Source organism: Blennius ocellaris, assembly GCF_963422515.1.
Source record: "Blennius ocellaris genome assembly, chromosome: 16".
In the NCBI taxonomy this organism is placed as follows: Eukaryota; Metazoa; Chordata; class Actinopteri; order Blenniiformes; family Blenniidae; genus Blennius; species Blennius ocellaris.
Window position 1 is genome coordinate 14,041,154 of NC_137665.1, and position 257,703 is coordinate 14,298,856.

The 257,703-nt window shown below is 42.1% G+C and overlaps 9 protein-coding genes across 10 annotated transcripts; 4 read left to right on the forward strand and 5 right to left on the reverse strand.

Moving 5' to 3' along the window:
* Positions 1 to 16,816: 16,816 nt before the first annotated feature.
* lfng (LFNG O-fucosylpeptide 3-beta-N-acetylglucosaminyltransferase) lies at positions 16,817 to 24,459 on the reverse strand. The gene is given in 9 exon segments (XM_080512220.1): positions 16,817 to 18,389; positions 18,722 to 18,807; positions 18,908 to 19,073; positions 19,264 to 19,349; positions 19,450 to 19,603; positions 19,690 to 19,792; positions 20,009 to 20,057; positions 23,998 to 24,120; positions 24,122 to 24,459. Coding segments are annotated over 9 exon segments (1,086 nt in total). The 5' UTR covers positions 24,374 to 24,459; the 3' UTR covers positions 16,817 to 18,322.
* Positions 24,460 to 61,056: 36,597 nt separating this feature from the next.
* Positions 61,057 to 63,011, reverse strand: rps11 (ribosomal protein S11). The gene is made up of 5 exons (XM_080511501.1): positions 62,908 to 63,011; positions 62,311 to 62,451; positions 62,030 to 62,105; positions 61,427 to 61,556; positions 61,057 to 61,248 (listed from the first exon to the last, which is right to left on the reverse strand). Exons 1-5 carry the CDS (start codon positions 62,920 to 62,922, stop codon positions 61,125 to 61,127), a joined length of 486 nt encoding a protein of 161 aa, XP_080367627.1. The 5' UTR covers positions 62,923 to 63,011; the 3' UTR covers positions 61,057 to 61,124.
* Positions 63,012 to 64,031: 1,020 nt separating this feature from the next.
* retreg3 (reticulophagy regulator family member 3) lies at positions 64,032 to 71,445 on the forward strand. Its single transcript, XM_080510792.1, has 10 exons — positions 64,032 to 64,076; positions 64,366 to 64,611; positions 66,294 to 66,400; positions 66,746 to 66,776; positions 66,862 to 66,988; positions 67,138 to 67,222; positions 67,651 to 67,788; positions 68,814 to 68,893; positions 69,263 to 69,395; positions 69,487 to 71,445. Exons 2-10 carry the CDS (start codon positions 64,382 to 64,384, stop codon positions 70,023 to 70,025), a joined length of 1,470 nt encoding a protein of 489 aa, XP_080366918.1. The 5' UTR covers positions 64,032 to 64,076; positions 64,366 to 64,381; the 3' UTR covers positions 70,026 to 71,445.
* A 164-nt stretch (positions 71,446 to 71,609) lies between these two features.
* psmc3ip (PSMC3 interacting protein) lies at positions 71,610 to 75,435 on the forward strand. Of its 2 annotated transcripts, none has more exons than XM_080512214.1 (8): positions 71,610 to 71,686; positions 73,638 to 73,738; positions 73,818 to 73,907; positions 73,988 to 74,099; positions 74,209 to 74,354; positions 74,436 to 74,489; positions 75,205 to 75,264; positions 75,352 to 75,435. In XM_080512214.1, exons 1-8 carry the CDS (start codon positions 71,671 to 71,673, stop codon positions 75,406 to 75,408), a joined length of 636 nt encoding a protein of 211 aa, XP_080368340.1. In that variant the 5' UTR covers positions 71,610 to 71,670; the 3' UTR covers positions 75,409 to 75,435. The 2 variants fall into 2 exon arrangements, with proteins under 2 accessions (XP_080368340.1, XP_080368339.1); XM_080512213.1 differs by lacking the exon at positions 71,610 to 71,686 and adding an exon at positions 72,935 to 72,992.
* Positions 75,436 to 75,448: 13 nt separating this feature from the next.
* Positions 75,449 to 81,084, reverse strand: mlx (MAX dimerization protein MLX; the record flags this gene model as incomplete). Its single annotated transcript, XM_080512212.1, has 8 exons — positions 75,449 to 77,264; positions 77,448 to 77,649; positions 77,939 to 78,038; positions 78,664 to 78,766; positions 78,854 to 78,963; positions 79,633 to 79,722; positions 79,849 to 79,885; positions 81,046 to 81,084. The coding sequence occupies 8 exons, from the start codon at positions 81,082 to 81,084 to the stop codon at positions 77,208 to 77,210; spliced, it is 738 nt and encodes a 245-aa protein (XP_080368338.1). The 3' UTR covers positions 75,449 to 77,207.
* A 3,562-nt stretch (positions 81,085 to 84,646) lies between these two features.
* fmnl1a (formin-like 1a) lies at positions 84,647 to 97,669 on the forward strand (the record flags this gene model as incomplete). The annotated part of the gene is made up of 25 exons (XM_080511321.1): positions 84,647 to 84,832; positions 88,285 to 88,368; positions 88,696 to 88,782; positions 88,879 to 88,952; positions 89,858 to 89,941; positions 90,042 to 90,188; positions 91,091 to 91,196; positions 91,502 to 91,578; positions 91,658 to 91,751; positions 92,662 to 92,736; positions 92,844 to 92,954; positions 93,345 to 93,494; positions 93,572 to 93,673; positions 94,456 to 95,062; positions 95,144 to 95,268; positions 95,352 to 95,554; positions 95,629 to 95,863; positions 95,945 to 96,013; positions 96,098 to 96,178; positions 96,251 to 96,380; positions 96,456 to 96,619; positions 96,815 to 96,916; positions 97,005 to 97,100; positions 97,177 to 97,291; positions 97,376 to 97,669. The coding sequence occupies 25 exons, from the start codon at positions 84,647 to 84,649 to the stop codon at positions 97,438 to 97,440; spliced, it is 3,369 nt and encodes a 1,122-aa protein (XP_080367447.1). The 3' UTR covers positions 97,441 to 97,669.
* A 5,974-nt stretch (positions 97,670 to 103,643) lies between these two features.
* Positions 103,644 to 221,679, reverse strand: srcin1a (SRC kinase signaling inhibitor 1a; the record flags this gene model as incomplete). Its single annotated transcript, XM_080511974.1, has 22 exons — positions 103,644 to 104,117; positions 111,874 to 112,011; positions 114,214 to 115,038; positions 116,571 to 116,699; positions 117,095 to 117,247; positions 117,444 to 117,583; positions 117,702 to 117,963; positions 119,541 to 119,841; positions 120,564 to 120,711; positions 121,009 to 121,139; positions 122,769 to 122,944; positions 126,699 to 126,859; positions 127,627 to 127,647; positions 129,826 to 129,953; positions 130,381 to 130,482; positions 130,935 to 131,749; positions 133,292 to 133,587; positions 135,532 to 135,727; positions 145,467 to 145,493; positions 150,759 to 151,114; positions 152,008 to 152,037; positions 221,604 to 221,679. The coding sequence occupies 22 exons, from the start codon at positions 221,677 to 221,679 to the stop codon at positions 103,644 to 103,646; spliced, it is 5,085 nt and encodes a 1,694-aa protein (XP_080368100.1).
* Positions 221,680 to 234,548: 12,869 nt separating this feature from the next.
* Positions 234,549 to 241,839, reverse strand: arf2a (ARF GTPase 2a). Its single transcript, XM_080511389.1, has 5 exons — positions 241,768 to 241,839; positions 237,246 to 237,400; positions 237,043 to 237,153; positions 236,832 to 236,956; positions 234,549 to 236,473 (listed from the first exon to the last, which is right to left on the reverse strand). The coding sequence occupies exons 2-5, from the start codon at positions 237,388 to 237,390 to the stop codon at positions 236,312 to 236,314; spliced, it is 543 nt and encodes a 180-aa protein (XP_080367515.1). The 5' UTR covers positions 237,391 to 237,400; positions 241,768 to 241,839; the 3' UTR covers positions 234,549 to 236,311.
* A 2,134-nt stretch (positions 241,840 to 243,973) lies between these two features.
* On the forward strand, positions 243,974 to 248,429 carry wnt9b (wingless-type MMTV integration site family, member 9B; the record flags this gene model as incomplete). The annotated part of the gene is made up of 4 exons (XM_080511536.1): positions 243,974 to 244,059; positions 244,526 to 244,779; positions 246,226 to 246,491; positions 247,968 to 248,429. The coding sequence occupies 4 exons, from the start codon at positions 243,974 to 243,976 to the stop codon at positions 248,427 to 248,429; spliced, it is 1,068 nt and encodes a 355-aa protein (XP_080367662.1).
* Positions 248,430 to 257,703: the final 9,274 nt, after the last annotated feature.

Below are 257,703 nucleotides of genomic sequence, written 5' to 3' on the forward strand. Positions count from 1 at the left end.
GCAAACGTCATTGTTGAATGTCGGTGAATCGCGTGATCGTGAACGTCTCACCAGCTTCAGCTGCTTCAGGCGCTTCTCATTGTTCGCTATCTTCTCCCGGCGTTCGGCCTTCAGGTCTTGAATACGTTTGCGGAGCTCCAGCACGGACTGGGTGTGTCCAACCCGGACGTCAGAGGCCGCCGTCACAGCGTCCAGCTTGAGCTCGGTGACGGCGTCGTGCTGCTCCAACTGAACGTGCTTCAGCTTCATCTTGTAGCTCTGAAAGCAGAGAGGTCGGCCTGGGGTCACCAAAGTGTTTCCAAATGTTTGTTTGTGTCGTTCAGGATCCGACTGTGTCACAATGTGAGCAGTTCTGACTTCTGGGCTACAACAAGTTCAAGTTTGTTCTCGAATGTGACGGCGGCTCACAGAGATCTCCCCGCGGTGGCGCTCCTTGGCCTCCTCCTTCTCCCATCTCCTGCTCCTCAGCTGGGCCTCTGCCTCCTCTAAATTCTTCTGGCTGATCTCCAAGAGGGACAGGTTCTTATCCCGCTCCAGCTTGAAGTTGGTCTTCTCCTCACGGACTCGGGCCAGCTCCTCCTGCAGCAGGATGGCCTGCTCCCACAGCTGTAAAGCACAGGCAGCATGATCTCCAGCTCCAGAGGATCCAGAGCCACCAGCAGAGGCCAAACTTAAAAAAAACCCAAACACAAAGAAGCTACAAGTGCTTATATTTTATTTGCATACAACATTTATTATCAAGTCTGATCTCAGCTAAAGATCACAAAATAAAGGAAAAATAGCGAGAACAGCTGGAATTGGGAAAATAAATAAGGATAATATTGCTAAAACTACTCAAATAATAAAAATAAGTTAAATACAGGCGTTTTTTTCCAGGAAGAAAAGGGAAAATGGGTAAAGAAAAAAGAAATAGAGAGGAAAACAGAAGGAAAAAAGAAAAAGGGAAAAAGAAGAAAGAAAGAAAGAAAGAAAGAAAGAAAGAAAGAAAGAAAGAAAGAAAGAAAGAAAGAAAGAAAGAAAGAAAGAAAGAAAGAAAGAAAGAAAAAGCCAAAAGGAAAAAAAGAAGAGAAAAAGTATGAAAAAGAAAAAAAATGCAAACTAAAACATTTCTAAACACTTTGCATCGCTATAATGGCTATAAGTTAAATATTTACAGCAGGTAAAACAGCCAAGATGCATAAAATAGCTACAATCCACCACAAAAAGAGAGGACATGTCTCCAAAAATGTCGACAAAGGCTAAAAATGTAATAAAATAAATCTAAATTGTTCCTATGACACGTTATGAATGCAAACATTTTTTTTTTAAAGATGTTTTTCCTTCATTTCAGAGAATTTACATATTTTGTGGCTCCAGACAAATGTAATCTGGTTGAAAATCATGAGAGCAACTCTGGTCATAAAGCTTGCTGATCTAAACACACCTTGTCACTGTTAGTCACGTTCAGCAACACTCTTCATTAACTAAACAAAGACACAACTTTTAATCTTTTCCTCTCCTGTGAAATCAAACTGTGAGTGAAGGTGAATCTAAAAAATAAAAAGCTTCTCCTTCTCGCCCGTCCTGCTTCTGTTTGGCTCTGAATAATGTGATGGAAACCAATGGTTCAGTCCATGAAGTCAGAGGCAGAGTTCAATGGAAATATCAGGATGATGAGGGTTGTTTTTTTTTTCTTCTTCTTCTTACTTTTTAAAGAGAAATGTGAGACACATGTTAACACCATATCGTTAGATTTTCATTCTTTACATTTCCTATATTGGTAATTGGAGTCATTATCATCATTGTTATTATAAATGTGTAGGGCCGTTCTTCTGGCGTGTCAGTTCACCTGGTCCTTGGACATGTCCCTGTCCGTCACCGCAGCAGAGGACTGGGAGCTCGCCTTGCTTCTTCTCTGCTTCGGAGGCTGGGAGACAGAAAAAGCTCAGCGGCTGACGGCTGACCACAAACTACCCCGCGACGGTAAGACAGTGACGTTAAAACCGTTTACCCACCATGTTTCCGCAAGTCTGCTCGGGAGTGACGCCAACAAACAAGAGAGGTTACCATAGCAACGCGGTCACGTGATCCACGTGTGGTTTTTTTTACATAGACGTCATATGTAAGTAGATAGGAATGTGTTAGTAACTCATAGACATATTAGTAAATATGTTGACGTATAAATAGAAACAAAGACATATTTTGCAGATATGTAAGTAGACTCATTGACATGTATGGATAGACATACATTAGCAGATATGTGAACATATATGTACATTCATTGACATAAAAATAGACATAGATAGACGTGGATATCTAAATATATATATGCAAACATTGACATATATGGATAGACAGACATATGATTTCATATCATGTCAGTGGTGTTATGCAGCTGAACCAGAGCTGTTATTAATAATGAAACCTGAAGCAAGGCAGTGTGATGCAGTTGTGACCCAACCCAGATTCAGACCGGAGACTGTCTTCCTACAAGTGTACAAAGCACTTAACCAGGCCCCAACAGCCTCCTGGATCGCCAGCAGTCCGAGGCAGCGCTCGCTCTCCTCTTCCTCCTGTTCTTTTAAAGTCATCTTCTGAGTGATGAATTCAACAAGGTCCAGCGGTTCGCCACCAGCTCCAGAATGTGCCACATGGCGGCTTCAACCACATTATCTCAGCTCACAGCCAGGCCTGTAAAGTGTCCCTACGCCAAACATGCAAAAAACACCACTTATGTGAGGGAAGAGGAGACGTCTTTGCATTCAGACAAAACCAAAATGTACTTTGGTGGTTTTGTTTTGAATATTATGGGGACATAATAAAAAATTTTTAGTCGCTTGTGGAGAGTTTTTCTCCGTCGGGGTGCAATAAGTCGCAGTGATTTGACCAGAAACGTCAACTTTCCTCTGAGCTGTGGCGAACTGTCAATGGTGAAGCTTGTAAACTATTTGTGTCCTCATTTGCATTTAGGAAAAACCACCACGACTCCGTCATTGTACGCTGATGCCAATGAGGTTTATGAGGCTGTCTGGAATTGTGAACCATTTTTGATTTAATCCTCAACACCAGTGCAGAGAATTTGATGTCAAATATATATACTTTTGAATGGTTTGACTCAGCAGTAACAAAAATGACTTGAAGAGCAGTCTCCGTATGTAAATATCTGTCTCAATAGATTAGATTAAAGGTTTTTCTTGCTTGTGCAGCTTCATGAGACGAAAACAGATGCTATCTTTCTCTTTCAGGATATTTGCAGGGTGTGATATGCTGGAGGGATGAAGAGAGATCGTAATAATGAAAGATTAAGACACTTCACCAGCCGAGAGGACCAAATAGTCTGATAAACGTCCCATGAAATCTAAATAAACAAAGTCTTATTATCTCAGAGATTGATTGATACCCTCCTTATTCAATACAAAATCACATGTTGCAGACTTCCTGCATTTACAATAAGAGGTATTGTTAATGTAGAAGATCATAAATTATCTGAACGCCATGATCTGATAATCACAGATGACTTCCACACAGAGGAGGACACTTGGCCCTCATGATACTGGAAATCATAAGATTTACTCAACTAACATCATCAAACTATCATTGTGTTATGCATAAAAGGCCAGTCAAATCAAATATGTCCTTAATAATACATTGAAAAGCAATGATAACAACCTAAGTGGAATAACTGACTTAGGCCATTGGATTTGAAATGAAGTCACACACTCATGCACCCGCATTAAACATTAACAATGGTGAGCACACAGACATTCATACAGACAGACCACCATGTTGGATCGTTATTATGAGTGACTCCAATATAAAACAACCAATTTCCAGGAGAATAAGGACTGGGAGTCATGACACTTGCACATGTGCAGAAGAACTATTTTCTACGGCAGTGGTACTTATTCACAGTAGCAGAGACAAAGTCGGAGCATTTTCCAAAAGTTCTAAAAGTCGATTTCAGAGTCTCCCAAAGAAACAGCTGGAAGAATCATTAACACAACAATGGCTGAAGCTCTTTGCTGCCAGACTCACGCTGTCCAGTCTGGACAAAAAAAAAAGAAGAACAGATGATAGCTAAAGTCAACCAAAGCACATCAGAAATGTGGCTCAAATTTTACAAAGTGCCTCTTTAATCAAACTATTGTTTCCCGAATGAGCCAAAGAAAAACCAAATGTATTCACTTTTGTCCGGTGATTCCAACATTAATAACCCAATTAAACTATTGCTGTTGTTTATACTTACTTGTCAAAATTGAAATAACAGATACAGACCCAGGTGGGTATTTTTCATTAATTTATAAGATACGGAAATTAAAAGAAATTAACACTTCTCTCAATGCATCTCTCAGACTTAAGCTCGTCTTCCTCCACATTCCTCAAATCCTCCACTCAAGTGGGGCTCACTAAAGTTCAAGTCCCTGCACTGCAGGATATGTGATACCTGGATTATGGTAAACTCCCTCTTGGTTGGCCTTTGGAGCACATGCTGAGCAGGATTAAGGCCTGCACCAGTTGTTGTGAGATCTCTGGGCGCTGCAGCGGGGCTGGTCCCGCCGCTCCTAATCCTGCAGACAATGCGGCCTGTTAATTGGAGACTGACTGATATAGCAAAGGAAAGTCATGAAGACAATGTGCGATCGGCCAGCGTCTCTGTAATCCAACCCTTACGCTGTGAGGAATGTCCCCGCGTGGCAGCGGCCCACACTTCACCACATCAACTCCAGCACCTCCGCCTCCAAGAGGTTTCCCCCCCTTTTTTTTTAAATGCCTCTGACAGTTACAGCTGCCGTTTGCTTTCTGAGGCAAACAGAAGAGTTGTGAAGTTTCACATTTTGTACTCTTTGTACTGAAAGAAAGCACACTAGGTGTTTGCGTTTCAAATAGACCGACTGTTAACAGGATGTTTACCCTTACCAAAAAGAAGTACATTCAAGTATACTTCAAGTATACTAAAAATCAAGGTAGTATACTTTAAGTTTACTTTAAGTGTACTTATCAGAAGTATACTTTACCAAGTACATTTTAAGTATACTAATAATTATACTTATATATATACTTATTCTAAAGCTTACTTACATTTAGACTATACTTGTACTTGACTATACTTATCAGAAGTATACTTTACCAAGTACATTTTAAGTATACTAATAATTATACTTATATATATACTTATTCTAAAGTTTACTTACATTTAGACTATACTTGTACTTGACTATACTTATCAGAAGTATACTTTACCAAGTACATTTTAAGTATACTAATAATTATACTTATATATATACTTATTCTAAAGTTTACTTACATTTAGACCATACTTGTACTTGACTATACTTATCAGAAGTATACTTCACCAAGTACATTTTAAGTATACTCATAATTATGCCAATGTTATATATGTATATACTTATACTAAAGTTTACTTACATTTAGACTACACTTGTACTTATCAGAAGTACATTTCACCAAGTAAAGTTTAAGTATATTAAAATTTAGGCTATACTTTTATACTTATATGTATACTTACACTAAAGTTTACATTTAGATAATACTTGTTCTTGAGTATATCTTATTAAAATGAAATATGACAAGATATAAAACTATTTGCAGTTGTATTTTTGACTGTAGCCCATTTAATATATTTTCACATTTGCTAGATTGTTTCTGTACTATACTATACTGTAAGATAATCCAAATCATATCGATCCGATATTTGATTTTTTTGGCAAAAGGTCAGTATGTATGTGGCTTATAAGTTTATAGCCTAAGTGAACCTGGTGTTTCTCATAGTCTACATAGTGTCATAACCTTTTTTTTGTTTATTTCAAACAACTTCCAACCCTTAAATGGCACATAAAACCACCTATTTTATAACAATGGAAAAAGGAGAAAAATAACTTATCAGGTAGTTTATTAATGCTCATAAAATGGGAACATTTATTAAAGACAATGAGCTCTTTCAATCCCGTTCATATGGATTTGGCAGAGGTACAACATACAGTTTATCAGTCTCAACAACAACACATTTCTTTAATATCTTATAAGGGCAAATGACACACATTTCCAGTCTTAACTTCATGAATGAAAGTACTCTCTACATCAATCTTTGAATCTTTACACAATGGCCTGTTAGATTTACTCAGCTTCTCTACCAACACACAAGAATGTTTGCTACATGCACAGTATCCCGGGTTTTCATGTGCACACTTTTCTTTAAAGACAACCAAGTCATTAATTAAACACAATTTACCATCATTCAAAGATACAGCACTGTTGAATCTTTTTTTCAGCCGTTCATAGACTTTCAGACTGTGAAACAAAACAGCTGTAACCAAAATACGCCTGTAATACCAGAAGCAGTTACTTAGATTTTCACATAGTTTTCCAATGGCAAGCCCATGTGAAGCTAGGATGTCTACCTGCCATGGAGGATGACCAAATCCTTATACCCTATAACAAGAATAAAGATTCCTTTTTTCAGGTGTTCATCTGCATCAAGTATCACATACATGGGGACAGTCAGCTCTAATGCCAAGGTATTTCAAACAGTATTCACAATAAAAGTGTACTTCATATGTAGATGAGCTTCCAAATTCTTTTTGGAACAGGTAATTGGAGGATGGGATCAAACCAGGAAAGGCAATGTTGAGCATTTCAAGCAAATGAGTCACTGCTTCACCAGTCAAATTGTGCCACAACTGGAAGGACAGGAGCATCAGTAGTCTCTCCTTTAGTTCCCGGAGGACCAGGATACAAGAGCTTGTCACCAGCATCTCCCCCATCTTCATTGACCTAGACAAGAGAGTACACCCAAAATGTTAGTAGTTGACATATTTAAAGTTTGGGCAAAAAACGTTTTTCTTGAATTACCAATCCCACAGAGCCACTCGATTAAAACAAACACTAATAAAATATTTTTATACATCATATTTTCAACTCCCAAAGCATAGTATGACTCCTAACTTTGCTGAAATATAAGTTTATTGAACACATATGATAAAGCATGCCCCTCATGTGTTATGTGTTAGGTATAATTAAAGAAACCAGGCGGGTTTTCGTAAGGTACACTTTCTAATGCTTGTATATTAAAGAGGGTCTAACTTTGATTGACATCCCATAAGCAACAGAGCCAAAGGCGAGGTTACACTGAACTACACGCCCGGCCAGGGTCAAGTCTACAATGAAGATCCCGCCCATGTGCCTTCTTCTCGGGGGAGGGGGGTCACTTTGTGAACATATTAGACAAAAAGCCTGCGACATAAATTAAAAAAAAAAAGTATGGGCGTATTTTGTTCACTTTGCTTCAGAGTAAAAAACAAAGTAGGCTACACAGTTGCAAGACAACAGTAACCTGTCGTTCATAACTTACCTTTGCTTCCTTGCATCTGTTCCGTGTTCTTTTCGGGATTTGTTCTGTGCCATCCTCCAAGTACTTCTTGTACGGTCCCGAACGTTTTGCCATGATTTCGCTACAAAAATGTACCACGATCCTCCATTACGCTTCAAGTTTCTTCTCTCTGCCTTCTCATTTCCCAGCATTCATTTCGACACGGTAGTCTCGCGGTACTACACGTAGTGCGACCCAACTTCGCTGCATAGAGATCTCGCGATAGCTCATTCGCGCTCCTTCAAACGTTCGCGCGCTTGCAGGTGAAGGAAAAAAGAAAAGAAAAACGGGAGCTCGTCGACGAGATAGGTGTGTTAAAACCTTGATATGGCGTATGCTATTTATTACTTTAAAGACAAGGCTGTAGAGGTGGGACCAATACAATGGATGAAGGAGGACGACCAAAAACAACTGTCATCCAAACCTTTTAACGAGTGCCCTAATCTGGAGGATGGAGATGGCTGGTTGAACGTCAAGTGGACAGGCGGACGTGAGGGGAAAAAAGACGGCCAAAGGACGTTTCCAGCGAAGATTTTAATGATCAGCGGTCAGTATATGTGTGATTTATCTTTTATATATTTATTTAAGTAAAATACCTTTCCAGAAAAAAATATGTTACAACACCGCGTATTCGGCTTATTACACGGTTTTTGTCAAGTCAATTGCAATTTTGGGCTGAAATCAAGGCCTTAAATGTCATTATAAAGCATTAAATTGCATTCAAACTGGCATAAATGTAGATTTCTGGGAAAATTATGACATTGCTCAATAATTTTTACTGTTTAAGTTAATCAAATATACCAATATGATTGTCTAAAGTTATATGTGTGAACAGTTTATCAAGTTTATGGTGACGTTTTCTTGCATGTGAAAAATTTGAGTTGACATATTCATTATTGTGCATTTTTGTGTCTCATTGCACTCTTTTAATGTTTCTCATAGACAATTACACTGACCTGTGTAAAAAGAGAGAGGACTTCATAAAAGGAGAAGATATCTGGAAAAGACCAAACGATAATGAGAAACGAAAGAGAACGGCCAACAGCAAGTGGATGGAGAAAGAGCAACCGAAAGGCATTCAAAACAGGTAAAACATTATTAAAAAAAAAAAAAGTATGACTACATACAAAGCTCTATAACCGATTAATCATACACCTCATGTCATGAAAATGAAAAGTAAATCTTTCCTATATTCAAGTGATTTTTGAGTCTCTCATGTCATCTCTGTATGGTCTGAGACTGCACATGCAGCGTCTCCAGCAACATGGAGCTGCCTGTGGAGACCTCTGTAAATAATGCAGATCGACATACACAGCAGCCCGCATTGGCTGATGCCGATACACGTAAAAACTACAAAAATCGGCTGATAATATCGGCCGGTCACTCATACTTTCCAAATACTAACATGCAAAATATCTATTTGGCAGCAAAAGACAAAAAAAGCATCCTCATCCTGTCCTGCAAAAGAGGCTGCAAATCAAATGATTGAAGAGTTGAAGAAGGATCTCATGGAACAGCAAGCTTTGGAGGTAATTTGTATATTTTTTGTTTAATTTAGGAAATAATCTGGCAATCTATTGGGGCTGCTAGTAGTTTATATCGGCGACCTTGCTGTGCTTATCTTCGGCAGAGAAACGCTCGCTTGCTCAAGTTTGACCGGAAGACAGTCAGCAGCACATAAAGATGTGGAGTCCAAGCCACAACTTGATGCTGCAAAACTTGATGCCATTGTTGGTGAGTGTACTTAACTACTTTTAAATATCAAAATAAATTGTACTAACACGTTACACCGTTGCTTAGTTCTCCATTGTTGTTTTGATGCAGCACGGGAGGGAAAGGGTTAAGTCTGCAGAATCAGTAAGGAAAACTGCAGCAAAAAGCAAAAAAAGGTGTGAGGAATTCACCTGTGAGTAGCTACAAAAGCTTTCCACATAAAATCATGTGTTGGTAACTGTGTGTACAAGGAGCAGCGAGAACAGGAAGAAGTGACAGGATACATGCAGACGTTCTCCTAGAGCCACAATTTGAGAGCCACTGGTCTAAACCAGGAGGATCAAACTGCCATGTGTACTTCTGGAGGTCGTCAGGAAAATATCAATGATACAATATTAGGAGTTCACTAAAATAGTTGCACTTTTCTATTTTATTATTTGACTATTTATAAACGTATACACATATATATCAAAAGTACCAATGGATGGTTTTCTGATGGAAATCTCACGTTTCTTTCATTGCATACAAAATCTAAGACCATTTTAAGCATTTCAAAGTGCACTACCTTTAACTTTGTACATCCAGACATTTTGACTTGCTATAAAGAAAAGTGTTAAAAGATAAAAGTCTTGTCTAAAATTAATAAACCCTGCTGCTTGTTTTGCATATTTGACAATCGATACCTTTTTCCATCATGGGTGTACAGTTAAAGCATTATATGCTTACCTATTGTTAATTAATTACATCAAAATTAACTTATCTATTGTGATCAATCAAATTTTAAAAGTCTGCTTAATCTGATATTCAAAAAAATGATTCACAGCAGTATTATTAATTGAAGTATGAACTGTTAAGATTTTGTGGTGTCAGAGTTCACCTAACAGTACAAGTGTTAATTTTTTTGTGTGTGTGTGTGTGTGTGTGTTCACAGGGCATGCTCAGTCCAAGTTTCCATCTATGAGCGTTCCAGATGTGAGAAAAATAATAAGAAAGAAATGCAACAACGAAAACTTCAAAAAAGCATCAACAAGCAAGCAAGTAAATGCTTAAAACAGACAATTAAAACATGTTCAGAATAGTTTGTGTTCTCAAGTTTGTTTCCTCCTGTTGAACAAATCTGTTGTTATAATGTTCAATTTCTACAATTCTCTATATGTTGAATAAATGTAAACAAAATTGCTTTGCTGTTTTCTTAACTTTATTTTCTCAGCATAAAGGTGAAGTATCACAAAGTAGTGGACTTGAAATGTATTGGTAGTAATAGTAATACCAAGTTTAACTTTAAGTATACTGTAAAGTATACTTTCAAAGAGAGAAGTATACTCAATTTTATCAGAAGTACACTGGAAGTAAACTTAAAAGATTACTTTAAGTATACTTTTGGCATACTTTAAAGTATACTTGTAGTATACTACAAGTGGGCCAATTTAGTCCCAAGGAGTATACTTGTAAGTATCATTACTTTAAGTATACTGTAAAGTATACTTTCAAAGAGAAAAGTATACTCAATTATATCAGAAGTACACTACAAGTAAACTTGTATTATTACTTTAAGTATACTGTAAAGTATACTTTCAAAGAGAGAAGTATACTACAAGTAAACTTAAAAGATTACTTTAAGTATACTGTAAAGTATACTTTCAAAGAGAAGTATACTACAAGTAAACTTAAAAGATTACTTTAAGTATACTGTAAAGTATACTTTCAAAGAGAGAAGTATACTACAAGTAAACTTAAAAGATTACTTTAAGTATACTGAAAAGTGTACTTTCAAAGATAAAAGTATACTCAATCATATCAGAAGTACACTACAAGTAAACTTAAAAGATTACTTTAAGTATACTTTTGGTATACTTTAAAGTATACTTGTAGTATACTACAAGTGGGCCAATTTAGTCCCAAGGAGTATACTTGTAAGTAAACTTCTAGTGCAAATATAAGTATACTTGGTAGAGTATACTATGTATACTTAAGTACACTTGATATTACATACTTGAAGTATACTTCTTTTTGGTAAGGGTATGGTTTCCTGTCGCTCAGCGGGAACACAGCTCAGATCTGGCAGGTCCTCTTATCTGCTTTAGGAACGTTGTGTTGAAGGAAGAGGAATCCACTTTGTTGAAGTTACGTCGCAGATCTCCACAAAGACGTCATGTGAATGCAGATACACCAAGCTGAATTGGCGACAAGGAAGTCACCAAGTTGTGGTTCAGTTTTCGTTTCAACATGTGTGTCTCTTTTCTGCTGCTGGTTAGAGGTTTGCAATACTTCTTGTTCTTCCTCTAATGTTGCTCATACTTTTTGTCACACTGACTTGAATTTGTGTATTTGGTGCATAAGCAGTATCAGCGTTTCCGCCATCTACACAGAGACGCAACTTGTTCCCTGGTTTACATGACAACCGAATTGGATATTTGTCAATTTGCAAACCACTAATCTGTGGTTTTGCATTTTCTGGACAGAGGATTGAACTCTCACCTCACAGAGAAAATATCCCCGGTTCAATTCCAGGCTAAGGAAACTTTTAGAGTAAGATTTGCATGTTTTCCCTGTTCATGTATGTTGTTTTTTTTCAGGCACTCCAATTTCATTCCATAGTCCAAAAACTTGTATTAAAGGATTTATTGTTGACTTTAAAATGCATGTAAGTGTGTGTGATTGTCAGTGTGTCTGCGTGTGTGTGTACATGTGCATGTGCGTGTGCGTGTGTGTATTTGCCCTGTGGTGGACTGGTGACTTGTCCAGTATGAAACAAGTCACCCCCCCCCCCCCCTTGCCTGCTGGGATCGCCTCTAGCCCCCATAACCCTCAAGTAGATGAAGCCGAATCAAAGATGCATGGATAAATACATTCTTTGAGGGCTGTTTGTGTCACTCACACAACTATTTTTATAGACATATTGGTTTATTGTTGTTTTTTTAGTTTCCTAAGATCCATTTTCCATTAATTTTGTAAACTTAAAAGTTGTTGTGCATCTTCACTGCATTTGGTTTGTGTTCATTTCTAGTTGTTTTAATATATTGAGCGCCTTCAGTGGATATTTGTGATTGGATTACACTAGTAACAATAAACTTGAACTTGTGAGTTGCATTTTTGTTCTGTTGTTGTTTCCAAATTTGTGAGATACAAAACTTCATGTTTTGCCAATACTATGTGTTGGGGGGTTTCTTCAGTCTAACTGAACAACTGAACAACTGAACTCCGACCGGCAGCTCCTTGCACAGCTGACATGACTCTCCATGTTTTTGTATTTGGTCCCCCCCCCCCCCGAGGGTGAAAAAGACACGAAGGATCACTTCTTGTGAAGTATGACTCAAACGGAGGCAGACGCAAGTCATGCGGGCTTTGTATGTTTTGTAAACAGAGGGCGGACCGACATTTTGCATAGTGGGTCCTTTATCATTGAGGAGCAGCCTCCAGTCAAGTTTCACTGACAGCAGTGTGTGGTGTGTCTGCAGTTCGATGTTTAGTTTAGAGACCTCACACCTGTCATCTATAATATATATGCAAAGCAGCACGAGCGAACTCATTTAACTGCTTTCACTCAGTAAGTTTATTTGCTTTCTGCTTCTAAGATAGAGGCGACATCTGATACAAAGTCAAGTGATTATATCTAGATTGTGGTTATTTGGTATTTTGCTTTGTTTGCTTTGCATCTGTTTGTGCTGACAATATGCCATTTAGCTATTTTCCATCTTTTCCTGATTAACTTTTCTATAGAATTGTCAGTACTAGTACCTTCCTCGATAATTTGTGTGTTTTGTTTTCGTCTGATAGATATTTGCTCTACCTGTGGCCAAATAATACATTTGCAAAACAGCAGGACTTGGATCATTCCACTGTTTTTAATAAGTATTTCTTGGTTCAAGATTCCACCCCTCTTGTAATCAGATTAACCAACTTGTGTGATGCTCTCCTGAAATAAAAATCCGACATGAAAACAAGCAAAACAACGCAGTCACAAAAATGGGGAGAATTTGTTTGGAATAATCAGATGTGATACTTTATTACACCCTATATTAAATGCAAAACCTCACACACATATTAAATATATAGATTCGCTTGGCAGCAGCCAAGAAATCCATCACAAAGATGCATTTTGGAGGTCTGTTTACACGACAAACGTGCTGGAGCCACTGAAAAGTTTTTGAAAACGGTCCAACTCTGTTATGGTGTAAACAGGTGAAAACACAACTTTCTGAAAATGCTCAGGCTCGGTCTTCTTGTCGTCTGCAGAAGCGCTGCTACGACACATGCGTACCAGAGCCTCATACTGCAGTTCTCCTGCACATGCAGGAGGAGATGGACAATAACAACGTTTGCCCGTAGAGTGCCATGACTCCCAGTTCATATTCTACTGGGACTTGGTAGTTTTAGAAGTCACTTGTATTGGAAAGTGTATTTCTACTTTGTATACAAGAGAGCAGCCATCTTTTTTTGAATCACTTTAGCAGCCCCAGTTTCACTCTTATAATTGGTGATTTATATCCGTCCTGCTGTTGAAGATCTGCGATAAAACAAAAATTACAAACCTCATATGTACACCTCGTAGACACTTGAAGCGACCGGTGGCAGCTGCTCCAACAGTCACAGAATCTCACAAATCATCCGCTCATGTCTCGCTGGTGTAAAAAAAAATTACAAATTGGTATTTTACGGCGGGTTTATGTGCTAGATCGTTTCTCAGCCTCTCAGTTGGTCCAGAGTGTTTCCTGTCTTTCTGACAAGTCCCCATCGACTGTCCCCCTCCAACCTCCCACTGTGCATGAGGCCGGAAACTTGGCCTCGGCCGTGGGTGTAAATTAAAATGCTAATAGTGTATAGTTGAAAGTCTGAGTCCTGCTGGTGTTTCTTCTTCTTTTTTTTTTTTTTTTTCTTTCCTTGCAGCTGCTGGTATGGGAATGGACACGACTGCAACGGCAAACAGGGAAGATAAACACGAGGAAACCTCTAAAGGAAAGTAATCACATGTAACAACTGCCATTCACTCCAAGTTGCTCGCAGATGTCGACATGTTTGATGAAATGCCAACAAACAAACTGGAGGAAATGGTTTTGGACTGATCAGAATCTCTATTTTCATATGCACACTTTTTTGGGGAAAAGAAATATAATAGCCTTTTAATAATTTCCCACTGATAAACAGTGGCTGATAAAGTGAGGGATTATAGAGGGGTAAGACTAAGATGTTAACGGTTTGATGTTTGTGTAAAAAGCCCTCTCCGTTGCAGCAAAAGATCGACCTGCTGCTCATCCAATTACTGTTTGCACATTCGCAGCTTGCCACTTCAATAATGCAAGAGTTTTACAGTTAAGCCTTCTGCCCTGTTTTCCCATGGGAGCCGCGCCAGACGAGGCCTCTCTCTCTCTCTCTCTCTCTCTCTCTCTCTCTCTCTCTCTCTCTCTCTCTCTCTCTCGCTCTCTCTCTCTCTCTCTCTCTCCATCATTACAGCTGATCAAGGCTTTATCATTAAAAATGACCATGGTCTCCTGTTAAACTGACAAAACTTCGTCCCACAATATATGACTTGAAACTTTAGATTTCTGACATTTTAGAAAAACTGAAAAAGATGTTGACACTGATGCGAGTGAGCAAGAGCTTTAGACACATAAACGACGGCTGATTTTCCCACTAGACGTCTGCGGAAGACAAAGCTGTGATTATGGTTTGTGGCGAGGATGTTTGCTGTCAGTAATTTGTCTCCCATGCAAGGTTTTGTTGATGGATCTCGAGCTCAGTGTCTGTCAGGGTTCATCCAACTTGTGCCTCGCAAAACACTGACTTTATCCAGTTAAGTCTTATGAATGCAAGTTTTCTACTGTTTTATGACAGAGAGATTTAAAGATTTTTTTTTTGGAGGGGGGGGGGGGGTAACCGTGAAGTCAGGTGACTTTTTTTTGTTGGCATGTAAAGCCTTTAATCAGAGCTCTCTGCCTGTTCCATTGCAACAAAAGATTTGGATCGTTTACGTGAATCAAAGTGATAACGCCACTGTGTGAAATCCTAAAGTGCCTCTGACGACACTGAGATACTGCAAACTACTTCAAGTGTACCTCATTCCATATTGTAACAGGGACCAGGAAACATAAATCTGACTCTTTCACGGGCTACTTGTGGCTGAACATCCTTTTTGATTATTTTTCCATGACGGACCTTTACAACATTATTGAATGAAACCTATTAGAACGACAATAACTTTTTACCAAATAAAATGGACATGGGTGTACCTCACACTATAATTTATGCATCTTAGTATTTTAGTTCATGATCAGCTGTTATTGATCACTGTGCAAATATTGTATTTGCATACAGTTTCAGTGTGTTCAAACTTAATTTGATTACATCGTAAATACTTTCTACTGCTGGCTATCTCATTACACCAGTTTATTATTATTTCAACAAGGTTTTTTGTGATTGTGGGAGAGCGACATGTTACTTGTAGACAGTTTAATAAATTCTGCTTTTAATCAGATGGCACTCTGCTGCATTTCTCTACTTCTCCAGCATTGATCACTAATCTAATTCATTCAGACCTGGCTTTTACCTGTGTTTCTCAATTGATTACAAATACTGTAAATTATTCATGACAAACCATTTAGAGAACTGCAATGTAATCAAACTCCATTTTGTCTACAACCTTGCTGCAGGACAACTCAGTAATGGTAATAAAACAAGACAGCAACTCAATGCAACTTCAAACTCGACTTTAAGAGTCTAATATTCATTACTGTTATGCTGAAGCTTCTTCAGTCTTCCTCTCGAACAGAAATCACATTATTCCAGGTTTAGCATAAATCAACTGAATGCTTGTGTCTTAAGATAGATTTTTAGATTAAAATAATTTACATGGGCGTGTGCAATAATACAATACCACTGCAGGTCTGAATACGTTCCAAACTACTCTCAGATCAGCTCAACATACCAAAGATGAAATATGACAAGTATGGTAAAGTGCCATTTTGCTTTTTTGCTCCTTTAGTTTGGAACAAACAGGATCCTCCTTAGAGAATTCCAAGAAACAGCCCAAGATGTTATCTTATTCCATTGATTTTAATAAATGTACTGTTTAAGTTATATTCTTCTTTAGTTCCAGTGTTTAGTTTTTGACTCTTAAAAGACTTTGAATCGTGTATTTGATTTTAATGGTGTTTTCCATCTTAATCTTGACATTTGCTTTAACTTTCAATGTCTTGGTCTGTTAATACTAACCATTTCTTATTCCATGTGAAACTCCTTGGGCTGAACATTGTATATGAAGGTACTATATAAATGAAAAACAAACATCACTTGAAAGGTGAAGATGGGACCTCTATTGGTGACACAAAGCTGAATTCAAATGAATGGCGATTGGATATTGTCTCAGACAGCTTTGTCACTCTGGAATAACCTGCTCAAAAATATTTGTCTAACCTAATCTTTGTCTCTTTAACGTATAAAATACTTTATTCTGTCTTAATCCGGTGCTCTATTTCTAATTGTGTTTTGATTTTAAATCCGTGCTTCATTTGCTTTTCTATAATGTGAAGCCCTTGACTTCAGAAAGTGCTAGATTTATCCTAAATTTTGATTTGTTAGAAAATCAGTTGTTCCTGACCACATTTGGTAATAAAACCAGAGCTTGTGTCATTAAAACTGCATCTTCTGAAACCACAATTCACTTCAATAGTTTCTTCTTGAACTTGGAAGGCAGTCAAATAAAAAACATGACCAAATATGTTCAGTTTCTCAGTGGTTATGCACTTTTATTCATCATTTCAGGTCCCACTGTGGGTCCCATGGTAGTTAATACCAGGATCAGCTCATAATCCCTGAGAAGCCAGTATTGGGAATGAACTGTTCGAACCCTCCAGATACTGGAGAATAAACACCACAGTCACTTAAGCACAGTTCAAAGCGGAACAAATAATCATGTCCAGGTCATTAAAAGCGCATGTAAACCACGACAGGGAAATTACATTCTAAGCATAAACAACCGCTACCTATTTAAACCGAAGGCACAGTATACAATACTGTAATCAAAATGGCTAATGCAACCCAATATGGGTGAGGAATGCCACAGAGGGACGCAACACCTCCATGTGGAAACACTGAAGCTGCTCTCACCTCACAGGCCTCAACAGGAACCAGCCAGAATTATGTGTAAATGGGGAAACATTCATGTTGACAATTAACAAAGAGCTGCATTTTTGTGCAAACTAAGTATAGACTGCGGCTCGTATCATACATGTGGTTGTTTAGCCCCAAACCTTCTGTACAGATATTTGGGGCTGTTATTTTTCCAAATGGTGTTTATGCAAGCTAAAGCCGGTTATTCTCCTGCTGTTGTACCTTGAGAGGTGAGGAGCAAACATCAGCACATTTGAAACACAGCTGTGCAATAATCAAACAACAACCCGAGACTTTTCAAAGCAATTCAAAAGGATGATTGTAACCCCAAGTCAAAATCTCTTCCACTCATTACTTTTCCCTGATTGTAACTAATGCAAGGACTCTTAAATACTTTTTAAAAAAAACATCTGAATGAGTATATGCTGAGATTTTGAGGGGTTAGTTTGTTAGTTCAGACACAAATCTGAGGCATATTGGTAAAGGGTGTGAACTACATCAGTTCACCTTTAAAAATTTATCAAATAAGGAAAAAGTGCTTTGTCCTGATATACCTCAGATTAAGTGACCAAAGGATGCATTTGGAAATCTGCCAACTGCCAGCTCAAGTTATTGGGGGAAATAACACTGTCTGCTTTAAAGCACAAGTACATCTTCATATTTGAGAACTTGTCCGGAGTCATCAGAGTTCAAAGAACTAAATAAAAGCCAATTGTATGCGATTATAGCCCAAAGTCTGCAAACAGACTTGGGTGGGTTAAAAGCGAAGGAGAGTTAACTCAAGCTGGCAAAAGGCTCCAATAAAACGACAATACATTCTATGAGAATTGCAGAAACATTTACAAGCAACATATACATGACAAAGCTCGACTGATTGCCTGCAAAACGTAACGATGAAAGCTTCTTCCGGCCTCCGCCTGCGAGCGATGCAGGGTGAGGCTCCTGGCTCCCGACAGGAAGGAATACTCCCCGACCGAGGCGGGCCGCACAGCAGCCCAGTAAAACTACACATAAAGACCGCGCACAACCACAGCGAGAACGCAGCGGCTGCACGGTCCAATACCAAAACACTGGTCCCCGCGAGCCTTTCAGATACCGAGGCACGACGGGGACGAGGATGAGAAAGGAGCGGTCGCCCTAGAAGGCAACCCGAAGGGGACACCACGGGGTGTCTGGGTACAGGAGACAGTGCACCGACTTGAACCTGGAAGACAGAGCAGAGAGACCGGAGTCAGATCGCTGGAGTCGAGTCAAATACAAAACTACTGCATCCTGTTACGGCCCCATGAAAACTAGCCAATGTCATTTACATTGGAAGCACAGCCCTTCTACTCCTTCGTGTTTTCATCAGAAATACATTGTTTTCTACCGAGTTTCAGAAAAGCCTTGGAAAGAGTTCAATAACCAAACAATATTATGTAAAAAGATTACATGGTAAAAAGGCAAGAATAATCCCAAAGCTTCAGTTAATTTTTTTCCTGCACTAAATCTCCTGGGCATTTGCTTCATGAGGCCTTCAGGCAGAGCGTTTCTTACCTTGATGGATCCTCCTCTACAGGAAAAGCTCCTTTCAAATTGATGATGTTGCTCTTGTTTTCAAACATCCCATAACTGAGCGTGATCTGGAGGAAAAAGAACAATGAGAATAAGACGAAATCCTCATGCTGATCTTACAAATAATACAAGAAGCTTTTCATTCAAAAATGTTTTTGTTTTTTTTACCTGTTTATGGATCTCAGATCTCGACACCTGTTGCAGGTTTTCCAGGTGGGAGTGGAACAGGTTGCTGCGGGTCAGAGGGACTCCCAGGACGGACTCGATGATGTAGCCGATGGTGCAGTCGTCGGGCAGACGGATCTTCTCTGCCGTGTTCATAAAGTGACCACCACTGAAAAGACACAAAGTAATAACCCGTTAACACCGATGTGACACACCTGTTGAGGAGTTCCGTCAAGCTAAAGGTCATCAATAAGCTTCAACAAAATGTTGCCATTTTTAAACGCAAAATTCTCTGGAACAAAAATGCAAAAAAAACATGGTTTCACTTGGAATCACTGTGGTGTAAACTTGACTCTTACCTGGCCCACGGACTCATCTTCAGAGCAAGACCACGACTCACACAGAAACCGGCTCCTCCGGTAGCAAACCAGAAATTTACGGGCTTCTATGGAAAAAAAAGTGAGAATACGTACAGTATTATAAGATCAGTCAGTCAGTAAGATTTTTTTAAAATCTCGGTCACGAGAATTTGCCCGTCTACGTACCATTTTATTGTCGCCCAGCCTCTCCGTGGCCTCGATGGGCCGGTCCAGGCTGGGTTTACCGATGTACATGTCTTGTGTGTGGGGGTAGTGAGACAGGTGCTTCACCAGAGTCCGAACGTTCACGTAGTTGTCGTCGTCGACGTGACAGAACCACCTGAGAAGCAGAAACATTATTAGATATAGGCGTATTTAAACGAATGCAACAATCGGTGGTAAAAGGAAAGGCCAGCTGATGCTCACTTTTTCCCAGACTCTATGAACTTGTCATATTCCACGGCCATCTTGCAGGACAGAGCTTGCCGACTATGAGCCGCAGAGCAGTTGGTGTTGATTGCGTGACTCCCTGTGGCAGCAAAAGACACAAATGGTGTTAAAGATGTAATCAACAAAAGGAGGCCGAATATGTAAATACCATCTTTCATTGAGGAAAAAAGCTCAAAGCTAAAAAAAAAAAAAAAAAAAAATGTATTACATTCATCTAGCTTCTCATAACTGGTCCTTTTTTCTTAAAACAAGTACATCACTGTTCCCCATGTGAGATTCCCCTCATAAAACTCACCGATTTTCTTTTTTAGCTCCTCATCCTCGCCATCTGTGAAGATGTACGTCTGTGGGGAAAACAAGAGAAAGCACAGATAAGTGGAGTTGCCCCTCAAACTCATAAAATCACAGCCCGCATTAGGCCGATCATGTGAAGTGGTCACACGATCAGATTCGACAGTGCCTTCGCCCTCGCGTCACAGTCGGTGTGATTAGCATCAATCAACGTGCCTTTTATGCAGTGGAAAATGCATCGAGTTAAACAGCCCCCTTGCTCCAATAAAGGCCTTTTGTGCCGCCTTTTACTCTCTCCATGGCAACTACGCAGCCGGCCCAAAGCATCCCAGACAAACAACAAAGGCGGAGGCAGACTGTCCGCCTCCCACACACACCCCATTCATGTGGCACATCCTGACTGAACCCCCCCCCCCCCCCACACACACACACACACACACATCTAATGGACGTGCTGCCAGGCTGCAGAACGCCGCACAGCTGAAACTGTATCAGGAAAATGTTACAGTCCGTACAGGCTGGATGGAATAACAGATTACCATCTGCAGTCCACTCTGACATTATCGCTGTGCGACTGCCAAACTTAAAAGATTAGAAAGACTGAAACCACAGGATTGCCTGTTGAGTGTAGCAATTGACAAAGCAGTCAACAACAAAGGGCATCTAACATGAGCTTGCACTTTAAATGAAGCAGCGCGAGGGGGGGGTGTTAGACGCCGCTTTATAACTCACACCGAGCAGGTGCTAGTTGGTGAATAGTGGTGATGGAAAGGTGGCTGCCCCGGGGCTTTGTAACCGCCAGTGGTGTGTTTACTCTTCACCTCAGGTGAGGCAGCACCTGCCGAACGCCACGCTGCCTTATCTGTGCCACGTGTCTCTACATGCCAGGTCGTGGCGCCTCGACCCTGAACAAGGGAGCGCTGCGTGTCAGCTGCACACCTCCTTCTTGCAAGTCGTCCGGCCAACGGCACGCTCATCCATGAACAGGATGCTAATTTTACAAGAATTAAAATAAAAGGGAGACAAACGAAGGTCTACTTTTTTTTGGTGGTGGTGGGGGGTTGGAAACAAAACAAAGACTGGAGCAGTTTGTGGAACAAATTCTGAGCAGATGTTGCTCAACGCTGCAGCCATGAGCCTGTATTTGTTCAAGAAAAGACGGTGGTTTCGCTAGTGAAGGGATCAGAGGCTGGCGCTGTTTGCTTTAAAGCCACATTGAATAGACGGCCTAATCACTGAGGCAGCTGCCAGAACTGCCCAGGCACTCGCACACAGACAGAGGGGGGGGGGGGGGGGGGGGAGGGTGGGAGGACAGAGCGGTGGGTGTAGGGGTGTCTCATTGCTGATTAGTAAATCGAAAACCGTGTGTGGCCATTCAGTCCCCCCCCCCCCCCACCCCCACCCCCAGGCCACATATGCAGCCAGAGCCTCTTCAATAGAACAATGCTGCACGTTTTCATGCTGGGTAAAGTCTCAACTGGGTAAATTCTCAATATGTTTGCCAGCATTTGCATACAGCTGCAGGAGTTAACCAAAGAGAAAACTTCAGACAAAGATCTCTTGTTCTATCACCGTTTCTCAACTGAAAGGGAGAAGAGGAAGAAAAAAGTTACTTTCAGGGAATACTAATTTTTGAGATGGTGGTGTGTGAAGCACAGATAAGAGGCGAGAAGGCACAGGGCGAGGACGAGGTGGCGATGACTGGGTGTGGTGACCCTGTGCCCCTGAACACAGGACGCACTGCCACGGCCCCGTCTGAGCTGACATGGTGCCGAGCTGGCTGTCTCCAGCTTCCCAGGAAGGAAGGGCACCGGGCTGCAGCCTTTAAATCGACCGCCTCCGCCCCGACTCCTTCCCCGTCGTGTCTCAGACATTTAAAAGCATCTCGGCACATTTCATCAAGACAAAAGGAGAGGAATGAGCCAAATCAGAGGAGTACCAGACGATCTCCCAGAGTAGTAAAACCGTGCGTCTGTGTGGAAACAATCCTCACAAATGGGCACAGAATCCAAACATTGAGCTTTTCACTCATGAATGACAACCACCCACTTTCTGCCCACTTGTACTTTACTACTTCAAGCTGAAGCCATTTGATCAACTCGACTGCAGCGCCAACTTTTTTTTTTTTTTTCCCCTGAAGCCTAAAAGCACTCATTGTTGAAGTGTTGGCTAATTGTGGTCCTCTTAAGGCAGGAATGCATGGCACACTACCATGAAGATGTCAGTGCCAGCTGTCCAGACACTAGAAAATGAATCTGCCCTCTGATAAAAGCTGCTACTGGCTCGTAGTGCGAGGTCAGGAAGAGGAAGAAACAGAAGGGGATGGAGGAGGCTTTCTGGAGCACAAGCCCCCCCATTCAGACGGCAGCTATTCACATACAGATAGCAAGTGGTGGGATTTACAAAAACCTGGCATTTATGTGCTCAAAGATTAAGAAGGCCACAGGCGCTATGTGTCAACACAGCTATCACAGAGATAATCTCTCGTCCCCGATCTCACACAAACGGCAACAGATAGCAACTCCCATCTGGATGCAACTTAAAAAAAATATATCTGCAAACTGTAAAAGTACCAGATTTTGTCCTTCTCCAAAAATACCATGTGACCCCTTTTGTGTGCAGGAATAAAATAAAGTAAAAAAAAAAAGGGGTCTCTAAACGCCACAGATGTTCATCAGCTGAGCGTGAGAATCAAACCTGAGTGCAGAGGATGGCCATATGTACACGGTGGGAACTGGGAGCATCATATGGCTGGCATTAAGGGTATCCTTTGTTCCGAGTCCCCCCCTGACCACCTGGCACCCTTCCTCCAGGAACTCCCTCTTGCATTGTGGTGCTTTAGTCTGTCCTTTTCTGTGCACACAGCCACGCACCAGCTGCCTGCGTACACCATCGCCGCCGTTAACTCCGCAGTGGACTCACTAACATTATCACTGCAAGGAATTACAACCAATTAGCATAAGAGCAGGTGTTTTCAAGCACAGTGTTGATCATTAATACAAGCCAGGCAGGTAATTGTGTCTAATGATTAGCTGTGCTCCAACAAGTGACGGCTAAGTGATTGTGACGGCCTATTATTTTTATTACAACGACATCAAACACCTTATGAGAGAAGATTTCTGCACAAACTCCACCGATGCTGAAAACCTGAGTGTGACAGCACCCGAGGCAAATTAACAAGACTTTTCCAAAAGCACATGTGACATTTCTCGGAGCAGGACGGAAATCACTTTGACTAGCCACGGTTGACCTCAAACTACATCTTTGTGCACCGTCTAAAGAAGCGTGGTTCTCAAGGATACGTTTTCATACTCTGCGTGCTATTCCCAGCCCAAGCTTGCCTATAGATGCACCCCTTTGTCCCAGGCATCCCCTTAACGAAGCCCCCCGATTTCCCATCCCTCCAGTAAGCCTGACCCAGACTCAGCTCCCACGTTCCCATGGAGAGAGGGGAGACAAGGGGCTGGGAAAGCTTTTCTTCCCCCTTCAGAAAGACGCTTTGTTAGTGCTGGAAGGGGGACAGCGCTGGAGTCGGTGCTGTGAAGCATCCATTGCACCCGGGGCATTCACAGGGACACCCGAAAAGAGGAGGAATAATAGAGAGTGGGGAGAGGGAGGGGGGGTTGGAGAAGGGGAGAAGAGGGGGTCCTGAAACTGCTCCCTCCGTTCTCAGGGACATCACTCAAGAGGAGAATAAAAAGTGACAGAGCGGAGGAAATTCAGCACGATTATCAGGGGTTGTGGGGCGATTTCAGTGCGTCACCTGGTGACAAGGAGGGGTGGGTGGGGGCAATGGAGTACAGTCAATCTCCATCAAAGGGGCATCACCTGCATGCTTGCAGTGGATCAACTCTGCAGCCTGGCTCAACAAAGAGTCACATGACTCCACAAATAACCAAAACTCTTTGTATTGTTTGTGCATGCAGAGGTCGATTATTAATGCAAACTTTTTAATAATTCATCCGATATTACCGTTGTACATTTTATGTATACCTGTTGCATGTTTCTGGAGATCCATGTGTCCAGGAGCAGGTTCAGTCTGGACTGGTGGAACTTCTTGGTGGTCTTCACTGCGATGAAGATGTCCTCCGGGCTGATGTCCTCGGCTGCCGGGGGGGTCCGCGGAGGACCGCGCGGGCATCTCCACCTCCCTGCGTCCGCGGGTCAGCTTGGTGAAATACGCCGAGAAGGCGTTCTTATCCCGGGCGCTCGCGTCCTGGAGCAGAGCGCGCGTCCCGGGCACCTCTGCGTCCGGGCGCCCTTCCACCCGGACCCGGTGATGCTGCACGGCCACCAGCACCAGCAGCACGCACAGGCACGCCGTGCACGCGACGGAGATCGCCGTCTTCCTTCCATTATTCTTCAACATTGTTGAAATTTAAAAAAAAAACCCGACTAAAAGCTAAGGTGAACTTCTGACGCACAGTCCATATGGTTCAACTTACGGGACGTAGGATCCGTGACGGCGCATCGCTGGAAAGCGTCTGAGGGACCAGTCATGTGGGGGAATAAATAAGTTTCCAAGGTGGCCCCGCCTTGTGGGCGGGGCTTACGCGTGCCTCTGTCTTTTATGGACAAAGGAGGCGTGGTTAAAATCCATGCGCTTGTATGATGTAGAATTACCTTCAAATTTTGTTTTCATTCAAATAAATGTATGCTGAATATTAAGAAAACTGAACTAAACTGATGGATTTTGGGAAAACAAAATGTTGAAGATATTGAGCTATAAAAGTAAAATGCCTGTTCCCCCTGTAGGTGGTTTTTCTCCAAGTACTCCAGATTACTTCCAAAAGCATCCAATTTGCAAGTCTTAGGTCTCTCTTACAGGTGCAACATACATGAATGCAATTAAGGACTTATTATTGGGCTTTTTCACAAGCTTGATCCAATATTAGATTGTGATGGTCGGAAGCTGGGAGAGAGCTAAACTTCAAGGAACAGATTTGGAGAACGCTGCTTTAGAGTATGCATGTTACACTTTGTGCAGGCAGCAGTAGAAAGGAAATAAAGGTAAGGGGGCATCTGGAATTGAACCAGAGACCGCTTGATCTGCACTCAAATGCTCTACCACTGAGCTATACCCCCTACCCTCTGATTTAGGCTCATGTATTCCTTACTATGATATGATGTAAGTTCCTCACTGCTCAAATGTGTTCACAAATTCACTCTCCATCATTTCCCTTTATGAAAATGCTTGTATCCTCCCTACAACATTGCTGACCTTCATTACAATATCACTGACCTCCTGACTTGAGGATTATTGCAATTTACAGTAAATAAATCAAAGAGCGATACTTTTTAATGAAAACATACAATCATATGATTTACAAGATTTACAAGAAAAGCATGTTGGGCTTGCTCATAATTGTTGTAGACCAAGTGCATTTCCACCACAGCAGCAGCCTCGTGGTGCTTGACCCGCTGAGGAACATTCACTGATTCACACACACAGCGGCAACAATGGGGACAGCTGCCATGCAATGTGCTCAGCCTCCACTGGGAGCAATTTGGGGTTCAGCATCTTGCCCAGGGACACCTCCACATGCAGACAGAGCAAGACAGGAGATCCAACCATCAACTTGGGAATGAAAAACAACATGAGAAGAGAAAATAAAACACCCAATGACTCCCTAAAACCGACCCCCAAAAAGAGATATGTTTAACAAGAGAGAGAGAGAGAGAGAGAGAGAGAGAGAGAGAGAGAGAGAGAGAGAGAGAGAGAGAGAGAGAGAGAGAGAGAGAGAGAGAGAGAGAGAGAGAGAGAGAGAGAGAGATTCTAATATATGATATATACACTCACAACAAGTACAGACAAAGCACACATGTAACAACATGATAAAGAAACAAGACTCAATGTGTTAGTGAGCTGAATGAATGTTTGAGAATATCTCGATTTCTGTCATTGTAGATCCTCTGGTTCTTTCAGCAACTTCAAGTGTAAATTGTGCTTGTTTCTTATGGTAAAGCTAAAGCTACGGTGGAACGTGATTATATTCTCCAATTTGAAATTTCAATTTCACTTAAATTTTTTCCTTTCTGAGGGTGAAGCTATTCAAACACAACCAAGTATGAGGTGGGTGTTTGCTGCACAAACAGGCCCCATTGTTCTTCATTGACCTTGCGAGGACTCTAAACAGTTGGCCATTCCCGAACACTTGTTATTCAAATTTTGGCTCTCGCAACTGAGTGCCGTCTGCTGCTGGGACGCCGACCAAAAGCACACAAGTTCCATTCAGACCAATATGCAGCTGGTGGAGGCTCAGTAACCCCAACGCCCAGCAGCTATCAACACGTCCAATTCATATCACATTCATTCATTTCCATCAGAGATATGGTAATACTGACCAGATGATGCAGATACTCTTCAGTTATTAGCTATTTATCAGGTGAGAATTGTTGGATCAGGGAAAGAGATTCTGGAGTCCCACAATGAGTGAAAAATGCCATCAAGCAAAGCTTCGGGCCCCCTTGAAATCACTGGATCAATATCCTATTTATAATCAAAAACAACAAAAACTTGTTTTCCACTGCAGGTGTTTAATTCATTACAATTCCAGTACGTGCTTAACATAACTTACCTTTCCGTTTTCTATCATCTAACAAGACCTTCTGTTAGGCTTTTGAAAATGAGCACAGAAAGCCGTCTGAAAAAAGCATAAGAAACCAGGCAGAGGGGGCCGTCTCCGTGGCCTCCATTCTCCTTCAATCAAGCAGCTCTTTCTTTCTCTCTGCTGGGCTCGCCAGCCGTTCGTCCCACCTTGGAAACTGCTTCAGGCCCTTTGGGGTTGTGAAAACAATGTCAGTTGTTAAAATGGCAAGTGAAAAAGCAATGCTTTCCAACTCCAGCCTCACCCACATCCTTATTTCTCAGTTCATTCCAACCTTTTGCTAAATCCCGCCGACATGCTTTCTTGTCCCTTTTGAAATCACCCCCACACAACTATTACCTCTCCTTTGACCGGCCCCTTCGAAAAATGACTGCCGAATACCAGCAAGATGAAATCTGGTTTCTCCTGACAAACCCACTTCCTCACCACGGTGCCCACAAACCCACAGATAAATACCACAATGCGCTTGGTTTCTGCCACTGATTGTATCAGCATGTCAGATCTGAGCTCAGACGGTGTAATTAAAGGTTTGCTATTTATAGTTCCAGCACAAAGATGATTGAATGTAGATGTTGTACAGCAGGTAAACAGTCTCTGTGTCACAACATGCCACTGCTGTCTGGAAACACATGTTACATTGGCCATGTATGGATCCAACATGTTGAAAAAAAAAAAAAACACACACACACACAATATGGAAGACATTAGCTCAAAACGCCATCTTCAAGATCATAATGTTTCCTTTTATCTTAGAATGCACTCTGTTTTATGTTCCTCTGGGCGGCATACTCATTGTTTGTGCTCTTTAAAACCTTTTTAAATTTGTGGAAAAAACAGAATTCCACTTGCAAGATTCAAAGTGAAAAGATTGAAGTTTATTTAGGAGAAAGAAGTAATTAATTGCGAGTATTAGTGAGAGGAGAGTTACAATTCTCTGTACTTGTTTGGTCCATAGAGTAGGACATGAGGAAGATAACTTAAAGCATCTTTAAAGGAAGGGGGCATCTGGATTTGAACCAGAGGCCTCTTGATCTGCAGTCAAATGCTCTACCACTGAGCTATACCCCCTCACTGGACAGATGCTGGACACATGTCTCAAAGACATTTGAGTTCAAGGGTCACATCCTTCCCAATTTTATCTTGAGTTGGCCAGACCAGTAAAGTTGTGCCATAATAACCATTTTAATTCCAACTTTAAAGTTTTTATGTGTTGTGGCAAAGAGTACAAGAATTTAAAAAATGTCTTTATTTTCCACAAAACCAAACAATTACTATGGAAAAATGACTGCGATCTCAAAATAAAGGAAATTTTTATGAAACTGTCTGGTTCAAAATAGTAAAATGCCCCCCCCCCAAAAAAAAAACCTCTCCTATAGCTGTTACATTAACAATCATTTTATAAACTCACCCTGACAGCATGACTGTGAGACAAATCTTTCATGGCAGCATTACTGAAATCTCAGCTCGGGTCTCAGTGCTGTGTTTTGTCTGCTATCAGGAATGTAATTAAAAAAATGAATGTTTTCTTTGAAATTTTTATAGTTTACTTAGTGGTATGTTTGACACCCCTGATGTGAGAAGTGGAAACAAATTCTCAATATACAAAGGTGAAAACCGACTTTTAATTTAAACTATTATTTTGACAGTGCCCTCTTGTCAACATCCACTTCATTTGTTTTTACACTTTGCCATGAACAAATCTAATAAAATGCTGAAATCAGTCAAATTGTAACTTCTTTACTCCTGGAAAACATACCTCAAGTTTGTTTCTCTATTTTTCATCCTCAATATATAAGCTTAATCAAATGCCACTTACATTACGTTGATTACTTTCAGACTTTAATAAAACTGTTCCCGCGTATGGCTTCTATAGGTCTGAAGGCTTTTAAAGAATCTAAAATGTAATGAGTATGCTCGGATGACCCTCAGCGATGAGTGCTGAGCGGTGGGATCAGTCCTCACTTCTGTTTATTTTCCCATCACGGACACACTATCTCTGATGGGATTACAGGTCACACCAGAAGTGAGAGCCAGGGGACCGGGCATCCTCCTCAGAACTTGGCTTCAGTTTCCATCATCATGCAACATAAGAGGAAGCTCTCCAAGGACCATGGCTGGGAACACGTTCAGCTGCTCAGGAGACCAGCTTTTTACTGATCTGCGGGGAGAGTTCCCACAGATCAGAGGCCACCTCCTTCAGGTAAACACTAATGAGCTGGAGCGCGCTGAAACCTGGTGATTCGTGCTTGAAATTAAGAAAACACATTTAAAACATGGAGAATCTACTTCACTCTTCCATAATTTCTTTTGAGCTACAAAACTATTAACTGACTTTATCTGTGAGAATAGTTTGGCCGATTATACAAATAATTGATTTATGAAACACAATCAAGTCAAATGTTACTTAGATTAGGATATAATGGGTTTACACAAGGGTTCAGAGTTGTGCAAGTTACTAAAAACTACTTATTGATTACAGTTAGTTACTTTCACAAAAGTCGTAGCATCACTTCATCAATAATTGAAAACATTACAATTGGGAAGTCTTCATAGTTTTATTATTGAATTCTTTCATTCAACACAATGTGCATTAGTCTGATGTCTTGATTTATTCACAAGATTGAAATGAAACTGCATCAGATTTACGACCCAATAACAAGACAAAGCACCTCAAAACAGCTGAGACAAGCTCATACCTCAATTGGACAAGTGGATGTTTATTCAGTGTACAGGCTAATGTTAATGCAACTTGCCGAACAAACTTTGCTGCATAAATGAAAGACAATGAGGTGCTGCTTCTATTGTAAACAGGGGATTAAATATGCACAATAGCAGCTATACAGATCTCTATACAGAGACGGGCCCCCAAACATTTAAAAAAAAGTTGCGTTTGCCTGCATATATACAATGATGGAGTCAGGACTTTGTCAAAAAGTTCCACCTTGGGAGCTGTTTCCAAAAAGTTATGTTTTTAGGCTACACTGTTGCTGTGCAAACAGGGCCTCAGTTTGGCTTTCTGTTCATTGTCAAATCTGATCATTGTTGTGATACACCAGCCCTCTTTGTTTCACAGCAGCTCCATTCTTCTCTTCATTGTACAAACCCACTTATTGTTACTAGAAACAAGATATTCACAAGAGACCCTTCAGGTTTGAATTTCCACCAGGAGCTCCACGAGCTCCAGGGACCTCTAAAAGCTGTTGGCGGCTGAGTTATTTCCATATCATAATGTAAATTTAAAGAGGTCGGAAGTTAGTTGTTATCCATCCAAGAAAAGCCTGTGAAAAAGTCCCAAGTGTTGCAGTAAATGGCCCTTTTCCTAGTCTGTGGATTCTTTCTGACTGTCGCCTCTGGCTATCTTTCTGGGACGTCCATTGCGAGGTCAGTCATTGATGTACATGAAACTGTTGGTTATGTTCTCTTATCCCTTATCCATTATTCCCTTTTCCAATTGTCACTTCAAAACATGGAGTGTGTGACCTGCTGCAGAGGCACTGTGCATAATCTTCTTTGTTGATCTTTGTTTTCACATGAAAACAGTTTATTTGCCGCTGTAAGAGTGGGCTAACTTTTGATTTTCTGCAGGATGTATCAGTAGCCATACTGTTTGCTTTATGCTTCCTGGGTAAATAAGCTCAGTCCTTGGAGCCAGGGGAGATCTCTGCAGCGGAGGAGGAACACTGGACTCTTCACATCCAATGAAAACAGGAAATACACAGTTGGTGGCTGATGTCCTATTTTGAAGACCCATCTCCTCCTTACCTCGTCGCATCCATTCCCTTTGCACTCGCCTCTTCATAACCAGGAGAACCCAAAATTCATTTGCATAACTGCTCAGACCTTCTCGTCACCCCCTCCTGCCCTACTTCCACTCCGTCAACCTAATGCCTCCCAGCACTCTCGCTTTGTAACAGCTCCCATTGTCCACATCAAATAATCAGCCACATTTAAATGGGAAGAGTCCTGTCTGGGCTCCAGACTTACAACTTTAGTTCCCAACACTGATGTACTTAGTGGGAACGATGAGGGACACTTTGCTTAGCTTACTATTTGTGGCCTGCCGGTGGTACGGGGGGCTTTATGTTGTGAAACATGACGAGGTGTGGAGATATGATCTCTGTGTGTGTTACGGTGAAAGAATGGGGCTGCGGGATGTGATACTGTGGAAATGACAGGGCAGTCTGATGTGTCAGACTCTCACGGGACGGCACGCTGCACACAGTGAAACCTCAGCACTTTCCCACCGGAGCCAAGTGTGATGTGGGTGTTACAGATTGTGTCACTTCTATTTATTCTCGCGAAGGACATCTGAATGACCACATGACATGTGGGTTTACTCAAGAGTTCGCTGAAAATAGCTTCAACTACTTTTTAGAATAATATCCAACGTCAACATGGAATGCACAGAGGAACTTTATATCTTCACCTTAACAAACAAAAAGTGACTTAGAGGTGAATCCCCCCCATATTTCATAGATTTTCATCTTGAAGAGCAGGGGGTGTAGCTCAGTGGTAGAGCATTTGACTGCAGATCAAGAGGTCTCTGGTTCAATTCCAGATGCCCCCTGCTATTATATGTACATGAAATAAGTACAAAGCTGTTTCAAATTATGTTAATAAACATTGACAACAAAGGTTTGTTTGTCCGTGATATTATGAAATTATCACTGGTCAAAGCCAACGTTCTCAATGTACCAAAGCTTTGTATGTGAGTCATATATTTATAGAAGTTCTAAAACTGAAGATCAATCTAAATCACATTATAGGTAAACTAACACTGCCCATTTCACATAATTCACTTAGTCCCTACAATTGCACATTGCACGAGACAAAGGAGGCAAAATGTCAATTCTGAGAGGGGGTATAGCTCAGTGGTAGAGCATTTGACTGCAGATCAAGAGGTCTCTGGTTCAATTCCAGATGCCCCCTTACATTATTTGTATGCTGTCTACGTAATGAATACAAAGCCTCAATTGCACTGTGTAGGATAGTACATGCCAGTACATTGACACCCTGTAAAAGGTGTCAGTGCTGGTCTTCTGGGCAACTGCTAAGTCATCACTCTTCCCATGATTGAGTAGCTTATCAAACCAGGCTGAGTGACAATTTAATGACTCAGGAAACTGTGGATTATTCTCTACACACTGAGGGGGCTTAGACCTTTTTTTTTCCTTTAGATTTTTTGAGCTGGAGGTGTGGGGGTATAGCTCAGTGGTAGAGCATTTGACTGCAGATCAAGAGGTCTCTGGTTCAAATCCAGATGCTCCCTAATTTAATCCCTGAGTTGGGCATCACCTCCAAGAATACTTTGCAGCCTTGTCAAGACCATTTATGCATAAGTAATTGCTGGTAGTCCTGTCCATTGAGACAGTATATGGACTTCTTTATATAGGAATTTTCAACTGTGAGCATTTACAAAGTGGTTTACCTCCCATTTTGGTCTTTCTCAGTGAAAACATTAACACCATTAACTATGCTCCCTCAAGCTCATCTTGTCTTTTGGTCAGTGCCACATTTTTAAACCATAAAACATTCTGTAGGCAGTGGAGCCAGACTGAAAAGCATTTTAAAGACTCCAAAAAAGATGGATGATCCTCTACTGAGCTTTGAGGGTGTTCAGTTATTTGGAATCATTCAAAAGAGAAAATATGAGGGATTCTTTTTATGCTTTTCATGTGAATTGGTGATTTATGATATGCAGCGGGGGTATAGCTCAGTGGTAGAGCATTTGACTGCAGATCAAGAGGCCTCTGGTTCAACTCCAGATGCCCCCTTACATTATTTGTATGCTGTCTGTGTAATGAATCCAAAGCCTCAATTGCACTGTGTAGGATTGTACATGCCAGTACACTGACACCCTGTAAAAGGTGTCAGTGCTGGTCTTCTGGGCAACTGTTAAGTCATCACTCTTCCCCATTATTGAGTACCGGTAGCTTATCAAACCAGGCTGAGTGACAATTTAATGACTATGGATTATTCTCTACACACTGAGGGGGCTTGGACCTTTTTTTTTCCTTTAGATTTTTTAAGTTGGAGGTGTGGGGGTATAGCTCAGTGGTAGAGCATTTGACTGCAGATCAAGAGGTCTCTGGTTCAATTCCAGATGCCCCCTGGTTTTATGTGCATGTTGTGAATGCAAAGCCTTGTTTCCCCTGCATAGTTTGAATGTGCTGGTATGGTATCGATTTTCGTACTCTGCCACTTTATCACTTTATCAGTATTCCCAGTGAACTTTTATAACATGTGCTTGACCCTTTGTATGTGAACGATGAGGCAGATTTTGCACTTGAAGCAAAGGAACTGGTAACAACATTGGACGCCAGTGACAGTCTTTACAGTTAATAAGTTTCAATAAACATTCTGGACTCCGGAAGGCTTTAGAATAGATCAACAGACACAAATGTAAGGGTGTATAGCTTAGTTGTAGAGCATTTGACTACATATCAAGGCGTCTCTGCTTCAAATCCTGATGCCTCCTATCCTTAAAGATGAGCCAGCTCGTTACTGTCACTTGTAGAACATGTAAAAACAGTATTGTGTTGTAAATTCACTTTGGCTTTCTGAATTTATGATATGTGGGGGTATGGCTCAGTGGTAGAGCATTTGACTGCAGATCAAGAGGTCTCTGGTTCAATTCCAGATGCCCCCTTGGCAATACAGTGTTTCTGTTGGTAAGACTGACCAAGTTCTGACACATGGTAACAACTGCTACAGTGTTTCACTTTTGTACATTATATATAGATTGCAGCCTCTTAGGGGCCGGTCCTGTTCCAGGGGCTTTATATTTGACACCCCTTATCTAGAAGGATCTAGAATACCAAATATTCCTTAATCTTTACTCATGTCTCTCACTTTAGTATAAGCATGAGACTTACTTATTCTATTTCCTAAATATTATTTATATGCAAGGTGCTTCCAGAAGCTGTATTGTTCATGTCCCTTGACACTGTGTGGGTGCTAAGAATGCAAAACAATGAAATAATAATGAAGCCATGATCTTATTAGCATGTGACACACAGAACAAATACGATTTTCCAGCAAAACATGTATTTATATTTCAGTCCATCTGAATGAGTGGGTTTGATGCAGGTACTCTGTTCACTGATTTCATTGACGTTGCTTGACCGGAGTGATTTTATTTAACCGAATCAACAGGATCATTAGAGAAGGAGCAGCGACCTCCATATCATTGTCCACTTCAATATAGTATTTATCATCTTTGCCCACTCTGGGTTAAGGCTTTTCATGTTCTGTTCAGATTCTGAACAATCTCGTCCCATGTGTGAGGGGGTGTGGCGCAGTGCTAGATCAAAAGTAATACCTTTTTGTCAGTGTGAGTTTTTTCCTGCTTCTGATCGTACAACTTAATAACCTTTACGATGGATGAATAAATACTTAAATGATCCTGAAGGAAATTCAATGTCTACGCTGCCACCAATATTGCCTCGATCGTTGATTAATTGTGGGTGTGAGTGTGTGTGCAGGTGTCTTTTATTAGGCTGAACAAGCCAAGTGTCGCTAACATTCCTGATGGGGAAAATCCCTGAGATTTCACACAGATTCCTCCAAAATATTCACTTCTGATGTTGTGCTGCCCCACACAACACCACGACAGGCACTCAATCATCTCCACAATATTCTACATCTGTTGCAGTTTAGTGCTTTAATGAGTGTTTGCCCTGCTTCCAGAAGTCTATTAGCAACTCCAAAGAATAATTACCGCCTGCTTTCAAATTTTGATTTTAACCCTTTACTTGTTGTTTTTATGTCTCTTGTGGATTTTTGGTTCTTGTTTTTGTAATGCAGAGTGGCAAAGTTCAGTCACGGCTTATTGTTCACCAGGAGAGCTCCGCAGGAAGCGTCCTGATATACTCCAACAGGAGAAGCCAGACAAATTAGGGAGCCATGACAATGAAAAGCAGATGTGACTGTGGTGCAGTTAAATTACTTCACTGCCTTGTGAGAACAGTAAGAAACAATGCAGCGCTTGACGCCCAATTGCTGAAGACACTCTTGCAGCTGTTTGAAAATAAAAGACTAAATGAGGCCGTGATAAATAGTTCTTCTGCACATGCGCAAGTAGATGAACACTAACAATGATGGAGGCCTCCAGACTGTCATGACTACTAATCCACATTCTCCTGGGACTTGGAAGTTTTACAATTGAAAAACACCTTTCATAGCAATCCAGCTTAGTCGTCTGACCATACGAATGTTCGCCTATTCGCCATTGATAATGTTTGTAGCGTGTTGGTCACTGCATTCATGTGTGTGCTTTTATTGCAAAAACAAACAGCAGGATTCCACTCAAAATCCTTAGGTACTTATAAGAGGACCTGGTTATGTACGTACATGTGCCCGATAAAGACATAGTTATTCAAAGACCTGACCATTAAACATACGGGGATTGTCATCAGTAATTAACAGATGGGAAGGACCGTTTACAATTTGAACAAGAGAAAAAAGTGCACTCAAAATTATTTTTGACTGTCATAGGTATTAGATGAACAAATCGACTTTATTTTAATCAATTAAACACCATGTTTACTCAACAAATCTCCGCAGGTTGGATTGGAAAAAACGTCAAAATATCGCCCATTTGGACAAGGTGGGTAGATGATTCACTTGCCCGAGCAAAGCTTTTACAAGGCACGGACGTTCGGACAAACCATCTAAAAATGTCTGTATCTACTTCCTCTGGTGATATTAAAGATTTTTTGTTCCAGGTTAAACAGCCTCTGCAGAAAATTGTTTTATTTTGAATCTACTGCCAGCCATTTTCTTATGCTGAACACTATAAAAGCCAGATGGAAAGAACAATCCACCAGTGCCCGTGAGATTTATCAACATTTTCTCATTGATGTTCTGATGCTTTAAATTGGTTTATTAATGTTGTGTGCAACACAAATGTAACTGCCCTTTCTTGGATTTGGTTGGATTGTGACGTTAGATTAAACAGTGGGGTTCAGAGGTTCCAGGTTTCCCATAGCCTCTGCTATAAATCCATGGGTTGTAATTTATCTGGATTCTCTCACCATTTAACCAGCTGCATAAGCTTCTTTATTTCAATGATCTGTTAATTGCTATTAATATGAGGGAGTTGGTGGTAAATGACAGCAGGAGGAATTCGTTCCTATTAAAGAATGGACCTTAATAATGCCAAATAGGGCTTGCCACATGGCCTCGGCTAAACATGCCACCTGGCAGACAATCCCGGCTCCACAAGCCGTATGCAAACATGCATCTCGATCCCAAACCATCTACCCTGGTCAGTTGAGGGAATCCGGCCTGTTTTGAGGGATTAATTCCTGCCGCCATCCCCAGTTCAGCTTCAGCCATGGAACAAGAGCTGTTTCCACCCCACAGGGCAGCGGTTTAGCTTTTGTCATGGGTCCAACTGGGCTGATCCTCTCATATTAAATGGATTAGCAGAGGCCTTGTTCTACTGTCAGGAGCTTGTGAAAAAAAATTGGCATTTTGCAAGTTGGCATATATTTTGACAAAATGTATAGCAGTGAAAGTCAACTATGTGTAGATCAATATTTTAACCTGTGCACCCCGGGTTGTTAAAATTAGTGAAGTGTGAGTATTTCTGCAGGCTAGTGTCAGAAACATGATTCTTAGCTGACCTGCCTAAACATCAGCCTTGTTTAGCTCTTGTAGTATCCGTGGGAAACTGTGGCATTAGTGCTGCTTACAAGGCTTTTGATTTCCCGTGGGAGACATCCATGACAGAAGCAGGTTAGTTTAGGACTCGAATGCTGCTGCATGGCATGACTGGAATAGAACAGATCAGGTTGCAGATATCAGGGAGAAATCACATGAGGGATGTGTGTCTCACCCTTTACATCAGCTCCACACCAGGCATGAACACTTTGCTATAGCTTTGCCAGTTTTATGTACAAACCAAGAATTTGTGAAGTCGTCAAACATCATTCTCACTTCTGGAAGTCATTGAGTAGTGATGGACAGCAGGTGCCCCTCCCTGCCGGTGTCGTTGTGTTAATCTCCTTCACAAGGCAGCCGGATTCTCGCTCTCACAGGCTTCCATAGAGGCGCCACACTAATCACTCTGTTTAACAGGAGGCTGTTTTGGCTCTCACTGCACTATAGATTTGCTGAGATCAGGCTGGACACTGTCCTGATCCTGGATCAGCCCTGGGATCCTGCACTGCACTGCAAAGCTTGTGTCTCTGTTTCTGACTGGTGGCCTTAACAGGGATGCTCACAGTGATGTTGGTATCTTGACAAAAGAGGGAAAACTTTACAGTAATATATTTTATGTTTTACTTTTGAACCTTCACTGTACAATGTCATGTACTTGGCTACTCAATTCATCTTTTACTATTGTGACCCAGGGGGGGGGGAAAGCACTTCAAACGGAGACGTCTCAAAGCTTTTTACAAGACTCTGTCACATCCACCCATTCCCATATACATCAAACAGGACAGCTGCCATGCAACTTGGATTTCAAGGTCTTTCAACCCATAGATGGTGCAAGATATTGGATCGGACCACCAACCTTGGACTGAGTGTCGACCTGCTCTACCAACTGAGAAATGGCTGCTTTCAATGATTTGTTGCTGCATCTTGATTTTTTTTCTGTACATCTTGTTGTTTGTGAGGATAGAGATGTTCAGAATAAGAATTTGTGTGTGTGATAAAATGTACACCTGTAATATGTTTGGTGTGTGCAACCTGTAAATGCATGAGCCTGCCAGTCTGCATTGAGGGCATTGAAAACCCATAGTAAAAGACGAATCTCATAACAGAGAAGCTGCCAAAGTCCAGATCTTTAAAGACATCACATCGGAAGTAGAGGTGAAGCCGGAGACATTTAGAGCTGCTCCCAGGACTCAGTCTGAACACACATACAAATTATAGAACAAATTTTGATAGACACATATACATATGCATTTGCGCATGTCTAACAGGTATTGTAGTAATTGTCACTGTTATAAGTAATAACTTTAAAGGTGCAAAGAAAGCTAAATGAAGAACAGCTCAGTTAAATAAGACAAATAGTAAGTTTCCATGATGCCTCTTTCAGCCAAACAGAGAGAAACATCCCTGAGAAGGTTTTCAGCTCTGACAATACATTCTGGGAAGTGTACTAAAATAGCAGATGTCCTTATTTTAAGCTTAATTTAAAGGGTTGAGAAAACTATGATGGGTCAATCCATTCAATCCAGCAATTCAAGTCTTCGTGGTTCATGTGAAAACAGTTTGTATGTGTGAAAATAATTCCCAACATTTTAATGCAAATATACAACTGATTTGTATGTTGGTGTTTAACTAAACAATGATGATTGATTTGTTTGTTGTTCTATGGTGAAGCTGGAGCTCAGCATGTGTGTATGAGAATGTTTTCACTGGGTGGGTCTTGGCATGTATAGTTAACACAGGTTCCAGTCAGGCTTGGTCACTACGGCGAGTCGCCCCCGCCTCCGCCGGGCTGGGACCCGGTATTATTCAAGTCTGTGTAGTCCATTCACAGAGGCCGGGCCAGCCCTCAATTGAGGCCACACTTACTGGCTGGCCCTTTCCCACAACCTCCAGGCACCTTGGAGGAAGTCATCCATGCATAACTGTGCTCCTTAATCAAAGGCTGAATGTCCAAGTCGTCCCGGAGGTTGGCTGCTGCGAGTGCGGCATTAGCAAAGCACATGCTCCCCTTTCATGGGGAAACAATGCCGCCTATTGTGCTGGGCCACAAGTGTCTTTTCTGATTTAAAAGAAGGATCTCCCAGGCAGATAGACAATAACGAGGGATGAACGGGAGCAACACACAGGTTACGCTCAGGACTTCACGCCACCAGGAAGATTTTAAGAAGCACTGTCGCGCTCCGCCACATCTGATATCGCAGAGGGTCTCGTCAGCTGCCTGAGCTGCAGGGAGGGGTGTTCTCTGCAACTGCTGCGACGGGCTAAATTTAACTCTGCTTCACACTGTTGTAACAGGCTCCATTAGGCCTCTTACAGGTGTCAAAATAAGAGCCTAATGTGATAAATGGATGGAACCACTGGATCCCTTCCACCACAAAAACTTTATATTACTTACACTGTAAGGGTGAAAAACACTCCTCAAACATGAACAGTGACCCCCCCCCCCCTCCCCCAGGGTTTATAAATAGCAGTGACCCATCTTTTAATAGGACATTGTTTTGTCTATTGCTTTTCCATCTCAGTTCTGTCCTGATCAGTGATGCTGAAGCTTGGTGGTAAACATCCTCTGACCCTGTGAACTCCTATTGAGAGACGTATCCACCTCCATTCTGTCTCTTCATGTCTCTCCATGATAAGGATGTGCCACTAATACATTGCCAAATACAAACTATTCTACTGAACGAGACGTGCAGAGACACGTGTGTTAAAATGTCCCTTTTTTAAAATCCAGTTTGTGCAAAACATATTTGACTTTTTAGAAAACCAATTTTGTCTTCACAAAGTTTTACAGCCAGTTTGAGCTCATTGTTGAGCTAATGTTTTCTAATTTGAAAGAACACAAGATAAGACAATATATTGCAAAATTAGCATTTTCTATTGTAACAATTATTTTGTTCCAGATCACCACCAAAATTTAATGGGTTCTTTCTTTGATCAAAATCCACCTGTGTACCAATTTTCATTAAGATCAGCTCATTTGCTTGTGAGATATCTTGTTAACAGACAAACAGCTAAATAAATCCAGATGATTTTCTAACTTCCTTGTCAGAGGTAAAAAAAAAAAAAAAAAGACAAATAAAAGATGAACAAAATTACAATAGGTCTGATATGTCTGACTTCCAATTTGGCCAAAGAGCTTGTCAAGTGTTAACAAATGCTTATTTATGTGAAATTCACCAGGACATTTGACACTAAAGCAGAAATCCTCTATATGGTGTATAAAGTATAAATTCTGCATGTGGATTAAAAGTTTGTTGCATGTATTTTACTGTTCATACCAGAGATTCAGCAGCTTCGCTTCACTTGGATTTCAACTCATGATGTTTGTCTGGTTTGCTGGTAAAGCAGCATTCAGCACTGTGAGCGGGAGATAGATGATTGGGGGGGGGGGGGGGGGGGGGGGGGTGTTTGTGTAGAGTATATGTAAACGTTTTGTAAATGATATTAAGTATCAGAGATCATGAAGAATGAACTCAAACTTACACTATTTATGATTCATTTCTAACTGAAAATATATTTTGTTTTTTAATCAAATTTTTATGTTGATATTTGGGCTGAATTCAGACAAAACCTCAAAATGTTTTCTTTCATTAAGCAATTTTCTCTGAAAATGGTGAAATGTTAAAGAAAGAAAAAAAAAAAGAAACCCCCTAAAGAAGTTAATAAAATTGCTGTAGACATGGTTTGTCTTTTTTTTTTTTTTTTTTTTACATGATTAGGCTCAGCATCAGGCTGTTTAAGATGAAGAGAAGCCTTTACAGAGATGTTGAGGGGTCTTGGAGCTGGGGGTGTGCGAGAGTGGTGGCTCCCCATTCTTCCCATTATCCAGTTTTCCATTTTCATTGGAATGAGGGCCATCTATCAGGAGCCCTTAGAGGCCCTTTCAGAGCCAAATAAAAGGATCACTGATGGACCTGTCTGTGGGCTGCTCAGACATGTGAGGCAACAGATGTGTTAAACTTAGCCAGCTCCCTCACAAAAAGCCCTGTGCAGTCTCTAATGGCGAGGGAGCTTTAGGTTAATGGTTGAATGGAATCAGTGGAGGACGTGGGGAGATTTCAGTGAGCATGTCTGAGGAATCTCACATCATAAAGAAGTCTTCCCTTCCCTCCACTTTCAGGAGGAAAGAGCTACAAAAGGGCAGTTGTAAAATTGTTACAGGGTCTATAACTGCACTGTCTGATCCCACAATAAACCACCGTGGTGTTACATTACATGGATGTGAAGCTACAAATCTCTTTTGTTTGCAAATAGTTGATTGATCCTTGAGAGAATTGCAATTACTGGTCATTTGTAGCTACTCTAATCAAAAAGGAATCAATTAGATAAAGTTAAACACCAATATTTTATGTCCTCAATGGGACTTCTGAAGAATATTTCGAGTATAACTGCTGATATATTGCACTTCTTGCTATCTGATTGGCATTACACTGGCCAAAAGCTCTACAAATCAAGTGTTTGCTGATTAGAGGTTTGTCCTATTCGAAAAAATGTGACTTCAATCTACTTTTTTATGTATTTATAGTCACTTTTAATGTTCTCAAATGCAATAGCATTAGTAAAATCTAAAGAAATACCACTAAATATTTTAACTTAATAATGTTTTTAGCCCTATAGTAGAAAATTCCTTTCTGCTATGATATGATATGATATGATATGATAGGATATGATATGATATGACAAAATAAATACAAAATAAATACATTAAAGTAAGGTCGTTAAGAATCTTAATCTCAAGCAATTAAGTTTCTGAAAAACATTCAAATAAAGGCATTAAAAAGAGCATAAAAAAGGATAATAAATTAAGTAAACACTTTATTAAGATTAAGGTAATAAAGTAAGTAATATCTACTGTTTATTGGTAAGTCTGGTAGTAAGTCGAGAGTAAATAATGATGTTTTTAGTCCTGATTCCTTTAATCCTTCTTCCGACTATGGGAACAGCTAGTAAATCCCTTAGTCTGGATGTTTCATATTCAACAAGTAAATCTGAGATGTATTTAGGCCCGAGACCATTGACAGCTTTCTAGACCAGAGGTCAGATTGTGAAGTCAATCCTGTGAAATGCAAGCAGTCAGTGCAGAGATTGGAGCTCAGGTGTAATGTGCTCCACCCTCTTTGTGTTGGTGAGGGGCTACAGCTGTATTTTTATTTTTTTTACTGAGACATAGAAACAAACATTACAGTAATCCACCCTGTTGAAAATAAATGCATGAACAAGCTTCTCTGAATCTTGTTTGGTTAGAAATCCGTTCATTCTTGAAATATTTTTCAGATGGTAGGAAGCTGATTTTGTGATCGTCTTAATGTGATTATTGAACTTCCAGGGTGACAGAAAGCTGTAAGCGCTTGTTGCTTGGGGCCAAGCTTGCCTCCTTTATTCCTGTGGGAATCTGAATAATCCTGGACATCACAGCATTTTGGTCTCAGCACTATAGTTGTCAACCTGCCTTCAGAAAAAAAAAAACATTTTACAGAATTGTACTTGAAATGTTGAATATTTTGAAGTTATCACGTCATTCAGTTAGACTAAATGCAACTTTTGCACCCTGGTATCCCATTGTCGCACCCGAGGAGGAGGAGCAAAGGTCCCCGCATCAAACCCTGGGGAGTAAACAATGGGAGCTTGGCGTTGAGAGCCTGAGGCGAAGCCATCTGTCGCGGAGAGAGTGGAGCCTCTTTGTCAGCTATTATGGAATGTGGAAGCAGATTGATGAGGGCTGAATGATTCCTTTAGGCCCCGACGGGGCAGCAGGCAGCGCAGCGAACCCCTCTCCTTCTGTCTCCACACTCACATGATGGAGTCGCCAGACGCTGCAACCTGAAGAGGCCAAAAAGTGAAAGCATAGTGAGAAGCTTATATATCGGGGGAGGAAAAGGTGTTTTATTTGTTGGCTGATTTTACAATAAAATATTCACTGAGATGTTTTCCTCCTCTGCTATGCTGAAGTGATTCCAGGCTGGCGAATCCCAGCTTGGATGGTGACCTCTGACCCTCCCAGCAGGTGTGTGTGCATGGCCTTTATTGAGGAAAGCCAGTCCAGCAGCTCTGTGGCTTTTGGAGTGGGTGGGTCAGTCAGGGGGCGAGGGGGGGGGGTGCGGTGGTTGCAAGGCAGATGTTGGATGTGAAAATCCCCCTGGGGAAAGTGTGCCGCCACCGAGCGAAGCTGCCGGGGCAAAAGGGCGAATCTCTGACACAGCCGTGGTTTCCATGGTGCCGCATCACTGAGCCGTCTGTTCTCCAGGACATAAAATAGCACTTTAGCAGAGGGATCGCTCACAAAAAGAGCCTTTCTTTTGCTTCTGGGGCAGGAAGACACCAGCGTCTGGTTCCAAATCAGAGACATGATCAGATGTTCTTTTACTTTGTGAGTATTGTCCAGGCAAGAAACTGACGAGACAAAGGCTCATGAGTCTGTTCAAATTGAAAAGAATGATAAGAAAGTGATCTACATCTCAAAAGAGAAAGAACATTCTTTCACAAAATATGTTTAGAGTGTTATTGGTGACATCGTTGTTTTCCGCAAATATGTACGCCTTTGCAGGTTCACAGCTCAAAGCCTAGCTGGCGTTTTCAAATTTCCCCATTCTGGAATCTGTTTGAAAAAAAATGTTTTGGGGCTCCTAAAACGCTGCACCATGTGGATGACAGGCGAAAAACTATCCGTTCCCATAAAATGGTGTTCCCGTGTCAACAGGCCCTTAATTAGACAGTGTCATCCCAAATAGATGCTTCCCATTTAGACGTCTTCTTAAAACAAACGAATTGTTTGTAAATTGTGGACGAATAGTAATTTATTTTTACACATGAAGACACATCCTTTGAAAAAGTAACTCATCATTTATATTAATGCCTCTGGAGGTAAAAACAAACACTCCACAGGGTCCTTCGCAGAAAAGATGCTCGAAGTGTGTGTGCGAAACACACACACACATATGTGAACATGATGGGAGGAAAAAGGGATGGAGATATCAGCACCAATGAATTCCTCGACATTGTCCAGCACCTGGTTGCAGTCAATTGAACAGCATGAACTGATGAAGTCACTCAGAAAACAGAAAATACATCTTCAAAGACAAAAGACCAGGTTCAACTGAGAATCTCATTAAACTGACTTATTTTTAAAGTAACATTTTCCAGGATGGTTCATGTTATGAGTTGGGCACAGGATATTGTGAGTTCGTGCAGAACTGATCTCATGCAGCAAAAATCTCAAATCTTTATCTTGGGATGTTCATTTAGCCATGATAGGTATTTCATGCCACATGTTGTTTTATAAGAGCCATGTTTGCCTGTTTGTTTCTGGTCAAGTTTGCTGCAAACCAGACAAACGCAACAATAAATCAGGGGACTAATAAACAGTGACTATAATAGGCAACTTCAATCCCGGGATGAATTCAGCTGCGGAGCTTCAAAGCCGTGGGCTACAGCAGAAATAAGAAAGAGATAAAAAGCACAGCTTGCTGTCTGTCCTGCCTGTTTACTGTGGCTGGACTGTGACTCATTTCCTTTGAGGTGATGGCTGTGGAGGAATGTGACTTTCTGCTGTGTCTTTGATCAAACCCATCGCGGCTTCATCGTGTTATCTCACCCTGCACTAAGTGGCCAATAAAACCATTCACTTTGTCTGACTGGTAGAGGCCCTGCTGATACCGTGGCCACATCTTTAGGGGTGTTGTGGGGGTGGAGCGGGGTCGGGATGTTGGATGGAGGGTGGGGGGTGTTGTTCATTGGTGGTACAGTAGTGGTACTTTGTGGCCAAGTTTATTTAAGACAATTTATCACATGCAGCGTCCTGCAGCTAAAGACCAAATACCGCTCCACTGGCCCTGAAGTGCAAGTGGCAATCATGGAAACTCTTGCAACGTTAATAAACCACACAACAGTTCTGCACAAAGAACTTTGGTCCTCTTAAAGATTGTACTCACTCGAATAAACAGTTTAAGTGAAACAGCAGATGACAAAACTTTACAGATTGAAGATGTATGTAAGCAGAAGCTGCCTTACAGTCCTTGTGAATTTTTTCAGTTTGATTATTCCAGTTGAACACCATTGAGAAAAAGGTTTCTGTTCTCCCACAAAAGGCCTTTTCTACAATTATGCTCTTGGGCGAAGTGCGCATTTCTTATACAGAGACTGTCGGTCCTGTGATGTATGACATTTGTATAACATTAACAGGGTCACAGCCCACAGTCAAGATGATGTGAGGCGGATGAAAGAGAGTGGGTCAGGGCTCTGGACAAATCTTGAACTTTGGGCCGGCGTGAAGAAAGCACAGGTCAGAGTATACTTAGATATGTATCTTCAGCCAATGCTTGGCCACAGCGTTTGAAAAGAGCCCCTCAGTGTGCTTCTACAGAGCTATTGTTGGAGAAACTCGCGGGGATCTTTAAAAGTCTGAGAGAGAATAGAGAGAGCGTGAAGAAAATAATAAAAGAATAAATTATACACAGTATGCACAGAAAAGGTACTTCAACTGAATTCACAAACAATAAAAATAATGACTGCGCATACAAACAATGCCCATGCAAAACTGTGCAGCTGGAATTCTTGACTATGATAAACTCTGGAAACAATCATTTATATAAATATTTGTCAGAAATGAGTCCTTTACAAGAAATTAGTCAAATTAAATTGGCGAACATATTTAGAAATAGAGTGAGGTGGCATAATGTTGGTGGTTAGGTTAAAGGTTAATGTTGGCTGCAGTGAAGCCCAGAGTTCCGAGACCCTGGTCTGATTAAAGCCATAGGGAATATCAATCCATCTACATTGTTCTATGTTCTCCAATGATATCTTCACATTTTATTGTTCCTTTCTGAATTTCATGTTCATGACTAATTGCAGGCCTATATAAACCAATATTACTATGAAGACATTGTACAAACACAGTAAGACAAATAATCTTACACACAAACACATTTTATACCAAAGAGCAACTTCGTCACCAATCAATCACAAACAAATGTTGCTTTTTTTTTACTATGGTGGGATGAGCACATTTCTTTAAGGCCCCATTTACACAACAAGAAGTGAGATTGCATATTTTTTGTTGCATTTTCGTTTCAGAAAGTTTTTGCTTTTACAAGGCGACGTTTTGAAAATAATGTCTGTTTACACAGAAACAGCAGAAACACATAGGCATGCAGAGAACAATACACTATGAACACTAGCAAAAGGAGTAAAGAAACAGTTACATAAACAGGCCCCCAAAAGTGCAACAAGTTTCACATTGTTACTTGAAAAATGTGTCTTGTAAACAGGGCCAAAGAAAAACCCATGGATGCACAAATGGAAGATCCAAACTCCAAACAGAACAGACTATACACCTGGAAACAAGCCTGTATGTGAGCATTATACCAACAAAACTGGAATAGCTTACTGAATGGCCGAAAACTTCATGCTTAAAAGAGTCCCAATAATTACCATTCATGAAAAACATAGAAGCATATTTTGTCAAACGTCATACGGTTCATTCTCTACAAGCAATCAAAAGAGAAAACGTCACAGAAAAAGTCAGGAGACCGCAGAAGTCCGGATTCACCCTCCAGGGTCCATGAATGTCTGCACCAAATTTCATGGCTATTTAGTTGTTTTTGAGATATAATCGTCGAGCTCAAAGGAGAAGATACATGTCACACACAGTTGCTGCCATCTTCAGAGTCATGTGGCAAAAAAAAAAAAAAAAAAAAAAAAAATACAAGGGAGGAGACAAGCGAACATCATGCAAATGGACACATTTCAGTTTGAATTGGTTGTTTGTGTAAAGTAAAGATGTTTCTTACAATAATGCACTGTGGTATTAACAAATGTTGAAAAACAATGTGAAAGGAAACTAAATGATTACAGTGGTCTTCTTACGTGCATTCAGACAGATAAACCAACACCAACTGAAAAGAAACAGGCTCAAAACTCAGAGAGAGGATAAACAAACTGGACAAACACAGACAGAAGATAAATCTCTGTATCGATGTCTTATGCCAAATAGGATGCCGATACCTTCAGACCTCCAGCGGCCAACACAAACATGGAAACTTCATCTCTGCCTGAGCAGAGGTGAAGGGAGGCGTCCTTTCCTCTGCAAACCTCCCTCTGATTAGCAGGAAAGGGTCATCGCGCTTTGACATCTCTTTGTCTCTGCAGTATGGACGGAAGAGCTCTTGATTTCCCAGGTCGTCAGCACTGCTTCCTTGGTCTCAGTCAAAGTTTGCCTGACCTGACTCGGAGTGTCCTGTGCAGAGACAATGTGACGATAGTCACATATCCAGGAAAGCTCCACACTGTGACTCTGTCTTTGTAGTCTGTGTGTTGTAAATACCATTCTGTGTGTGCATGCGTGTGTGTTTTTACAGTAATGCCACAGGAATTTGTGAATGCAGGTGACATATTGGGGGAGTGGTGGTTTCATTATATCTACTATTTTGAATCTTCCTCTGGCGAACTGAGAATATAGAGCATCTTCCTCTCATTGACTGATGTAACTTGCACCAAACTAATTTACTGAATTAGCCATGAGACAAACACACGCATTGTTGACGGCTTCTTTAATGTGTCAAAGATACCTGGCAACAACACAACTGAGGCTCAAATTATTAAAACGAGCTTAAAAATGCAAGAATTACTTTCCTGATTAACAATTTAGCTTTCGGTTAGTAAGTCAGCTCCATTTTAAGAATCAGCTGTATAAATTATTGAGTTTAAATTGCACATGTGATGTCATGGATTGGGTTCAGCTATCATGGAATTAATGAGAGGATCATTGTTATATGTTCAGATTTTTTTTTTTTTTATCTCATTCCAGTCCCACGCAACTCTAAAGAAGTCTTCTTGAAGCCCAGATATATTTAACATCCAAGGAAGGTCTTCTCATTTCAGCCACAAAAAAAAACATGACATCAGCCAGCTTTAGCCTCCTGGTGCCAAATCCAGCAACAGCCTGGAAATAACATAATACAAGCCAGGCAACAAAATCACAGAGGGATATCGTTTATGGAAATGGCAAACATCAGTTGGAGGGGCTTCAAAGTCTTCAGAGATGGTTCACTATCCAAGCCATGCTGTGGTGGTGCATCTGGGGGCCAGTTCTGAAGAAGTAATCTTTCTAATTATACCTTTTTTATGTGAGCTTTACAAGACTTGACAGCGAGTTCAAATCAAACAGTCAGATATTTGAAAAATGATGTTGATCATGTGTCATTTCATGCTTGTTTGTTCTTGAGCTGGTAGGGGGGAGGGAGTCTCTTTGGGATGATTCCCTGGACATTTTCCCTAATCAGAATCCTATCTGTGTGTTGGCAAATTTGTGAATAACAGGACAAAGACTGAGTAGGATGTGCTCTACCCAACTTTGACCTCTATCTGTTTCCTCTCCAGTCTTCCTGGGTGGGACGCCCTCCACTCCTTCACACATATCTACTGTTCTCTCATTGTGTATATAGTTATTGGGTCTTGTAGTCATCTCTCAGATTGGATATGGTGTTTCTCAGGGTGCTAAGGTCAGGGACCCTCGTAGTCGAGGCTTTGTTGCCATTGGGATGCTGCCACTCGAGAAATTAATCTGCACTCATGGAGCAGGAAATCAAAAATAAGCTGTAGAATACACTGAATTAGTAGAAACAGCTAGTTAATCCTTCTTCCTCATAACAATAAAGTCCTGTTTCTCAGAAAAAAATCTTTGCGCTGAGATCCTCTATGGGAGGAAAATTGTCTTCAGACAAATCATTGTGGGAAATGGCCCAGTGTTTTATCATCTTTGTCAGATAAAACAAACACTATGATGATTAAAAGATATTAATTTGTTAGCAGGTGAAAAGTGAGAGACTGAGCACAATTATTAGGATGAATCCGCTGAGAATTACAGCGATGGATTAAAGAATTGTTGAGAACTTTTAGAATGGTTGAATGAAACATAATCAACACATGCGTCTAATTAGCAGCTGCAGATTCCTACAAACTTACTATCTATATAATTACATGTCTTTCAGATTTTACATTTTGTTCCATGAAGACAGGAAGTCAAACAAGATCAGCATGTGGCTTAAATTTGCCTAGTTTCCGAGTCAGAGGCCTGCAGCCTTTATGGAGGACGGGGTTCAATCTGATGCATGGTTCAATCCCCTCAGGAAGTGTGTGCATCAGTGCAAGCAGAGGAAGTTTACTCTGCTGCTCAACAGATCGCTGTTTATATTGGGGCCACCTCTTGAGGATGCGGAGTGGCTTTGAATTTTTTCTTTTTCTTTCCATGTGCTTATAATTAAACGAGTCACTTTTTTCCATGTGATAAGTGAAAAGCAAACAAAGTAAGGTTGTTATTGGTTCTTCAATGTTCCAAGAGTGATGGTCATCATGGCAAAAACAGCCTGATCCTCCACTGGTAGGTTTTCCCACTCATATTGGAAATGGTAATCACACAGATTATTGTGAAACTTTTTTTTCAGTTTCAAAACAACTCAGTCCTACTTCTGTGAGGGTGAATATATCAAGCTAAATCATAGCATAATAGAAAGCCATGTAAAATAATTAACACACAAATGGAGCTGCAGCAACAATCCATTTTAAAACAGGACTCACATGTGGGTTTTGCTTTGCAAAGCAGGGCTTGTAGACAATGGGAGTTGACATCCAGATTTGAACCAGAGACCTCAGTGGTTCTACCAGTGAGCTATACCCCCTTCCATTGACTGATGAGTCTCTGGTATGCTGGTCCTCCAGTCCTACATCAGGCGAGAAAGTCTCAAAGACTCATCATGCAGTCAGACTTAAGACAAACAAACATGGAGAAAGAGTGAATGTAAGACTCGGTCACAATAGTTCTATTATTTTCTTCAAACAAAACCCCTCGTAAGTGTACCGCGTGCTGACAACTGACTCTATCGTCCAGCAGTGGACATAAAGCAAGAGAATTGATGTGGAGCCCAGTTTGATGCTTTAACACTAAACAATAGCGAGACACATTAAAAATCAGCAGGGAGTTGGATCATCAAAATTTCCCTTAAGATCTATTGGGAACATCCCATCACATTAAATTTCAATCCTGGTTCTTTATAGGGACCACTCTCCCTCTGAAGATGAGGGGGCATCTGGAATTGAACCAGAGACCTCTTGATCTGCAGTCAAATGCTCTACCACTGAGCTATACCCCCTACAGACAGCCTCATAAAATAATTTCATTATAACCAGTTTTGTCAAGATATACTTGATGTTGTCAACAGGTGAGCAGAATCCCGATGTATCCTGCATCCTCATGTTCACCCATTGTTATCTGAGAACCTCAACTACCTTTGACTAAAAAGGGTAACGAAGAAGAATGTATCTCAAAAACACTGAATAAAGATTAAGAGTGTTTTTTCCTTGTTTTGAAGGCTTCAACATTTCTCATCACCGGCTTAGATACACTTGTGTTTATCTTTTGAATGTAATCAGTATGAACAGCTGGAAACCATTTTTACAAACTTAAGAATGAGGCGACATGAAACATTAAAGACGCAGATATTTAGCTGTAGAGCAGCTCACCATCCAGGCTCTATTAAGTCTGTAAACACATGGACACATCAAGCTGTTCTCTCTTTCAGCTTAGTATATTTTCATATAAGTTACAGAATGCCATTTAGTCCCCAGAGTCCCAACATTACAAAACACCAGTTTCCTCCCTTTGAATTTTGGTGGTCTTTCAGAGGCAATCTATCTTAAGATAAGGAGGTTTGCTGTTTGCTTTAGTGCTTGAAAAATGTTGGATTTGTTGTTTCTTTTTGGGAATGTTTGAGATGGGTTGCTATCTCCATCATGTTTTACACGCCGCAGTGAAACGGAGATGCTCTGGCAGCCAGACACACAATAGCACGGGGTTATCAGCAGTGTCACTCAAGTTTCTCTTTCAGTGAACCCCTACCCCCCCTACTGTTTCCCGTGGAGGGGGGGCACTGTTCGAAAATTTGTTTGGCCTGCGGAAGAAGTATGTGAGCCAGGGTCACAAGCGCCACTGAGGACACAGAGGTCGTGCTCTCTGTATGTCTCATACAATGACGCCATTTAGTTTTCCTCAAGTTCCCCAGTTCAAATTTCCATTTGAGACCTATGACACCATTAGTACAACATATTCATTCTTTAGAGGAAAAATGACCTGTATCCTGCACAGAGCCTTTTATCATTGTATCATGAAGATGTATTTTGTGTCATTTTAGGCAATTTATCCCCACTTTTCTTTTTGCTGTGTGCTATGATATATAACGACATCAACCATGTTTCTGTCTTTTGAGTCACAAAACTGCTTTTTTATCCTGAAATCAGTGAAGTTTATATTTAAGTTTTCTCAACACTATTACATCTTCCCTATAATAGAGAGTTTTACTATTTGACTTGATTTAAAGTACAGACTTCGACCACAGGGAAGTTCATCAAATGAAAGTGATGGACTGACATAGAGCAAAACTGTATTCAATTGATGGTAGCTCCAGTAAAAAAGTCATATTGTCCTACTAAATTGTGCTAACATGGACAAGACCTGTAACGTTTAAACTCAAATCTGTGACAGATATCATCAAAAAGCTGCACTTTTCATTGTATGAGACCCAGAAAACTTTATTTTCTATCTTCTGATTTGATTATAGAGCAACAAAGGAAACACAGTTCTCGTCATTAATTCATTCATTGGGTGGGCTCCCTCCATTTGATATCTTTTGTTTGCTCTTCAGCTGCAATTTACCAAAGCAAGAGGACACTCTTCTTTTTTTTGCTCATATAGAAACGGGTAATGAAACAGATCATTGTGAAACGCCCTTTGCTTCCTCCTCTTTGTGTTTCGAGCTCATACAAACAACAGGACTTGAAATATGGCAGCTCCTCATTTGAGGCTGTCCAGGACCCTGACATGTAACCTCCACATGTTTATAGAGGACACACACGGCAAAGACTTCTTTTGTTGCTGGTCCAGTTTTTGTGTCATGCTGGTAATGTGTTGTGATTATGCAATCCCATACGCTGGACTGGACGTTATCTTTTTACATTTTCTCAGAAACACATTAAACAAAAAGCATTCATTATATGCTATCAGGCCTATTATTTATTCTCCCAGATGTAAACCATTGGCACTGTAGTTATATGTAAGTCAATGCGTACATTACATCTGAGATTTAAACTAGACCATAAGGACACTAATGGTATTATCAGTTTTCTGGACAGATAAGTTTCTGTATATTTTGGCACTTTGATCATAAATGCTCTCCTGCACTGGAATCTAATGTGTTTTCACAGAGAAATACACATTTGTTCATGAAAGTAATTTTTGAGAAAAAATATAAAGCTGCTGTTTCCTTTTGTTAACAGCTACCTTCTTCCAAGTGAAATCTCTGAATACATGTTGAACACAGATGTGTGAAAAAGTAAAAAGTAACATAATCACTTGATCTGCATTTTAAAATTCTGCTATTTTTAAATCTAAATTGAATTCTCACATTTCTATTGACCAACACGTTATCGCTCAGTTTCAAGTAGTCTACTTATTGGAACTTCCACAACACTTTATCTAAGTATAATTACCCTCAATTTAGTGGTGTCCTCTCTGTAACTTAAATGCTTTCTTTTATTGATAATAAATAGGTAACTGTTGGTTTTTACTAACACCATTATAATGTTTTGTTATTTGTTTGGTTTGTCTAGAATATGGAGGTACAGCTCATGCTTCCACATTGTTCCGTGATTTCTACATATTTTCACATCTATCTGCCACATTTTTGTGAGATGGGGACATTGATCATGATCATGTGTTGCTCTGACAAAACATTTCAGAGTATATGAAACTGAGTGGTCTTTTTAAAAAAAGAATGCTATTCTCAATATGAATAATCTTTCTGTTGTTCTCAACCCAGAGGGTCACTTTCCCATCCCCAGAGTGATCTATTATACTGAAGAGGTACTAATCCAGGGTGAAGTAATGAGAGTCTAATTAAGCCAAGCAGGGCTTCGTTAAAAACTGGGCTACCGTGACAATATCTGAGACGGTGGGAACCGACGTTAAATGGGTGTTGGAGTTCTCTCGGGAAAAATGACAAAGTGAAAATTCAAACAGCAGAACACAAAAACAAAGGAAGGATCCTCACAATGCTGTGTTTGGGTTAAGTAGGCTAGTTTTTCACATGCAGCCAACCATGGTTGCCCAATACTGCATATTCAACCTCTATTGAAACTTTATAAACTTATATGGAGATATGTGGTGAAACAGTGGAAAGGTTTGAAACTCATTATGCTCAAAACTGACAAAGGAGCATTAAAAATTAAAATATTCTCAACCTCACATAAAGCTGTTCACACAAAACACACCTTTCTTTCTTACATTCACTACACTTTAGTTGAGTGACAAACCACAATCATCCCACAAAGAATTGTCCCGAAAATCAAAGCAATCTGTGCCTTAAACTCAAAGAACTCAGGAGCTGAGTGCAGGTTAAGATCAGAAATCAGATCCACCAGAGGAGGCAAGATGGAGAGATCAATTACGTTGAGGTTTCCCATGATCCTGCCTCTCTCTGGGGACAGCGGGCTACTGCCCCGGCGCTGCGTGGGTCTCTTAACTGTCATTATCACCGATGGAAGCCACAATAGGTCAGGGAGATGAGATAACATTGTGAGCCGCGGAGCAGCAGGTGAGAGGCTCGGCGGGGCACGATTAGGTGTCCGGGTCCCAGGGTGTAGCGTTGCCTCAGGCCTCGGGGGTCTCGGTCGCACCATCTGCCAGGGTGAATTCCTCTCCTGCTCTCTCTCGCTACAGAGGAAGCGCTCGATAGCAACACAAAACTGTTGCTGTGGGGCGTTGCTTTGAGTTTCTCCTGTTACCTTTTATAGGAAGAAGTGTTACACTTTGCACTTCTTTTGTTACATTCTCAAACACAAAGTCAAAGAATGCGAGAATACAATGGACAGAAACTTCTGGTATTTCGTGCATCAATTCTTTGTTGTATTTTCATTTATCAACTGCAACGCTCTTTTTTTTATACTGTTAAGTATGAAAAAGTAAATCTGTGTATCGAGATTTCGTCCATGCGTTGACACAGTTCCCCCAGCAACTTCTGAAAACAGTCCTTGTTATATCTGGAGTCCAGATTCTGCCTGTTTTGTGGGATGCAGGATTCGGGGCTCCAATGTGAGGCCATCACTCAGCAGGAGGACACCCGGGGGATGCTCTGATGACAGCCATGCTGGATGCTTCACACATGACCCAAGAGCACGGCTGCACACAACACCCCGCGCTGTGACCTGCCAGCGCCAGCCCACACTTTGATCTGACAACACGATGTAAAATAGAGATGCCCGCAGATCTCACACATGCCAGACGAGCTGTCCGTGTGACAGACAGGCATGAACGCGGTTGCACATGAGAATATTGAATTAGGCGCTGTCGTGTAAATCTGAGATGTGACTGCAGGGCTCTCGGCTTACCGGGCAGAACACGGGGACCGATGATCAATCAGAGTTTTGTAATGGATACAGCTCAATACTGCGCTCTTCTGGGATCAGTCCCCAGATTATTCTCGCGCATGTGTAATTAAGTATCATTGGCATAACAAACTGCACATGTTTACAAAGCAGTGGCAGACATATCTCTGCAGACATATATGCATCTTTGCTGTCAAGTTAAAAGCGGCAGCCACATCTGTTTAAACATTTAGAATCAGTTAAGAGGCTGAAGGAAGCTTGTAGATATCAGACACCGATAACTGTGACGAGCACCTCTAACCTTAAAGACATCGATCTTGACATGCTTGTTATTCATAAAGTCGACTTTCGCTGACTCCAGATTGAACTTGTGCGAATGCTGTTCGCATGCAGACCACGGTTCGGCTGCTGCTCGGTGCCATGTCCCGTTGTTGTGTTTCACTTGAAGGCCGTTGGACGCGGGTCTGTGTTTGGTTCAAGAACATTGGCGGTCTTTGTGTGGATCAAGTCTGGGCTGATGACATGTGCAGATGTGGAGGGTGACCCTGAGCTGACCCACACTGGAGCCAACAGCGCTCCTGCAGCAGTGGGTTTAATGGATGCATATTATATTGCAGTGTGAAAATAAAACAGTCTGGGGTAACAGAAGAGGACTTTTTTGTCTCCCGTGAGATACAGCAGACTCAAATTTAGAGACCATAAAATCATGTTAGATGTTTTATTGAAGAATTGCAGAGTCACTATTGATTCAAAGAGCAAGCCACTGAGTTAACATTCTTCATTAGAGCCAGTGACGGTCAATTTTTATTATTGAGAGAAAGTGATTTTACCACAAGCTTTTGGTAACAGAGTTATTACAGTAGCATTCTGCTTCATATTATCTTCATCCTCTATAAACTTTAAAACTAATACCTTAGCCACTGACTTCAATAGAGAAGACTGATTAGTCCTTTATGCCAACTATTTCGCCATTTCATTCCAAAATCAAATATTTCTCCTGGATTTCTCCACAGCGAGAACAGTCAATGTCGGAAGTGAAACGATCATTTTTATATTTTTGTTTCAAAAATGTCTCATGTTTACATAGCAATGGCAGAAACACAAAAAAATATTTTATTCATTTGAAAAAGAGCAAATATTGTTTTTTCTTTAGAGCCCGAGTATAAGACATCCTCACTTTTTCATAGCATGTCTGATAGTGAATGGCCAGTTTATTCAATCAAATCCAGACATACATGTTAAGAACAGACATGATTAAGAATTACCTTGCTTCTTGTAGAAAGGTTAATGGTAAATGTTGCCAATTGACAGTGGATGAAGTTAGCTTTCTGTTAAGAGTGAATGTATGGTTTAGTTTACCTTCAAGAAGTCAAAGATTACTTGGTTTATGTGCCCTGTAAATAAAGAGTTAGGGGGCATCCGGAATTGAACCAGAGACCTCTTGATCTGCAGTCAAATGCTCTACCACTGAGCTATACCCCCACATATCAGTTTGACAACCCTCAAAACTGAGTAGCCTCAATTCAGTAGAGGATATTCCACAGTTTCCTGAAACCTAAAATGTTTAGTAACCAGAGATGCCTTGATATGCAGTCAAATGCTCTACAACAAAGCTATGCACCCTTAGATTTGGTGTCTGTTGATCTATTCTAAAGCCTTCCGGAGTCCAGAATGTTTATTGAAACTTATTAACTGTAAAGACTGTCACTGGTGCCCAATGATGTTACCAGTTCCTTTGCTTCAAATGCAAAATCTGCCTCATCATTCACATACAAAGAGTCAATCACATATTATAACAGTTCACTGGGAATACTGATAAAATGATTACCGGTAAGTGGCAGAGTATGAAAATCTGTCCTGTACCAGCACATTCAAACTATGCAGTGGAAACGAGGCTTTAGATTCACCAAATAACATAGCATGCACATAAAGTCAGGGGGCATCCGGAATTGAACCAGAGACCTCTTGATCTGCAGTCAAATGCTCTACCACTGAGCTATGCCCCCATACCTCCAACTTAAAAAATCTAAAGAAAAAAAAAAGGTCTAAGCCCCCTCAGTGTGTAGAGAATAATCCACAGTTTCCTGACTCATTAAATTGTCACTCAGTCTAGTTTGATAAGCTACTCAATCACGGGGAAGAGTGATGACTAAACAGTTGCCCAGAAGACCAGCACTGACACCCTGTAAAAGGTGGGGATGCCACATATATTCATTATAATCATGGCAGAGTACAAAAACCTCTTGGGTACCGGCACATACAATCCTACACAGTGCAAATGAGGCTTTGGATTCTTTACATAGCACAGCATACACATAATGACAGGGGGCATCTGGAATTGAACCAGAGACCTCTTGATCTGCAGTCAAATGCTCTACCACTGAGCTATACCCCCTCATATGAGCTGAAACTCAATTAAAAGCCAAAAAAATATTTACTAGGATATTACAAATGATTACAGAGAAAGTGTGGTTCATAAATGCATTTGCTTGAGACAAGAGGCACAGTCCTGACTGAAAGGTTATGAGGACAGCACAAAGACAACAAATGACTTATCTTATATATTGACACAAATTAGTGTTCAAAGAGCTAGCACATGTTTGGCTGCAATGCAAAGTAAGGGAGCATCTGGAATTGAACCAGAGGCCTCTTGATCTGCAGTCAAATGCTCTACCACTGAGCTATACCCCCGCTGCATATCATAAATCACCAATTCACATGAAAAGCATAAAAAGAATACCTCATATTTTCTCTTTTGAATGATTCCAAATAACTGAACACCCTCAAAGCTCAGTAGAGGATCATCCATCTTTTTTGGAGTCTTTAAAATGCTTTTCAGTCTGGCTCCACTGCCTACAGAATGTTTTATGGTTTAAAAATGTGGCACTGACCAAAAGACAAGATGAGCTTGAGGGAGCATAGTTAATGGTGTTAATGTTTTCACTGAGAAAGACCAAAATGGGATGTAAACCACTTTGTAAATGCTCACAGTTGAAAATTCCTATATAAAGAAGTCCATATACTGTCTCAATGGACAGGACTACCAGCAAATACTTATGCATAAATGGTCTTGACAAGGCTGCAAAGTATTCTAGGAGGTGATGCCTAACTCAGGGATTAAATAAGGGGGCATCTGGATTTGAACCAGAGACCTCTTGATCTGCAGTCAAATGCTCTACCACTGAGCTATACCCCCTGACGACAGCTTTAATTTAACGAAAACAGGAATTTTGAAAAGACCTGACAATAGAAATAATGTACCTGTAATCTCTAGTCTGATATCATCTTGCAAAAGCGACTATCACCCAGCATGACATGGGTGAAGGAAATTGTGGGGACATTTTTTCACTTTTAAGTCCGTGTGAATATCCTTTTCAGACATAATTTTAAAAACTGGTGGAGGAAGTTCCCAGGACCATTATATACGTATTTTAGTACTGAGTTATATCACACTGCCTCACTGTTTACTTTTATAGCTCTGCTCATTACTAAATATTACCCTCTACTAAAAGTAGAAGGTAATATTTAGTAGTTAAAGTTATTTAGTTATTTAAGTTATTTTTGGAGAAATACTGTGTATAGAAGTACAGGCCTCTTGATTCTGCCTGGGCAGGGTAGGATTAAATGAGCTTGACTTCTTCTTCCTACTTATTTTCAGACATAATTAGTGTTTGTGTGCATGTGTGTGGTATGACTGGGTTTACACTACAGATGTCAGAATATGGGTCCGTTTGTACACAACTGTGTATATAATTGTCTATATATGTACATTGATGTTCGTCATCAAAGTATTTGTGCCACTTTCAATAAGTTATACAATGCCAAGAGTATTGAGAATCAGAGGGGAAGTTTAATATGAAACCAAAAATACTTTTTACTCAGCAAGCAGATATTTCAATCTGTGCTCTGTCACAATCTGCTATTGTGTGCATGGAACGGAGCACAGGATGTAGGGATTTATCTGTTACAGCCCCTTTCATAGTTCATACATCACGGCCTCCATCTGTTCAGTCCATTAGCTCGGCTTTACTGCTGCTCTTTCCGCTGGAAAACATCTTGGATGCTGCTGACAGCCTCCAAACAACCCCAAAGTAAGGGTCCAGCCTGGGCACTGTGCATCCCCCACCCCCTTGCGTGCAGCCCAAATGTCCCGCTGAGCCTCCAGAAGGCCGGTGTTTTGATAGTGGCCATTACCATCATTGCGCTGACCCACTGAGCTAACATCCCAGCTTATAGATACACAAGTAAGTACGACCGCAAGTCTGCTCCGTGACATTGGGTAAACATGTTGGCAACCAGGAGGAATGTGAAGTGAGACAGGTCAACAGACTGGGTGTCTCCTGGCACAGATGGAGGAGAGGCAGGGAGTGTATGGATGTTGGTGTTCAGGGCTGGTGGATGGTGCACTAAACCCCAACCTGGAGAGTTCACCTCCACCTCCATCTTTTGCCGATGCCTCCAAATGGGAAACTCAAAACTGGAACGACACCGTGCTTCCCCACCTCTGATTTTCTCATCACCACATAATGACTTAGTGATTTTCTTTCAAGATGTCAGGGTGAACATTTGCTGTTCCTGCTTTTGAAATCTGCTGTCCACTTTTAGCTATTTGCTCAAAGTGGACCAAAAGCTTTGTTGACCTTTTGACCTGGAGTGATGCAAATAGTTTTATCCTGTCTTACCAAAAGGCACACACACACACACACAGTTCAGCAGACAACCAGAGGCTAAACAGAACTCATAAATCAGCATATATCCATCACAGTAGGACTGTCAGCCCGGGTTTATTATGGCTGCTCGGGCCCTTTTGAGGGATCAGACCTCTGCCCTCAAACAAACACTCTGTTGGAGCATGTACGCACTCATGTGGGCTGGGTGGCCCGCCGTGTTTTTGTGCTCCCTGGGGTGTCTGCTCATGAGAGGGGCTGTTATTCGGAGAACATCCTGAGGCCCTCCCACCCTCCCGGAGTGTCTTCAGTGTGGAGAGAAGGAGCTGGGAAAGCCCCCTCTGCACAAGGGGACAATTTGTGGTTTGAAGTCAGGACACTGCTGTTTAGGTAAACACAGCGGTACAGGCGGAGAGCAACAACATCATAACAAATATGTAAACTATAATTGGGGGGAAATGTTTGTTTTTGTCTAAGCAAACCTCCAGGAGAGGAGCTGCTCACTCTGCTAATCGCTTAATGATGGGACTTGTTAGTCGGCTGAGCTCACAGTGACTACTTTCTCCCTCATCACCATATGGTCCACCCTCACTGGGACATTGGGAAAAGCACATCGACTGCATCATTATGTTAATACTGACACTCAGTAGACAGACGGCGGAGGGATGAGGAGGGGGGGGGGCAGACTGATTCCCATACAGAGAAGCTGTCATCTTCTCAGACACAAACAAGGACACATGCTAATGAATCAGCTGACGAACACATGCAGCTTGCAGAACATACGTGTTTGCATGTGTTTGTCTGGATCTCAGACGCTACGCTGTGATTTAACAATCAAAGGAGGTCATGTTCTCAGCACAAAGTAATGAGACTTTTCCACAGTGCTGATTGGTCAGAAGAGACACCTGAAGCATCAGGTGACTGCAAACCTATCAAAGATTTTCTCATATATTATAGCCGCCAAGACAGGCGGACATCCATCTTTTATTCCACTCAGATGACTGTCAGATGACCCACGCATGCAAATCAAGAACATGCAAACTGCCCACAGAATTAACCCAAATCTCAAAATCAGCTGAAATTAGAAAAGTAAGTTTAATTTATTCTACTTTTATGGTTCTTGGTTCTGAAAAGCAAAGCAAAGCAGGGGACCATTGCAGTATTTATTCTCCCCCCCCAAAAACTGTTCGCTCATTCTGTCATCCAATCACATTTTTTATTATTTAATTCCCTGGCCTGCACCGATCTTCTACAAGGCGTTGTTGCTCCTCCAGTGTGTTAATCTGCTGTCCTCTGCTGGACACATTTAAGAAGTACTAGATGCTGCAGCCACACTCGCATGCTTACACAAAGGATAGCCCAAATATAAGATATAAACACTAACATTGAGAAACCACTCAAAACTTGTGAAATCATCTGTACACGCAGTACATTTGACTTGATAAGAAATCTTGAAATAAGATTTTTAAATCTCAATTACATTATACTGTAAAATCAGGGATTGCAAATAAGCAACTTTTAAAATCAGCCAAATTATCTATCATGTCTAAAAATAGGATTTTAAATCTTGGCAAGTGTCAAGATAAAATATCACTGAACTGAGCATTAGTTTTATTATTAGCGTTATCATTGAGTCCCTCATTAATTCTGACCTCTGGAGAAGATGCCTGGCTGACTGAGCATCATGGACATTGACTTATATCCACAGTGCCTGTGGTACAATTACTAGTTTCCAAAACATTATCAGGTTCTCATCAGACCTGCCTGTCTGAGAAATTTAGTTTGATCTTAACGAGATTATAGAGCATTTCGCTCCAACAACATGAACTTAAGACTGAAAGTGTCGCTGCAACAGCAACGATACAAATATGTGGCCATTTTTGTAAAATCCTAAATGAGAAACAAAAATATAGCAACTCCACTGCCTTTGAGAATAACCAAGAACTGTGATAAAGCACATGCATCATTAATTACTCTACAGTGATAGTTATATAGTTACGCTGAGTAGTGATGTGTAAGAGCAGAGCTTAAAAAATAACATTTGCATTAAGTTAGTCTTACTGCCACAGGAATTATGTTTTAGTTGCGCCATCCTGTCACTTTCATAATCCACAAGTGTGAACCCCATCATTTACTCACACTGATGTGAAGGACAAAATTCATGTAAATTCTACAAATATTCAATTGTTCAGTTTTGCATTTACTTCATACTTGCCACTGCTCATGGTTTGATGATGACTGATGGGAACTAAATACAAAGGCGCAAGTGGGGGGGGGGGGGGACTATTGCGGAGGATGTGCTACAAAAGCAGACATCTTGAATCGTCTGAAAGTCAAAATGGCTATAAAGTTGAACGCATTACCAAAGAATATGTTGCATCCCTTTTATGCTGGATGATCTGACACCCGTGAAGGCAAAACTCATTGTGGCCAATTAATACTAAGTGTTGCTGTGCCCATGTAAACCCGACTGTTCTACAATTATCAGGTTGATTTGGTCTGCTGGGCAATTTGAAGTTTTGCACAGTATATTGTATTGTGCACTGTATTGAATGTGTGAACATGCCCAATGATCTTCGTCACGTGAAATACATCATGGGGTCAAATGACATTCAGTTTCGTTTCACATTGTATACCAATAAACATCTCCATCCCAATGTCAAAACAAACTGCAGTAGAAACAATTTAAACAAGGTTTTCTTTATTCGACAGTGACACAAGTTGGCTGACAGCAGCCTTCCTGCTCTCACACCTAAAATTTCTGGAACTGCTTCTTGGCACCAGCAGCCTTTGTCACTTTGAGGACATTGAACCTCACGGTCTTGCTGAGTGGTCGGCACTCCCCAACAGTCACAATGTCTCCGACTGTGACATCTCTGCAGAAGTAAAAAATAACATCAGCTTGTTACTTCAACTGGACATCACCTTCAGTCATACCTATTCTCCCACTTCTACTGTTCAGCTGTATGATATAGTTATGCCAATCACTTACAAACAAATTGTGTGGTTCTCATTTTAAGGCATGCATGTCAAACAATAGGAACTTTGCAGTACCTGAAGCAGGGCGACAGGTGGACAGAGAGGTTCTTGTGCCTCTTCTCAAAACGGTTGTACTTGCGGATGTAATGCAGGTAGTCACGTCTGATGACGATGGTCCTCTGCATCTTCATTTTGGTCACCACACCTGAAACGCAACATGGGTTGTATTACAGCCTGCATATATTAAAGGGACTCCACCCTGAGATTCCATCGTTATGTGAGAAAAAATGTTTGTCACTAGGCTGCATCAGTGTTGCCATTAGGCATTGTCGTCAGAACCTCGAGGGCTTGGAAGACCATCGTGAGAAAATGCATCATTTGCAGGATAGTGACAAATAAGTAATACATCTGGCAATATTTGAACCATACTTGCTTTATTAATGTAGGACTTTAAAGCTGTACAGTGGGAAATGTGTTAAAGGACTGCAATCTATTTCAACTTTTACAAACTAGCACTTCATATTACAAATATCAGGACCTTGCCTGCAACTGGCATCTGTCATTTCCTTATTAGCTACTATTCCTGTAGCAAAGGATTTAAGATTTCTAGAAGTGAACACCTTGAGACAGTGTCCAGCCAACTGCAGCGGGCATCAAAATCAATGTTCACACACTAACCAGAGAGGATACGACCACGGATGGAGACATCTCCGGTGAACGGGCATTTCTTGTCAATGTAAGTGCCTTCAATAGCCTGTAGGAAACAAATTGTGTCGTCAATGTGGGTATACATTTCTATCCGTAGAGTCTTTGTACTAAAAGGTGGCATCAGAATTGCCTAAAGGCATTGTCGTCAGAACCCTGCGGGCTTGGAAGACCATCGTGAGAAAAACATCACTTGCAATTAAACACCTGAATTAATAATAAGAGAAACCTGAAGTAAACGAAGCGTTGATCACCTCTCTTGGGGTCTTGAAGCCCAGCCCGACACTCTTGTGGTAGCGGGGGATCTTCTCCTTCGCCTCCTTCCCTCCTTCTGTGGTCAGAACACGTTTCTTGTTCTGAAAGATGGTGGGCTGCTTCTGATAAGCCCTCTCGGTCTGGAAAAGAAAGACGAGGTGAGACTTTTCCAATTACCACGTTAACTGCATTTCCCTTTTGAGTGCCTTCCCAGCTAGCTTCCTCAATATGCGAGAAAACCTAGAAAAAAATAAACGTAGAGCAGCAACAATACAAGTTCTAAAACATTAACTGCGCTGTATTAACTAATAAAACGCGTTTTTAGTTGCAAACAAATACAGGATGCGTCCAAGGCAATCCATAAAATGTAGCATGCTAAGCTAAACCTATTAGCCTAGCGGCTAGTTCCATGTTACACGAGGGGATACGGCCAGTCAACAGATACCGCCAATAAACGTGTCGCTGTGGTTTTAAACTACACAAATCCGTAAATAAGTAGAACATGGTGCTATATAAGGTGCTTGAGCCGACGAGAACTTCAGCAATAACGTCAAAAAAATCGATTTAAAGTCACCACGCCGCTCCGATGAACGTACCTGAGCGTCCGCCATCTTCGCGTGCCGAGTCGTAAAGAGGCCTGAGCATGCGCGCGACGCACGGAAGAGGGCGACACACCGGACGTGACGTCGCCATGAAACGGGGCAAGAATAAAAACCCGAAAGATTACATTTTACAAAACAACAAACATATACAACATGTAAGCATCAAAACACTGTTTTTCTGTACAGTCGACGCAGACCGGATGTGAAACCACGATTATTATTATTATTATTATTATTATTATTATTATTATTATTATTATTATTATTATTGTTGTTGTTGTTGTTGTTGTCGTCATCATCATCATCATCATCATCATCATCATTGTTGTTGTTGGTACTGTCAGAAAAAAACAATTTCTTTAGTAATGTGTAAGTGAAGAATTAAGACAAATATTAAATATGAACTTCCCAAGAGCTGTTTTGTTCTATATCTTTGTAAAGTCTACAAAGGAATTGTCCTACAGAATGAAAAATATCTGATTAAAAATATATGCATACTGTTAGTCGCACGCAAGGAAACCATCAGGAAAATTGAGGTGACGAAGCATAACCAACAAAGGATCAGTGGGTTGCGGAAGAAATATTCTTTATGGAAAAGCTACTGTACTCAGCAGTTCTATCGCCCTGCTCTGTAATCTTCATCCTACACCATAACCTCCTCAATCACCTGCAGTACCTCAAAGATTTATTAGAATTTATTAGAATTTATTTAGTAGAAATCAATGAATTCAAAATTATTATGCATATACTCAAACACATTTACATGACCGACTAGATTTCCATTTACCCACTGGTCACAAAATGCAGCATCATTGGCTTTAAGGTGCTGTTTGAGCTTTAGTGGCATAGATGAGTTCTTTTTCCTTTCAGGTTCAGGTGCACTCACAGTCACAATTATTATCTGAATGTTGGGTGTTTGATTGTGATAACCATTTTTTTTCCATCGTTATATATAAAAGCAAATACTGTATTCTTCGAAAAAAATGTCCTGAACGTCATCGAAGTACTCTTCAAACTCTCCAGATTTACCACGGCTTTGAATGTACCATGACGCGATGGAATCTCTGAGCTCTGATTGGTCCGTTGACGGCCCAGAAAAACAGGCTGCGCCATATTGTCAATTTTCGAAGCGAGAGCAACATTTCTGCAAACATGGCGAAATAGTGAGTGTCAGTCTCTCCTCAGACATTGTCGCGGTGCCTCTGAAAGTGTGCCTGCTGGTTTTGTAGACAGAGCTGTGTTATGACGCGTTGTCTTGGGGATTGAACCGGCCCAGCTCGCTGTTAGCGGATAGATCCGTTAGCACGGACCACGGCCGTATTGGAGCGGTTTGGCTGTGTGCTCTTATCGCGCTGTTTACCCGCGGAGCCTCGTTATCGAGCTGTTTACCTGCGGAGCCTCCTTATCGTCTCATTTACCTGTCACCGCTCAGCCCCAGTCTCTACTTTACAGGCTCAGTGGCTCAACCATGGCGCACACTGGAACAATGCAAGAGGCACCCGCAGATGACAGCTCTGCGTGTCTGCGGAGCCGCCCGGGCTCCAGCGAGAGAGACAGCCGGGTCCGAGCGGTCAAAGCCGACCTGCAGTCCCGACTGGGACCCTACGAGCCGGTCCTGACCTACCTACAGTCCGCCCTGGTGTGGGAGAGACCCGTCCAGGTCGTCCTGCTCTACACTGCGGTCAACCTGCTGTTCTGGTGAGTGCCTGTGTTTTTCTTTGCACGATGTTTTCACCTGTCAGTTCAACAGCAGGCAGATGGCCGAGTGGCACTAATAATAGACGCAGTCAGACACTTGCAATGTATGTCTGTAGTCCTAATCCAGAGGGCAGTTTGGTCCCCTGGATTATCCACTTTACCACTTTAATTGATGATGATTCTGCCTTCACAGCCAAGGAGGACGTAAAAACCTAATGTGCCCTGCTAAAAGCATTGTCTTATCACCAGAGGAGAACTTTGGCTTTCAATCTCATCATTTCTTTGTGACTACAGATTCAACTGCAAAACATTGAATACAACACATGCATCACCAATTTACATAATCTGCAGTTAAACTACTTAAAGTTGCATATTATAAGAGAAATGCTCCAGTAAAAGTACAAAGTCCTCTACTCAAAGTGTTATCTACCTTTGAGGGAAGCTTGATTCAAATTGTACAAAAGACAGTCTCAGAGAATCACACAATAATAAACTGTTTGGTGAACATATTAAGATGCAAGGCACCAGATGTATCTATTAATATACTTTCAGGTCCTAAAGAAAAACAGTTTTGCAATTAACTCAAACCCAATCCTGGTTTGGAGTTACACAATTCTGGCTTTGAAAGACTTTCATAATTATCTGTGTGTAATATTGGCTACATAAATGTAAATTCAAAGATCCAACTGCTCATTCAGACTGTGGGTGTGTTGTAAACCTATTATAACATTATGTGTGAATTGAAGTTAGAAAATTGAAAACATTAGAAAGTATTCACAACACTATTTACAACAATTTGAGTATTTGTGATTTGTTACTTCTGCCTGTTTGTCACTAAACCTTTCATTGTGTCCAAGTTATTATGAATAAGTAGGGGTTTACAAGGGGTGTAACAAGAAAACTCTGTTTGTCAACAGCGACGAGAGTAGAACTAGAGCAAGTTTTGTTTCAATTAGGTGACCTGGATATTGTGTGGGGAGAAGCAGTGACCTGGCTGAGATGGAGAGAAAGCCCAGCTGGACACCCTCATGCATTCAGCCTTCATTTGATCAGACCACTGGGTGTTTCAGGGCATTCGTTCCCTCTCTCTGGCTCTTTTACTCTTGCTTCAGCAAATGCTCAGTGGGGCAGCCTAGTTTTTGCCAAAAGAGATGCCAGTAACCTACAGGAGTGAAGTGAAGTCACGCAAGAAGGGTAATACAGACTCTTTTTCGTGTCATTCTTCAGGAAAACACAATCCAACACACCATAACATGAATTGTAGCTTTGGATGTGCAGCATTTGTTGTTTTTTTGGGTAATCCCGCTCTGACATTTGTACAAAAGCTTTCTACCTGTAACTCCTGATTACATCACTACCCCAAATACTCGCAGCTTGCAAATTCTTAGTTGGGTTAATCTCAGTCTGCTGATTGGTCACGTCCCGCATTGTTGTTGCAGTTGACAAGTTTTGGAGTCTTGTGATCTGAAAGTGGAGCAGCAGAGGGTTTACTGAAGGTCCATGTTCTCTATCAGTTTGTTACGTTTGAGGGTTTTTGTTTGTGGAAAACACGTGAAACAACACGAATGATAATCCCAGTCTGCACCTGTCCTTTGTCAATGCCTTGTTAATGTTAGAGTCATTTTTTGGGGGGGTTTATTTCTGAGAAAATTGGCCGCATGCTAATGTGCTGTTCCCCTCAGGTTCTTCGCCTTGACCTCGCTCCGTGTGCTGTTCCTGCTGGCTTCTGGCCTGGCTGTGCTCGTCTGTGTCGACACCTGGAGGAATAAAATCTGGCCTGAGATAAGAGGTCCTGCACTGTCTGTTGTGTAGTTTTAGTGGTGCAGTTAATACTGTTAATATGAACAACAAACAATTTGTCATTGTATAGTACATGTGATTGAACAAATGCATCCATTATCAGAACAGAAGACGACATTGTTCAGCCAGCTTCCACTCTGACCTTTAGACCTGTATCCTGTTTCACCTTATTTTACATAAAGCCGTAAAGCAAATGTATCTATAACAAAGAAACATGACTCAAGTTAAGCTCTTTTGTGTGCAGTGGAGACTCGCCTTACCTCAACACACACCATTCATGTCCATTACTGATCTTCAGTGATTGTTAAAGTGATGTCCTTTTGTTTTTCCACAGTAAGAAAGAGGGATGAATCAGAAAACGAGAGGTAAAACTACGCTGGTACAATACTTTTCAGTATTATTGTAATGTAAAAAGAAGCTGGGGTTCGAAGTGTTGTCTTGTTTGTCCAGCTGGGGTCTGGTGCAGCCCGGCATCCTCAGTGTGCCTGAACTGTGTCACCACATCGCTGAGGCCTGGGTCAGCGGAGCCATTCTCACATCCAGAGCAGTGCAATACAAAAGACAAAACCCTGGCAAAGTGAGCGGCACACAGACGTCTCGTGTCATCCATTAATTTAGTTATAGTGAAAGTGATACATTTTTGAAGGTGTAAATTCACTAAATGCATCACATGTCTGTCCTGGATCTATGCATCACACCGGTTGAATTGTGTTCCCCCTGTGCCAGTTCTGCATCCTGACCTGTGGAGTTTGCAGCTCTTTGGCCATGATCGGAAGCTACATTCCTGGACTGGTGCTCTCCTACTCCGCCCGTGAGTCCCAAAGCACACGTCCACGCCCCCTCGCTGGGCTCATGTTGGCAGGCAAACTCGCGCTGACGATCCAGATTAAAAATGCATGAGTGGTGAAACAGGATCTGTGGGGCCCGCGGTACCAGAGTCCAGCCTGTGAGGTGATTAAAGCACAGATGAAGCTCACAAGGCGGGAGCAAAGCGAGCCGAGCTGAGCAGAGAGCTCAAGAGGTCAGACGGAGACCGAGCTAATCTTCTAACCTTTAGCCAGCGGAGGGCGGGCGGGACCTGCCTCGGCTCAGACGTCTGCTCAGCGTCACTCTGTGTGTTTTGGTTCGGGAAGCTGAGGCACATTGTCTGAGACAGATGCAATTTCTTATGCCAAGATTATTTATGCCACATGGCAATAGCTTCCTTCTCCACTCTGATTTGTATCCTCCCTCCCTCAGTGTTGTCCACCCTCCTAGCCCCTCTGGCAGCCCACCACAGGGTTTTCCAGCACGCGTGCATGAAGCTGGAGCCGGTCCTGCAGCGACTGGACTTCAGCGTCAGTGGATACATGATGTCGAAGCCCATCGATAACCAGTGTACGTTTCTATCCATCAAGTCAACAACTGCATCAAAGTCTGCAATCACTTTGTGGTTATTTAGAACAATGGCTGATGAGATTTTCTTGTTTTGGGATTTATACATTTCATGCTCCAAGAGAATCTTGATCACCCATTGTTGCAGTACAAATCAGGTGGGCAGGTCATTTATCCTGTTGCCACATGAAGAACTGCTGCTAATGTGAATAGTTAAGCCATAAGTTGTACTCGAAATATATTTGGAAAAAAAGTTTATTATATAGGTTGATAAGCTGTTTCTGCTCTGCAGCAGTACAGTTCTTGTTTAATTTTTTCTTTCCTTTTTAAAAATTTTTCTAATGACAATAATTCAAATGGTAAAAATTCAGCATTTTGAGTTGACTACTTTTTAGTTTGACTTCAAAAATACTATTAACTGTATATCGATCAATGTCTTTTACAGTTTAGCAGAAATAAACTAAAACAAAACTTCAAAGTCAGACTAATTTTTATTTGCTGCAGCTTTTTTTAGTTCAGTTTTGTTTTCCTGTTCCAACACTGTTATCTTGCGGTACTTTGTTCCTGACAGCCTCTGGTTCCAGTTGTTTTTAATGTTTTTATCAGCGGCTTTCTTTCATTATTGGGACTCAGAAGGGTCACGAGTGCAGTTTACTGATCTGAGGTTCTTCTGTTGGGTCACAATGGGCCACAGAGTCTTTTTCAGACATTTTTCTAAAGCTTATTCACACATTGATGTCAGGAGAGAGCAAACACACAGAAAGAAGAGTAACTTAATGCCAGATGGAGGCTCTTTGCTAGTAGTTTGAATTTCTTTTGAATGTTCAAACAATAATTTTAAGTTCTACCTTGAGGCTGAACATTTTACTCCCACAATTTTATTAGAAGTGGCTGAATAGACAAATGTTGAGGTCAGCACTTTTGGGCCCTCTTGTGGTCCAAAGCTGTGTTTCCAGTCCATCTAGTGCTAACGTGCCCTTTTTGTGAGTGCAAGAATAATGGTGGGATGCTTATCTTCCGCCCTGCAGTCCTGCGAAGGCCCATCCGCGGTGCAGCCTCGGGAGAAGCCAGCGACAGCGAGGAGGAGCTGGCAGCTTTTTGCCCCACGGTAAGTTTGACTCTCATTGTCGCTGCACAAAACATCAACATATCCTTTGTTTTTGTCCTAATCGGAGGAAAGAAACGATACCAGAATCTTCTCATCTTTTCCAGAGGCTTCTTTCTTTAAATAGTCTTTTCAGCTCCCTTTTTTACAGGGTTCACCACAGCAAGTCAAGAAAAGTTAATGTGATTTGTTACCATGGCGACGGGTTCATGAAAGTTTTGAGATGAACACTTTAACACACATTTGTGTGTTAAAGTGAGTGGTGGAGCCTGTTTGAGGTCTAAAAGTGAATAAGTCAAACAGCCTGAAAGTAAAAACCGGTTTTTGCATTGGAAGAAAAGCAGCCTGGCAGTGTTTAACTTTCTCTTCCAGTTTGATGACGCCATTGTTGCAAAGGAACTTGCGCTGACGGACTCTGAACACTCTGATGCTGAAGTTTCCTACACTGATAACGGGACATTTAACCTGTCACGGGGGCAGACGCCGCTGACGGAGGGTGATGAAGGTGAGTTTTGGAGTGAAGTTTGGAAGGTGTTGTGTATCTTCCAGTCGTCTCCTGCGACATCGCTGAGCTTTCCATCCCGTGTTTTGCACAGATCTGGACAGACACAGCGACGCTGAGGAGTCCTTCGCCCAGGACCTGCCGGACTTCCCCTCCATAAACCCCGACGCCACTCTGATGGACGACGACGACGACACGAGCATCGGGCTGCCCAGCCTGGGCCTGTCGGGGCTGGCGAGTCACCGGGCTTCCACGCTGGACGTGGACTCGGACCAGGACGACCTGGATGCTGAACTTTCCCTCAGCGGCCTGCCGCCGGTCTCCAATTTCTCCGGGGACTTGGCCGGGGTCATCGCCAGCAACATGATCCAGGCAGCGCTGGCCGGAGCCCTGCAGCCCCGCCCCCCCGCCTCCCACCGCAGAGAGGGTCCCCCCAGGGCCGGGGCCCACCGGAGCTACCGCAAACAGTCCAGCTCTGAGCTGGACACAGACTTGGACGGAGAGGACTTTGAAATGCTGGATCAGTCGGAACTGAACCAGATGGATCCTCTAGGAGGGGGAGGGGGGGCGTCGAGGCGGGGAGAAGGCCAGGGCTCCAACTTCTTGTCTAGCCTGCTTGGTAAACCCCAGTAGGTAGGTGTGTGTGTGTGTGTGTCTGTGTGTCTTCTGATCGGCATCATTTCTCACTGAAGTGCGTAATTTTTCTTTTTTTAACTACCTTTTGAAAACTTTACTTTCTGTACTTCGAACCGCCGATCATTCACAAAAGTTTTACTTTGTAGGCTGAGCAATAGGAAACATGACAAGAAAAACAAACCAGCATTTTCTGCGCCTGGGGGCCGTCCCGGGTACGTTTCAGCTGTGGCCATAAAACCTTTTCTACACGGAGATGTGGACTTACAGGGCTATTTAACATAGGACCAAACGTGACATTCCTGTTGGTTGAGCTGAGCCTTGTTCGTTTACCAGCATTGTGGAAAAGCTTCTTCTTATTTAAGTGGTTGTAGTAGCGAGACTCATCAAGAATCAGCACTTTGTGCGGCTGTCGATGTCCCTGCTGTCCTCGCTGTCCTCGCTGTGCGGCCCGAGCTACTGGAGGAGGGATTAAGTAATGATGGCACGTTTACAGATTATTTCTGTTACTTAAACACCCGTCAGAAGTTGCGTGTTTGTAGTTTTTTGGGGGGGCGAAGCGGAATAATATCTGGAAATATTTTCAGATTTATTTGATTTTCCTCCATTTTGTTAGTCGTTTTTCTGCTGGCTATCACATGAAGGCGTCATTCTATTTCATTGTCAGAAGCTGATATTGTTCCTATAGTAGTTTTATCTGACCTCTGTTTAGGAATGTTCTGTTTGCTGTTTGGGTTTTTTATTATTATTATTTATGTCAAGAGATGCTTCCTTTTGTGTGTTTGCAATCTTTCATCATCTACCAGCCCTTTCATACAGATCAATAACATATTGTGTCCATGTTTAAAACCTTAAATGAGCCCTCAAGTCTCTATATTTTCTCATTCTTAGATTTTTTGCAGTTGACATTTGAGCTAAATTTTTAAAAAGAAAAATCCTATTCTCTAATTCATTTCATTAATATTTGAACAGGGAAACATGTTTACATCAAAATAGTTCAAAGAGGTATCACTATATAATTTTTTAAAGAAGACAAAGATTTTAAAATGTGGCTTTTTATGCTGTTTATGATTTCATGCTGAAAGTGTGTCACAAATTTAAAGTGAGATGAGCCACCGCTGAGATTTATTGCAGATAGTCTAAATATGCTGGTTTTGAAATGGAGGCGAAGACGTCGCTCTCATTCGATAGAAGATCTTCGCTGAAACATTTTTATCGCAGTAGGAAAAGGAAGAGACAAAAAGCTGCTTCTGCATTGATGATATTTTTACGGAGACGAGGTTTGAGTTCGACCTGGACTTGTGGAGAACATCGAATCAGTTCCTCAGTGTGAGTGACTTGTTGTTTGATTACGTCATGTGCACAGTAGTGTCTTTTCAGCCCTGTAACTGGTTTTGATATGTTTTGATGTGCAAGTCGTTCTGAATAAAATGTTTCCAATTAAGTTTGCCTGGTGTGTTATTTCACAACCACTGGATTTGATTGTTTTAAAGAAAAAATGTCCCCATTTCTTGTAGTTTTTAAAGGTTTTCCCATTTTAATTGTGCTTCAGGAAGCTGCTACAGAGACACTCAAGAACCACGATGTGGCTCGAGAAGACCCGTTTGCAGACCCCTGATCTACTGCATCCTCCTGCCACTTCCTAATGCGCAAATGTGAAAGTAAAATTTACATAATGTACCTTTTAAATCGGGCTTTGTTTCCTATTTTGGGTGGATGACTTTCAGCTGTGGAGGTTTAAAATTAGAAAAAGGACTGAAAGCAGATGTGTTTATGCAGGAGGTGGTGACAGTTTCAATTTCTCTTGTTAATGATTCTGCAAACGGGCTAAAGAAATGAATAAATCACAGTGTGACACAAGATTGTGACATATTTACAACACACAAACCTGGATTTTTAAAATGTTTTGTACCATGAATAAAAGTCATATGCATGAATCATAGAACACATAAGTCTGATCCATATTGTATAGAAATTTAAGAGGGCAGGGTGATGAGTGGAACCCACACAGCCTGTCAAAGTGGACATTCAGCAGTTGATAGGACTGAAGTTGCTATTATAACTTCCCCTGGCAAGGCAGATGACTGGAATTCAGCTACACAGGCCAGTTACACCCAGTGAATGCAGGTGTACACATAATACATAATAAACAAATACATAATTTAGCTGGTTAAAGTAAACCTTGTAACAGTACCATGAACACAACTCTTTACTATCACCAAACAGACAAAAAGTTTGTCTCTGTCACAGACAGCATGTAAACAAGGAGAGTTTTTAAACATTTTTATTTTACTTTAACATTTCCTTTGCATTAAATGCAGTGATGAAGGCTGTATTGGTTTATTTGGAAGGAACGCAATGATGAAAGTCAAGAAAGCAACTCAAAAGTCTATCTCGAATTGCAATGTGATTCCAAAAAAGTGAAGATGTTTATGCTGAAATGCTAAATTAACATGGAAGAATAATAATCAATGCAAAATCAGTCCCTTTATCATTAAAATGCGGAATACACTGAATTAAATGACAATTTTGATTAAATAATTTTGAATAAATCAATTACAATTTGTTAAGACATTAAAATAGGACGATAAGACATTAAAGCGATGAAAAAAAATCTACAAAAATCATAAAGATATTCCTCCGCTGTGGGCAGGCCCAGCAACCAATCTACAAGAAGAGCTCTCACTCTGCTCGAATATATCTAAACATCCAAAACCTCGGTACACGACAAATAAGACATTTTAATCCCCCAAAAAGTTTTGAATCAAAGTCATCATATGTGGGGTTTTTTTTAAATTACATTTAAACGAAGGGCAAAAAAAAAAAGAACCCATAACTTTGCGCGTGTGAAGCATCTCAATAAATAATTTATCTTTTCCGTGACGTAATCAATGCGCGAAAACCAAACCAGAAGTTTTGACGTGAGCGAAAGTGAACGGTGTTTAAAAATGAGTAAAAAGGACAACGGTAAGTCTGAAGTCATCCTGATGTCTGGATTTAAAGTGCTTTTATGAGCTGTGGGAGCTTTTAATCTCGATAACGATCGTTATAACGGCAACAGAAATGAGTTAGTTTGAGGCTCATGGGGGTTACAGGTACATAGCATGTAGCTCACGTTAGCTTCATTAAAATTGTCTTATTCGTAACATTTTCCCTCGAAATTAAACATTTGTGTCGAAAAGCCAAATCTTCAGTTGTCTTTACGTGCTGTAGGTCACGTGTCAGCTTCCAAGAGAGTCTTGAAAAGTGGCCAAATACAACAATATAAGCCTCGACATTACATTCAATTGTATATAAATGTGATTTATTCAGTTTAAGAACTCACTCGATGGAGGTATTTGGACTTGATTCATTATATTAATACCAAGGGTAGTGCATCAACATAATTGAAAAATGTAAGTAGTTTTATGGTTGATTTCATGTTATAACTAACCAAAAACAAAGATGAGGTATTACTGATTTTATTTTTGTATTTAAACTATATAAGTGCCCGACAATAGCATCTGTGCTTGGGAATGGCATACATCACATCAGAAAGTGTCAAAAACCATATCATTAAACGGATGATTGATAAATAACATGTTGTTAAAAGCTCCTTGCTGTCATTCACAGGGGCTTCGCTCATCCTCGCCTACCTCAACGAGAAGAATCGGCCCTACAGTGCCCAGGATGTCTTCTGCAACCTCCAAAAGCAGCACGGCTTTGGCAAGACGGTGAGAAGAAGAAAAATACATCCCTTTAAGTCACCCGTGTTGTGCAGTGATAGGCATTTCTGCATGATTGCTCCGAAAGGCCGTGGTCAAAGCCATGGAGCTGCTGGCGCTGGAGGGCAAGATAAAGGAGAAGATGTACGGCAAGCAGAAGATTTATTTCGCTGATCAGGTTCGCGTGCGCTCCTCTGAAATGTTTGATGTGGTCTTGCTTCAGCTGGAGTCAAACATCACTCCTTATCTCTCCCGCAGGCTCAGTTCAAAGACGTGAGCGATGCAGACCTGAAGGCGATGGACGGTCAGATCTCGGCGCTCAGTGCCGAGGTGCAGTCGCTCACTCAGAGCTGCAGGCAGCTGGATGCAGGTGGAGTTCACCTTGTTATTGCGGTCGATGCCACGCATGCCTATATTTTGTCATGCATGCCGCTATAAGACGACGTTGTGTAATGTTTTGTTAAAACTGTTCATGCCAGACCTGAAGGAGCTGAACAGCTCGCTCACAACGGAGGAAATGTCAGCAGAGATCAAAGAGCTGAAGGTGGAGTGTGCGGGATACCGAGCGCGGCTGGACAAGATCAAATCGGCCACGAATCACGTCACGCCGCAAGAGAAAGAGAAGGTGGGAAGCACTTTTCTTGTAACCTCGTTTACGTACAACGTGGTGCTCGACAGTAAAGTAAATTTTTTTGTCGACCTGTAGGTTTATAAAGACCGAGATGTTTACGTCAAAGAGTGGAAAAAGAGGAAGAGATTGGTAATGTATATTGACACAAAAGTCCCTGCACTGCCAGATGGTTAATATTTACCGGTGTTAGTGTCTGTTCTGCAAAAACATGAGAAAGTAGTGAGTTCTGCAACACCCCCCCCCCCCCCCCCCCCGCAAAGCTGCATTATGTTTTTCTCTGTGATCGTGAATGGGTCACCAGACCCACGACACGACAGGAGAAAACACAGGAAGGATTTTAATGTAGAGATGCTCTGATAAATAATTCCTGGAGTTAATACATAATTGAGCAATATGCTTACAGACCTGAGGGAATTGTTTTTTTTATTTCACAACCAGGAGTGGAGATGGGATCTTCATGCAGAGGGGAGAGTCCCACTTCGTAGAAAAAAACCAAACAAGTTTGTCTGTGCAGAAGACAAACATGAACACCCATTTAAGTAAATACACTAGTGTTTGGATGTCGAGTAAGGAAAATATGTTCTACGTGTCAGGAAGTAGTACTTTTTAATAGTTATCCAATTACAAACGCTCCTGTAGTTTCAGCAAGTCTGGTATTTTCCGTCGCCGCAATGTAGGTTTATAACGCGCTACACCAGGGGGTGTCAAACGTGAGGCTAAAGGCCAAAGTCGCCCTGCAAGAAGCTCGAATCCGCCCAAACCGCCAAGCAAAACGGAAAAATCTCTATCCTTATACTCACATTTAGAATGCTGCGTGTGTTAAATCCTGAGTTGTTTCATTCAGGCTTCCGACATGATCGATGCCATCCTGGAAGGATATCCCAAGAGCAAGAAAGCGTTTCTGGTGAGTGCACAAAGTTCAATTAGATGAAACATTTTCCAAAGCCTGAAGAAGCTTCCTCCATCAGCTGAAGTGTTTCCATCCCGACAGGACGAGGTGGGCGTGGAGACGGACGAGGACTGTAAGGTGGTGGTTCCCGGCTCCTGAGCACAAAGCGGTCTGGTCCAAAGCAGCGGGTCGTACACCAGAGCAGCCAGAGCCACAGCATTCTCTTTATTTAAGGCATCTTTTGGGAACAAATGGTACAACTTTAATTTTAAAAAAATGAAGAAGTGATTTGGGAACACTACGTCACAGCAGAGGGACGATCCGTTAACTTTTCCCCTTTTAAGCTTTAAAAGCACTTCAGAGTTCAGCTTGTTGTCGCCATTGTTCCTGAACACAAATCCAATGTATAAAAAGTCATTTTCAGCTTTGGAGTGAAATGTTTCAAACTTTTTTTATTTATCCAAATAGACTACTTGAGTTGTTAAATGTGAAAACGAAAACATGAAATGGCTGTAAAAAGAGTTTGGCGATGTGATTTTTTTCTTTTTTCTTCTTCTGTTGTCCTGCACACTTTAATGGTTTGTTTGAAATAAAAAACATTTCTTATGATAAAGTGACATCACTCTATATGTGTCCAGCATAGTTACATCCACTGCACCTGCTGAAGTTACAAGATGTGTGTGTAAACTTTGAGGAAAGCATGAAGCAGTTTTAGCTCAACATTACTGCAAACTTCACAAAAAAAAAAAAAAAATAGCATATTTAAACATCTGGCAGCAAAAATCAACACTGAACATCACAATTAAGAATATCGGAAAGTAGAATTGTATCAGCATTAAAATACAATACTGACAATACTGAAAACTTGACGCTTCATAATGAATAAAGGAACTCCAAACAGGCCTTTTTTGCACCACGTGCACAATTTAACAATCACTAGGTTGTGAACTTTAAGAATCAGAAATATGGTGCAGGAGAGGCTTGATCTCTCTTTAAACATGTACGTGACAATCTATTCATACTAAATATTCTAAGTCCTCGTTCTCATTAAACCAAGTTTAAAGCAGAACTTGTGGGTCAGTAGTTGGATTGTATTCACAGTGAGGCTACTTCATGAAGTAGCTACTGGTTGTACACGATTAAAAACAGGATCAAAGCAGCCACGGGACAGAGAAGAACAGCATTTTTCGTGTTCGGGTAGAAGCCATTTAAATAAAGATCAACAGCCTGTGTTTCAATAGTGTTTCTTCTCATCGATGTAGGACTTTACTAATGTATGTACACACTATTCTGAACGTCACACATCAGATTTGGCTCGTCGGAGCTGCATTGAAACAAACCTGCAGAGGAATTTCATTGAATCAAAACTCCATGTTACGTTAAAGTCACGCCGGGCGCTTCTGATGCCGTGAAATGTTTCCTGCCATTCGCCACAGTTCAGGAGTGACTCCATGTTTGCGGGCTGAAGTTGAGGGGGAGCCCTTCGTTTTCAGCGCGGAGCTACAAATTTCCACTGAACATGACAAAGCGAGAGGCCGTGGGATCAAATCGCCTCCTGTTCCTCTTCCTCTCTGCGTGCGGCGGCAGTTTGTTACTGGGTCTGTCAGAAGAGACGTCCTCCGCTAGCTGCTCTCGTTTACCTCACGTAGTTATACGTGATTTTGGCCGATTGAAACATACATTCTTGTGCGATTTCCTGCGTCTCGGAGCAGAATAACGGCGTGAAACAGTCAGATGATGGTGAATATGCAGGAGTCAGCAGAAGAGCGGCTCTTCCTCTCTGCCTATCGATGAGGATGAGGTAAATCCAATTTGCAGCCAGTGAGTCTCTGATGAGCTGAGGTGAGATAAAGACCGAGTCGTGGCCCGAGGCTGATTGAAGTTTTTACTCCGCCCACGACAAGCTGGCGTAATCTCACAGTCAATTTGTGGGAGTTAACCTGAGGTTTTCCTCTTCATCAATACAGCTGACCGTTGAGCTGCCGAAGCACTCCGACGACAAAGTCCTGCAGCGTCTGGGGAAGAACACGCGAACGTCAGCCATCATACGAGTACTAGAACAGGAACAAGGCCGTCTGTATCGCCATTGCCTTGAGCTCATCTTCACCTGGTATTAAAATGCTATTAGTGATCCAGTAATTGTGATAAGGGATTCGATCTACACTGGGATTTAAGAGCAGATGCTCCGTGGAGCTCACCTGAGGCTTGCAGTGTTCCTCAATCCAGCTGAAAACACACGCAGACAGTTCCTGGAAGCTGCTCATTGACACAGAGTTGCTAAACGACTGGAACAGAGAGTCCATGATGCTCTGAAAGATGTTGAACTTGACCTGGTCCGAGACCTGATCCTCACCCTGCTGCGGGTTGTTCTGGTGCGCCTTCACGATCTGCTCGTAGTTCCTAGGAACACACAAACGCTGTTTTATCACGGTCCAACACACACCAACTGATTAAACTCTTCCATTAAGACGCAATGATCTTTCAATCTGGTCTGCTTTTCGAGAAGCGATTCTAAATTTATCTGATGTTTACATTATCACAGCATTTCTAACTCTTCCTTTTGTCGAGGGTCAGCGATTTGTTTCCTGGAGGCAGAACCTTCCTGATTTCAGAATGCAAACAAAGCAGATATCTCAACAGCGTTGGTTCAACAGAGGAGCACACAGGCCAAGATAAATCCGAATCTCACGTTTTCATGATCTTGAGGGCCATCACTTCTTTCCTCAGGACGGACACTTCCTCCTCCTGCTTCTTCTTTTCTTTATGAAGGAAATGGATGTAGTCGATTGCTGAAAAGGACAAGAAAGGAACCAACATCAGTGAAGGATTTCTTCATTTAAATTCACCGTAGGGACTCTTAAGTACAGTCGGCATGCACATAATGCTTCATCCAAACATCTTTTCATTGATTATTCAAAGCAGGGCAGAGTTCATTTTGGACAAAGGGAGCTGAAATGACAGTTTGAGTGCATTTTCTTTAACCAATTCTATTCAGCAGAAGACTGCTGGTTGGACAAAAACACTCTTACCTTTAAGAGATGCTGAGGCTGACGCGTGACAAATCAATCTATATCCAAATTAATCTCAAATGAAATAAAAAATATAAATGGGACCTATTATGCAGCTACAGAACATATATTTGTCCACATATGGTGAAAGTACACTAGGTTCTTCCTGGCTGAGCCACTCCTGTGCTCTAATGCTCAAACGGCTGCGGTTTATTTAAAAACAATACCTTGAAACACACTTTACTCTAAATCATAGCACTGAATATATGTCATTTGACACCTGCCTCACCAATGTGTGTGAAGCCTGAGCTCTCGACTCTAATGAGTTGATGAAAAACATCACATGTAATATGAGGAGCAACATAGAAAATCCGGCTGCCATTTAGTTCTGTTAATGACGCCTTACTTTTCTGCAGGATAGTCGCTTTGCTGATTTTCTGTGCTCCCACTGCAAATTCAGACTGCTGCTGGCAGGTCGGGACGATCGCCTGGAGGTCATCGTAACCTTTCTGAATACAAAATGAACGTGAAATCAAGCATTAGTCACTTGTGAAGTGTCACTAATGTGAGAGCGGCAACCTTCTGAGGTCTTTTACCTTGATGGCGTCCCTCCGCTTCTGCTCGGCTTGTGTGTGCGCTTGTCTCCGCCGATCTTTGTACGAGTCTTTATACGACGTCTCGTGCCTGTAGTCGCTGTCTTCATCATCTGTTCGATGAGCGTGTAATGACAAGCCCAACGAAATTAACTTACATTTAAAAAGAAGCTGTAATGGATGAATAATTAGGTTGATTTTAAACATTCAGAAGACTCCTTTGTCATTGCTCTTTGTCTCATTATAAATATATTCAACACTAGACAGCAGTTTGGTTCAGTGGAGAACTTATTTTAAACTGTAATCAAGTCGAAGCTGTAATTGCACCTCACGTTTAAGATGTTGAATTAACGATCATCCTACAACGAAACATCCCAGAGAAGTCTGCTGGCACTCTTCGTAAAGGCAAAGCAGTGACTTTGATTGAATACATACTACATACATAAAATGTACACTCCTAAACTAGTTTTCAAAGCTCTCTGTGCACATCTATAGTTTAATGAGGAAATGTGAACTCTCCCACTCAGTCGCTTCGAGTAAGGTTACAAGACTGCTCGACAGGTTTCACCTTTTATAAGAAGCAGGAAGAAAAATCAAGCAAGCAGCTTCAGTGTGGGTTATATTTAGAATTCACTGCGGAAGAGAAACCTTTCTTACAGACCATCAATAGAATTAAAACTACAATGAATGCAGTGAAATGTGGCTCAATCCAGTTTTTCCGTCACGATCTCAACACAGCAGAAATGGTGTATATATCAGAACACTGTTAGAAGAAACTGTACCTGTATTTGGCACTGAAGAGGCACTTGTTGATCCGATGCTGTTGGCCCTGGATACGACGCTACCCTTTCTGGCAGTTTCAGCAAAGAAACCTACACAGCAAAGCAGAAGCCATGAGATTTTTCACAACCAAAAAAAAATAGCTAAATGGAATTACTTCCACAAAAACCTCAAACAGCAGATACGTTGCTGTAAAATCCAATCGATTGAATACTCACTGGGGTCAAAGCCACCGTCGCTGAAAGCGCCGTCTGTCTGTCGAGCCATCACCAGACAACAGAGGATGGAGAGGGGAGAAAATAGAGAGGCTGTGACAACCAGAGGACATTTGTACTGTCCTAAATAAATCAACAAAAGGCCAATAAGTAGCCAATCTCAACCCCCTACTGAGCAATGCCCTCGATCGACAGATTCAAATATACAGGAGGGTAATAGCTGTGCAAAATAAGAGATTCAGAGGCCACAGTAACACAATAGATTATCTAATCTGAGAAAAGCTTTCAGTTCCAACATTATGGCGACGTTTTATATTTACAGCTGAGCAGGAACAATTTTAACTTTGTCCAACTACACAAGAAGCTAAATTAAAGTCTCTAAAATCAATTGACATTTTACAATTCAAAGGAGAGTCTGTTGTGCCAGATTAACATCTTTACTGAGGGTTTCCTGACAGCACAATGGGGCAATATAATTTTAATGGCATCTCTTTACATTTTTATAACCTCCGCCTGCTGTGAGGCAGTAATAACATCTGGATCAATGACTCACAAGATAATCTGGACTTTGACATCTCATTACACCTTCTTAAAACTTAAGTTATAAATATAAAGCTAAACAAAACACAAAACCAGCCCAGGATCTCTGAATATAGATATGGTTAATCAAGAAATCAATGATGTACGTAAAACTCTAAGCTTAAAACATGCGATACAAAAAAGGCTGCGTTTGCTTTATAAATATAACCTGTTGTGCATTGGTAAACTAGTTTAAATGCAATTTGGAAGTCTTATTGCCAATGACTGATTTTGTGTCATAAACAAGAACATGTTTAATTGTTTACAGGTAATCACAAAAAAAATGTATTTCATCATCCAACCCTTCCTAGCAAAACAGCCCATCACGCCAAGATGAAAGTAAATAATAAAGCACTAATTTTACAGTGGTAAAATAAATAAAAATCACACATTTTTCGCTGTTTAGTGTGAAACACGCTTTGTTTACTTAACTTGCATGCTAGCTAACACCTAGCTAAGGTCCGCTAGCTGCCGAGCTAACAGAGACCAGTCTTCACACAAAACCGGCAAAACCAGTCTTTTTTACACAGTACAGCGTCTGCCCTCTGTCCTGGCTGTCACACACAAGATCCACGGCTCAATGTGAGGAGGAGACAAGGTGAAAAAACTCCGGGGTCTTACTTTCCAGTGGTCCTCCGGAGACGTCGTTGGATCCGTCATCTTGGAACAGCGCTGCTGCGTTCAGGGGCTGCTGGGAATTCCTAACGCCGCATCAACACAAGCACACACACACACACACGCACACGCACACACACACACACACACACGCACACACACACACACACACACACACACACACACACACACACACACACACACACACACACACACGCAATAACCCCCCCCCCAACAATTTAAATAAATAAAGTACAAATTGATACAAGCCATACTTATTATTATAATACTGAGACTGTATATTAAACTGACGTCATTAGCTTTGCCTTAATTCAGGATTTCCTTTGTTTATTCTCCTTTTCTTAATTTGTTTTGATTGTAATGTACGTATTTCATAATCTCACTTGAACCATTCAAATTCTTAATTGACGAGCTTTTATTTCTTTGTTAAAAAAAAAAAAAAAGAAAGAAAAAAAAGTGAATTTCTTTGAGTGTGAATAGTGCTATTTAGATACATTTACCTGGCCTTAACCTGCATCACATCATAGTCAGGTCAACTGTTTGTATACTCTGAAATCAAATGCTGGTATGAGGCCCTTTTCTCTAACAGCACCGACTGATAAGATGCAGTTATGTTATGATTGAATAGTTACTAAATGAATCACTCTGTACTGCTGAAAAAAAAACATGAATTCTATGAGAAATATCATAATATGATGCACTATAACTACCAGAAAATATGTTTTCTTTGCAATACAATAGAAATGCTGATGATTTGCAACAGCATTGGTGAGAATAAAAAAAAAATCCAGAGTAAAATGCAAAAAAAAAATTTTTAAATCCTACATGTGTAACTAATTTACAATCAAGTCAAACACAATCTGCAGCTTTCAGATGCCCTGAAGGTCAATCTCAAGTATAAATGTGAAACGCATTTCCGTTGCCTCAGAAAGGAAGCAGAGAAGGCTTCCTGTTGCTGTGCAGTTAGGAGTGTGTGACTGCTGTGATGAACCTGAGTTGCTCTTCTGATCTGCACTGAAATTTTGGGAATTCACCACTCCATTGGCAGATGGAGTATTACTTGACATTTTTTCCCCTTTTTTTTTTTCTTCCTGCCTCACTGCACCTGATGCAGAAGCTTCAAAAAATTGAGAAAAGTGGAGAATAAGGTGCACTTTTTGCTGGCTCCATTGTAAATATTTTGATGGCTAAACACATGTATGTGATGTTGTTGAATGATTTAATTGGTATAATTTAATATGATGGTCATTTATTTATTGCATCTGCAACTTACCTATATGCTGTAAAAACGAAAGTGAATTTAAACTTTACGTTTGGCCCATTGCAGGTCAAGATGGTTGAGCATCGTTGGTATAAACAATAATCTTGATTTTGTCAGGATAAAAATGTGTTGTTTTTTTAAATCCATTTTTTGGAGGTGAAATGTACACTTATTTTCACACACTACAATTTTCTTTCCCTAGAAAAGAGGAAGTCAAGCATGAAATAATTGTGTAATGCTTTGTCACAACTGATACTTTGGTAATTACTGAAGAAATTATTGTTTAAAGTTGGTATGTATCGCGTTTATCACCTATACGAAAAGAGGGGGTCCAGGTTATCACAGAACAAGTATTTGCCACATAGAAAACAAATTCAAAGTAGGAAAGGCTGCATGGTGGAGAAGTGGTTTGCACTCGACCTCACTGAGAAAAATCCTTTTTGTGTGGTTTTTACACGTTCACTCTTTTGGTGTACATGGGTTTCCCTCGACAGATACATGAAGTGAATCTGCGTCAATATATTAATAAAGTATAATAATTAAAAAATGCATTTATGTCAACTAACAAAGTGTGTGTGAGCAGCCCGGGGGCGACATGACAGCCGTCGCAAGGAGGCGGTGCTTATTATCACTTTCACCAATGACTGTTCAACACTATGAGTGACTGACATGAAATTGAACCAATCATCATCAGCACCAGTCATTCAATGTCCCAAACTTGAAGCTTCATGAAGCCTCATGAACCACTTTGTTTATTTTTTGACCCCACCAGAGGGCACTAGTGGTTTAAATATAGAGGATGAAAGACTGACAATGAAGTGAATGCTTTCAAACTTTTGTTGACAGCGCCATCTAGTGGCTTCAGAAAAAAAGACAGTGGTTCATGAAGCTTCATTTTACCGTCACCAGTGATTGGCTTCAAAGCAGTTCTGGTTTGTTGTTGCATGTTTCTACTAGACATTGAGAAGAAAACAACAATCCGTGAGAACCTGATTATTAACTCTGTTTAGTCTCTGTTACATCTATTCATATGTATGAATGACTGAAGAGCTAAAAAAAAAAGCGCCCAGTTTATTTTGCAATGCTTTTACTTATTTATTCATGCATTGATGTTTGAAAATATAACTGATATACTTTTAGTTTAGTAACCCTAAATTCAGACTGTCATTTCAAGTAAAGCAGCCCCAAAACACACTCATTGTCAATAAGGGACGGATGACTAATGAAGCATCTGCCTGTATTTATCTAGAAGTAATAAAAGAGTCATCTTAATAACTGCTCTCTATTCACTGGCTGTTTAAAAAAGGGTTTTAAAGGTTTAAAAAACAACTAGAATGTTTTATCACTGAGGCCTCTCTCAATATAAAAAAAGCACTGTGTTTAAATTAAGTTAACATCGGGTTCAATTTAATAATAATAATGAAGAGCCCCACCTAAGAAATATATTAAAAAAAAGGCACAAACCAGTTGCAATGACTTTCTGTAAATAAACACCTTCCTGGCGGTGAACACTGTAACCTTCTTCAAACACTGAGAGGCGCTGTTTGACAATTCTTCCTTGTGTCTTGTGTTTACTTAACCTTTACCTGACTGTCATGGACAAACCTGAAGAAAAACAACAAAGTAACTCCAGGTGCCAGTGGGGCTGCCCCCACTGAACGATGAGATTTAGTGTGTGAAACAAAGACGTGGAGGATTTTTACATCTGCACCTGCTGATGTGTTTGTGTTTGTTTGTATCGTGCAACCCTCTTTTGTCTCGTTTCCCCCCCAGTGCCACCTTTCATTTCAGCCATCGTTCAGCTCCTGCCTGCACAGCCTGCTCAACGGTAATCGTGTTTATCTTCCACCCTGTCCTCCACCCCAGGTTCTGCCGCTGTCATGCACAGGAAGTTTCTCTTCTGCTTTTGTGCCTCTGCGGTTTCTGTCTGTGTTGCAGAATGTGTCACACTCCCCTCTCCTTCCTCTCGGTCCTGTGCAACACGCATCAGACAAGTTCTCAGTCAACTGGTGTCGAGGACACTGAGGGACACATCAGTGGATCTGTAGTATCAGAGGAACTCGTTGACAGAGAGGTTAGAGAGACCCTAAGCATGAGGACAACCTTTCATTTAACATCACCGACCCCGTCCTCAGCACCAATGCTGATCTGTTAAATCAAAGACTTGATGCTCCTCACTCTGAAGGCCTGAGACTCCGTCTGATTCAGGCCTTCTCGACTTCAGAGTGGTCACCTTCGGTCACTCTGCTTTGGAATACAAAGATTTTCTCAGGAGAAAAAGGGCTGCACAGAGCTTTCCTCCTGGATTACTTGTGGAGATTAGTGATGGGGAATGCGGCTGCTGGGGGCTTGGAGCATGAAGCCTCCGAGAGCCGAGAGTCCCGGAACTCAGTTGGGACAGTTTCCACCATGAGTGACCCCACACCGACCCTGCAGAAGAAGCAGCCGTCCGCCGCAAACCTGCCCATGCCTGCAGAGCCGGAGCTGGAGGAGCGCTTCAACGTGGTGCTGGTGAGTACGTCCACCGCTGTCAACAAGGACCCAGATTACTTGTTCAAGTTTTCCCTTCTGTTTGACTCAAAATGTCAGGACAGGAACAACCGGGAGATTAGAACAAAAGGCAGCAGGCAGCCGAAGGGGAAGTTGAGCAACACATTTACATGAGATGAGAGCAGAGGACCGGAAAACAAACAGCTTCACCATCCCTCCAACAGTCTTACATCAAGCTGGAAGGCAAAAACAACTCAAACAGTGTCACGACTACATTTTGAATTAAGATCATGAACAACACAAGAACACGTTGTTCATAGGCGCTCCTAATCATGGATTAGCTTTGTCACGTATTTACGGTGAGAAAAATAAGAAAAAACATGAACCATCTTTATAAGAGAAGAACTTAGAGATTGAGTATTTAAAAGAGAAATGAGCTGTAATCTGATGTCATGTTGACACAAGTCAAATTTATACCATCAATAAGTTAAATTATCTTTGAATTAATCTGCTTTAATTCAGAAGTTTCATATATTTATTAGCTGACAGTGATTTACATTTTCTCTGCTCACCATAAGAAAACATGTAAACGTTTTCTTTCTTGGTTTCTGGTCGTGTTCCATACTGGAGTGACGTCATGCTATATAATGTTGATGTTGATGAGGAGCATGACGCCTCCATCATGTCAACACCGAACCAAGAAAATGTCAAATTTTCAATCCGGTGAGCAGCGTGCAAAGAGAAAAACAATCATTTATAAACAACTTATCTGTTGTTTTAAACAAGTGAATCCACATTTTATTTCAATAACTGGTTATGTTAACCCGTAAAGCTGCATTTACTCCAACTAAAATATGAACTATTGAAAAAATATCAATTACAAGCCTTACTTGTTGTTCAGACTTCTACAGAAAACAAACTTTAAACAAATGAGAACTGAGCATTAGCTGCTAAGAGGCTTCTCACTCACCTACATTCAGGATGTAGTGTATTTATTGTGAAACCGCAGGTTTTACAATCCAAAAGTAACAAGATAAATCCTTTTTGGAAACTGATCTAACTGCTTTAGAAAAGTATGTCGATTCAATAAGATGTTGAGGTGAACTTGTTAAAATAATGGAGGTTCCATAACTTTCAGCCTTTTTACATTGAGAATAACCTGTAATCTTGTCTTTAATGTGTACACATTAAATTTCATTACATTAAACGCAAGAAGGAAGATCATGTATTCTGCAGCTTCACATTCTCACCCAAACGTGTGCAAACAACAAGCCGTTACAAATAACTATAAACTACAAGCAGTATAATTACATTGTACATCAACTTTCAAACCCTTAGATTGGACAAATGACCTTACATTGCAACTTGTGCATCTCTTTAAGTTTTAATCTAAACTGACAATTGTAAGTTAAAAGTGGAAAACACACATGCACACAGATACGCATATACACACATTGATTAGAAAAGCATCAATGATATAATGTTTTATCTATTTGATCTTACTTCCAGTTTGTGCAACTGATCCAATTGATGTATCTATTCTTAAAATATGCTTGAATGTGAGCACTGCACATAGAAACGTGACAGCATCTGGTTTTAAACATAAACACAGGAGGTTTCTGAGTATTTTTGCTATGAATCACACATTGTATTGCAGTGCAGTATCACTGTACACCGTATAATCCATCTTTTTCCTTGATTTTGCTCACTTTTACATTATTTGTTTTTATAATTGCCCCGTAATGTGTCTTTATAATGATTCTGAAGTCTCTGAGCGGAGAAATATCCTTAAATTATCGCGGGTTAGAATTTTTTAATATCCACGTTTTAGTGAGTAAACTAATTCACCGTTACACTGGGATGAGATAACGATGCCAAACTGAGCGCAACAAGAAGAAAATGTGCCCTCAGGATGAGCCATTTCACAACTTCTCTGTCACATGTTGCACTCGCTCATGACAAAACGGTTCTGTCTGCTGCTTTATGCTGAAAACAGCCCCTCTGGCAAGAGATGACTTCAGCTCCTTCTGAAACAGGATAAACTGAAACCTAATTGAGATTCATTCATCAGATGTTGGTGTTTACATCACCAACCCTTCAAAGAAATGAGAAGTGGCTCTTCTTCCTTTCTGCAATGTTTATACATTTTGGAAATTCATGCAGTTATACATATGAAGACACATAAGTGTTACTTTTTTTTCTTTCGTGGGGGGGGGGGGGGGGGGGGGGTGCGTCTTGTGCCACAAAACCACAGCAGGACCACTCCCTCATCTCATCAACCATGAAGCTTTGACTCCTCGGCTCCACACCAACGGGCCATTTCCGTTTCTCTGTCGTAGCCTCTTTTCTTTTTTCTTTTTTCTTTTTCAATGTGTCAAACAGAAACTGCTGCTTGAAGGTACCATGGGTCGTCGAGAAGTACACGCCCTGAGTCAACTGAAATGATTCGTAGTTCGTTAAGGTTTCAGACCAGTTTTCATACCAGGTGCATGATCATGTATTCTAGAGAAAAGATCCAAAGATCAAATCAGCAAAACATGTGTAGGATTGTAAAATAAATCTTATTGCTTCAAGTGTCATTTCTCTTTTAATAAATGTAGCCTTTTTTACCCACAAAATGTCCCATTTGGCTCAGAATCACAAGACACTTCATTTTGGTTAATCTAAGGGCTGAAATCCTCTGAGAGGGACAATAACCTTCTTAAAGGAAGTCAGGCGAGTCTCTGGTGGGCTGCAGAGCGATAACTCAAATTGAAAATGCCCTTTCTACCCACTGATGTGTCAACCCGTCAGAGAGTTGAGTCAACTTGCACTGAGAGACTGTGGAGGTGGGAACGCCTCCTGATATGTGAAACGATCACAGAAACGTGTTCACATTTATGATGTTTTACAGTTAAAAGATCTGATAAAAAAATTAATTGTAATTAACAAGAATTAAATGTAATTGTAATTTTGGAAACTGTCCATATATCATCATTCATTCATTCATATAAATCAAATTATATTTAATTTGATCTTTTCCTGGCCCAAATATATAATTGAAGTCAAGTGTAAATAGTACTGAAAATCTATCTTGTGTAATTACTGTTATGATGGACGTATGTAAAAGTTAAAATAATAGTATAAGTTAAAGTACTTGAACTTGGGAAGCCACTCAAAGACTTAATCACTTTTTAGCCACATTGTCAATAGCAGGTATTTGATTCATGTCAGCTGTAAAATATTTATCTTTAAAACACATTCATCATTGATGATCATCAATGCAAACATGTAAACACTGACTTCTCTGCTGCTCTTTCACTTTGAGCTCTTTAATGCGGTTTGGTTGGATTCAAACCTTCAGCATGAACAGGAAAGAATGAACAAACAACCACGTACAGTGTAATTGATGCTCTGTTGTGAAATAATGTGAATGTATTTTTTTTTATTGTATTATCTGAGTGGCTGAAACACTGCTTTTCTCTCTCTTTCAGAGCTACATGAACTTGCCTCCAGATAAACTCAGTCTGTTGAGTCAGTATGACAATGAAAAGAAATGGGAGTTGATCTGTGATCAGGTGAGAGTTTTCACTCGCCACTGATTGGTTTGTTTCAAACCTCAACGTCTCTCCTCTCTTGTGCCGCCGCTAAAATTGGAAACACCTAAAAATGTAGAATGTGCTGTGAAGCTTCGAGTAACACCAAAACCTTGCAGCATCATTTCTGTGAAGGCATCTGGTCGACGCGTCGGCATGGAAACAGTCAGTGGTTTGTGTCTGTTACCAACAATAACGGATCCAAAAGCTGCCTGTGTGTGTATGTGTGTCAGTGTGCATCTTGTCAGATTGTCATTTCGGATGCAGTTGACTCCACCTTCTCCCCCTCTGCTCCGCCCCCCCCTCCAGGAGCGTTTCCAGGTGAAGAGCCCGCCGTCCACCTACCTGACCAAGATCAAAAGCTTGTACCAGGATCAAGGAGGGGTGTCTCGGAGGGTCAGTGGGAAGCGTTGCTCTCCTCTCACGCTTCACACGTCTCTGTGTTGCGACTGCACAAGAATGACTCCACTTTCATCTCCTCTGCTTCTTTAGTTAAAGAAAAGAATTCAAGATGCCACGCAGGTGCTCAAGGACCTGGAGATATCTCTACGTACCAATCACATTGGGTGAGAATATAAAGTTCAATCAAATAATGTTTTTTGTAGAAACCCAGTATACACAAGCGGAAGTAATTAAACAGTAAAAAAGTTACAGAAAATTCAGATGTTTGTCCTTCAATGACAAATCTTACCGCCCACGCCCTCTGTTGGGCCAACGTGTGATTGCAGTTAAGCGCTAAGTATTTGAGTAGCTGAGATCAGCTGTCGAGGTCACATAGCTTAACGAAAATATACACAAATTTTAATGTTCTCAAATGGTCGCTGCTTGGCACACGTTCAAAAATAGACACTAATTTGACTTGAACGGACTTTGCACTATCATGTTGTGTAAATAAAAATGTCTCTTTTCATTGGATTTGTGCCCCAGAGTTCTGGATTAAGTCGTCTGCTTGGCTCATATAATCAACAGAATAAACACCAACTTTCCCTGTTCACGCATCTTAAGGGGACGTAGTGGAAGTTTCATCTCATTCCTCCTTTAAGAGATACTTTACTTTCCATTTTACAGAACTTGAGAACCTCCCACACAAACCAGTTCAGTCTTTTAGCGTTACAGTCGTTGTCGTCGGCCACCTGCTTGATGCGAACACGCTGGCCCGACGCAGTTAACCTGGGAGCCACGCTGAAGGGCCAGATGGCTACTCATGCCTACAAACTCAGGTTGTTTGTGCCTGAGTGTGAAAGGTGGAGTGGGAGCAACAGGAGAATATAGACCCGCTCATGAAAGAGTCCACTCGCTTTAAATTGAAGTAAATCACAACAGATTTGAAATAAACCAAAAGCAAAGGGTGTGGATTCCAAGTTTGTCATTCAACACTAGAAAACTAGCTGAAGATCCCTTTAACCTCCCTTCGAGGCACCGAATCTTTCATATGTCATCTTGTTTGTCATGTTTTTGTCCCTGGCTGCAGGTGGGCCCAGGAGTTTCTCAATGAGCAGAACAAAGGCCTGGATGTCCTGGTGGAGTACTTGTCCCACGCACGGAGCGACACCTTGTGAGTACACACAGCATGTTGAGGCCAATGTGGCTCCGAGTCTCCAGTCTCCCCACGGCTGCATCGTTCCACACCGAGCCTCCACCTCTGCACCGTGCAGGTTTGATGCGGAGAGTGTGGAGAATGGCGGCACCCTGTCCGAGAGAGGGAAGCCGACAGACAGGTCAATGGAAGATCTCACCAAGAGCCCCGGCAGCGGCTCCCAGTCGCACGGGATGACGAGAGCTGCCCGAGCACTGACTGTCCGGTGAGGAGATCCTCATGCATCCGTGCTTGTTGTTCTCACAAAACCAGACTCGGTGACAAATACAGTCAGAAAATAGACGCTTGCAAAGCAGAAGCTGAACTGTAGAGCTGCTGAGGCGATGAGGCGCAGAGCCTTATTCTTAGAAGACTATGAAAATAAACTTCACTTTTATACTCATGGGTTTATGTACATAGATGGATAGGAAGGAAGCGAGATAGAGGAATATATTTCACTACACTGGGCACCCAGGAGATTTTATTATGACATTATTATTTAGATAATTTTGTTCTTCAGCAAACTATCATTCTATGGAAACGTTTTTAGAATTTGTACAACCGTTGCAACAGTTTCAGACTATTTAAAAAGAGATTTCAAGTGAAAAGCATTAAACTAGCTGGGGATGAGTTATACTGATGAATGCATCTTTTGTTATTTGTGACGATAAAGATGTAAAAAAGTTATACTTCTTCCTACCCCCCTTTTCAAACATATAACACAACACATTATTTAAAGGGAGTGTGTGTGTGTCACGTGATCTCTGGATTATTCATTTGGATGAGTGTCTCTTTTGTTTATTCATTCTGTTAGTTTCTGTTAGTTTCTCTTGTTTAATTTTTTTGTACATGTTTGAAAACAAATAAATACATACATTTATAAATTTAATTAATAAATTAATTTAATGAATGAATACTTCACCTACTAACACCAAACAGTTGTTAATATGAATACAGTGTGTGGAAAAACATCATTCATGACCTGAACTCCTCTTCCCAGTATATTTTTTATCCTGATGCTCCATTTCTGCTGCACATACAACTTGCTCAAAAGTGTCTAAGTTTGGGGTTTATTTAAGTCAAAAGGAGCGTCTCCTCTTCGCTCACGCACATGTATCCCTTTTTCAGGATATCCACTCTGGGGAACAAGATTCATAAGAAGCCCCCTGTGTCCCTCCAGAGAGACGATGTGCACGTGTGCATCATGTGCCTGCGAGCCATCATGAACTACCAGGTAAGAGTCTGAGTTGTCACATGGCTCCAAATCTCTCGTTAAAATCTGCAAGGCAAGAGAAACTTTCTCTGCCAGCAGGCTGATAAAAACCCATTTAGTCCCCCTGCACACTCTGTTGTCTGAGCACTCGGCTTGTTGGTAGTAGAACAGACATTTGATGCTCATTATTTCTGTAAAAATCCCAGTTTTACAGTTGGAGTTTTTTCTCTGAACAGAAACATTTTTTTTTTATGTAACAGCTCTTTTTTTTTTTTTTTTTTTTTTTTTTTAAGAAACAGCTGTTTATATCTCCCATCTGCTTTCAGTCTGGGTTTAATCTGGTGATGACTCACCCGCGCTGCGTGAACGAGATCACCCTCAGCCTGAACAGCAGGAATCCCAGGTGAGAGCATCAATCTATGAGAAGAGCAGGTCTCTCTGTTTCCATCCTCTGCTCACCTCTCCATCCTGTGGCACCGCAGGACCAAAGCTCTGGTGCTGGAGCTGCTGGCGGCCGTCTGCCTCGTCAGAGGGGGACACGACATCACTCTCTCTGCCTTCGACAACTTCAAGGAGGTGAGGGGACTTGCTGGTGGTTTTCACCCTCACGTAATCGTCTCACGTGACTGAGCTGTCAGCATGTTCAGAAGCCGCATGCGGCCTCGTTTCTCACTCTGCAGCTCATTTATTATTTGCCCTCTTTTTCCATTTCCTGCAGACCAGATCGGTCCCCTCTGTCGGGCCGGGTTTGGCCCCCGGGCCTTATGCTTTACTCTGTCTGACTCATGCTCTAGACTTCCTCTTCTTTCATCACTCATTTCGTGAGTGAGTCAGTCTACTCTTAAAATAAGTTTAGTTAATGTGCAGCAGTCACAGGTGGCAAGAAATACACACACTTCACATGATTGGAAGAGTAAAGGCAGAAATACTGATGTATTTTCTCAGCTCAAGTTAGAAAAGTAAAATGGAATCTTTTTGCTGCTAGATGTACAGGGTTTATAGGGATTTTATGACCTGTGGGTTGTTTTTACTGTACATTTTGATTGACAGGTGATCTGACAAGAAAAGGGTTAGATATTACATTTTTTTTGGAAGTATTTCAATTCAGTTAGGTATAATTTGCACCATGTAATCTCCAAAATCATAAGTTGCTTCAGAGAGAAATTCACAGTCAAAGCCTTTTTTCTGCACTTTTTTTGTAGCCAAAATGTCTTGTTTGTTTTTGAAAAGAATGATTCTAATTAATCTTATTATTCCTCTGAGTATCGGAAGATATAGTTTATATAGAAATATTGTGTGAAAGGCCTCTCATTAACAGTTCAATGAAACACTTAGTGGTTTGAATAGTCTGAATAGTCCTTTTTAGCGATGTACTGCTCCTCCCTAATACCAATATTTGCACTGCTATTTGTATTTATACTTAAGTACAGTGTCTATTAAAATGCATGGTCACACCTCCCCCCCCCCCCCCCCCCCCCCCCATCAGGTGAGCAAAGAGAAGAACCGCTTCGAGAAGCTGATGGAGTATTTCATCCACGATGACAGCAACATTGACTTCATGGTGAGACTCCACGTTTGATCTGCTGATGTGTGATCTGCCTCGTGCGCGCCCACACACACACACACACACACACACACGGTGGATGAATGTGAGATGTTCCCCTGCAGGTTGCCTGCATGCAGTTCATCAACATCGTGGTTCATTCAGTGGAGAACATGAACTTCAGGGTCCATCTCCAGTACGAGTTCACTCATCTGGGACTGGACAAGTATTTAGAGGTGAGTTTAGAAAAAAGAAGGTTGTTATTCATCACCAAGATCAGAAAAGTCAAAGCTATTGTTGATGTGTTTTTTTCCCATCATATTACTAGAATAACAATAAACAATATGAAAGACTGATGTGAAACCATCATATTGTAATGAGCCCTTAAACTCAAGTCATTTCACATTTCGAACATCCCTAAAATGCACAAATGCGGCATGCAGTGGAGTGTGTGTGGAGTTTCTATCTTTGAAGGCTCGTAGAGTTATCAAATGATCATCTAGAGAACAAAGTCCTACACCTCCACCCTCATCTCCTTCAATAGTAAAATTAATTTGATGCCCCTGATGTTTTCTTACCGAGCCGTTTGCTTGATTAAAAAAATGTAAATCATGTGTCTGTGTTAGAATCTGAAGCAAACGGAGAGCGAGAAGCTGCAGGTGCAGATCCAGGCCTACCTGGACAACGTGCTGGATGTCGGCGCCCTGCTGGAGGATGCAGAGAACCGAGGAGGCGTCCTGGACCATGTGGACGAGCTGCACGAGCACAACGTCAAGGTGAGGCTGGGCGAGGCCGCGACGCTTCAGCGCAGTGATGATCCACAGTGACGCTATAGCAGTGTGTCTTGTTGCAGCTGAACACTCGACTTCAGGAGGTGGAGAATCAATCCGCAGAGAAAATAACTGAACTGGAGACTCAGCTCATGCAGGCCACCAAGGAGACCGAGCTGCTCAAAGTAAGTGGCCCATCAGGAAACGTATTATGTTCAATAGGATTAATTAGTGAAAGAAGGTGTGCAATCATCACAGTGATTTGTTTTAAATGAGGTCAAATGTGTGGAAGATCAATTTGGCTTAATGATCTCAATATAAAGTTAAAATCTAATCATCTCTGATATAAAACATAAAATGAGATTAGAGTATTTGTACTTATTAAACTTCTAAATTAGCAGAGGGGATAGTAATACTCGGTGGTCTAATCATTTGGTGCAGCTCAATAACATCCATTGGATGGATTTCCATGGGAGGTGTGTATGCGTGAAACTCGATGTTAATAGTGTGGCAACTCCTCGAGTGGCACCGTCCTGCTTCGGTCTATCAGCCAGGAATCAATGGAGGAGTTTTATTTGCACATATTTCTGTAGCTATCAGGGTGCGTTTATACTTTTCATCCAACGCACAGCAATTTTTCCCTATGAGCCTTTTGCAATTGTAAAGCCTTTAAAATGATGAATCATGTCAAAATATAGTGACGTTTAACATCAAATTATATAAAGACAAAGAATATAGAGGACATCTTTATCGGCAAATATCGAAAAGCTTCACAGGTTCACAGAACTGTGCTTGATTTTCAACCAGACATTAAAACTATATAGTCGGCTTGGTTTTAAAGGGTTAAGCTGTGTTTCATTTGCATGGATGAGGATTAGGGTTAGGGTTCTCTCTGTCAATTAAAGTGTACAGAAACCAGAGGTGAAACACCTGGAGTGTGAAACTGTTGGGCGTCTTCCTCCTCCAGGAGAGTCTGCGGGACTCGTGCTCTCAGGTCAGCACTCTGCAGCAGAGAGAGCGCGAGCGCGAGCTGGACCGGGAGAGGGAGAAGGACAGGGAGCGCCTGGGCTCCTCCGTCTCGCACTCGCCTTCAGAGCTGGAGCAGAAAATCCAGGAGCTGCAGGACAAAGGTCTGGTCCGGCTGGGCCGCACCGCCTCAGGAGGCCTGGACCTCCAGGTCCTCCCCGTCACCGTGGTGGAATACGTCCAGAGTCCCGCCTCACCAAACACTGAAGTCGATTCCTCCACCCTCCAGACGTCTTCACCTCCTTCTGGTGCCCCAGGCCAAATGGGCTCTCCTCCTCCACCGCCTCCCCCTCCCCCTCCCCCTGGACAGTCTGTGGCAGCACCCCCACCTGCACCTCCACCTCCACCCGCACCTGCTTCTGCAATGGCTCCACCACCTCCTCCTCCACCTCCTCCACTTCCCGGTGCTGGACCCCCACCTCCTCCTCCCCCACCCGGTGCTGGACCCCCACCCCCTCCTCCCCCACCCGGTGCTGGACCCCCACCTCCTCCTCCACCACCCGGTGGTGGACCCCCACCCCCACCTGGAGCGCCAAACATTCAACCTGGTAAGAAGCCCGACAGAAAGGTGTGAATGCATCGCAGACATTTACAAGTTGAAACACTGTAAACTCTTTTTTCTTTCTCAGCACTAAAAGGCAAGAAACCCATTCAGACCAAGTTCAGGATGCCTTTGTTGAACTGGCAGGCTTTAAAACCCAATCAGGTGACCGGTACCGTCTTCAACGAGCTGGACGACGACCAGATCCTGGAGGTAAGAGACTCTCCCGTCCTGTCACGCTGTTGTGACGTCCATTCAAGAGAAAACCCTCACGGTTTCTCTCTTGCGTGCACCAGGAGCTCAATATGGACATGTTCGAGGAACAATTCAAGACTCGGGCCCAGGGCAACGTGACAGACCTGTCCAAGGTCAAGAAGAAGATGGTTCAGCAGGCTCCCAGCAAGATTTCTCTGATTGACCCCAACAAAGCCAAGAACCTTGCGATCACTCTCCGCAAGGGAGGAATGAAATCGTCCGATATCTGTTCCGCCATCGAGAAGTATGTGTGCCTCTGTGTCCGGACCTAAACTGTCCCCCTCACAAAAACACTAAACATGGCCTCTGCTTGAACAGGTACAACCAGCAGTCTTTGTCCATAGACCTGCTAGAACTGCTGGAGCACTTCATCCCCTCAGACTTTGAGATGAAGCTACTCAACAACTATGAGAAAGACGGGCGTCCGCTGGAGGATCTGACCGACGAGGACCAGTTCATTCTGCGCTTTGGGAAGATTCCCCGTCTCACCCAGCGGATCAACACACTCACCTTCATGGGGAACTTCCCAGAGAGTGTCAAACGCTTGCAGCCGGTCAGTTTGCTTGTCGCTCGACCGACTAGTGACTGTGAGAGAATTCAAAGTGCTGATTTCCTTTTGTGACGTCATCCACAGCAACTGAACTCCATCATCTCCGCCTCCATGTCCATCAAGTCTTCAAGCAAACTCAAGAAGATCTTGGAAGTGGGTGAAACAGAGGATATATCAAGATGTTGGAGATTCGTCTGAGGTGCTTTGAGTCATGCTGTACGTTTATGTTCATTTCAGATCGTTCTGGCCTTCGGTAACTACATGAACAGCAGCAAGAGAGGAGCAGCATATGGCTTCAGGCTGCAGAGTCTCGACCTTGTGAGTAGATTCAGGTTTCCTCTCGGGGACCTTTAGAACGTGCTTTCAATTAAAACAACCTTCATGTTTCAGCTGTTGGAGACCAAATCCACCGACCGCAGTCAGACACTGCTTCACTTCATCACTAACATCATCCAGGAGAAATACTCCGACCTCGCCAACTTCCACACCGAGCTCCACTTCATAGACAAAGCAGCCGTTGGTACGAGCACTTCCTCGGCCCGACGTGGTTTAGTTTGAGAATCTTGCTTTAAGACACTTGTTTTTCTTTTCCCAGTTTCTCTGGATGGCATTCTTCAAGACATCCGCCTGTTGGAGCGAGGCATGGAATTAGTCAAGAAGGAGTTCCTGGTGCAGGACGACAGCCCTGTCTTGAAGGAATTCATCAAAACAAACTGCGAGCAGTTGGAGTCTCTGATCAAAGACGGGACGACGGCACAGGTACGTTTGAAATCCACTTTATATTCACACACACACACACACACACACACACACACACACACACACACACACACACACACACACACACACACACACACACACACACACACACACACACACATATATATATATATATATATATATATATATTTTATTTTTTACATTCTGATACACATTTGCTGTTCTCCAAACCAGGAGGCTTACATCTCTGTGGTGGAGTATTTTGGAGAAAACCCCAAAACCACGCAGCCATCCATGTTTTTCCCCACGTTCGGACGCTTCATCAAGGGCTACAAGGTAAGGATGTGCTCCTGCTGGTCTTCCATCACGAGTGCCACATTGTGTGCTGATGGTTTTCCCGTCGTTGAACCTGACTTGAATGCAGAAAGCGCAGCAAGACATCGAGCAAAAGAAGAAAATGGAGAGTGAGAGTCAGGAAGTCAAAACGTCAACGTCTCCAAACAAGACTGGATCCCAAAAGGTGAGAAGAATTCATCCTATTGCAGTTTTAGCAGGAAAAAAAAGCGCTAAATCACTAAGTTTTGAATTTGTTCCAGGGCCCCGGGATGCTTAAGATGCCTCAGATGGATCTGATAGCCGAGCTGAAGAAGAAGCAGGTGAAGACGCCGGTACGCGAGGGGAAGGACGGCGCACTGGAGGACATTATCACAGGTACCAGAACACTCCTGCCCGTGCACTATTGCATGAAAAATGAAGATGAAACTCTCACCTTCATGTCTTCTTGTGCTCCTTCAGACCTGAGGAACTCGCCATACAGGCGTGCAGACGGCCGCCGGCCGGCACAGCGCCAGGACACTTAATCCACACCGTTTCTCTTTCCATTGTAGACAAAGGAGCTGGAATCACACTCAGGCTGGAAAATACTATTTCAAATGTGCTGTAAATACAAGCATATCCACGTATTGCAGTGTTTCAGTGTGAATTTGCTCTGTAAATAAAATTAAGTTGGAAATATTTTTTAGTAAACCGCTTATGAATTTGATTCTTAATATTCTTAAAAAGCCTTTTGGCTGAATTTGAGTCGCTTTGTACTCCCTCCATTCAAAGAAGTCTCATTGACTAAGTAATGGAAAAAGAACATCTCTTTATAAAATAAAGCTATTTTTTAACCTGAATTTGTATCTTCCTTGTATTGCCTATTTTTTCTAAAAAAATATATATTTCCGAGAAATTCTGTGTTTTTACAAATTGTAGAGATTCAGGAAAATGTTTCTTTTTTCAATTGTGAAAAATGAAATTAAATGGTGGATTTCTGTCTGTACCAGTGACATCACTTTTTCGTCTACTGGTAAATTATATAGCATCCAATTGTGAAATAGTACAGAAAATGTGCTTTTCTTTTCTTATAAATGCATTACATTACCCATGAGAACACAAATAAATGTGTTACTTTTACTAATGTAACAAACAAAAAATGTGTTACAAACAAAAAGTTTGATATAAAAAACGAATTATTTCTGTTTTGTAAATGTAAAAGACTTAGTTTTTCTTCACAATTCATTCATACCTCAAGACGTCCACTTTAATTTCATTGCTCAAAGATTCAAGAATTGAAAACATCAATAAAGCTGAGATATTCAATATATTCTTAGTATAAATTAAATAGTAAGTCCAAATGTCAAGATACAAGTTATATTTAAAATAAAGCAAACATCAAAAATAAAGCTGAATGGTTGATACTTATATTGAAGCAATGCATTTTAATACATTTATGAAGAACGTGGAACAAAAGTCAATATAATGATTTAAGATGAAGATTAAATGTCTTCAAGGATTAATTTAAGTAAAAAGTGTTTCAATAAAAGAGTTATTTTGACCTCAAAATATTCAAGTTTTGACCCAAAATGTTTTTAATATCACAAAATGTATTTATTGTTGGGTTGCTTTGGGGTAGTGGATCTCACGAACAATGATTTGAATAATTGCAAACGTTGCCTAAAAGATGAATGGACTGAAAGCCGATCCAGAATCAGAATCTGGTGCTCCTGCAGTGAAATTGGCCTCTTTAAAGAATCAGACACCGCAACAGTACAAGAGAGCTGCACTTTATTGGACACACAATCACAGCAAGTTATGTACAAAAGGAGGCAGGTTCAACTGCCTGCTGTCTTCTCACAGGAAAAACACACACATTTCTCACAGAATATCATGGCATCCACACTGATAAATTAGTATCTCCAGTATCAGTAGGCTTTTAAATTTATATATCATTATATTATAGATCTATTTTCTGTATTATTCTTGTTCTTATTTCACACTACTCTACAATTGGGAGGATCTCTCTGCTCCGTTTGGGCTGCGCTCAAGCATTCGGCATCCTCTGCGTTCACCACTCTCGCCCACTATCGTCACGTAACGTCACAGTAAGACTGAACATGCCTGTGTCACAGATACCAACACAACGTCTTGGTATTGGAAAGCGTCAAACACACAACCACTTCTCCTTCATCTCTCTTTCTCTCTCTCATTCTCTTGAGAAAAACATGTAGACAACATTGTTTTTTGTTTATTTTGTTTTTTTAAATCAACTGCACCGTGCGATTGCTTGAGACTATACATGCATTGTTTTTCGTATATATCTTTATACCCACCGTCATAGCTTATTCGTAAAACGTCTTCTTTTGGCTATAACAATTTGCTGAACTCTCTAGGAATGACTCGGCCTATTTACAAGTCAACTTTTGTTCTTCTACTTCTCCCGATGCCAAGATTTTTAAACATCCACACAGTCATGTAAAAATCTCATACACATACTAGAATGTCGGGCTCATTGTTAAAAAACATACAATGGCGAAAGAAAAACATGAAACTTAAAAGTTCATACACCTCCACGTGGATCCCTTATTCGTCCGTCTGGGTGCTTTTTTTCTTTTCCTAACGACATTTAAAGTTGAGCTAAACTGCTACTTAAAGCCACTCAGTGCAACAGCTGACATGTGTGCATCCACATGTTGATCCGGAGCCTCTCTCCTTCCTAAACTTCCACACTGAGCGTCCACATGCAAATGGTTAAAAGTTAAAGCCAAGAACTTAAGTCGAAGCAGCAGAGCCTCACGTGAGGCTGCTGGAGGCCCACACACACACACACACACACACACACACACACACACACACACACACATACGCGCACACTGACCTTTCACAGTAGTCACCATAATGTCCATTTCCCACCGACTCTGACAGCACCGACGTCGCCTGAATCGCAAAATACACAACGGGGTGAAACCCAAAAGACGAGCGAGCACGGGCACGGAAAACCAACGAAAAGAGACGGTAGCAAAATAAAGCCCCCTACACTCAGGCACTGGTCCCGTCGCGTGAGGAGGCAAAGGCGTGGACGAGCGGTTTCAGGGACGAGCTCCTCGTAAATCAACGTTACATAGAAATCAACTCGAAGAAAAACTCTTGGTTATATTACAGAGGCGAACGGCTATCTATACAGAGATTTTAAACAAATATAAAAATGTTCTGCATATGAATAAATAATCTCAGTGTGAAATGTATTATCTCTCTCAATGAATTAAAAAAGAAAACATCTGTACAAAATGGTCACTAAGATATAAAACAGAAGAGATGATGACATTGTACAGTATATCATTTGATCTAGGCCTATATATATATCACATTATCTCCACAATTATAGTATCATACACAAACATCTTCACTTAGATATAGTCATATATGTATATTTCTTCAAGGTTTCACTTCAAGTTTGCATGATTTTTCTTTTTCTGATTGCGAGAGGCGTCCGCTGTGCGAGTGTGTTCCACAGGCCCGCCAAACCTCCAGCCGTGTTGAAATCACAGCCCACTAACACTTGTCCAGAAAAAAAAAAAAACAACCAAAAAAAACCAACCCAAAAAGAAAGGACTAAGAATCAGTCAGGAGAGGAGCTGTCACGCAACGCAGGGAGGTTCTGGTCTGGGACGTGACTCGGGGAGAGCAGCCGAGCGTGCACGCTTCCTCCCCCAACGCTTCCCCAGACGTGAATGCAGCAACTTTAACTGGGAGAGTTATGGATTGGAGAGTGGAACGGCATAAGTAAGTGAATTTCTCTCATTTGACTTCACTCAATATGAAACCCGGGGCTTGAACCTGCTCGGCAGAGCTGCTGAGCACCCAGGGAGGAGGAGGAGGAGGAAGAGGAGGAGGAGGAGGAGGAGGAGGGCGCGAGGGGTTTATAATTCACTGTTAGAGCTGGGCGAGTGTTTAGTCAAATACCACCACTGCCAGCTGACACTCTCTGCATTTCAAGTGCTGTCTATTTCCTTTTCCTGTGCACAAAAAAAGAAGGGGGAAGGAAAAAGAAAAAAAAAAGCCAACCAGCCCGATCGCAGCATCTTCTTTGGGTGTAAGTGCTGTTCTGTCGCTGCTGCTGATGTGATAGTGTAAGACAGGAATGATTGGAAGTGGGCGGCTCTCTGAGGCACTGGGAGAAAACACACTTACAGGTCCAACAGGCGGCAGAAGGATGTCAAAGGCAAAGAGCTCTGCCTGGGTGAAACTGCACACTGTAACAGAGGCCCATCAAACTCTGTCCTCGGATAACCTCAACCGGGCTTTTCTTTTTTTTTTTTAATTTGAACAGTTGCCCCACACCAAAGACAAAGCAAAGTGAAATGGTGCTGAGAGAGAGCAGCCGCTTAACGGCTCCCCGGCTGTCAAACCCGCCCTCTCATCTCTTTGGCTCTCTTTATATCAGAGGCGCTCTCGATGGAGGCCGGGCCGGTCAAAGCTGGCCTTATTAAAGCGGCCTTGAAACGCGTGTCCCCCATAAACTAATCCCCCTCTTCTCCGGCTGCCTGCTCTTTGACACTGCCGGCCCCCACGTATCATTTTTTTTCAACCCGCACATATTTTTTTTTAATGGCAATGTTGCAAAGGAATCGATTTCTCTTTTCTGGCGAGATCCACTCAAACTGGTCAGTTCTCCCTCCTCACCTCGGCCGGCAGGCAGCCCCGGGGCTAAATATGCAGGACAAACTCTTAAAACCGGGGATTTTAAAGTCTGTGGGAACGAGCCCCACGAACAATGCTTCGATGCCAATTGCATACCATATAATATTCTGCTTTTAATTTAAACTGCCTGGTGTGATTTACATAAAGTCAATAAGCGATGTCGCTGTCGCACTTAAGCTTATTTGATCAGTTTAACGCTTCACTGATGTGACAATGAGCGGTGACAATGCATGATACTTCTGCTTTGCATGAGCTTCTCTTTTTTTCCATTTAGTGCACCTGATTGATGCACTTAACTTCAAACAATGTGCCGAAAACATGTCCATTGCAGTTATGTAAAACTGGTGCAACAGACACAATGTGCTGGTTCAAACCTTTTCACAAAGATAGTTACTTTTTTAAGTTATAAAGTACCAAAAACATTTGTTCAGGTAAATTTTTCAATAAATCCTTATCTCATCCTGGTCTGAACAAAGGATGCCCACCTCAGAAAACCGCTGTCTTAAAACAATCCTCCTCTGCCGTCACCGACAAACGATTTTCATTCCAATATCAATGTTTCCCCAATCAAAGCGGCACTTGCCGGATAATAGATATGAGTGGAATGTTTTCCTTGTTGTTGCTTCGTCTCGGAGCTTTGTGCTTTTCACAGTTAATCTGATTCGTCGTGTTTGAGAGGAAGCTGTGTACGTCTCTACTCTCTTCCTCTCGGACCTTCAGAAGCTTCATGTGATGTTGAAATATGGGACAATTTAGCATCCTGTCTCTCAAACTCCACTGTTTCTTCAGCTCAACACAGTGAGAGAGAAGGTACAAAAAACAAAACAAAAAAACAAAATAATTTGCAGATTTATAACAGGGTGAAATCACCTGTTCTGGTTTTATCAGCGGTGCAACAAATGTGATTCTAAATGAAGCATCAAACAAGATCTCCTGAAATAAACAAGGAGATGGAGTGTGTGTGTGTGTGTGTGTGTGTGTGTGTGTGTGTGTGTGTGTGTGTGTGTGTGTGTGTGTGTGTGCGGGCGCTTGAGTCTTTGGGATGAGTTCTGATGTCAGAGCAGCCTGTGAGATGCTACTGTGGAAACACCCTGATTGTCTTGATTAACACACATACAGAAAACATTTTGTATACAATATGTGTTTTTCCCTCCTGTTTGTGTGGCCGTGCTTTTCCGTGTGTTTTTAATAGACTCGTTGTGCTGTTTACAGACCGCTCTGTGTGCTTCCCGGGAAATAATCTCCACATTTTCTATCCCAAAACTTTCTCTTGTAGCTCCAGAGTTGCAGATTCGAGTGTAAATATTAAAATAGGAGGTGGAATAGGAGTGTGGGGAGGGAGAGATGTGGGTGTAAACTCTTCACACAGCTCGTACAAACAGAGGGGAAAATATAGCACCAGTTCAGAGTTTAAAATTCAGGTGATGTGAGAAAAAGCCACGAATGCCCTTTAAACACAAAATACAGCTTGAAACCACAATCATCACCTCACTCTACTTCTCACGTCTTTGTTTTTTTTTTTTTCTTGGTTCTATTTATTGAGTGCGCTCACATGTTGCCGAGTGATGCAGGTACGTGAGAGCAATATAATCCTGAACACACACAACTACTGGACTCACTTGGTGATTATTGCAGCTCTATTTTCTAGGATCAAAGTCACAGTCTAGATTTTTTTTTTCTGCTATTCCACTAACAACTCACTGGGTGAGTTTTTTCTGTTTTTTAATATATGAGAACGGTGCTGTCGCTAATTACATCCAGACCACAGGTGGGGGGGGGGGGGGGGGTGGTTTGTGCTCTGTGTGTCTGGAGAACTGGCAGTAGGACTGCGTGGGAGGAGAAACGTGTCCAAGGAGGAGACTCCAATTTACAGTGTGATGGAGACTCTGCAGACTGGAGCGTGTCCAAGGATCGACGAGGGGAAAAAAAGTCCCAAAAGAACATGTGAGTTAAAAAAGAGAAAAGAAAAAAGAAAAAAGGAAGGCGTGTCCACGATGTGCATCTGATAATGATCCGGTGGCGTCCTCATCCTCCTGCACATCAATCACTCACTGCCACCGTGTTTGTCCAGGCTACACCCGCTGGGCTTGAGGAGCCCAGAGGAGATGGGAAAGGAGCTGAAAGTGGTGGGGGAGGAGGGAGACAGGGAGGGGGTGGGCGTGGTGGGTGAGGAGGAGGAGGAAGAGGACGTGGCGGTGGGAGTCGGCGAGGAGGACTGACTGTTAGGCCGGGGGAAGGAGGAGGAGGAGGCTCGCTGCTCGCGGAGGAGGCGGTGATGACGGAGGGCAGAGGAGAGGAGCAACGCCTCAGCGTTCAGGCCGGAGGCAGACAGGCTCACCAGGAGGGCTTTCGCTTGGCTTGAGGAGGCTGTCAGGGAGGGCATTGCCCCCTCCTTGGGGTACTTCCTCAGGCCAGGGGTAAATGCCGCTGCAGGAGAGGCCACCCGGCCTGATAAAATGCCCGTTTTGATACCCGACAGGTATGGCTCAATGCCACCGGCGCTGCTGGTCCCAAAGGCCTTCAGGTGGAGCAGAGACACAGAGACAGGGGGGGCAGAGGAAGAGTGTAAAGAGATGACAACGTCTTCAGGGGTCAGGGGAGAAATCATGAAAAATCTGTTGTAATGTTGGCCGTCCCCTACAGCTCCTTCCCTCACCGGAACAGTCAGGCAGGCCCGTGCAAGCAGGCTTGCACACACACACACACACACACACACACGCATCCAACACACACACAGACAAGCCCCAGAGTAAACAAAGGAGGCGTGACGGTATCTGACAAAGTAAAGGGAGGAGATGTGCGTGTGTGTGTGTGTGTGTGTGTGTGTGTGTGTGTGTGTGTGTGTGTGTGTGTGTGTGTGTGTGTGTGTGTGTGTGTGTGTGTGTGTGTGTGTGTGTGTGTGTGTCTGTCTAGTCACGGGAACAGGAGGAGGCTGAAGAGGCTGGACACTGACAGGTCGCTCACTGCTGCAGGGGTACAGGTACGGGAGATGGGCAGGCCGGAGGGTGCAGGTTCACACGGGGTGACGGGGTGGGTGAGGTTGCACCGCAGGAACAAGTGATGGAGGGGTGGAGGAGGAGGAGGAGGAGGAGGAGGAGGAGTGAGAACAGAACAGGAGACAAACACAGGAGATTGTTATTCAGGTTGATGTCAGCATGTGTGATGCACACCAGGACACAGGCTGCCATCTTCACATGGTGACCGAACCACTGACGCCATTGATGAGGTTGACTGCCTCTATTTTGTTTTAATGATGCACCCTCATTAAAAATGCAAAATATTCCAATGGACAGACATGCCTTTAATCCCTCTGTGTAAGACAGACATGAGCCAGTAGATGGCACTGTTTCAACAGAGTGAGACTTTACAGCATGGATTTGTTCCTCTTTTGCTGACCTGTTCATTATTTTACAGACTTGAATGACAACAGTATGGGGTGATAATTATAATCTGCATGAAAAGTTTTTACTCTGGTTCTAAAAGTTTTACAAAGTGTTTGTTTTGGGTTTGCAACGATTCATCCTGTATTGGAAGGAAAGCCGCCGTGCATGTATCGCTGCAAGCCTTTCACCTGCTCTGTAGCATCTCCAGAGATCAGGCTCCCTGATCACAGCGCCCCCCCGCCGCTCCTGCTTCAAGAACTTCTCTCAAGCCCTGCCCACGTCTGTATTCTGCTACCCCCCCCCCCCCCCCCCCCCCACGCCTTTAACCAGCCTACTTTACCGCCAGAAGAGGGCAAATGGGAAATGGAAATGGTGTTCTGCGGCGTGAAAGTGATTCACATTGTCATGCCCTGCTTGATCTGTGCCAAAGCAAACGAGGAGAAATTGTGGCTTTGAACTGTCTGTTCTTATCCAGCACATTGATTTGAAGGATCCTCATGCCTCAAATGTTCTAATACCTTTGAGTGAAGCCTCAGTGAGCAGGCTGCCCGGTCACAGAGGCACAAAGCAGCATCGGAAAAGCTCTGTTAATTTTAACACCCAGAATTAACACACATGGATAGCATCACAACGTACAGCAAGCTGGATGCCCTGTATTATTGCCGCCGCTCCATTTACATAAGCATTTTTAAGGAATGAAGATACACTGTTAAATGCTGAACTTTGTCTAATTTGCATGTTCTCCCTGTGCATACACATTTCAGTTCAGAGGCCGCATACAGACTAATTTCATCTGGAACAGTGCCATAGAAACCTTTAAGATTTATCATTAAAGGTTGTTTTTGTTGTTGTTGCACAGAGCATAGGTGAGAAAAACATAAATATGTGAAAATCTTCACAAGAACAATTACTACTGACAATTACAACAATAAGTAAACATAAAGCCAATTCTCAAGATGCCTGATGCCTGGAACAAAATACAGTGAAGTGTCTGAAAAACCTGTCCTATAGCTGTTGCAGTATGGGTGTTTTTACAAACTAGTTTTCTTGCAACAAGGTACCTAGCTTTCATGGCAGCATCTCGAATATCTCAGCTCGGCTCTCAGTGTTGTGTTGTGTCCACTACGCTTAAGAAATGTGTTAAAAAATAAACGGTTTTATTGAATTTTGTTTTTACCATTTGTGGTTTGTCGGACTGGACTGGAGCGTCTTGTGGGCTTGTTTTTGGCCCATGGGCCTTATGTTTGATGCCGCAGATATTTATCATGCACCCCCATGCCCTGAAGTTTGATTAAGCAGGGCCAACAAAGAACGATTAACTTGAAACCGCTAGTGCAAAACTCATGACCGACACAAAGGCAGAATGTGGTGTCTGCATTTGAGTTGAAGCTGTTTGCAGATGGTAGCGAGCATTTAATCCACCCTCCAGCTGGTTTTTAAGACCTGTAAATGAACAGCAGTTGGCATAAACGGGTAAAAACTTCCATTCAGTCGATAATGCTGCTTGTGGACTGATAGTTAATACACACAGGTATTTAGATCTTCCCTGTGTAAGCTGGTGTGGGGGATAGTAAGACCACTGGGAGACTCCAAAGTGCTGCGCTCCTTTCTCGGGATTGCTCCCCGTTCAAAATGTCCCAGAAATGTCACTATCATTTGGCTGGAGGAGACAAAAGAGAACAGTTGAAAACACCAAGGGGAGCTTGGAAGGAGGGGTAGGAGTGTGGGGGCGACGTGGAGGAGAAGCTTAAGAGAAGAGACACCTTTACCTTCAGCTGAGAGCCCAGCAGAGAGGTCACCCGAGGTGGGCATGTCTGATTGTCAGAGCAACAATGAGAGCCAATAGTGCAGATCAACAGGGGCGACGTTGAGGGTGAGATGAGGGTGAGAGGAAGCGCTTTGTTGGCTCAGCTCACACAGCCACACTTTCAGGTGACAGCTCAATTCTTAAGGCATAAATATGGAGAGACGCTGGATGGCTGTGACTGTTTCGACACTTCAAAGATAACCAACTTACTTTTCAGGTGTCAAAGATAGAACGATACATCTTATTTTTTTGTGGATATAGTTAGCTTTTTAAAAATATATATATTTACAAGTCACCTCCCATGTCAGCGAGGGGTTGAAAGACAACACCAGGTGAAGTGAACGTGGCGTCGGCAAAAGTTCTTAATTAGCTCTCGGAGACTGTATGCAAATCAAGTCAGCCGCCTCCGTAATTTGATGAGATGAGCTGCAAATAATCAGCGTGTTTTTCCAACCCGGTTCTGCGTCGCTCAGCTGTTTCATGAGAGTGAATTTCAAATGATTTTGCTGCATCCGTCTGTAAGCTAAATCTTCCGGATCTGGACTGTTTTGGTGGTTAAAAGCTTCAGAAAGCAGCAGCAAAAATAGAGAGATACACTCATCAGCATCATGGCTCCACTTTCATTTGAAAACAGGAAAAAAAAAAATATATATTTTTTTTTTTGCTGTCAAAGTGGCTAAGACAGAGAGTTTCTTGGTTTCATGGCAACCCCAAAGTTAAAGTTGAAGTACAAAACCACTCCAATAATGCAACACCTGAAAGTACTCATCCTCATTTGGAAGCACAAGCTTCCAATATATCCTAGTATATTTCTAAATATAAGACACTACTGATTATGTGTTTTGGATCCATAGAAAAGTAGACGTTTTAGAAATTCGGTGTACCACAAGGATGCATATTGGCTCCTATTCAGTTTTTAAGTCAATAACATTAACCTTGGTGCAGGTGCCTCTCAGGTATGCTAATGACACCATTATTTATACATCTAGTCCCTCCCTGACTACTGCACGGTCTTCATTATGGTCCAGCTTCAACGGCCTCCAACTAGCTTATTCTTGTCTCCATTTTGTTTTAAACACAAATAAAACTAAATGCCTGGTTTTCTATAGAAATAGGCCACAAGTAGCATGTTCCCTTAGAACTTACTCTTTGGTTCACTCGGAGATTGAATACGTTGAAAGTATCTCTGTATCTGGCCTGACTGTCAACTCACATTACCGCAATGGATCAATTGACTTATTCAGTAAAATAAAGGTGAAATATCATAAAATAAATAGTTTTATTCTGTCTGAAATTACATTACATATTACATTCAAGTGGTGATATTTCTTTTTAAAATATAACCTCCATTTATTCCTTTTTAATTAATCATTACCTCTGAGAAAATGAAGAATTATAAAATAATAAAACAGATTTTCTAATAAAAATGTTGATTTGAAGTTGCCGCCATATACTGTAAAGTCATCATTTGTGGCCCAGCATCACTAACTGCATGTCAAATTTAACAATAGTATAACAGCATAATAAGTACGCTACTGTGATTATTGTAATATTTATATATGAAACCAATTTAACTAACGTTGTTTGTCATTTTGGTATTTGGTGCAGTTCTTTTCTATAACGAGACATTTTATTTAATAGTGCCACTTCATCAGACAGTTCACTTATCACTTCTGCGGGGCCCCCTTCCTCTGAGGCTCACAAACTCCACAATTGTTGCCAGTTGTGGCCCTCATTAATCATTTTGACAAGCCTCCACAGTCACTCTTAATTCTCTGTGAGGTTGCTGTTCCACCTTCACACAAATGGCAAAGACATCAATGTGATTAAAATAACATCATGTAAACAGTTCTATCTGATTAGATTGGCTCCATCCGACGGACATTAGGATAATGAAACAGAGGAGGTGAGGTAATCCTGTTTATAATCTGATCAGAGTCCATGTAAACAGCACAACTGTCAGAGATTTGTGTGCGTGTTTGTTAAGTATTATGGGATTAATGCACTGATTCAAGTTGCAATGTATTTTTGGTGCACATGAACCCGCAGAGCAGTTTGGTCACTTCAGTTAATGTCACTCAAGTCAAGACGCAACAGGAGTTTTCTCCTTCGTCTGCATGATGTTAAAGGATTTTCTGTGATTTTAATATATATTAACCTACAACCTGCAAGTACTGCAAAAGGAAGGGGTCACAATGACTACTGATTTTACTGTATAAAAACGTGTACTCAATAAAGAATGGTTCAGATCCAGTATCACTATCTTTAATGAACAACGCCTGCCTGAGGCAGAAAACATGTGACCGACTCATTGATGCAGTGAGGTTTGTAGAAGGGAAGATGCCGACTCTTTCATAAGTAATAAATGCACTTTCCTACACATGAATATATAAAATGAGTGCTAAGCACTGCCCTCTACAGTGAGGCAGAGGTACTTTACGTCCTGTTTATTTTTTAATAAAAAATCCTGATATACATTAAATACATAAGTTATTCTTTGGAATATGATGACATATAATAAAAGCAAAGTCTAATATAATTATATGGAGACAAATCGTAAAAATAAAAAGTCACACTCCACAAGCCAAAAACTCAAGCCAGTTTATCTATAATTGCACGAGGTGAGTGGAAGCTCCTTGCTTTTCTCCTGGCTACTCAACCAGGAAAGATGCAAACCTCTCAGTTTTGACAGTGTAAAATGATTGAACTTATTACAAACCTTCAGACGCTAAAGTTATAGCACATATCAGCACTAAATAATAAGATCATTTGATTTGCTTTTCACTTTGCACGATGAGAGAGCGACAATACCAACGCTGTCATCACAAGTGACGTATTGAATTAGAAAAACAAAACATTGGTGGACTTTGAGGCTTCCGTAGTTTATTATGCTGAAAGTGCTCCGATTTCTAAACATTTACTTTGCGAGTGGCTGTCATCACATCCCACCTACAACTTCAGCTGTACAAAAGAACTCCTCGGCCTGTCGAATATTTTCAACACCTCTGATTTCAAAATAGACTAATTAACCATTAAGTCTGTCACAGTTCATTCTCTACTGGTTGTATCAGCAGCTGTGTTGCTTCTCTGTCTGTGTTACCCATCATGCAGCTGCCCTGCACAGCCTCTCCATACTGCTCAGCAGCACCTTCCCACACTCACAATTAGCCCCGAGTGTCCAAAGTCGCAGTGAGGATTGGGCCTTTCACACACACGGCGTCTTTTTTTGACTTGTTTTTTCCCCCGGGCGTTTCAGGACAAAGGGACTGTGCTGTGTCTGAGTGTCACACTGAAATAATGGGATTAATTTTTGCTTTCATTACACGAGTGTAGGCATCCACTCAGCCTCCAAATCTGGGGGAATGAGTGACACTGGCACGGAGAGAGGGGAAGGGAGAGAAAAACTGGGCGGCATGCGTAAATTGCAGACTATACAAAGCGGAAAAAGGAAAAGAGTCATAAAGAAGAGGGAAAGTGAAAGATTTCATGGTAGAAAGAGAACTGTCCTCTTCATATTGAATAATCACTGATTGCCAGAGACTCGAGGGGCGATTATTACATGGCACTGCAGAGACTGCTCCCAATCTTCTCAGTCTGAGGCGACCAAAGCTTCATTACTCCTCCATCTCTCGAATCTCCCTCCCTGCCTCATACCTTCATTTCTCAGCTATCTTCAAGACTGAATTTGTGTCTGAATGCTCTGTCAAATTCTGCGGGTTATGGAAGTTTAGGTGCACTTCACTGCTTCAGTTATTTTTCAAATTACATTGACATTAAGATTTATTTTTTTTGTCCTCCTCCTGTGCAAAAACCTTCTCTTGGTGTTGCTCGACTGACATGCTTCACCAGTTCAATTTCCTTGCCTCTGGAGGTCATCTGGCATCCTTATGTCCAATCGGTTTCCACCAGACTTTAAAGCATTTAAATGTGAGCAAATTAAAACTAGAAAAGGGCACGGAGACAGCGCTGCGGTAATGTACGATGACAAATGTACAGACAGGAGGCTTTAATAAAAAAGTTTTGCAAGATTAAACCCAGGCTCTCAGAGTTTTTAACACCTGAGACTTAATAAATGGAACACAAGTGAATGAAAACACTTTTCTAATGTGCCTGTTCAATACTGAAACAGGTAAAAGACTACAACTTTTTAATGAGTTTAAATTCTATAATTACAGTAACTTTGAGGGTCCTGCATCATTTTAACCCATTTGACATGTGACTTTAGCCTGAGATCCTCTCAAAGCTCTGCAGAAGATCCATTAATCCAGTTCCACGATAACGGGACTGTCAAAAGAAAGCAACTTCACCATCAAACAAGTTATCATCATTTGACAAAAGTGGCTTTAAATCTGATCAATCGTTGATGTTTGTCTGAACAAAATACTGAGCTATAACCACAGTAGCACTGAAAATATAATCAATAAGTTTACTTGAAAAGTTTAACTTTAGTTTACAGAAGAATAATTGTTATCTAGAAAACATTTCCAAATCTGGTCTTTCTTTGTTTGTTTCACAAAAAAAGAAAGAAATCAAAGAAAATGCTCTGTTTTACATTCCTCAAACTGTGTGAAAACTGCAAATATACATTTAATTGATGAAAACTGAGGATGTACAGCACTGTCAAACTTTGGTTTTCAAATAACCTTGTTTATTCAGATATCGTAAAAAGCGTTACATTAAATACAGTTAAAAGATTAAAAATATTTATTTTAAGGGCTAAGAATGGATTCCTTATCTTCTATATTTTATATGGTAAAATGTTGCTTTTAGGACAAATTTAAGGAAGAAATGAAGTTTGAAATCCAAAGTTTAACGGCATGTCTGTGGGATGAGGACTGAGGTGAGGATTTATTGATGCTCGATCTGGTGTTTAAAAATACAAACCGAGTTACATGAAATTGAGCTTGAAGATACGGAGACAGTCTTTCTAACAGTTTTGCATCTAAAGATTCTCAAATGTTTTGAATCATTGCAGGCAAACATCTCTGCCCCTCTCTGCCTCAAATTCATGAGCGATCGAACATGAGTGCCACCAGATCAAGCATGTTTTGACCCCAAATCAATGGGAACAATAGTGACGGTACCTGCTGCTGGCCCTGGATCTTCAGGCCGTCCTCTCTCTTCGCACCTTTAGTCTTGTCTGTGCTGTTCTGCTGGAGGTGCTTCAGCTTGGAGGCAGCCGAGGAGGAAAGGACCTTGCTAACACTGGAATTATTTCCTCCCTAAGAGGACGATAAAGGAGAGTGTAGGAGGAGGAGGAAGAGAGGAGAGACTAAGTATGAATCACACCTCGGACACGTCGCAGTACATGGCCACACATTTCATTTCATTGCCTTCGATTTACGCCTCAGACACACGTCAAGTCTGTGCAGAGTTTGATTCCTGCTAGCAAGCCTGCCACCCGAGACCAATGAGCTTTTTAAGATCTGAGTTTAGAGCTGGTGTAAAACTGAACTATGCACTTCACAGACTTTCGCCATCTATCAGCAGAACATGACAAAGAACAGAATATAGAAACGCATCATCAAAGCTGACGTTGCGTAGCCTGGCCTCGCCGCAGGATCCACGAGGCGGCGTGCTTAATGATCTTTCCCACTGAGTTACTCCATCCACTGTCTGTAATGTGCTCAAAAACAAATGCACGTTTGGTCCAATTCCCGCCTCTCCTGCACACACAAACATCAGCTGAAACATCTGCATTAGCCAGATGTCCTCCGATACAATAATTAAAGGTCACAAGGTTGGAAACTTATTTCCTGCCAAGCTAATCTTTTCTTCCCGATGTGAAGAAGAATTTTAAAATCCAGACATAAAATATAGACTAAACTCCTTCCTTCATGGATAAACCCTCATGCTAATGTGCTAATTTAAAGCGGAACTGAAAACGGGCTTGAAAGCAGATCGCCTGTCAGTGTGAATTTGGCGCGTTCTCCAGCAAACGTTGGACGAGAGGGGGGGAAGAGGGGTCATGTTGAAATAACGAACGCGGTTGAAGTTGGGAGTGATGAAATAATGCGTGAACACTCTGAAATCCTCCACCATGCCCAGGGGAGCACTTCCTGGCTCTACATCAGAGGGCTACAACTCACCATGACAATACGACTGTCAAGTACTGCAGCCCGGCCCTGAGTGGGGAGCTACATTCGGAGTAACAGGGAGGACTACGCAAGCTGTCAAGACACCTCAGTGAAGCTGACATGGCAGCGCTGGAAGTCGTCCGATGATTATTAATCTTTTGTTGTGCTGCGGTCAGCTGGAGGTGAGTTGAAAGCAGAATAGTTGCAATAACTGGTAACAGAGTTCAGCACGCCAAAGTGTATTTGAAGTGACATTGGGTTTTAGTATCAGACCGGGGGTGTCAGACCCGCTCTCGCTGCGGGACCACATGCAGCTCAGTTTGATCGCCGATGGAAAAGAACAGTAACAGATTAATAATATAGAAGTCTTTCACCAGGTGATTTCTGCCACGTTCAGCATGTTTTGTTCAACTCACTAATACAATAGGCTATATGCCAACGCTTTCATTTGATTAAGGTTCACTGCCGCATTACTATGAACTGCTGCAAATTGTCTAAAACAACAAAACAGTATGGTCGCTTAAGGACAAATACAGTATACTAGTAAAAAAAAAAAAAAATTGCAGTTCATATCTTCTTTATAGTTTTCACGCAATGCAAGTTCACCCTGCAGGCCAGTTGGACCCCAGGCAGGGTTTTTGCTCATTGACGAATGGGTAATTGTTGAAATATAGGGTGGGCCTGTTCCGAGTGTACAAGGTGATTGATTTTGCACAGGGAACTCGTAGTAAAATAAATGCAGAATTGTTTGGCGTAAAGACTCTTGAAGTTACCAAAACCCATTTTTTATGCATTAATTCTGACACATTATATCAAAAAGTATAGTTTAACTTAAAGTAGTGACCCAAAATCACGTCTATACTGTTTCTATACTGGAACAAAAGTTTTGTGTTATCATTTCAAAACGTTATCATTTAAACAGGCTCTGGATTTCTCAACAAAGATCTCAAGTGAGACTGCTTTAACAAGCACAGAAAAGAAAATAAGCAGGAAATAGTTGTGTTTGCATTATTTATGCATTCATTTCTGTATTGTAAGTAAAAGCCTAAAATTGCCACATTCACGTCTCAAGAACAGATGCTCCTGCTGATGGATATTTAACAGTTATTGGCTTTTGGATAAGCAGTATAACAGCTCCAGCACTAATCACAGAAGAAGCATTTGAAAGCAGGAAGTCTGCTGTCTGTCCCCTCTGCATACTTCCAGTTTTTAAACAAAACAATTTGATGCGAGTTCAAGCAGGGAGCAGACATCAGAAGCTTGAAAGTGAAGTCCCAACAATCAAGAGAAGGAAAACAGAGCAAGGTGCCTCAGAGGAGGGCGACACAGCAGGTGTGAGTAGTGAACCTGGGTCGATGCTGGGCTCATAGTTGACGGTTTGGGTGGCACTGGTGGCTTCTTGGCCTCTGAAGTCGGACTGTCATTCCTCCGTGCAGGAACACTTGTGATGGTCGCTTCATTGTAGAGTTGCTCTGTCGGCGGATGTCCACTGATCTCAATCAAGGTGTTCTCCAGCTCTCGAATTGTCTCCTCCAAGCTGTCCAGCCTCCTGTAGGTGCTGCGTCGGACATCCTCGGTCATGATAGTCATTTGGGTTGTGCACTTTAGTATCAGCACATTGTCCCCTGTCTCGGATCCTCTTCTCAGGGCCTCCACCAGAGCGCTCTGCTGTCCCAGGTGAAGGGAGGGTTTTATTCTGGGCTTGGGGACAGGTCTGGCGCTCTCTAAAAGGGAATGCAGCCGTTTGTATGCCTCTTTGACAGTTTCTGCTTCCCTGAACAGCACAAGGACAGGTCGTACACACAGCTGGGCCTCACACACTTCTCCAGTCTGAGGAAAGATGCTCAAAGTATGCAGAACTGCCCCAGTTGTCAGGAGCTCCTGAGTCTCCCGGGGAGACACCGCCCGGATCTCCAGCTCTGTCAACAGCAGGGCGATCTCCTGTTTGCATTCTACATCTGTACTGCACTTGTCCTGCTGCGGGGGGCTTTCAGAATGCCTTTCTCTTGAAATCGTCGCCCTGTAGACCACGTCAGGGCCGGGACAGTTTCGTGATGGTCTCTCTTCCTCAGAGTGGTTTGCTAAACCTCTGACAGGGTCTTCAGAGGCAGCGGGAAAACCTGGCGAACACTCTGTCAACACGATGTAGGGGACAGGAGACAAGTGCCTTTCCTATAATAAAGAAAGCACTTGAGGTTTAAATTAAAGTAAAATAAACTCTTCATAGCTAAAGGACTGCAAACTTCAAGTGAGATTAATGGTCACAGCATAAAAGAAGACTCCCAAAATAGTTCCTGCAGACACAAACACACCGCGGCAACAACAGAATCGCTGCAAAGGGCATTCACATTTCATAGTTTTATGAAGAGAAAGTGGAATTTGCAAGAAAGAATCCTAAATTATTATTTTTTTAATCAAAAGTACAACAAGCATGTTCAATCAATGCCAATCAATGACAATCAATCTTACTCAAGGAAATAGATGAAACAGATTTGGATTTTTTTTTGTTTTTTAAAGCTGAAAGAGGCACTACTCTTAAATTAGTGAGGAAGCCAACGAACAAGCTACTAACTGAGTGGTGAAATTGAATTGTATTTTTGTATGGATAGTACTTATTTTTAGGTGAACTACTTTCCACAGACCAGGGTCAGTTTCCTGTCTGCAGTCTGCAACAATGCACTTTGAAATTATGCAACTGTGCAAACATTTTTACCGCAAGATTTGTGTGCTTCTTTCTATTGAAGTCAACAAGAATCCAAATATCTACAAGATTTGTTTTTAAAAAAGGGCTTGGTTATCTTTGCTGCTCTAGTTTGCAAGCTGATAAAACTTTAAAGTTGATAGTACTACTTTTGTGTATCCACCCACTCTTAAGCTGAATTGTGTCTAAAAAGGCCACACTTTTAATCTACAACGCTTTATCACTAGAGACAAAAGGTCCAACGTTTTCAAGTGAAAACGTTAAACTTTAACTGTATTTTTGGTGTCCGTTTACACCAAAACGGTGCTTGGAGCCACTGTAAAGAGGGGAAACGCAGCTTTTCTGAAACACTGCTACTGCCCATGTGCTCCACGGCCCTAGTAAAAAGTTCTTCTGCACAAGCGTGAGTAGAACAACAAAAACAACAATGACAGCCTCCAGAGTGTCATGATTCCCAGTCCATATTCTCCTGGAGCTATTTTATAGATCAGAGTCACATGAAATAGCAATCCAACTCCGTTGTCAGTCCATAGGGAAGTTCTTGTACTCACCATTGTTAATTTTTATAGTGCATTGTTCTCTCCACACATGTGTGTGTTGCCTCTGTACAAAACTAACAATATCTCCCACTAGTCGCCCTACAGGAAATCTATATCAATATCAGTGTTTCTGCCATTTCTGTGTAAACGACCATCCTTTACAAAATGTTGATGTATGAATGGGCAGCTTTTGTGAAACTAAAATGCAAAAACAATGCGTTTTCACTTGAAACATTGTGTCAATGGGGCTTAATTTGTAGTTGTAGTCCTGACTAAAGCAAGTTTAATTGTGTGTTTGATAAAATTTCTAGCTATCTTATTGGTTTCTGATTTCCAAATCTCACCATGCAACAGAGAAAAGCATCGTTTTAATAGTTTCAGAAAAGAGGACTTTTAAAGAGAAGAGTAAGAGGCTTCGAGCAGGGCAGCAGTCCACATTGCTCAAGGGTCAGCCGAAGTGTTACCTCAGTTCCCGAGGCCTCAGGAGGCCATAAGTCCGGTTTGGAGTGGGTCACACTTTTCCTGCTGCACGGGCTAATGGGCAGGGAGAGGGTGGGGGGCAGAGAGAGCCTCAGCGGGACTCTCTCAAACAACTAGTGAGAGGGGAGGTTTGCAAACGGTCAATTATTTTGTGATCAACACAGAGCAGCCTCTTTGTTTCATCAAGTTTTAAGCAATCCAAAATCAAGCGAAGCCCAAGTAGCTATCAGGGCCCATCTGTGTGGCTGTGATCTGTGAGCCCTGGGTGATGATGTGTGTGACTGAGCAGTGTGTGATCTTTGGGCTCTCCCACTGCCAGGGGCAGGCCGACATATGGCACCTGCTGCTTGAACATGTGTTAATGATGGTGGTGAGCATATCTGCACACACGTTGTGTATGGGAGGACACAAATACCAGGCATATTGAGGGCCTAACAGATAATAAAACTGCTTGAATTGTCACTATTCAGCACATAATTAGAATGAGGCACGATTCATGGCTGTTTACCTCCAATTCGGCAGCGATTTTGTCCTCGTCTCTGTCGTCCTTCTGATCAGAGGCCAGAGTCGGGGGTGTGGATGCAGGGCGGGGGTTTTCGGACACAGTTCTCCTCAGTTTTACATGAGGTTTCTGACCATCTGTCTCCTCAGATTCAGATTTCTGAAACCACAAACAAACACAAGAGATTACAAACTTCGCTTCCACCCTGAACATATGACCCAGCACACAATGTCTGGAGCCTTCCGTGTCACTTCTGCAAATCTAGACGTTTGCAAGAACATCTGTTTACATTGAGAAATCAACTATACATCTGAGGGCAAATGCAAATGTTGCGTGAGTTTAGTTTTAGTCTTGCCTTTATACTTTTCCCAGGGATGAGTGGCTCCCCACTGCGAGTGGTCAGTCCTGGCGAGGAGGGGAAACTGCGTCGAGGTGGTGGAGGCGGAGGAGATTTGGAGGGTTTCTCTGTGCGATACCGAGGTACTGTCAGCTCGTCTAGAAAAGACATAAAAACATCTCTGGATAAATTCATGTTGACAATTTGATGGAGGCCTGGATTTGATTCGACAGGCGACATAAAAAGCAGATCAAAGCTCTGAACGTCCTCCCGTACCGGATCCACGTCTGGATCCTCCCTCTTTCCCGGATAGCTTATGCTGGGGCTTGTTGGCGCGGTGCTCCAGTGTTGCTGACCCACTCTGTGGGATTTGGATGGATGGGGTGTTGGAGGAGGGCTTGATGTGCTTGGCAGCAAAGTCCAGGTCTGGAATAGCCTTCATGAGTTCTGCCTGGGTTTCCTCCAGCAGCCGGTTGATGTCCTGGGCGCTGTACTGCGTTAGACTGGCCCTCTTCTCCTCCCAGTCACGCTCTGCTGCCTGTGAAGGTACGGGGAGAGCATAAACACTTCAGAAACAAACTGTGGTGTTGTCTTACTGGTGTTATTAGTCACAATTTGCACATTGATCTAGTTTCCTGCATTTTGGGTTCTATATGATTTTGAAATGAGGATATGAGCAATTTACAGTCACTAATAATTAACCTCAAACAAATGTTTCGGAAATGTGTGAGAAGCAAAATACTCATGGAGGCAGATGGAAAACATGCAGACTACATACAAAAAGAGACCTCCAAGCCTGGACTCTATCTGGAGTTATTCTGGCCCTGAGCTAAGAGTGAGGACCGCTACGCCACTGTGTGACCAGGTCAGCGATAGTCCCTCATTATTTCAAGAGGTTTTCTACTACTTGATGATGATGGCTGACGAAAGCAGCAGAGTGAAATCTGAAGAGGTTCAGGAAATATCATCTCATACTCCGCCGGGTGCTTCAGAACTCATCAAAGCTTCACATGGACAATAACCCAAAGCACCCTCGAAAAACCAAGCAAACAGTCTGGAAAGAAGAGAGACCTTCACTTCCCGAGGACAGAAATTTAATAGAAAATGACCCCAAAACAGCAGAAACTGAAGTAGAGGCATCTAGTGGAGTTTATGGCAGTGAAGCGTCAAACTGTCACTGACAAATAGATTAGCAACTAAATACTAACATTTAAAATTGGATTTATGATTACATTAGTTTGTCCAATTACTTTTGGTCCCATAAGAATGTGGAAGGCATACATAAAACACGTTTTCATGCGTGCAACGTTCACCTGATTTAGAAACCCTCAAATTAAAGCACAATCGTTTAATTTCAAACCCATTGTGGTAGTTCATCAGAATCACCATATTTGATTGACCCTGAGGAGAAAATGAGTTCTCTGCATCCAATTCATCATAGGATTTGAACTGGAAAACCTCTCGGCCACCACTGCCCTCTATACTATACACATATACACTATACTGCCATAAGTATTTGCTCAGCTATCCAAAGCATCGAATCCAGGTGTTCCAATCACTTCCATGGCCACAGGTGGATAATATCGGGCACCTGGGCATGCAGACTATTCCTACAAACGTGAGTGAATGAATGTGTGGCTCTCAGCAGCTCAGTGAAGTCCAGTGTGGTGTAGCGATAGGATGCACCCTGTGTAAAAACTGCAGCCGGGAAAGTTCAACAACAGCCTCAAAGTGAAAAACCAAAGAGCGGGATCAGAACATATAGAGGTGAAGAGCGCGTGGAGGTGGCTGACTTTCTGCAGACTCAAGACTCTCCAGACTTGTTCTCTGGAGTGACCAAGTTGTTTTTCACGAGTTGGCCCCGACCCTTTAGTTCCAGCGAGAGGAATGCTTAAAGCTTCGGCAAGACATATTGGACAATTTCAAGCTCCCAATTTTGTATTTTGAAAATATATTTTCATGCTATATGTATTGAAATTTAAAAAATAATATAGTGTTGACTTCCGTTTGTATATTTTGTCTTTAGCGTACATGCACAGAGCCAAAATTCTGTCAGTTGTATTGATATCCTGATATTCATGGACCTGACCAACTGAAAGCGGACATGCTTCTCACCAGTCGGACTTCCACAGACAGAGCTTTGTCGGCAGCAGCGCGTCGCTCCAGCTCCTCCAGGGCTTTGCCCTTGTGGGGAACGGGAGGGTGATTGTCCTTGTGAGGGCCGGACGGCTTCGCACGGCTGAGGCTGGTGTGAGGGCTCCAGTTGGACAGGCTGTTTCCTCCCCCGAGGTCGTTGATGGTGAGCGGTGGGCTGGTGGGCATGTCGAAGTCTGAAAACTTTCGCAAGTCGTCGTTGTGCTTTGATGAGGGATTAGAGAAGTCCTCCTGCCTCTTCCAGACGCCCTCGTTGGCTTGTCTAGCAGAACATGGAAGATGAATTCAGTAATCGACTCACTGGAGTGTGACACAAACTAAAACATGAATTATACATGGATTGAAGTGAAAACAAATGCTGGCAAATGTAAAAAAAAAAAAGAAAAAAAAAAAAAGAAATCCAAAGAGCTCAAAACACAGAAGGGCAAAAACGTCCACTTCTGCTGAATGAATTCTTCAACTTCCCACTAAGATGAGAGAAAAACACATTTGATGCTTTTTTTTCTTTATCTGTGTGATTAATTAAACCAGAGAGTGAGGTGCTTTTTGGGCACACGGCTGATTAGGAGATAGACGATTGAGTGCTGAAGGGCAAATTTTAGTCCACGTCCACACTCACCATAAATTAAAAAGCCTTCATTCAACTGATTAAAAAGCAGGATTTTATCAGGTTGTCACCCAATCATGCCATTTATTAACAATAATATTAGCGGCTTTAATACACACTCGAGGAGTGCTTTCTACGTTACATGTTAAGATTTTGATTCATCTCTGTAGACCTGGGAGTTTCAGAGCTCTGGCTGTTACACAATAATGTTCGTGGGTGAAAGTGGTTAATCTGGATCGACAACAACATGGAATCACTGAAATATGCAGAAAGATAGTTTGCCCCCGTGATAGGAATAATCAGGATATGTTAACCAGAGCGAACCCACCCCATATGAAATGGGAGCACATATACAAAAATACACAGCAGAGTCATACTTGCGCATGGTAGCAAGGGTGTCGGTTATACTCTTGCAGCGTTTCAACAGGGCGTCGAGTCTGTGCGGCTCTTCTTTAAGGAATTTGACGGCCTCCACCTCCACCCGGAGCACCACTCGCATCTTGCTCTGCAGGCCTGGGAACTGATCTGCACAGGGGGGGGTTTGGGGGGGCACACAGCTCAGCGCCACATCAAGTCAGTTATGTCCCAGAACATCGAAAGCCCTCTGTGGTAATCAAAGATCACCTTTTTGAAATGGTGTAAATGGTCAGGGAGTTCATTACGAAAATAAGGCAATCAGAACCCGATTAAATGCTGCAGAGTGGCTGCAGGTGACTAAAAGACAATCAGTGCTTGGTGAGTAAATAGAGCATTATAAACTCTCTGCCAGAGTAAAAGACTGCTTTCTGTTTACTGCCTGCACACACAATGCGAGTGACTCACTTTTCAGCTCTGTGAGCGTTTCTCCCAATTTCCTCAGAACCGTGGCCTTCTCCTCCAGCTCCTGCACCGTCACCAGCTTGTGGTTGACAGACGACTCCTTCTGGATCTCCTCCACGGACTTCTCTAGGTCGCTGGGATGGAACAGACAGAAGGCTGAACACCCGGGATTTCACCACCACACGAACATTTCACTGCGTGTTTATCTCAGAAATGATGGCGTTCGGGCCTCGGCCAAGCGTCTGCCAATAAACTGTCTCTCAATCAACTGGCTGCGAGATCAACAGTTCTGGACAGCTGAACCGGAGGAGTGAGTAAAAAAAGTTTTACTTTGCAAAACGGAGAAAACTGAGACTTTTTGTTTAAAAAAAAAAAATCACTAATGTTGAGTTTCTGTCCAGAGTGGTCAGACATGGGTCAGCACTTGCCTCAGGTTGCTCAACATATAAAAGGTTGGCATATAATCACACACAATAACGGTGAGCGGACACAAGCCAGGCAGACTAACTGACATCGATTAGCAGAGATCATTTAACAGTTCAACCAATTACTCAGAAAATACAAATCCTGTTCAGGATGACATTGAGGAGAGATCCAGGCCTTGTTACCGCAGTGAACGCTTCCACATACGAGATTGAAGAAACATATCTGATTAATAAATCTTTAGGTACTTCTCTTCTCTCCTTTTCCTGTAACTTTAATTAGTTGCTGGGCAGTTTCACACCTCAGATCTTAATATGCATCTTGCACTATGCCGAGCTTAATTACAGTTACAATTTCAATCTATAACTGCATCACCCTCTGATTGTAAGACAGATATAAAGCGTTACGTCAAAAGCAGTTATCTAATATGTTAGAAAACACAATATATAAGCGATAAGTCTTAGAATATAAATCTTATACATAATCCAAACATCATTTACACTGATCGTCAATAACACATGACATTAAGCGAGCGGGTGAAATCAATAACAGTGTTCCTCTCTGCAGTTGGACATACAAGGCAGCGGGGAACATTTTGTTCTGAAGTCGATGCTTTAGGATTTGAGTGAGTTTGACAAGAGGCGAAATGTGATGTCTAGACAGCTGGGTCAGCTCGAAAACCGCTGCTGTCGTGAGAGCTCTCCCGGAGTGCCGTGGTCAAGGAAGAAAACTTAAGACTGATGACAGAGTCATTGGTGGCAAAGGCTCATTGATGCATGTGAGAATGAATAATGGCTGATCTGTGCCCGTATGCACATACAGGTATGCACGCACGCACGCACGGACACAAACACATACACGTGTTTCTCTGTGGTGGACTTGGGTTTTAATCCGAGAAAATATTCTGAATTTAAAATGCACGGGCTGCACACAACAATGAAACATTTTTGAGTTTCAATCATTAGAGTTATATTATAGAATACATTAAAAAAGAGTTGAGCAATGCTCAAACATGAATAGTTTTTTGTTACATGGATTAAACAAGGAGTTCACAATAACACATTTCTGTCAGGCTTTATGAGATGAAGTTATACAAATCAATAATATGCTTTTCTATCCCCTGCACAGGGGGAACATATTAGTATGTGTTGTATTAAAAGAAGATATTTTTCTTTTACTAAAACACCAAAGCACAGCGTGTTATTTATGAATAACTGTTGGTACGATTTAATAGATTTGTACTTTTTCATCACTCCTTTTCAAATACGGTTGTATGTTTTTTATGATATAATGATATTGTACCACTGTTCATAAAAGACAAGTGTCATCCTGAAGCTTACTGGAGCTGCTGGATGATGAGCTCCTCCTCATTGAGGTACTTGAGCCTCTCCTCCTCCACCAGGAGACGCTGTCTCTGCAGAGGATCCTCCTGCTTCCTCAGGGCGTCAGCCACGCGCACGTTGAGCTCTGCTTCTGTTCGTTTGAGGAGAGTTCGCACTGAATCCTGGTTCTCCATCTGCACGCACACACACACACACACACACAGTCATCAGAAAATAAACACACATAGGCTATGTTTTTTTTTTCTTTTTTTGCAGAGCCTGTTCTATAGGCTCAGCCCTGGTCAGTAAAATCATGAAATGTTCTATTTTAACAATAAAAAACACGGGGGAGAACTTGGGAGTTCTGAGGCATAAACACTAATACATACAGAGACTTGTTGTGTTGTGTCCTTGAGACGGCAGGCTTATTACTTTACTGTGCAACCTTCATTCTGCACAGTCTTTCAGCCAGTTCCAGCCTTCACGCTGTAGTGAACAGCATTTTCTGCAAAGCACTGCGAGATGCAGCAAGTAGCTCTGCAGTGTCTGTAGCATGTGCATACATTATTTCTGCCAACACACAACGCTGGGATGCCCTGAGGAGAATGAAGGATGTCCACGGCAGAGGCACTGAGCGTGAACTCAGCCCGCGCTCACTATGAATATTATACAGGACTCGTGCATGTAATACAACTCCCTCAGATGAAATCACCTGGTAAGAAAGAAAAATTAATAATTTATCGGCCTTATGCTTCTAGGAAGCGAAGCAAGTCAACAATACCACTAACATTTATAATTATCCGGCACTCCCCGTTAAACTGCCAGCGGCAGTGACGAAGGAACGCTTAAAAAGAGGGAGAGCAGCACAAAACTGAACAAAAAAGATGAATGGAACTAGAAAAAAAAAAATCCTTTTGTTGATTTAGAACTTTTATCTTGCGCAGCTTCCGTCTCTGCTGCTCAGTTACCTGTCCCTCCTCTACTCTGTATTATTGATGAGCCACATGTAAAATTAAAGCTGCTGGTCAGTGCCACAGGCAGACAGTCTGCCCTGGTGCACAGGCCACATTTGGGCACGTTGACACATAGAAAGCAGACTGTTAACTCTCTGGATACGACACTTGCCATGACATGTTTGCTTCTCCTTCTTGCTGCTCAAGAATGAGAGAATGCTGCTGCAGCAGAATAAGTCGAAGCACAGAATTCTCATCACCTCTGGGTTCTGTTCACTTAATATTTAGAGAATGAATTGATAAAAATGTAGATGAAGGAATCAATCAGAGAAAATCAACAAACCTCAGCCCAAAAAACGTTTCCGCGTGGTATTTTCTCTAAGCCTGTGTCCAATTCCAGAAGCTGAATAACGGATGAGTCGCAGTGTGAATTTTCCTCCTTTTTCATTAGTAATACTCACAAGAAACAAAGCCCTCAATGCCTCATGCTGTGCACCTATGTGTTATTAGCTGTAGGTGCAGTATTGAAGAGATCAAATATACATCAAAGACCCTGCTCTTGCTTACAGTACGCCTGTGTTCAGATACTGTATGACCTTCAATACCAGCTGTTGGGATGAGAATGAAAAGGCTCAGTTTCTGGGGCGGGTCATCTCCACGCGAATGATGCTTCACAGCAATCGTGTCAGAGTTTATCTCAACCCAGAAACACTGTCCTGGTTTTTGTGGAAACGTCCCTGAGCAGGCTGTAAACACTTGGTGGATTCACTTTGTGGATTCAAGAGAGTTTATAATAGTAACTGTTCACAAGAGTTGGAGTCTGCGGAGTCAGCAGGAATGTTATTGTGTCGGATTAGAAATCTGATTATGCTTGCTGTTAAATGAACTGTAAATTAAGCAATAAAATTGGAAACCCTTGCACCTGGGAGATTATTTCTGTTGTAACAATGTTATTGGCAATAATTCAATATTGGAAATCTTTAGTGATTTTTTTGTAGTGACATTTCTAAAAGCAGCTGTGGATCTAAGTTTCCTAAAAAAAAAAAATTGTAGAAAGTGTAGTTGAAACACGCAACAGCTGAAAGCAACAACATATAACTGCTAAAAGGGATATTCCAACAACACTATATATAACAATATATAACTATATATATAACTATATATATATAACTATATATTGTGGTGTGCACCTGAGGGGGAGGTTCTCCCAACCAGAATGGAGTGGGTGTGTCGGTCACGTGGTGTGGTGTTGATAGTGGGAGGTGTTTATAAGGGGAAGTGCGGTGACACTGGGGGTTGGTTATCTGACAGGTGAACTGTCAGACGGTTGGAGAAAATAAAGGAAAAGCAACTCGACTCCTTCGTCCGTCTCCTCATTCTCCGCCTCCACAATATATAACTATATATATATATATAGTTATATATATATATATATATATATAGTTATATATATATATAACTATATATATAACTATATATATATATATATATATATCAGCATCTAAGTTGTCCAAAGCTAAAAGCTAGAATTATTGTAAAATAAGTGCCAATACAGTTAGAATTTTTTTTAATCTCAAATAAAAATGCTTCAACCTTGCAATATAGCATCTTTGTATTTTGAATCTTAGTTCCACTTAAAGTGGTATAAATAGTTTGACCTGAATTGTCGCATCAAATTTCTTGCCTCAGTGGAGCCTTTTCTTTAGTTGTTGTTGTCAACACAGCATACTCCGATGCGTGTTTAGCTTTTAAACGTCTTATCAAATTAGTTGTGTTAAATGAAGCACTGGCTGTGCAAATATTACAATTGGTCGTTGAACTGTTTTCATTGTCTATCTTAAAAATACTTCCAGACTGCTGACATGTTAGCCACTGGATTTCTTCTGCTGCTTACGGCGCCGTTGCTATTCGTTTGTTCGTAGCCAGTCGCTAACGGAGCTCGGTGGACCGCAGCTGGCATTAAAAAAAGTTTGTCAAGGTCAGATGATGAGACTGATTTGCCAATACTTGATCAATTAAAAATGGCTAATATCGGCCCTGATCCGATATCCACCGACATCTCAAGTTGAAAGCACTTTGACATTTCTAAAATGATGCAGTAAAATCCACTGTATAACTAACGAGTTAGCCAGATCAGGGCTCATAAACTGCTTTAAAAACTGAGAGTGAAGAGTTCAAGGTCTTATGAGGGATGCTTGTCACACACTTCCTGGATAACGAGATGTTTATACATGTTTATACATATACATGGTCTAATCCCAAACAGCAGGTAACTGCCGGCTTGCAGGGACCTCATCACTATTCTTGCTCAAGACAAAAGCTCGTTGCACAATGAGAGCCGATCCTACCGTTTCTCTATTGCTCATCTAACAAATGCATGCTACTTCACAATGAGGCACCATTTTACAAAGGAAATAAACAGACTTTCTAACAGTATTAGATTTGTTGCCAAGAACCATTGTTACAGGCAAAAATTACATTAGCAAACATACGTTTCCTTCCTTTCTGTGCTTTCGGCTCAATCTGATTTAATAACTCCGACTGCTGTTCACAAATGCCATTACCCTAAATGTATTAACCTTATTCTATTTAATTTCTTTTGAATGTGAGTTTATTGCACATTTTGTTGTGCTAAACGGATTGTGTCGTGTCTATCTTCGCCTGTCTGATTCTACGGAAGTTTGTATTTAATGATTATTATGGTTTAGAAAAAAAAAAAACAATTTCCTCCTCCTTGACTCTCACAAAAGACAGCCAGCTGCGTTAGGAATAGTAGGCTCCATGCAAATGAGATGTAATTTATATGTAAATATGTGTAAATGGTGTAAATGGTGCAGAGTGGCATTCAGGACGTTGTGCAGGCAAACAGGGCTGTATTCAGAGGTCTCAAATATTGACCAACGGATTAAAAAGAGAAATTCAGAAACATTTTATGATATTTTTCCCCAGTTTAACAAAAACTTTTCTATCCAACAACACAGCGGTCAGTGTATACCTGTGTCTTGCGCAGTTGAGTGAGCTGTTTGCGCAGGTCGTTGGCGTTTTGCTGCAGACCATGCAGATGGAGCTTCATCTGCAAGCGGCCCACGCTGTTCACATGGATGGCGTTAGACGGTGGCGGTGGCATCAGAGCTAGAGGAGCCGACGGCGTGTGAGCTGCCAATCACAGAGCAGGACATGGGGATGGGGGGTCACCGGGAGGTCGTTGGGAAACAAATTGGTGAGTGTGCCAGACTGTGCTCTGGTGTGATTTTTCAGCCAGCATGACACACAAACACAGAGTACATACTATAGCACACGCACACGCACACGCACACGCACACGCACACACACACACACACACACACACACACACACACACACACACACACACACACACACACACACACGTTCAGCAAAAAAGGCTTAAAGGAATGTACATATAAATAGAAAAACTAGGAGCACCATGTTCACAAAACTAACTGCCCACTAGGAGAAATGTGAGCTCATGCTATTAGTAATCCATAGAAAATTATAGTTAGTGTATTCAGAGTTGACACTTGGGGCAACCATGCTGAGACAGGGTTTTGTGAATATGGCCACTGACCTGCCAGATATTCAACCATACACACTCACAAAGGAGTGTCCAGTGTGTGTGTGTGACAAGGCAAACCTCTGAATATCCCAAAAGGGAAAACCAGGTAGAAGGTCAAAAGGTCAGAGACAGGACAAAGGGGGGGGGAGTCTACTCTTGGAAAATCAACCAGGAGGAAAAACATGAGAGGACACACTGCCAGCGACAGCCCAGCAACAGCACACACCCACACGGGGGCAGGAGGGGGGCGGGGTGGGGGGGGGGGGGGGGGGGGGGGGGGCAAGGAGCCATGAGAGATGTCTGACAGGGGGAAATAAAAAAGGATGATAGAGTAGGAGATGCCAACTACCTTTCTTCTTCAGCCGTCCAGCTGGAATATAGAAAGAGTGAGGCGGTTACCGAGAAATTAATGAGAGTGATAAAGAGAAGATAGATAGGGAGAGGAGAGTGCTGAAAGTTTATATTTACAGAGTGATGAGAGCACTTTTATTGAGACAATGAATGGGGTGACAGCTCGGTCCTTTTGGCCAGTTTGTGAGGAAGCTTGAATGACAACCGTATCCTTGCAATGACTCTGAGACGATGTGGCCACACAAGACGGTTGTTGGCACAGAGAATGTGCAGCGAATACATGAACGAGGGAAGAACAAAAAAAAAAGAAGACATCCAAAATGGGGAATGAGAGGAATCAAGGGAAAAGTTGGACTATATCAAAGGGGTGCATTCAGTAAACATGAGATAAACATTCAGAGAAAATCATGATGGTATTTCCGAAACTGTGCAGAGAAACATGTGCTTTGTGACTCAGATAATAGTGGAATAGTTGTGAAAAACAGAAACAAACCCAAAGCTCGATTTCCACGCATTGAGTCGAGAGAGATAGGGAGGAACTAAATCTCCCTTTTTCTTCAAAGCTGTCTGTCTTATTACCTCACCCTGCAGGTTATGTTTGCGATTTTGTATATTTGTATGTTTATTTAACACCTTTAAAAAAGCCCCAAAGCTGTTAAAAAAAAAAAACATTTCTTATTTTTGACATACGCCGGTATATCCCTTGTCTCAAATCAATGTATGGGATGTTGATGTTAACAGCTGGAAGGATCAATGGGCAATACAAAAAAACCCTGAACTTTCCTTGTGTTGCTTTATGATTGCTGTCAAACACATTTTAGTTCTGAGGCCACATAAAGTCCAATTTATTATTGACTGGGCCGGACCAGTAAAATAGTGGCATGATAACCTTTATATTAATGACGGGGCGGATCTGTAAGCTGATATTGGCGCTGAGGTCTTAGGCTTAAAACAAATCCTGATCTGTTTCCCTGTTGATCGCGGTTTCTATAATCTGCTGTAAGAGAGGGAACTATGGAAATTACTGAAACTATCTGTAAAGAATCTGTAAAGAAGCAGGTTATACAGGCATACAAATGATTTTGTAGCTATGGCAACGCATACCTGTATTACGTGTGGCAGTAGTTTAAAATGCAGTGTACAAGGCATTTCATTTCGCCCATTAAAAAAAACCAAAACAACAGACTCCATGGAGTTTCCTCTGGGGCTGCAATAATTCACATAATTAAAAGATGAACTGACAACATCAAGTGAGTTTTCTAACCAAAAAATCTGATGAAGCGGAGGATCTGATGTCCTGTCGTGTACAGATTAGAATCAGTGGGATGTGGGCTGTGGCCAGCATGTTTACTGAGCTGAGTTTATGAGTTGACAATTTGTTTTCTTCCCCTTCTTCTTGAAAAATTAATCAAACTACAGCTGTGAGATAAAAAATTACTATCTCAACTACTTGTTGATGTAGCTTTCTACGCGAATACACAGTGTACCATCCCAAGCTGTTAAATTTAGATACATTAGTCTGACACAGTGGTCACAGTTGTGGTTTTGTTCTTGTGTTTGAGATGAAAGCAGAAACAAATAAAGGGAAAGTTTAACACACACGGGCATTTTAACCATTCAAACAAAATAAAAAAATTAAAAAACCTTTACGGACAGCTGATGTGACATATTCTGCCACAACAATGCTATGTACCGAGCTAAATGCAACACAATGCATGTCAGATTATTGCAGTGGGAGTTTGACAAGCTGAAAACTCACTCCCAGCCTCTAAAATATATCAGAGTCAAAACAGCACCAATAATATCCTGGTCATGCACAAAGGTTGCTGCAAGGATACGGTGCTTCTAAAATCCATCACTTCCACTCTTTGGTCTGTGCTGCCTTCAGACTTCAACTGAACTTTAATAAAACTGCACCAAAGTACGTGTGCAAGCCACCAAGGCCTACTTTCCACCTCCGCCGTCCTGTTGCACATCCAGGTGTGGCTGCCAGAATCCAAAGTAATACAAGTTGATCACACTATTGCAACAGTCGAACCAGTGTGAACACGACAAATGTGTCACTATTAGTGGATTTGTGTGCCAAAGGGTAAATGCAGGACTAGAATATCACTGCAGAGCACAGAAATCCTCACGGGGGAAAGGCAGGGTTAGTAACAGTTGGGTACACGGGTCAGAGTCACGCCGTTCTACTCACTTCCAGTGGCGGAGCCGTCACTGTTGGTTTCGGTCTTCTCGCTGGAAGAAAAAGGTAATGGCCGTGAAAACTCCGTCCCTTGGTCCGGAGGGCAGCCCGCCATCATGCAGAGACGCAGCAGGCCGCATCTGAGGATCAACGGCCACAGGGCAAGGCAATTACAGTGCTAACGCTAACAGCACCACTCCTGGACACTATCAGACTGATAGATTAATAAGTTCTCTTCTTGTTAATGAGGCTCTATTGTGTCCGTGATGATTGAGTGTCACGATAACAACAGTCAATGCAAGAAGCTCAAAATCCACTGAAAAGCCATCTTACACATCTCAGAGTATCAGTGCATAAATCAATAGCTCTGCAGCCTGCAGCTAATGTGTTGGGCTCTGTACTTGTGCAGCGCTCACACAAAGTAATGTAACACTCCACTGGTACGGTGCTGATAATGGCCCGAATAATAGGCTGTCGCTGTTCCTGTCGATAATTCTGCCTATGTGTCTAAACTGAAGCTGTATTTGTGACTTTGGAGGATTAATGGGGTGTAATGGAGAGTCTTACGTGCTATCGCTGTCCGGTGCTCTGGTCAGCACACTCTGGACCAGGCCGGTCAAGCTTGCTATCTGCTTCTCCATGGCCTCCATTCGCTCCAGGCGATGATCCCTGGAAAGGATAGAACAAAACATTTAATTGAGCTGAGATAGAATAACAGCTGGTTTGGATGCAAATGCACAATGAATTGTTTATTTGGGTCATGACACACAGGGAGAATAAAAAAGAAAAAAGCCAGTGAGACACAAACTAGTCACTTTTTAAGCCAGTGCCCATGGAAAACAATTATTTTGTTTTTCGTATCTTCTTTGGAGCAAAGAGTAAAGAAAAAAACACAGGATAGATATTTGGCATGGAAACAACAATAACAACAACAATAGTAACAAGAATAAGAATAAGAATAATAACAATAAGAATAATAACAATAATAACAATAATACATTGGATTTGTAATGCATTTTACATTTGGTAAACAAATCCCAATGTGCTCAAATAAAAGCAATATAATATGTATACAGAAGTCATTAGGAGATGCTCTTGTAGCATCATAAACTCATACTGACCTGCTTGTGTCTGAGTCCTGGCCAGATAACGAAGAGCCAAACCCAGACGTGGCCCTGCCGCTGTCCCCGGGTCCAGCTGTTAGACACAGAGGCTCAGAACCGGAGCTGGGCCGCGACTTCGGGCTCTCCACAAACACGGAGGAGGCAGAGTCCTTGCGGAAAGTCTGTCTCACGGGTGACGCCCTGGGTGAGCTGGAGTACGAGTCCCTCTCCCTGAGGGGCATGTCGGGAATTTTTTGAGGGGATGAAGGTGGCATGCGAAATCCCATGCCCAGAGTGGCTGAGGAGTAGGTGTCGGCGTACAGAGACCCTCCAGGTTTGTAAATGGAGTCCTCCAGGTCTCCCTGAAGAGCAGCGGCTGAGTAGGTACTCAGGGAGCGCACAGAGCCACGGCGGTAGAGGCCCGATGAGACGGGAAAGCTAAAGGGGTCTCCGATGGCGGCTAACGACTGAGTGGAGGCGATGCTCAGACGGCCCTCGTGCATCAGGCTGTAGGGATCTGCATACAGCCCCTCGTTCTTCATCAAGGCCATGTTTTTAGCCGAAACCTCTTCATCTGGCTTGACGTCACGGCGCTCCAGGATGGCACTGGGTGAGGGGGACAGGCCGGCGTTGGCGCCGTGGCCGGCTGACGGGTGGTGTGGATGCCGTGCCTGCTCGTGCTGGGAATGGGATCCGGCGAAGGACGGGGGGCGGCCCCCGCTGTAGGAGAGCCGCGAGCGGGAAGGCGAGCCAGAGGCCGAAGCTGAGGATGATGGAAGGGTGTTGAGGCGACGCGTAGGGGAGGAGTCACGAGAGGAATACACCATCTCCCTCTGAAAGGAAGCAGAAGGGATGAAGGTTACAATGGAGGCCTGTGGATGAGTGCGCTTCCTTTCCCGTGTGTCAGCTGCACGTGAAAGCGACTTCGATATGACAGTGACATGGGACAGGCTGTCACAGCCGAAACAACATGATGAATTTCTCCAAAGACCAATTATTGGTCAAATGGCAGAACTTTCTCATTTTAATTGGTATCATATTTTTTTTTCTATGAGAGAATGAATGATCTGCATCCATGAGGAAAAGATTTCAAGAGTTACCACATGACTAAACAGAATAGTCACAAATCTCCGTATTTGTTCCAGATTGATTGACTTCATCCTTCACAGGGAGACCAGCACAATGCATCTGTGTCTTGCAGTTTTCCCCGAGCTTTGCAGAGGATAACTGTGTTAAGCGTGGCCCAGCGCTTTTTTTTCCGAGACACCTCTGCCTCTGTTTTGCTTCTTGAGAAAGTAATCCGGCTGGGATTTTGCTCATTCTGAAAGCTTTCAAAAGCTAAAGTAGCCCACTTTCCTTATCACATTATTATTTTATTGCTTAACTTATAGTTGTTCTGTTCATTGGTCTCTCAGCTTGAAGCTTTATAGTATAACACAAAGAAAATACTGGAGTGTGAGTGAGGAATTTGAGCTGCTGGGCCTTGGTCCCCAGGGACAAATATATGAAAACTGTATGGACACAATTTAAAAAAAGAATCAAAACAGATAAAAAACACAGCTCAGAAATGAATTTGATCCACAGGACAGCCCGCTCAGACGCACAAAATGCAAAGGAGTCAATAAAATGGCAGACGCTTGTTAAGATGCAGCTTGCGTTCAGTCTCCAACAGGCATACAGAAGAAATGCATAGAGCATCTCATACTCAATCATGTCACATTTTCTGATATTGAATAGACCTTGAAGGTGTGTATAAATGTAGAAATGCTTCTGCAGTTCATGGGTCTTCTTCTTTTTCTGTTGATTGATGCAAGTTCAGATAAGCAAAGTGTACGAGCAAAGAAGTTACCCGGCAGAGTGAGCACACACACGGGGCTATCTACAGGCACAATAGTTTCTCACTGCCTGTTTGCGTGGGTAATAGCAGTTGTATTCTCAACAAAGTGTGAATAATACAGATGGTGAGCAGGTTTTGTATAAAATAATTTTTTAAAAAAAGATCTCCCTCAGGATCCCTTGAGCTCTACTGAAGCAGAAATAGCTTTGGATGTTAAAATATAATTTTTACAGAGGGACGTCGTCCTTTGGTGTGTACACAGCAACAGATGGCCTACTTGAAGATAAGGAAATAATTTCCAGAAGGAATACCTGTTAAATTGCAAACCCAAATACAGTCCAAAAGCCTGTCAATGTTAACAGTGAAATAACAAAAAAATACTTTAACTTGCCAAAGAGGCACACCACTCATTATACGAAGGTTTGGCATTATGAAGGGCTTTCCCGACAGCTCACTGGTAACTCCCCCCCCCCCCCCCCCACACACACACACACATACACACACCCATACATACACACACACCCACACCCCCGCTCACCCTGAGGTCTCCGTTAGCCAGGTGCGCAGCAGCAGGGTAAGAGGCGTAGATGGGTTCTTTGCGGTAGATCTTGATGATGCTGCGGTCCTGGATGTCCCGGACGTCCTCCAGCTCGTAGAAGACATTGCGGGCCTCGTCTTTGATTAGGATGGCCGTGTTGGGCGACTTGAGCATGCCCGCTGTGAGCTTCTGGGGGAACATGTGCACGATGAGAGCGTGCAGCGTGTCCAGGCTGCTCAGCTCGTGTGTGATGTGCACCCGGCGCGTCTCGTCTCCATACTGCAGGAACAGCACACCTAAAAGGCGGCGAGAAGCGAGAGGGCTGTTGAGTCGGGAGTTGGTGCTTTCAGTGGGTGGACACAACAGCAAGCAAAGGAATTCTGTCAAACGTGTGGCACGTTTTTGTCAAGTGTGATACAAATGTTGTGGCTGATAAGGTTTGGAATACAACTTTTAACTCAGCATGAATAATCGCAGACAGAGTAACAGATCAATTCTCTCCTTAATGTAAGACTGTGAGAGCTGGGTGACAAATTCAAGGCTGAAGTGTGAATATGCATGTGCAGGTTGGATTCGCACAACTAATAAGTGAAGTGGTTTGAAGCTCAAAGAAGCCTCCATTGAGAGAAGTCATTTGTTAAATACTTGAGTTTATGGATAAGGATGTGTCTGATGCCTGACTAACCTGAAAATTCATCTTCATACACCATGGGACAAACGAAAAGAACACACAAAGCAAAGAAAGACCAAGAATTAAAAGTCAGGTAAAATGAGTGAGATACTGCAGACATATTGGGGAGAGAAGAAAACAAAGACAGTAGTTAGTATAAAGACAGAGGGGATCGGCAGGCCTGCGCTTTGCTTCTTCTTATTCAGTAAATCCTCATTATTCACAGCTCCTTAGTTTTACAGTCACTTTTAAGTTTTATCTCACCTGACGAAACACCTTGGGCTTTAATCGTCTGCACCTGCCTCATAGTCATCCTCTCTCCATTTCCAAGGCTCTTATGTTGTAAACCTGTCGGCCGTTCACTCTGGTTGTGACACCCAAACATGTCGACAGCCTCGTGTGATCGACCATATCACAGTCATGAATAAAGTAATGAAAAATAAAACCTCTGCAAAAACACTGTGCTTTGTTGTCACATTCTGAACAATTGCTTGTAACGCTCCTGTAATTACATCTGCTGTAATAAAAGTTACGAGACCAATTAGCCAAATCTTTGTGAGGGTATTTTTTTTCAGCTTCTTCAACTTACCTACTTGAAAGCTTTATATTTTTCTCACCCTGAAAGTAAGACCTTCATCACTTTTTTAAAGTCTTTTGTATATTCTTGAAAAATATGTGATGGCTTGGTTTTGTGAAAATATAAGCATTTTCATCACGTACTGCATACTCTGAGATACAACGAAGAAAAACTTTTCAGTTTAAATTCAAGGTCATCTGTCCTGAACTGAAATGTGTTTGACACCCCTGATTTAGAACATAAACATATTTTAAATGTAATGGATAGATATTAAAATAAATATGCCTTGTCAAATTCTTTGCATTATGAAGATACTACAGGTTACATACAGATGCATCTAAAAAGATTTTTTAAGTATCATGACTTGATTCCTCTCTCAAAATGTATAAAATTAAGGTTTCAAGCAGTCTTGAAATTTTAATTGTGATTATCATGACTTGGAATTAAAAAAATTGAAAAAGAACTGATCTTTTGAAATTCCATAATACTATGAGTTATTTTATTTAACAATATGATAAACAAGATAATGGTGAAGCTAAAAATGTCAGAGATTTTTGTTTGAGTATGATAGACTAATTCACAATATTGATCTCGAGGATTGCTTAGGTGCTCTTGTAGCTGACAGGTGGTTTCTGCTACAGTCATACAGCTGGGCGGCAAACTCTGTGATAACAGGTTTATATACTGGCAAAATCTATTCTGGCTCAAGTTTAAGCAAAAAAAGGGAAAACAAAATTGAGAAATCTCCAATGCTTAGCCTAGGTGGAGGTCAATTTTAGAAAAATGACTCTTGACTCCCATGAAGCAATATATTTAAACTACAACTGATACGTTAAATGTGATAAAAAAAAAACCACAAAACTCCCTCTCCTCCCTCGCAAGCACAGATATTGACATCACCAGCTACAAGAGGTAAAGCGACAGCTGCAAATCTGCCTTGAGTCCGGGCAGCGTGTTGTGACAGAGCCTGCCACAAGCGCTTCGGATCTTAACCTGGAGATCGTAGCTTATTCTGGCTGGCAGAGCGGGACAGCGGCAGGCTCTGGCGAAATCGGTTCATTCGGTTGAACCCGATGGGAATGTCGGCTTCCGACATGGTCTCCAGGGATTCAGCCGAGGCGAAGGAGAGCTTGGCAGCCTGGTCGGCGAGCCCGGACTGGGTGGACTGGGAGTGGCGAGGGCTGCGGCTCTGCAGGACGAGAAGACACATAAGGATTTACGGGGAGGGGAAACTGAGGCGGAAAGAACGGATTGGACAGGGCTGATGGAGCAACACCAACTGGAGCCGAGACAGTGAACACACAATAAGACCCAGTACAATAAAGCACATAACAAGATTATGAAGACCTTGACAATGGTTTAGCTGCCAGCCATTCACTAAAAATTACCAGCGTCACCGTATCTGAAATCAGCTGAATAGTGGAGCCACAAAAGAAATATAGTTGTACTCAAGTGGCACAGTACTCCGGGGCGTCAGCCTTCATGAATCACCTACGGTGGTGCAGGAGTGGGATTAAGCCTCAAAGTGTGCTCCAGCTTAGCATAAGTTATGTCATGTTTGCTCAACTTTGTACACTCACCACACGGCTTCATCCAAACTCCCGTCCCCGTGCAGCTATGAACTTTAAATGAGCGCTTGCGGGATGGGAGGAGACACTCATGCAAATCCCAGGCTGTCACTGTGGGTTTATCCTGCTGGCCTATGCCCAGGCCTCTCTCACTGAAAGACTGTTAGCACAGCTGGGGCTGAGCTCACTGAACTGACTCCCTGATCCCCCACCGCTGCAGCGTCTCCTCCAGCTCAGAGGCTGCAGTAATGAGCTCCCACAATGCTTTCTGCTGATTGTTTGGATGGCAGGAGCAGACACATCCTTAGCCACAGTGCAGGAGCAGAGCCCGCCACCTCCTCTTTGCTCCATGACCACAACAGCTTCCCCATTTGCAAGGCTTTCCTCCCCTCCTTCCTCCCTCCCTTTCAGCGCCTGAGTCAACCTACAGCTCAGATCTGCCCCGGTTTTTATTAAAGTGGTAGTTAATTAACAGGAGACTCTGACAGAAACAACACAGAGGGCCGTCTCCACGCTCTCCACGCTCACTGACTTTCAGCTGTGAGCTGTTTGAATTCGTTCATTAACACGCAACACTTTACAAATTACACACATTCATCCATTTATAGATTTTGTACATGGTGCACATGGCAAAGAGGGGCTACTGCGAAACAAAATCAATTTGTTTAATCAAAACGTGTATGAAAAAAATACAATTACCTTCTCAGTGTTGATAATTATATCTAGAATCACCATAAATGGATCAAAGTGCTGTAATCGAAATTATAACTTGTTGGTTTTATACTTAATGACAAATTGGCTTTACAAAAAAAAACAAGTGGCATTTGGCTTTTAAAACTAACTTGGTCATATGTAAGAGAAATTGCACATTAGTACTGATAATTCCTTTGAATGACACTGATATCAGAGTGACCCTGACCTCTGCTCTTTAGAAACTAACACACAGTTCCACATAAACATGTGACAGAAACACGAGCACCTTCACTTCCGAGGCTACATTACTACTGACAGGGGAGCTTTGTTATTTAGATTAACATGATATCAGATGAAAGCAACAACATTTACATTAGACCAGAGGTTCTACATGTTTATCACTGATGAGGATCTGACATAAAACAACATCGATCCATCATTCGATCACTGCTTTTCTTTGAATGAAGCTGTAAGATGGATTGCTCTTCCTGCATAACATGGTCTTGAGAATAATCAACACGATAACTATCTTCTATACAGGATTTATTCATCTGTGGGTTGCTAGGAGCTGGAGTCCATTCTCACTGATCCACAGTGAACATCCTGGACAGCTAACAAGCCCATCGCAAGGTCAACACAGCAAAAGCAACCCAATGTGCACGTCTTTGAACGATGGGAGGAAACCAGAGAAGTACGGGGAGAAAACTAAGTCACTGAAAGAACATGCAAACTCCACAGAACGGCTCCCAGAGCCCTAAATGAAACAGGCGATGTCACCTGTGTGAGAACTGGAACTCAACATGACATCACTGTGCAAGTTGATGAATTAAGATGAAATCAAGATACACTCATACAACCTGGTGGGATAAAAGATTTCATTCAATACATATTTAATTCATTTATAAACAAGAAATTAGTAAATAACTTCAAAACAAATCAATAACTGCTACTATACACTAAAGCACCAGAATGTTTTCAAGTGGAACTTGCATTTTGGGGATCCTTTTACACGACTTTTAACTTTTTGAAATCGGCTACCAAGGTGGAACTTTTTGAAAATGCAGCGATTCCTTCTGCTGAAACAGGGTAAAGAAGAACTTCTTGAAAACGCTCAGTCTCTGTCCAGATGTAAATACGCTGCTCCTGCATGTGTGTACCACAGCCATAATAAGTAGTTCTTCTACACACGCGTGAGTAAATAGACAATAAAAACAGCGGTGGCCTCCAGAGTGACATGATTCCCAGTCCATATTCACATGGGACCTGGTAGTTTTATAATTGAGTCACCTTATTAACAATCCAGGTTGGTTGTCTGTCCATGCTAACGTCTGTGTACTCACAATCATTATTGTTTATAGCGTATGTTCTCTGCGCACGTGTGTGTGCGTGGTTTCATTGCAAAAATAAACAACACTCACGAGTGGCACAGCATGCTCACCACAACACTTCCAGCATTTCTGATGTTTCCAGGTAAATCGACTTCGCTTTCAAAACGTTGTTGTATAAATGCGAAACTTTTGTGAAACGAAAACATAAAACCGAAACGTTGTGTAAACAGAGCCTAGAATACTGAGAAGGTTACAAACAGCCAGCGGAAATAGAGCAAACACTTTTGAAATTGAACATTAGGTTCATCTTGTCCATATAGTATCATATATAATAATATACACACACACACAGAGTGATAGTAGTGGTGCTCAGTGATACTGGTGGCAGACAGTGTCGGAGCACAGAGAGAAAACTGTGATGCTGACAGATAACCCCCACCGAGTTTTCTAATAGGGTCATTTATCTAAACTGTGGCCACACCGAACAACAAAGCACACAGCAGCTCTGCAGTGTGTCACCCTGTGGCCCCGCTGGCCTCCAGTGGGACATCAAGAAAGAGAATTTTCAATTTCAACAGACTACAGCAATAAAGATTTGGATTTGATAGCATTTAATTTCATACTAATCATCTTTCTGTTTATGGTTTTTTTACACCTTTTGGCAAGAAAGGCTATTAGTATAGCTCCTCGGAAAATATGTTTCTCTCTATTATCTGGATTAACTGTCATGTTTAACTGTAATGCCCTAGTGAATGGGTCCCAGAGGCAACCAGAGAGGGGTGAAGCCGGCCATCCCAGCTCCGCAAGGTACCAATCGGACTATTGGCTGGGCTCTAAGCAGTTGCCAGGCAACCGTGAGAAATTACTCATTTCAAACAAGAAATAGTTTAATACATGACCCCAAATAGTTTTACAAATAATTGTTCCACAAATGGGTACAACTGCATCGTCAAAAAAGGTCAGACTGTCATATGCATTATATCATAAAATGTCATATATTAAAGTAGAAATCAAGTGCAAGGACTGAGAATAAATACTGGCAGTAAAGGCAGAAAACACTTTGAAACCATTAATTCTATAGTAGAAATACTTTTACTGAAGATTACAAATATTCTGCCAGAAACATTTATTTCGTACTGACCAGCTGTTTGTGCCCCCCCTGGTCTATTAACATTATCTTCTGCTAAATGCTACTGTTATTAATACAGCTGAGAATAAAATGCATCTTTTGTGCATCACAGGGTTGCCACTCTCTCACATGATTAGTGAAACATGTGTACGCGTCAGTCGTGAAACTTATTTAATTCCACATTTGCATTCCGCTTAAAACTTCGCCCCATGTTAAGTTGTAAGGTTTCGGTGAAATCTGGACTTCCCGTATAACCAAAGCACAACATACTGTTAACAGCTGTTGGGATCCTTAAAGAATATGAATGACTGTGACGCACATGCTGGAGAATTATAATGAGAAAAGTGTTTATATAAATGCCTGTGACCTGTGACCTGTGACACAGGTACAAGCTTCTCTACTGGAAGTTATTTTCTAATTGCAATGCCTTCACTCTATTTACATCACATTCAGTTCTAAAATATTTAGATAAAATTACACTGTGACTGTGTCCTCCTCCATGCAAACTCAGCGTGGTGGCATTTGACTGGATCCTTCGTCTCAGACATACTTCAAGTGCGGAAAAAAGCAGCTGCTAAATTAAACTGTAAAAGGTAAAACTGAAATTCTGTGAGACAGTGGAGTCAATAAAAAATGTTATACATAATTATGTTGAACCTCGCTATCTGAGCAGCTCTGTTCGAGCGACACTCGGGGCTTGATTCCGTGTAAAACTACAGCATAATATTTCAGCATGAAAGCAAATGAGAGCAGTTCTGTTTTGACATCATCGGCATGTCCATGTGAGAATTCAATTTTAAAGCTTGAAATCCCAAATTTGGCTTTCGAAGTGAAGTGAATATGTGGATTGACGGCACATTGTACTTCAGCTGCTGTTTCAACAGGCTCCTAACACTGGCTTCCATATTGGTGGTTTAGGTGACAACGAAACTGAAAAAAACCCCCCCAAAAAAACCTCTATGCCGCAACTTTGCATTGTAAATAATGTATGTATATGCACCATCTGGCCATGCATCTGGTCCTGCTAGACATGCTACTGTTATACATGATGGGTGTTCATAGCTTCTCACAGAAATTGGTTCAACCTCCATATTATGTTCCTCTCGCTCTCTTAGCTCGCAAGTCAACCTTTTCTCTGGCAGGGATGCTGACTTTTTCAACTGCACTCAATTACTGTTGAGAAGTCTACACTGTTATAAGGGCATCGGCGAGAGAGGGGAACAAGAAAGGAACAGCATGATCTTACAGGGAACAGAGGCGAATGGAGTGGAAAGCAGAACACGGTGGTCCGACAACACACCTGAGGCTATAAACTGCATTAAATTCATGGCAATCTCCCACCATGGCCTATTGTGTTCCTCTGCCAGTGCATGATGACAGGAGTATATCCACACAAATACGCACACAGATTGATGCTTTGAGAGCATTACTTTGGGTTCATTAAAATAATTCATTCCCAAGCTCCATATTTTTAACCTTAAATATCAAACCACACTGTAACCTCCAAATGCATAAAAGTTCCTGCAGTTTGGAAACGTTGCATTAACTCACATTTCTCCCTCACTCAGTGTACCACCGGTGTTGCCACAGCTATTGACCCTCACCAAAACGTTAACTGACCTTCGTCTTACCTGAAAACATGCCATCACCTTAAAAGTATTTTTTTTTCCCAAATGTCGACTTGTAAAATTAATTTACTGGAAATCTTCAATAGATAACCCATTAACTTTAACTTCACCTGGCAGATCGGCGCCATCCTGTTTTGTCAGCAAACTAGTTAACCTCGTACAACAGGAAGCAGAATATTCACCTTCTCCTCATTAAAATTTCAAGGCACAGATGGATTTGCTCTTTGGCTGCAGAATGTTTGAGGACTTGATAGACTCACTGTAATGAGACCAATTTTCCACCAAGCAAATGTTAATTCATCTGGAAAGAATTTAAAAGGAACCATCTTCAAAGGCTATGGGTGTGTGAGTGTGTGTGTGTGTGTGTGTGTGTGTGTGTGTGTGTGTGTGTGTGTGTGTGTGTGTGTGTGTGTGTGTGTGTGTGTGTGTGTGTGTGTGTGTGTGTGTGTCACATCAGGGGGGAGGCCAAAGAAGGAGAAACAAATCTGGTAGTGGTGGTGGTGGTGGTGGTGGGGTATGGGGTCAAAGGTCAAAGTTTTCAGTCATTATAAAAAAAGGAGAGTAAATCTATGGTCATATAACCAATGTAAACCTTAAACCGGGTGCCACACAGTGGTTGGCACTCCCGTTTCACAGTGAGAAGGTCCTCAGTTCGAATGAAGGTTGAGTGTGAGAGCCTTTCTGCGTTGAGTTTGCATGTTCAAACATGTCTGTGCCTACTCAGATTTACTTCCGCAGTCCAGAAGCGAACCTTTGAAGTAATCTGGTCCCCAAGTGTGAATTTGAGCGCGTGTGACTCTCTGACTATGTCAGTTTGCCCTGTGATTAATTGGCGGCTTTTCCACCCTTTGTCACGACCCTGAATAAGTGGAATAGCTCATGGATGGATGGTTGCCGCTGTCACACCAGATTTCATCGGTTGTATCCTTAAAGGTTTCACACAAAGGTAAAATGTTTTGACTGTCAAACTGTGATTGACTTGTTTTTACATCTTTGAAACACATTTTTATTTGTATTCTCAATAAAGTAGCATTAGCCACCAAAGTGTCCGTCAGCATCCATTTTAAAGTGCGTATTCAGACAATTTCATGTTATGGCAGATTTGAGGTGGGAACTTGTGCGATATTCCTGAATACTGATCAAGAAAATGTACAAAATAGAATACATGCCTACTCTTTTCTCTGACTATCATACTTCTCGTGCTGTTGTGACACTTTGCCAGACTTGAGCGAGAAGAGATACAGAAACGTCAAATGGGGAATAATAAGTGTGAAGCCTCTGAATCGAGGGTAGAACTTGTGAGATTGGTGTTAAATGGTTAATATTACAAAACTCACACCTTGTCCATGCCTCTTCTTTTTATCCATCTCATATTTCTTTTTTATGATGGTGTCTTTATCTTCCTAAAAACATTCTGCCTGCAATTGCTTGCCTTATCGCATCACTTTTCATGCCCCATTCTACAATTGTCCTCTACCACCACCCTGAGCTCACTCTTGATTTTTGTTGAATTCCTTATTGTAGGCATAAAAGCCTCCAACTCGGGTCTCCGTTGGCTGAGGGCAAAGCCACAGCTGGGTGGGTTGTTTGTGCTCTCTGCATTTGAACATTTTGCATCGAGATGATCTCCCTCCAGCCACAAGCTTTGTTTTCTTTTTTGTTGTTGTTTTTTTCCCCCACAGACAAACTACTTTACAGCTCTGCCTTTGAGAAAGCAGAGAGAAAGCAGCGCTCCAAAATTGATCCTACTCTCACATCTGTTTGGCTCTACCTGATCTTTGCTCCCATTATTTCTCCTCATCCAGTCCGGGACACGCTACCCGCCACCAGCCATCCTATGCTTTTTCCTTTACAACACCAGGAGTCATCAACGCATGGAACAAATTGCTTTGCCAAATTACAGTGAATTGTCGACGCAATCAGATTGCTTAGAAAATGGTCTTCCATTTCAAAGGAGTGAGACGGGAGTGATGATGGCTGAGATTGCTAGTCAAATGGAAAAGGAGCGAAACAACAACCTGGTGAGGATTACATGTCCCAGACTATTTCATATTAACTGGGCTTGTCAAACGCGTTGCAGTGAAGTTTAAAACGTAATTTTATTTCGAATATACTAAATCTGCAACAGTATAATTTATTAATCATGAGGCAGAAATTGCACAGTAACATCCTGAGGGAAGCTTTGCTGGTTGGTTGAGGGAGGAAGGGCGGAGCGTTCACAAGCTTTACAGCAATATAAAGACAGCAGAGCATGATAAAGAACCAACATTAAAAAAAAGAATCACCGGCTGTCTGATTGATGAATCCAAATGCAAATCCATTTTCTGTGGCGCCTGTAGTTGAGGAGAGAAAAAAACTTTTGGATGAACAGGGAGAACATGCAAACTATACACAGAAAAACCCTAAAGCAGTTAAAAAAAGCTACAACAGTTCAGCCTCATCTTCGATCAATAGGAAACACTTTGGTTGTTTTGCAACTAAATTGCAGTCGTGCTGCAGTACCTTATGGGGCTGATTCAGCTGATTTATGTGTTCCTGATCGGGGACTGGAGCACTTCATTTGGCGCATTAGAATGCAAAGCCGCCATGGCAACATCAAGTAATGATGCTATGAAGAGCAAGAGACTGAGAGCTACAACACTGGTCAATCAATTTGACTGACAAATCGTACTGGCTATAGTGACAGGAGAGTCATAGCTTTCAATGAATTACAGAATAATTATGAAACAATTAAAAATTCAATACTTCATTATCATCACCATATTAAACACTCCATAGTATAAAATTATATTATATCTATTATGTCTTTACAGTTTTATATTACATCTAGTTTACATTTTGTTATCTCTTGAGTTGTGGTATTTAATGAAAAGAAATACATTTCAATGTTTTCGGATCAAGTTCTCTGCCTTTCTCTTTTTGCAAAACTGGGTAAAATATCTGATCATCTACACCTCTGTCCAACGGAAATGCATGTACATTTCGACATGGCATTATTGACTACTTAAAATGTCAGTCAAGTCTGGAACGCATTGTGTTTTTACCAAAATACATTGATGTACATAGGTCAGAAATCCCTTGGACATTGTTCCACGGGGTCTTTCATTGAGAATTTTGTTAAATTAACTGATCATAAAAAAGAATGAACTTGTCCCATTCAAATTTTAAATCATAGATTTAAAACTCTTTGTGCATTGCCATGTAAGAGTACAGTCGGTTCCTTAAAGTTAAAACAAAATGAATTAGTTGTTTACAAAAACAACTTTTCTTTATCTCTTTTCGGGATTTATTCCTGGAGGAATCTTTAGTATTCTTCTGCGGGCACATCTCATCACGTCCAACTGTTCCGTCGATATGCTGCAGTCTCTGACATTATTTCAGACAAGTCACGTGCAAAAAAGTCTGAAACCAGAGGTCTTGAAGAAAACATCTCACTATGTAATCCAGATGAGAGGGTAGTAAATGTGCACCTCAATAGAGAAAGGCTGCTAAACTAAAATAAAAAGTGAGCAGCATATACACTCCAGAATCCTCTATTGTTATTGTAGAAAAGAGCCATTGACTGTGACCACAATGTGCATCAGCAGCACTGCGTGTTTCATGAAAGTTCAGTTTTTTCCCTGTTTACAAAAGTTGAGTGGTGTTTCACAAACCTTGAATTCTGCAAGCCCTTTTCAGAGACTACCGGCGCAATGAAAGTTTGAGAGTTTCACCTGAAAACGTTGTGTAAATAGGGCTGTAGGGACACATCTCTCGCTCTCTCCCTGTCTCAGTACCCTATTTCCAGTCATACTTTTCTTCCAAGTACAAGCACTTGTGGGAATGAAGGATAAATTGCTTAGCCTTTGCTCGGAGTCAGGGCACAAGTCTATTGATATTCAGTGACTTTTTCACCCCGCCCGAACGATATCCGGCGCCTCAGCTAAGCTCTTCTTTCAGACCTCCATCAGTACGTTCTTTAACCTGCTCTGTTTAGACAGTTGGCCTTCCTGTCTGCTGCTGTGAGGTATGAAACTACAGTGAGATGTTTCCCAGGTAACAGTCTGACCAGATATTAGTTCAGCGGGAGTGATTTCCAAAGTGTGTTGGTGATTAATACAAACTGTATTTTTATTCTCTGAACCTGATAAAAAACATTCAGCAGCCCAGGCATGACTCAGGCTTCTGTGCTAAATTCAAAGCATTATTTCGGTAATGCCTCGACAGCACGTCTGGAACGTCTTCTTAATGTCTCAGTCGCTGAGACGTCGACAAGGTCACATGGCTTCCAGCCATTAATGTCATCTGACGCGGGTATCATAAATCCAGAGAGAATCATCTGCTGCAGATTAAATGGAACCTGGTAAGTTTAAGCTGTCACCCCACCTGACACGTCAGCCCCCCCCCCCAACACACACAACACATACTTACTCACACATATTGTCTGGAGAGCCAAGACACGCCTGATGAGCTGGGTGTAATAGGAGCCAAAGGAGCATGGACATTTGCTTGATGATGCATCACAGCATGACACGCACACGCACACACAATGGACAACAAGAACGGTGAGCATGGGTTTATACAGACAGCAGAGGACACTAACCTTAAAGCTCCAGTAGTTGGGTTGTTGCTGCGGAGTTTCATGAATTAAGAAAAGGAAGACAGAAAAAGAAAAGTTAGATATTTGCTTTTTCTAATAATGCTTCCGAGGCAGTGGAGGCAGCCAGCCCTATAAAAACATAACGTGAAAATGGCAAAGAAAACAAGATAAGTCGTTTTCTTCAACATGGCTCATTACCGAGCAGTTTTGCTATATTGATCCATTAATGTCGGTGACAGCTTCATCTAATGCGACTAAACCTCGAGCGTTACGTTTGCGTGTCAGAGGCAGGCTGAGGCTGTGTTATGAGGGCGTCAGGTTACACTGTACCTGAAACAAGATTGAGCAGTTGGCTCTAACCGGTGAAGGGGGAGGAAATGAAAAGAGTGAAATCGAATCAAACAGCATCCCACTCTGTTGTTGCGGTTCTGGCTTGTCTCCCAGACTTCTTCACGGCAAGCAGGGAGCCACTCTGTCTCATTCTCACCGAATCCCAAGGCCCCCAGTCCCTAGCACCTGCTCACCCGCTGATTTTCACCGGTCAGTCCTGTACCTCCCCGTATCTGTCCGTTTGCTCTACCTGCTGCCTGGCTGTGTAAGGAAAGGTGCTTGCGTGTGTCGAGAGAGGCTTCGGGAAATCAGCTTTTCATTAGACCATAATTACTCCACAGTCAAAACCAGGCCAAGCCACTGATGGCCCAGAAATACCTCAGAATGACATGGAAAATTATAAAAAGATTGGGCAGAGTTCATGAATTTTAATTCTAATCCAAACTCTTATTCCAGTGCTTATTCTTATCTGCAGGCAATTTTCAGTTCATTCAGCCTCCCTGCTGCAGAATCCACATTACTCTTCGAATGCAGAGAGGAGAAAAAACTGACAGGCAGGTTTTGATTTATGATAGTTGGTGGTTTTTCATTATCTGCCTTCCATGTTAATACCGCCTCAACAAAAGCCGAGATTATTTCTGCAAACACAAGCATCGGTGGCACCATTTTTAGTGACAACTACCTTATTGTAATCTAAGCTTTCATTTAATCTTTCATCGTTGGACTTTAATGCCATCCTTTGACTGCCTTTGCATTTGTTGATCTTTCCTCCTTCTTGGATATAATACTTTGCTTCATTTTGATACAGAATGAGGAGTCCTAATGGACCTCATCCAGAGGAGAAAATGAGGAGTGACGCTTGACAAAGTAATTCACCTGTGACCCAATTCCATACAAAAAAGGCTCTAAAGTACTGTGCATGACAAAGGGATCTAAATACACCTTCACCAGGTGAAGAAATGAGCAAACGTCATTGTATACAAGCATGTTTGAATGAAATGTGCATTTTGTGAGAAAAAATTTGTGTTTCAACACTGCACATTAACTTTTTCTCAAGTGGATAAATTTTTAAGCAGGCGGCCATAATTGCAACAGTTTTACATATAGACTCAGATCAATGCAGTATCTACTGCAGCCTTTTAGCTACCCTGATGGAAACAAACACAGGCTGCAGGCAGGAAGAGAAAACAACACTACACAAGAGATATTCTTTAAGATGGGCCGTGGCTTTTCGCCCTCGAGAGGGTGTTGTCACTCATTGTGTTTACACGGCACATAGTTGAAATCCTCCTTAGAATGACAAAGTTTTGTCTGGATGTAGGACACAGCTTTAGGATTGGGATTGACGATGCCAATCAAACCTCCAAAAGAGACATAAACAACTTAATTGGATACAAGTGGCACCATTGGGGTTTTTTGGGGGGGTTTTTCCCTCACTTTTCAAATGTAATTTAAAACCCACTTGTGTAGTGCACTAACAGTGTTGACTTGGAATATATTCCATACTAATACTCTGATGTTATATTGTTAGGGAATGCATACGGTTCATTAGTAAAAAAAAAAGTTTCATAAATTTAGACAATATGCCTTGCATTCTCAAGGTTTGAGTTACAGTACTGTGAAGTATTTAAATATGAATTATTTTGCCCTCCAGGAAATGTTTCGTTAATGAGGAAGCGACTTGTTCTCTTTATCATTTTAAGTGTCAGAGGTGTTAGCCGTGTTTGTAGAAATGTGTGTATACAAGTGTGCTTATGCTCACTGGAACTGAGGCAAGTGGTACACAAAATGATAAGGAGCATAATCTGAGCCTGTGCTTCCTTACCCCACAGCAAATGCATTTCAACCAACACACGTCGAAGCAGTTATTTTTAAGGACGACTCTTTGATGTGATGCAGAGGGGGAACTTCTGCCTCGCCGCAAGTCGTTCTGTTTATTGAACGCCATATATTGTAGGTGTCCGGAAAAACCATGTATCTTCCGGCTCTGAAGTATTGAATGTTCCATTATGGGTTGATCAATCCTTTGGATCATTTCACATGGTTGTTTTTCACGGGGGGGGGGGGGTGATCAGCATTACACATGGAGGGAGGCGATCACTGGAAATGTGAGTGCTTAAGGTTGGACTGAGCTGGCTTTGACCGCCTCTTCGTGTGTTATTCAATCATTCCTTCATTCCTTCATTCATCCAATGTGGTTTCATAAATAAATCCCTTGCTCAGACAAGGCTAATGATTTTATTTCCCCACAAAGTTAAATGACTCAGAGACCCAGCTTTAATGGTGCCGAAGTGATTTGTGTGTTCGTTTTCTTCCAGGGCTTCTTTATTTGTTGTTCTAATGAGGTTTACTCACAATTCTCAGGTAAAGCAAACACATTCATTGTGGCCCTTTTTACGCTTCACGCTGCTGCATAGAAACAATGACCCAGGACTTTGAGCTGTAAATACTGCACTGTGAGGATGCAAGAGCCTTTTTATCAAGGTAAGCCATTTCTCCTTAACACTTCCTCATCCTGCAGGCATTACTTTCAACACCTTGTACTATACTGTCAGTCACTGTCACATTTCCTAATTCTCCCATAATGCCCCACGATAGAAGTACCCTTTTGATGTGGCTTTGCAACTTAGCTCAAATGTGCCCCTTGTCATTTTTAACTTTCTGCTAAATTAACTAAGCTGCATGCAACACATATTTACATGTATGATTTAGATATCAGAATAAAAACCTGATCCTGAAAACACATTCTGGACTGCTCAATGCATACATCTACACATATACACATGTGGACTCTGGAGACCACAGAGCGGAAACCGAAGGACGTAGTCTCACAGAGTGGAGCGCTGCGTTACCTGACCTGCATGTAAAGCGGGCTGCACTCACTCCACCCCTCCTCCACCTCTGTCTCTTTCTCATGGCGTCATCCTCTCTGCACTCCCGCCCCCCTTCCGTCTCAATCATTCTTACTCGTTACTCCTCCCAGCCGAGTTTGGTGTTTGAGCATCGGAGCTGCCGTTTCCTCCCGTGTATTTAAAAAAAAAGGGCACACATAGGCTTGCTTAGTAAATCAATGCTCACTCAGACACACAAAGGGCTCTCTGTACAGTTACACTGTCGTCCACCCAGCCTGCATCTCGCCTTCTGCCTGCTGAGCATATGCACACTGTCACCACAACAACCACAACAAACACAACAAGCGTGGAATTTAATCCCTGCAGACACATCCTTATCCTCTCCACACACACACGCGCGCTCACATTCACAGGCACACACACACACACATAGCTTTCTACAACAGCCTCCAGTTTCCAATTCCTCCTCACCTGCAGTGCACCTGTGCATGTCCACCACTCCAGTCATCCTAGGCTGTCCATCAGGTGCAGCGAGTCCTCATCGCGTTTTCGCCCGTCTCTCCCTCCCTTTGCTTCTCTTGCCCACCTCTCTCTCCCTCACTCAGTCTCCCTCGCTCTCTCTCCCTGTCTCGCTCTACAGTTGCACATGCGGCGGAAACTCTTTTATTTAATTCATTACAACACCAGCCGATTAACTCCTTCGCAGATGGGTGGCTGGGTCCTGCTGGTGCCGGCTAATTGAGCAGCGGGCTGCTCCACTGGCTGCTGCGCTCCTGTTCAGCTCCTCCTCCCTCCCGCCTTTCTTCCTTCGCTGTCCATGCTCTGCACATCCACATGATGACAAGTAGTCCTGGGCTCTGCTGCTTCCTCCCCCGTGCAGTGAAAATGCCCTGTCACTTCAGGACCTGTCCACTCCACCGCCTTCAAGCTTGCTTTTTTTTTTTTAGCTCCCCGCTTTCTCTTCGTTATTCCTCCATCCCTCCTGTCTTCGTCATTGTACAATTCCTCCTTCTCTACACAACCTGACCTTTGCAATGCGATATCCCTCTTTGCAATACACGGCAGACGTTGCCACGGCAACTATGGACTCCACCTGTAATTCAGCCACCTTCTCTTGCTCACACACGCTCTTCCTTTTTTCCTTCTGCTCTCTTTTCCTGATGTGCTTTTCTGTCATGTCACTACACTAAATTGTATGTGTTGCTTTTGAAACACGGAAGTCATGTTCATGTACAGAACAGAGTGTACGAAGGTGTGACAATGACATACAGTGATACTAACATGGGAAAAAGTAGAGAAATAGCAGAAAATGTGAAGAGCAAAGGAGAAACATTAGAGCGAGAGCCACATAGCATACTCAGTATGTCTTACTGGATGTGTTTGCAAACTTGAACAATGTGACGCTCTCATGGTAAAGGAACAAAAGAGAAACTTGGCAGCAACAGTGTAATGACGAACTTGGTTTAAATGAACACAGTATGGGCTACTGTGCTTCTCCCATTCTGGATCTCATCTGACAAAAGACTTTTTGTTGCCTGATAGTACACTTGACTGTATTTTGTGTCGATATGTGACGTATTTTATCTATTGACACAGATTTAGAATATGAACTGAAATGAAAACCTGAAGATGCATTGTTGTATCAGGCATCAAGATGTCAGCAGCATATCCTTTAAGATGAAATGAGGGTTCTTAAAGACCAGACTTGTTCATCCCGGACAGCCCACATATGAGTAATTGATTGGAGATCTGCACAAATTAAAGGTGAATTTAAACCATTCTTGAACATAATCCACATGGATGTCAAGACCTGAGATTTGCCTTCATCACAGCGTCGTCCCTGGATTGCCATCTTCACCAGGTAAACACCCAAGAACACCCAAGACCACATAATTCATCACACCAGACCAACTTCACTGCTCCGTGGTCCAGCTCAGCTGCTCATGTTTCCATTGTAGGTACTTTAGGCTGTAGCAAGTGTCCCCTTGCTACATAAAACATTCCGCCCACCAACAGGCGCCACAATAAAGGTGTTCACTTCATCTGTCAGTCGTCATATTACTATGGCTGATCTGTATACATCTGAACAGACTAATAGGAACGCGTTGGTTACCTGTTCTCGTGCAGCTCGCTCTGAAGTGCTCCTCATGCTGGCGTGAGAGGGTGAGGGTGACGGCGGGTTGTGGTGGGGACTGTGGTGTGGATGCTGCAGCTGCTGCTGCTGCTGTTGCTGCTGGTACTTGCTCTTCAGGTGATCCATGAAGGCATCTCTCTTCCGTTCCATGTCGGCCTTGTGCAGGTTGGTGAGCGCCTCCAGGCTCTGAGCGGCACTGACGCCATGGCGGTGCTCCGACGTGTGCACCAGGCCCACATTGGAGAAGCGGCGGGCGCTGTTCCCCAGTGTCCGGTATTCTCGTGGGTATTCCAGGTCATCAGTTGAGATCATGTGACTGCCACCACGCTCGGGATCTGAGGGGTGAGGAGAGAAGATGGGGAGGGAGGACCGAGGAGAGAAAAGGGGGGAGGTAAAAGAGTGTGCAAGAAAGAGGCGAATCACCACCCACACATGCATGTAGGAAGATTTCAGGGTTGAGACGTACGGACACACAGCAGGCACACATCGGTGAAAACAAATGAGGCAGAGAGAAGGAAAGTGGAAAAGGAAAGGATAGAGAGAACAGGAGAGTGAAAGAAAGAAATGGGATGGGATGTTAGACAATTTGCCACCAGGACAGGGCGGTTTCTTGCAGAATTATTGATTTCAAGTTCTTAGGCAAGAGAAATGAGAAAAGTAAAATACTTCTGCAGTAAATCAAAGTAAGAGGCTCACGCTGGCTTTGTTTTCAAGAATACCCCTGTGATGTTCCTGCATGTCCTCTTAAGAGGCTTTCGTTTAGGTTTTGGGGGGAAACAGAAAAAAAAAAAAAAAACCTGGGAAATTGACACGATGGAAAGTCAGGTGGGAATTATAACTAAGGCGTCTTTCGTGGCTGTCACTGTGTTTGTTCTCCTGTCCATCTGCCTGAGCGTTCCCTCCACCTGTCGATGCCTTCTGACTTGTCCTCTACGGAGCCTCACTACCTCTTCTCAAAGTTACTGATCCTGCTGTCCATTTTTAAGGAGGCGCATCACTCTGACAGCCCTTGGCCTTATTTTTTTTATTTTTTTTTGTATCAGCGCTCTAAATGACAGACAACAGCCCACGGTAGAGGGCAAACGGGAAGGGAAGGGTGACAGCCAGAAGGAGACAGTATTGTTACACACACACACACACATACACACAGAAAAAAAAATGCGACTGGAATAACAAATTAACTTGAAGGTGTGATGAAAGTGCAGGAGCCATTTAACCGCTGAGTTACCTTGTTTAGGATAACAGGCCCCAGCGTTGGCTAAAAGAGAAACAAGCCAAGGGTTAATTTGTGTGTTTGTGCACAAACGTGCATCCAAACACACCAGGACACTGTCACATGATGGTCAGAAAAGAGCTATCGAGACATGATAGCACTTTCTCTGAATCACGATCATTCAATGCATAATGTATGCATTATAATGTATTCATAAAGGTTAACATGGGGAAATGACTTGCTATGAATACTAACAGGGAACAAGAGTAACCCATGAATGGTTACTGTCATGCATGTTTTTACACAGAAAAGTTGAAGTGATGGTACCTTTAATTTTATTGAATAAAATATCTTCAAACTTTTAACAGGTAAACAATCAATTCAGACACGGATAATAAAACTAATACTGACCAAAGCAAAAGCATACAAGTACCAAGGCTGAATAGGAGTAAGTGAACTGAACCATCTGTACATTAAAGGCTCATCAGCAGCATTAGAATGAGCAGAGTAAAGGAGAAGCAGAGGGAGGCTCCTCGGGGCACAAGCAACAAATGGACTGTTAATGAACACGGAGGAGAGGAGGAAGCCGGCCAGATGGAGGCTGCAACGCTCTCCAGTGGACAAACCTTAACAGAGAGGGGGTCTGTTCGGGGCAGGAGGTCTATGATTGTTCTAACGCAGCTGCAATCGAACCACGTTTGCATCACAAGCCCGTTTTTCCAGTCTCCTCATTCTCGGAGAGATATCACTCTGGAGTGTGATCAACTGTTTCAACACCCTGCCCCTGACATGCCTCGCATTATGAAGTGCTGATACTCTGAGCAGGGATAAGGCCAAATGGACTGACCTGCCGGCTAATAGCATTAGCATCGAGTTCTTCATCGCACATCAAGATTGCGGGCCGTAATCGCTTGCCCCCTGTCTTCGCCTCCCAGATCTCTGGTTTACACTTCATTAGGCTGGAGCTTATTGTGCATCAGCTAACAAGGACCTGACTCAAGGGCCCCATTACAATAGCTGGCAAAGCCACGTCTATGTACCATGGCTTATTATTGTGACTGAGCATCTTTGATGACAGTGAAAAGCTGAGCAAGCATCACGGCTTGCACACAAACATAAACAGTATCAAACAGTGCAACAACAAGCAATATGGCTTTTTCGCAGAGCTGTGCAATACTGGCCAAAAAAACTTTAAATCTCAGCGTTTCTCAAATTTATGGGCCGTTTCTCTCTCTCCCGAGTCAATTCACAGTTTTCCTCTTTTAAAAGTTTTATAGGTGTTCAATTGACACAATAAAGCCATCAATAACAAGATTGTTTTTCAGTTTACCCGTTCATTAATTCTTACAGCCACGAGAGTTACGCCGATGTCAGCCAACACATGGTGCGCACTCACACACATCCACACCTTTGGACAATTCAGAGCAACCGATTCACCTCAAATAAGACCAGGCAAGCTTTTCTTGGGAAATATTACAAGGTGGAAATAAATCCAACTAACAATGCAGTTAAAATAAAAATATGCAAACTCCACCAAGCAGATCGCTGTGAGGCAACACATTGCTAACGGACGCTAAAAGAAGAAGAGATGGGTTTAAATGCTGCAGGGCGAAGTCCTGAAATACTGAAGTAGGCTTATATTTCACACATTCACTCATCTCCAAAAGTAAAAAGTTGTGATTTGATGCCTGAACCCCAGTCTGTGAGTACCACAGGCACATTAAGCATTTTATTAGGCATGAATATATTAGTGCTTTACAGGGAGGAATCTTGAAAAACTAGATGGGTACTTGCTGAATTTGAGTCTCTCAGTGACATTGTGCCACAAACTTGTCTAACTTGTGTTTTATTTCTCTCCACACTATGAGAAATTCACACATTTTGGAATTTATAGTATTTTTAAAGCTTAAATTGTGGTAATACTTATTTTGCAATGGCTAAAAAACAAAAAAGTTAATATTTGGAAATATGTTTTGAAGAAAAGTAGCTTTTCTTTATGTAATAAGGGCTATTTAGAAAAGTCAGTTTGTTATAATCTAAAAATTAGTCCTTGCAGAATAAATGTTTTCCTTTAGCAAATATCAAACTGTTGCCTTCACCCGAGTCGATGAAGTCAAAACAATAAGAAACACTGTATTTAGTTCATAACTGCTGCAAGATGAGTGTATGATGAGCAAGTGACTTTAAGGTCAAATACATGCTTCCTATTTACAAAACTCTTTTTCGTCTTATTCTTAATCATGGATTTGTTTCAAGGAAATTACTGTCGATACCTGGAAAAAACTAAATATTTAACAGTTGAATTCAAAGGTACATTTGACACCAGATCAAATATGGGGATGCAACTGAAAAACATTGCAAACGGCACACAGAGCTCTCATGTTTATCACAGCAGGAGGGAAAGTTGTGTGGGCAGGAGAGTAAGAATAGAAAATGGAAACAGGTTATTCAGTTTTACTTTTGTCATTCCCAACCAATACATTTCCACACAAGTTGGCACACAATAATCCTGACAGCCAAAACAATCTGCGCACGCCCACGCAGGAGGCGGCATCACTTCAATGTACATGAAGGAGCCTTGATTGGGGGGGGGGCTTCTGCTGAACACTTTATCACAATGAAAACAATGGCTATCCGCAACTCTCGGGCTGCTGCAGGCCACACTGCACCGACAAACGACAATAATTTACCAAAAAAAAAAAAAAAAAAGCACAGCATGTTGGTCAACTTAATAATGGAGGGCTTAAATGACATTGGCAGTGTGCCATCAGAACCGATAGGATCTGTGAGGCCAGCCGCTGAGGTCAGGATGGTACTGCCAACATGGAGGGCAAGGTCAAGAGCATCGACCTGCTTCAGTGGGCGCTGAGAGATAAAACAATACGACGGGGTGGGGGGAGGAACACGACTTTGAAAAACTGGAGTAGCAGTTCGTGGGTTTATCTAAAATAGATTTGAGCTCAGTCTGAAGACTTTTCAGGCCCGAGTCTCCTGCTTCCACTGCATTCCACCAGGGTATATTTATATTTATATATATGGGAAATTTGAGTTTGAGACGGCTTGTGCCAACCCACCCACAACGACTATCAATAGACACAATATTCTGTTTCACCACAGCCAAATTCCAGAGAGCAGACATCCAAAAGGCAAATATGTTTCTCTCTCGCTTCTTTTTTTTCTTTAGGATCACCCGCTGAACTGGACTACAAGCTTGGTGGGAAGAAATGCGAGTCATCAGATGCACAGACATATGGCGTGAAGAATCAGAAAAAGGTGATTTGGATGGAAACAGACTCTGGAGTTGGATTTCGAGGGATGTAAAAACAAATGGGTCAGAGGGAGTGGAGGGTGTACAAGAGTGTCACGGGGAGATAAAACAGCTTCAGGCTGCAGGGAAACACAATCCCGGATTTCTTAATGGCCAGATCTAATGCTGCATCCACTGACCTCAGAGTCTGAGCTGTTTTTAGGTCAATGTCTCGAAGCTGCACTCTGGGAGCTTCAAGGACTCCAAGTTCACTTTTCACTGCAGGCAGTGGATCTTATTAGGATAACAAACTGTTCTATTGATGTTTCCATTGCAAGCTTTTTTTTTTTATTATTTCAATGATTTGTACATCAAACTTTGTTATAGCATTGTAATGTAATCATTTACGTTTTAAGACCTTCAGTGAGTTCAGGTTTATTGGATGTGTCCATATTGTTTACTGGCTTATAACAGTTTTTCACAGGAATGTCACTTCATTCTAAACTGGAAACTTTGAGACTGCACTTCAGATTGAGTCTACTCAGTATTTATGCAATGTTCTTTTTTCTTTTTCTTTTTTTACTTTTTTGACTCAAATGAATGAACTTGTTATTTTTGAAGGCATAAACAATTCATTAATCAACTAAAGGTGAAGTGTCCAAAGCCTCAGCTTTATTTATCAAACCACAAATCATTTAGATTACATTTGTGCCTTTGTTGAAGAGTGTTTGTCGGCACCAAAATCTGTGACCACACTAAACTTTATGAAAGATGGACACTGTCTTTTTGAAAGGCTTCGCATATTTTAGTTTTATTTTAGTTTTTAGTTTTCCTTCATTGGGCAGATCTCTGTCAGTTCATTGTATTCTGCCCTATTCTATTAGCTCCGTATTGTGCTCCGTTGTCGTGTAAACAGATGCTGAAAACGCAATGAAAGTGTCACTTAAAAACGTTCTAATGGTGTAGAAAAGATTTCTTTCAAAACACAAGGAATACAAGTTATTTCTTATTTGAGACCTCAAACTTTTAAACAAAATGGGTTGAAATCCTTGATAAATCAAATTTCTCGTTTTTTCCAGTATCACGAGTATTCTATTGAAAAGTTGTGCTCTGAATGCTGCCTGTCTTCCTCTGACTCACACAAGGTCTTGACTTGCTGAATAGTCTCGATCGTGCGCTCTCAGACAGAGAGGACGCATCAGTGAACAAATATACAGGAAGGAAATAACATGACATGCAATTACTTAAAGATCACGGTGAAAAAAAAAATCAACCTCCTGTCCAGAAATTTATCAGACAACAAACATGAAACCTATTTTCACTTCAAAGATAAACAGTTTTTTTCAGACAACCATTTATATTAATAGATTCCTTTATTTTATAAATCTTTTCAAATTTGTGCATTAGTTAAAAGTGTATGTTTATTAATGCAGATAGGTTCTGCAGGGGTCTGCAACCCAAAAGAGCAGCATGTGGCATGTGACCACTCTGTACTGGCTCCTGAAGCTTTCAGATAATCCAATAAGAATAAACAATTTTTGAAAATTTTTATTACCTATGTGAATGACTCTTATTTGCCAAAATTTCTCTAAAAAGTAAAGGCTACTCTACCAGGAAAAAAAAAAAAAAAAAAAAAAAAAACTTCCCATAAAAGGAATCAGTTCTGCACACAGAATAAACCAATACATGAAAACAAGACCATTCACACTCATTTCCACACATTTCCAACCCCCGGTTGCCGACATGGATCACAGCAAAGTCCATTTGTTTGCAAACAAACTGGAATTTGTAGCCATCCAACTTTATCTTTGGAAACCTGCCGCATCAGTTTCTGGGGTATCAAAGATGGAGTCGTGGCAGCTCATGCAAAAATACCAACACTTGAACGATTCAGCCCCAAAAAAGCCAGACTTTTTCAAGAAAGAGTATTCAAGCCACAAGAATAGTCTTGAATGTCGTGAGAGTGATCGTTGATCATTTTCCAAGTTGCAAATCGAGATCTAGTGAGATCAAGTGAAAACTTTGAGAGTTTCCATCACCGCAAGGCGTCAACAAACCCAGGGACGTTTCACAAAATCGAAATTCTGGAAATATGTGTCTGTATGACTGTAATGACAAATTTCTTTCAGAAAGGTACTGACAACTGGGGCCTCAATATTGTCATTTTGCCATATAGATTCTCGTAGAGTAACTTTAACAACATAGAAGAACCAAAAGCAATTAATATAAGTTAGACATATTTTGTGGCTCCAGATAAGTTTGATTTGCTAGAAAGTGGCAAAAAAAAGAATTTTGTTTAACTTATTGTTACTCTGTTGTTTCTATCCAATTCTATATTTATATTATCCAAAATTCTACTGTTAAATCAATAGTTTAATGAGCTGTTCTAATGATCTCTCTGCCCACTTTATTTGTCGCGAACAGTTTTCATGTAAAGAAAAGTTCCACTCTTTGATCCTCCGTAGCAGAATTGCGTTGTTAAAAGGTTGTTTTATTGAAAGTTTCTCTGATAGTGCCGTGTCCTCTCCAGAAGGTCTGCTGTTATGCAGATGGCTCCGGGAAGCACGACGAGCTCTTCCCTCTGATACACAGCCCAATTTACTGCTAGCGTGGCGAGGCTTCTTGTGGGACGCCGGCTGTGACAGCACAGGGCACACAGACCAGCCGAATATTAAACCGAAGAGGAACGAGGGGATGACGAGACATTGCGGAAAATCAGGTGAGAACTGCAAACCTTAAATCTGGATTGTTTATTAAAGCTTCGTTGAACTTTTCATGCTGCGGGATCAGTTAAGACAAATATATTGGAGGAAAAGGGAGAATATCAGGGCGAAGCATGAGCCCCTGAAAGCTCTCGATCATGGCTGCAAAACTTAAGAAAGCTCCACAAATATGTAGACTTTAAACCAGAGGTGTCAAACATAAGGCCCATGGGCCTGTAAGAGGCTCTAATCCGGCCCCTTCAAACCACCGAGCAAATTGCAAAGATTTCAAAGAAATCATTGATTTTCTTTTTCTTATTCTCAGATTTCATTCCACTGAATGTTTACATAATTGAAAAGGAGCACAATGAAGAAATTCCTTAAGAGTAGCAGACGCAACTCAACACCGAGACTCGAGCTGAAATATCGATGATGCCGCCGTGAAAGATTATCTCGTTGCTATCAAACCCGCCTCAAAGCAACGCTGTCAGGGTGACTTTGTAAAAACATGTATTTCAGAATGTGGTTGTTTAAGGTTGAAATTAGACTGAACTAAAACGTGTTTGACACCCTCGCTTTAAAACAAAGCCGAAGTTGCTTTATTACAGCAGACATTTGGATTCCTCTGAATCAGCGCCCAAAGATGACTTTGTTGTGTCTCTTAATTCTTATCTCACCTTTCCTTCCAGGTGGTGTTTGCTATACACTTGAAACGATGAGGCTTCAATTTAAAAAAAGAAAAGAAAGAAAAAAAGAAAAAAACAGCCCAGCAGGAATGTGCACTTCACTTTTTTCTCTCCATTAAGGTAATCTCCGAAAGGCTCCAAGGCACTGCTGTGCCAAGAGAGGAGAGTTAAAAGGGGTGAAATTGACAGCTGGGCAGTGAGAGCGAGCCATCAGGAGAAGGTCAACCTCCGATTCCGTGCTGCTGGCTGCAATAACAGAACAAGACAATCATAAAGTCTCCAGACAGGCTCACTTAAAAATGACCCGGACAGCTGCAATCTATTACTCTCCACAAAGGGACGGAAACGCCTCCCTGATCATTAAAACAATAGACGGAGGCGCCGCCCATCTTTTTGCCGATTGCCTTCTAATGTGTACCCATTAAGTTGCCTCGCTCCTGCCCATGTACAACTTTGTTGCCCTCAGCAACACTTGGGAATACGGTGGAGGCAGCCAAGGTAAAGCTGCGGCAGTAATGTGGATCCAGCAAAGCACCTGTTAACACACAGAGGTACACACTCAAACAATTAGAGCATGCGACTGTGCCACCGAAACATCTCTGGGGCTGTCTGGAGCTGGAAACGACAAATGCGTGTGTACTCAACTGAGGGAGAAAAGCAGGAGATGATGCATAAGTGTGCTGGAGAGAGGGATGGAGAAGTGAGAGAAAGAGAAAGAAGGCGAGAAACAAGCAGAGGTAATGCACCTCTTTGTTTCACTTGTCATCCTGGTAAAAGCTGGTTGTCTTCTTTTTGGGATAACGGCCGTCCAAGAGCAGGAGAAAAGGCCTCTTAATTACAGTCTATTGTTGAAGCGGGTCAGCCGGCAGTGTGTGTGAACAAGAGCACTCTAACCACACCTCATTACAGCCGCGCTGCTATGTTTAACTCACTGTTGCAGATAAACCAACATAATGGAGTTAAATCAGGAGATGGAAAATATTATGTTGGTAAGGTGTGGAAAGACCACGGCTGTCTGCAGCACATGGACCTCCATCAGAACCACGTCTTTACACACTCTCAGGATCATTTACAAAAAAAATAAATGCATTGGCTTTTTTGAGAAGTGGTCTGACATATATTTCAAAGGAGAGAAAAAAATGAATATGACGGAAGTAAATTTACTTACATATATTATTAGCAGTGTCATGAGACGGCAACCAATTTGGATTACATACGTATATTCTTTTTGTGAAATTGAACTTTGAAAATCAAAAAATGGCCTTACACATATAAAATTGCTGAGGATGCACCGATTTACACCAACATTTTTAAAGGACAAGTACTAACCTTTACTTGCCGATGTGTGTCCTTATTAAATGCCATTAGGCCTAATTCATACTCCATTTACACTCCATTTGCATACAATACCTGAAGACTATGCATTATCGTGAACCACCTTTGTACAGCCTCTGTGTTGACGCCTTGTCCATCATCATTGAAAGCTCCATGGGACGACAGCATCTCCAGTACGCGTAGGGCCGTACATAGAGTCCATCTATGCATGGCTTGCCGCAACTATATCCACCGAGCAGTGAAACTAATGAATGATATCGGGCTGACTCTGCTGGTCCAAATGTCACTGCTGACTAAGTTGCTGGTGTTGTACGAACTATCTTTCATCTTGTCTTGGTGTTTTGGCCGAACATAATTTACTGTATAATCTGCCTTCATTAATATGAAAGAATCTCCAAACTGATCTTTGACGAAGTGAAATTCACTTTGAATATTTTTTCTTTCTCAGAGCTCATAAGGATGTTGGTTTAATTAGTTGTAAAGTTAGGGGGGGGGGGGGGGGGGGGGGGGGGTAAAAACCCCATAGAAATAAAATAAGTGGGTTTAGCATTTTGTTTTCTTTATATCTTTTTTTCCATTATACCTCACAGTACCTGAACTTCTTGTGATACACTTTTGCGAAAAAAAATATAAACACGACCACAAATGACGTCAGAATCTAGGCCAAACCTGCCAAACAAATACTGGCCACACCGAGTAACAAGATTAGGAGAAAATCTGAGAACTTGTACCTTTATTATCTTTACATCAGGAAAAAAAAAAGTCTTTCAAATCTTTTTACACAGGTGAGCCTGTGTAAAAGTGTGTCGTTACGGTCAGGGTGCAGCACAACATTGTAATGCAGCAATGTGTGTCCAATTTGAAATGATTGCATACACATTGATATGTGGAGGCAAAGAAAAGCAATTGAACCACTAATTATCAAAAACAATCTTTTCTTGCTTTGTGTGAGTGCGTCACATTATACGCACCAGTGACTGACTACATTGTGCACTCAAGGTGTTCAACAAGTTGTAATGAGTTCAGGCTGTTTATTGCTTAATTTTTTATTTTTTTTATTGAATTTAATGCCTGCAGCAGAATCTTGAGCATCTCCACGGAGAGCTTTATTTACACATGATGCAGCAGTAACATCAATATCACAGGGAGGACAGGATGGGTCAGGATCTGACAGCTGATAGTATATTGCACTTTTTACCTCTTGTGATCAGTCACGCATGAACTTTTCTTTGGTACATAGCAGTTGCTCTGAGCCGTGAAATCCAACTGTCACCTTCATTAGTGCAGGGCAATTTCACTCTCATAATAGCAAGTTTCCAATTTATCAATAAAGCTCCAAAGGCAAGCCAGCTAAATATAGACAAAAAACCAAATACGCTATTAAACATTGGAAAGAAAATTGAATACTTCCAAAAAATATTGCCATTTGGTCAAGCATGAGTGAATAGTGAGGGTCTCCTTGTGAATGCAATTTGTAAGGATGAAATACTGGAAGAATGCAATTTGATTGGACTGAGATTTTATACTGGTCTATTCAATCAATCAATACAGGTTTGTACTGGGTGCTGAAGCCGATAAGCTGGAGTGGGTAAAAGGCAGGCTACCCCGTGTGCATACAGGCCACTGGTCCATCACAGGTCTGACACAAAGTGACAGACACTCACACACACACACTTATTCACACCAAGGTACATTACAAGTGACCTTGTTCTTTGGACTGTGGGAGAAACCAAGAATAACAAAAGAAGTCTAAGCACGCACACAGAGAACAAGTGAACTCCACACAGGGATTCATTTGGGACAGAGTGCGAACAACTTCGCCAATGTTCTTCTGTGTCTTAGGCCTCGTTTCCACGACGACACTTCGAATGAAAATGAATCGTTTTTCTGTTTTTGTTTCAGAAAGGTTTGCCGTTTACACAGCAATGTTTTGAAGATGATGCCATTTTCAGTGGCTCTTAGCACCGCGGTCATGTAATCAGACTCCTAGAACGCAACGAAGGTTTTCCGTTTTCACTTGAAAATGTTGTGTAAACCTGCAAATATTAACTTAGAATATTATATATATAAATAATATTATGTATAATAGTTACTTAATGTGATATTTAGATTTTAAGTGTCTCTTTTATGCCGTTGTAGTAATTCAATTATTATCTCTCCAAATAAAACAAAAGCTAATTTACACTTAATAATTTTTGAGACTTGTAAAGCCAAAAATCAATAATCGAGAAGGCTGAACTCTAAAGATGTGAGAGAAGAGAAAAGAGTTTTTGACATACAAGAAGTGTTACAAGGCCACAGATTTGTAAAGCTAAAATGTAAATTTGTATCTTTGTCTAATCCAGGGGTCGGCAACCTGCGGCTCCGGAGCCGCATGCGGCTCTTTCGTCCGTCCACTGCGGCTCCTTGAGCCTCTGTCCCACTGCAGTTCATCCCGGAGCGGGACGTAAGGAGGCAAGGCGCACCCAGAGCGCAGTCCCGCTACAAAGAGAGGTAAAATGTAGGCGGGTTGTCAACGACGCAGCGATGTAACGTCATTACGCAACAATAATGGCATGAAGAACGTAGAGTTGCGGCTGCAGGTCATGACAGCCGGAGCCGCAGCTCCACGGCTCAACTGGTATCTGAAGCTGGGAGCTTCCTGTACCTTTCACAGTAAAACTGCTGCGTTGCGGAGCACCGACAATTCCGGGAGGTTCATTGCAGTCTTGTTGAGAGCAACGGCAAATTATAGTGAATTACACAACAACTAAAGGACATTGAAAGCCACACCACTCACACTCATGGTTCTAAAAATCCCAGATCTCCCACATATATCTTGCATTTTAATAATGTGTATCAATAAAGGAGCTGATAGCTGCAATGCATTATGGAAGTTTCTGTTTGACGTGTTTTAAATGTAATTATTGGGGGTTATATTAGGTTTGTAGTGTCGGTAATAATTGTGTTGTGTTGTGTTTTTGTTGCTTAGTTCATGTAGTTTAGTTTATTAGTTGTAAGTTGGGAACCAGCAGTGAAGAACGTTTTGTGTGTAGTGTGGTCCTGGCATGGTCTGCCGGTGGGAGTGTCAAAATAAAATGTCTGCGGCTCTCTGGGTGTAGTGTTCTGTGGGAACCGGGACCAAATGGCTCTTTGAGCGTTAAAGGTTGCCGACTCCTGGTCTAATCAAACCAGTAGTATGAAGCGTACTTAACAGCTTTATATAGGTGAGTCAGTAAATACTGATGTCACCGAGCCATTAAATATAGCATTTCCATTTTAATCATAGTGGAAAAGTACAGCTAAAGATTAAAAAATACAGATTCAAAGGGCAAGTGAAATAAATGCTTAGGGTTTCAGACGCGTTCTCAGTCGTCATCACACCAAAATAAAATAGGAACATTACGCCCCCTGCATATGAATGACAGAAGTGCGTGAGTCATCTTCACATCTCCTCAAGGCTGCTGCTTACAATGCAACCCCGAGGCCGTGTAATAACTGTGGACTGACGGCACTTCCAAACATCAGTCAGAAAAATACACAAACGCACAGAGAAATATTGGACAGTGAAAGATGGTGACTATTTAAACCAGAGGATATACCCGCCCCCTTCGCAGAGCTTTTACAGAGCATTATGTTCTCACAACTCTTATGCTGTACCTTCGTCTCGTACCGAGCAGTCAGCTTTCTTTGAATTTCTCATGTTATTCGTAATAGGAATGACACTGATACCACTTCTTTTTAAATACCGGTAGAGTAAAATAAAAATGGAGTAAACTGTGACTCTTCTCAGACAAGAAAAACTCTTTGATGTAATTGTTACACTTAAAGGTTTGCACTAAAGTGTTTCATGATTTTATAAATAGCCAATTCAGTTCCAAATAAATGAAATAATCAATCGCTTTACGCTCTGCTTTTATGTTTTTGTCACGATTTCTTCTCAAAAGTGAAAAGGGCAAAAACTGTTCAGGGAAAAAGAGATTCTGCAAACCACCACTTTGACCTATTTTCATGCTATATATGACCACCCAGTATTATTAATTATTATTATTATTGTTAATTTGATCCTTTCTTGATCCTGACGTCCTAGTGTCCGAGTACAGTGTGAAAAATGGGACAAGATTTGGTGCTGTCAAACCTATTCTACCATGACTCCCAGATGAACCTGCCGAATTCGTGTATAAGTGGAAAAACAGCAAAAACCCTGAGCGAAATGAAGCAACACTGCAGGAACAACAACAGGAAAGGTAAGTGTGCAGACCACTTCAGATGTAATATTTATCTCGATACTATTTCACCCTCTTATATTGCAAAACCAAAGTGGACTTGACGACTCGTAACAAGCCTCGAAAGTGTTCACACGCACACGCATACACAATGAATATCAGTATTTAGCCGGAAGAACGGCAGGAAGCACAAACATCGGTCTGTAAATACTTCTTCACAACCAAAGACGCGTGCTTTCAAGTTAATCTCAGTGGACTCAGTGGAGCAGCACGATGCAGCGGAGCGCCGAGCCGTTGAGCCAAGTGATGGAAACAGCAACAAAATAAAGCATGAAAGACAGATTTTGCATTTGGGGAACAGCGTCACCCGTAGTAACATCAGACTGCCTTTTTGTTGTTGTTTCCATATTAGCTCAGCTCTGGCACCTGCGACGCGCATTAAAGATGTTTTCTCGCAAGAATTTAAAACAAGCAAAGTTGTTTTCCACGTCAAATGACACTTTGAACAACTCTGAGAAAAGCTCAGCGACTCCTCGTTGGAATAACAACGTTTTAATTCAACTTGCACGTGTTCATTAGACAACATAATGAGTGCAGTTGAGTAAATAACTTGATATGGCAGCAGTGAGCTGGAGAGGAGAGAGGAGAGGGATGCAGGGCAAGGAAAACCCAGAAATTCCCGAGGGGCCGAACATGCGGGTGAATCATGTAAACAGGCCGACTCAGGTAGAAGCAGGTAAACACTCGTCCCATCAGAGTCTGTCAGCAGGGGCTTCTTCAACACACATCTCGAAATAACTGAATAATTGAATAAAATAGAAAGGCTGAATTTTCTTTCATTTCACTGAAACAAATGAACATAAACTGCTTCATTCTTATCAGATTTTTCATTTCTAATGATAGAAGAATTAGCTCAAAATATCTTTCATATTTTTTTGTCTGTGTTGTATCAATTAAGATATGAAAAACAGGTTCAGAACCTTTTTGAAAACTATATGAGTGGAAAAACAACTTGATGAAACAATTACATTTTTGATTGTATTCAAATATTTGGAAATGCAACTGTATTGCTTCCTTTAGAACGGGGGTGTCAAACATTAGGCACGTGCACCAAATCCGGCCCACGAGAGGCTCAAACAGGCCCGCCACACCACCAAGCCCCTTGTGAAAATTCCAAGGAAGATTATTTCTGAAAAAATTTCTTAAGACTAGCAGACACAACACAAGACCGAGACCCAAGCTGAGAGATCAGAGATGCTGCCATGAAAGATAGCAAACTCGCTTTAGCCTCAAAAGCCATACTGTCAGGGTGGGTTTGTAAAAAAATGTATCATGCATCAGCTATAGGGGAAGGTTTTTGGACATTTCCCTTGTTTTTCACCAAAAAGCATCATTAAAATTGGCTTTATGTTGAAAATGTAGTGATTTGGGGAAGTAATTGTTGGTTTTTTGTGAAAAGAAAATCAACATTTTCATCACATATCCTCCGCAACACAACAAAGATAAACTTTAAAGTTTAGATTTAAAGGTTTTTATGGAATTATATTACCAGCCTGGCCCACCAAAGGTGAAATTGTGCTGTATGCGGCCCCTGAACTAAAATGTGTTTGACATCAAGGCATACACAGTGTAAGCACTGGAGCTTCTGTAACTGCAGTGACTGAACTAGCAGACAGAGGGAGCCACAGCTAATAAAAAATATAGATATTAGCAAGCAGAGCTGCACTTGTAGAGGTCATGGGTAATAAGAAAGCCCCTGAGAGGGCTACCAACAACTCCAAAATGAATTATTCCGGTCTAAGCCATTATATGCCCCTAAGAACAATTACAGCCACACATTTTCAAAATGTGTATTTGTGCACTGACTGCTGCGACACACCCACTCACTAAAAATATGACTGACGGGGTGAAATATGGTGGAGTAGCTTAAGCAACACAAGAAAATTTGCGGATGTGAAAGGAAGACTTAAGAAGCTATCGCTATCTGAGCTGATCCACAGAACATCTGCATATTCATGAGATGAGCAGGGTTATTATCAAGGAGGGGGCAACACCAGAAGAGAAGGGGGGAAAAAAAGAAGAAAAGGAGATATAAGGCTTTTCAAGCAATTTTTCCTCTATGTGTCCCTCTGCTTCTGCCCTAATGTTCAGACTTAGAAGATGCCGAGTGGGGAAACTAATGAACAAATCCTCTTGTTTTCGATTCTAACAATGAATCACATAACTGATTAATCTGAATGAGAATTACAACGCAACTCCGCTGCTTCACAGAGCTTGAAAGCCACTTTTACTTCACCCATTTTATGGCACACAAATTCTTTATGATGGCTGCCTATAATGGTCTCAACTTTCATATTTCTACTTTAGCCCAGGAACTTAATGAGGCAATGTCTGGGTTGTGTTTCTGTCAGCTTGCACATCTTCTGCCCGCGAGGGCCCAAAACATATACACTAATTCAGCTTTAAAGTTGAGTTGCAGCCAAGTAACACATCAAAGTCTGTTTAGTGGTCATGGAGAGTGCAAAAACAAAGGTCACAGAGGTCTGTAGCTTGGGCTCACATTACGGCCGCAAGTGGTTAAAAACACACTTACTCTTCATTTGAGTGAAGGCACAGACACATTATTCTACTAAAAATAGAAATACATTGATGCTACTTAGTCCTAGTGATACAACTTTTACTCAAGTAAGCCTCTTCTAATTTGTATTCAAAGAATAAAAGGGGGGGGGTAGTAGCACTTAAGAGAAGATTCTTTGAGCTGAACTCTTCAAACTATTTCTCCATAGAATCATATGTTGCTGCTCTGTATCTTCTCCTTTATCACTGTCACCCACAAGGATAATTCCACCTGGCACAGACGACGCAGTCAGTAGGCACCTTTTCTCTGATTTTATGTCTCACCTTATCTGTTATGCCTTGTCATGAGACACACTGAAGGATACACACAAGAAAATCTCCTTCTATGGCCATGTGTTGCTGTCGGGCCCATTCAGGAACTCAACTCTCAATGTTGGCAAAGCATATGACAATTTCACTCATGTAGATATTTGTGTTCCAAAACAAACTGAATGAAAGAGTCCTCAACTAATGTGCAGATTCAGTCAGCACACCACGGCCGTAGTAAGTAGTTCTTCTATTCATTCTATCCACACCACACCATCTTTGGACTTGCTGCCTTATTAGTGAATATCACAGAGATATGATTAGTGGGTTGTCCATTGGAAGGAAGCACTGTTGACCTTGAGAAAATTCCTCGAGAAGCTGGATGGATGGATGGATGGATGGATGGATGGATGGATGGATGGATGGATGGATGGATGGATGGATGTGGGCAGGTAGGTAGTGTCCAGATGCTGGAAAAGTCCATTGAAGAGCAGTTAGGAAATATTTATACCTCCCACCTCTGCGACACACCAAATCACTTACTGGCCAATTTCAGCGTTGTTTCCGACCATTAAGACGCCTGCAATACAGGAGTGCAGTGCTGGAGTCACCGGGGTGTACTCTTAAGTAAAAGTCGATACAAATTGCTGGTAATCTTTAACGGCCACCCATGAGCTCAATCAACACAGATCAATACTAACATCCTGCCATTTATATTTATGCAAACCACTAAAAGTCTCCATCACAGTGTTGACCTTATAATTTTTGTTTTTCTTGTCGTATCTAAGAAAATGGAATAAGAACGACACGTTGTGATTAGTACTGAGAGCGAAGTTCTTGCTGATGCGCTGTCTTTGGCTTTGTTCCATGTACGTGGACAGGTCGGAGAGAAGCCCTGCGGTCTGCTCGTAAAACATCTTTCTGCAGGTATGTCAACAGACATATTGTGACATATTGACATTTAGGACATATTGTTCCTAAAACAGTTGTGTTGCGTTGGTTGGTTGGTGACACTAGTGACTGTGTGTGTTAGCGGTAGTTTTTAGCCCTAACTTAAACAGAGCATGTGTTGAAGATGGATGGGTTACTGAAAAAGAGATAGAATTCAACTGTTTAAGAGACAAACACTCTGAACTAGTAAATATCCCCAGTAATTGGAAACAGCAAGTTTTGTCTTTGTTGTTTTTCTGTCCAATTAAACATTTAAGCAACCCCCCTCCCCAAAAAATAAAATCCCCTAACGAGATTATTATTATTGCAGTATCATTTCTGTGGAGTGAATGCCGAAACCCGATTTCTGCTGCTAAGATTGCGAGCCTAAGGTTTCCTAATGATCGTGTAATGATGTGTAATTTCGACTAAATCTTGTCATCGCTGCTGGTTAAATAAGCTGCTCCTGCTGCTGCTGCTGCTGCTGCTGGTGTAGCTGTGGTAAAGTTACTTATTTTCTAAGGCTGGATTACCGAGTTGGCTCTGACATGTATAGTTGGTTGCTCCCTCTCCCAGCGGACCTACTGCCAAGCCCCTTGTAGCATTAGCACCCTGGGACTGTCGCTCCAGACACGGCAAACCGGCCGGCCTAACGAGCAATCTCCCACAGGAACACATCTGTTGTCAGATTAGTAAATCTGTGGCCACTGGTTATCAATCACAGTGGGGAATTACATTACAGGCTGGAATGCGTTCATCACTTAAGCCTGCTGATGAAATGATTTAGCAGAGCAGGTGTAGGCAGGGGCAATGGAAAGACAGGGCCCCGTTATTACAGGCCCGGTGCATTCTGCTGTTTGAGTCAATGTGAAGGGTTGTAAAAGTGAAGAGATGAGTTTAGATGTTACATGTTACTGTGAAAAGGCCTTGGTCGCACTGTATTTGACTGCAGTTCATCTCACAGAAATATCATTTGTAAAGTTATAGTACCTGATCTGATATTACATTTAAGCTTCTTTTGGGGCTTCATAATTGTCTTTTAAGACAACATAATGCACGGCTGACTGCACCTGGTGAGACACACCGGTCCATTAATTCCGACTTTACTTTGTAAATGTTGGAGCAACCCCAGTGGACGTGTCTGTGGCTATTACATGAGTATGGATATGCATACTCTGCACATTCAGGGATGACCCAGTCTGGGTGTAAGTGCAGGCTTGGACTGCAGTGCTGACCTTGGTTTTCCTTTCACCCACTGACGGTGTGAAGGTGCATGGATAACAACAGGCCAAACGCATCAATGCAGCACTAAAAGCTACAAACTGGCCTTCACATTTACCAGCAGGTGAGAACAGGTTATCAAAACGGAGTTATTCAGGAAAATCCCAGTAAAACTACTGTTACTTTCTACCAACTTCCGTTCATAGCAGTTATACATCCAATCTGCCAGGATGAAATTTTCCAAATTTCAGGCACATTTTTCAGAGGAGGAAAGAAAAAAAAAAATGACATATAAGATACCTGAGAAATGTACTGTACAGTAACAAAGTGCAAATATTAAAACGTTTTATACAATATTCAAACAAGTTGTAAACATTTGAGTCAGCGGGGAAACGTCTAACTGATTGGAAGACGTCTCTGCACAAATGTATGGCTGCCAATAAAAACTATGGATCACCAGTTGGGCGACTACAAGTTAGACCAACAATGAAACAATAGTAAATTGAAATAAGCCGGAACAGTGACAGAATTGTTTTTTTTCCATCCCTTCAGAAAAGACCCTCTCTGTCACTGCAATTCCTCTTAGACTAAAGCTGTGCTCAGACAATTAGTCTATCCCCGTCTTGTACCTGGAGGGGTGGACATGCACAATTACAGAAGTGCTGATTTTCTTCAAATCACAAGAGTAGCAAGAGCAAATTTTCTCCTGGACAGGAATTAGCCTGACAGTTTAATTGGAACGCTGCTGCCAGAACTTTCTTTTTTTTGTTGTTTAATTAGAAGAGCTGGAAACGAAGAAAAAGGAAGAAAAAAAAATCCGTCCCAAGAAAAGCCAAAGATGGAATAAAAAGGATCAATCAAAACAACCCGTCATTAGCTGAGAAGAGGATGACAGCTGCTGTCACTGCAGAGCAGTTGCCTCGGCAACAAGTCAGCTGTTCCACAAAGCTATCCACACATACACACGTACACTCACACACACACATACACACACACTGCATGATGCATACACTCACGTTAGTCCAACAGGCGTGCAGCTAAAGGTTGCACAAGCATTCTGGTGAGAGACATAGCCGGTGACAGATGTGGTACAAGCGGGGCAGCAGAGATTACAAGTTGTGGTGACAACATGGCACACAGATCTGTGTTATGATGCAGATCATCGTGTATCACAGAACAAACTGCTCGCTGTCATGTGGCATCAGGCAGGAGACAAATGGAGACGAGTCGGAGGATCGGGGAAGGTGCTGTCTTTTTCTTACAGAAAATGGCTTTCACAGAAATGAAACTCCCGTCCTTCATCTTCAATTGGTGTTTTAAATTTTGTTTTCTTTTGTTTTACCCAACAAGCCTGGTCCACGAGCACAGTCAGATCAGAAAATACACACGTTGAAACAGTGTCACCAATACAAAGATGTCATGTGTGTTTGAAGTGAAATACTAACTGTGGCACAGATCAGAGAAAGATTTCCACATCTATTATTTCAGTGCTTTCATAAGGGGGGGGGGGGGGGGTTGTCACTCCTTTTGTGATCTTCACACTGAAAGAGGGGAGATGAACGGCACACAGCAGTCCCTAGTGGGGTGTTAGAGTAATTGCTTGTTTCACCGGTCCCCAGAGGACATCAGAGAAAGGGCTGCGCAGGAGCTCCACTAAACCTTGAAAAGCAGCAGCTCCACCTTGTGCTTTACATCTCCCATCATTCTTTGCTGCAGCAATGAAACCTCATCATCTGATGGACTAAATGTTACTGTTTACTTACAGTTTGTGGCACACTGGGGTCACAAAGCAGTGACAGGACCTATAAATCATTGGTTATTGTGGACAAGAAATACAATAATGCCAATCGACAGGGTGACATTCGCCCCCCTGTGGTCTACACATCCCCTCTTCTGCTTAAATAACCCTCCATCACTGGCAGATGAAACAAATACCACACATGTTTCAGAAACTAATCAAAAAATCAAGTTAAAGTTATTAGTTGAATACTACATTTTCCATTTGAAATTATAAGTCATGGGAAAATCTTTATAAATAGCATGCAATCATCATATTTGTTACACACATCATTTTGCATTAAGTTTTTAATTCATTTTGTCTACGATGCAACCCTTAAATAATTTTTTTTTTCTTTTAAACCTTTCAAATCATAATTGTTCTCAACCCCAACCACCCTCAACCCACTTAGCCCCACTGCCCAACACTGTAAACACCCCCTCTTGAGTTTGCTTATTCATATAAAAAACAAACAAACAAACAAAAAAACTAATATTGATGTACATTTCATCAAACAGAAGATAATGTTCTGCTTCGTCAGAGGTGGTTACACCTGTTAAATCAAGTGTTTCTGAGACATTTCACAATATTCCTTAAGAGCGGCAGAGTTGCTTCATTCATTTCCTTCAGTAAAAGCATTTTGATGCTCAGCCTGATTTCAAGTGAAGCATTTCGAGTGTTTTGCTCTCTAAGAGTCCACACAGCAGTAGAGTGGCTTGTTTAGAGGGCATCTGAAAGACATTTCCAGCAGTAAAAATGTGTATTTCATGTATCTTCAGCTATATTGTTCTTTAGGTTGTTATGATAACCTGCTGCTTTTTCTGGATTTTTCACCCTCGCTGCATATTGCTGTGCTTTAGAAATGCTATGCCTTCTGGATTGACATGTTTGATATTACGAGGGCTGTTCAAATCCTATATGGCATTTCCAGAACTATTCTAGATGGTTTGACTACAAACAAGATATGAATGGCAGCTGCAAAATGACACAAAACTGTTGCCACAGAAAACAGCCCATATAACAGACTTTTCTTAATATTGTATATCTCTGCATGAAAGATGCAAGGAAAACAAATTGCAACATTATTCTTGATTATCATTTCTAGTTTGTCCGAAATTAAAATTTTACAAGCATACACCTAATAAACTCCATAAAGAACAACAAACAAGAGAAAAGCTTTCCCCAGCGTTATAGTTCACTTTCTTTTGTTATATAATACACTATTGCACTTTGCCCGTTTTAGGTTTGCACATCCACACCGTCTGTCTCCGCTCCCTCCTCTGTGTATAACTGAACAGCCATCCTATACATCACATCACTACAGACACTAATGGCCATGCAGTAACGTATGCCACATCAACTGCGCTTCATATTCTCTCTATTGATCACACCCGCATTGATCTCTGAGTGTGTTCATCAAAAGTTACGCCTCTTAAAGCAGCCATCCTTCCCTTCCCTGTCTGTGACTCCACGTCGGCAGTGTTTCGTGTGTTTGCGGTGCCTCGTTCAGCCGAGGCGGTGAAGGGCAGAGTGAGGGGCGGGGCAGCCGTACAGCTCTGTTGTGATGTACTGTAGGTGAGCAGGGAAGATAAACTATTTGGCAACGAAGAGGAGGAGGAGATGACGAGATTGATGTTAACAAGCTGTCACTGCCAACACAACACCGCGCCCACTGCAACCACCAAAACAACAAAGGCAACCCTTTTGACAAGCCTGGTGTTACAAACAAGCAAAAAGACACGCAAGTCTGTTTCTACCCACAAGGGGAAATGTAGAAAACTCAGGCCAGGTGCCACTCCAAGAAAACACAGTCGCATTGAAAAATCAGGCAAATATGAATACTGAAACCAGGTTTTTGCTGTAAAAAGCAGTTTTAGTGGAAGAAAGTTTTGTGTCCTCCTCCAGAATAACCTCAGTGTCTCAGCTCCCTCCAAAATGGCTTACCCCAGCAGGACGAGGATTAGCTAACATTTCTGCCACTGCTTCAAAACACTCCGACTGCAGCTGTCAAAATCGATCAGGGAACTTCACACATAGTCATTTTGCTTTGGGTTTATTTGCTTTTTTCGACTATCAACAAATCATAAATGCACTTTAACTTTCCTGTTTGTATGGTTGAGTTTGGGCTGTAAAAGGGGTCATTTACTTTTGGATGTCATAATTATTAAATAATGTGTGATTTCAGAGCTCTCATAGTCTAGAAATCTCTCCACAGAGCCTCATTTTGCTATTTTTACATAATAGAACTTTGTGATCTAATGTGTAGCTGCAGGGGTTTGATGCTGGCATACTGAAAAGTAACTCAAGACCACCAAGTAACATTTACGTTAAGTTAAAATGACGTTTATGATAAGTCCTCAGGGCAGTCTGACAGATTATTCTCCTTCCATCTTCTGGCGTCATGCTGTCAATCACACCCATGCCACTCGGATCACAAACAACCGGCATAAACACCTCTAGAGCTGGAGTAAGACTCCTGGCTCTTTAAATGAGAGCAGAGGAAGATTTCATATAAATAGAGACGTCAAGAAAAGTCTCTATTTTAGTCATTGTTCCTCCCCTTTCATCTTGCCACCTGCTGGCTGAATGAAGTTCAAGTCTGACAATTGTTAAATGTTCTGCCCCAGAGGCCTGGAGCACTTGGCAGAGCAGCCCGTGGCTAATCCAGGAAGCACTAGCACTGACTCACAACGAGCTGAGAGACAGAGGGAGAGCTGGAGACTGACAGAGAGACGAAAGGCAGCTCCACAAAGCGGGTGAGAGAAACTTAATGTAGAGGTCGATCCAACCCTGAGAGCCTCAGATGAAAATGGGAATATGGAGGCAGGCGGTGAGAGGTTGACGAAGAGTAGGCAAATTGATGAAGCAGGTGAAAAGTGGAAGAAGAAGAAGAGGGAGAAGTGGGGCAGGGTGAGGTGTGGAACCAGGGCAACAGAAAAAGAGACAGATGGAAATTTAAGAGGGAGAAGTTGGCACCGAGGCCGAGGGCAGGATGAGCGATGGAAGAAGAGGGAGCGGAGAGGGATGTGCAAGGTGTCCTCCAAATCCATTTGTCACCCAGAGACTCATTAGTGTTTGTGAGTGGGAGCCGGGTTATAAATAGGCTCCGGAGCGTGTGTTTGACAGGAGGGAGTCTTACATTTGACGGCAAGACATTAATCTGAACAGAGAACTCCCAGGAGACAGACGGAGAGACAAACAGACGGCTCCCCCCAAAAAAACAAACAGTATTTTATAAGTGAGCAACTCCCATCAAAAGCTTCCTCCACTCCGACCTGTTTCATTCTGTCCACTCCCAACTCAGAATAAAGCATTTCATCTTGTTTAAGTACCAAATCCTTTTAGGGGTCAATAAAAGGTAACATAAACAGAAATAAGGGTTTTGTAGGTGTGTGTAAAGAAATAAGAAAGCTAACCAACAACCTACCAAAACAATGAGACTGAAATCAAAAGCGATTCCTCAGGCCCTGTTTGTGACAGGACAAGCTTTAACATTATGACAGGGTACGTTGTCACGACAACATTTTGATGTGAAAATGGAAACCTTTTGCTACGCTTTGGGTCGGAAAATGCAACTTTTTGAAAACGGCTCCCAAGGTGGAAATTTTCAAAAACAATTTCAGTCCAACCATCAGCAATTATCACCTGAGTGAATCAGTGTGTTTACTACAGTCACACTGCTTTCAGCACTGGCCGGTGGAAACTGTCATCAGTAAATTCTCACGTTAGCACGACGGACTGTGGATAAACGCTTAAGGAAAGACTGGTTGTTCCACCTAATAGAGCATTTTAAAGACATGCTGTTGACACTTTGGGGCGTTTTAGTTATTGCTGTCGTATTCATGTCAATTCTCATGACGATCGGTGTCAGTGAGTGAGTGTTTCAAGATGTCACCTGTTCATTTTCCTGCCAGACAGAAGTACAAACAAAAGAGGCTGAGATCATGAAAGAGGGATTTGTTGGTCACTAATCTTAACACAACCACATGTTTTGAACTGTGGGAAGAAGTCCATACAGACTGGTTCCAAATAGGACTCGGGCAAAGGGTTTAATCACTGTGAGCTGGTTGTGCAAACCACTATGCCACTGTCCAGAATGCAAAAACACAAATAGTAGCAGTGAGTGAGAAGCAGACTTTTAGGTATTAGGATGTGAGGTACATGGCAAGATTCAATTACTTCTCGTCATATTTTTAAGTAGAACTCTGTGTCCTCACCTTGTGTCATTTTCTTGGCAAGAATATATATGTTTTTGCTGCGATTTTGTTTGGATTTTTTTTGTTTGTTTTTATTGTATTTGCATCTTTCTGTGTTGCCACTTTTGCATCAGTGTTTCTGCTCTTATATTCCTGTTGCTGCCTTTACAATAAGCTGACCCTTCTGGACCACCACCCTCGTAAAATCTCTCAGCTTAGCAACTTGTGATCTAAACCATGGAAGTTGCTCCATTTTAAGACACATTGAAAAACTAATTGTTGCTGTAGAATCCACAAGTTTTATTTCATAAGGCATTTTCTGCGACATCTCTGCATCTTTTCTGGCCATCCTTCCTCTGTTTCCTTCTCTAGCTTCTGACTGCACAGCTCTTCATGCTTCAATAGACGCTTTTGAGATATTTCCAGCTGCTGCTTAAAAGCTTGTCAGTCACTCACGGCATGTTCTCCAAGTTCTTTGTCTTCCCTGACGCTCACTCAGCTCCTGTACGAATCGCTCCACTACAGTCTTGGGAGAAAGAAAAACCCAACACTGCTTTTAATTAGAGAAAAAAATATATATAAATCTAACCGCTCTCCTCTCCAGCTGACATGTGGTTATAGTCTGTTTCTGACCTGCTGTCTGTCTTACCCTCTGGCCAGTCGGAGCAGATGTGTACAAATGCTCTATTTTGTCCATCTGTAGATGGCGCCGCCAGCTACATCACTGCCCTCCCGTCACCCTTCCACCACCATATCCTATCACACACACACAGACTATTTCAAGCCCCACAAATCCAGTCTTCCAGATACTCGCCACAAATCCTGGAAAAACCTGCGTCTGACCCACCCCCCCCCCCCCCCCTGCCACCCTGGACACCTTTGGCCCCGATACACTTTGGATCATGTGGACATAAATCAGTGATAGAACTCAGAGAATGAATGAAGGCGGCTCAGAGCCGCGGCTCAATCGTGACCTGAAGCCACTGGCAATTCGCCAGCTCCGCTCTCCTTTCACTGGAGAAGTCACCTTAAGGAATAAGACTCCCACACAGCACAAGTGACAGCCGCAGAAAGAAATTAATCTGGAAGCACTATTTTTATTAATAATTGTTAGTTTTACATTGATATTCTTCACTGTGGAACTTGCGTTGGCTGCTTTGCACCTCCTACCTTCAGCTGAGCAGGCAGCTGCTTAAAATCACAAACCTTGAAATACATACAATTATCTGGATGCTTAACACCAAACTAGCTGGTGAATATATTATGAAAAACACATTTGTCCTTATTTCCCACTGGAGTGGGCTAAGACCACAGTGTGACATCTAAAGAAAATAGAGGGGGATAAATAATTTATTTTCCTAGCTTGCCTTATGCCTTGTCAGGAAAAAACAAAAAAGTATAGTTTCATAAAACACACACGATCTTGAACTGAATGTCATTTAAATGAAACAAATGTGTGATATTTCAATCTATGAAATATAAGATCCATCCTGAGTTAGATGATCAAAACAAAGGTTCCTGACTGGCATTCGACAACATAACACAAAGGTTTAATAACTTTAAAAAGTAAATGACAATTATTCTCAATCAACCAATCAATCAATATTGGTTTAAAGACCGCAGACCTACATGTTTTTATTTTCACAAATTCAGACTGAGAAAAGAAAAGAGCAGCAAATAAATTGACACAAAGAACTTTAAACGATTCCAGGTTCACATTTAGAGCAAGAAAGACAAACATTGGCTTACATGGGCAGGCAGATCACTTGCTATTACAGAGTCTCGTTTTTTTTCATCCTGAATCTTCAACGCTAAATAGACTCATGGTGGGAAAACTTTGCTCTGCTGATTGAAAGCAACATTTGCAGCATTTTATGTTCTTATTTCAAATGAAATTACATTTATTAAATAATAAGTGCAACAAATGCTTATAACATTGAGAAAATAACACTTACAACATCATATTAGAGCTACACCGATACTGCATAGAGTACTAAAAGATCCCCGATACCACCTGGTGAGTCGATGCTACGCACTGCCCTTGGTGTACTGTCGATGCAATAATATACAATACTTCAAGGATGTTGGAGGAACCCGTCACAATGACACAGAGGATGGGAGGAGGTGGTTTCGCAGCAACGCATAGGCTTCAAGTGTTGTTTTCATACGGCGAATGAATTCGACTTCATAGCATTTATTAATTACTTGTATCTGTACTCGATGTCGATGGTAACTAAAGGTTCATACTCGTACTTGTCTTTTATAAAAAGTAGTACAAGTACATCTTTTCATCAGTTTATTTCCAGTCAGGTTTTTGATTTGAAAGAAGTCAAATGAGTACAGCATTGCAGTACTACCTCCCACAACTTTGTTTCCAAACTATTTATTGAGGCTTCCTGATTTGAGTGTTTGCACCAAACCAATTATCTCAATTTTTGTAATTCCCTGCTAAAAGTAAAGGATCTCTGGCTTTGACACACTTGTGATCTAGATTTGAATGTTTGTCTTCCTGTGTGGCCATTACATTGATAGTTTATAGCCAGACCTCTTGATTAGATGATATTTAAAGCCTTGTTGGATAGAATTGAACAGTGAAACGGCATGTTAAATGCCTATCCATCAGCCGGAACGTCTGGATAATAGCGCCATAGTTAGCGAGCATTTAACCTGCAGAATGAAATGTCCTTGAGAGAAACTGTAAGTCTTAAAAGTTGCTCTGAAAACAACAGTGACTTCATATCTCTGTGGAGAATAATAGTAAATGCTTTACTGATAGAAATCAGTCCATAATCACATTAGTTGTTCATTAAATCACTCCTCATGTTACATTATAAATTAATGTCTTAAGTAAATAAAGCATGTAAGTGTTTAAGTGTGGTAGCACAAAAGTACAATCCAAAAATAATGAGAAGTCTCTTTGTGGGAAAACACCGCCATGGAGCGTTAAAGTCAGAGGTCAAGTGTTCATGTCGTGTCAACGTGACTGCAAAGGAAAAAAAATATATATATATCAAAAAGAAGCATCACTTTGAGGGTGAGATGGGGCTCGCAGAAATGCTGTCGCAGCCCTTCATCATCTCCCCCCTCTCCTGTCTGTTCACAACCAATTTCACCCTTCCATCTCTGCCCTCCTCTCGACAGGAGTGGCAAACTCTTCCGCATTCAAGTATAGTTTGAGATGTGCACAGGCATAAACCGGGCCGAACCAGGCCAAACCAGGTCAGACCAGGTCAAAATACGCAATGCAAACATAAATCCTTTGCAGGCTTAGGATTATTGAACAGTTATTAAGTGTAAATGCTGATATCAACAAAAAGTAATAAAGAAAAAAGAGCAACACACTGACATTTTCTGGTAGTGTGACGATTTGAAATATTAACCAGTACTTAGAGAAAGGGTGTACAACACAAGGCCCATGGGCCAAAACCAGCGCACAAGAGGATCCAATTCAGCGCACAAAACCACCAAGTAAATTGTAAAAATGTGTAAAAAAAATCTTCTTTTCTTAAGAGTAGCAGACACGACACTGAGACTCGAGCTGAGATGTCAGTGATGCTGCTTTGAAAGCTTGCTTCCTTATTGCTATCAAACTCGCATCAAAGCCATGGTGTCAGGGTGAGTTTGTAAAAACATCCATAATGCAACAACTGTAGGATAAGGTTTTTGGACATTTTGCTGTATGAAGGTTTCATTATATTCATATACTCTGCACCACAACAAAGAAAAGCTTTTAAGCAGTTACTGTGGCACTGTTTTACCAGTTTGGCCCACTCAAAATGAAATTGAGCTGTGGCCCCCGGACTAAAATGTGTTTGACACTCCTGCCCTAGAGATTCATGACACAAGCACAAAACTGAAATGTTGCTGGTTTGAGTCCCTGAACCAGCTTGAATTTTGGTAGGTGAAATGAAAAGCTCCACTTGCCAGGGACACTAATCACCTCCACTTTGGGCACTAAATCAATGGCTTCTCACCACTCTTCGGAGTACAAATCTCACAATAATACTGTGAATACATAACAACTATGAGCAGATTGTGCAGTCTTCATATTACATCTCCTCATCTGTACTGTCATCACATCTCATGTACAAATTCAAAATACTGTTCATCCATGCTTTGCATATCAACATTTGGTTAAACAAACGGGGCCTTTACTGCCCTAGATTCCCGCCCACCAGGTGGATTGATGATAAAAGGATGGACACAATCACGGAAAATCCAGCAAGCACTGACGCACCACAGCACTCAGAGTGATTCACCGTCATTCTACACAACACTTGTGTTTCCATATGGATTCCTTTGGCATCCATGGACAACATGTCTACAATTAATGTAAATGAGTTCACGTTGCACGGAGACGATTGAGGTTCCTCTACAACAGGCACTGTGAAACAGGTTGTGTTTATATATGTTTATATTACTTCATTACTGCAATGTTATTTAATATCCAGTGGCCACAAGGCAGAGGCCAGAAGCACAAAAGGGCAAAAAAACAACAACAAACAAAACAAAGTGCTGACCAGTACTGCAGTTACAGCGAGTTACAGTTACTGTAAATTTCAGACAAGAGAAAGAGCACTGTTACTTCAAACAACAAACCTCTAACTTTGTTACTACAAAATTCAAACATTACCAATCAGCAAAATTCAGCTAATACCATTCAGCTGTTTTTCTGAACACATTATTAACTTTGTATTTTCTAAGTTCTTATTATACATAACAAGTGCTTTGAAAACGTCACATTGTCTTTAAGGAAACTTACTGAAAATACATTAAATATCACATTTACCATACGTCGATTTGAAAATGGACCGGCAAGAGAATGACGGCACAACTCGTTACATTGACGTAGACAAATTTAGGCAAAGACAGCAGTGAAACAAAGCAACTTTTCAGTCACATAGCAGACATCTGTCTGCTCCACAGACATTGTAGTAAATCCCAGTGCGCACAAAAATGAGCTGCCCACTTCTGAACTCCCACTGCCTATTATGTGGCTGTCTCCGTTTCTTTACGCTCATTTTACTGAGATGACAGAGTGTAGGTGTTTTTAGAGGAGGTAGAAGAGGTGCGTCATTTATACAGTTTGTCTTGTCGTACTCTGAAGTCGATACTTCTCTGAAAGTGTACACCTCCAATTATGTGCGCGCCTTGCTATTAGGTAGCTGATCTGGCTTCATGAACCCCAACAGCCCCCCGAGCATTGATCACACTCACACACACATTAACTCACTACTCAGTGATGAGATCGAAACAAGGGCGTGATGAATAAATAATGGTTCAAACTCTGGAAGATCACCTGACTAATTAAAAATACAAAGACTCTTCCCAAGAATACAAGAGATCAAGGAAAGTTCAAGTCATGGATCAAAGATGCCTGCCTCCCACACACATCGACACACCCTTGATTTATATTTACACACATATAGAGTAGGAAATATTCATAAATGGAGAAATACAAATCCTAATTTGTGATTTAGTTTGCTGTGAACAAAGACACAGAAGAGGGGAGGAGAGGTGTTGGCCTCTATTGACTAAAACTCTGTGGGCTAATGAGAACTCCAACACACATTCACACACAAAGACGCCCATTACTGTCACAGCCCTGCACTGGAGTGTGAAGGCGGCGAGTTGGCCTCTCACCACAGTCCTCTTCAGGGCAAAATTATCGTGACGGAATATCTGGAAAGAAATTCACGGTGGCTTGTCAGTGCCCTTGCCGCTCTGTGAGCTTTGTGGTCACCCCACAACACACTTACAAACACTGTCACGGAGGTTATTAGGGTGGCATAATTATGAAGAATAACCAGTGTAGCTGGCCCAGCTGTCCCGCGTACATCCTACAACTAGCTTCCCCAGATCAAACTGTCATGCTAAATATGAGCAGACAGTAGAGGAACGGGGAAATGAAAATCAGGCATAGTTTGAAAAGGGAGTGCCAGCGTTGTCTCCGAGGGCTTTAATTTTGGCACACTGACTTCTCTTCAGGAAGGGAGGAGAAAATGTGCGTGAGATATATAAGGGATAGCAGGAGTCCTCACAGAGGCAGAAAAACCAAATCAGCCTCCAACACCAACAACAGGAAAAAAAAAAAAAAAAAAAAAGTTCTCACACAAATGCAAATTCGAATGAGCAGCAGAAGAGGCAACAATCAGAATCAAATGAACTCAAAGTGACTGCCTACAAATGACTTAAAAACTCCCAAAGGGGATATGGGAAACTAAGGCAGAGTTTCTGAAGAGTCTTGTCATGAATGATGCGGTGGCAGCAGCAGCAGCAGCAGCAGCAACAGCTTGAGTCCTGGAGGAGCCACCGAGCTCCACAGCCTTTGAACATACAGGAGGCAGGCAGAGGCAGACAGCAGAGCTACGTGACTCTCATGACAACAACTACAGTCGCACAGATACACAAACACACAGTCGCACACATCCAGAGGGTCCCCCCAATGCTGCAACTGATCAAGATTAAATACTACAAGCATCCAAGCAAATCCACCATGGTGACAAAAGGAAAGGGATGCCTTGAGAACAAAGTGAGAAGTGAAAAGAAGACGGAATATAAACGAAACGGGACCGGGGGGGGACACACAGACGTAGGAGGGGAGTAAAGGGACCACTCCAAGTGCCCACCTGAGGGTTTCCCAGCCTTCTCCATCCACGCTTCTTTCAGCACTTCTATCCCTCACTTTCTTTTCTCTTCTAAGTCATGTTCGTCCCTCCACCCATCTCCTCATTCATCCCTTTGCCGAAGCCGCCTCACTGGGACGCAGGCATAGGCGGAATATTGTGTAAGACAAAAATCAAAGAGAGGAAAGGCAGGCATGGACAAAAGGATTGTGAAAGAGGTGGGTGAGGCGAGGAGGAGTACGGGAAGACACACAAGGGGCGAGAGAGGCACAGAGAGAGAGAGAGAGAGAGAGAGAGAGAGAGAGAGAGAGAGAGAGAGAGAGAGAGAGAGGGAGAGAGGGAGAGGGAGAACGAGGGAGAGCGAGGGAGTGAGATGGAGTTAGAGAGAGAGAGAGAGAAGTAATGCTGCCAGTTCTGAACATTGTCTCTTTTCTTTCTGTCTGATTGTGTGTCCCTGGCTGTCTGTCTCACTCGCCGCCACCCCCCCCCCCTCCCCCACACCATCTCCATCTTCCTCATTATGTCCATTTCAGTGGCTCATGCCAAGTTAGTATGAGAAAACGTGGCTCACACTGGCCCTGAAACACCTTGTAGACAGGCCACCTCCTGCTGGCCACTGACTGTGGACCTGCGTACACTTGCTGTGTGCCGGAGGCCGTGGCTTGAGCAGGAGTGTGTATACTCCACATTTGGCCATCCTGTCAGCCGGCCAGAGCGCCAGATTACTGTCGCTCCACTGGCACGTCCCACTTCATCCCTTGCTCCTTTCACCGCGGCGACACCTCCGCTCCCTGCCTGCTCACCACCCCCTTGACCTCGCCTCATCATCCACTCCTCCTCCCTTTTTCACCTCCATCTGCCTCTCCTTTCCCATCCCGCCTCCATCCTTTTCTTCGCTCCACATAACCTGAGACACCGCCTTTGTATTTGACTTCGTCCATCTCCAGAACATACACCAGCAGGGCTAAATCCACACAGCCTACAGAAGCCGTGCAAGCTCATCAATCTCTGCTTTTGATCTTTTCTAATAAAAAAGAGCCCTATCAAAGTGGTGTATATACACACACACATGGCCCAGAGGGAGCTTCCTCACTCAGATAAAGACAACCAATCACATACGGGGGAAGTAAGAGGACTGCCGGGGTAATTAACAGCAGTAAGCCTTGGCTTAGATCTGTGTAAAAAGTCCAGAAAGGCTCAAAATTAACCAATAACCACGGTCAAAATCAGCTCACTGTCTGCTTCTCCGAGATAGCAGTGATGTTTAATTAACATGCTAGATTCAGGTCAGATCTGCACCTGAGTGGCCTTTGGAGAAAGTACGAAAAGGTCAAGGCAGCCCCCAAGATGGAGACCTCTCGCAGAACACTTGACGTGGAGCGAATATGTAGTGTGAGAGAGAGAGAGAGAGAGAGAGAGAGAGAGAGAGAGAGAGAGAGAGAGAGTTGATGAGTGGGTGTCTTTCATATTGCTTAATAAATTGCCAAATATAAACCAATTCCAGGTTTAATGTAGCAACATCTTTATTTGACAATCATTAGAAGTGCTTGTAAGCAGCACATAGAAAATAGAGGCGGTTAACTTAAAGACTCTTTGATACTTTGAAGCCAACTGCCGATATTCATTTGAGGTATTTCTGTAGAAACGAAAAATATGTTTTAGTTGCAACATTTCACAGTAAATATTGGCCTCGCTATAGGTAATAATAGGAAGCGGACTGCTTTCTGTCTGGCTTTTGGAGCGAGCACTAGAATAAAAGCAAAAAAATGTACGGTGCACATTATGCATGAAGTTATAGATTAAAGCTACATGTTCTACAATACTTTAATTCTACCTCTTTTAATCTGCTGCAGGAAATTGTTTGTTCCACAGAACAGTGTGTGTGGATCTGTTTTTGAAGTTATCCACGTGGATTATCAAAATGGATTAGCAACTACAGCAATCCCTGTCCGAGTTCATTAAACTTAATTTAAAAAAAAGATCACTGGAGGACCAAGGGTGGCTATTAATCCTTCGATCTCCATTAATATGGCAATTTATCGAATTGATCCACTGCCTCACCTTATCAGGCTAGCCCAGAGCGCCAGACAGCCACTCACATTCACACTTAGTTTGAATTAAAACCGGCAGTTTTGGACTGAGGGAGGGAACAAGAGTGCTCAGAGAAAACCCACACACACTCACAAACACACAAAACCAGTGTGCAGGCCTTCACCTCATCAGTATGAAGAGATTTAAATAGGAGGCCAGCTGGCTCAGATCTTGGTGTGTACATCACGAGCCCCTTGTTTCAGACCCATTCAAAACTAATTAAAAACTGTTCCAACTGCATAATGTTAGAATTCAACACGACTTACTGTTTTTACACATGATTTAAACCATCGTTTTCCAACATGTATAATTTATTTAGAAACAAATCATCATTAGGATAAAACAGTAATCTCACAAAAGTAATAGGATTAAATGCGAAGACTGATGCAATTAGCTTGAGACATTAATATAATACAGTACAAAGGACACCTAAAATGCGTGCGCAATCCTCAGCCAAGCCTAAATGTATTGCGAGCATTACATTTTATGATTACACACTTTACAGCTCAAATTCAAAATACTTTATGGGGGAAAAAAATTGGATGTTTGCATCCACATTTACTGACTCACAGTCGTCTCCTCTGACTGCTGCGTTGGTTTTCATTTTGACTCTATTTTATCTTGGGGGTACTTATTCACTGCTAATCAGATAGATACGATCATTCTGAACATTTAAGATCGCACTGACCTTCATCTCAAGCATCAAAGAACACTTTGCATAAAAATTGCACTGCACAGCATACAGCCACACATCAGCCGAGTTTTAGACATTAAAGTGTAGACTCAAGTGGCTTTATTTTGGGTCAGCCGTTATTCATTTTCCTCTCCACTCTGTCACTACAGAACCTTTCATTACAGCGTGTGGGGATTGCGAGACAAAGGCCCATCCACAATTATTGCGACGCTGAAGTGCAGAGGATAACACCCACAGATATCTTCCCATGTGCCGGGCTGCACCTGCTGAGCAGTGCAAGGTTAACAATGGCCACATAGGGGCTCAACAACTGCTGAACACGCAGCTTTCCTCCCCGCGGAGTTCACACACAAAGACATGTACAGACGAGCACGCACATTTATCCACTGACTATGCATCAGCTGTGTTAGTGTATATTCATTTTAGAGCCGGTGTAGAAAAGTGACAGAGAAAGAAGAAAAAAATAATGTGCGGTCTTAAGCTACTGTCATGATCTAATGCTTTACAAGGACAAGTAAACAACACACAACAAAACAGCATATCCACTACCTTTGAAAAGCAACCCTCTACCCACCAAGCAATTTAGCGCCAACAAATACATACAGATGAGATATTAATGGCTTAGTGTGTCCTCTTTGACCTTTTAATTATTCTGAGTTGTGTACAGAGCTAACGTGCCGTAATTGCATTAGCATCTCTGCAGGTTTACCTAATGTTCCAGGAGAGCAGGAATTGTGATTCAGCAAGCTGATAGGATAACACTCTCTGCTTCCCTGTACCAGTGTGTGTGTGTGTGTGTGTGTGTGTGTGTGTGTGTGTGTGTGTGTGTGTGTGTGTGTGTGTGTGTGTGTGTGTGTGTGTGTGTGTGTGTGTGTGGCATGTCTGTATAGTTGCAGTATATCATCAGAGATTTATTAGCTCAGTTACCACTAGTCAAACCCTCTGACGTACAATTATGCTCTATCAGCGAATAAATGATTTGGCCATTACAGACCATAATTGGTTATGGAACAAAGGGCACAATATATTGTCCGTCTCTTTCCTGCTGCTTAACATCATGTCCTCCTCGGTGCTGCTTGTATTACCCCGAGCACTCTACTTCTGCCCCCTGTTTGCCCCCACTTCCTATTCCCCACTTCCTCCTCTCCTTCCTCTGAGCATTTCCCCTGAGAGGACAACAGCTTCTTGCTTCCCTTTATCTTTGGAGCGAGGCATCTGGAAAACAAGTTCTGTCTCCACCCTCCCTCCATCACATTCAATCATCCTGGATGTTTATTCAGTTCTCCACCTCCTCCACTATCACTCCACCTCCTGTCCCTCCAGCCCTCCCCTCCACGTTCGCTACGTCTCAGCTCGTCGCCAAAAGCATCACTTATCACAACCCCGCATCTTTCCATTTGCAGCTATCTCTCTCCGATTGTTTTCTTCCTCACGTTGTTTCTGCTCAACAGTTTTTTTTTTTTACGTTTCTTTGGTGCCTCACAATGTTTTCGATCTACATGCTTGGAAAATAAAGTACTTGGTTGAACCTTTTCCTTGGCACTGGCACCCTGAACAATATTGGAAGTATTGAAGTACTCTCTTAAAACACTGCAGAGTTTTAGTTACCGGTACATTATAGCTACATTTTCAGTATACAGCATTGATTTACTTTTACAGCATACATATGTAAAAATTCCAGGAAAAATGTGTTTATGTAATAAAAGCAGACCTAAAACAGATCAAAAAGGTTTGAGTAATTTATTAATATGTGGATGTATCCAGTAGCATGTACATTATAAATATTATACAAGTAGGGGAAAAATTACATACTTGAAAAATAATGCATATAAGTAGCCCAAACTGACACCCAATTACAGTAAAGAAAGTTTTTGTAATTTTTCTATTCTTGGTTCTTGTTCTCTACTTGAGTTTAGATACTTTTTTGACAAATGAGCAGGAAGTGTGAAGGATCAAACTTTTTCCCCTTCCACAGTCACGGCCAAGTCGAGATCACTTGCTGATTCACATGATATATTTTTAGGAGCTCCGTACTCCTGCTACTGTGTTTTGAAGAGTTTTAAATATTTCCGAGTATCAATCAATTCGGTTCTTTATGCCTTTAGTTTGTGTACAAGTATTCTCTTCTCTTTTGTTCAAGCAAATAGACCTTCTTCAACATACCTTTTTTTTCCACGGTGTTCTTTAGTCTTCGTCGGAAACGTCATCTGGTGGTGGTGGCGAATGGCTTCCACACTAAAGAGGACCGCCACAAGCACTGGACCATGGAAGCGGTGGAGATTACAAAATGGGGCCCCGAGGATGATGAACCAGGACACGGGAGCCTACATGCTGTCCCACATCCTGAGCAGCGTCCTGACTGAGCGGACAGACAGCAAGCAGCACGGCCGATCTGTCAAAAGTGACAGGTCGGTCACGCCTCCCTGACACCTGCTGATATAAAGACACGTCATCCGCCACCACCGGATAATGTTTCCGCCTGAGATGAGAGAACACTGTCGAAACATGCAAAAAAAACGTGCGTTGAAAGAAGCCCGAACAGAAGAAAAGAGAATACTTGTATGTTTGAGTCGGTGTCTGAGGCCAGCTCTGTTCTTGCTGTGGAAGAGACACCCTGAGAAGCTACATTTGCATTTCTATTGGATGCAGAATTAGTGAACTCCCTCGAGTGCAAAGTGAATCGTTTAGACATTTGACACAGTTTACAGGAAGACAAAAATAGGGATCCTATTTTTTTTTATTATTATTTGGCACTGATCTTGAGAAAAATGAATGGAAATGTGTTCAGGAAACCATGCATATAATTACTTTATACACTAGTTGCCAGTTAACAGTTACCCTGAGGTCCAATAATTAGCCTGAGGTTGTACATTAATATACATGGTAACATGGAGCTGCACGGGGATTTAGTGGTGAGTACGCTCACTTCACAACAAGCAAATCTCCAGTTTGAATCAGGTTTGGGCCTGGAGGGGTCAAATGTGTGAAGTTTGCAAATTCTACCTGTGCATGACTAGATCTCACAGGTTCCCTGCCAAAATAAAAAAATCCTAATCTGTCTTAATCAGTTGAGGGCAGCAATTCCTGTCCGCAGATGGATTGCAGGTGGGCCATGAGAGTACATAAAAAGATCTTCCTATTTGAGTCTGACTAATTTAATTCCATATTCTTTGTCATTCATCTGATTTACATTCATCTAGTTTTGTCTTGAAGTACGAGTGTAGTACATTCTGAACTTACAACACATTGCTAGGAAGGAGAAGAAGACTTCAACACAGTGCTGGAACACAGTTGAGTTTTGAGGCTTCATGAGGATCTTAAATCATATTCATTGGAGCCGTGCGTTGCAGGAACAAACATGAAGCATTCATATATTTGGCCTTTTTTTTCTTGATGTCTGGGGTAAATTGTGTGAAATTGCAGACCCATGATAAGTGTTTGTACATAATTTCTTGCATGTGTTGTTTAAATAAATGTTGCATTAATGTGGCTGAGGCATTGTGGACAGGTATGGACTTCTTCTTTCTGCACCTTGCAGTTAGAGTCTATATAAATCCATGTCAACAAACCATCTGTGATGGACTGTACAGAATAATTAAGTTATCTTTTGTTTATCTGGATGCATAATTAACACACACTTTAACTTTAAACCATGTCTTCTAGCTGTAAACAAACTAGAGGCACCTTGCTTAAACATTTTTTTCAACAAACGACTCCTACACTCAAGCAAGAGCGCTCAGAGTGACGGGTTCTACAATCCTGACAGAGAGTGAAAGCTGTGTCAGTAGTGTTAGTGAAAGCAGAGACAAAATACTCAGCAGTGTTGGGTGAGTTTGATTGGTGTGTAACTTTGGGGCGAAGTAGGAGGAGCTCACCCTGGTGCCTACAAGTGCTCTAACGCTGCAGAAAATTAATACTCTGTGCAGCTCAAGCATCTCAAAATGAAGTGAGAAAAACACTCTAATGACAGTACAGCGAAAACAAGTGTGACCTTTTTTGGACCGCATCTTGTTCTGACACGACATGCAAAACAATCTGTCCCACTCAGAGATAGAGAGAGTTACAGCATGTGGGCTGAAGCTGTATCTCAGTATGAGAGGAGTGGAGGAAGTGCCCGTCTCATTATTCCTCAGCTCGGCCACACAGGACACCTCTACCCCACAGGGCTGAGCCAGGCCACAGATAAGAGGAAGTCCAGAGGAAAACCGTTGAGCTGATAACAAGTGGTCTCAGAAAAACGCAGACACTGGCAAAACACAAGCGCTTGACGGAGGTGCAAAGGGAAACAAGAGTTGAGACAGCGAGGCGGGAGGATGGATGGTTTTGCTGAGTAAATGGCTGCGAGCTAATGTGTGACGTTAACTGTAATGGATCGGCAGGGTGGTCCAGATTGCCTCATTTAGGTACACTTGAGGATCGTTCAGATAATCTGTCTGACGCATTCACAGTGACTGTGACTCACTGGGATGGAGCAGTCTGATGGTGAGACAAATAACATACATATATATATATTTGTATTTTTTTTTTTTTTTTAACACCTCATGTGAAATTACAGGAATGGACTTCCCGTCACCAATGCTTTTATCTTCTGTACCTGGTTTAATGCAACTGGGGTAATATTGGGCAAACTCTGGACGGGGCTACAAATATGCTTCAACCTTTATTTTTCCCCACCATAGCAGTCAAAACCCATGACCTTAGGTCTGCACCCAGGTAGAAACCCTGTGGCTTCATCCGTCTCGAGCTGAGCGGACATGGAGTGAAGGCAGTGCATGAAATGAGAAAAAAAAAAAAAAACTCAATGTATTTCCTGAGTTTTACCCTCCTTTGATCCTCAGCCGGGGTCATGAACTGCCGCAGACTCGACAACCTTCACTGGAGTTTTCACAATGACATCCATACATGCACAGAAAACACCATTAGAGCTGCCTTGGGACTGTCCCTCTGCTTTCTGCTGTACTCTTAAGGACGCTTCTATACCCACATTTACTTTATTTGTGATATCAAATTCTTGTCATAACTTTGTCCCCCCATCCATATTTTTTCCAAATCTCTTTTCACCACTGACAGCATCTAGGTTCTGTGCCCCCTTCCTTCCCTTAATACCTCTCAGAGGGTCTCAGAGGTGTTGTTGACTGTACGGTGGCCCTCGCTGCAGTAATCCAGTGTTATTGGGGTGCGATAACTCAGTTTTATGTGATCAGGAACCCCACAGCTCCTCGTGACAAATGACCCAAGTCAGACGTAGCATGAGTGACTCAGCCAAACAAGTGAGGCAGCTATGGAACCGGCTTTGGAAATCATTTGTGCTTTCTGATGTATGAATGTGTGTCAAGCCAGCGTTCGTCACTGAGTGGGTGAGTTTCTCCATCAGTGAGGAGCTGGCGCAGCAGAGCCACATTAACATTAGATGTGATCAGTCCTCGAGGAATCCAAAACAGACAGCAGAGCCATGTTGAGATGTTACCCGTTTAAAATATTACATTGTAAGTAGGAAAACGAATCACAGCGCAGTCTGTTTAATCTGCTCTCCCCCTGGAAATTTTTCACTCTCACTTTTCCAGTGCTCAGTGTCGTGCTAAGAGGGCCTTGCTTCTGCGTTGTACCATTTCTTAGCCTAGTGAACCATTCTCTGAGAAGCAAATACACAGCTGCTGTCAAGTTAGAAAATACACAATGTAATATTTATTAACAACATAAGTACATTAGTTATTTGAGCATAGATTATGAAATCTGAGTGGCAAAAAGTTACGACAATCTTACATTTATTGAAAAATGCCGTTTTAAAAGTCTTTGGAGAGACAGTATGACACAGAGGAAAGTTAACTCTGGATTGACACAGGCTTCACTTTACTCCAACATCCACCCAAAGCCACAGAAGTCTTGTTCAAATGAACCAAAACCAACATTTGTTTCTGAGAATTTGTTTCTCCCCACCGCACACACTGAACAAGGTCCTCTTGCAACGTAGTAAATCTCGAGAATAAGCCCTTAATAGCAAACCAAAATGAGCTGCTGATTATGCACCAGTCTTTCCAAGTAAGTGAAAAACAAACTCAACTAAGAAGAGTTTTTACTGCAAATGGTGCTTTTAAACTTCTATGTGCCCGAAACGTTTTGCAATATCGACTTCCCTCAACATACTCTAAAACACCACTATATTTATGGAAAACATATTTGTTTGGTTTTTCCATTCAAATTAGTTACGAATATGCAGAATGAATTGTGGGAACAACATACAAAAGAACTGTCTTTGTTACATAGGCTTCCAAATATAGGCAGGACTTTACATTAATCATGTTGCTGTGCTACATCAGCAGTTCTGTGGAGCTGTCCTCTCAAGGTCTATCCATCAATCCTCCGTCCCCGATGACCAGCCGGTCCTGCGACCAAAACGAGGGCAGTCTCCATCCTTCAAGAACTCAGTAAAGGCCAGGGTGGGACGGCTTGTGCAGATAGAGCTGTCGTTGTGTTCTCACCCCTCTGTGGAAGGGGCGGCTTTACTCAGCAGTGTGCAGAGTAAATTTAATTATCCGTGTTTGTCACAAATCCTGCACTAAAGCTCCCAAAGACGCATCAAAGTTTATTAAATATGTAAATGTCGCTGTAAAAGCAAGCACCGAAAAACACGGCTGAAATTATCATCAATAATGTTTGGGGAGAAATTAAAAAGTGAATCGTGTCCTGTGACGTCTTAAGCAGCTTTTAATGAGTGTTGGAGAGTGCATGTGGGCCTCTGGCAGAGTGGGCACATTAGCATTCAGCGCTGGAGGACACAAAGAGTCAGTCAGGTCTGAAGGAGACCCAGAAGGAGTCGGCCGGCCGTTTCAACGGGAAGCCGGACAGGACTGTGTGACATATTGATCGGATATTGGCTACGCAGTACTGCACTTGGGCTCCATCACCGTCACGGTTACACTCTGTCACTCCTTCTTTTTAGCTGTTAATTTGTGGTGTTCTGGGTGTTAGTATTCTGCGCACACATACATACACAGACACACACGCACACACACACACAGCCATCACATTCAGGAGAGGACCACTACATCAAACTCCCGCTATGACGACAGGAATTTTAACTACATGGGAGACGGGAAATTACAAGCGCTCAAGTCCAAGCTAATATATCATCACTGCGTGTGTGTGTGTGTGTGTGTGTGTGTGTGTGTGTGTGTGTGTGCATGTGCGTGTGCGTGTGTGTACACCTCGGTTTATACAAGCTTCTCCTCACTGTAAGTCTGAAGTCTGTCCTTGCGTATTACCCGCCATCTACCTTTCTTGCTCTGCTTTAATGTCACACTTAAAGTGCATTCATCACTCCTGTAGCCTACACCCTGATATTAATATGTTGCATTATAGTATTTAAATATCCAGAGTGGCAAATTATGAGCCCCTCACATTTAAGAGGCTTTGGATTCGGAAAGCATTATTTTATTATTTTTTTTCAAACAACTCAACCTTATCAGTGCAAATCCAGACGTCCTTGGAAGAAAAGAACAAGGCTCGACTGACAATAAGACAACCAGTTGAGAGTTTCACTACCCAAGTTTCCCTGTAATTAGGTGGTTTTCACACTGTTAGTGTCCACTTTTTGTGCAGCCTTGATTTGCTTTGATATCGATGAGGATAATCAGAGAGTGGATAGAGAATCTGCACTAATGAACTTACTAATTGGCTGCACTTAGAAACATCTGTATCAAACTTCTTTCAGCGTTTCCCCATTACAGCGTGCCACAGCGGATCACCTTCTTCCAGTACCATCCATTTCCTGTATCTTCCTTTCTCACTGGGCTTTTTCTCTTACCTTAGCAGCTCCAGTCTCAACAGCCTTTTCTCTTAATTGCTATTGACTCCCTAAACTGCTCTGTGGTCCTTTATGTTCAAACTGGTCGGGACCCGTTTCTCACATATCACTCATCACACTCCAAGTTGAAATAGCTTCATTGTTAGCTGCTACACTGGTTGATACTCTTGTATGAAAATGCTGCAATACAATGCAAACAAGGGGTTAGATAGTAAAAGGAGTGAAAAGTCTAGGAGTGGCGAAACGAGCAAAACCCAGAGAGGCGTAAAAGTATACTGCCACTTGTTGGCTTTATGTGAAAGAATCTTCCCTGCTTTTTAGTCTATAGAGGGGAAATATATGTTTTATGGCGGGTACTGAAGGGTTTATGCTCTCCTCCCGCTGCTCAATGGGGAAGCTCCAGCTCCTTCTGGGGTGCTCTTGATGAAATTTAACTTGGACTCTTCTGTTCTTGTTCTTTGTCAATCATCAACTCTCCTACTGTGCTACAGACGCAAAGCATGAGTCAGTCAGAATAAATGTTGTTATGCTCTCAACACAAAGGACGAATGGCACAAAAATATCTGGGCTGAAGATGGAAAAATTAGAGCTGTTTGAAATGCACTAAGTGAGTTATCTTAATCAACACAGGCGAGTCTGTAATTAAATTGGCTGTGACACATTTGGCTCTTTAATCATATTTTCTAATCAATAGCATAATGGTAACTGTCCACACTGTGGTCTTACACATGTGAACTGCTGCCCCTGAACGGCCCTGTTAAATGTCACACAAGGATAAAGCCTAATGACTGCTGAGGTAGTCCAATTAGTCAGGGTAGATCCGAGCTGTTACCGGAACTGCTGCGATGTCCTTGAGAGACAAACCTGAATCCTCTGGAGTCCAGGTGTGATTCATTAGAGGCTTTATTCTAACGCAAATAAAGGCAGTTATATAAATACAGACAACTTACCCACTTCAGACATATCCCTTTCATTTAAATGATTTGTATTACTATGTTTCACTGTTACAGTGACTAGAGCTACTTCACCACCAGAAGAGGTTAAAACACATAAAATGATTGCTTTTCAAATTCTAAGTGAAGTTTGGTGAACAATTATTGCATCCAAGGTGAAACTCAACTCACGTTCACAACAAGTAGTAGATTTTGATCAAATGTCAAATGACCTGCAGTTTTACACTAAAAGATTTTGGTGACTGTTTCGTCCAAGTTAGAGTTTTACTTACTATGATTTTATGATTATTATTATGATTTTACACAAAAGCCTTTAGAGTCTGAAACTGTATTTTGATTAACTGATTCTTAATTATGCGTATCCAATTATTTATTGTAACTTCTTACATTTTGGTTGAAAAATCAAATAATGGAAAAAGTTACATTTTCTCCTGCCTTGTTTCTGCTTTTTCATTGCCTCGTGAAGACAAAACTTTTCAACACATCTGCGAAATGCTCATATCAGCTGATATCACCGAGGGCACTCTTGCTCGAACAAATCAACACAATCTATGAAGCCGTTTTGGCTTGTATGGAGAGTTTGCAGTTGTGTGTGTATGTGTGTGCGTGTGCGTGTGCGTGTGCGTGTGCGTGTGCGTGTGTGTGTGTGTGCGCACGCGTGCGTGCGCAGGGTCAGATCTGCCATAGCAGAAAGCAGAGTGGGCGGGGAGTTGTTCTCCTGAGCTGGTGGTTCACAGCAAGCGCAGCCATCTGGGAAGAGTGTGCTCAGCCTCACTGCAAAAAGACTACAACTTGCAGTTGGGAACTGGAAAAAAGTTACGTCAGATTTCAGCGTTGCAATCGAGTGAAAAAAATTTTTTTTTTAATTCAAACTGGAAGGATTGTGTAACAGTACTTGGTCATACGGTATGGCTTCAAATTTAAAGATCAGCTTTAATATTCGTGATCAGTTGAATTATGAGTGCCGGGCATCTTTCCTGCTCGTATTGCTTCAGCAGTGTGTCTCTGGCTGAGGTATCGGAATCAACATCAACAGAGAAAGTCAGATCAGTGCATCCATATTCAACAGCCTGATGTGTGAATTTGGCACAGGCTTGCTCTCAAACTGGAAGAAAACTAAACAAGCTTCTTGACTTACTCCGTTCTGTTTGTAAATGGATACACACATACACATCGAAGATCAAACTACTGTTTTGTTCTTGAATTGTTGTCAGTTCACAAATATGTTGGGTCCCATGGGAATTTCTCCAGAAAACTACAAAACAGTGTGAGTGTATGTTAATGAGCATAAACCTGAAGCCTGATAGGCTGCTATTCATATACTCTAGAGAAACCCAAAGGAAACTCCCTTGTTAACAGGTGGGTATGAAACAAGTAATCCTGGCTTCTGTCAAGGGAGATGTGTGGATTTACAGCTTTAAGCCTCACAGATCTAAGAGGAACTCCCAGCCTTTACCTAAAACCTTGCTTCCAGTCAAACCCTGGCCTTGGAATTGAGGTAATCATTTGCACTCCTTAAGCTGAACCACCTGTAGTCCAGAGTGTGTGCAGTGTAAGGGAGGAACCATGTCTCCATGTGATATGAAAGGAATTTGACTGGCAGCGCCGTCTTTCAAACATGCTGTATTTTACGAATTCAAACTGAAACAACAGGATTAGCTGTCATTCAATCCGTTTGACAAACGAAAGCAGAAAAGCAAGAGAAAACCTTTGTAAGTGAACTCTCCTGTGCTCTGACAGTGGAAGCTTCAAGCTTTTATTTTCTTCAAACAAAGAACGCAGCTAAATTGCGACTCCGACGGAGAAGGAAATAAGGTTGCAAAAAGGTCATGTCTGCTCACACCACTGCTGTCACTGGAGTTTAATGTGAACAAATCTCACACAGCTTTCAAGGTTCATCGTCCTTTGGCCACTGGGACCTTCAGCGAGCCAGATTTAATGGGCTCCAATCAGATGCCGCCATCTATCCTGGTTAATCCTTCTCTCAGGTGTCGAGATTCCTCATCTGTCTCTATAAACCTCGGTAGTCTCCGAGGAGCCCTGCTGAACCCTGATAGGTCCATTCACCTGACTGAATATCAAACAGGAGAAGTGATTCCCAGGTGGCGACAGAGGAGCTATTGCCATGGAGCTGACATGTGAGAGATTCATGCAAGTGATTAGGGGATTTTTTTTTTTCCAAGTCGAAGGAAACACACAACATTAGTGTGCATATGTCTTTGTGTGTCTTTTCAACTGGAACGCTGGAGCGGGTACGATCAGCTCCCAGTTCCTCGGGTCAGATGAAAGACTTGGCATTTGCTTTGTTTGTCTCCTCTACCTGACTGCACATTAGTGTCACTGGCAGAACAAATTAGGGAGCATGCAGAATGTGCCAGGTGTAATGACTGAGCGGGGAAACTGGAGGCAGAGGTAAAAGTGGAGCCATTTAACAGGGCTGAAAAGACAAGAGAAGGAAATCAAAATAAAGACCGGTGAAATCATATATTTGATGAGTAAAAGGAATAAAAAAAATTATTTGAACAGCCAAGGAAAGAATTGTGGAGAAAAGGAGGCAAGTCACGGTCTGACTGTGACTCCTGTCATCTAGTGACAGTCGAAAAATAGAGTGGGTCATGTGCCCTTGTCACTTCCACATCACGATGATGACACTCCATGTAGTGAACCGTAGAATGACTACAGGTCAAGGCTATTACAGTGAGAACGGTACAAATGAGAGCCTGCACTTACTAAGGTCTAGAAAGACCTGCTTCCAACAGTCCAGCGTAAAAGAAGCAGAGACATTATACATTCGCCGACCTACAGAAATGCCTGTGATCTTATTATGTGTGTGCATGTCTGCAACACCTCCCTTGCTTTCAGGGATGATGGCGCGGTGTGAATGTGTCAAAGGGACACAGGGGCAGACACCCGTGGGAGGAACGTTCAATCCAGTTGTCCTGCCAGAGGGAGACCAGCAGGAAAAGCACTCTGTCCGCTTCCTCTCAATCAACCTCTTCCTTCCACCCTTCTAGCACTTTCCAGCTCTTGGCCTTTCCTTTTTGTGTGTCTGGGCAGTGATAATGGCAGGCTGTCCGTCACGCAAAGTTTGACCCAGATTCACACACAGAGGAGAACGGGCGGTCGTAGTGTTGGGATATCTCAGGCCGTCACCCATGGGGCTGAGTCGTCACCTCCTTGTTGAGGATGCAAGTTGAGGCTGGATAGGAGGGAGCGAAGCCAAGGGCATAGTCTTGCCAGCATCTCCAGCATGGACTGCAGCTGGGAAAAGGTTGACTGGAGTGTGATGCTCAGCAGTGACCAATTAGGCCAGCAACCAGCGGTAGGGTGCCGATTTATTCACGGATGGCGTCACAGATTAAAGACCACCGAGACTCAGTAAAATTGCCTACTGGTGAGTGCCGAGCATAAAACTCTGGACTTTAAAGTGCACCAATGTGATTTTTCATCACAAATGCCAACATCTTTGCCAATCAGAGAGGCTCCCCCGTGGCTGTGCCCACACCTTGCTGCATAGATACGGTTACTAAGGAAGGCAAACTGGAGCGGTGCCGGCAGAACGCAGTGGGAAAGAAGGATGGGTGGGGACGAGGACGGGACACATTAAAAGAGGGGAAAAAAACAAGTCTAAAATCCATAACCCCCAGTGGGTCCACAAGGCTGTCATGCTTATTACAGAAAATGGTCGAACAGAGAAGGGAAAAAAACAGACTATTTTTAGATTACCACTTGTGAGTAAAATGGTTGAAATGTTCAGACAAAGGGAAGCGCCAGAGGAAAACCCACAGTTTACTAATGAATAAGGTGTTATTTTCTAAAACTCTCAAGATTTAAATAATCGATGACTCGTCAAAATTATATCAAAGATTGAGGTGCACTTCTTGGGTTATGTATTAAACTGTTTTGCATCCTTTCCTTCAACATGGAGATAACATTATCATTAGCCTTAGCATCATCATTATCTCAATATTTCTTACGGAATTCGATTGGGTGGTCACAGTATAAATTTTAGATTGACTCTTTTGTAGATTTTCAAAAATCTAGCTCGCCAATCCAATGTCAATATGTCCAAACAATTTGGATGTTCTCACGAAAGCATGCTGGCAGCTTTAGGCTCAGCTGTGCTTGCCAACATAATCACATTTTGTTAATTAGCATTTCATAGATCGATGACATTAACATATCATGTTAACTTTTTGGGGAAAATTGTAATTTTCCTGATGGTGTTACATCTCTTTGGGCGATCCAGAGTGTAATTTGTACAAGTGCAATTTAAAACACTGAAAATAAATAATAAATAGTCAAAGAGGCTTTCACCTTTTAAAGTTTCCATCAGTATTCCTTATTTATCTGCTCCAAGATCCTGTTAAAAACACCTCAAATATGTGAAGCCGATAAGAGCGTAAATGACCAACTGACCGATCAAGCGATGCCAACACTCATACAGTCACACAGCCGGCATGGCTGAAAGCAGTGAGATTAGGGGGGGGGGGAGCAAGAGTGAGAGAGAGAGAGAGAGAGAGTGAGTTGTTTGTACAGTGACTCCAAAGCATTTTCTCACTACTCAACATGACCACTTCACAGGGATTAACAGTCCAACTGCAGTGACGGGAAATTGCAGGAGTGGTGCAGGGAATGGGAAGGTGCTAATGCAGGTAAGAGGAGAAGAGGAGGAGGAAAGAAGTCATGTTGAGCGGGGGCGACATGTTTACTTAGCGTTAAGTTTAGTGATGGGTCGATTCAGTACAAAGACGTTAAACTTTAAACTAACTGTGGACATGCTTTGTACAAAACAATGAATATATTGTAAGATACCAAACTCATATATGATCTAAAAGACACACAGAGATTAAACCACATCATAACAATTACATTTTTGTCTAGTTAGCCATCAGTTTTACCCTCCACTTATTCTGTTGTATATTTTCATAAATGGAAAAGGAAGAATTAAGCAAGGAAAAAGCATCCCCTTGACCCCCAGCTTGTTGCACATTGCAAAGCGGGCTCAACACTCCAAGAAGGACTTATCCAAGCAAGTGTGCTCGAGAGGGAAAAAAATAGCTAAACTTGAACCTGAGATATGAGCATCAGTTCAGAGAAGAGTATTGAATATCTGACATCTTCATGCCGACAGTCAAAAGCGTGTGTACAAATTCACTCTTTTCAAAGAAGAGAAAAAAAATCTTCTTTCTTGCACGTTTTCATGTTATCATTGTTATAGCCACTGCCTTTATGTCAATACTTCATGGCACCAGGAAATGGTAGGTATGTAAAGTACTCACTTCTTCAATACCACAATGGTATTACCTTTCAACTTGTCCTTAAAACTGAGTAATAATAGGGTTTTTACGATGAAAGACATTTAGCTACAGTACCATTATTTTGTGCAGAGATAGGCCTATCTTTTACTCACTTATTCAATTTGAATGCTCTCTGCCACAGAGGTTCAGCCTTCCTCGCTATCTCTCTCTCTCTCTCTCTCTCTCTCTCTCTCTCTCTCTCTCTCTCTCGCTCTCTCTCCATCTTTCTTCCTGCGTCCTTCATATGTCCTTGCATGACAGTGCAACTGCAGTGTTCTTCACCGTTTCTGCGTCTTTGGGATCCCAGTGTGTGGGAGAGCACTTGTGCCTGGCTCCTCATCTATCTGTCGCTTATCTCAATCATGCACACTCCTGCCGTCCCTCCCACAGTCTCCCAATCTCTTTCTCTGCTGTCGCACGCGGCAAAATATCACTCTTTCATTTAGCACTGTCCTGCTTTAATTTGTGTCCCAAACAAAAGGGAAGTTTCTCGGTCTGTCACCAGGACAATGACTGATGGGGAGTTTGAGGCGTCCGTTGTCTTGAATTGTTCCAGAAATCACTTTTCGAGAATTAAAATTCCTGTATCAGAGCGACAGGGGTCGAATCAGGTTAATTTAAAAACAAACAAACAAAAAAAAAAACAGTTCCACTTTCAGTGAAACCTCTACACCAACCAACCAACTAATCAAATTGCTGATCCCTCGAATGCATGAATCCTAGAAATATGGCGCCATTTAAAAAGAAAATAAAAAAAAACACTTTTTATCAGTAAAACATTTGCAGCATAAAGTATTGTTAAAATATATAGTCAATCAAACACAAAATTCCCTCACACATTGTGGATTTTTTAACTATACAATCTGTATACGATGTAGTAATCATCATCCAAATAAATAAGGGGGATTGGCAGGCGCACGCACACACACACACACACACACACACACACACACACACACACACACACACACTCACAGAGGATTTTTTCGATCACAGCTCCTCGCTGCAGAGAATCTCTCCTGATTGAGAGTGCTATACTGCCAGAACTAATTAACAGCGTTTGATTGTCTTGCCGCAGAGGTGGAAGTCATTACCATTATATTTCCCAGTGTATGCAGAATACAGTGGATGAAAACTCCAGCAGATGTTCGCTACGTGAATGAACAGTGGGTGCGTGTGATTCCCATCTATTTTTCCTCGTTGAACTGAATCAGACTGGAAGAAAAAAATGGCATCAACACTGTTGCTACTCATACCGTGGTTGCATAGAGAGGAGTCTTTTCCACCCCACCTACTTGTAGCCCTTCTCATGTTTATTTTTTCTAATAGTAGTAGAAAGGAGGAGGGACAACAGTTAAATTGCTCTCTCTTTATTTTGCTTGAGTTCATAGTTTTCCATTTGCTTGAAAGTCCTTTGAGCAGCGTGAAAGGATGGTACACGCTAATTAGCCTCCCTGCCTGTATAGCCTGGCTTTTGGAATGGAGAGAGGCAGACGGAGGCTTTAAATAGGAAAGAAAACAGGAAGTTGTACATCCCTTTCCCATTAACCCTCCGATGATCAATAGCATCTCGGATTTTTACAGCTTCCCCCCTGTTCACCCCTGTCGAAGCGTCAAATTACTGTAGCGGACGTCAGAATGTGCTCCGAGGCTCGTGCAGAGAAGCTGCCAGAGCATGAAAGAAAATGGACAAACATACAGCGATGGCAAAGACACAGAGGGCTGTGAATTCAGAAGCAAAGAGAATCCAAAAGCAAAAAGTATTTCACACTGCTGCGCGAAATGTTCTCTCAGGTTCCACTTGGCAGACAAAAGTAGGTCTAAATGATTTATGGGAGACAACAAAGCCTGCCACTTGTTTGTTTTAGATAAATGTTACACAAAGCAAAAACTAACAAATCCAATGATGGAAAAACAGTGAAAGATGAAAGTTTTCAGCCCAAAAAGAAAGGCACCCAGTTTTCCTGAACTGCACGCTCCCATTATGGGAGCAGCTCACAGTTCGGGCCTGCAGGCAGCACAAGGCTTGGCACACATCGAGGTTTCCATAACAGTGCAATAGATTCTAAAAGACGGCTTTTCAAAAGAAGGGCTTGGGCTTGAATTTTAAGAGGGATTGAGCTCTGCTTACCTGCCGCAGCAGGGTCCCCGTGTTCCAGCACCAACACCTGGCCAACCGCCCGCCCATCAGGCAAGAACACCTGGTAGTCCTCGCCAAACATCCCCTCCCCCTGGACCGCCAGCAGACACCCGCTTTCCATCCAGGCTCCACGGCTCTACTCAGCTCAGCACAAGTCAATTGAGTGATGCCCGGCTGGATTATACTGTACTTTAATGTAGCCCGCCGTACAGGGACTGTACATCACCATTTCCCTCCTACAGTTTTATTACGCCTCAGTGATTATGGTTTTAAGAGACACTGAGGTTAGACTTAGAAGAGGCCTGATGAGGGCGACTGAAAACGCAGTGAGCACACACAATAACCACTAACAGCACCTTCTTGCTCTTGTTTCCTTCTTCAGACACACACACGCACTCTTCGTACTATATATTCTTTCAACATCTGCGCTCTTCATCAGCGGCACGCTTATTCACAGTCAGGATTGGAGACGAGCGCTCCGGGCTGCAGAAGCACTTCCCTTCCCCTTTCCTCCGCACTTTCTCTCTCCCTTGATCTCCCGCTTTCCATCTCTGCCTTTCTCTGTCTGAAAGGTTTCTGTGAAAAGGGCCCGAGATGAAAGGCTGCCCTCAATGGCAGCGTGATTGCGGCGACAGCGCTGGCGGCCCAAGGTGCAACCAGAATTGCTCGCTCAGAGTTGCTCCGCCCCGCAAGGAAGCAGAACGCTATTGTCCAAAGTTTGTGCCTGTGCGACATCACAGGGATGCTCAGTTTAGCCGCCTCTTATTTACACACATTTTTACTCGGGTGGTGTACAAACAACAGGCGCGCCGCGCCATATGGATACAATGTAATGAGCTGTGAGACACACACAACCAGCCACATATTGTGAAATGCAGAGATCCCTACTCAGGGTGTGATTTGTGCAAAAACCAGATTTTTTGGGGGGGAGGGGGGGGGGTTCTACTACTAGCATGCCTTAATTTCCAGTTTTTACAATTGTGATAAATAAGTAATACGTACAGTTTAAAGCTGAATATTTATTATTTATTCATTATGGTTTAAAGTACATCAGCAAGCCTGCTTTACTTTGGCTTTAAAATACATATATATTTGATGTGAATTAGCTTTCATTACTATAAGAAGATAGATTTTAATAATATGTCCCCCATCATTAAAAAAATATTCATTGGCACCTTATCTCCATTGCATAAACATCACAATCAGATCTGTTTCGGCACGTCCTAAATCAACCAAAGAGGACAATGACAGCTATCTTTCAATTAAATTTACTGCTATCGTTTGTTTTCTAAACTTAAGAGACAGCACTGAGACTTTTTACTTGAGACTGAGACGTTTCAAGTAAAAATGCATCGTTTGTGTGTTAGTTTCATTTCCAAAAGGTTTCGCATTTACACAACGTTTTAGAAATCGTGTCGTTTACAAAGAACCTACAGAAATGCGGAAAACAATGCAGTTTTCATGTTGGGCCATGATGCTGTTTTGTTTTTGCAAAGAAAGCACACACGTGCACATGGAGAACAATATGCTGTAAACAATAAAAATGGCGAGTGCACAGACATTCGTATGGACAGACGATACAGTTGGATTGCTTTTACAGGTGATTCTCAACTGGGAGTGATGCCACTCTGTTACTGTCCATCTACTTGCACATGTGCAGAAGAACTATTTATTATTCTTTTTCCAGAGAGTTTTCAAAAGGTTGCGTGGTCAGTGGCTCCGAACACCATTGTTGTGTAAGCGGACACCCAAACTGCAACCAAAGTTTTCGGCCTCAAATCTGAGCTAATGCAAACAAAAGTAGCAGTAGAAACTTGCTCATATAGAATTAGTGCAAAAGCCGTGCACAGTGGCTCCATGCGAATTTACACACAAAAGGGGCAGATATTTTTCAACAAAAGAACATTATTCCGGAGGAAAAAACATTGAGGTAAATAGAACAAAGATTGCATTTATTTTTCTTCAGAGATGTATTAAAAGTACTCAAACATTCTTAAGCTAATTTTTTAAGATATTTTCTCTGCTCTGTCAACAGAGTTGAAATTGTGGTGTATGTGTCTCGACAACCATGGGCTACACCCACTAATATATGCTTTTTTGTCATTTTTGGAATGTACTGTCCGTAATCTGCTAATCTAATAGCAAAAAGCAAAAAGTGCAAAGAGCAGTCGGCAGAACATAGAGGTATACTTTTATGCAGGGAAGAGAAAGCAGGACACGCCACACTGACAAAACGGCTGAGAAAATGAGGAAGACTCAAGAAAGCAAAAAAATCTATAACCGCCGCTCTCTGCGGTAAATAGAAATGTTCTCAAGAAATCAAAGATCACTAAAGGTTTTTCTGGGCAAAAGTCACAAGAAAAGTAGAGTTTGAAATCGATGCAAAGGGCACTCGGTCCTGTGTCCGTGCAGCCGGCCTGCAGCTATCGATACTTTTTACAATGTTTTTAATACTTAGGACAACACTGCACGTAACTGACAATGGCAGGACCAAGTACAGATAACATGAAAGCCATTCCACAGAATTAACAGGTAGTATTAATTTCATTTCCTCTTATTGTTCCATCTAACATCTCCAGACGCAATGTGCAGAGGAGCTTTTCCAGCCACAGGGTCTTCAAAAATTAAAGAGTTGGGATTGCTAAATCAAAATCCACAGTTAATTTTCCTTCATTTCAGCTGTGATTTTTGTCTCCAGACTATGGCAAAAGCTGAAATGTAAAGAGAGAAATATTGCAAAGCAAAGATTTAATTATATCCCCGAGTCCTAACACAGAACCACGCACAAGTACAGAGTGTCCTCCGCGATATGTCTCGGCTATAATAATAGCGCAGCTGTGTCTGTTCTATAATAAGTGAGGCTGGAGATCGATAATGCAGAGTGATGTCGCTGTAATGTAACCACCAGCCTGCTTTTCTTTCAGTGTCAGGATAAATACAAAAATGTTAAATCTTCCAAAGACGTGGCCATGAAAGTGATTAAAATCAATCAGATGTGACTAAAATAAATTGGCCGGCGTGTCAGATTTACAACAAACATGTTTCTGTCATGAAGCATGAGTTGTAGCAGGTAGTGAATTAGATTTCCAGAAGCCTGTGACAGGCAATAAGTGAGAGGAACGAGTACCAAAACATCAGCGGTTCTGGTGCACACCGCACTTCCACAAAATGGCTTCGGAAAAAGGCTGCTGTCAAATCTACAGAAAGACAGACAATTACCCTATTAATCCCAACGATGATATGCAAACACACATACACATAACCCCTGAATCTATTCATATATTTCAGACGAGACAGAGGATTTAGCCCAATTCTTCCTCTCTCATATCCTCGCCGTCATAAAATTGTCTCTTTTTTAGCTCCAGTCCAATTAAAGTGATTATGTGTTAGTGGTGGAGGAGTAATATGATGATTGTGATAATGACAGGAAAAGACATACGTGACTCACGAATGAGGCACAGGTGCAGAGCTGGGCCCGGCCATCTCATTCCCCAAGAACTAGAAATATATAGGACCACCAGGCCGTAGAGACGTGGGATAACAGACAGACCCTTGAACTCCCAGAAGCACTTGATGTGGAAAGGAGATACAGGTGTCAAGGCCCGATGTTCCTTAATTGCTCTTCGGCTGATTTTCACCAGAAGCCGTGGCGACTGACGCCAGCACCTTCCATTTAAGTGGTCTGCTGGGTTTCGAAGTGAATTGAATTAATTATGCTGCTTGACTGGTGTGATGCTATTCATGCAAAGATAGTGAGAAGTTAACAGTGTGTTAAGAACGAGAGAGAGAGCGAGAGAGAGAGAGCAACAGAGAGAGAGAGAGAGAGAGAGAGAGAGAGAGAGAGAGAGAGAGAGAACTTAACAGCGACACAGGCGTTAAAGCTGTTGCTCTTTGTGTTGCGGGAAAAGCGCAAATCTGCAAATAATGACTTTCTAATAGCGTCAGGTGAACACGATATGTGATGGAAACAATTCTTATAAATGAGATCAAAAGATCTACTGTATCTACAATGTACCATCTCTAAGAACCAGGCATCGGTGGGATGAGCATCACAACTGAGTATGCGGGCCGAATACATGAAATACCACTTCCTTTCTTTTTCTGCTATCTTTAATACATATAGCACGTCTTTGTGCTTCAGCAGTCTCAAACCGCTTTGCATGAGCAGTCACAATCACACAAACTCAAACACCAACACCAACAATGATGTCTGCCCTGCAAGGTGATCTCTCACCACCGGGAGCAACTTGCCCAAGGACACTTCCGCAACTGATGGCGTAAATATTTATGCAAACATATACTCTACATGAGTAGCTACAACCATTAAGCAGTCAATATTTTGACTAGTAAAAACGTCATACCTCCTATACCTGCTGCAGTCTATTCCAACTGATATTGGACAAAAGACAGTGTGCACTCTGAAGCAGTACACCACATGCCTACGACCAATTCAGAATCACCAGTTAACCGAACAATCATGTCTTTGGATTATGAGAGAAACCTGGATTAGCTGGAACTATACTCAGAAAGGCCAGCAGCCTTGAATCAGAAATATTCTGGGCATGAAACAAAAACAGCAAACTACTACATCATCTCAATGATGATGTAGACCAGAGGCCTTTATCCTGTGAAATTCAATGGAGGAAATAAAAAGTTTTGTCATCTCGCTGAAGTTGTTGTGGTTGGAGCTCATCGTGTTCCAGTCAGGTTCAGGGCTTTTCTATGTGGAGTTCGCTCGTTCGCATGAGTTACTCCTTGGTCCAAAAACGTCTTTTGAGGTTAATTGGTGGCTCTAATATTGCCTGTAGGTGTGAATGTGAGTGTGTGTGACTGTCTCTGAGTGTTTGCCTGGTGATGGATGGAAAGGTCCTCCGTCCAGAGTGAACCCAGCCTGCCTACAGTCAGCTGGGATCGGCTCCAGCGCCCCGAGACTCTAAGTTGGATGATGGATGAGGGAGAAACGTTGTTCACACTTTTTAAAAGCGAAATTATTGCCAGCAGTCTCTGTCTCCAACAAAAACCTCACATCATGTGACTTCACCACGTATAATGTTAATAGCAACCTGAAGTATAGTTATTGCATTCGTCCCTCATAGCCGTTTGGCAGAACTGAGCAAAAGGGATGTGATGGCTGCTTCTGTATGCTGCTGATTTCCACGGTTGTAAACAGTCTGTTGCACAGGGCTGAGAATATGGTGTTTACTTATCCCGGCTTACGGCAGTAAATAGCACTTTATAGGTACTCTTGGCTCGAACCTCGATTCAAGTAACTGTATCGACAGCCATTTTAAACTCCATTAGTCCACTGTTGAATTTTCTAACTGTTTAATATACATGGGTTTCCAAGGCACTGTGGAATCAATCACAGCGATATTTTCTTTCAGCATTTAAACGGCTCTGGTGAGGTTTAAGTGCATTCTGCTGCTCGGGTGTAAAGTCGCGTGGGTCCCGACGCTGGTTCGGCCGGGGAGTTCGCGTCCTGTCAGGCAGGCAGCGTCAGGGAAAAGATTGGACCTTTTTCCTGATATATGAATCAGATGAACCAGACTTAGGACACGGAGGAGGAACAAAGGGCCACAACAAAGCTCTGCATGTCACTGAACTCCTGCATCACACACCCACCACGAGAGCAGAAGGCAGAGAAATCAATACTGACTCATGCTATGCCCGGGCAGCATCAGGTATATTCGACCGTGAAGATGAAACAAGAAAAGACGGGAGAGAGTGCAAAGGAGATGAGAAGGAGAGAGTGATGAGGCATATTTTGAAGGCCAACACAGCTCCCTATTGTTATTAGACAGCTCGCTGGCCTTCCTCTGCTGCACCGGGCTCATGTCCTGTCTCTCCCCCTGACCTTCTTCTTTTAGATCTTGTTGCACTCTCCCGTCTTATTGCAAAGCATCTGCAGAAACAATTAATCTATTTTAGTCTGCTCATAATATTGCTCTCAATCACAGGCGCATCGAGCGAATGTTATAAATTACCATAACAACACCCAAAGTTAGAAAGGTTAAATTAAGCATGGAGCAAATAGGAAATTAAGAACCTGATGCTTCAGCTGGCCCTTTTTTTTTTTTTTATTGTGTGGCGTGGCGAGGGCGAGACGTACAGGTGACCAGCAGCCCCTGCACGCTGAGTGACACCTAAAGGGCACAGCTTGGCTTCTCCAAGACATCTGCAGCATGTCTCATTAGAATTCAGCTATGAATCATTCAAACACAGCCGGCTGTCATTATCACAAACAGCAGAAGGGGGGGGGGGCACAAAGAGGGACACACACTCTACACACACTAGGGGGCAGAAAGAAAGAATATAGGCGGAACCAGAAAGGCTTGAAAATCTGCAAAACTATGAGGGAACTGGATGTACTTGCAGAGCCGGGTGTATCTGCTGAAACGCCCTTGCTGATTAACTGATTAGCTGATCGATGGAAAATTGATTGGTGAATAAAAATGCCTCCGATTTACCCCTCCAATTAAAAGGACATGCTGCTTTTTTCCCCTGCTCGTTTCTCCGCTATTTCATCATTGGAGATGATTTCAAACCATTGGTTGCACAGCTGAGAAAAATAACCACATGCAGAAAACAAAAAAAGACTAAATTCCACAGATGTCAAAACTAGAAATATCCACAACCTGATGCAATTCAGCTTGTAAAATAATAAACAAAACTATTGCATTCAGACGTTTTGCACATAAACTAATCAATTAATTGACTAATCACAGCAGCTCCAGTGGCAGCCCTTGAATAACCCAGATGATACGCTGATTATCAACAGTCTATGTAAACAATACCACAAGAGAGCGCCATGGAGAAAACGTGCAAATCACTCATCGTTTGCCTGCACAAGGTGAGACCTGTCTCCTGCAAAGCCCCATTTGCATGCTGTGCAACAACTGTTTGTGGTTAACAGGCTTACACACCGAGGCAGAACAGACTGCAAATGCAGGAAGGATCAACTTCAAATAAAGATACTCCTCTCCATCTCTCTGCCTGACTCTCGCCGTGAGCGTGCGGGCTCAGGGGAGATGCCCGGCCACAAAAGAACAACAACTTTGTGTCCTCGACATTTCATCGCCGCATTTGACATCGATTACCGATACATTTGCATTGTAAGCACTGTACTGTAACAAACAACAGGACACTCAATGATAACCCAGTGAGCTACAGTGAATTTGTCAATTTGTGCTTGAGCAAGGACTCAGCAATTATTAGCCACATCACATCCCATGTGCACGAAGGGCTCTATTCAGCTCAAAGGATTTCTGTAGGAAATGTGTCTACATGCACATGATTGCAATGCAAGTAAGCCAGATTGTATTGATATTTACATTGTATAGTAAATGTGTGCTCTGTGCTGATGTCATTTTTTTCTCCAATTAAAAAAAAGAGAAGATTCAAACTGTATTCAAGGGGGATTTTCTTGGCTTTGAATGTGGATTCTCTGTTCTCAAGTTGTGCTCAACACATCATGCAAGGTGAGAGAGGACTGAATCAACTTTGAAAAAACTAAATAGAGGCAAGACACAAGGCAATCATGGAAAGTCCATGGTGTCTACAGCAACCTATTTCTGACATTTTCCACAGCTGACGAGAACATCTTTTAATGAAACCAGTAAAATACAAACTCCCCTCAGAGAGCGCACAGTGCATTAATAATTCTGCCGAGGCATTAATATTTGAAGCTTTGTTTCAGGGTGAGTGTCAGAGAAACTTGTGAGGGCAAGATATGAGTGATTGATGTTGGTAAAAATGAGCCCAGACACTGCGTGCACAACCTGAGCGAGCGTCATGTGTAAAGAGGCAATCACGTAGTGAACAAGTGAATAATGATACAATAACACAATCATCTTCATAAAGCCTGGGAGAGTCTCTGTTGTCAGCCAACCAGCATCAACCTTCATGTGTTTCAGAAATGACATTTCTGGCAACATACAGCTGCATGAGCAAATATCATGGCGGCCTGAATGACAGGCACGAACCCATCTGTGTATACGTTGATATCTCCAGAGCATCTGTTTGGCAGTGGTGGGGGTGCGGTGGGTTGGGCTGGTTGAGCTCTGCTGCTAAAGCCTGCAGCTTCTCTCTCTGTAGCTCTGCAGTCGCTGGTGCAGAATTCCTGCTGTTATCTCAAAGGTGGAGCTGATATTTTACCATGACGGCCTCTTGGCACCACGGCATGCCAAGAAGAGAGGGCTGCAACAATGAACAAATAGCTTGCCGCACGTTCCCAGCCAAGCAAAAACACATCAGCCAAAAGCAAAAAGCAGCAGCCCAAAGGAGCCACATTGTCACACCCAGTTCTCTGCAGAAAACCAAGCAGAAGTTTAAAAACACTATCTCCAAAAAAAAACACACACACAAAAAAACAACACATAGGCAAATGCATCAATATGCATGCTTTAGGCCAATAAAATATACAGCTTGGGTGTGCACTCACTCAGAGTCAGAGATTATAAGGTCAGGAGAACTGCAGCATTCCCTGTCCAAACACCTGGTGGGAGATCAATTGTTTGATGCATGGCTGGGTGATCCGGCATGCATGCACAATGAGACTAATACATTGTTTATTAGCGCGAAAGAGCCGGTAAGCAGGGTCATTACCGGTGTGGACACGTTTATCACTGCAGAGGGAGCATGAAATCTAGAGACTTGGGAAGGTGTGCTTGTTAAAGCTAAGCGACACAAACAAACAAGCAGAGCTGAGGGGAACATGGAGACAATATATGTGCACCTCTGTGAATGCATTCCTCGCCAGCGAATTAAATTAAATACAGAATTAGCAATCTCAATGAATGCATAGTCGAGACACCAACAAATCTAACAACACTGTAATCTTTTAATGGATCCAGTATCTAGCATTTAACCCCAGAGCGTCACTTCTCGTATTCACATTACCACCTGGTATCGGTCTGCTGCTTTGCTGCACCTCCACAGCCGGCTCCGTGAGCCTCCAGTTTCCTAGTAACTGTGGGAGGAATGTAGGGCTTGGGGATCGGAGGAGCTCCTCTCATCATCAGGTGCCTGACAGTTGGGGTAGACATGCAATGTATGTAAATAATTACCTGTACATGTGCATGTTTATATGACAGATTTTCTGTCATGCCAGCAGCATGACTGTCAGGAAGGTGACGTTGGTGTGTTAATTGATGCTTTGGTAAAGATGAAAATATATTCTGAACTCTGGCTAAACAATCCTACAGCCATTTAAGATCTCCAAACTGATTCCTGATATCTTTAATATGCTTCTTCCCAGCAGCAGAAGACATTGGATATTGTTGGAAATATAGCCTCATGAAGTATTATGTGTTTATGTATGAGGCGATGATTATTTACGTGTCCACATCCCTTTACCCTATAAATAAAACATTGAAGCAAATTCAACTTCCACCTCCTCGTTCCTCTTTCTTTTCCTGAAGCTGCTGCAAATTCGAGCTCGCAAAGAAAGACAAAACAAACAAAAAAGAACTGTATTGAATTTGACCAAATAATTTATCATTAACGCATAACCGAGGAGGAAAGTACCTCAATGCTGTAACTGGAGTTATGATGTCTGCAAACGAACCAAACTTATTGAGCAGCTTTTTAATAGGATGATAGTATTAAAGCTAAAAGGACATTAAAACCTCGTCCATACAAAACAAGTTAATAAATATTTCAAAAAAATTAAAAAAAGGAAAACTCTCCATCTTGAAGATAGATAGATAGATAGATAGATAGATAGATAGATAGATAGATAGATAGATAGATAGATAGATAGATAGATAGATAGATAGATAGATAGATAGATAGATAGATAGATAGATAGAGGCTTTAGACTTTCATTTCTTTTCATACATAAAGATGGAATGCAACACAAGGCTACATTTCCAAAGACAAAAATGTGTGGGAAGCACTCATCAATAATTAGCTGTCCTTCTGAGATCCAACATTAGACACATCAACTGTTTATTGATTTCCAACTGTCTCTGCCTCGTCTGCTCCAAACTGCATTAATCAACACAAAATTGTTTCCACAAATGTATTGTAGAAATAAATGGAGTCACTGCTTTCCGTCTTTTTCAAGAAATCAAGTGCAGCAACAAAAGCAATTTGATGAAGTTTTGATGTTCTTGTGTAATGCTAATAAACAACTTGCATTACAAAACACTTTGACCTTCACTGAATGTCACTGAACTACCAACCTTGAGATTACAAACCATGCCACAGCCACCCTGGGTAATTTCAAGAACTACAAAACACATTTGCGGAGGTGCCTCAGCTGCACATCAACACAACAGGACAGGAAAAGGGAACAGTGACAACCTTCAAACATCCTTGATGCAAGTTACCGGCCAAGCTCTGGCTGTGGCAGTGATTACCTCGGTGAGCAGTCCTCAACAGAGCTCCTGTTATTGAGCAAGGTCAAACGTGAGAAGGCAACTCCTTGGTGCTGAGATTATGACCTAGGAGTGACTCACTACCAGCAGCACCAACAACCAGGCAACACACAAGCCCAGATGAACATATTCAGAGAAGCCATTTTCCTCCTTCTCCCCCTCTCTTTTTATTACATGCCCCTCACAACAACTCAGAAAACATCTTCCCTGCTTCTGGTCTATAAAAAACAAAACAAAAAATCTCATGCAGGGCTCACATCTCTCCTGTGCCTGTCGTGCAAACTGCTGGCTGCGTTTCAAAAAGAGCTAATGACAAGCACTATGTCAAAGCCCTTGGTCTCCCATTAATAAACTGGACTGAGGAGATGGAAGCCACAGAGCTAATTAATCAAGAGATACAAAACAGGCAGCTCTGGATGAGCTGGAAGGACGCAGGTCCGTCTCGGGGTAAAACAGAGCTGACCTTTTCAGACTCACTGCTCTAATAGTTGATGGCATTGGGTTTGGCCTTGTTCATACATTTCACATGCTATGTTTGCAGCTGCAGTGGTCGCAGTGACAAGTCCATTTTTTAAGCTCAGCCAGAGTCCTGGAAAATGCAGGTCTCTATCAGCTTCTGAGCCAGTTACAACTCATTACATGTATATTAGCAGCCGATAACGCAGGGGAATTGGTTCCTTGTGTGAAAGGTTGCTCCTCGTGGGGAATGAGGAACAAAATGAAACGTGATCCACAAAGTTGCAGCCTGGCACGGACTATTTTGCTGCAGTCGCCAGCAATCACATGAGGACGTACCACCCAGAACACACCTACAGGGATGTGGACATGCTTAAACGGCTGAGTGAGTTAAGAGATTGAGACCGGTGCCAAAGTGACAGTAAATGTGATTGAGGTTTAAATGTGGGCCGGGGCAGAGTGAAGATTGAAATCTAAATTGTAGCCAAGCCCCAAGGCAGTGAAGACATATCTGAAGCTTCAGTTCTCAAAGTGATAGTAAATCTCTCGTTAGAGTTCCACAAATCAACATTTAGTCCGAGCGAAGAGGCAGAGAAGGAGAGTCTAATGAGACCGGGGCCAGAATGAGATGAGGGATATTTGGATCCAGTCAGAAACAGAAGGAGGGTAATCTGCCCAAAATCACCAGAGCCTGCTCACCCTGCTTTGTATTCCTGCCTGAGCGTCTTCGAAGTGAAAATCAGAAGTGATGGGAGAAGATCGTAGGAGGAAACAGTCTGACTTAGAAGAAAGAAGACTGCTGCCGCCTCTGCTTGCATCTCCCTCACGCCACCATCGTTATTTCCTCTAATCCTTCCACTTTCTTCTTCTCTCCCTTTTCTACCGAGGAAGTTTTATGGTATAACTGTACCCCCACGTCAGGCTTGTCCAGCCTTAAATCTAGCATCTTTTGTGAGGTAACACAGATGCCAGAAATGAGTCTTTAGCCCAGAGGCATCTCACTCATGAGCTAAATCAAGCCCTCCATGTACTCTGAATGTGACACATTTGTAAGCTATTCAACTCAAGTTCCTGCGAACCCGTTAGGCATTTACCTGGTTTTTAAATGTTTAATACGAGCCACACAAATATGACCACCAAACGAAACACTGGTCCGATGCAGAACAGCGCAGCATGATCTGTTTCTCCTATGTTTAGAATATTGGTGTCCTGACGCAGGGAGGAAGCAGATGTACTGTATTTGAATCTGACACTATGTGCCCCATTTCCACTGAATATTAAAGTGTGCAAGTTGCTATTTCGGGTGCGACAAAACAGCAGGTGTGGCTCATCGGGATATCAGACCTTGTTCCACAAGGAGAAAGCTTTAGAGGCGTGGATGGACTAGAAGACTGCAGGTGAGGAGGTATAGAAAAGCAGTAAACAAAGCAGTATTACACAGGCATGTCAGTTCATACAGTAAAGCCTTTTTTGGCATATAAGAACAATAAAAAAATGACAGTCATGTTGATGTTTATGGCCAAAACTTTCAAATAAGCTTTTTCAGACAGATTTGTAAAACAAAATATAATCCTCTGCCTTTTATTATTATACCTTTAAAAGGTAAGGCTGACTGACAACGCATTCTGCAACCACTTCCCTAAAATTCAGTGTTGGAGGGCAAGAAAAAGATTTCAGTATTGTGTCAACACAGTTTTACCTGTTGTGGAATTTGCTGAAAATCTGATAGTCCGAATTGCATTAAATTGCATGCTTGTGCCAAATTATGTAGCCAGGGAGTGTTTAAACATCTTAACATTGGCCTGGGCATTGTATTTCAATTTCCAGTCTTTACTGGAGAGCGAAACGTAAGCAATAAAGAGGGAAACTGATACCCGACGGAGGAAACAGACTGTCTCCGCTCTGACAGAAGATGGATTTTATCTTGAAAGCTAACTTATAAAGATGCGTGTGGCTGACAACAATCCATCTTCTATAGATGCATTACCAGGCGCAGGGTGGCAGGGGTCTGGAGCCTGTCACTGCAAACTTTAGGCGAGGGGCAGAGCACACAGTGCACAGGGAAAGCACACACACATGCATGCACACACAGCCAATTACTTCACAGTCGAGCTAACAGCCAAACTGATGCACCTCACCGCAGTGAGGATACAGTCATAAAATTTTAAAAACACCACGTCTGGACTGTTTTACACCTTATTTCTCAATAGTCCATAGTTTTTCTCTGGGCTAGTTCTAACACTATATAAATAACACAGAAATTGGTGTTTGTTATTTATTAGATCGGAATGACTAAATGTTAAACATCCAATTGAGCAAAGCTCCATGACTCCATTCTCTCCTGGTTTCAATCCCATCTCACACACAGGACTGAGTATATCGCCCTCGCTGAAGTCAAATGGACAGTATGAGCCCATTGACTCATAGTATCATCTATAGGATTCTTCAAGGATCCGTCCTTGGTCTTTTCCCCATAAATACATGCTCCCCTTTTGTTCAATGAATCAGCCACATTAGATTCTCCTTCCACTGCTATGCTGATGACACTCAATTCTCCATGGACCCTCATCCATCTTCTGCTCCCTCACTCTCCACACTCACCTTCCGTCTGGAAGAGATAAAGGCATGGATTAACTTTCGGCAACTACATAACTCAAAACCAAAGTTCTATTGATCAGTACCCCCATCAGATGCTGTCATCTCCCATAACCACTGCAGCCTTTTCTCGTAAGCATATCTAATCTCCTCTGCTGTCACTAACCACAGTATGCAGTTCAACCCCTTCCTCCTCTTTGAATCCCACAGCAAACAAATGCAACAAGTGCAAAACAATTTTTTTTTCCCATTTCAAAATCATTGCACAGCTCCGTCGATCATTCACCCTACCCAAATGATCGTCTATGCCTTTATCTCCTCCAGATTGGACTACTGCAAGTTACTTCATTTTGGCAATTTTAACAAAACCTCCAACTCATTCAAAGGAGTGCTGCCAGACAGATGACAAATACCCCAGAAAAACAAAACAAAAAAAACCACATCCCACCATGTGTTTTTTTTTTGTTTTGTTTTGTTTTTCTGGGGTATTTGTCCTGCATTCTCTCTACTGGCTGAAGCCATTTTGGTGCATTTGGTAGCAGTAATGAGTAACTGGTTTTAAGAGTTCTTGCCAAAAGCTTAAGCCCTGGCTGTTTTTTTTTGTTTTCTAGATTTACATCATCCTGTGCTTCTTTTTCTGTTCCTTGGCTGAAAGCAGAAAGAGGTGGAGTGACTCCTGCCCGTGTGGTACAAATTGCTATTATAAGACTGAGCAGACTGTGCTTCGGTTCTGATAAGAATTTGGTTCAATGCATGGGTTTTTGAAAGATCAAAGAAAAAAGGTCAACTTACATAGACATCAATGCTACTAAAACATTCAGTTTGCTCAGGACAGGTTATATTGAATGATGTCGTCATTTCAGTTGAAGTGCACCAGGTGAACAAAATAAATGTAATGAATTGAAACACAACTACCATCCTTCAAATACTGACAGCCAGAAGAATGTGCATATTGTCAATGAAGCTTTAGATGATCGCTACAGGCAGTACCAATGGTGGATGCAGACAGGAAAAATTAATTTATGCATGAGCTGTAACTAGCAATTTAACTGGTTTAAGTTTTTCTTATAATGTCTACTCAACTGAAATCCCAAAACTCCAAGAAGTGACCATCAGCTTCTGTCAACAAAAAAAAAAAAAGCTGAGCTCTGAAATGAAACAAGTGCTTCATCCCCATCAAATTTAAATATTTATCTCATTATCTCCCAAGATTTCCACACACTGATCTGCACTGTACCAACTGTCACTACAGGAGGAGACAGATGCTGCTTTTAAATACTGCCGAGAAGGATTATAATTACGGCTGGGGCACATACAACTAATATATTTGTAAATAGCTAAGCATTGAAAGGCTAAATGTCTTGGCATTCCAACTATATAGAGAGGTGGCATTCTCATTATCTCGCCATTATACTACAACGCCACTTGCATTTGCAGTTTCTTTTCCCTTCCTTTCTCTTGCTGCAGCACAAAGAAGCTCTTTGCCACCCGGCATCTAAATAGTCAGCAGAAAGCTACTTTTGATTTATGGTCCATATTGATCGCTATACAACACCTTAATATATGACAAGTTGTTTTTATGACTCACAGGCCAGAGATTTCAAGAGCACATTAGGGCAGCGAGGCTTTTCCAAGAGATCACGGTGGACCAACTACAGCACTGCGAGGAGGGAAATGCTGGGGATAATGAAGGAAATATTGTCCTCCTGGACCTGCAGCACAATTGTACCGGAGTCATGCTGTACAAGCTGCCGCAGAGTAATTTCACTGTCATTTTCTGCTCTTTATGGAAATATAACAATCTACCTTCCACCGCACAAGTAGAAAGCAGGACGAGAAGCAGGAGCGTCTGCATTGACCATTGGTTTATTAGAAATCTGCAATTGAAAGCAGGATGAGACAATTGCAGAACTATATTGCTTAATTAATAATGTTAAAATCAGTAGGGACTGGGTTTTGTCAGATTATTACAGGTGAGTGAGTTTTCAGCAGCAGCAGCATTAAAACTCCTCTGCAGGAAAGTAATCTACCAATTCATTTTGCAGATACTTTATTTTAAGCAACACAAAACTGAGCGCCGTTTGAACATTTAAGACTCGGCTTCAAAATTCTGAGTCAGGATCTGCTGGAGGTTTCATATTGGCAAAAGGGAGGTTTCTTTCTCTTCACTGTTTCATGTGGGATTGTTGGATTTTTGCTGTATTTTCTTTGGCACTATATAAACTAAACTGAAAAAACAAACTTGTATTGAAGGATCACTATTGGATATGCTAGCAACATTTTTTCATTTACTTTTCAGATTCAAAAAGGAGCAAAATCTCCACAGACCTTGCGGAATTAGATTGTCATTTTTACGACCAATAACTTCTGCATCAGCAATAACTGCTATTTCAGATTTCCAACAACTTGACTGCGTTTAGACAAGCAACTGATGGGGTTAGATGCTACAGATTTAGTTTGTGTGTCCTCAAAGTACCTCAAACAAAGTCTGGTCATTAACATCCTGGCACACGTGTGTGTGTGTGTGTGTGTGTGTGTGTGTGTGTGCATGTTCGCATGCTTGGTTGCATGAGGATGAGGAGGGTGTGTGAGAGGTGCCCGTGCTAAAATACATAGTATTTTGTCGTTGTAAAAAGATATTACGGCCCTGTTTATGCAACAACATTTTCAAAAGGATGTCCGTTTTACACGGAAATGGCAGAAAAGCTGAAAACAATGTAATGAGCATGCCAGGGCAGGAGTTGGTGCTGTTGGTAGTTTTTGTAATGAATGACAGATGACAAAGTTGGACTGCTATTCTGGGTGGTTGTCAAATATGAAACTACGAAGACCCAGGAGAATATGAACAGTGAGTCATGACACTCTGGAGGCCGCCATTGTTGTTGTTGTCCACCTACTCAGGCATGTACAGAAGAACTATTTCTTACAGCCTTGGAGCACATGTACAGTAGAGTGTTTCAGAAAAGTTGTCTGTTATCATATACATGGACACCCAAAACACAACAAAATGTTTGTTTTAATATGAAAAGTTGGTGCAAACGGAGCCAAAGAAACAATCACAGCCAAGCAAAAAAACGTGCACTACTAGGGTTCATGCAATTGTTGGAAAAAAATGAAAGGTGAGCCATTTAGCCATTTTGCTAAAGAGAAATTTTTAATTTTCTCATCGAATGGTAAACACGTTCAAGTGCTGCAGCGTGCAAGGAGTTCAACAGCAGAAAGAAGGCAGTCAAGAGATGAAGAGGAGCTACAAAGTCTACACTGATAGGAAGTTGGGTACTTAAAAAAGTTCAAGTAAAGCAGGGCTGGTAATTTTCACCCATCGAGAGTGAATCTGTGACTATTAACTCTCAGCTATTAACATGACGCACACTCAGTTAAAGACTTTGTCATGATTGGCTGTTGGGATTCATAGGCTACGTAAAGCTTTATCAGAAATATTTACTACAACGTGTTACTAAGAATAAAGAGTGTATTTCAGTTTAAATGTTCTCCTCCACACATCGCACCCTATGTAGCGGCCACATATAGAAATTGTGGGGAAAGAATGACGAGCTCTTTGGTCCTTAGAAACAAGTCAGATATTCAGTGTTTATGAAGTGGTTTGATTTCTAAACATATATATATATATATTTCCTATTGACTATATTGTGCCTTTGGTCTTTTCAGAGTGATTGGGCTAATCCAGAAACAGATCCAAAATCTCTGCTCGGGAGGCTTTTTTTGTGTCACTGATGTAAAATCAGTGTACCTTGGTCTATGAAATCACAGGAATTATTTTTAATGTCAGGCTACATGAGGCTGGGGACTGCGCAGGCACGAAAAAAATCACTGTGGCCCACCGTGACTGAATAAATGTGGCTGACAGCAGAAACAAGGAGTTTTAGGACACAGACAAAAGAAATTGTATTGAATGGGGACGGGTTACATCAGATTCAATAACAAGCCGCATCATTTAGCATCTCAACATGTTCTACAGCCGTCGGTTTGAATTGTGGGGGGGGGGTGGTTAGAAGAAGGATTAGCTGATGCCAATATATTTAGGAATCATACATGAGTAGCAGTGAATACTTTGAGGGTGTTACAGTTTACTATTCCTCATAGTACTCCATTCAAGTGTGCTATATTTGATCCACGTTTAAGTAAATAAGAGGAGTGAATAATTTTTTACATTTAAAGGTGTGACCAATGTGATTTCAGTAAACATACACGTCTTGGAGAGAGTAAACATCCTCTTTGCTTTGCTGTAATTCTCTCAGGAAAGGTCAAAATTAAGTGGAACTATCAAGCTAACACTGAACATATTTTTTATCTTCACATTTTTTTCCCTTGCAGGTGGAGGCGCAAAACATCATTTGTGACCAATCTTAAATCTTGAAAACTACTTTTCCTGCCTAACCTTTTGATCTGACTAAATTGTGCGCCAATTTTTCTTAAAACGAAAAATCATCCTGATGACTCCCAATTTTTCTGTCCATTACTATTCAAACACTCGCAACTCGACTGCGCACACAGTTGTGGCATAGAAACAAGGACCTTTGATAAAGCATGTAATATTTAAACCCTTGAATCTTTAATGGCCGTCAGAGCTTACTAGTGTGCTTACCACAGCAGCTGAGAGAAACTCATCATACAGGCCACAAACCTCTGGAGTAAGCACAAACCATTCACAAAGTTTTACTCTCTTTTTACTTACAAAACTCATTTTGCATTAAGGAATCCCCGCTAAGTGGAATAAGCTGCAGAAAAACAAACTCTGCAGAGCAATTACAGCTGATTTGTGTGACTTGATTTGTTGTTTCATGACACGATTAAGTGTTGCATGTGTGCCGTTATCATTGGACCGCAAACGCTCAGTACGCATTTGTACACAAGCGTGTGGATGCACACATGCGAGCGAAAGCCCCCAGCGTACAAGGACACACGGCGAATCAAACCTAGACAGCTTGGCGATTTGGACAGGGAAGTCTGGGATTTTCTCATCATGCAGTCATTATGAGCTCAAGCCGTGTTACAAACGAGAGGTTGTTTGTACATCATGTTAATATTTAGTTCAGCTGATTTACTCTGACATCAGTACAACTCTGGAAATGCTATTCCCCGCAGGGTCAATTACTTCAGAAATGCCCCGCAAAACACGGCGCTCCTCCACTATGAAAGATTGCATCATCGCTAGCCAATCACAAGGCAGCATTCAGGGGGGCTTTGTGCGGCACAGACCAAGGGAATAAGCAGGTGCATAAGTACAAAACAGTGACTCTGCAAACAGAGAGAGACAGATCCACAGCGTTTCTGCTGTCAATGAGAAGAGCTTAAAAGCTTAAAGCAGCCGATTGGCAAAGAACAAACATTTCTACCAAAAAACTCATATCAGCTGTGGTTTCATCCCTTCCTAAATAGATTCCAACAATGGAGAGGACAAAGGACAATGGAGAGGGCATAATGCTTATCGACCGAGGTTGTGTCTTTGCCTGCCAGATGAAAATCTGATAAACGCGTGGCGACACGACCTGGTTCAGTCCACCTGTCTTTGCTCTTGGTATAGACGTGAAAAGAGGGTAAACAGATCGGCTCAACAGCCGGTTTGATGGAAATCAAAAGCTTTTATCTTCACATGGCTTCCGTCAGTTTGGTTGTGGGATATAAATGCAGACACAGACTAATTTAACGCTGTAATTGATTGAGAGGATTGTGATTATCTGTAACCAGACTTCAATAGTTCTGCAAAAATACTTGAACAACATCCCACAATCCAGATGTTTATTTATTATCTCGCTTTCAGCTTTTGTTTTTAATTACCTCATGTTCCTTCATTCTAGTGGAGTCTATTCAACTGCTCGCTTTATACAGGGGTCACCACGGAAAGCCATTGTTACTTACACTTGGCTAGTTTTTACAACTCATGCCCCTCTTGCTACAAGTGAGACTTGAACCTGGGACACTCAAGGTCGAGACCTAACCCGACACACCACCGCAGGAAACCCGTAATGTCAGTTCAATTCTTCCTCCTAATGTATTTCCAAGTTCTTGTCAGGCACTTTGAATTGCCTTGTGTCTGAGGGATGCTATATAAATAAACTTTCCTTGTCGTCAGCTTGCAGAAATGTATAAACTACAGAAGGTGACTCCAGCCAGGAGGCGATCACGTTACCTCACACTTTGACCTGTGGTCCAAACGCAGCACAACTGAACAGAAATCCGGTGAATCACAACATCTGAGACACCGTCATGTTTGAGTCGTGCGACTCCTCTGCCAGTTCTCTGGTTTCATACTCTGTAACATCACTTCAGCAGACAGTGTGACGGCGTCACAGCTGCAGCAGGCCCCTCCTCGACGCTACAATTCTGGCTTTGCCTCACTGGAAAGGATCAGGGGACTGACAGATATGTGTGTTGACATAAAGCTCAGCTGAACATACTAGGTGTAACATGAAGGCACAGAAAGCTACTAGGATCTACAGTCTCTACACAATGAAACCATTGCGATAAGCATTAGCTTTCCAGCAGGCTAATGCTGGGCTTAACGCCTGGCTCTTCTTAATCTATTCTTCATGGTTTAGCTTTGCAGTGTGAACTGGTAAAAACTCAGTAATGGGCTTATAAAGATGCTTCTATTTGCACTCATATAGGCAGCGGTTCAACTCTGGCTACTAAATGCAATGGCCAACTTGGCAAAAACTGAGCCCGTGTTGGCAAATTGCTGCCTCGCTGGTGGCTCGAAAGCGATTAGGTTGGTCTTTGGCTGCATTGTGTTAAATTAGCACGTTGAATCGCCACGAATCGCAATGACACTCCTGAATGCCGCAGGTTTACATGAGTGAAAAGCGTTTGTTTCACCAAATTATTCAGAAACTGCTGTGTTTCTATAGAGAATAAAACTCGCAGCCAAGTCTATTGTCGCTTTTTAGATAAAAGACACCCAGGGGTCCGTATTTAGCCTAATCCATGTCAATCCTTCTAAGATAGACACTGACTACACACAGAACTCCAAGGACAAGCTTTTCAGTGATAAAGCAAAAAAAAAAATCCAATATACACACACAGACCTCTGGCCAGTGCAAAAGGGTCTTATAGCGCGTCTCTGCCTTCACCTGAGCTTCAAAATGATTTTCTCTGTCTTTAAACAAACAGCCTGACAAAAGAAGTCAAATATCAGCAAGGGGAAATGAAACCTTTCAAAGGTCATCAGCAGAATACCAAACGCAGCGGCCGAAAAGACTGACCGAATAAGTTGAAGGCATCGATACAGCAGGCTCAAGAACAAACAAGTTGCTTTACTATTCCACTGTTGAGTTAGTGCAATTACCCCCAAGTAATGACCTCGTTCACACACTCGGCTCCACTTCAGCTGTGCTAAAGCCAAATTACGCTGCCTCTGAATCGCAACTTACCTGTCCATCTACGAATAAAACCTTTTTTTGTCTTTTGTTCTTTCGAACTTCCTTTCATTCTCTCCCCGTCTTTCATATCCTCTGTTTCTTGTCTCGCTTCTCCTCTGCCACACTAGCTACGAGACTGTCCCTTGGTGAGAGGCAAGCAAAGGGATGAAGAGGAGGGGAGGAAGAAAGGAGGGAGAAAAGGTGAGGGAGAATGAGGAGTTAGTAGGTAATGAGAGTGGATGAATTCCCTGAGCTGTGTGGCGTCGCCCTTCTCTCTAAAATCGAAGCATTTATCCTTTCATCCCAATCTTTCTTTGTATTTTTGCATCTTAAAAGGAGACGGTTCTTTTTGCTGCCTGTCAGAAATCCCCTCCATCCCAGGAGTGTTTCAACATGCATCAAGTATATTCTCCCCATTTCCTACTTACACCTTTTCCACACTTCATTCTTGATCTGTTGTCATTTGCATTATTTACACGTCTTGAAACACATGGGCTGCATGTTTAAACAACTGCAAACACACAGTATGTTCTCGCTGGCGCATAATACACACATCTCGAGGCATTTGATTGCTTCTCACCAGGAATCAGTGAGCGTCAGTTCATTTTCAGCCTCATCTTTCACACGAGACAAAACTTGCAGCCGGCATTTCACCTTCACCACCACGGTAGAGGGGGAAATGGAGTGATGGAGAGAATGAGTTGAAAGATAGGAAAAATAAAGAGTGATGAAGGCCTGAGGGTATCTAGCGAGAGCATCGCATTAGAAAGTTGACCCACCCGTTCATCCATTTTCAATACCATCCCCCTTCCACTTAAGGCAGAGCTGCCTTGTCCCTCATTAACTTGTCATTACATCCTCCATTTTTTATTGCTTTTATTCACCTTTATCGCATCCTCTCCCTCACACACACACACACACACACACACACACACACACACACACACACACACACACACACACACACACACACACACACACACGCTTAGAGCCAATGCCTTTGTCATTGACAGCAGCCAATGCAACATCAATACACTTTGTGCTTACCCACACACATAAAACGCTTTCTCACAAGTCCCCTCCCTCTATCCTTCACACACGCACAAACACACAAAACACACACACACACACACACACACACACACACACACACACACACACACACACACACACACACACACACACACACACACACACACACACACCCACCGGCACCACCTGCTTCACTGATAGGACTTCTGCTGTACACCAGCCCCCTCCCATCTCTCTCTACTCCCACACATGGTGCCTCCACCCAGTGTTTCCACAGCACGCCCAGGACCGCGTCCTACGACATCCTCCCTCGCCTCTCCCCAGGCGCCTCGCTCCCACCCCACCACCCGTCAACTGATGCTCCCTTACAGCATCTCTCCCCGAGCGATGCCGCTCAACACGAGCCTTCAGGCAGCCCAACCCCCCATCACCTGCCTTCACAGAGTGTGACAGGAGGACAGCCAGCTGGTTGGACGGCACAACACGCGGAATCAGAAAGAAAAAAAAAAAATACCTGTTACACAAGTATGCATAAAGATAAGGGTTGACATGCCTTGGGATGGTGCATTGCCCATGCTGCGACACGGACCGCTGCAGCTGAAAGTGATCGCGTTTCCTGTTCCCCCTCCTCTTTTTTTTTCCTCTCTCCTCCTCCCTCCTCCTGGTCCTCGCTTTCTCTTCTTTTACAAAGCGCTGGTTCTCTCCTTCCTTTTTGCCGGTCCCCGCGCTCCTATTTGCTCCTTTCCTTCTACCGTCCTCCTTCCCTTTGTCTCGCCGCGGCTTTCTCTTCCCTCCGCTGGAACCTCCTTCACGAGATGGCTATGGTCCAGCAGCGGCGCTCCTGACAGCACTGCGCGTGTGTGACAGCGAGCACGTGTGTGTTGTGTGTACGTTTGTGTGTGTATGTGTGAGCGAGAGGCTGGGTGGAAGAGCCTGGTTGTGTGTGTGATCGAGAGAGAGAGAGAGAGAGAGAGAGAGAGAGAGAGAGAGAGAGAGAGAGAGAGAGAGAGAGAGAGAGAGAGAGAGAGAGAGAGAGAGGAGATGGGCGTACTCTTCAGCGGTGTGAGCTTTGGGAGACTTTGCATGCCGGTGCAGGGATGCTCAGCATACAGTTTGGAATGAGGCGCAAATGTTGCCCATGATAAATTCACACTCCCTCACCCACTCTCTCACTTCGCTCTCCATGCCTTAGTTCTTCCCCATTACACATTATACTCACTCTCTCTCCTCTTAAAGACACAGGCGGTGCGCTGCATTGCTGCACGCCTAAGGCACATCGCTCTCATGATATGGTAATAAAGGGGAGTCCGGGGACGTAGCGCTGTATGAGGGGCTCCACAGCTGAGCATACGGGTGGGGGGGGGGGGGGGGGGGGGGTTGAAGCGTCTATTGCACCAGGAATGGTGGGTTAGGGGATCGTAGAGGGTGGTGCAGCTGAGGCAAGAAGGAAAGAGAGAGAGAGAGAGTGGAGGGAGGAATGTACACTTGAAACATCCCCTTGTGACAACAGCTCTAATGATGGAGCTGTATCCGGCCAGAGGCGAGGCTGTAGTGGATTGGCATGGCAACCAGAGCTCAGTAGCAGGTGAGAATGATGAGATGTACACCACAGGAGGGCAACCTCCGCACACTGTGGCCTGTGGCTCTGCTACTGTCGTTTTTGTTTTTTTGGGCAATAACAGATTGTTATTTGTTTTAATCCTGGCTTCACTTATAAACAAAATTGTAATCTGGAATAAATCTAACAGAAAATGGGGCAACTTCAGATATAAGGGAAGCACAAAAAAACCCCAAAACTATGTGTTACATAGACTGATCACTCAGTTACTTTCTTGTAGAAAGAATTATGTTGCAATATTTCTCTGGTTCTCTGCAACACATCGGCAAGATTGGTGCGCAAACAGCTGTTAAATAAATATGTCGAGACAATTGCCCCAAAACAACCAATTTCCTGTGTGTCCTAGTGCGGATGGTAGGATGGATGAATAGATGGATAGATAGATAGATGGATGGATGGAAACAACTGTCTACACTTTACACCACTTTAGACGAGTGACAGTAGAGTGCATGCATCCTCTTCTGCCTTAACAGTTGCCATAAATAAATCATGGAGGTCAGGCAATTGTGGCACAAAAAATGCATTTAAAAACAAGTTTGGCCTGCTGGTTATGCAGGTAATTCAAGTTTCAATGCAATGTAACTCAACTGAAATCTTCTCAGTGATGTTGTACACCATAGTGTCAAAGGCAAAAGTTATTTTATTGCGCAATTAGTAAGAAGTGGCTTGTTTTACTGAAGCTATTTTCAATGTTAAAGTAATTCCACTTGGAACGACATATTCCTTTTTTTACGCTCCATCTCCTCTCTGAATAAACGATCTCAAATTAACCAAAAGAAGAAACCGTGAGGAAGGGAGATGTGCAGAGGGAGGTAAAACATTGCAGTGAACAGAGTGAGGTTGGTCCGTCCTGTCGTGGCTAATGGATCCTGATCAATTGAGAAGCTAAGGTGGAGGGAGGAAGCACAACGGTAGGAGAGCGATGGAGAGATAAAAGAGGATGGAGGGCCTCTTCATGATGAGAGTGATGAATAATATATGATCAGGCTGCTCATGACTTACACAGCAGACTGGACTGTCCGTCATGTCCAGCTGGTTCACGGGCTCAGGGAGGCGATACATCAGGTGCAGCCTGTCCACACACATTACAAAGAGATTACACATTTTTCTTTCACGTTGACAAGGGAGTCACAAAGACTTTTTTTTTTTTTTTACACTGTAGGTATTTAGGATAACTCACACAGAGAAGATCTGTCAATCTATTTCTAGTTTATTTCAGAGAACTTAATCCACATTGAATGTCCAAATTCTTCCATGTTATTTGGACTTTAGATTATTAAAAGCTGTTGGGATATATTGGCAATTAAAAAGTCTGACTTTTATTGTCGTTTTATTTTAATTATCAGCTAGGAATTTGTATACAGAAATTCCTTTTTTTTCCCATGACATTTTTTTTACATGTAAAAGAGAAACCAACACGCTTGTCAAAGTTATCCCAGAGCACCAGATTTTTCCAGCTGCTGCAGCTTCCATGAAGCTCCCTGAAGCCCCCCCCAGGAGAGACCCACCCCACAATTTAAATAGCAATAAATTCAAGAGTGTAGAAAAATAAATACACTACCTCGTGAGTATGTGCTCCTACCAACCAATAAAACTAGTCCCCACTGAAATGTGTCCACATTTCTTTGAATATGTATTATTTATGTTCTCAGATGGTCAACATTTTTGAACACCAGCTCTATGAAAATGTGTCTGAATTCAACTGGAGATGTTCTCACAAGCAGAACAGTCAGACTTAAAAACAGAAAGACAAACAAACCCAAAAACATAAAATGCCTCCAGTCCAAGGTTGTCGCTGGCATCAAAAGTAAACGAGGTTGTCAGTAGTCTTGCTACTGTTTATACTGATGCGGACAGAGAGAATTATGTCGCCACTGATTCAAACTGGCACATATTTAAAAAAATTTAATTAGTCCCTAAAAGGCAAATAGTCAAATTTAGCTCCCCTTGAAGAACAAAATGTTCCAACAAGAAGCAGCACTTCTAAATTGATTATTTTGATTTTGAAAAGCATTTATTTGCAAATATTCAGTGTAAAACAAAAGAGGGTGAGAAGGGAGACAAGCAGAAGGGAAGAAATTAGAAATGCGGTGGAACATGGTGGTAAAATATTCTGTCTCCTGCTGTGAATCCAGATACCTGCAGCAAAACAAAGACTCTTATTTGGATTTCCATCTACCGTAGCAGAGGTGTCCAAACTTTTTCCACTGAAAGCGAAATACCAAAACAATATACCAGCTGCAGGTACGTGCACTGGAGGGGAAATCTCTGCTCTCACTTCATAGCTTGTGTTATTTTCGTTGTGTCATTTTTGATTTCCAGCGACATTTGTAAAGACAGTGTTGAAACGCTGAAGTAAAACACAATCGTGTGCAAGTCAAACACGTGAGCCATATTCCAGGGAGGATTAAAAATGCACCACAGGCCACAGTAGTTTGGACACATCTCTGTTCTATACCCGTCTTACCCAACACAGGTTTGTGGCTGATCCCATCTGACAACAACTCAACCTGAAAGGTCGCTGGTCCATCACAAGGCAGAAAGACAAACACACACAGTCACACCTTGAGATGATTTGGAGACACAGTTTACCTTGTATGATTATCTTTGGGACTTGTCCATGGTGTATCCTGTACTCACCCTTCAAGAAGTGGGATTGGCCCCGGCGCCCTGCACCTCTGCACAGGATTAAACGGTAGAGGAGATAAATGGATGGATTATATTTGGCTGGAAACTTGATTACTGAGAGAAAAGTGAACATGCAAACGCCATACAAACTCCAAGTCCTCAATTGAACTGGGGAGACTCTCAACGCGAGGTGAGTGGGCTGTAGCCACGACATCTCCACCATACTTTCTATCCAATATCCTTATATAGAGATACTTAGAGCACTGATTGCATGTTCTCCCTATGCATGCGTTTTCTCCAATTGCTTCAGCTCGCTCCAACAATCCAAAAATGTGATTTTAAGGGTAAATGGTGACTCTGACTCATATTCGGCTCAGTCGCTTTAATGACCGGAGGTTCCACAAGCACTCAACAGGACCATTCTCCCTTCCCACACACACATACACACCAAAGCCAGTGGTGTGGTCGTGGAGCTGAGAACTTCCAGATTTATCACCTCGAATTCACCTTCACTGCAGCCACAAAAATGTTGTGCCGTTTCACTTCAGCAGACATAATATTATATCCCGCTCGCTATTATTTACATCCTGCAGTGGCTTTTCCAACAGTCCATTTCATGTGATATACAACACGTTGACATGAACACCTTGCACCAAGCATGTGGACTTGACAGGGAATATATACGTGTCAACTTTAAGTTTTATTGCTCTTTTTATACCACAGCTGTGCAGCTATATTTCACATTGTGTATACGTGTACAGCCAGTAAACAAACATAAAAATGCTGCTGCAGCTCTAATAGATTATCAGCCCAAAGAAGCCACAGCTGACGTGCAGAGATGATTGCTGTCATCTGCCTCATTTGTGAACCGAGCCCATCGTATTCCCCTCTGATGCATGCTTGAAGAAAATAATGGCGAAGGCTGGGCAGGGCTGGCCTCCGCCTCTGGTTTTGTAGATTTTACCGAGCAGGAAGATTATTGCGGAGGTGCAACTTGCTGAGTAAGTGGCTCTAAGGAGCTGATGAGCGTGCTCAGCCACTGTTTTCTAATAAAATGGCATCTGCCGATTTATTGCTGGCTCTGGAACTGACCACAGTGCAGAGTGATTTATTAGTGGGCTCACTCTGAGAAGAAATTGGCTTTTCATTTTAGTTTCAGATTCATGTTCGTAGAGGGCATTTTTTGGTTCGGCCCCAAGGAGTTAAAAGAACCCAGTTTTGCCCTGGTTGTCCTCCTTCTTTCTCTCTATCTTCGCCCATCGACCCAGAAACCCTTCAGTACATACAGCGGCACAATAGATCTGCCCTCGCTTCAGTGGAAACTGGCCATCTGAGGTTATTAGAGGGGGGCTGGGGAGGAATGTCAATGACAGATGCAGGACGATGAGACAACCTTGGCAGGCAGGGGGCAGAGGTGCTCTAACTGTGAATCAAAAAGAGAAAAAGAGGAGCTGTCATAACAGATCAATTATGTAAACACTCTATATGCACATATGTAATGCACACAGTTGCATTCATGCCATTGTCACCTTCAGACCACCTCTCAAAGACACTGTAATTTCAGCAATGTGGCAGGTAGGACCCTCCATGTCCAAAGGTAACAGGTAAGACGAACTAGTTATAGTAGTATGCAGCTAGCCTTCAATAAACAGTGAAGCAAGGCAAAAACCTTGATCATTTAAGCAATTTCACAGCAGTGTGGTTGCTGCTGTCACATTTGTTACTGTGAAAACAATACAGAACAATGTCCACTAGAGAAAGCCAGCCAAGTTGAAAAGAACAATAATAAATCCCAGTCAGAAACTACACTGGACAAAAATACTGTGGAGCGTAGAAACTTTGGTCCGATTAGATATAGTGTGCGGCCGGTCCCCTGAGAGGCGCCTTAAACCACCAGGGAAATACTCTATGATTACTGAGATACAGCGGCTGACAGAGTCAGGAACCACACAGAGCATTGTTCAAACTGAAACCTGTTAAATCCACAAACAATGATGGCATGAAATGAACTGCGTCACAACACCAAAGATACATGTGCATCCCTGAAGGTAAAGAGCACATTATTACCTCCTGCTGGAAACTCAGGTATGGTTGTGGCAGCGGGCCAGCAAAGAAGGAGGCGGTAACTACCTTTTAGGGAAACATAGAGCAAAACTGTTAAAGCCCATAACCCCAGGCAAAATGTAATCAAGTACATTTGCAAGTATTGCATAAATTCAAAGCCGTAATTTTCTTTATACACTTTATAACAGAAATGTTCCAGAGAGGTGAGCTTAGCTACCGATCTTTATACTGCACCGATTAATTCCTATTTTACAAAACAGTAAGGGCAAAACAGTGAATCTAACAGTTGATTCCATCCCAGTATAAAAGGAGCGCTTCAACTTGAGGTGATCATTTCAAAGTCCAATGACCTTTGATGTTTACAAATAATGTCTGATGTTGTGAAAACACTTCCCAAAACATCCCCAGCTGTGTGGCTATAAAAACGGACTTCAAGCTCAATTACTGTCATTGTTTGCATTCAAGTTTGACATTTTTAAATCCCACATTTTGGCATAAAATTGCAGAAATATGAAAAGCAGCCAAATCTCAAGAGCCCGGGTGTATTTGCATAAAACTTCTGCAAACATTTTGCTTACTTTATATGACAGGGTGGATAACCGGTTTCTTTTGAATTTTATGCACACCTAATGTTTATTGGAGTTATTTTGAGCTATCAGCTCACTGCCGCTGTTGTTTATGTTGTTAGCATCTTAGCACAAACAGCTAATACCTGAATCAGCCAACAACAGGTTTTGACAAGAGAAGTATCCGATGAGAATGTAAACAATAATACATTTCTCCGCATAGTACATTTTACAAGTCAATGTGGGCTTGAGTATACGTTTTCAACAAGTTTTGGCCTCACCTGGTTGATTAAGCCTAATTTATGCTCTTTCCGCACGCGATACTTCTCCGCGTCACAGAAGTACGTTGTAGTTGCGCGTCGTATCGACGCAGAGCTTGTGCGGCAACGCGTAGTCTCCGCGTCGTTGGCGTATGGTTACTCAACGTCGTATTTGACGGCGATCGTCTCGCCAAAGCACATTCAAACACCACGGAAGAAAACCACAGTCTCGTGATGCACTGCGTGTTAATAAAGGCCCTTTTATAGCTGTTTTGTGATGCATTTTAGTTTTAATCCTGGCATACTGAAGAAATATGATGTTATTTCGAGACTACTATAATGCACTTTGCAGATATAGCAACAGTTATAGACATTTTGAGTTCAAACGTGCTCACAAAATACTCACAAGAATTTTTTTTGTCTTTATAAGACAGTAGAATCCATTATCAAACGTCGACACTAATGACTTTTTGAAGCACATTTTGTGCATTCTAAATCACAGTCCACGTACAGGCAATATGTGCGGATTGATACAGTAACAGCATACATACGACACCAAAAGTGAGTTTTTCTTCTTTTTTAAAATAAAAAAAACATTTTTTATTAATTTGATTTCGACGTGTGTTTTCATCAATGAATAAAGGGAGTAATTCTAGTCGAATGGTGGGAACTACTTCTTCTTCCGCCTTCTACTTCTTCATAACATGAACTCCGGTAATCAGCTCAGATGCTTTTTGTCATGGGCTATACTCTGCTATGCTCGGTGCTATAAACACGAATAACCATATTTCTGAAATTATTTAAACAATTAGTGGGAAAACGTGTCTCTTGGTGTCATTTTGTGGACATATCTTTTCAAAAACCTGCTTTTCTCTCCCATTTCTCAACACATTAAGCTTTAAAACATTGGATTGGCGATGGTCATACCACTTGGCATGGGTGATAGTGACAATATTCCTTACTTCAAAGCTTGGGGGCTTTTCAAGGTGGAGTTTGCATGTTCTCCATGGGGTTTCCGAGGCACTCTTGTTACCTCCAAAAACATGAATTTGGCGTGAATGTGTGTGTCCTTGGTCTGTGCTTGCCTTGTGATGGATTGTTGACCTGTCCAGAGTGTATACTCTGGTCCCCACAGCCTTGAGTTCAATCAGACGGTCCCAAAGATGGATGCATGTCTTTTGCACATCACATCACATTGTCTCCATAGCCTGGATTCAAACCAACAACCTGCTGCTCTGAGGACTCACAAGCTTCCATTGACATTTGCAAATAGAGTGAACTTTACATAATCTTCACGGAGTTAATATTCAAGATACATTTAAGTCAAATGATCCAATATTTGACAACAAAAACAATCATTCTACAAATGCTTCCTCTTTTATTACCACCAGCTGCAATAATCATGGCACAACTCCACAGATTAATGATAATTCTTTGACAGAGGCAGCAGTTCCAGGTTGGAAATCATTAAAACTAGATTTGCATAAATCATCTTGAGCAGTGGAAAACATCATTGAAATTTCATATATGTCGCACTTATCAGCTCTACTGTCAGTTCTAATTATTTAAGAGCACTCCGTGGATAATTATATTGTACATTTATGATTATTTCACTGTTTTGGAATTTTTTTTTATTTTTTATTGGAGCATCAATGTTTTGATGTGAGTGAAGGAGATGTAATGTGTTGAGTCTTTCTCGTGCATTGCATTCATATTTATCCTTCTACCTGTTTAATGATAGAGCTTTTTCTCGGAATTCACAAATTCGGCTGTGAAACGGAGGCATCATTGACCTCAGCTTAAATCCACTGCCAATCAAGCGAACGAATCCTGTGTTTCCATGGCGATGAGAAAGGGTAGAGATGACTCGTGTTTTAGAAAGCTGTAGTCACAAGTGAACTCTGTTTTCTTTGGCATTGTGTGTGTGCGTGTGCGTGTGTGTGTGTGTGTGGATGGTCAGGATTTCTAATACCAGTCCAGCTAGAGACACACTGCTGTGCACCTTCTGTGACTCCTGCATGCCAACAAACAAAAGCAGACCGTGAATGTTTCACACACATGCATCCGTACACAGGGGCAATGATTACACACCAGAAATGAAGAAGATCTTGTGAACCGGTGTACTGCAGCATTCAGTTCAGGAAGTTTTAACTCATTAAAAGTAATGACGTTTACGCCCTTTTCAATTCAATGCGAGTGCCCATTGATTGATCCACCTCATTGTTATAGCAGATCAATATAACCTGATGGTGCAGTGTCTCCATCCCCATGGGATTGAGGTCATTGATGGTGGAAGTCCATCAATAGAAATCCAGATTTAAGATAAGATGTAGCAGCAAATATATATTCACATAATTAGGGAGAGTGGTACATTTGTATAACTACAAATGTGTGAAATACAAGTCAGAAGATTATATATACATACACACACACACACACGATTTGATATTAAAATGGTATCAAGTACAAACACATTTTAGAGATGTACATTAAAACAGCACAACTGAAAAAAAAATCTAAGACATTTTAAAAAATCTATTGTGAATGTCCGCATGTATATTTAAATATGGAATAGTTTCGAAAGAGAGATGTGTCGAAAAAGAGGCTCTTTTTCAAAGTTGTAAGCTTTTTTATTGTTGTAACCATCTGAATTATATGGCTACAACAATAGTTTCAGCGACATACTTTTCTGATTCAATTCAATGCAAGAAGTTTAAATGAATATAGACAATTCAATATCATTGTAGGGTTTAATGTTGAGAGCATATCTAATTTGTTTTTTCCCATACTGCAACTCAGTCACACTTGAGCACTGATCTTGAGTGACTATTTATTTCACCTCCAGAGGAAGCCGGGCACAGAGGAATGCTGCAAAGTGGACATCACAGCAGGGTGTATGAAGGGTTAATGTGCTGTGAAAATATAAGGAGTGTTGATGTGACACTTGAAGGTGAGATTTGGTGGAGCCACAGCCAAAGGTCAAATACAGCCCAGGAGGGGGGGGTTTGGGTGGAGTGTGATTCTACATATCTTGGACAAATTATTTCAGGTCATTTCAGCTTGATTTGACAGGTTGAGCATGTGAGAGGCTCACACACATTTCTGGATGGCTAATGTGAGGCTCAGTGAGAGTGGATTCAAATCCACAGGGGCTGTGAGAAGGTGATCCCCACCCCAGTTTCCTCTTAAAAAGCAGGATGTTTAAAAAAAATAAAAAAATAAAACATGACTATATCGGGTAAATTGACCGATGTGTAATTGAAATCAACGGATACCAGATAATGTGAGGTGAGAGTGGAAGTCTCTGCTGCTCACAGGAGGACATCCTCTCTTCAATTAAAAAACAAAAAACCTCAACGAATCAAAACCCATCCTCATCCCTGTGCACCCCGAGCTAAATGAAACACAGTCTCACAGTCCTGCTCTCCTTTTCTTTTTTTTCTTTTTTTCTTTCCACGTCTGCTCAGTTGCTCTCTATAAATACATAAGGTGCTGTTTCCAAGGTAACAACTCTACGGAGGATTGGCCACCTGAATTTCAGATGGAGCGGGTAAAGGAGGGTGAAGAGTGGTCGGCTGGCTCTCAGACTGGCAGGAATACACCCAGACTGCTGATGTGCGTCCCACAGCGGGCATCAGTCTTCATTAACCCGGCGTGCCGCCCTGAAAAGCTTCACCTCAGGCCTGTGACACTGAAACGTGTGGTTTAAAAAAAACAAAACCAAGCCTCTTTCTATCAGTCTCAGGAGGATGTCTGAACTCTGGGTTTATTTCTAGCTTACACAGCAATATTCCCACTCTGCCTCCCCGTTACTGTGATTACACATATGAACAGCAACATTGTAATTATATACTAATCAAGAGTCACCTGTTTAAATAAAAGCACATTTTTATTAAGAAGCTTTCATTTCTCGATTGCAGAGATTCCTTTAAGTTGTATGGTTTCAGGGTGAATTTACCAAGCAAGTAACACTTCACTAAGAATTTGTTTTTCAACCTTTAAAGGCACAATCAAGAAGTGTTGCTCCATTGAGCAGATCGTGTTTGCTCTCTAGTGTTGAAAATGTGGAACTGCAGCCATTTTTTTAAAATATCAAAACTCAATACAGCCTCAAATAAATGTTTCCATTATCTAATAAAAAAAAGAGTGAGGTTTACACATGAATACAGATTTAATGTATAAAATGAAATATTTTGGCATAATAGTTTGCATTCAAACATCAGGATCTGCACTTGTATTAGGTTTAGTATTACAACAGTGAAACGTGAGGAATTATAACAATTGTTTGACGTGAATTTATATTCTTTTATCTTAAGAAATTACTTTGAATAGAGATTTTATTATGTAATTGAAATGCAAACTCAAGAACAACTTCTCAGGAGTTTGTTAAAACCTCAAATCTCAGAACCTAAAGAGGATAAAGTGTCGATGATACCAAGAGGTATGAAAGACGGATGAATGAAATCGGGATTACTTGTTTGGTATGAATTGTCCCATCAGTAAAAACTAATCCCAGATCTGAACGCTCCTGAGTGATTGACAGGTACCTCTTTAAATATTAAACTTGCATTAGAAGGCATATCACACAGGGGAGCGTCAACGAGGATGAATATACAAAAATATTCTGTTCAAATTTTCCACTAAGAGCTATTTCAGTCACTCAATCCCGATTTCATTCTGTCCTACGACTCAATATAATCCATAAACTGCATTAAAACCTTGGTACACTGTGACATCATGTTCATTACTGAGAGAAGCAAATTCACCAAGACAAAAGTGGAAGCACGGCAGTTGTACAATAGAAATCTGTATTATAGTGCATTTATCAGATGTTACAAGACAAGTTTAAAAAAAAAAAAAAAAGGAAAAAAGCACAAGGTAAATAAGAAATACATATGCACATAACCATGTCATTTGTACAGAAACCACTCTGAAAATTAAAGCTTCACATCTGAACATGGGGATGTGGAGGATGCCGAGAAGAAAGTACGCTTCCTTACAGGATTTTATATACTACACTCGGGTTTCTTGTTCTTAAAGAAATACTAGAATGATGAGAGCTTAAACCAAAAAATGTCTAAATGTCCAGTTGTAGGAAAACAAAGTGTGTCTTTATGTTTTTTAGAGGTCACGGTGTGACCTTCAGAGTCGTCTCCGCCGAGTCGAGAGCCGGTCGCTTCTAATTTCATAATCGGTTGCAGGAGCTGCATGTTTGTACTATTGCTGCGGGCCAAACTCATGCAACCTTTAACCATCTGCTGGTGTAGAACATTGAGGAGGGTTAGTGTGTTTTCACTGCAGATGAGGCTGTGCTGATGTAAAAAAACCAAAACAAAACAATTGTATAAAAAAAAACCTAAACCCCGAAGCATTTACAGAACGGACTGATACACCACCGACACAAATGTACCGTTGATCAATGAGATGGAGGGCGTGTGTGTGTGTGTGTGTGTGTGAGACCTTGTTGCTCGCGGACGAGCGGAAACCCGAGACGCGACGAGCCGTTGGTCCCGAGAGCTTCGTTTCTCCCGCCAACGAGGACGACACACCCGCCGCTTCAGCTCAAGCTAACCCGAAACCAGGCCATGCGTGGATCCATCAAATCAAAACATCTAAGCAGTACATAAGAAGTACAGAAGAGTATAAAGTCTACCAGTGAAGAAAATAAGAAGAGAAGGCCTTGTGGTTGCAGCGGGCTGGATGGAGCCGAGACACCCGGCCTCACTCACTGCAGCGACACTCACACATCCCCACACATGTAAACATGCTCTGCCACAATTATTGCCTTTTTTTTTTTTCTTCAAGCCAAACCAATAAATGAATGAGAAACACGACACCCAGGAGAAGCAGAAAGTCACCAGATTGAATTTTTGTTTTTTGTAAACTAAAGATACATTTTCTCTACAAGAATAGAAGCTAAATATGACTAGTCTCATTAACAGGTCCTGCAGCACACAAACTTGATTTTATTTTTACATTTTCAAAAACGAACAAACTGCCTTTTTTTTTCTTCTTTTTTTTTGTTGCAAACCTGACATAAGTTACATTTCAGTCCCCGGTGCGTCTTCGCTGTGTGCATATGATAATGAGCAGTTCTCAAAATGGCTTTTGACGTGGCAGGGTGAACCGCCGTGACCTTTTTGGTTGTTCTCTTTACAGACGAAACACACACCTTACGCCTTGTGGAGCTCGGAGCCGACACCGGAGGAATGAGGCAACTCTAGAGCTGACTGTGATCCAGAAGGCACAGCGAGGGAGGGGGTGGGGGGTGGGGGGTGGGGGGAGGGGCCCTCAGCTCACGCAGCCATCCACACACACACACACACACACAAACAGACACACACATCCATCCACACAAACCCATACAGTTCACAAGATGCAGGAACAGCACTGGCCAGAGGTCCAACGCTTCGGAGGAAACAGAAAGAGAAGAGAGGAGAGAGAGTCTAAGACCAGGACCAGTGCAGTCTCCCAGAACACTGCAGACACGCTGACAGGCGGCGGTGGGGAGGAGGAGCAGGAGGACGAGGAGGGGGAGGAGGAGGAGGAGCATCATTTCAGGTTCTTCAGCTGGGTTGAAAGCCAGTCCAGACCTTCGTAGAGACCGTCTCCGTTGGTGGCGCACGTGGCCTGGATGTACCAGGAGCGGTTCCGCAGGCCGTGCAGGCCCAGCCTGTCTGTGATCTCGGCTGCGTTCATGGCGTTGGGCAGGTCCTAAAGCAGCGGGAGACACTTTAAGGGGAAGATACTGAGCTAAGCTGTCTTACACGGCGGTCATGTGACTGGCTGAGTGCACAACATGTGACTCGTCACATGACGCGTTTGGACTTCTGCCAGGGAGACGTCATATACTTTGTGTTTTCACAATAAATGCAACATGAGGATCCACCTCATGAGGCTTTTTTTCTGGAAATACAAAAATCTAATGCGACTTAAATCATATTTTACAGTATATTTTAACTGTCATGCTACGGAAAGTAAAAAAAATAAATAAATAAAAAATGAAGAAATTAAAACATCCCAAAAGTTCACATTGTCATGTAGAATGGCCCCAAATGACTCCACCTCTCACCTGTTTGTTGGCGAACACGAGCAATATGGCGTCTCTCAGCTCGTCCTCAGCCAGCATCCTCATCAGCTCGTCCTTCGCCTCGTTCACTCGCTCCCTGTCGTTGCTGTCCACGACGAAGATGAGGCCTGACAAAGGGAAAGAGGCCACGTTTGTGAGGCAGTGGCAGATGCAAGTCGTCACTCATTAGTGGCAATACGGCAAAATCCCTCACCTTGAGTGTTTTGGAAATAATGTCTCCAGAGTGGCCGGATCTTGTCCTGACCGCCGACGTCCCACACTGTAAAACTGATGTTCTTGTATTCTACCGTTTCAACATTAAAACCTGCACACAAGAGGAGGAGGGAGGATTGGTTGAGTCGTCTTGTGGCACGTGCCGAGGGATCGGCTCTTCCAATGATGCAGCAGAGTGCTTACCGATGGTGGGGATGGTGGTGACAATTTCTCCCAGTTTGAGCTTGTACAGGATGGTCGTCTTTCCCGCAGCGTCCAGTCCGACCATCAGGATCCTCATCTCCTTCTTGCTGAACAAGGCTCTGAAAAGGCTACCAAAATTCCCCATCGTGGCTCTCCTGTACAGCGGAAAGAACAGGAGCGAGTTATTTACTTTGCAGCCACTTATAAAGAATCGTGGAAAACATTTTTTTTGTTGCCTTCAGTCCAGTTTTTATTTTAATGGCTGAAAAAATGTTTCAGCTGGTTTCCTAACATTCCCAACTTGTTTCATACAGACATATGAAATACCAAAACAATCAGACCAGATAATGTATATTCAGTAAATAAGAATTAAATAGAGGTAGTACTCTACAAAAGCTCCAGGTGAGTACGAGGATCAGTACATGATGATCTTTTCTTTCCATGATACTTCTCACTGCTACAATATGTCTTGATGAAATTGATCGTATCTCTCTCGGAGAGACTCCCTGAAGCCAATCCAAAGCATTCCTGACAATAACACTAAGGCCTCGTTCACACTGCAGGCCAAATTCTGATTATTTGCTCACAAGTGAACTATACCCGACCTGTGCTGTGGCTGTGTGACAGCTCCAATTACTTTAAACATGATTTCTGCTCAGGCTGAGATTTGGGCTGGTTTTTAATCAAGGTGTGTGGGTTTTACATTGTTTGGGCTGGAAAACGAATTATATCTGGCAACCTTGGTTCTGAGCGGCGTGCCATCCATATTTACTTCCGTCAACAGCGTCTGCTATGCATGCACTCTGGGCCCTGAAACCATCGGGTTGCATCACTTTCAGACGGCAGTCTGGTGGAGGTCTCGGTTGAAATGCAATGTGAATGATAACGCAACAAAAAAAAAAATCGGATCCCAGCAAAAAATCGTAATTGAGCATCACGACCTGTAGTGTGAACGTAGCCTAAGTGACACAGTATAGAAATCAAATCAGGCTGGGCTGGATTTCTCTCTCCGAGGTAAATGGGATTGAAGTTCAACTGGGCAGTCAGGTTCAGCTGCATAGTTGAGACAATCTTTATGTTCCCATTAGTATTTCCTGCAGCGAGCGCTGCACTAAGTGCAGAAAATCAAGCGACAAAGAAGAAATACTACAAGCAAAATCGAGGGAGAACACCTAGTTTCTCTGATAAACGACATTGGTTTATTATTTCGTTCCCAGTTTTCTGTTATATATATATATATATATATATATATATATATGGCAAGAACCAATCAGCTGAGTAAAGAGAAACGACAGTTCATAATGACTTTAAGAACTGAAGGTCAGTCAGTCCAGAAAATTGCCAAAACTTTAAATGTGTCCTCAATAAGTGGAGCAGCAAAAACCATCAAGCGCTACGACGAAACCATCTCGCATGAGGACCGGCCCAGGAAAGGAAGACCAAGACCTCTGCTGCTGAGGATCAGTGCATGGAGTCACCTGCCTCAGAAATCCCAAGCAGCTCAGATCAGAGCCCAGATAAATACCTCCAGAGTTCTCGTAGCAGACGCATCTCTACATCAACTGTTCAGAGGAGACTTTAGGGTCAAATAGTTGTGAGGACACCACTACAAAGGAAAAGCAAAAAACTGAGAATATACGTTAAGGCCCAGAAACAATGGCGTGCTGCCAGATGACATGGCCTCCGCAGTCACCTGACTGAAACTCAATCGGGATGGTTTGGGATGAGATGAACCTCAAGAGTGAATGCAAAGGGGCGAACAAGTACTCCGCATCTCTGGAACTCCTGCAAGATTGCTGGAAAACCATTTCAGGATGCAACCTCAATCAGAGAATTCCAGGAATGTGCAAAACAATAATCAAAGCAAAGGGTGGCTATTTGGAACATGTTTTGAGATTTCACACGTTTTTTGTTTGCTCCATAATGCCATATGTGTTCATTCATAGTTGTAATGTCTTCAATGTAAATAGTCAAGAAAATAAAGAATAAAAACATTGAATGAGAAGATGTGCCCAAACTTGTGACTGGTAGTATGTGCCATCTATCTATTGTTTGTTACCGTTAGAAATGTGGAAACTGCTTAACAGGGAATAATGTTATAGTTCTTTTTCATACATTCCTGAATTCCTACATACGAAGCAGTATTAGCAGGAACATATTACTCGTTATTAATAAGAAATGCACAATATGACCTCGATAAGCCCAGAATAAAAGAATCCAATGTCTTGATTGTGAATGCATAGATCTAACATCTTATCCCATATTGTGGCTTGAAAAATAGTGTAAAACTGTCAAATCCACTGATAACATTACTGGATTTAGAAGTTGTATAAGTCGACGTTTCTATGCCAGAGTTTCCCCCCCCCCCACACATTTCACTGATGACATGTCTCGGCTCGTTTTCATCTGCTGTTATCTGTGAAGGTGAAGACTGAAAGAGATAGGCATCAGTGAGGTGAGGAGGGAAAAAAAAAAAAAGGTGTGATCTTCTGGTTTAGAAACTGAGTGCCAGAGTGAGAAACTATTGAGTCATTATTTGTTTTTGGGATGGTTAAAAAAAAACGCCGCTGTGAAGTCGCAAAGGCAATATTGACATTACCTTACACTGACTGCCAGTCTAAAGTGCCACAAATAACACTGGCTTTACCACCGGATAAAACTCAATTATCGGTGTATAATAAAAGTGAACAATGTCATGGTTTTGACAGCAGAACGATATGAAATGTATTCAACAAAGCAAATAAATCTCTCAACACTTTCACAGCTACAGTGTGTACTTGTGATCAGCAGCTGAGAAAGATCATATGGCGGGAGTGCCTCAAACGCACCAGGCAGCGTCACATGATGAATGAGAAGTACGTCAAAATATTAATTAAATGAGAGCCCTTATAGAAGGCGAGGAAACCAGTGACGCATTATAGATAAATTAAAGCGGCAGTGATAATGTGAAACCCAGGAATTGAGCTGAGGAACTTTCCATCCAAACAGTAACATGATTTGTCATAAATCAAGGCCTAATCAGAAGATCACTCTATAAGAAATATTTTAACCATATGCATTCGTCGTTCAACACATGTAGGGAAAAATTTTTATGTTTGTGTTGTGCGTGTTTGCCTCCAATAGGCAAAGCCTGATGTGCCAAAAGCCTCATTCGTGTAAAATCTGGATTAATTTTGTGGGAATTGAAATCTGTTTGGGTATTTTCTCCTTTGTGAATTATTTGCAATTTGGTCATTTGTAAATAGTTCGGTCAATTCTTTCTCAATAGTGTTTCTTGTCTTTTTCTGGTAATTATATTCTTCCATGCTCATACCTGGCACCACTTAGCCCTATATGTGTATACTGTATGCCAATGTCACGATTTTTTTGTATTTATTCTTATCAATATTTTAACTTATATTTATTCTGTGTGTTCAATGCTGTGTGGAGAAACATTGCAAAGAATATCCCTCTGGGATTAATAAAGTATTTCTTCTCTATTCAAGAAGAATATAGATAAATGCTGGATATATTTTGGGACAAATCTATTAATCCTGAATAAATATTTATCACTTTATGGTACATGAGGATAATTTAAGAGTTTCTACAGTGACTAGACAGACAAAAGTGAAAAATGAGCCATGTCTGGCAACTGAATAATAAATATAATATTGTACTTTTATAGAACAACTAAGCATATTGATCGAGCATACTACAAAGAGGCTGAACGTCACCCCTGTCTAGAGTTACACTCAAATGCCAAATAATAACTAGGGACATCTGCAGATAAATACATGCTCTTTTTTTTTTATTATTATTTTGAGTAATCTACTCTAATCTGAAATGCACGTCAAACGATGTTGCATCACAATGAAGTGAACAATACCACCACTTTCTATGCTGATTACAAAATAGCCCAACACCGATATAATACATGTCAGCCGGTATTTCAAGATGGAACAAACGATGTGGAAGCATATCATCACACAGGAATTAAAAACTCTCGAGACGTCACCTCATTATTATGAATACTTCATTGACATATACATAGCCGCGGGGTTAAATGACATGACGGAAGAAGAATCCGACGATTCAAAGAATTTGGTTATTTTAAGACGTTTGCAGTAAATCGTGCTGCTAATAAAGCTGAAAGATGAACAATCTGAACGTGATGTGACAGCTTATTTGACGTTCGCTAGCTAAACTACTGGTATCCCGAATAATATCACACTTTCATTAAAAGCGAGAAACACCGAAAGTACAAATAATAATACTTAAAAGAAAACCAGATATATCACGACGTGGTTTTGTTGAAGGGCGGTTTGAATGAACAGAAAAGAGGTGAAAAACTTCCAGTGGAGCTAAAGTTGAACTGCTAAGGAAACAGCTAACGAACTTTACAGTGTCACACTTTGAGCTTCAACAACTCTGAACCGAAGCAAACACAGAGCACGTTAGCGGGCCTTCAGCGGAACACTGACCTAAGTCACACGTGTACACAGACAAAAATGACATTGAAAGTTTGCAGAAGGAGATTTTTTACCTCTTCCAGAGCTTCTCGGTGCTTCTTCTGCTCTGCTTTGTAACAAAATGGCGTTTTCCGGCGTCGTCTTCTTCTTCGTCATCACCGCCGAGCTTCTTCTTCTACCGTTCTCCTGCAATGAAAATCATAAATTTGGCTCATGAGCGCCAAGACAATTTGTGAGGCGTACACAGGAATGACATGATCTTGTGAATCTCTTTTCAGTCCTGTACCTTTATTGTAAATCGTATTTTATTATTCTTATTATTCTTATTAGTAGTAGTAGTAGTAGTAGTTTTAGTAGTAGTAGTAGTAGTAGTAGGAGTAGTAGTAATAGTAGTAGTAGTAGTAGTAGTAGTTTTTTTTATTAGTTTTTTTATTTTTGAATTTCCTTGTTCCTCTTTTGCTGCTCCCACTTGTTGCCCCCCTCCCTTTCTCTTGTTTATAATACTTAGTTTGTAGGGTCTCTGTGAGACTGTCCTCTCCAGTACTGTATGCTGCGGCGACACTGCAGTTTCACACAATCTGTGTTCAAATACTGGCTGGGACCTTTCAGTACGGGAGTTTCCAAGTTTTCCCTCTGCATTTGTGGGTTTCCTCCAGGTCCCCCACAGTCCAAAAACATTCACCTGAAGTTAATTGATTACCCTATATTGCCTCTTGGTGTGAGTGTGAGTGTGTGTGGTTGTCTGTTGCTCTGGTTGCCCTCTGATAAACTGCATGGAGTCCTGCCCATGTTGGATCCTGTCCTCACCAATAGGAAGCTGTGATTAGATGGATGGATGGATGGACACTCAGTATGTACTTTCTGTGTAAGGTTCTTGTTTTTTCTAAAACATTTCTTATGAATCACATTTAAAGACTGAGCAGTTGTATTATACATTGTATTGTATCAGGTGTTTCCAAACAATTTTCCAACTTTGATTTGGTTGAAGACCTCAAAGGTCAAGAGACCATGACAACATTATTTGAAATGTAAAAAAAAAAAGAAAAAAAGATCTTAAATCAAATTTTATGTACTAAAGCGTAAAAAGGTAGCCATGGGTAATCCGACGTATTATGTTTTTGTATGGAATGGAACTCAACCACACAACAGAGACATTGATGTGAGTGTGTGGGAATGTCTCCCTCTCTGTGTTTTAATCTGCAATGGACTGGTGACTTGTCCTGGGTGTGTCCTGCGTCATCTTTATGGGATTCAATCCAGGAACAACCCCAGGTCCTTTGGACAGATCTACATCAAGTATGGATCATATGATATCCCTGTGTTACATCTAGCAATACATGCACTTCTGTACAGATGAAAGATATCAATTGATAATCTTTATTATCATTTAGTCAGGCTGAGCAAGTTGATCATTTCTTTTCGGGTCAATCCATTTTTCTTTCCAGCTCCTCTGTATTTACCCCACTAGATGGGGCTCATTTCAAGGTCATCCTTTACTCTTTTTCTTCAACGCTATAGCTTCAAACGAGTCGGAGTTGATTGAATGAACAGACTTTATGGTCTCAAGTCCTTTAATTTCAGAGTTCTTGGATCACTCAGCTCTCATAACATTATGGTCTTCTTTATTTCTTAACTCTGTTCTTTAATTTGTTTGCATGGCTTGGCAAGTTTATCCACCACAATGGCAACGGTTAGATTGTAATATAATATCATATATATATAATAACTTGTATGATATAAACTGAGAGAGGTTCTGTTTCTGCTGCCTCGTCCCGAGGCCAGAGTGTAGATAGATAGATAGATAGATAGATAGATAGATAGATAGATAGATAGATAGATAGATAGATAGATAGATAGATAGATAGATAGATAGATAGATAGATAGATAGATAGATAGATAGATATCTTACAATATACAATTTTGACATTTCTTGATTTTTTGGCCGAAATAATAAAGCATGGAGACCTGAGTGTGTCTGCGGTTTAAAGTTTATAAGCCTATCTATCACAGTGGTTGTGCAGCTCCGTCCACCTGGTGTTACAGTGGGAGGGAGTGCGCGGTGTTGGAAGCTCCAATGAGGGTGCAGCAACACGACCCCCCCCCCCCCCCCCCCCCCGGAGAGCCCTGCCTCCCAGCGGACCGCTGGGTCCGCCACACCGGGCTGGAAGTCACAGAGCTTATCCGGGGCCCCCCCTTAAAGAGAAGCGCCGATCAGACGGCACGGACTTTCTCCACTGAAGAAGAATCATCGCGATGAGGAACAGCGCCGACCCGGCATCATGCGCTCCAGGCTCCCGAGGACCGCCTGCCTACTGCGGATCATTGCACTCTGCATCCTTCTCTCTCACACTGCAGCTTATTTTGGGTTAGATTTCTTACATTTTCCCCAAAGATGAACTATTATACAAAATATATATATTTTTTTCGAAATTCAAAAATTGATTCAAGTTGACGCAGCAAGAACTTTTACACGCGCCACATTGCGCACGCGTAATAAAGTACTTGAGTTGACGTGTTGTTTGAAACTTTAATTTAAAACTCTATTTAAAAAATAAATATTATATTATAATTCACAGCACGTTATTACTTGTGCGTTAAAATAGATTTCGATCAGGGAGATTGTTATTTTTACGCGTTGCTCTAAAGGAAATAACAAATAAATTAAGAAAACTCAATAGAAAGCCAGACATTCTGTGACATTTAAGTAGGATAAAACAAATAGCAGGAAGAAAAATAATTATTAGAATAAATTATTGTGTTGTTTGTTGTTTACAACTTCTAACACTTTTTTTTTTTTTTTTTTTTTTTTTTTTTTTTTAACGCGTCCGCAGGCTGACAGGTCGGGAACCCCTGGTGTTTCTACCGGGTCCCTTCTCCAATGAAGCTCCGACAGGAAAGGCCCACCTGAAGCAGTGCGAGCAGATGACTCTGACCCGGCGGCAGAAGAGACAGTGCCGCCGGGAGCCCGGTTTGGCCGAGACGCTCCGGGAGTCGGTGCGCCTCAGCCTACTGGAGTGCCGCTATCAGTTCAGAAACGAGCGCTGGAACTGCAGCCTGGACGGCCGGGGAAGCCTCCTGAAGAGAGGTAAGACATCCATATTTAACTTTACTTTGATTGGAAGAGTCAAAGTAAAAATGTGTGGGGTTTTTTTTTTTTTTTTTACTTGAATTTATTTGTATTTTGATGTTTATTTGCCACACAGGAGACAGGTACATATCCACAGTGCTTTCGATTTTTTTTTTTTTAATGATATACTGTAATTACGTCCTTCTTTTGAAAAAAGAAAAAAGCCTGTAAGAGCAGAACACAAACTTGCTGCTGAAACACATTTATACCTGCAGGGATCGGATGTTGGAGGTAATTTGTCTAAAACAGCTAGATATCCTGGTGGAGTCATTTCCAGTTACGTTATGCTTAAAAAAGAAAAACCTTTAAAGAATCAGGCACATTTCAAGTCATTAAAGTTGGTTTTACAAACTTTGAGAGATTGTCATGCAATTTCAAAACTGCACATTGGGGAAAATACTATCAATCAACATAAAGTGCGTTGATTGTATTTTTTTTTAATCAGCACTGTGGAAATACTATCAAAGTATCTTGTATTCGAGCTATTTTTAGATGTTTTAGTGGAATTAAAACTGTTCCCACAATGTATCTTCAACAGTACCTCATGTTGTCAAGTGTTTCCACTTCAACTGTTTACTTCAGAGGAAAATATTTGCACTTTTTTAATGGTTGAATTCAGTTTACCTGTGTAGAACGACACGACTTGAAGTTTTTGCTGTTATAAATAAGCTTTTTGTCATTTTGAGAACTGCTTTGCCTCTTGTTAAAATTCAGTTTTGTAAAGTTTACCTCCCTCTAGAAAATTATTTATACTTCTCCCTGAAGTTGCTCATTTGGATATTGTGTAGTTTTCCATTCAAGTATTGATTAGGATCTTTGTACTGCACACAGCTCAAAGCCCCCGCAGATCCACTGTGCAGTAGAAAATGCCCCAGGATGCTCCAGGCTTTCAGCATATGGATATCAGTGTGTGGGAGAACATGAACAGGTCAGCACAGAGGTAATGAGGGAGTAGAAAGCCAAGAAATGTGGTGTGGCGGAGAGCGCCCGAGCCCTGTGGTTATTTTTATCTCAGGAAAGTGCCCATTCCCAGAGGAAAAGGGTGGTGTGATTACCCACTTTCATCTGGGAAAATCCTTCCTAGTCAAAATAATAATTAATTGGATCAAAATATACCCTGGCGATGGCTCTGCGTGAAGCAAATAACAGTGCACAAGTAATGGGAAAGGTCAGAGGAGGAATTATGACACGAGAAGCGCTGCAGAGTAGCTGATGTTTTTGTAAACCATGACAACCAAGTGAGCCTTTTGTAAACATTTGGTCTTCAAGGCTTAATCAGAGGTGTTGGGGACTGTGAATTATGAAGCGCTTGAACCTATACGCGGTTCCTGTAAAGAAAAAGCTGAGATGACATTTTTCTTTTCTTTCTTTTTTTAAATTTTTTTTTATTATGCTGTGTCCCAGCATTCAAGGAGACAGCGTTCCTGCTGGCGGTGTCCTCCGCAGCACTGACCCATGCACTGGCCAAGGCCTGCAGCTCGGGCCGAATGGAGAGGTGCACGTGCGACGACTCCCCCGGCATCCAGCATCGAGAAGCGTGGCAGTGGGGGGTCTGCGGCGACAACCTCAAATACAGCACCAAGTTCCTCAAGAAGTTCCTCGGCCAGAAGAGAGTCAGCAAGGACCTGAGGGCTCAGGTGGATGCCCACAACATCAACGTCGGCATTCGGGTGAGCGCGGGAGAATCACCACAAATGGCCTGCGACAAAACAAGCACACCTCTCGCACATAATTTACGATTTAGCTGCTCTCGGAGCCCAGGGCTAAAATAAACCAAAAAAGAAAAACCCAAAACAAAACACACGGCCTAAGCCACAATTAGCTCAATTAGTTGCGCTGCAATTGTACACAACAATTACACCAAATGACACGCTTCCACGCATCAGTGCTTACAAAACTCTAAACTCTAGCTGTACATTTTTCACTTTGCCAGCCAGCCAAACAAACACCCCTCCCCTCCTCCTCTCACTTGCTGCCACCGCCGTCCCGGGCGGATATCACTGAGGCAGCGAGTGAAGCCGTGTAAGTGAAGGAGACACGATGGCTGTGGGATGGTTGGAGCCAGGTGTTTTCAGGCATGATAAAGCTTGCTGTGCGGGCCAACAGAAAATTAAAGGTCTCCTGTCGGGGAGAACGATTATAACCGTGGCCTCTTTTTAATATACGAGCAAGCATTTTTCTCCACTTACTAGATCACTGCGCTCTTCATAAATCCGCCTAATGTTCATAACCACCACTGTGCAGCACTTGAAGCATGAGGCCCCCAGGGGGTCCCACTCTACGTCATTCACACCGAGACAGAAAAAAGATTAAAAAAAAAAAAAAGAAGAAAAAAACACAAACGGGAACAACTATCTCATCTCATCAGTTAACTCACTTTACACTGGGATGTGATCGAAATTAGACCAGGAGCCAGTGTAAACAACAACGTGAAGTGCTCGGTGCCCCCCCCCCCCCCCCCCCCCCCCCCATCTCACAGCAATGGCGCCCTGAAGACCCTGAGGGGTTCATACCTGTAAAGGGAGGAACTGAGCAGAACTCTTCTACCCAAAAGTTGCCCTCTGGCTCTCTCTCTCTCTCTCTCTCTCTCTCTCTCTCTGTGTGACCTGTCTCTGGCCTCTGCCAAGACAGCAGCTCTCAGCCTGACTGATTGCACCTTCATCAAGCTCAGTCAGCTATGAACCCAGCGGACGGGCATTACTACAAACCGTCTTCCACTGAAACTTTCATCAATGTTTTGTGTGAGTGTGCCTGTGCTGTAAACATGGCAGAGGGCTTCCACTGTCTGAGCAGCCTGTACCCTCTGCCTCGGGCTTCGGGAGAGGAGCGCACAGAGCTAGTTTCAACACATTGAGGAAAAGAAAACAGCGAGAGCTGTCCAAGTGAGAAATGCGAGGTGGATGAAATACATCATGCCGAACAGTCCCCCTCAATCCATTATGTCAAAATTTTTGACTGAGGTGAGCTAAAGGCACATATCCGCAGACTGCCACCCCTAACCCCAAACCCCCCCTCTGCAGGAACCCGTCTCACTCTGTCCAGATAGACCTCCCAGATAAGAGCCCAGGTAATGAATCAAAGTGAAGGAACTGACATTTTTCTCTCTCTTTTTTTTTTTTTTTTTTCCTCCTTCACTCCCATCTCAGGCGGTGAAGAGCGGCCTGAAAACGACCTGCAAGTGTCACGGTGTCTCCGGCTCGTGCGCCATACGGACTTGCTGGAAGCAGCTGTCTCCCTTCCACGACACCGGGCGGCTGCTGAAGTACCGATACGACCTGGCGGTGCGGGTCCTGAGCGTCACCAACACGGCCACCGGCGAGACGGAGCTCGCCAGCCCGCGGCGCCACGGCCAGAGTCTCCGCACCACTGACCTGGTCTACCTGGAGGACTCGCCCAGCTTCTGCAGGCCCTCACGCTTCTCGCCGGGCACGGGCGGCCGGACGTGCGCCAAAGACACGAGCTGTCAGAGCCTGTGCTGTGGCCGGGGCTACAACACCGCCATGCACCTCACCAGCCTGTCCTGCCACTGCCAGGTGCGCTGGTGCTGCCACGTGGAGTGTCAGACATGTGTGAGGGAGGAGGAGGTGTACACCTGCAAGAATCCCTGAGTCTGTGGACAAATGGGACTGAACTGTACTCCGCCGATGGATCTCACACCAAATGCATGCTAGTATGGGAGGAATATACAACTGTAACATTATGACATTCTTGGTTATTTACTAAGCATCACTCATTTCACATTCTCCGACCGGATGCACTGAGACCCCACCCTTCTGGGAAAGAGGGAAACAAGCGCTTAACAATACAGGTACTGGACTGGATTGGGCGCCACCAGCAGTACAAACTGTGCCCACAGTGACTTTGTTGTATTGTAATCGTCCCTCATTTGACTATTTATTATGCCATTCTTTTTGAGTCTGTTGTACTGCTGCTTTTACACTTTAACTCGTTGACTCAAGTGTTGCCTGGAGGCTGGAAAAGGCCTGAAAAGGAATCCACCTGTCTGTCTGTCTGTCTGTCTGTCTGTCTGTCTGTCTGCTGGATTGTATTTTCTGCTGTGGAGAATTTAGTTTTTCTCTCAGTTGAAAAAAAAAAAAAAAAACAGCACTTAAGTTGCTATCGCTATATATATGATACAAAGTGTGTATTTAATCTTTAATAAATACAGCGTTTTCAGATCGAACCACTGGAATTTGTGAGGGTCGGTTGGAGACCACTGAGAAAACATCGTATCTACATGCATTAACAGGGTTACCGTGTAAAGAAAAGGAGCCGGGTTTCAGTTGATCTTATGGAAATGTGTATGGAAATCTCCACATGTGGACTAATAATGTGTGCAGAGGAGAACAAAGGGTAATAGTGAGGCAAACACGCACTGTCTTTGAAAACTACTTTAAAAAAAAGAAGCTACATTTGTGAACACGCCAAACCTGCTCTTCAATTATATATATATATATATATATATATATATATATATATATATATATATATATATATATATATATATATATATATTACTATTTATAGCAGCACACATTTTACTACACTTTTAAGTTTAAAATTGCCAAGCTGAACCGTTTTGTTTTCTTAGTCATCCAAATTTTCTTTCTTTGAAGTGGGCCAATCACGATCCTTATTCTCCAAAATTGCTAATCAAAGAAAATCACTGTTCTTATTCTTCTCGTATCCAACTTTATGAGTCCATGTGTGCAGGTCAAAAGTGCACGTTGGGCCCAGAAGGTTCATTTTAATTGGCCAGTTGACCTTTTTTCCTGTGTGATTCTGAACTGTGTATATATGATATGAATATAACTCATATCAGGGCTCCAGGCGTCTGACAACGTGGAATCGTAATTTTCTACCTCACTTTATCTTTTGGCAAATATCAGTGAGATTTATGAGCTATGCAGAGTTTTTCTCTCTGTGGATATGTATTTCCTTCTGCATTTCAGATTTTACATGTTTGTACAGTTCTTTTGAATTGGTTACCCAATATTTCAAGAGTTAATTTGTTTTTGTTTTTTTAAATATGTTGTTGCTTTGCATTCTTATTTAAAACAAGGTGAATAAATGGATGCATATTTGTAAGAGCTACGTGTTTGTTGTGTGGTGTTCAGTTGCTGCAGGCACTCTCATGCCATCACACACACACACACACATACACACACACTCCACATGCAGTAGTTAAGCAAGCGTGCTGCACCTGCCTAAAACTCTACGACCTGCATCTGTTGAGCACCAAACCACTTCCTCCTGGTACGGCCCTGCCGTGCTTTTCCTCTGTAAATGCTGTGGTCTCTCTGCGTCACACTCAAAACACCCAGTAAATGCAGGAAGAGGGCGAGTAGAAGGGCACGCTTTGCAGGTGTTGTGCCTTTGGCCAGCACACCGTCCTCATGCTTGTGACAAAAAAAAACTGATGAGTCATTTGGTGACTGTCGTACAAGCATCTGGCCCCTCGAGTCACCATTAGAAAGTTCTAATCGGCCGCCCAGGAACAATGATGAGAGCACTTTACAGCACTATTATCCGTGAATCACAACTTTCCACTTATTTGTGAGGCTTCAGTGAGCCTACAGCACACAGAGAGCTATTGTATGGGGTATTTACTCTGTGTGTTCTGGTGCTTTTGATGTTGCTCTCTAATTACGTTGATTACACATGATTATTCCTTATTAGAACATCAGCTTGAGGCCCAAAGTATTGCAGAGGATTAGAAGATCGTTTTGTCATGACTTTAAATTAAAAAGAAAAGAAAAAAAGCTCTGTTACCTTAAACATCCCGGTGTGCATGTATCAGTATCATTAGAGCAAATTATCTATGACTGATGAGTATAGTCATCTCAGAATTGATGAGAATTTAAGTAATTGCTTTCAAGTAAAATACAGTAGAAAAGATTAAAGCAAATAACACTACTTCTAGCCATTGTCAGATCACGTGTAGGTGGGAAATAAGTCTATTTCTGTTACAGTAGAGAAGAAGAAATACACTTTAAGAAATGTTTCTATTGCGTCTCAGATTCAGACACAGGCTACAAATCAAATGTTTCAGCCACTGGGATTAGAATAGAATATTTCACATTTCACTTATGTGGCGCTTTTCCACCACTTGAGCGGTTTCCAAAGCACTTTGCACTGTTAATCAGATTCACCCATTGACACACACATTCTCACAGCAGTGGAGGCAGCTAACATGCAAGGGACTCAGTCCATCCATTAGGAGACATTTGGGGTTCAGTGTCTTGCTCAGGGACACTTTAACTTCAAGGACAGAGGGAGATGGGGAATCAAACCTGCAACCTTCCGATTGAAAGACGTCCGCGCTACCATCTTAGCTGAATTGATATGTAAGTATTTGAAAGATACCTTTGATTTAAGCACTTTCTCACAGAAAGTTTAATACATTTTTCATGTATAAGTAATTAATATCACACCACATGGGTCTTTAAATGTACAAGAAATCATAATGAAAAGGAAAAGTGAATTTTAAGTGTTATAGCAACGGGACAAAATACTGAAATAAGCTTTACTACAAAGCCATAAGTCACAATAGTTGCAGACTATGTATAAAGACTTACTGGAGAAAGTATTCAAACACGCCCAAAAACAATTTAGCCATTTATTGCCTGAGGAGACATTAACAGCGATATCTCATAAAAATATAATCCTGCTTTCGAAAGCCAAAAATTTATTTTTGGTGTGGCCTGAAAGTTGAACTCTCACAAAATTCAATGGACTTCAAAAAAAACAAAACAAAACAGGGTTGCTTCTTTGTGAACCACCATGTTGTCGTCTGTCAAGCAACAGAGTGATATTGCCTGTGTGAGCCTTTCCTTGCATCCTTAGCTAAACTAATTTCCCCTTTTCGACATCAAAGCTGAAGCTTTCATTTCAGCAGAACATGAAATGCGTCAGCGTCTTTCTGACGGCCGAGGTCGAACAAGTTCATGTGGGTAGACTACTGAATCACCATATTAACCCATCATATTATAATATCACAGATCAATATTTAACTTTTTTCAACATGAAAGCTGCATAATAAAACAAAACAACCCAAAAAAAACCCAGCCACATTCCTCGCAGCAGAGCTGCAGGATAAAGAACGAGACAGAGGAGTGTGTCACGGGCCGCGGGGCGGGCCCGGCCGCAGATATTGAGGGGCATAAAGGAAAGAGATGAGGATGGAGGGATGAGAAGGGATAGTTCGTGGCCCCAGGAGGCCTATCCCCCACTGCTGTTGTTGTTGTTTTATAATGAACTCCTAAAGCCTTCATTTCCCTCACTCCCCTCAGTGTAGGGGGGGCAGCGATGGGGGCTGCTGAGTCCACAGTCGGTTTCGCACGCACAAGGCCCGAGGGTGGCGGCGGCGGCGGCGGTGGTGGACTGAGCAGAACGGCGTGGTGTGCAAGCTCCCCTGTCTGTGCCTTTGAAACAGTGCTGACGGGTGAGACAGGTGAGGGCAGAGAGGCTGTTTTTTTTGCATATGTGTGCCCTGCTGTGCACACCTGTGGTCACTGCAGCAGGAGTGATATGTTTGTAGTGAGGTTTTTTTTTTTTTTTTTTTTTTCCCCTGTGCGGGTGTTTGCCACAGCCGGGATGCTCCCCGCTGGAGCTTCTCTCACACATAACACAGGTAATGTAGGCTGGTAGTAACACTATCTCTAGAAACTGCATTGGTTTGGTTCAGGTAAAGGTTACTACGCCAGGCTGAGCTGCAGTGCTCTGATAGATGAAGATAAATTAGCAAGCCAGATATATCTTATATTTTGAGTTGCCTGGCAAAAAGATATTATCCATAGCAACTTACATAGCTTTCAGGTTTATACATCACTCATTTACGGAAGAACAGTAGGTGCTAAGTGAAGCGTGGCACGTTGGGTAGATACCTTCCTCAAGGACACAAAGCATGGGCCCGTCTTGTAACCGGAACCTCTGAGCCCCGGGTCAAACATCCTAACCAGACTTCCGCCTCTTAAGAGACAATTCTAAGATAGCATCAGAGCCGGGTCTGAACCCCACACCTTGAAATCCCACCGAGACAGTGGAACGATGAAGACGAAGAGGAGGAAAATTGGGGGGGTAAAAAAAAAAAAAAAGAGGAAAAAGAGCGACAGAGAGTTGTGAATACGACATGGGGTAGGAATTTGGAATGTGAAATGACTAATGCAATTGCTCAACCCACAACAAGAACATGCACTGCCTGGAGCTATCACAAGGCTGAGTGCATACCTCGATGGGGGGGCCCAACTCAAGTGGCTGGGGCAAGCCAGGGTGACGGCGGCAGCTGAGCCTCTCACGGTGGGCGAGGAGACGCGTGCGTGTGGGGACGGTGTGTACATGTGTGACGGTCAATTGAGCAGGCGACATGATTGATTTCCACCTGCAGATGGGAGGAATAGAAGGATCAAGTACAATCTTGTTACAGTATGAATTATCGGGCCATAAAACATGGCACATAAAGTTATGGCAGACAGGAAAATAACTATCAAAACCAAGAAAGGAGTGGTCCAATAACCTGCATATTCTGTTTCCAAAGCACATACCTAAAATAATCTTTACAATTATTTTGAAAAAAAGAGATTATGATATGACTCAGAATCAATTGCTATATCCAGGGATCCTTCAATCTTCTACTGGATTTAAAAGAACATCTTGATACAATTGGCTGAATGAATCAGTACATTGCTCAATATGAGTCTATTGATTAGTCGAGTGACTGCTTTAACCAAATATCTCCCAAGATTTCCAATAGATTACTATTAAAAAAAAGTGCCTCAAACGGGATGAATCTTTCTGACTTTTGTGAAGACCTGACCCGTCTGTGACCTTTACTCCATTGTTGCTCTCACAATCCCATTTTGCTCTCCCAAAACCATCACAAGGCAATATGCTTGGAGCACTCGGTGGACGGTGGCCCACAAGTCCTCTCCAGGTTAATCCCCAGCATGAGACGTTGGTCCACCATTCACTGGATACAACAGAGCTGGAGGATGTTGCTGAGTGCTAACACCAACAAGCCTCCTCATGCAATAAACAGAGCCTTAGTTTGAGAACCGAGCTTGAGGACTGTATCTGCACAGATAGATGCAAATGTTTACTGGATTCCTCTGCAGCAGCCTCCCCTTCATTGAGAAGCTCCTGGGGGAGGCTGTTCCCATGCTGCTCCACAGAAACACCTGCAGCTCCAACAACAGGGTTTATATGGCAGCCGGGAAGATAGGACCCGATAAGACCTCATTGCAACCTTCATGGACGACTCCTCCGGCTCAACGTATGGTACTCCTCTCCGCTTTCTCTCACTGACATATTCACATGCACGCTCTGACCTCCATCGCACCCAAAACAAAACTTTCCCACATCAACAATGTCCAAGACAGAAAAACACCCAGATAAAGTCCAGACCTGTGTGTTCTCTCTACCCGGCAACACCGTCTGAACAATAAGTCTGGTATGTTGTTCGACAAACGTTTGTAATATCAATAGCTGCACAATTATTCTGTCTGTTAGGTTTTTTTTGGTTGTTTTTTTTCCATGACTGTGCACAATTAAGTTGTCACTGTCATGACAGGATTCCAAGACGAGCGTTGTGAACCACTCGCTCCGGGTTACAGACACGTACGGCTTAATCACGAGCCCACGTTGGGGAGCGGGTACATGGCTGTGGCTCCAAAGCTCGCAGGCAGGGGAAGCCCGGCGCGGCTGTGCGTGCCATCGGTGTTTAGGCTCCCTGCTGAGCCGTCATCCAGCCACAGGGGTGGACGGCATCTCTCATCCTCACGGGTCTGGGTATCAGAGGTGGTATGGCCGCAGGGAAGTGTGCGAGCTGACAGCTGTGCGAGCGCTTTGCTCCCGACGTAGACAAAAGAAATAAAACAAGAGACTGGAGCCATCAAAGCCACTCCAAAGAGAGACACATCACGTCAAAGTGGGGCCGTTTTCAAACAACATTTTAGAAATCACAAAAGATGATCAGATAGTAAGTTGCCAATAAAAATTCAGATCAGGGTCACAATGGGAAAAAAAACAAGGCCAGAGCACTAAAATAAACACCTCTTAATAAGATGTGTTGAATTCATTCAATTCGGTCTTTGCAAATGAATTTTAAAAATAAGACTGACTGATTTTATAGATAACATGACTAATTTGAATGTGTTGTTTTTTTTATTAATGTTGTCATCCAGATACATCTGATGTTCACTGCACATCCATGGACAATGGGACAAAAATAGATTTTTAGCTATATAAAGTACAATTTATCATATCGGTTTTAAATGAACAAAAAAGAGCTCTCAGTTTTTAAAAAGAGAGCCTTGTCTATTCAATTAAAATAATAAAAATAATTCTTGTAAAAGAAAATCTGGATCACTTGAAAAGATCATTTGACTGAAGAAGTTGCTGAATATACGAGACTTTATCAGATATTAGTAGAAGTTTGTTGGGTTTGCGTTGGTTTTACGTTGTCATCTTGTGCCAAACTGCTCGAGAGAGTAAAACTGTCAATGCCAGGCTGATGTCTGAAGCTAATCACAGCTGACATCAGACAACAGTCACTGTTTGTTTGCAGATATTGGAAAGTTTCAGTCACCGATTGACTCCTCACATGGAGAAGGAGAATATGCACACACTGCCAGTTTACTTCATCGTCAAAATCAGTTTTTACTGTACCAATGTCATAAATGCAGCTGAAGACATCTGAAAGCTGCCAAAAGTTAAAAGCAAGAATAAACAGCTGCTTGTTGAAGCACCACTCAGCCCGCAGCCATGAACACATTATAACACGATGGACATCTGCCGGTTTGTGCCTCATCTCGGTTCTTCTGCGTCAGCTTGTGGGTGCTTTTCTCCTGTTCTTTAGCCGTGCCGCACCTTGTAGCCACTCCTTTCATCGATTACAGCAACGATCGACGGGCTGCCCGTCACCTTTTCGACACAGGTCAGACTGGAAACAGAGATCGTCGGTCAGACCCAAGAGAACTGTGCCCGGATCCCCCTTTTTCCACCCAAAACCCGGGGAGACTTCGGGAGCTTATGAGTTTCTCCTGTCATCTCTGACAGGCCTTAATTTGCTCTCATTCAGCATCTCATCAGCGCTTCAAAGACGAGTGGCTCATCTCCCCCCAGGGGAGGAGCGAGAAGATCAGTGTGCCTTCAAAAAATGACTGGTATCCAAAAATTGTTGACCCAGGGCAATTTGTGCTCCTCCATAATTGGCTTCTTCACTCTGCCTGTCTTGGGCAATCATTGTAAAGTTATGATGTGTTTTGCTGCCTGGAAAACATCATTAAATACATTGTGCACAAGTGATTCAACAACATATCATTTTCCCCTGGTGAGCAAACAACAGAGTTATTGCGGGGAGGTGGGAGGTTGGTCGGAGGTGGTCTTGGAGAACACCGAGTGCTTTCTTCTACTGCAAAACAATAACTCTGCAGCCACGTTGGGCTGATCCACCTTTAAATCTGCTTTGGTTCCAGTGAGGACCCCCCAAAGGGATCAAGTCTGTGTGATGAGAAACAGAAGTCTTGAACACGACAATGAGCGGACCTACGAGTGGAAAACAATGCGATTTTTCTTTTTAATCAACACAAACATTTAAGTAACTGTGATTAACTATAATTTAAAGCCCTTTGCATTTGACTTGATTATACACGTTACCATTATACCTCAATTGCACTGCATAAATGGCCTCTTTTTTTCAAACAGGTCGCTCGTTATATAAATATTTTATATGCAAATATGAAATCAGCTTGATAAAAAAAATTACAGTAGGTGAAGCCCAGGGAAAGTAGAATATGCTAATAATGGCTCCTGTGATAACAATATCTTAGATCTATTGACTGAGGTCCCTTTTCTAGTTAAGCAGCAAGTTTAGACCTAGATATTCATTAAAGACCTTCTTCAATGAATATCTTCACTCTCTGTGCCTTCCTGCAGGATCTCTAACAGCAGACCTGGAAGTTTGTGATTGGTGTCACCTGCCTTTATCAAGTTTGCATCTGATTCTCTCCTAATATCCTCTGATCACTACAGTAGAAACCTGCAGATGTAAGAGCTTCAACACAGTGACAAGAGATGCAACGAAAAAGGAAAACAATACAAAAGATGTGGCAAAATTACAAAGAATAGCAATACACACCCAGCGGCCTTCTGTTACATGATGTGCGTTTTAAGCTCTTTTATACATTAAATCACGACTCCTGATTTCACATATTTTGACTTTAACCATGTTGTTTATTACAGCAAACCCCCAGGAAGGTTACAGAGGGAAAACTCTAAACTGTGTGAGAGAATCCTAACCATGCCCTACAAATTCATGCATGACAGTGACGTCTGTGGACGGATGGAGTGGAGTGTGTGATTTCTCGGTCAGTCAGAGTGGCGTGATGGAGCTCCACACCTGGAGTCTGGATTCCAGTTTGTGCCTGTGGTGCTCAGGTGTGGAGGGAAACCAGTAAGCTCATCTCATCCTCTCCTCAGGGCTCAAACATAAAGGACAGACGGAGAGAACCCCACGACCTTGAGAGAGAGAGAGTGATGGAGGGAGGTAGGGTGCCTCACGTATCGCTCAGAAATGCTTTCGGGGGGAGGGGGGGGATTACTCCTCTCTCTCTGTCCCTCTCTCTCTCTCTCTCTCTCTCTCTCTCTCTCTCTCTCTCTCTCTCTCTCTCTCTCTCTCTCTCTCTCTCTCTCTCTCTCTCTCTCTCTCTCTCTCTCTCTGTGTGTGCACATCCATCTGCTGCCCTGGAGTTATGTTATGACAACCAAAAACGGTGAGCAGCCAGAGCAAGAAGTGGCATGAACGGATCTCAAAGTTTCTGACATGTGGGGGTGGGAGGAGAGGACCTCTGCTGAGAAGTCTCTAGCCTGAAGATACAACCATCA

Coding starts and splice junctions, on each gene's coding strand:
- retreg3 (XM_080510792.1), top strand. CDS start 64,382: ATGGCGCACACTGGAACAATGCAAGAGGCACCCGCAGATGACAGCTCT. Junction 66,989..67,137: donor AAAGACAAAACCCTGGCAAA/GTGAGCGGCACA, acceptor CCCCTGTGCCAG/TTCTGCATCCTGACCTGTGG. Junction 67,789..68,813: donor GAAGCCCATCGATAACCAGT/GTACGTTTCTAT, acceptor TCCGCCCTGCAG/TCCTGCGAAGGCCCATCCGC.
- psmc3ip (XM_080512213.1), top strand. Junction 73,739..73,817: donor AGCACGGCTTTGGCAAGACG/GTGAGAAGAAGA, acceptor TTGCTCCGAAAG/GCCGTGGTCAAAGCCATGGA. Junction 74,490..75,204: donor GGAAAAAGAGGAAGAGATTG/GTAATGTATATT, acceptor TGTTTCATTCAG/GCTTCCGACATGATCGATGC.
- arf2a (XM_080511389.1), bottom strand. CDS start 237,390: ATGGGGAATTTTGGTAGCCTTTTCAGAGCCTTGTTCAGCAAGAAGGAG. Junction 236,957..237,042: donor TTATTTCCAAAACACTCAAG/GTGAGGGATTTT, acceptor TCCCTTTGTCAG/GCCTCATCTTCGTCGTGGAC. Junction 236,474..236,831: donor TCGTGTTCGCCAACAAACAG/GTGAGAGGTGGA, acceptor CCGCTGCTTTAG/GACCTGCCCAACGCCATGAA.
- rps11 (XM_080511501.1), bottom strand. Junction 62,106..62,310: donor GCTTCAAGACCCCAAGAGAG/GTGATCAACGCT, acceptor TGTTTCCTACAG/GCTATTGAAGGCACTTACAT. Junction 61,557..62,029: donor CCGTGGTCGTATCCTCTCTG/GTTAGTGTGTGA, acceptor GTTGCGTTTCAG/GTGTGGTGACCAAAATGAAG.